Source organism: Dermacentor andersoni, chromosome 6 (genome assembly GCF_023375885.2).
Source record: "Dermacentor andersoni chromosome 6, qqDerAnde1_hic_scaffold, whole genome shotgun sequence".
Classification (NCBI taxonomy): domain Eukaryota; kingdom Metazoa; phylum Arthropoda; class Arachnida; order Ixodida; family Ixodidae; genus Dermacentor; species Dermacentor andersoni.
The window spans coordinates 170,886,391-171,174,748 of NC_092819.1; the positions used below are offsets into that span (position 1 = coordinate 170,886,391).

Sequence of the window (288,358 nt, forward strand, 5' to 3'; positions counted from 1 at the left end):
CTGTACTACCTTCAATTTGTACCTCTTATTAAGTTTCACATGACCTGCCACCCTCTCGTTAATGCTATAGAATTCCTGTATGTTGCCAGCTATGTCTTTATTAATCAGGAATCCGACTCCTAGTTCTCGTCTCTCCGCTAAGCCCCGGTAGCACAGTACGTGCCCGCTTTTTAGCACAGTACATGCTTCTTTTGTCCTCCTAGCCTCACTGAGCCCTATTATATCACATTTGCTACCCTCTGATTCCTCCAATAACACTGCTAGACTCGCCTCACTAGATCACGTTCTAACTTTAAACGTTGCCAGGTTCAGATTGCAATGGCCCTAAAAAAAATGTCCACTAAAATGCCCGCTTCTCCGTCCTTATTCATAACAGTCACTTTAGCAGTTTTCATTCTCTGGGAAAACACCCCTGCGGTAAACGCGAGATTATAAATGTGCACTAAGCAGGCAGATGTGAGATCTAAAATAAATATTATAGATTCTAATTTTAAGCGATCTATGTACTCGCTTTTACTCATGTTAAAGTTTCGAAAAACACTGATGACCTCCAGTGCGTCTGCATGATTTGCAAATGAAGAATCACCCAGAGCGGGAGGCATATAAGCCAATGAATTGCAATTATGAGTACTGTCAACCAATGAGGTAAACTACTCATTGAACTTACTTGCAAGCATTGCGCCCTAATATAACGCATTGTTGATAGACAGCTCACAAGTATCGTTTGTCACTTGTTTAGTAGATATGACAAAATTTAGTTTATTCCACATTTGTTTGGAATCAATGAAACCATCAAACATCACGAAGTCATAATTGGGTTCCTTGCCATAAAGTGCACCACCCTGAAAGGTGAGCCCCGGGTCTTATGAAGAGCTGATTGTACTAAGCGGCAGCCTTTCCTGGAAGGACGTCAGGCATAGCACTCTTGCGGTAAAACATTGAAGGCAATAAATATGCCACAAATACTTAAATGGGCGGCAGGCCATCGGATTCTTGACGCAGTAGATGCCAAACGCGCGGCTTCCCTTATCTGAGACGCTGGCGCAGCTTCCCGATCTTCCCAGCGATGCCGCGGCTGTTACATTGTAAAATGCCTTCTGGCAAACTTGAAGACGTAGCAGCCTTCACAGGTTGACGTTAGCCAGTAAAATCGAGGTGAGAAACTGGAGCCGTTCCGCAACAAAGCGCAAGAGCTCTTGGGGTAAAAGAGACGTTGACACAGATGCAGGGTCAGCCATATGAGCAGTAATGGACATCTATGACGAATGCGATGATCTCGCTACATCATGGCGACGCTGGAGTAGTGTGCGGTGTTCCTTGAGACGCTGGATCTCCTTTTCAAGGGTGGTCCCACCAAGCCCGCCAGCGAAATAGGTGGGGATGGTGGCTGTGCCACAAGCGAGTAAACCAACGTACTGCGATTCACCTTGCAGGCCAATGTCCGAGCTGCTCTGCTGATGACGCTTCCTCTTGGTGTCATCGTGCGAAGTGCCTTCTCCGGCGCCGTCGCTGTGCGCTGCTGGCGTTCCTAAAATATGCCCGCGGGAGCTTCACAGGATGAACCTCTCTGCATATCTACGGCGCCACATCGACAGCCACTCGTCCTCATTCCACCATTGCTGGCCCCATCGGCAACGACAACTGTCTTGATGCCTCCTATAAAGCTGGCGCCCCGTCCTGCATCGCCTCGTGGGCTTCGTGGCTGTGCCACAAGCGAGTCAACTAAGTGTCTGCGGTTCACCATGCAGGCTAAAATCCGCGCTGCTCTACTACTGACGCTTCTTCCTGACTTGGTTGCGGTGTCATCGTGCGCAGTGCCTTCTCAGGCGCCATCGCTATGCACTGGTAGCGTGCCTGAAATATGTCCGAGGGAGCTGCCTAGAACCAACCTTTCACATATCTATCGGTGCCACATCCTCAACCACCACCACCGCCATCATCATCATCATCATTATCAGCATCATCAGCTCAGCTACGCCCGCTGCAGGGCAAAGGCCTCTCCGATACATCTCCAACTATCCCGGTCATCTGCTAATTGTGGCCATGTTGTCCCCGCAAACTTCTTAATCGCATCCGCCCACCTAACTTTCTGCCACCCCTTGCTACGCTTCCCTTCTCTTGCAATTCTGTTCGTAACCCTTAATGACTATCAGTTATCTTCCCTCCTCATTGCATGCCCTACCCATGCTTGTTTCTTTTTCTTGATTTCAACTAAGATGTCATTAACTCGCGTTTGTTCCCTCACCCAATCTGCTCTCTTCTTATCCCCTTAACGTTACACCCATCATTCTTGTTTCCGTAGCTCGTTTCTTCGTCCTCAATTTAAGTAGAACCCTTTTCGTAAGACTCCAGGTTTCTGCGCCGTAGGTGAATACTGGTAAGGCACAGCTGTTATACACTTTTCTCTTCATAGATAATGACAACCTGCTGTTCATGATCTGGGAATGTCTGCCAAACGCACCCCAACCCATTCTTATTCTTCTGATTATTTCAGCCTCGTGATCCGAATCCGTGGTCGCTACCTGTCCTAAGTAGATGTCTTCCCTTACCACTTCCAGTGCCTCGCTACCTATCGTAAACTGCTGTTCTCTTCCGAGACTGTTAAACATTACTTTAGTTTTCAGCAGGTTAAGTTTTAGACCCACCCTTCTGCTTTGCCTCTCCAGGTCAGTGAGCGTCCATTGCAATTGGTCCCTTGAGTTACTAAGCAAGGCAATATCATCAGCGAATCGCAAGTTACAAAGGTATTCTCCATTACTCTTATCCACAATCCTTCCCAATCCAGATCTTTGAATATCTCCTATATCTCGGTTTTCTAAGATATAGTCTACCTGTACTGACCAACACCTGCAAGACAAATATTCGTGTTCTGCAGGCAGCACAAGCAGGCCCCGCACACTCTCAAGTTCAACAAATGGCCACAGAGGGCGAAAAATCAATCGAGGCGCGTTTCAGCGTAAGCGCGCAAGTGGAGCTACTGTAATTTGGTCGACTACTTTAATTTGTGCTTTCTCTGCTAGGGGCGCTGAACATGCTGAATTTTTTAATTTACATAAACCATTGACATGAACAATCGAGGTGTCTAAGGATGCTTTTTTACCTCAGGCAAATAGGCAGTTGATTTTTTAAAAATTTGATTGTTGAAGCTGCTTTTTAGTCATAGCGTCAAGGTTTTTGTGCTCGATTAACCACCGACAGCCGACAGCCTATTGGTATCGATGTGTTTCCTGGCCGTTGGCGTTCGAATACTACGGCGGTAAAACATTTTCGAAAGCATGCTGGTTTCGTCTGCGAGTCATTACATAGACTTGCTGTAAAAAGGTCTACTCTTGGCAAAGAATAGTGCCTCATTTTGTTTAGGCGTTGATTATCATAATGAATGCGGCGGAGGTTGAGGGAGTACGCTTGAAGGTACGTTTTTATGCCGTTGATCTCCATAACACCGCAAGTACGCAAACCGATGTCACAGAACACCCGATGCATCATTGTGTGTTCTCCGTCATCGCTTGTTTGCTGTATGCCTACTAATTCTTCATTTCTTCAAGTGTTGTATCCTCCTTTTGTCCTTGCTCTCTTGTGCTTCACTTACAGTATGTCGTTCCGTCAGCTGTAGTGCGCATTTGCAAAACCAATACGTTTGATAAGACGCAGTGGTTATCATAATTTCACTACACGTGTATTAAGCTGGCACATATGGTTCAGATACAGATACCTGTATGCGAACTTGCACGACGTTGATGCGGAGATTAGGATAATTATGACACCCGTAAGGAAGAGGCAGCTGACGGCCTTATATATGCGGTTGCGTTCTTTCCGCCAAACTACCCGGCCTGGTAGTGCTGTAAAGATGCTGCATAAAAGTGACACGCGGTGACAGGGAAATTATTATACTTAGCAGCCGACCGTACGTCTTGTAGCTTAGGTCTTCATTCTTGTGCGTTTGTGCTACCCTTATTAATGAGCCATTTCTTGACTATGTTCTTGACTATGTAACCGCGTTTGTGTGGATGCGTAGACGTGTGCTTTTTGTTGTACTTGTAAAATGCAAATAAAATATTTTCAGGCTTACTCAATCTTTGGTGTCGTGTGCGCTTATTCCAGTCGAGGCCATCGTGCCACCTGGAAACCGCATTCTGTCAGTAGCCCTACACGAAATGCAACAGCTGGAGCGCGGCAGCACAATTTAACTCAGGGCAACGGCGGCGTAATAAACGAAAAACCGCTCGGGATGCCCTTAAAAGTCAGTTTAGAGTTTGCCTTAACTCGATATGACTCAGCGCTACATGTATTCTGCTGCGCCTCGATCGTGCTCCCGCCAGTTTGGTTGCTGTGTGGCAAACGTAGCGCCTACATAAATATGTAGGCGCTACGTTTGCTACACAGCAACTAAACTGGCGGGAGCACGATCGAGGCGCAGCAGCCAGAAACCCAGTAAAGCCACAGAACACCTGGTAAAGCGTGTGCAAAACCCCGTTTCCGTTTCCTGTTGTACAGCGCCACCTGTGGTCGCATACTTTAGTTCACAACGCCACCGCTATGCTTATTTCCGTAGCACTGTGGAAGGTACAGTTTCCCTTCTCTAAGTTTGTATAGGTGTTCTGTGGCACAAGCTCAAACACTCAGAGTCTGCCTTGGTTTGCCCAGATGCACGTCAACAGAGGCAACTCTTGCGATTGCTCGGGACCACCCAATGCGAACTCACATTACGGTGGAAACCCTGAGAACGCACATCAGACATTTTGCACGTGCCACCTATCACCACCTTGCGGCACTACCTTCAGACAGGCACCAATCATCATTCTCTAAAACTATCATCAAATACAACGACAAACTTCCCTCGGGCTTCACCGCTGCATCTAAACCATCGATACCCCCTTGGTGTCTTATCAGCCCCACAGTCCATCTCAGTGTACCAGGAATCGAGAAAAAGTCTGAACTGTCGTCGCCTGTGCTGAAACAACTGTCTCTGCTTCTTCTGCACGAGAGGTACGCGGACAGTGAACACATCTATACTGATGGTTCCACAAACATGCAGTGTTCGTCCGGTGCTGTGGTTGTCCCAGTAAAAGCTATTACCATCAGCTTTAGTACTGACCACCCAACATCATCGACATCTGCTGAACTAGCTGCTCTTCGCGCTGCGCTTCCTTTCGTCAATCGGGAGCCACTTCGACAATGGTCAATCTTCAGCGACTCAAGGGCAGCCCTACAATCTGTACTATCAGCTCTGCGTTGCGGGCCATTCGAACAGCTCGTATTCGATATTAGATGCCTACTCCATACATCACAGGCGAAAGGACACCACGTGACGTTTCAGTGGCTGCCAAGTCACTGCGGCGTTACTGGAAACGAAGATGCCGATAATGCCGCTCGGGCAGCTCTTGAAGACGCACAAGAAGAGGCCATACCGCTTTCACGATCCGACGCAGCTAGCAGACTTCGAGTGCTTGCACAGGAGATCACGCTATCTCTATGGTGCACACCAAACAGCCAGACCAACCAGAGCAACCGTCAATACCATCTGCCCTCGTTGATGCATCTCTATACGCCAACTGGACTCCGCCGAAGAGAGGCGACTCTGCTTTATCGCTTATGGCTAGGGGTGGCTTTCACGAAATCTTACTCCTTCCGCATTGGAATGGCCGACAACGCTCTCTGTAATGCCTGTCTTTGCGAGGAGACGCTGGAACATATTCTGTGCGACTGTCCTGAATATAATGTTCAGCGACAGTCCCTGGCATCTGTTCTAGCGCACCTTGACAGTAGACCATTGTCCCTCGACACGATTTTCACATGCCGCCGACAGAAGACATCGCAGGTGAAGGCGACAAAAGGACTACTTCGGTTTTTGAAAGAGACTGGATTGGACAAGCGGCTGTGAGAGTGATGTCACGTACCATGCCAGATTGATGGACTCCAACGGACGATGTGTGTGTGCTGTGCTATGTGCTCTCTCTCCCTCTCCCCCTTCCCCATCTTTATCTCCCCCATCCCTCTCCCATGTGTAGGGTAGCAAACCGGTGAAGCTAATCTGGTTAACCTCCCTACCTTTCCTTCTCCACTTTTTCCTTCCTTCCTTCCTATAAGCACGCTCTGAATAGCATTGGAGAGACCGTATCTCCTTGCCTGACGCCCTTCTTTATTGAGATTTTGTTGCTTTCTTTATGGAGGACTACGGTGGCTGTGAAGCCGCTATAGACATCTTTCAGTAATTTTACGTACGACTCGTATACACCCTTATTCCGTAATGCCTGCATGACTTCTGAGGTTTCGAGTGAATCAAATGCTTTCTCGTAATCAATGAAAGCTATTTATAAGGGTTGGTTATATTCCGCACATTTCTCTATCACCTGAGTAACAGTGTGAATATGGTCAATTATTGAGTAGCCTTTGCGAAATCCTGCCTGGTCCTTTGGTTGACAAAAGTTTGCTGTGTTCCTGATTCTATTTGCGATTACCTTAGTAAATATTTTGCAGGCAACGGACAGTAAGCTGATCGGTCTATAATTTTTCAAGTCTTTGGGGTCCCCTTTCTTATGGATTAGGATTATGTCAGCGTTCTTCCAAGGTTCCGCTGCACTCGAGGTCATGCGGCATTGCGTATACAGGGTGACCAGTTTTTCTAGAACAATGTGCCCACCATCTTTCAACAAATCTGCTGTTACCTGATCCTCCCCGGCTGCCTTGCCCCTTTGCATAGCTCCGAAGGCTTTCTTTACTTCTTCCGGAGCTACTTATGAGACGTCAAATTCCTCTAGACTATTCCCTCTTCCATTATCGTCGTGGGTGCCATTGGCATTCTATAAATCTCTATAGAACTCCTCAGCCACTTCAACTATCTTATCCACATTAGTAATGATATTGCCGGCTTTGTCTCTTAACGCATAAATCTGATTCTTGCCTATTCCTAGTTTCTTCTTCACTGCTTTGAGGCTTTCTCAATTCCTGAGAGCATGCTCAATTCTATCCTTATTATGCTTCCTCATGTCAGCCATCTTACGCTTGTTGATTACCTTGGAGAGTTCTGCCGGTTCTATTCTAGCTCTAGGGTTAGAAGCTTTCATACATTGGCGTTTCTAAATCAGATCTCTCGTCTCCTGTGATAGCTCATCGATATCCTGTCTAACGAAGTTACCACCGACTTCTATTGCACGCTCCTTAATGATGCCCATAAGATAGTCGCGCATTGCTACAACACTAAGGACCTCTTCCGGAGTTAAAGCCGAATACCAGTTCCGTAGCTTGCACTACCAATCGTACTACAGCGACGGCCATCAAACAGTCCACTTACTTGGATATTTATGCTTGCTATATCTAGCGGTTCGAGTGTCAGCTAGCGCCACTCAGAGCAACGGTGGGCGGACAACCATGGGAGGGACGGCTTCATCCCCTCCCAGACTGCGTACGCTAGCAGCTATACATATATGTACTGTGAAGCGTAGAATCACAAGATCTGGCCGAGAAATAGTTAAAAGAATAGTTCAAAGTTCATGTATATATTCTCACGGGTATAAAACTATTGCAACAGCACAAGCACATGCAACCACAAAGTAACAAGGACGAGATACAGCGCTTGTGTCTCATCCTTGTTACTTTGTGGTTGCATGTGTTTGCGCTGTTAGAATTTTTAAGGCAAGTATGCTCAAATGAGCTCCGCAATTTTCTTGCGAAGTAGGCGGTGGACTCTGTGCGTTCTCCAGCGGGTCAGGATGGAGTTTTTGGCTTCCAGGAGGGGCGCAAGGCGGGCGTCCGTCCGATCTACTTTTAGGGTGGTCTTAACCACCTTGGTCGCAGCTTGTACGTCCTTCTGTCTTCTTGCGAACAATCGAGATTATCATAGTTGGTCTGGTCCGCCTTTCGCATTTTCCGTAAGGCATCCCAGTCCGTCACTTTATATTCCGTGGTAGGAGCTGTGCTAATTGTTGGGGTAATCTGCATAATGAAGTGGTTGCTGCCCAGGTTCTCTTGCGAATTTTGTCATCCTGCTCCGGGGGCGTTCTTGACGAACGCCAGTTCCAGAGTGTTGTCTCGGACTACCGACGTGCCGGTTCGAGTCGGGTATTGAGGATTCGTAATCAATTCTAATGAGCAGTCAGCAACTGCCTGGACAAGGAGATTGCCCTTGGTGGATTGGCGGGGGTATCCCGAGGTATCGTGAGGTGCATTGAAGTCACCTGCTATTCCTATGGGGGCTCCCTTGACTCAGGGCCACCGCCTTTGTCATGATCGTGGCGAATGCCTGTCGTTGATCCGACGGCGAGCTGTATATGTTCAAAGGGAAGACACTACTCTTAAGCCAATTATTAGGGATAATTTCGACCATAATAATCTCCGCCCTGGTTTCACCAAGTGGTAATTTGTGTACTTGAAAGGAGCACCTCCATGCGACTGAGGTTGCTTAACCCCACTTTCCCACGACCTGGTATCCAGGGAAGGTGGGCGCGTCATCGAGAATTTCTTGTAACAGAATTACGTGTGGTTTGACCGCCTGTGCCGAAACGGATTGCTGCAGCGGAGCTTTGCGCGGTTGGAAACTGGCATAGTTCCACTGCAACAAAACCAGCTTATTGGAATTGACCGCTATGGGGATTGCCTTGCATTGGCCATTCCACCGTCTTGTCGACGGGGGCGCGTTTGCGGGTAAAGGTGCCCGGCTGGGCTCCCTCGAAGGCGGTCTAGCCCTACCCAGCGCGGCCTGTGCACTTTCCAAGGACGCCATCCTTTTAAGGAGGACATTCACGCTTTCAGCGAGCTGCTAGATTGCCCGCTGCATGCTTTCTAAGTCATCAATTGAAGACATAATGCTGGATTGACAGGGACATGAAAGACGACAGCACGTGTGCTATGCGTCTTTCATGTCCATCCTTCATGTCCCTGTCAATCCAGCGCTATGACTTCAATTGATGCAACGAATCAACTAGCCCGAAAATCTGCACTCCTGGATTTCATTTCTAGCGTCTTTCATGTTCCTGTCAGTCCAGCGCTATGACTTCCATTGATGCAACGAACCAACTAGCCCAAAAGTCTGCACTCCTGGTTTTCTGAGTCTTTGTTATTGGGCTTGGTCTCCATAGAGTCAGTGTCCCCCTTTGGGGGCGTGGCCCTACGTTTGCCCAAGCGTGCCTCTGGCTCCCCTATAGGGGGCACTTGTTGCTTCTCGGCTTACGAGGGGTAAGAGTTACGGAGCGACTCAAAGTCGGCCTCCATCTGCTGTATTTCTGCTTTGAGTGAAGCATTCTGTTGCACGAGTTGAGCGACTCTGCGATCAACTTTATGCTCCGGCAATGCTACCTGCGTTACCTTCGGAGCCGGCGTCGTCTGCTTCAGCTTGACATGATCAGCCCAGATTGGCGTTTCCTGGATCCGAACCCAGGTGGTAGAGCGCCCTCGGGAACGAGAGCGCCTTGCGATTCCGAGAGGCTGTTGCCACTTTGCCGTCTTCGCTGTCGGCAACATTCTCCTCTTTTCCCACTGTAACAATATGTATATAAAGAGAGAGAAAGAGAGAAAGGGTAGCCTCCCCTTTCCCACTCGAAAAATCGTTGATATGCCACCCACTGTTCATTAGCGTCCACATATTGCATGCGGTTGCGTAAACAACACCCTATTTATTTACATTGATATCAATATTAGTCGTGTTAAGTTTTAGGGGCAGTAGACAACTTGACAATATGTTTTTGGCTTCTAGCGCGAAGTGAAACACGGACACAGAAAGGAGCAGACAGGACGAGTGCTATTTTTTTTCACTCTTAGTGCAATCAAAGAAGCAACATTGGCTTCACTAGAAAGGTTAAAGCGTTCACATTGTTACCGTACCAACTCGCCCAACTGTCTATCCTTTTGCTTGACAATATGTTAAAGACTTTCAAAAAGCAGTCTAAAGCAGTCTAAAAGCAGTCTCAAGCTTATATCAAGTGATTAGAAAACGCTAACATTTGTGTTTCTCAAAAATGGTGTTTTCTAAAAACAATGCTGAAAAGAAGAAAAAATACTGGTGTAGCTCTAGAAAGGTAACTAAATGGCAATAAATTACGTGCTGTAAAAGTTTACAGCATATTGGTGTCATAGATATTGGTGCACAATTTTAAAAAAGACATCACCATAGTTATTCATCGGAAGTACCTTGCTAAGTTGGTAAGATACCAATGATAAATTTGGGTATAAAAAACGAGAACACCTAGTTTCGAACAAACCCGCCGTAGTGAATGCAGAATCTGCAAAGTTGTGTGCATAGCATTGCGAAGGGTTTTTTTATTATTCAAGTACCCTAAAGGCCCATACGGACATTGCATAGGGCTGTTACACTAAATCAGTGATAGATACAGTATGCGCATTTAAACAGACAATGCATTGTAAAATAATATAAAAACCCAAGCAGAAGACCAGAGAAAAAGAAAAAAAACCAGAGCAATACAACGACACATCCTAATCGTTGACGGTACCTATAGCTTTAAAAATGGGTGTTACACAATATCAACATAACTTGGCCACTTCATACAAGGAAAATGTTTGCTAAAAAGTTACACATACCAACAGATACTGCACTAAACAATGAAATAGCACAATCAGGGAAAATTTTATGCAGTACAAGAAACTCGCTGCTAACCTACAACAAAGCCAGTTGCGCAAGGGACGTCAAGATGTGTTGAAGAGAAAGAAAGTGAAATAAGAAAAAAGTGCACAATAACACAGTGACGCCTATGAGGAATGAGCTAGAGAATCCTACGTGAGTTTGTTAAAATAGTGTTTCAGTTTTGCTAGGAAATTATTATGACTTAGAGATGATACGATTTGATTTGGTAACATATTCCATTGATATATCGCGAGAAAGAGGGGCTAGTGACTCAAGAAGTTAGTGCGCGCAAGAACGGGCTGCACTTTAAAGGGATGATCAAGGCGCGGGAAGATATGATGGGCGGGCCTGATGTGGCATGCGCTGAAAGACGACCTGCACAGATAAAGCTTGTGAAAATGGGAAAGAAGTCCTATCAGTCTTCAATTTTCTAGCGAGGGGACATTTAGAGATGTTTTAATGTTAGTGATGCTAAACGTGCGTGAGTAATTTTTCGTAATGAAGCGGGCTGTTTTGTTTTCGACTGACTCAAGCCTGTTTATGTGGTACGACTGACGCAGATTTGAAATAAAACACGCATACTCCATTTTCGAACAAACCAGTGTGTATAGGCAAACAAGTCCACTTAGTGGACTTGTTTGCCGAGTAAAGGTTACGCCTAATGTAGGCAAAGGTTTTACATGTGCTGCTAGTAATCGCTTCAATATGATGATTCCATGAAACGTTTGAAGATAAATGAATTCCCAAGTATTTTATTGTTTGCGCATGTGCAATACTAATGCCGTTCATCGAGTAATGGGTAAGCCTCAGGTTACTAGATCTAGCGAAAGCTATAGCCTAAGATTTTGAAACATTTATTTCCATTTGCCACTGTTTACACCAATCGGTAATTTTTGTAACGTCAGATTGAAAAGCGTCAGTGTCGGAAGAACTAATTATTCGTCTATAAATGACGCAATGATCCGAGAATAGTCTTCTTGTAGATTTAATATTATTGCTGATGTCGTTGACGTATAGCAGGAATAAAATTGGTCCCAATACAGTGCCCTGTGGCACGCCTGATTTTACCAGTGATCACGGAGAAGATAATTCCTTAGTAGTTACAAATTGGTACCGGTTAGTTCAAAAATGGCTAATCAAATTCTTAGTCCTACTATTTATATTAAAATGACGAAGTTTCAAGAAAAACGGTTATGAGTTATCTTATCAAAAGCCTTCGCAAAATCAATAAATATGTCGTCTATTTGTGATGAGTCGTTAATAGCTTGGTGAAGGTCAGAGACAAGCTCGAATAATTGCGTATCACATGAGCGACACTGTTGGACCCCTTCTTTGTTAATGAAGACAAGATTGCGCTCGGTTAGATATTACATAATTGCTGATGATATAATATGTTCTAATAGTTTACATGGAATACTGGTCAGTGAAATAGGTCTGTAGTTAGAGACAGATGACGGGTCACAGGACTTAAAGTTTGGAATTATTTTAGCTATTTTCCACTCGTCAGGAACGCACTCTGAATCAATAGATTGTTCAAAAAGAGCAGCGAAAATGCGAGATATGATGGGTGTAACGTTAAGGGATAAGAAGAAAGCAGATTTGGTGAGGGAACAAACACGAGGTAATGACATCTTAGTGGAAATCAAAAAAAAAAAAAGAAATGGGCATGGGCAGGACATGTAGTGAGGAGGGAAGATAACCGATGGTCATTAAGAGTTACGGACTGGATTCCAAGAGAAGGGAAGCGTGGCAGAGGGCGGCAGAAAGTTAGGTGGGCGGATGAGATTAAAAGTTTGCAGGGCAACATGGCCACAATTAGCACATGCCCGGGGTAGTTGGAGAAGTATGGGAGAGGCATTTGCCCTGCAGTGGGTGTAGCCAGGCTGATAATTATTATTATTATTATTATTATTATTATTATTATTATTATTATTATTATTATTATTATTATTATTATTATTATTATTATTATTATTATTACTTTTCTAAGATATTGCACTACTTAGTAGTAGAATCATCCAGGCTACCAAATGTGGTTTTGCTTATGCTGTTTTCATGAAGGTCACACATTTCCTTGTCCATTTCACATACAGCAGACCTGTTCGGGAAACATTACTTAGCCGAAACTTATACATGCTACCTACTGCGACACGTATATTACCAGCAGTGCATGCTATGACACGAACGATTGTAAGTAGAGTAATTGGGTAGACACTTGTGTTACTAAACGGCAAGCGTGCAAACACGGACAAGGAGGAACAAAAGAGACAACGCAAGCCCTTGTTCTCGACTGGTACATCTATGGATTATATTGCATAGGTTCTTGGGCATCGCTAATGAGAATGCCGGAAAGCAGTACTGACGCGAAATTTCGAAGTCAATATAATTTCTGAGATTGATTTCTGTGGACACACACACACATCATCTACAAAGTATCAACAACGAATGTAGCTTAACGCATATTTAAAATCAGTAATAAAGTACGTGCAGACAGAAAACCGCAAGACGCAGCACCTCACGACATTGACATCAACAAAGTGGGTTCGTAAACATCCAAGTGCATAACAGTGCTACGTCACGGGTTTGTGTTGGCCACTATGCTGCTTGCACAAGCTCTTGCTCGTCCCATGACCTAGCCCTTCGTTGTTGCACTCCCACTCATCCTCAGTTATTAGTCGTCATTTCAACATGTCGCTGCAACAGTTTTGTCATGCCCGCTGAGGTTTTCTGCACTATCTACTTTGACTTTGCTGCACTGACCTCGGACAAAATGTGAGAACTGAAGCACAATGCCAGGTGCATATTTGGACTTGTCACTATAAGCAAAGCTCTAAATATTTAACTGTCGCACGCTGAAGCAAACGAAGTTTCGTGCCATAATAACTGGGTTCTTGGCTACTTATCGTAACAGAAAAGAAAAGATCTGAAATTTTGTGTCAGTGCTCTTTTAATATTTGCTTTCTTCACAATTTGTTTTACACTGTCAGTAATGACGTACGGACGAAATCACAACTGTGCATTGGAGTACTGTTGTTCCTTACTTATAGCGTAGCTACTCTTTCTTACAAGCATACTTCACGAAAGTCAAGCGTATAGAAAGCTTGAGAGGCTTGTCGGCAGAGACTCTTTCGTGGTGTACGGCGACCCTGCGTACCAATTCAGGCCTCTTCTAATGAAGCCTTATGGTGGTGCCTTCTCCACAGCTTCCCAGCAGGCTTTCAGTTATGGAATGAGCCAGCTGCGACAGGCCGTCGAACGGGGATTTGGTAAAACTGTTTCTCAGTTTGCCTTCCTTGACTGCAAGAAGAACCAGAAACTTCTCAAACTGGATTTTCACAAATGTACAAGGCAGGGACAATCCTTACTAACTGCCACACTTGCATGTACGGCCCCGGTACGGCAGCCAAGTTTCGTACTATTTTATTTTAAACCCTCCTGACCTTGTGTCATACCTAAGGCTGCCTGCATGAATTGTGAGCCCTGCCTAGTTTCTCCTAGCACGATTTCATATAAAATTACCGTATTTATTCGAACACATGTCAGTGTGTTTTATTTTTTGGTAATGTTACGCAAGATGAGCTATCAACCTATATTAATGACCAAAAATCTTGACCTATATTCATGAACAAAAGCAATGGTACCGAGCTAATGGATTGCATTCTCCCTGCATGCTTTAATGTGGGTCTGGAGATTATCCAGACTTGCTTTACTGGCAGTTCTGACGATTATTCAATTTGTGGAGTCAACAAGCGAGCTTCAGTAGCCGAGCTTACAGTATCTAAAAAAAGCTAATTTTGATATTAATAATCAGCAACTGTGCACATATTTTGACGCATTCGTCATTGATTTTGATAGACAGAATGTCGAAGAAAACTGGGTTCTATTTCGGAATAAAGCCGCGCAGCTTATCCCTGCATACGTTCCGCTAAGACGCATTCGGTGCGATAAAGCGTCACCTTGGTTTAACAATGAGCTAAAGCGTCTTTCCAATAAGAAGAGAGCGTTTGTTTCGTTCATCAAAGTTACGAACAGGAAATCACTGGAAAGCATATCACAACGTTGAAGCGGAGTACTGCGCCGCACTTTGTCAGGCCAAAGATTATTACTCTACGAACACGCTCCCAGCAATCCCATTAGACAATCCTAAAGCATTTAGGAGAAGCGTAAATGTGACTGAAACCAGTATAATTTCTCTTAACACTTCTGAAAATTAAGCTATACCACCCGAACAATGCACCTCGGTGTTTAACAATGCTCTTTCGGACACTTTTTCTTCATGTTGAGTTGATTGTGGTAAATATATAGCTACACGCGTGTGATATTTGACTCTTTGAACGAGGCACGTGGGCGCCATCACTGTAGAAAAGTGGAGGAAGAACGAACTGCGCTCGCGCTGTGCATCTAACGGGTCAGCGCTGCAACCCCTGTTGTAAATATAACCTGTAAATAGTTGCTCGTCTTACTGACTCGTCCTTCGCGTAACATCGTAGTGTAGATTGCCTCTTTCACTACCCAGTCGAAGAGGTGACCTCTACGCCTGATACTGACATCGACGCCTGTGTTATCTCTGTTTTTACACTGCTCCATGTCGCCGACGAGCAGCGCCGTGACCCATCCTTGCGTATCAACATTGACCGCCTGGAATCGTCACTCGCCGACAGTTCCCTTCGCTGTACCCACTTAAAGATGGCGTACTCTACCGCCACAACGTTCACCCCGACGGCCCTGCATTGCACCTTGTAATCCCTAAACACCTTCGCTCGGCTGTTCTCCACAAACGTCACGATTTCCCCACTGCCGGTCACCTGGGTGCGTCACGTACCTACGACCGGATCCACCGACGCTTCTTTTGGCCAGGGCTTGCTCGCTCCGTTCGAAGGTACGTAGCTGCGTGTGAGAAATGCCAGCGACACAATACACCATCGACGCTCCCTGATGGCTACCTTCAACCACTCGACATTCCCGCGGAACCATTCTTTGGGGTTGGTTTGGACTTACTTCGCCCTTTTCCTCTTTCTACTTCTGTTAACAGGTGGATCGCTGTGGCCACGGATTACGCCACGCGCTATGCCATCACCCGAGCGCTTCCTACAAGCTGCACGACAGTTGTCGCCGATTTTCTTCAACGCGACGTGATTTCATTACATGGAGCTCCGCGACTACTTCTCACAGACCATGGCCGGACATTCCTATCAAAAGTTATCGCAGACATCCTGCAGTCCTGTGCCATGAGGCCCAAGCTATCCACGTCATACCATCCGCAAACAAATGGCCTCGTGGAGCATCTGAATCGCACTCTCACAGACATGCTCGCGAAATATGTCTCTTCAGACCACACTGACTGGGACCTTGCTCTACCATTTGTCAAATTTGCTTATAATTCCTCGCGCCACGACACCGTCTGTTCTTCCCCATTTTTCGTTCTGTTCGGTGGAGAACCAGCACTGCCCCTCGACACAACCCTCCCTGTTCACGCGGCACCCTCCCAATGATGACATTAAGACGCTCCGGGACGTCGCTTGTGCCGCCGGGGGATTATGCTACATGCGTGTGATGTTTGACTGTTTGAACGAGGCGCGTGCGTGCCATCACTCGAGGAAAGAGGAGGAAGAACGAACTGGGATCACGCTGTGAATCTAACCGGTGAGCGCTGCAACCGCTGTTGTAAATATAACCAGTAAATAGTTGCTCGCCTAACTGACTCGTCCTTCGCGTAACAATATGTCACCTCATGATTATCTTTTGATGTCCCCCAGCATGTTCGAGCATTCTGAAATAGTACACTTAATCGACTTGCTAAAGCTTTCTTCGTCTTGTGTAACTGACAGTATCAACTCTAAATTTCTAAAGGAGACTGAACATTACTCATCTTTGTTTTTGCCTCAACTCTTGCAACAGTCGCTTGATCATGGTATCCTTCGTTTTTATGGGAAGATTGGGAAGGTGGTTCCTTTTCATAAATCAGGCAACAAACATTCTTCCTTAAATTATTGACCCATTTCGCTAACAAGCATCCCTTGCAAACTGATGGAGCACGTATTGTACAGTCATATTATTAATATTACTTTCAATACTGCCAGTCTCTTTATGGAGAACATAGCAGGTGGGCATATTGTTACAATGTAAGCGTTGATACAGTATTTTTTCATAGGACATGTGTATACAAAGTACAATAAAATAAATACGCTACATGTTGCTACGAAGTACAGTCTGGAAAAATCCAAATGCAGAAAAAAAGACATCGTTTTATGCATTTAAATAGTGAAGTCAACTCTAACGATAAAAAATGTGATAAATAGAATAAATTGTGATACAATACAAGCTCATGAAAAATAAATGCAGCACAACTACTTACAACCTAACAGTCTATAACTTAATACAATCTAACATAACATTACATAAGAGATAGATCTAAACAATGTAAAAAGCAAATTTGCATAAGATTAAAGTTGTTCTAGCAGATATTCCTCGCACTTTTCTATCATGCTACTAAACATTGAAGGCGATTCTATATCAGCTTTACCTTTTACTTTTGAACTTTAACTTTGGGGAATCAAATTCTCACCCGCCGTGGTTTCTCAGTGGCTATGGTGTTGGGCTGCTGAGCACGAGGTCGCGGGATCGAATCTCGGCCACGGCGGCCGCATTTCGATGGGGGCGAATTGCGAAAACACCCGTGTACTTAGATTTAGGTGCACGTTAAAAAACCCCAGGTAGTCAAAATTTCCGGAGTCCTCCACTACGGCGTGCCTCATAATCAGAAAGGGGTTTTGGCACGTAAAACCCCATAATTTACTTTTTTTATTCAAATTCTTTTTTTGCGTCATTGCAACACGGTTTCAGGCGTTCGTTTTCTTGTGAAACTCAATTACTTCTTTTCACTCACCGCTTGCACTCTATACTAGACAATAATTCCAGAATCGATTGCGCCTTTCCAGACTTCTCGAAGGCTTTTGACAATGTTACTCATGTGCTGCTTATGCAGAAACTTTCCTCTCTAAATCTTGACCATAATTTACTTACCTGGCTTAATAGTTCCTAATCAATCGCCTACAATATGTTTCTGTCAATGGTAATGCTTTAATTAACGTAGCATCAGGAGTTCTGCAGGGCTCTGTTTTAGGTCTATTACTTTCTCTAATATACACTAACGACTTGCCCGATTGTGTGCCATCTTCAGTTCACCTATACGCCGATGATGGTGCACTGTATCGTGAGATTCGTGATGGTAAGGACCACGGAATTCTACAAAATGATCTAAATAAGATCGCCGCTTGGTGTAAAAAGTGGCTGATGGAACTAAACACCAAGAAATGCAAGCTGATGACTGTTACAAGGCGCGGCGTGTGTGTGCCTTCGTATATGCTTAACCACTTCCAGCTAGAACAATTTTCATCCTGCCGTTATTTAGGTGAAACTATATCATCTGACTTATCCTGCAAATTTCACATCGACTCCATAATCAATGACGCAAATCGTATGTTAGGATACTTGCGGCGAAACTTCAGCAAATCCCTGTCATCAATGGAACTACTATTTTATAAAACACTAGTTCGATCTAAGCAGGAATACGCTGCTGCTATTTCGGACCCATACAATGCTACTATTGTTAATTCGCTTGAAATGGTTCGGAATAATTCCACTCATTTCATTCACTCAAACTACGATTGTACTTCTAGCATAACTTTTATGAAAAGCAACCTGTGTCTGCCATCTTTATCACTGCCCAAAAGGCTTTTCGCTTATGCCTATTTCCTAAAGTGTTTCATGATCATGTTCTTAGCAGTGAGCTAATTCTAGCACCTACTTATCTGTCATCTCGAGTTCATCACCGTCATAAAGTAAGCGGCACGTTTTGTTAGACAAACAGGTTTTTATATTTATTTATTCCACATACAACGAAAGACTGGAACCACCTTCCTGATGTTACACGTCAATCGAAGACAGCGCACTTTTCCGCCGAACCTTGTTCGCTTTTTTTCAACTGTGACCATGCACATGGCCAGCGCACATGGCCATGGCACATGGCCACATACGCTGTATTTGCGCAAGCGCTGTCGCGCCGTATTTTCCGCAATGTCATATTTATTCTCGCACAGAAGCTGCACAACTACTTACCTCAAGAGCCTCAGCAGTCACCGCAATGCCACTGTGTTGGCCTCGCAGAGTCAATGCTACCCGACCACTGCGCATGACTTGGTGGGGCTCCGAGTGAACGAACGTAACAAGAGGTAGCTTCTTTTTTCCGATAACCGAGCACGTGAGGTCCTTCGAGAGATCCGCTCGAATAATGCTGCGCTGGCTGCCGCTGTCAAGAAGAATACGCACGAGACTCCTTTGTGACGAGCACTCAATCCGTACCCGTCCTGTCTGACGCAGGACCGAATTGGAGCCGCTCAGAGTGCTTGGAACAGACGTCACCGGAGACAGGCTGGTGCCATGCGAAGCAAGGCACGGTGCACCTTGATCCACTGTCGTCACAGCTGGCTTGAATCACTTGCAGAGGATGGCCACATGGCGACGAGGGCACTTGGTGCGCACGATCCGGCACGACCATCGGCAAATACGTTCCACGTGATTGCGGCTGCCGCAACACATCGAGCACTGCGCAACCGAGACCTTTATTTCATACGCAGAGAGTTCGACGTTGCATTCCGTGATCGTATGATGACAGCAGGTGCATAAGGGGCATGCTTGTCCCTCCTAGTGGCCCCGCCCTGCTCACTGTTTAAGGCAATACATTGCTGTATCAACCATGTCAGCATTAGAAAAAAAAAACCAGGTATCTTCAGTCCCTCGACATCCCAAGTGAGTCATTCATTCATGTGGGTTTAGACCTTCTCGGCCCTTTCCCCCGGGTTCAGGTCCGGCAACAGGCGGATTGCTGTGGCCACTGATTACAAGCACACTACGCCGTTACTTCAGCACTTCAGAGCAGCTCTGCAACTGACGTAATTCCCTCCTCCGCGCCATCATTTTAGTGCACGGTTTCCCACGACATCTACTCACGACCCGTGGTCGTACCTTCCTCTCCGAAGTCATTGCCAACAACTCGCATTCTTCCTCTACCGATCACAAGCTTGAAAGAGCCAGAATTGGTAGAGCAAAAACCTCCTACCATGCTCAGAATGCATACTCATGTCGTGTTGATGCTTTGTAGGGGGCGGTTTTGTCTTGGTGTATCAGTATATATATGTTTGTTTCTCAAAATAAATATCAGTTAGAAGTCAGCGCTTGTCTTCGTCGTCCTTCATAATCAGAATCAGTTTTATTCAACACAAGAAATGGGGATAATTACATGATGAGTATATACAGAAGGAGGTCCCGTAGTTAGAAACTGAAATGGGGCTTCCTGTGCATGATGACTAGAATTAATAAAACAACAATGGCAACATGTGAAATTTCCGATAATAAAGGTTTTAGGAGACAAGGCATAAATGAACAGAAAAGCAGCAGATGAATGCATTAAGCGATAACAAGGCTTTGGATTAGACAACAAAAGGTAAAACTACAAAAAATAGCTTAAGGAGAATAAAAAGAAGTAAAAAAAATGCGAGAGACATATAAAGAAACAAAGTGAAAGTTAAAAATACAACACATAGTACACTCAAATGGGAAAGTCGGAGGAAGCTAAAAGAAAATACTTAAGTTGTGTATGAAACCTGTGAGCTTTCAACAATTTTAAAGGGAATGGTAATGGGTTCCACAGAGATAAAGCTGAAAAGTGTAATGACTGCTTACCATAGTTGGTGCGGACGATGGGTAAAATGAAGTTCATATTTCCTGCAAATCTAGTATTGACATTAGTAAGGGATGTCTTTGGTATGATGGTTACTGGAATATCATAGTTTAATGCCCTAAAAGTAAATATGCCCAGGTTATATTTAACAAGATCAGTCACATTCAAAATATTATGTGCATGTGACAGCTGATTTGTGCTAATGCTACGAGGTGAAAATGTTTAGTCAAATAGCTCGATTCTGAATGACTTGCAACGAAGTTAGGTGACTGTTATAAGTGTTTCCCCATGATTCAATGTTATAGTTCATATGAGAATGAACAAAAGCATAATAAAGCGACTTGAGAGTTGAAAATGAGAAATATGGTCGTGCTTTGATTAAAACGCGTATTCCGTATGCCATTTTCTTTTTCACAGTAGGTGAAGGTGAAATTTAAGATGAGGATCAAATTCCACACCTAAATAGGTGCAATGATCAACTGCAGTGATTAGGTGATTGTTGATGGAAATAGATTGAAGGAGCTCAGGTGATCACTGATGTGAGGCAAAGACGACAAAATTGGTCTCATTATGGTTAATCTCCAGCTTGTTAAGTTGACACCATGTGGAAATTTTCACGAGATCTTCGTTTAACTTACGTGTTAGCGTTGCTATACAATTGTTAGGAATATATATGGTAGTATCACCAGCGTAAAGAATACACTTCGATGAGGAGAGGCAACTAGGCAGATCATTACTATAGATTAGGAAAAGTAGAGGACCTAATATGGACCCCTGTGATACACCAATGTTAGTTGTAGCTTCTTTAGAGTAGTACCCAGAAATGTTAACGACTTGTTTTCTATCTTGCAAGTAACTGCGGATTAGAAGTAGAGGCGGACCCGTTATTCCGGTGGCCTCAAGTTTAGCACAAAGAATTGTATGATTAAGTGTGTCAAAGGCTTTGGATAGATCAATGATTATCGACGCTGCTAAATTACCATCATCAATCGCTTTTCTTTAAGATAATCAGCAACAGAAGTAAGTGCTAGATTAGTTGAAAAGCCAGAACGAAAGCCAAACTGATAAGGGGAAAGAATACTGAATTTATCTAAATATATTGTTAGACGCTTTTCGCTAAGTTTTTCAATAACTTTAATAAAAAATGGAAGAACGCAAATGGGTCTATAATTCTGTGTAAGCGTGCGATCACCTTTTCTGAAAACGGGAATGACTCGACTGCGTTCACGTGGAAAAAAACCGGTTTTAAAAATCAGGTTAATGATAGCTGAGAGGACGTTAGCGATATTTCCCGCGATCATTTTAATGTGGTAGGCGTTAATATTATTTAAGCCAGTACTAGTGGCTATATGGGTTTTAATTACTAAGATTACTTCATCAGGTGTTGTTGGAAAAAAGGAAAAATCAAAGAGCTAAGCTTTTAAAGGACATGTTACAGCATGAAGCGGAATCAGAAGTGTTATTGAAGAAAGCATCACAAAAGGCATTTGCATTATCAAGCGGATTAATGTATACCATGTCATTGTGAATGATTCTCGAGATGACGTTCTGAGAGTTACGGCTTAAAAAGGTGTTAACTATTTCCCACTTCTTTCTAGTGTTATTACCACATTCTATAATTTTTGTTCGTTATAATTTCTCTTCGCACTTCTCAGCTGTGCAGAAAACGAGTTAGAAAATTTTTTGTAACGGGCAAATAGTTTAGTATTGAAAGGTTGCTTCTTTGTTTTTTATACAAATTTTCACGTGACCGCATTGCTTTCAGAAGGTTATCTGTAAGCCACGGATTTTGGGGCAATTATACCTTTTTTTCTGCATTTTATTTTATGAGAGTGGCAGTTGAAATGCGATTAAAGTGTCGTTAAAAATTGCGGAAGAGCTTTTGGAGGTTCATTAGATGATACAACTTCCGAGTAGTCAGTTTTAGTTACGCTAGCAAGGAACATCTCTTTGTCAAGTATAGCTTGTAAAATGACGTGTTAGATAAGGCTGAGTGATTTTGCAGGCGTAGAACGATAGGACAGTGATCGGTAATATCGGTGGTTATAATACCAGCCTCAGGTGGATCTGTTAAGTTCGATAATGCGTGGTCAATTAAGGTGCCACTGGCAATGTTAAGACAACGAGTAGGGAGAGAAATTAAACATTCATATGCAAAACTATGGAAGAGGCTTGAATAACTAGAAGAATTAGATCAATTGGTATCTATGAGGTTAACGTTGATATCGCCCTTGATTATTGCGTTACAATTGGTGCATGATATTTTTTTCCATGGTTTGATCAAGGGCACTACAGAAGTCAGTAACTAGAGAAGAAGGTGAGCGATAAATGCAGCCAAAGACTAAGCTCTTTTCGTCTATGCTGAAGACGCGGGAATCAAATTCGACAAACACAAATTCACAGTTAGTAATATTCAACTCCAAGTGAGGCCGTCGTTTATATGGAATGCTAGATGAGACAAATATAGCTGAACCGCCGTGATGGCTCGTCTCTCCGTGAGAATACTCAGAAGTGTATGAGTTAAGGCAGAATAGGTCCTTGTCATCATTACTAAGCCAGGTTTCAGACACACATATTACTAAAATGCGTTGTTAAGTGTCAAAAACAGGTGCTGAAAATCATCAAAATGCTTGCGGAAACTTCTAGCATAAAAGTGAATAATTGAATCGTAGTCGCGCGACATGAATTTATTTAGCGCAGATGTTGAGAGGTAAGAATCCACGGTAGATGGTAATGACTTTTAAGAGTCAAAATCATCAGTTCTCTTTGGTCCCTCGTCTATGTATGCGCTGTAAGTGACGATTGATACCATGGAATACCAACTAGCCCGTACCCAGACCTTGCTCAGACCAATGGCGTGACTGAACGATTAAACCAGACCATCACTAACATGCTACCTAAGTAAGTTTTTCCCGACCACCGTGACTAGGACACTGCACTACCCTGTGCCACGTTCGTTTACAATTCTTCACGCCATGAAACTGCTGCTTACTCACCAGGTTGCGACCCTGCATTGCCCTTGGGCGCTTCACTTCCCTCTGCTAGTGCCTCGAGCAGCGAGTATGCCCACGACACCATTGCCCATGCTCACCACGCGAAGAATCTTGCCCATGATCGTCTTTTGGCATCACAAGAAAATCAAAAGCGCGTTTACAATCAGCGACACCGTGACGTACACTTTTCACCAAGTTCCCTTGTGCTATTTTGGTCCCTTTCGTGTCCAATGGCTGCTTACGCATTGGAAGTGTTGAGGAGTGTTGTTCGGCATGCGCTCGCGTGGCCCGTAAACTTTAGCCATCAACTGTACATGCAAAGCATGATTGTTGTCACTGCAATTTGTAGCGTAACAGCTGTTCACTGTATAATATATGATGTGTAGCTACAGAAAGTTGCGCAGCATTCCCCCAAATATTTTTGATGGTCAGCATTACTTGAGCGTAATCTGGAAGCAAACTTAGAATGAGGAAACCACAGGCGAAAAAGAGAAGGCGCAGTCCACGTGGCAAGCAAAACCTGGAAATATTGGCGTCAAGCTAAAGTTGACCTTGTTGGCCCTATTATTCTTACCATCCCCTCAACATCAATGTTTATAGATATTTCTTTGGTTTCCAAACTTCTCGCCTCGCCTTTGAATAGCAGGCAGCCCGCTGCCCTTGCCGCCACCGCAATGCTGTAGTCACCCTTTACGTCAAGCGTGTGAGCGTCAAAAGCAGACTGGAACACTTGAAAAAACAACAACAAGGAACTTTACATTTCTTTACGCATGCACCATAGTCACTTTCGACAAGGTTCCGTCTAGACATGCAACATGCGACTTGGATTTGTTACCGCCCTTGAAGTGTAAATCAAAAACGTTGCATTATTTTCCTTCAGACCTTCCTTCGCCGATAAAGTGGCTTTTTTCCACTTCTAAATCAACAACGCGAGTCTGACAACGGAGCGAATTATGTGCCGTTTCTAGGGGCTTTCCTGTACCTGCTGGTTGAAACAAGCAAGAAACACAGGCGCATGAGTAGTGAAGTTATATATGACGTCTATTATGGCACAAGGATTAGGCCTTATCTTCAGGGGCGAAAAAAGAAGTGGGCCTATACACCAAAGCTTGCACGCGATATCATCACTTAGTGACCTGCACTCGTCCCTTCGTGAGTGCAGAACTTGTGCAGGGTGCGAAAGATCTCTGTAGCCGGCCAAATGCACGCGGACAGTGCCGAGGCACACGCAATGAGAAAATAAAATTGGCTAGCGCAAACAACCGCAGCTAGCGTGGTCATGTCAGCAGGGCAGTGCCGCTCACTTGGCGCAAAGCTCGACCGCAGCGCCCCCGCAGTCCATAGGAACAGGCGGCGCCCGACTCGAAAGGAGTTGCGAAACTAAAAAAGTATCCACGAATGTTGCTGAACAGTGCATCTTGACTCAAGAAAGCGGATGGCAGCACCACCCACCTACAGATGTGGTCACTTCAAACACCTCGGCAATTTTTTGAGATGTGTCGCGCGTTCTTCAGTCGAGGTGGTGTGCTCATCTCGATGGAGTGGATGAAGAGCTTCGAGTAGAGGATTATTTGAGAAAACAGGTGTTTGTCTTGTCCCATAGCTCCTTGTACACTCACATAGGTCTTTCAGTACCACGAAAGTCATATGAAAGTGACAAACCTTATACCCTCTGTATGGCAAATCCTTTTTTTTTTAAAGCGAAGCTTGCTTTGCCTCTTCCTTCGACTTTCCCACTGCTGCTGCTGCTGTGGGCTGCTGTCGCGCACGCCGCGTCGGGGGGTGGTTCAGCGCGTGTATATAGCTGTCAGGCGCGAGTAAGAGAGGAAAGGCAACGGGAGAGACTCGTTTTCTCCTCACCGCGTCGAATGTGCACAATACCCTCTGGAGCTCCATGGCCGTCGCCACATTAGCTGCTTGACAGCTGTAATTATCCTTTACTCCCCTCAGAAGCACTGCAGAAACTGCAGCGCTTCCCTTTCTAGTAACTTGCGAGGCCAGAGGGGACGCAGATAGAAGTGTAGAGAGGAGAAGGAAAGGGAGGACAAGAGGGCACTTCCCATACAAGGGGGGAGATGACGTGAGAAGGCAAGGAAACCCCATGATACGACAGCGGTTGCGGGGACACAGGATAAGCTTAATTTCAAGGTACGGTACAATAAGTTGCTGCTATTTCTGAAAAGTAAACGCCATGCAAATATGTCAAGCGGGCAACCTACGCAGGGCGCGCAGAAGCAGAGCTGCATTAATAAAAGCGCACCGCAGGATCCAGGACAAACTACGGAAGCGGTCAACCATCAAATCAACACTTCTGTGCCCGTCGCGTCAGCTTTGCAGCAATAGCATTGCTAGAGGTCGTGGATTTGATCCGAATCGCGGCAGCCGCATTTCGACGGTGGCGAAATAGAAAACGCACGTGCACTTAGATTTTGGGACACGTTAAAGGACATCACGGTGTCAAAACTAATCCGCAGTCCGCCACTACGGCTTGCCTCATAATCCGAGTGGGGTTTTGGCACGTACCAGCCCCATAATTCAATTCCAGTTTAATACTTTGCCCCAATGCGATGTGCCATGTGAGGAAATGGAAACGCCCAGCCCTCTCAGAGGCTATAAAATATTGTGCACAACAACGCCTCAAGCAAACACCTCTCCCTTTGTGTTCTGTGTACTACGCACAGAAACAGCAGTGGTGCACGCAAGGTAGCGTTTAACATCAACTCACCATTCTCGTGTTAGCCTAAACGCTGAAGAAATTAAGCTTTAGCCGTCAACATCACCGCTAATTATCGCCAATCAAAGCATGCAGCACGGAAACCTTCGCTTACATCAATTCCCGCAGTGCGTGGGATCTGCATAATTTTGTCATATATTTTCTGGCAGTGGTGCCTGTATGAAATTGTGTAATTCTCCTTGTTTTTGCTCGCGATGTTGCGTTGCAGAAATTATCTCAACGTAAAATTTGCGTTGTCATAATGCATTTTACTGTTTATTTTCTTGTGTTTGACGGAATGTCTAATAGAGTGGGTTCATGTGATTGTTATGTGTGCCTGATGCATTATTACAGCTGCAGCTAATGTTTGTCTTCACATGATGAGAATAATTGTACCTCTAGCCCGATCCCTTTTTGAGACACGCCTAAAGGTATACAGTATGTGCAATATAAAAATTAATTATGTCGAAGTGCAAAGGCAGCTTCAGTATCTGGAGCACCACTCGCTCTTCAACCCAATTCACATTTCCGAATGTTTATGTGCGCGTGCTGCTTTCAAACCTAGCCGGAAAATGTGCCCAAAACATGGACAGTGGTTCAGTCTTAGAAAAATCAGAACATTTTTATTAGTTGAAATTACATTTGAAATTGTAGCTCAGTATCAGCTACAATGCTTTTGCGTTGTAGCTCGTACTGACCACGATAGTACATGCTTTGCTATGTTTAGCCTATGTTATTTAACTTTGACACAATACTTTCCAGTATGCCAAGTGCAGCTTGCTGTCTTGCTGCAGTAAAGCGGCGTTGTTCTGTTCGCTCCTTCCTTATCTCTTCTTGCATTAGATTCAACTGTAGCAATTGCTCCTTCCTATGCTCGCGCTCCACTTCTTTTAAACGGGCGTCCAGCAATGCCCGTTCCTTCTTCCATGATAGGCGGCACTCTTCTAGGGCGATGCCCTTTTACTCGAGCCCAAAGTCTTTGTCTTTCGGTTCCATCTCGTGCTTCATACGTTTTTCGAGGAATTCGTAATCTCTTCATTCTTGCTTCCTGTTTCCTGAAAGCAAAAGTACTCACAATGAGTTAAGCTTGCAACAACTATGCTAAGCAGTTACTGCCATCATCCTAGCACAATAAAAGAAATACACTTTGTCGTATGATTTAAATGTGTAATGATTCCTTTGTGTGCGTTTTCATGTTGCGTTAGACTACACACAAGTATTTGTTACCGAGCAGACAGATCGAAGTCCTTATACATAGTCTAAAGTTGTGTGCATCTAGAGAGTTGAAATAAATGTGTTAAAGCCCCAGAATTATGTAGTGCATCAGCAGTGCCCGGCCTTCTGTCTCCATTCAGGCAGGATAACGGAAAATGACCGACATGTAATTAAATAATATTACATCAATAATTGTTCGCACAGCCGCCTTTTGTAAGAGTAAGCAACTTCATACGTTGTTGCAAATATTTTTGTAATATTACGTGTAGTCGTAATTTTGTAATAATAAAGGAGTGTACAATTACAGTAGAATTTCGTTAAATGGAAATTGCTTAAACGGAATTGGCGTTTAAACAGAACAGCCGCATTTATGTTTGTTAGTTTTATTTGGACAATGCAAGAAATTGCGTAAATTGGAACCAACATTTGTGCAACTTCCATTTAACGAAACAAGCAAGATTTAGAGCAAATTTGTCAGGAAAGGCTATAATTTGCTTTTTTATTTTGTGACACCTATCTTCTACATAGAGAGCCATCCTTAAGACTCAAACAAGCAAAAATATGATAAATATTGCATAGCACGTGCAGTCCGGACAGCTTGGTGATACAGCCACACGCCCCATAGACGGCTGGAGTAAGTACTGAAATTCCGGCCGCCTTACAAGTGCGCTGTTCGATAATTTAGACCTCAACAGCACAACCTCACGCAAAGCCAGCTATCGATTCGAGAAGGAAGAGCAATGTTCTTGCTTTGACGCGTGGCCGATGTCTCCTATAAATGAAAACTAGTGAACCCTAGACAATCCAAAAGTATCCTACTGCTCTTAAACCCTGGGACAAGCGAGCTGCCACATTCATTTCTTTATTCTTATAATGTCTATCACTCGTAAAAGTGTGCATGGCATATAGTTCTGCACTTTTGCACCCCTCTCTCAGTAAACGTAACTGCTCTTAATCGGTACATACTTCGCTGGATCCTTGATTTTCCAGTTAACGAGAGTTTACCGCATTTTCACGGGTGTGTCGGGTAAAAACATGAGGTAACTGCCACTCAAATAAGTTCAGCAATATGCCTACTATCCCAGGTGAGTATCACATATCACGCACAATAATAATGCTAAATTTATTGTGCAACATTATTGTTGCTGTGTAAACAACTATAAAATCGGCACATAAGTGGAGCTCTGCAGTTATGTACCCTTATTTTTCAAATAAAATTGTGGTATAATGGTGATGCTACTTGCCAGGCTGTAGCTCGCCTCGTGCTGTCGGTCTGGGCGAAGCACAGTCAGAAACACTCTCACTTGGTGCAACTGATGGCCCCTGATCCTCGCGCAGTGATTGTGCCGATGCAGCAGGAGCAGTACTGTTGGACGTGTACGTGCTCGGTAATTGCGAGCAGCTGCTGTTGTTCAGCTGAGGCGTCGCCGTCACCATTTATTGTGTTGTTGAACAACTGCGACGGCAACTCGCTCACACCTGCAAGTCATTTTTGTAAGTTAAATACACAACAATGCAAATTCAAAACAAATGAATTGCATGTCCAGTGCAAAATTATATACACTAGTAAAAGAAGCCATCCCGATTCCTCATGGCAACATCCAGTATTTCGCGCCTTGATTGTTCAACGAGACGTGGCCCTCGTCGTGTTAGTTTTCAAGGTGCTCCCTCGCTGCCTCAACTCCGAAGATGCTAATGCGGAGCAGAAGATGCACAAGCGTCGCTTGCTTAACCGCAAATTGACGGCTACGCTGAAGCGCATGCAGTGTCTGCGGATTTTGAATCCCGAGGTATAGGCCCCCTTTTTCTAGCGACATGCCATTGCATACCGTCCGAACACGCTAGGCCTCAACTTTTGACTCGGTGGAAAATATTTCCCTTTTTTTTGCTGCTCGCTGCCGTAGAAATGTAGACCGTTTGTCGTAGTTGTACCTCCAATACTAAATCGGATTACTGCGGTGAACAAAGCAAGTGTTGCGGTACATAGTGTGCGCATAGTTAATAACTTCACCCTTTGTTGGACGGTCCGAAATATTGGTCCGACTTTTCAGGGCAACTTCGCTACTCTGTAGCGGTGAAGTATGATTTTTACAATTGAACATTCGTCTGTGGATATAAGTTTCTTAATCACTTTAAGCATATTGACACGTGTACTTGTTTATCTTTATCGGGTGACCACGTTTCACCGCCTAACAAATGTTATCGCACAGCGCCGGACGCGCCTGCATGTATCGGAAATTTCTGGAATGTTATCGATGGTTCCATACGCTGTCTGTGACCGAGCCTCGTGTAAATTTATTGCATGTATGCGCGACGCGAATAATGTAGAACTTTCTGGAAGGCCACGTGTCCCAGCGATTACTCTGGAACATTCGACGACTGATGTATAAAAGCCGACGCGCTTCACCCGCTGATCAAATTTCGACGACCGCCGATCGTGTTCGCCGCTATTGCTCTCTTTTGAGTGTAACTTGCTTTTGTTGGCATAAGCTAGCCCAATAAAACGATAGTTTTGTCATTCACCGTTTTGATTTCTTCACCGTCACTACCACGTGACAAAACTTTTTCATTCATTTCTTTGTCAAATAACGCGACAGACCGATTTATTGTTCATTGTTTACTTCATTTTCTACGATGTTTAGTTTATTCTATCCCTTTCCTTCAAACCGCCACAGCGGCAAATAGACTCTTCTGATCAAAACTCCGTGTTTTCATAATAGCTGGATTTTGGTGCGGTTAGGTGCCTAAATTTTTCGTGCCCACAGCTACCAAAACAGGTGATCAAATTATTAGAATCGTGAACAAATCGTATTGGTACATATGAGGATTGCATAGCCTTCAGGGATTTTCAAGAAGCATCTAAGAACCTTTGCGATATTGGAAAGCCCTGAATGAGGATGCTCTTACAAAGCATGCTCAATAGATATAATGAAAACATGCACAAGCTTTATGTATAATGTACTGGCTACTCTGGCTGCTTCTGATCACATTACAGGTGACCATGAGGTTGAAACGGGCCTTGAGGCTGTATTGTGGGAAGTAATATTCCTGCATTTTGCTATTACAGAATCATTGCCAGCTTTAAGATTTGACGTTATCTGAAAAAGACTTCATCTGAAAAAACACATGAAATGTCTTGGACACAAAGCGATCTGTTATCTGCTTGCGTCCATGAAAGGGCTGAGACGCACGCAATATTCAAAGGTAAAACCATGCACACAGTTTTTAAAACGAAACTCTCTTCGTGTTCGTCACGGAGCCTCTTCCTTGCTTAGTGGGTGTTGGCTGCTGCAGTCCTGCCAATTTTGGTGACTGTGTGTCTGGCACTAGATATGTGGAACTTGGCATGTATCCAAACAGCTACTTTTACTTCCGACAATCACTGGTTAAGTGCAGCTCAACGTGTACCACTGGGTAGATGCCTGGGCAGACAAGTAGAACAAGGGGCAAGAAATTAACTATGCAACAGGAAATTAAGAAGTCAGCCACAGAGAATTCAAAAAGCCAGCATCAAAAGCTGCCGAGAGTGGACAAAAATGAACCAGACGAGACCAGGACATGCATTGAGCGTAGAGCTACATAGAAGTGAACGATGAGCAAAACGAGAACAAGGTGAAGTGAACGAGTGATTACATTTTACTGAACATTACAAAGGCTTCACTTATAATCGATTTCCACATATGCATGCAATCTGCTAATTTTCTGTGCAAAACGCAAGCAGAAAGGATATATTGCATCCATCGGTGTTAATATATTTTCTAGCATTTTTTCAGCCAACACACACATTCCCGTTAAATGATACAGATCACTGTAGGTGGCTGTCACAAGCACATTACAAGAATTGTGAATTGGAAGCTGTTAGCTGCCTGCAACATGTCGTGTTGCAAGGGCACATATAGTCTTTGTGTGCACATTGACTTCGTATCTTTTGCCAATTTGACTGGCTCCGACTCGATAGCAATAACACACAGGCCACTTTACGTTCGAGCTGCTCGAAAGCCTGCGAGAGCTGAATGTACATTGACGAACAAAAGCTCATAAGTCCATGGCGTTAGCGAAAAAATTCACACTTTTTCTGGTACAGCCGTGCGTTGTACAAGTGTCTCAATACATGTCATTCATTGAACAGGCACATATTGTCTGTACCACTTGGATTTCAGCGTGCATGCGTAGGCTGGACAAAAAAATTCTACCATATTTTGTCTCCAAACTTTTGCTCACGAATGTAAAGCATTATTTCTGTTGTAAATAGATGTGGCTTGCACACAAGGCATGTGCATGCTAAATTTCTGGGTAAAAAAAAGAAGAGATATGCTGCATGAAGAACAGAAGGTGCTGCAGCCACATAACCTGACATTTGATCTTCGTTGCGCTCACAGCTTGAAGAGACGGAACTAAGCGAATGTCTTTTAAATGCTTGATTTTAGCCAGTCGAATTTACCAACACGGGGATTGAAAGCACGGGTGTCCATCTGCTGTTAGGCTGGGCTGTCTATTTAGTTAGAACTTCAACTACTGCGTTCATTGGTGCTGAAAGATATTAAGTCAGTGTAGCTCAGCATACAGTATTTCGTTTGTCACCAGAATGCTTGAGAACCACTTGCTATCCTTCGTTGGCAGCATCCTCATAATCAGCAGGCACCCCATAAGAAAAATAGACAAGGTCAATTTTGGATGGTATGCTTGCAAGTGCTGAAAGTTCTCGAGATATTGTTACGTGTAAAAAGACACAGACGAAGCAGGCTATTTACAGGCTATTCACACTGGACTGGAACCAGAGCGCCAGTCCGACATTCACTCGCGCCAAGGGCACAGACCCACTTCGTCGTCGTTTTCGCGGCGGCTCATCTCTCGGGCATCTACCGATAATATCGTAATACTACCCCCCCGGCGGCAAAAGCGCCGCCACGGTGCTTTTATATATCCAAGGCACGTGCAGAGTTGTAGGGCTTGAGTCGGGTGACGTGGACAATGTCACTGGTTGTCGCACCGGAGGACGTAGTGGGCGTGGTTAGAACAATTTCATAGGTGACATAGGTCACTTGGCGGAGCACACGATATGGGCCGGTATAACAGGAAAGCAGTTTCTCACAAAGGCCAACTTTGCGCGATGGTGACCAAAGCAACGCGAGGGTGCCGGGCGCAAAATGGACATCACGGTGACGGAGGTCGTAGCGTCGCTTCTGTTTGTCTTGAGAGACTTGTAGACGAACGCGCGCAAGTTGACGAGCATGGTCAGCACGGGCGATTGCATCACGGGCATAAGCGCTAGTTGAAGCTGTGGTGGACGGAAGCACGGTGTCTAGTAGTAGCGTCGGTTAGCGTAGTAGCGCCATACAAGAGGTAAAAGGGGGAAAGCCGGCAGTTTCGAGACGGGAAGAGTTGTATGCAAAGGTAATGTAGGGAAGAGCCCGGTCCCAGTCACGGCGGTCGTCTGAAACGTATTTGGATAGCATATCTGTGAGGGTGCGGTTCAAACGCTCAGTGAGGCCGTTCGTTTGAGGGTGGTAGGAGGTCGTAAATTTTTGCTGAATGGAGCAGGCCCGCATGATTTCGTCAATGACTTTCGCCAAAAACGTACGGCCACGGTCTGTTAGCAATTGACGCAGAGCACCATGCATCAAAACAATATCATGTAGAAGGAAGTCCGCAACGTCAGTTGCGCAATGGTCGGAAGAGCGCGGGTTACGGCGTAGCGGGTCGCGTAGTCAGCCGCGACTGCAACCCACTTGTTTCCTGATGTAGATTCCGGAAATGGGCCGAGAAGGTCTAAGCCAACACGATGGAAGGGCTCGGCAGGGATGTCGAGCGGCTGCAGGTAACCAGCGGGGGGCTGGGAAGGCTTCTTGCGTCGTTGGCAAAGTTCACAAGCGGCGACGTAACGTCGTACGGAACGGGCAAGACCCGGCCAGAAAAAATGGCAACGTACACGGTCATAGGTTCGAGATACGCCGAGGTGTCCTGCCGTTGGTGCGTCGTGGAGCTCTTCTAGAACGGTTGAGCGGAGGTGTTTAGGTATTACAAGTAGGAACTCAGAGCCGTCCGGATGAAGATTACGACGGTACGGAGTACCGTCGCGGAGGACGAAGAGGCGTAGAGTGGCGTCGGCCGGAGAGTGTTCAAAACGGTCGATTAGTCCTCTGATGTTGGCGTCACGACGTTGCTCGTCGGCGAAATGAAACAGCTGCGACACAGAGAATACACAAGCAGCACTGGTAATATTGGAGGAGTCAGGGTCGTCAACAGGGTAACACGACAGGCTGTCAGCGTCTTGGTGCAGGCGGCCAGACTTGTAGACCACAGAATACGAAAATTCTTGTAGTCTCAAAGCCCATCGACCAAGGCGGCCTGTAGCATCTTTTAGGGATGAGAGCCAGCATAGAGCATGATGGTCAGTGGCTACGGAAAAAGGGCTACCGTAAAGGTAGGGACGGAACTTCGCAACCACCCAGACTACAGCAAGGTATTCTCGTTCTGTAATGGAATAGTTGCACTGCGATGGTGTGAGGAGGCGGCTTGCATAAGTAATAACGCGACCCTGGACACGCTGACGCTGGGCTAAGACGCACCTACGCCATGCCCACTGGCATCTGTACGCAATTCTTTAGGGGCATCAGGGTCGAAGTTGGCGAGAATGGGTGGTGAGGAGAGAAGAGTGACGAGACGAGAGAAGGCGGCGGCTTCTACAGTACCCCACGAGAATTGTACGCCTTTCTTCAAAAGATTAGTGAGGGGTCTAGCAATTGCCGCAAAATCTTGAACAAAACGACGAAAGTACGAGCATAGCCCGACAAAACTTCGAACGTCTGCGGCTGTCTTCGGAACCGGAAAGTCTCGGACAGCGCGAGTTTTGTCAGGATCAGGCTGTACTCCGGAAGCATCAACGAGGTGGCCCAGAACACTAATTTGGCGGTGGCCCAAACGACATTTCGACGAGTTAAGTTGCAGCTTCGACTTTCCAAATACATCTAGTATAGCTGTTAGACGCTCAAGGTGAGTGTCGAACGTGGGCGAGAAGACGATGACGTCGTCGAGGTAGCAGAGACAAGTGGACCATTTCCAACCACGGAGCAAGGAGTCCATCATACGCTCAAAGGTGGCAAGGGCGTTGCATAATCCAAACGGCATTACTTTAAATTGGTATAGGCCATCAGGTGTGATGAACGCGGTTTTTTCTCTGTCCATATCGTCAACAGCAATCTGCCAGTATCTAGAACGAAGATCGAGAGAAGAGAAATAGCTGGAACCGTGGAGGCAGTCAAGGGCGTCGTCTATACGTGGGAGCGGGTAGGCGTCCTTCTTAGTAATGTTGTTCAGATGGCGGTAGTCAACACAGAAGCACCACGTGCCATCCTTCTTCTTAACCAACACTACATGTGACGCCCAGGGACTCAATGAAGGCTCAATGATGTTTTTGTCTAGCATTTTGTTGACTTCGCTTTGAATTACTCGGCGTTCCGACGCAAAAACTCGATACGGTCGTCGGTGAATAGGAGTAGCATAGCCAGTAAGAATCCGATGCTTGACCGTGAGCGTCTGGCCTAAAGGGCGATCGTCGAAGTCGAAAATATCTCTGTAGGACGATAATACTTGGTAAAGGTCTTCAGCCTTTACCAAGACAGGTCCGTCGCAACCATTTTCTGTATCTTGGGATCGGCGGCCGAGGTTGGCACGATGGGCCTACTAAGCTCGCAAAAGCATCGGTTGATAACGCTGCCACGTGATGGTCGCCGAGACAATCAACTTTGGCAAGGCAAATACCTTGCGGTAGAATTTGCTTTGCCAATCCAAAGTTAAAGATAGGTATGCGAGTGCGGTTCTCAGTAATAGTAAGTATACCGTGAGGCACGGTAACGTCATAATGTAGTACTCGCCATCAGGGACTGGTGGGGAAGACAAGAGTTCAATATAGGCTATTGATTTTGGCGGCAGGCGAATAAAGCCGGTGGGGCGTAAGCGGCACTGGGGTGCGTCAGAAGGTTCTGCGAGAAGCGGCAACTCAAGGCGAAGGGTACTGGCAGAGCAGTCAATAAGAGCAGAATGCGCGGAGAGAAAATCGAGGCCGAGAGTGAGGTCGTGGGGGCAATGAGTAATCACGGTGAAGAGGACAGGAGTGTGGCGGCCAGCGATGCTAACACATGCCATACGCATGCCGATGATAGGCACAGTAGCGCCATCCGCAACGCGGACGACGCGTGCCAACCCTGGTGTGAGGAGCTTGTTCAGTCGTCGTCGGAAGGCAGCACTCATAATAGAAAGATGTGCCCCTGTATCGATGAGTGCCGTGACAGGATAGCCATCAACGTCAACGTCAAGAAGGTTTTGGTTTGTGTTTAACGTGAGCAGAGGATTTCAGGGCAGGGTCGACAACGCAGCTTCACCTCCAGAAGCTGCAGTGACTAGTTTTTCGGCTGGGCCCGGGAGGCGATAGGCGGCGAAGAGAAGCGGCGGGGTTGGGCGAACGAGACTGTTGGCGTCGAGGTGAGGGCGAGCGGCTGTAGCGGAGGTTCGGAGCAGGGGCATCAGTGGCAGTGGGTTCATGGCAGGTGGCATAGGGAACAGAAGGTCCAAAGGTGCGGGATTAAATGGCGGCGTATGTCTGAGGAGGCGGTGGCCATCGGTTGCGGCAGTGACGAGCGACGTGGCCGATGCGACAGCAGTGGAAGCAGACTGGTCTGCCATCAGGGGTACGCAATTCGGACGGGTTGCGGCGAGATGTGGTAGAAAAGGACTGTCGGGGACGAAGAGGGCCGGTAGAGAACTGGGGAACGCTGGGTGTAGATGTTGAACACATGGAGTTCAGACCCATGTTCTCAAGTTCCTGCCTGACTACGGCCTGAATCATGGCAATCGTGGTTGCTGGCGGATCGGGAGGCGTCGTGGAGAAAGTTGGCGAGCAGGCGGCCTCGAGCTCGCGGCGAACAATACGGGTGACGTCGTCACAGGTGGTGGCCTGACGCGGTCGACCCTCACATGTCGACGTAGCAGCAGTGTTGGGTAGCCGCGTGATGTGGTGCGTGATACGGCGGCTCTTGGCTTGTTCAAGGCGACGGCATTCTTTAATGATGGCGTCGATTGTCGAGACGTTGCCGAAAACAAGCAAATCGAAAGCGTCGTCGGCGATGCCTTTTAGAACATGGGACACGTTATCTGATTCAGACACAGCATCGTCAGCTTTGCGACATAGAGCCAAGACGTCGAAGATGTATGAAACGTACGGCTCTGTAGATGTCTGAACACGAGACGCAAGAGCATTTCTCGCGGCAACCTTGCGGCCAATGGGGTCGCCGAACAGCTCCCGTAGCTTTTCTTTGAAAGTGTCCCAACTGCTTATCTCGTCGTCATGCGTCTGGTACCACACGCGTGGGGTGCCGCCAAGATAAAAGATGACATTGGCGAGCATAATTGTTGGGTCCCACCTGTTATTAGCGCTGGCATGTTCATATAGCTTGATCCATTCGTCAACGTCCTGTCCCTCCAGGCCAGAGAACACACCAGAGTCGCGATGTTGGGCAACCGTGACGATTGGAGCAGTCGAACCAGCCGAAGCCGTTGCAGAGGCGGGCTCGTCACCGGGAGGCATGGTGACAAGCTCGATGTACCGACCACTCCGGAGTTCTGTGGCGAGGACGGGGATCGCTGACCTCCACCAGAATGTTACGTGTAGAAAGATACAGACGAAAGAGGCTATTTACAGGCTATTTACACTGGACTGGAGCCAGAGCGCCAGGCCGACATTCACTCGCGCCAAGGGCACAGACCCACTTTGTCGTCGTTCTCGCGGCGGCTCGTCTCTCGGGTATCACCGATAATATCGTAATAATATGAATTAGGTGAGACGGGCAACTGTGAGAAAGCTAGGCCACTGAAACTCGCGTTTCTGATTTGTGCCCGATTTGTTCAGCCACGTTAAAATGCGTGGAGCTTTAACATGTGAGGAGCCTAGACATCTAAAAGACGAGGGGCAAGAAAATTGAATGCAGCTACCAAGCAAAAGATGCGGAAGTGTAAGCTGTTGATTTTGACTATCAAGCAAACACAGGGAGAAGAATCAGCTTCCAATTAGAATAAGTATTTTACATTATGAGCCTACATTTGACAGTCTGGCAAGGAACTAAAATATCAGCATTTATAACGCACAAATTATATATAGCAAAGTGCGGTAAACATTTGCACATGTGAACGCTTGCTACCTTCTTGCACCATCTGCAATGTCCAGGTTTGTGCTCCAGACAGTACCTATCGCAGTGACCTGAATACTCTACAAACATTTGTCCCAATTGTACTGCTTCTTTCCCCTCCAGCATCGATTTCTCAACGCGTTCAAGAAGCCGAGGCACCCCATTTTTGCAGACGGCGGGTACCATGTGCACAGGGGCTGAGCAATTGACCAGTTGGCAAAGATCATTGTTAATGGTTTCGCTGAGCAGTTTCGCCACGGTGTCAAGTCTTCTGCACATGATGAACCAGGCGCTGTCTACAAGGCAGTTAAGTGCTGCTTCTGCAACACCAAAGGCTACAAATCAAATGAATGCATCAAGTTTCGTAAGCTAGCTTCTGGGCAGATGTCAACACAACGCTAAATGTTGCCTGCAATCAAACGGCCCTTCTCAGGGCCACCCATATGTTGTCCGGCAGGTTCGAAATGCTCCTGACCATTGCCCTCTCCATTTTCCTGTTTACTCAGGAATCGCTTTGCTTAGCAAGGTATGTAGGGAAGGTAAGGATGCACATGATGCATAGGTAAGGATGCACAGGATTTTTCTTTCCAATTCCATACTTATAGTTCCTGCAATAACATATTCAGAGCACTGCTCAGACCATGCAGTGCAAAAGGGATAAGAATTGTAGTATAACTGTTACATTATCTCGGCACAAGTCTTGGGTGTGGTAATGTCATAGTGAAGGTGTTTGTACAATAGGCAGTACAATATGCAGGGTGTTTCAGCTAACTTGTGGCAAGGCTGTAAAAAATAAAGAACGAGAGAAACTAGGCCTGTAATACTCAAATGCAATCAGTTCAGTAGACTATCCTCTTGAGCAACTTTAATATTTACGGCTTATTGAGAAATATCTGACTGCTTTATTTTGATGAAGATAGCTGCTGCGGTTATTTTTTCAGGACTAAAGAAAGTGCACAAAATTGAAAAAAGTGCCATGCAACTATTCACTTTTGAGCAGTGACGCCAGTGCTCTCACACATGCTTCAAACAAATGAACAATGCGGCATAGAGACAGGATGTAAAAAATATGGAGGTCGGACGCATTGTGAAAATTATTTAAGCTAAGCTTTCTTTGGCTGTTTGCGTTCATTGATGGCATTTGGCTGTGATTTTGACGGCATATGGCAGTGATGTGTTAAATGTTACCTTGCGTGCACCACTTGAGTTTGTCTGTAGTACACAGGCAGGCATGCGCTCCGACGCTCGAGGTGGTCTTGTGCACCATCCATATCTTGCGAGAATGGTGGCACTGTCATTCCCTCACACGGCGCATCACATGGTGGGTGAGGTAGAGAAATCCTCTTACTGAATCTTCAGGAGAAATAGCTGCTTCGACGTCCTGTGCCCGACGGACCAGCGCATGCTGGCCACACAGGCTTCTATCACGCAGCACAGCCTCCCAGTGTTGCAGTATAGGGACATTGTGGTTGAAGTTTTGATGCTGGACTACCACTTGCATATTGTCGTTTTGACGCCGTAGTGCTTTATTGCAACTTTGCATCTGCACATCCTGTGTCAATTGCTGGCATGGACACACTTGCCGTATTTATTTGTCAGAAATAGCATAAACATGCCGTACAATACCTTCAATTATCAATACAATATTTTTAGTTTGCCCACAACTGTCGACATGTGTAGTTGCAGCGTTTTTTACGAAGGATGCTTTCTGACGGAATCTTTACCTTCTCCCGCGATTATTCCGTGAATGTAAACGGTTTCATCATGGCGTTGACTTGTATTCTTTGTCGACCATTCTATTTCCCCTCTGGGCTGTTGCACGCGAGCACAAAGGTAAGGCTGTGTAGCTTCTGCAATGCTTTTGTCTATTCCTTCCAGGCACACAACTAGCAATGTATCATAAGGGCTGCAATAGAACATCGCCCATAGCACAAAACAGCTTCAATATAGGTTCCATACGGAACAATAGGCATAGGCTTGTTGCAGTATACAACTTCCGATAGCCATAAAAGGCAATCCAGCATGCTGATGAGCAAAACGAGAACAAGGCGAAAGCAGAAGCCAACGTTTCGACAAGTGGACTTTTCTTCAAGGCGACATGTGGCTTTCCTCGCCACAGTATATATAGGTGGGGTTCTTCTAAAGGGGAGAGTGTGTAAGGCGGTTGGTTGTGGCAACGAGCCAAGCTGAGTTAGCGTGTCGAATTGAGAATAAAGGAATGTTGTGCACAAGGCCGCGTGTCCGGTCGTCTATCAATCACGTGTCAACGTCCGCGTGTTAGCCAGCGTGTCAACGGCGTCTGACACGTCGGCTGGCAAGAAAAGGAACAGAAAGAAAAAAAGGAAAAAAACGATAAGAAACCAAACAATTAGCTTAGTCTCTTTTTTCCTTTTCTTTCCTATTTTTTCCAGCCGGCGTGTCGGACGCCTTTGACACGCCTATAAAACTGTACCGACACCGACGGAAGCCACTTCAGAGCAGGCTGGTGGTCGTTCTGTAACGACTGCTAACCCATCGCTATTACGCATCGCAGACCTTCCTGACAAGACATAGCTACCGGCAACAGCCCAAGACAGTGGCCGAGTAAAAGGCTCACCGACTGCACGCACAAGCACTACCGCTTGCTTCTGAGCAAGTGCCATCATCGACTACAGCGTATCTACCACGGGATTGATCACGGGATATCTACGCAAAGGGGGGGGGGGGGGGGGGGCGCGTTTGCGACGCCTGTAAAACTGCACCGACACCGACGGGAGCCACTTCAGAGCAGGCTAGTGGCCGTTCTGCAACGACTGCTAACCCATCGCTCTTACGTATCGCAGGTGGGCCTTTCAGACACCTTGTTATGCAATATCTATTGGCGTAACTGCCGGCCTGCTCTGAACGTGGTTTGAAATTTATGCCATTTCTTACTTGTTTGCATCTTTTTGTCGCTTTTCGAGCCGTATTCCGAGATTCTGCAGACTATGGATGTGTTGAAGGATTCTGCCAGATCCATGTCTGAAAAGGCACCAAATTCTATTAAGGAACTAGCAAAGCTGTTCATTGAATTGACAGCGAAGTTTATCGAGGTCGTAGCCGAACTTAGGACTGACGTAATTACCATGAAACAATCCGATGAGTTCAATAGTGAGAGCTTCGATGAGTTCAACAGCGAAATCCGGAATTTACGCCAGGAGCTCACTGTGGTGAAGAACCGCAGTGAAGACAGTGAAGCAGACTGCCAGAGGCTAAGGAAAAGCCTGGAGGACTTAAAAAAGCATCTTGTTGAATTGAAGCAATACAGTAGGCGCAACAACACTGAACTAAAAGGAGTCCCAGAGAGAGAGAACGAGAACCTAAACGACACAGTCCAGAAGGTAGCCAAGTGCCTTAAATTCGATCTCTCTGCTTGTGATATAGATGTCGCGCATAGAGCTCCGGTTAAAGGATCTGGGCTTCTAAATATAACTGTGAAGTTCAACTCAGGGTGTGCGCGGGACAAATTCTTTTGTGCAGCCAAGAAAAACCGATTGAAAACAAAGATGCTTGGCTTTGAGGATAACGACCCAATCTTTGTGAATGACCACCTCTGCCCTGAAAACAAAATCTTGCTAGGCAAGACCATCGAATTGAAAAAAGAAAAAGGCTGGAAATTTGCCTGGGTTTCAAATGGTAAAATCTTGGCGAGGAAAGCAGACAATTCGAAAGTCGTCCACGTGACATGTGAAGATGATCTTTCAAAAATTGTCTAGTAACTGCTTCCTAGCCACAGCTACCTCATGGCGTTCGCCAAGATGGACAATAGTAGCTTGCACATATTCCACGGCAATATACGCAGTTTAAGAAGGAACTTGAACGTGCTTCTTGCTCGTCTTTTTCAGTACGAAAAATATTATGGTGACATTGCAATATCTCAAACTTGGCTCAAAAAAAGGTGAAGATGTTGTTATTCCTGATTATCTCACAATTTTTCATCCACGTGATTCACTTTCGCGCGGCGGTGGTGTAGCCCCCTTTTTGTTCATAACAGTCGCACCTACTCACCATTGCCCAATGTCTCCTGCAGCACATCTGATATCGAAGCCTCATTTATCAAACTAGACAACTCTGTTATCATAGCTGTCGTGTATCGACCACCTAATCCACCTGTAGCTTTATTTTTTCAAAAACTTGAAGCCATATTTTTCACTCTAGTGTCACGACACAAAGGTCCGGTTATAATTAGTGGTGACGTTAACATAGACACCCGTCATACAAACTATAGTGACTACACGTATCTACTAAAGTCAGTTAAATTTCAAAATCTGATCACCGTCCCCACTAGAATAACAAGTACATCCGCAACTGTCATTGATCATGTTTTAACTAATATAACCTCGAATATTATTGCCGGGGTATGCAACCAACCCATCTCTGACCATCTCCCCGCCTACGTAACGGTCAAAAACGTCATAAAACCGAAATTAACGCACGCCAAAGTAAGTACGAGGATTGACTACGCTTTGCTGAGATCGAATATCCAGTTAATCGACACTAGTGTCATATACCACGATGACGTCGACATAGAATTCTCCAATCTAATCGACATCCTGACTTGCGTTAAAACTAGCAACAGTATCAAAACATCTGTTCGCTCATATAAGTTGCCCGTCTCACCCTGGATGACGGAGCAGATTTTAGCAGTATTGCAGCAGAAGGACTTTTGTTATCATAAATGGAAACAGCATAAGGATAACAGCTATTACTTGGGTCAGTACAAAAAGGTACGCAATAAATCTGAGGCAGTTATGCGTACACAAAAAAAAAGAATACTATACACGTTTAATCGAACAGAGCTCCAGTGACTGTAAAGAACTCTGGCAAATCGTGGATAGTGTTATAGGCAAGCCACACAAACGTTTCCGGGCGTGGTTGATCAGAATGTTCTAAACAGCTTTAATTCATATTTTACTACTGTTGGAATTTCTTCAGGTACCAATGTAAATAATACAGATATAAACTCTTTGTTACGAAGTCCACTCCAAAACTTCTTTCGTATGGATGACACTGAACTTAACGAGATACACTTAACATTAGCAACTATGGATAGTAATAAAGCTGCAGGCATAGATGAAATAGTATGTATGTTAAAAGAAAATATTGATATTCTGGGTCCAATATTACGCCATGTCTTCAATCACTCACTTGAAACCGCCACGTACCCAACGTCACTAAAGACAGCCCGAGTTGTCCCAATATACAAGGACGGCGATAGCTCATGCCCTTCTAGTTACTGACCAATATCCGTGCTCAGCGCCATTAAGGTACTTTTCGAGAAAATCCTTGCGAATCGAATCAATAGCTTTCCAAAATACAACATAATTTGCCCACAGCAACATGGTTTCCGGCCAAACCATTCAACTTCATTAGCGGTGCAGTCTTTAGCCCACATTATAAACTGTGCTTTAAATGACAACAAACTTGTAGCTGTAGTCTTTCTCGATTTAAAGAAGGCCTTCGATACGGTCAACCATTCCATCCTTTTGTACAAGCTAAAGCGCTACGGTTTTCGGGAACGGATTTTCGATTTGTTTTCTAGTTACTTCAATGAACGTCATCAGATAGTTGTCATAAATAATGTCTCATCGTCAGCACAACGCATTCATGCAGGCATGCCCCAAGGGTCTGTTTTGGGACCCATGATTTCTTCTATATACGTTTCTGACCTTCCACGTGTCTTAATATTCGGAGAAATGCTGATGTATGCAGACGACACTGCTATAATTACAGGCAATAGCATCGAGTAAATACAGTCCAAAGCAAACGTAGATTTGGCAAACGTCTCTAAATGGTTTTCAGCCAACAAGCTTACTGCAAATGTCAAGAAAACAAAACATTCTATATTTCACTCCCGCAGAAAACAAGTAGATGTCAACTCTGTAAACATTAGTATTGACAACTCTCTACTAGAATATACTACGTGTTTTAAATATCTTGGCGTAATCTTTGATACAAACCTGCACTGGCACGACCATTTATTAGCAGTTGGGGCGAAGGTGGCATCGGTGGGCTATAAACTGCTTCAAGCACGTCACTTTTTTTACACAAGTACATTACGTATTTTGTATTTCTCCTTTATCCACAGTCATCTCTCATACTGTCTGGAATCATGGGGATGAACCTACAATAGTTATCTCCAGCCAATCAGAAAATTGCAGAAACGATCATTACGAATCATAACGCAATCTAAGCAGGATCACCCCAGCAACCCCTTATTCCACGATCTACGGATATTACCCTTCGATTCACTACGCCTCCTAAAAACAGCAACTGTCGTAAACAGTATCGTAAGAAACAACCACCCCTTCCATATGTCCCTCTTCCATACATCATCGCGTACTACCAGAAATGTATTATTAGGCAACTTTGATCTACTTCCCACGCACAACGTTTATGGAGAACGACGGCTCTCTTTCATTGCTGTTCAGATATGGAACACTCTTCCACAAGAAATAAAATACGCTCAAAATTTGCACTTACAGCTAAAAAAATTCTTTCAGCGCATGCATTAAACATGTTAAAAGACATCTATTTGCTGTTAGCATCTCATTTATTATTATAACTACAACCCTCTTCTGGAAACATGCACCAACTAGCCCCTCAACAAGTATTACTCAGTATTACCCTATAATTATAAGCCAGAGTTTCTTTTATCTTTACCCTGACAATAATTTAGGATTGAGCTAAGCTGCGTTATATGCCTCTAAGAATATCTGCATGAATAACGCGCTGGCGTGAGCATCGGGAATCAAACGATGAAATGACGGACTCGCAAAGCGCTCTTCACCGTCTCTCATTTAACGCTGGAATGCGAATAAAGGGGGAGCTGTAGAAAGAAGTTAAATCAGTTTAGAAGGGTAATGTATATATTGTTTTTGCTTTTCATAAATGATTCGCCAGAAAGTGTTGATTAGATACCGCAGAAAAAAGCACAAGCTTCCGTTTCTTCATTTTTTATTATTGCGTGTACAAACCACAATGCCGCACGTCAATCTAACGCTGCGATTCGCGCCCGTAAAACGTTGCCAAAACTTGTTGACTGATCGGTTACCTTGCAATGCGACGTGACCTTAACGAGATGCAACCGGCCCCGAGGGTGCGAAAATCCATGACGCCACCAGTGGAAGCGCAAGGTGCTGCAATCACCTGTTGTGACCGTCTCTTCTGTCTTACAATCCTCTCCTGGCGGTAAGAGTGATGTTTTCGGTAGTTCGAAAGCATCATTCACCCAAACAAGCCTACCTCGATAATTTAGCTAAACAACTCAAGTCTTTAGCGTCCCTTTAATGCGCAGTCATTAAGCGTCGGGCAAAATTGTGGATCATAGCGACAAGTAGACGGCAAATGAAAAAAGAAACGTTAATCCCTAACTCAACCAGCTTGGTTATGCTCTTCGCCTTGGTGCGGCGCGCTGCGACTCAGTGAGGAGTTTTTGTGCCTCCGGTGACAGTGGAGGGCGTTGGGTCGCGCCTCTGTTGAGCCGGCCTTGCGTTGGACTCGGCACCCTTCGGTCCACTCGATGCCTTGGGTTTCTGCACTGTGGGAGGCTTGGCAGGAGTCGCTTCCTTCACCTGCTGCGAAGGCTTGGCAGCGGTCGTTTGCTTGACTTCGGGTGGCGGTTCCTGCTGCAACACAATTTGCGCCTTTCATTTGTTTTTGTTCTACAAAACCGCCCATGTATCACTAAAACACCTTCAAACACAACGGCCGCACCGCTTTATCTGTGCTTTTTTTTTCTGCTCTCACACCGCAAGCGCAATGCATACACGTACGCACGTAGCACTAATCTAAATATGTACACCGAATACACGATGACGCGCACCAATCTCGGATTCCGCTGCCTTCGTTCAGAGCGGGCTGCGCAAATGTTTCAGCGGCGTCAGGCATCGTCCTGACGGCGCTGCATTCTTCTTGTCGGTGGTGGTTGTGTGGTGTCGCCCACGGGGATCGATTCCGTGACAGCGATCCACAAGGACAGTAAACAGAATGACCCCCTAAGTTTAGATAAGGTTTAAAAATATGCCGAAGCGCCCTAGGGGGCATGAACAAGTGCGCGTGCTTCGCTGTTGTATGGCACAAGTTATACTATTCATGGTAAGGGTTGTAGCAGCGCACCCAAGACAAGGACAACAGAAGGAATAAAAAGACGACGACACAGCGCTGCCGTTTTATTCCTTCTGATGTCCTTGTATTGGGTGCGCTGTTACAACCCTTACGATGAATCCCAACCAACTGGCCCAACTTGCCGTTCTGATGAAGTTATACTATTTTGATATTCTGCTCAATTCTATAATTAGTCCAAGTTAATTAATCAAATTAGCCACTATTAGCTTTATGGGAAAACTTCAATGAGAAAGTTGTAGAGCGCTCTAGCAAACACCTAATTCTGCAGCTTCTGAACTCCTGCTTGTTACGTAGTTTTTTCTGCGCCCTACGAAAGCCCGCCAAATATTAAAAAAAAGTTGCGTGACATGGCCGCTTGCGCGCCGCGTTGCAATGCTCTCGAACGTGCTGCGTACGAACTAACAGCGAATTTAGCCGGCTGAAACCGCGGCTGACTACTGCCAACTCTGGATGTGCCAGGCGCTGCCAGTCTCTAGGCAAGACAATATTTGCAACTTTCTTTTACGCCAACCTTTCGCAATTTAGAGCGAGAAAGCTGTCGCAGTTCTCCGGCTAGCACCACTACCAATACATATAGAGGGACGCTTACGAAAGCGAAAAAATTGCATCCACTCGAATCGTAATTAGAATCATAACAGGGATTCACCCGCATTTGCCAGAGGAACGCTAAGGGTTTTCAGCACAACCAGAACCACGACGAAAAGCGAAACCGCCTTCTCATTGATAACACTGCAACAGAAGATGAAAGAGAAAAATGTGCGACCGAGCTGAGAGGCACTATTAAGATAAAATATAGTTTATTGATTGTTAATCACTGGAAAAAAACTAAAATCGCTACATTTATGCGTCCCCAACTGTGTCAAATCTGCACTCGGGGCACTTACTGAGAACAGTCCTGTTAAATTCGGGACGGTTAGTACCGACCCAAAAAAGATCATTTCACATCTCCGATGATCTCTGGTGCAGCACGAAGAGCATGGGCGTTTTCTCTTTCGTTACTCGCCACGCACCCGATCCTCACGGCGTTCCGCTGCTGAGGTCTGAATCCCGGCCGCATTTCGATGGAGGTGAAATGCACGAACGCCCGCGCACTTCTATTGAGGGTTTAGAACTCCAGGCTGTCCGAATTTATCGCGGAGTGCCACTCTACAGCACGTTTCATAATGATGTCACGGGTTTGGTTAGTAATACCTATAACCTAATCTTTCTTGCGTTACACCAGGAACAGCATGTAAATAAGCCTGTCGCTAGGCTCTGTGGTTATAACTGAACATGCTGTCTTACCGCCAGCGTCTCTCGTAGACGGCGCGTTACGACGCAGCGTTGCAGTGCGTCAACAATTCTGGTTTATCGCAAAGCTGTTCGCACACTACGACTTATTCGACTGCGCGGTAGCTTTGTCGGGGGGCATTGTGAGCATTTAGTGTCTGCTTCAGTGCGCTACAAATTATTGAAGGCAGAGTTACCGTATCGACCTGCTGAACAACCTCGCTACTTGAAATACACTCGAGCTCCTTGCGCATAACTCAAATGCCCAAAGCAGCATTATCGGAAATCAGTCACAAGTGCAAGCAGATGCACTTGGAATGAACGGGCAATTCGTGAGCAACATTCGCGAATACAAACTCTGCTCTCGACGGGCTTCAGCTCCGGCTCACGGCGGACAGGCGCCGGGCTGGCAGGCGGCGCGGGTGTCGGCTCGAAACGTCGTCCTCCGGCGGGGCTGCTCGGGCCGAATGTCACCGCGGCGCGGTACAGCTGCGGCCCGATGTCGACGAAAGCGAAGGCGGGGAACGGGCCGGGAGCCGAGGCATTGCGCGCCTCCACCGCGGCCACGAACTGGCGCACGTCTTTCTCGAGCAGCTCGGGCACCTCGAAGGCGGCGAAGTGGCCGCCGGTCGAGTGCTGCACAAAGGTGACGACGTCGTGGTACGCGTGGCCGATGAACGACTTGGGAATGACCAGCAAGTCCTCGGGGAACACCGAGAATCCCGTGGGCACAGTCACGGGCACCCTGGACAAGGAGTGACGCGCGGTTGGCACGTGCGCGACGGACGTTCCTTGCAGACGAGCACAGGAAGTGTGCTCACAACTCGCAAGACGTGGGTGGCGAGTCGTGTTCAACAGGCCGCTTCGTAAATAAAAAGAAACATCTTTACGAGCAACAGCATATATATGGTGCAAAGCCAGTGCACTTCTACTCGTAACAGTAAAACATTCTCAGGTTACGTGCGTTCCCGATTCGGGATAAATATTCGGCAGAATACACGTAGTCAGGACAACAATGGCGGTGTTGTCTCTAAAACCGTTAATGTCTTCATCAATCACCCCGGCTCTGTCTACGCAAAGAAAAGCCTCAACGACATTCCTCGGCCTTCGTCATGTCGCCTACACTAGGAATTAGCAATACTTGGCGAAAGAAAGACGCCTAAAGAACAGCAAGCCACATAAAAGTGCTCCCGTGGATGTCGAAAAAAAAAAAACAATTTGTCATTTCCTGTACCTTTAGAAATAAGCTCCCAAAGTACCCACCGGTGGCTTACGGGCTGTGGCGCTGCTAAGCACGAGGTCGCGGGATCAAATACCGGCCGCGGCGACCGCATGTGGATGCGTGCGGAATGCAGAAACGCCCGTGTCCCGTGCACTATGAAGAACTGCAGGTGTAATCGGGAGTCCCCCGCTACTGCGTGCGTAGTAAGACCGTGGTTATAGCACGTAAAACCGCAGAATTTATATTTTAAAATTGTTAGCTACAAAAGCAAAGCTTGTTAACAAAAGCAGGTTAATCTGGTCACTGTGCACTGAAACCAGAATTATTTGAAATAAGGCATTAATCTGCTTCCAGACGAGATATCGCGCAACATTCGAGCGCTTTCTACCCAAGTCGAAGCCTCGGAGTGTCACAATCATTGGACATCTTCGATTTTCGCTGTTCTGACAGCCAGACGGCAGCTCTCTGACAAGAAATGTCGTCACGCTGGCATTGTGGTCACGTGGAGCAAGTATCCGGCAAGTCTCGGGCAGCCCCGAGCCTCGCCAAACCGAACAGTCGGCAGCTGGCGCTACCGTGCCGACCATGGAGGAAGGAAAACGATAGGAGGGAGCCTACCGCAACGCGATTGAAGCCAACCTGGTGGCCCAACACGTCATCCACGTAAAAGTGCGCGGTTGGTTTTAGTCAGCGCCTCCAGGCCTTGGATTAGTGTTCCCACTGTGCAGGCAGAACCACGGCAAGGCAGCTGAACAAGCGCGCACCGAATAACTTCTGGCATAGCTGCTGGGAGCCAAACGTCTCGGCAAACCACGATTCTTGCTCCGCGATCTCGACGCAAGAGATCACTTGTTGGGACATCACTGTGTCTTCACGGGGTGTGCGCTTGCCAAGGCTGGCTGCGTGACGTATTGCTCCCTCCTTATTTTTCCTTCCTTCATGGTGCCGACGGCGCCGTTCGCTTGTCGCCTGCTCCGTCGTCTGCTCGTATAAGATGGCGGCTTCGGAGGACGAGATTGTCATGCTGGTTCAATCAGTAATCGAAATGTTACACACATGTGAGGCTATTGAAGAGAAACGCGACGAAGTGACCGAGCGTGTCGTGAACCTTTTCCTGGCCCATAATTAATCATTTATTAGCCATATATATAGCACGTGTCTTCATACTTACAAATATTGCAGGCAGGAAGCGTGAAACACCGATGAGAATTTTTTTTACTGGTTTACTAGTGCTAAAAGTGGCATGCCTAAACGCTTGTTAATTCCAACAATCGGTGCTCAAGCCGGAATGAGCACTGATTGTGGAATGCATGATGCTGGAATGCATTTAATAAGGAAATACTTCTCTAAATATAATTTTATGGAAGCAATTTCAAACTATTCTTGTGCAGGTAAAAAGAAATAGATGTTATGAGCTGACATTTTCTTTCATTTTTGGGTATGCAGCCAGATCTGCCAATGTGCCTCTATTCACTGACATTTTGCAACTGATTCTTCGAATAGCATATGTGGTTAAAAGGTAAACAAAAACCCAGGGCACTTCGCCGACCAAATAAAGACTTAAAAGAAAATAAGACGTTTCGGCTCCCACACGGGAGCCTTGTTCACAGGTAAAAAAGAAAAATTCGGGAAGTCCGCTGCCTGCCGGCTGGTTGCCCGATAATCGAAAGGCCCACTCACCTGGTGGGCCGGGTCATACCGCTGGCGAAGTTCTCCTTGTAGAAGCGCGCGCTGGACCCAATGCTGTCCGTGAGCCAGTACAGCATCACGTTGGACAGCAGTTCGTCGTACGTGTACTTGTCGGTGAGTCCGCCGTCCTCGCGGTCCACGTTCTTGCCGAACGTCCACGTAGAGAACTTCTCCAATATGTAGGCTGCCAGACCAGCCGGGGAGTTGAGCAGGGCCAGACCTACGCCGCCATACAGAATGGGAGGCTTGTACCCCGACGAAACTCGATTGGAGTAGCTTCCCACAAGGCGTCCAAGGAACGCCTTGTGGGAAGCTACTCTACTGGGAAGCGCCTTGTGGGAAGCGTAGCATATAGAAATGGCTATGTGCCATTTCTATATGCTACGCCACTTCCACACAAATTAGCAACACCAAGTGTCATTACTGCACAAAGCGCAGCCCATCAATTGATACATAGGCGCTAACAGCGACACTACGTAGGCTACAGACTGTAAACTGCATATTGTCACGTGGTCGTGACGTGAAAGCACACAGTAGCAATACCGTGAACCACAAAACTTTTATTGGGCGAACCTGTGCCCACAAAAGAGGCTGCACTTATAGCACAACGATTGCGGCGAACACGGTCGGCGATCGTCGAAAATCTGATCAACGGGTCAAGCGCGTCGGCTTTTATACATCAATCGTCGAACGTTCCAGACTAATCGTAGGGACCCGCGTGCCTTCCACAAAGTTCTACACCATTCGCGTCAGGCGATGAAATCAGATAACATAAGGTGCGGCGGCAACAGAAAGCGGATAGAAGCATCGATAACTTTCCAGAAACTTCGGATACATGCAGGCGCGCGCTGTGCGATAACATTTGTTAGGCGGCGAAACGTGGTCGCCCGATAAAGATAAGTACACGTGTCAATATACACAGGCGGAGTTAAACGGGCCAGGTTGTATGGCCACTAGCTGCCCTCATTTGCAAGCTTCCTCGCATACCTTTCTTTTTTTTTTGTCAGGAAGTGAATCTGGCACTCTTTGGCCATGCCTGGCTCTCACGTCAACGAACACTAGACATCCTCAAGAAATGAAGCTGTCGAATTACAGACAGTTGTTCTATACGCCAGAACACGGGGCGTCGACTTCTTTATTCTGGTTTTATATAATTCTTAGCTCGGTGCTCGATCGCCCTATTAGGGCTGCCATTCCAGAGCGGCGTGCCCCGAATTTCTAGAATTAGTTAACGCGCTTTTAAGAGCAGTCAACACATCATGTGATTGACGGTCGATCTCTTCAATAGATATTTTCCATAATACCAGCCATCCTGTGCACACATCGACCTCCCGCCACCATCGTGAAGGATATACATGTGTTCGAGCACACGACGCCCGTAGATAATTAGTGGGCCGCAAGCGCTCTGTTGCATCCCTCATTGAGTTCGCTATGTTGTTCTGACCTGCACATGGCGTACTCACATATATATACCGTGTCCGCTGCATATCATGGCTACGTCAACGCAAGTTTAAAAAAAAAATTAAATTATGGGGTTTTACGTGCCAAAACCACTTTCCGTTTATGAGGCACGCCGTAGTGGAGGACTCCGGAAATTTCGACCACCTGAGGTTTAACGTGCACCTAAATCTAAGTACACGGGTGTTTTCGCATTTCGCTCCCATCGAAATGCGGCCGCCGTGGCCGGGATTCGATCCCGCGACCTTGTGCTCAGCAGCCTAACACCATAGCCACTGAGCAACCACGGCGGGTGCAACGCAAGTTTTGTCCTCCGTAATGGGATAGGTGGAATATTTCGCGTTTTCCCCCCGAAAGCATCATTGAAGCTGCTACAAAGCGAAAGCGGCGACTGGAAAAGGCCTTGACTGTAGGAGATGCAACTTTTGCCCATTCTTACGTCATTCCAGATTTCGACCGAGCAAACTACACGAAAGTATTGGGCAGCAAATCAACAGGCGCGGCATGCTGCGATATCTTGCGTACTGGTGTAGCGATCCCACGTGATCATGATATAGCACGGCCAAACTCGCTTCGCAAATGTTGTCATTCAGCTACACGATCGAATTAGGGTGCCTCGATGCGCTGCGGCCGGGGAGGAGGACATCGAGGACGACGGGTCAGCTTGTCGAGGCATCTGATGCAGGGCGTAGCATCCTTGGCTCGAGAAACTGCTGTCGCTCATACGGCTAGGGGCGAGTGACGCAGCGAGTGACGTAACTCACAAGTGTGAAAAATGTGGTACAAATTCCTTTAAGTATACTGGTGAATCAAAGCTGCTAAACTGTTACGACTGGTGTGAAAAAGGTAATTATATTACAAAACGCACCTGACGTGCCCACTTGTGCGCCACGATAGCGGTACAACGTCCCTAATATAAATGTACAGCTCATTCAGCCTAGCGTGCTGCATGGTCTGCTTATCGCTGTCTTGAATCACCGTGAGGTAAGCAGGTCGCTGGCGTAAATGGTGCAGCCAGCGCTTGCATCACCGGCTTGACACATTTTAGGCGGCAGTTCTGCCTGCTTATGTGTGACCCCCTTAGACCGTTGCGACCGCGGTGCGGATATACGTAGTCGCGTTTTTACAGCGAAGCTGTATACGGCTATCGCCGATTCGTCCACCCATCCGTCTGTCGCCTGTACGCTGAAAATTCCTCCGGCGCAACCCCATGCGCATACGCGAAGAAAAAAGGAAGGAGAGGCGCGCGATTGGCTGCTCCAGTAGTGACGTCGTTGCTTTCCGTCGCAGCCAAGCGCGCGCGCAGCAGTTTCTCTCAGGCTCCGAAATGGGTAGGCCACGCGTCATACGTACTCCTGAGGAACAGGCACCTTTCGATCAGCAAGACATCGAGCAGAGCCGGGAACGAGCTCCTCTACGCCGTGCCGATGCTGCGACCCCGGCACAAGGACAGGCTCGCGCACCCGAGGGCAAGAAGCAACTGCGTACCGGGAATCCGGCAACCTACCAAGCTGTCGTTTAATGAACCGTCTGGATTAACCCAGAGATAAACACTGGGGCCGCACATTCCAGCTTCGCTGGTTAACCGTCTTTACGGAGTGTTTAGCCGTTGATTTTCTTTTGTTAGGATTACCATTCTTAGGATATTAAACAACTTCCTTGTTCGCACGTGCGTTTCTGTCTGACCAAAAATATGGGCTTATCATCATCAGCCAAGTTATCATTTGATGTTCAGTGCCGGACGAAGGCCTTTCCGAAGGATATTACCCCTGCCTTGCGCTAGCTGATTTCATTCAAGTAGCGCCCTGCGCATGAACTAATTTCATCATACTTTTTGCATTTCATCGTCCTCGACTACGCTTTCTTTCCCTTGGCACCCATTCTGTAACGCATAAAGATCATCATCATCATCATCAGCCTACTTTATGTCCACGGCAGGACGAAGGCCTCTCCCTGCGATCTCCAATTATCCCTGTCCTGCGCCAACCGATTCCAACTATAGCGCCCGCGAATATCCATAAAAAGCTGTCAGCAATGGAGAACAAGTTCTCTGCTGAAATAGAAGAACTAAAGGCACGTATTGTGTCATTAGAAGAAACAATCACAGGAGTGGATGATATTCGTTCTTCACTGGCTAACGTTGAGGCACAGCAGCGTCAGAATCAGGCAACATTGTCGACTTTTGGTTCAAAAATTGACGATATTGAGAATCGTCAAAGGCGGGATAATCTACTTTATGGTTTTCAAGATAGTGATACAGGCGAAAACGCAACTAAATCAAGTGAACTTGTCTCAAACCTGTGCCGCACTAAACTGGAACTTATGATGTTGGAATTGAGCGCGCTCACAGGATAGGAACCTATCGAGCAGATAAAGCACGCCCAATTATAGTGAAGTTTTCCTCTTTCAAAGAACGCCAACAAGTGTTAAATAATGCACGCAAGTTAAAGGGCACGAACTACAGCATTTCCGAAGATTTTTCACGCGTGGTGAGGGATAAAAGAAGCCTTTTATAGAATTTTGCGAAACAGAATCGGCAAGAAGGTATAAAAGCAGTACTGAAGTTTGATACCTTGTACATGGGCAACAACCGCTATCAGATTTATAGCGTGACCAACAAAGTGAAGCAGATGTGACCATCACCAGTGACTAACATAAAGGAAATGCTCAGCGTTTTGGTGATAAACTGCACGAGCATAAGAAATAAAGTCAATTCTTTCCATATCCTTCTTAGATCAGTTGAGCGTCAATAGTTATTGGCACCGAGTCATGGTTGGACTCGAGCCTCTTAAATTCTGAAGTTTTTCCAGGTGGCTATCATTGTTTCAGACGCGATCGAGGAGCAAGAGGGGGAGGGGCTATTTATTCTTGTTCGCTCAAGCTTATCGTGTATACCACTGGAAGGTTCTACAGCCGATCTTGAGTCTGTTTTTTGCAAAGTGAGGCTAATGGCAAAAGTCTAGTTATTGGATCATATTACCGTCCTCCCGGAACATCATACGACCAGTTTCTTCAGCTGTCTGCTTTCCTTGATACGCTTGAGAACGATATCATAATACTAGGGGGAGATTTTAATCTTCCGGGTATAGACTGGGCGTGCGATGACCCTGTAGCGTCGGTCACTGACCATGTGTGCTCTGCATTTTTTGATCTCGTCTGTGATTTTACGTTTCAACAGTACATTCGTGATGCATCACGGAGCGACAGCACAGGTCACGTGCTTGATTTGCTTTTATGTAATGTCCCGAACATTTTAACAAATGTGAATGTACTTCCCGGCTTAAGTGACCATTGTGTTTTTACTGCTGATATAAACGTTCAATATGTGTCCGTGCCGAAGAAGGAACCCAGAAAGATTTACGTGCATAAGAGGGCTGATTTCGCGGCTATAATTTCGGCGTTTGAGTCATATTTTCCTACCTTTGATGCATTAGTTCATGAATTGAGCATTGAAGAGTTATGGAAGCTGTTTAAAGACAAGCTGTTTGAATTGCGCGATACATTTGTTCCTACTCATGTTATCTCATCTCAACGGTCAAAGGATAAGTTTTGGTTTAATCATCAGCTGCACGCACTAATACAAAAAATTAGGAGAGCTTATCTCAAGTTTCGGAGAGCGAAGTCCCCGATTACTTGGTTAGAACTGAAATGTTTGAAAAAAAGCTTTCAGAATCTTGCGGAGCAGGCCAAGCATACGTATTTCGAAAACCTTGGTGTGAAGTTGCTCAAAGATTTCAGAGAGTTCTGGAGATTTGTTAGGTGTAACGGTAAAGAAAACAATTCTATCCCCCCTTTAAAGAGCTCTGAAACCATAATTGATGCTGATGAAGACAAAGTGAAACGTTTTAGTGATTTTTTCTTGTCAGTGTTTAGACCAAAGCGTTCTCGCACTCTTAATGTGATCTGCCAAATGGACATTAAACGAGTGCCTGAGGTTATATTTGGTGTAGAAGGTTTGCGTAAATTACTGCAGGAGATGAAGCCGACGACCGCTTGTGGCCCTGATGATATTCCGACAGCGATTCTTAAAAACTGTTCTGGAATATTGTGTTTTTACTTTTCTCGGTTATTTACAAAGTGCTTATCTGAGTCTTGTTTACCGCGTGATAGGAAGCTGGCACGGGTTGTACCCATTCACAAAGGCGGATCGAGAAGTGCCGTTGAAAACTACAGACCGATATCTTTAACAAGTATCAAATGCAAGTTAATGGAACACATAATTTATACTTCAATCATGTCGCACTTATTTAAGCACAATATTCTAAGCTCTAGTCAACATGGTTTTCGACAAGTTTTTTCATGCTCTACGCAGTTAGTAGAATTCTTTCATGATCTGGCCTCGGCAATAGACAAAACCAAAATAATAGACTGCATATTTCTATATTTCAAAAAAGCCTTTGATGTCGTTGCACATGATCTTCTCATCTCAAAACTTAAGGCCTACAAATTGGACAATAGTCTCATAGCTTGGATTGCCGAATACCTTCGTGCAAGAGAGCAGTCTGTGGTGCTCAACGGTTTTTCTTCTGTATATGTTCCAGTTACCTCAGGTGTTCCTCAGGCATCAGTTTTAGGTCCCCTTTTGTTTCTACTCTTTATTAATGATATTGAAAGTGATCTTACGTCTTCATTTAGAATGTTTGCGGATGACTGTGTCATTTATAGAGTCAGAGATAACGCAAATGACATTTCATTATCACAGACTGATTTAGACCTTATAGGAACGTGGTGCATTACGTGGGAAATGTCACTAAATGTTGAAAAATGTTCACGTTACCATTTCAAGGAAACGCGCATTTCAGTCATGCACTTATACCTTGAGTAATATGGCACTAAAGAAACTTGACGAATACAAATATTTAGGAATTTTAATGACGTCTGACTTAAGATGGAACAGGCACATTACGCATATTAAAAATAAGGCAATACGTTCATTGGGTTTCCTCCGCCGTAACTTCAGTCAAATACCGAATAAATTAAAAGAGCAATTGTATTTCACTTATGTTCGTAGTTTACTTGATTACGGTTGCATTTGTTGGGATCCGTACAAGGCTGATCTCACAGAACAGCTTGAAAGAGTGCAGAATAGAGCAGCTAGGTTTGTTCTTAATGACTATAGTAGAAAATTAAGTATGACAGAAAGTAAAATTAAATTATCGTGGCAAGCATTAAAAGACCGGCGAAAAAACCTGAGGTTGAAATTTTTCCACGCTGTTTATTATTCAAAAACAGGGATTGAGAGAGAAATATATATTAAGTCGCCTACTTCTACGTCGTTGAGACGCGACCATGCGCTGAAAGTCCGCGAGTATCCTTTCAAGGGTGACGTCTTTAGGTATTCTTTTTTTGTTCGGTCTATCAGAGAATGAAGTGCTCTTTCGCCTGACATTGTTAATATTGAAAACAATGATGCGTTTTATCGCGCTTTATGTATGTGATTAATTGTTCCTTCCTTTAATATGTAATCCCCCCTGCTGTAGTGCCCGCATGGGCGATGCAGGTACCTAATAAAAAAAAACTTATATGGTTAAGTGTAAAAATGTGGGCCGATCTCGAAGGTACTGTAGTCTAAAAATGTGGGCCAAAACTTTTTCACGCTGCTTTTCAATGAAAGAACAAATCCTTTTTTTCCTTAAGCTCGACACTGTTGGCACGCCGCGCCACGAGTGCCCGAGGTGACGGAAGCATTAATTCTCAATGTTTGCCCGCACGGATCACCACGCATCTCAGAGACCACTCCCGGACTGCGTGAGCGGCGCCGCTATATGGCAGAAGTATCGATATTTGGGCAATCTGGTACTGATTGAACAGTTCGATGGGACAGCGCAAGCGACGAAGACACAAGAAAAAAATACAGGATGTGCAGACTCACAAGTTAGTTTACTGAAAAGAACACACATACTTAAAGACTATTAATAACACTCACGTGCCCTCACGTCGACGACGTCATTTTCAGAGAATTTACAAACAGCAAACAAGTCAGATCCGAAGTGCCATCTTATACTATTTAAAGGCGACAGGCTTAAATCGCTCAGGGGGCGAAAAATCCCATGTCCGGTATTAGGGCACTGAAATTCATAAGGAGTAGAACGCACGACTCAACATGGAGATATGGCTGAACAAGTTGGTTTCCAATTGACATCGTGAAGGTGGCAAGCCAAGCACACTACCTATGGTGCTAATGAGGGCGAAGTTAATTAAGGCATAGTTTATTACTGCAGAGTTAAAACCCCCGAACATTGGTGGGAGAAAAGTAATACGAAGTAACAATGCATTCGAATGAAAATGACCAGTAATGCAATGAATGTCTCTTGAGTGCGCAGGCTTTCACCTTCATTATCTTTAACCTATGCTAGATTGTCAACATTTTATGAAATGGTTCAAAAATGAAAATTCACTCTCACGCAGAGCTATTGAAGGCATGTCTACACAGCGCATTTTTTCGTTTATGCGGTATGCCTCAATAACTTCCCTCAAGACCTGAGTGCCATGCACGGAGAGGACTGTAGCGACCGTCGTTGTCCCCGCTGTGTAGGTCGTTGCCCGCTGCTCGAACCAAAGCGGCTGTCCGACATGGGCACTACCACTGCCACTCGGCAAACCTGCCTTTACTCATGAATAAAGCCAGTCGATTCTCCGTTCTCAACCTGTCAAAAGGCGTATTACTTGCCTCCGTTCAACCGAGCTCCCAACGAATGGTGACCTAGGACATCCAAGTTTTATATTTGAAGAGCCCTCCTTAAAAAAAAAAAAACGAAAACTGAAACCAAATCTTGAGTGTTGTGTTTCGGCCACCTGGTGGAAGACTGTCGGACACAGCCCTGCGTGGCGCTAAAACAAAGGTATCACGTAGCACGGCATCGAACCGCTACCAGCGAGACGAGGAACGATACATGCGAGCGACTAAACGACTCAGCCACGGCTTCCGACGTTTCCGCAAATGATACGCTCGGGTTTTTATAGATATCACGTGAACTTGCAAGACCATGTGTCAGAAATTGGTTTTAGGAACAGCATTACGCCATGTGTACAGAGTCGAGAAAGGCATCAATCGAAAGCAGAGTCTCCGGACTACATATTCTGCAGCGGCTTTTACGATAGACGCCATAGTTTTATCACAGCTGGTGCCGTTTTTGTCTCGAAAATGGAGCGCAAATTTTCTTTGTTTCCATAGGCTTCCTTTGCTGACTCTTTCACCGCTCTGGGAACCGAATTCATGCTTGCCACAGCGTGATCACTGCATTTGGCTCGTGTGGATTGTCTTCCAGAACATGTCTGTCACCTGCCTTTTTCAATAATCGACCTGCAGCTTTTGTTATTCGGGAAAAACCCGCGCGTTCCATTGAAAACGCGGTGGCTTCGTGCCGGGGCCGCTTGGGGCGCTAGTTGGTACGTGTCCAGAAAAGCTCGATATGATGAGATCCGAGTGGCGCGCAACCCGACTGAGGTAACATCCGACCGCGCGCTGCGATGAATTGACACAAGAGATGTCGTCCACTGTCGTCAGCGCAGCGACCTGCACGCTCGCAGAATGTCAGCAAAAATGACCGTCGGCCGAACCTGTGGTAGAACTGGCTGGTTCCTCTCTCCAGTTAGGTTTAAAGATGGCGGAAACGCCGTTTGAGAGCGCTCACTTTCGGGCAGAGCCTGGGCAGTACGTACCGATGGTGTCGGGCTTCGTGGCGTGCAGGTGCATGTAGCCGCTCTCCCGCAGCAGTTGCGTCACCTTGGGCCAGAGGGGCAGCGCGGAGGCGGCCCCCAGCTGCTGCTCACCGGCGCCCAGCACCAACGACGGGAAGAAGGAGCCGACGAGCAGCTTGAGCATCACCAGCGGGCTCAACTCCACGTCCATCATGTTCATGTGCGCGCCCAGCACTCTGCACGGAGCGGCACACCGTCAGTTCCCACGCTCCCTGCTGAGTGTGTGGCTCGAAAAGGCGTACCTTCGAGGCTCGCGTGTGTAAAGCATCTTGTGGACTGAGAAGCACCTCTGGAAATGTGCAAACATGCGCTAGCGTGTACATGGTTCTTGCGTCTGCGCGCGCGCGTGATGGACAAAGCCTCCGCTCAAGGATACCCTATGGAGCTGAAGCACGCCATTTTCTTTGTTCTACGCGCATCGATGTCTTTATAGGAACTATGTCTAACCGGTATCATTGTAGCGGTGGTATGAAAAGAGCTATATATACATACATTTGAAGGAGTACTACCAAGTCGAGTACAGTAGGAGAGGAATTGTATTTTTCAATATCCAACAGAAACTCATATCGGGTAACATGCTTTTTATGGAAATATCTTTAGATAACACTTAGGCGATGCGGGCGGTCACGTGCATCCGTTGCTCAACTAAATTTCGTTCGATAACTTTCAAATTATTGGTGCTTGCAATGGCATTATTGCGGCGGGGCGTCGCGGGAGAATCGATTAATTATTTACGCAATTCTTAAAACTCCATCTCCTGATGCGATATTGCACAAAAAAACAAATTCGCTTTTTTTTTTTAACGCTTCGATTCGGCAACATGGCGGACAAGCAGCACTTTCGCAGCTGTGTCTGCGACGAAGTGAGCTTGTACATTAACGCCGTGGAGTTTCAGTAACTTCGGGAATTCACATCTACATTCATTCGCTACAAGCGCACATTCGTAAGCGAAAAGGTCTGAAAGCCGTGGATGCCAACATTATTTTGTTTAATTATTATTTTTGTTTTTAGTATGGGCTAGGCATGCAGGCTGAAATAAAGTATTACAGCCTGCGTCCGACCGTTCGACCAAGGAAGTGGACTGAGACAATATCAGGTTGCCACGCCTGTGCTATTACTAATTTCTCGCTCATGACGTGGTCTCGAGATATTTGCTCGCGACTTTCCTGCGCCGTTTGTAGCTCGGTGTACAGCGGTCACAAATATTTATCGACAGCTGCAGACAACTTGTGGCGTGGGTTTCTTGTGTGCGGATAAGTTATTTGCAGAAACAAATTTTAATAGTTTAATATATTTTTGACACCCGTGTGGCTGCAGGGTGCGCCTCCTTCTTCCAGCTGCCGCCCCAACTCATTGTCGTTCGTGTTACGCGTGGCATGACTGTGCCTACTGTATGTGCCGGTTTAAGACAGCCAATGTGAAGGATCTTTTTCGTGTCATTTTCTTTTGTGTCCCGTTATCGTTTCGTGTCATTCTCGGCCAAGTGTCCCGTGTTGTCACGACCAACTCGTGAATTGCAAGATGCGAAGGCCGCCGTCACAAGCCGGCCAAGTGGCTTACCTGTCAGAATAGTAGGTGGCCATGAGCTTCGCAATCATCGCTCCCCAATCTCCTCCCTGCACGTAGAACTTCTTCCGTCCCAGACGGTCCATAAGCTTTACGAAGACACGGGCTGCCTCGAGACCATTGAAACCTGCACAGGGTCTCTCACGATTAGATTCCACTATAGAGTGGCGGCCCTCGTCGCGGGACACTCAGTGGCATCCGCAAAACGCTGCCTTCCAAGCGGTTGTTGCCGCTGCTCTTTGCTAAAATGAAGATGGCGTGATAGCACTGGTTCCCACGTCAAGGCTGGGCTGTATCTAAGATGCATCTACCTTAGCTATACTAATATTCATGCAGTCTCTGTGTATCGTTTGTTAATGCACATTCGGCAAGACTAGCACCTGTACCTTCGTTCGATAGATCAATGGAAGTATAGCGTATGTTAACAAAACAACATACCCCTATTGCAGAATAAACACATCTGACCAGTGTCACCGAAGGCTAGCAAATTACAAGTAAAACTTATTTTACCCGCAAATTTTATGTTTACTCACGTTTCTATAATTAGAACGTACTATGAATATGAAAACTTTGTCGACTAAATCGGTTGTAATGGCAAAAACCGACTAGGCTACGCTGTGCTAGCCACGACTTGTAAGAAAATTAATAATAATAGCGACAAAAGCTGCACCGCTCTAAAGTTTACTAAAATATCAATATTAAATGAAAGTCTGGCATTTTACGTGCCGAAACCACGACCTGACTATGAGGCCACGCCGTCGTGGAGAACTCCGGATTCGTTTTGGAACGTCGGCTTCTTTCACGTGCACTCAAATGCACGGTTCACAAGCGTTTTTTGCTCCTGGCCCCCATTGAAATGCAGCAGCCGGAGTCGAACCCGAGACCTTGAGCTGAGCAGCGCACATAATCACTGAGACATTGGCTGCGTGTCTGTGACAGCTGACTGACCACTCGACACAGTTACACCTATCTTTATAAGCTTTCAATGAGGCGTACAATGCCTGCTAGCAATAACTCATCCCGGAGCACATGCCAGTTCGACGTGTCACCAGGCAAACGTCGACGAAGTCGCCCATTTGAAGATCACGAACCCTGGCAGGTCCCTTCCGACCACTGTCACCACAAGTGCAACCCTCTCTGTTTAGCGTCCGCCGTCATTGCTATATGGACGCTCCTCCTCAACTGTCGTCTTCCGCGGCATGTGATAGTTCAAAGGCGCATGACCGGCATCGCCGATTTGCGGGCAGCGCAAGATTCTTATCTTCGCGGGTTCTTATCACAAATCGGTGAAAGTCCAAGACTGTCTCTGTGCATGTGGAAGGCAGTGGCCAACAAAGCATCGTCTGCCTTCGAAAGTATGCACCGTCGCACCAAGCACGTCTGCTCGACTTGAAGTTATGCCAGCTGGAATGCCCTGCTTCCTTACAAGTAAGCGAGCCTTACTTTTGCATTATTTCAGCAGCTGCAGCTAAAACATCTTTCCAAAAGCAGTGTTCAACAACTGCTCCGTCCATGCACGGACGCTGGTTCGTCTTGGGTGCGACGCATGCCTGGTGTTTATAGCAGAATTTCTTATTCCTCTCTTGCCATATTTAACAGCGGATACGTGCCCGGTCAGCGCCCAAGTGCTCACCCTACGCGTAGCTGCATTTCTTGAGATACATTACACCTCTCCGAGGTCGAAACCAGCGTATAACTTACGCAGCGCCTCATTCCGCTACAGATGATGACCAAACAACACGACATTGATATAAGCATTCACTGATCACATTACAATGCAAAGATGACGGCGCAAGCCATGTACTTGGGCTAATCTTGCTGAAACTACCGAACAGTCTTCACAGCAGATGCACGCCATAGTGCACAACAAGTAGGAAGGCTAGCGGACAACGCGAAGGGTAATCCACAATGAGCGTGGCCAGGGTTCACCAGACGGCGACAGCTCCCAATGTCGCGGCGAATGGACTACAAGTTGATTTATACTTGAAACATTTTACCGCGCAAGCGGTTTTTATCGAGGTTTCCCGCAGACTTCCGCTTCACATAAATTGTACGTCCTCGGACGACATGGCGGCATTCGGCCTGCCCGCTGCAGGCCGCACGTATCTAGCCACCATACAACACGGGTCGCCGTTTCGAAACCATTTGCCCCCTTCACGGGAACTGTGTAGTAGACCTTCACTAAGCTACCCCGGCAGCAAAGTTCCGGCGGTTATCTCGGCGGTAAGTCGTCCTTCATCTGCAGTAGTTCTTCTGTAGATAACATTGCAGATGGAGGACGACTGCGCTGCAAAACACGCGGGGCAAGAGTTCTATAGCCGCACTAGCGTGTTTCCGCAGAGTTGGCTGCTTTGTGTGAAACCGAGGGAGCAGTTTGTTCATATTAGGCGAAGCGACCGCAAAAACGCCAAATATTTGTTGCTCAAAGCAGTTTTCTTCTGTGGAACCTCTCCGGGCTTTGTGTTTACGCCACGATATACGTCCATTGACGCAGTGTACTTGCAGACTGTGTTAATGAAGGCAGCGCTAAGAAGACGAAATGTGCGCCTAACAGCCGTTTCTAAAGTCAATAAAACAGCTTTATTTGCGTTTAAGCTAGGCGAACAAGAAACTTTTCATTAACTACAGCATTTAAAACAAAATAATATATAAAATACACCATTCAGTGCTAAATTTCTTTCTTTTTCTATTAAGCGCTTTGGCATATGCGAAATTGTCGTTTGCAGCAAGTAACGCTTATTGAGTATCTGCTCCGAAAAAAGGACACGGCGAGCGCTGTTAACCTCTGCCGGACCACTTGGCGCCGGAGCAAACGCGGGGAAGCTGTGCCCCTGCAGCATTCTTGTGCGCGGTATTGACACGGAGCGCTGTACCTTTTCTGTGCGGTGCCTCGGAGAACCCGTATCCTGGGATGGAGGGGCAAATGACCTCGAACGCGACTCCCTGCTTGGGGGTCGCTAGCTGTCTGGCGATCTTCAAGAACTCGATCACCGATCCCGGCCAGCCATGAATCATCAGCAAGGTGTACACCTTGGTCTGCATCAAAACAGAAGAACTCGCACTGTAGAGAAGCTCTGCTTCTTCCGCACGCCATCCACCACTCAGGTGCAAATGACTTCAACATACAGCAGCACCAACATGTAGCGTTCGCTAGAGCTTCCCAAGTCCAACATGGGAGATCAAATTTGGACAAAGGTTATCGCGTGCGCAGTCCTAGCTCGCTCGTGTTGCCACCGGCGAAGCCAGCTCCGATAGCTCGCCTGGTGAACAGACTCGAACGGGAAGATTATACTCCTTGACAATAACTCACCAGTAACAAAACGTGCTAGCGTTACGAACCCAGGGCAAGTAAGCCACTTTTGCCATTTTATTCCCCGCAAACATAATTTGCAAAGAGGAAAATAGCCAAGATGTACTTCAGTGAAGCACTGAGGAGGTCATGTCAGAATTTTATGCACAATAACTTGGGACCACAAGTCACATATTTAAGCGATGCTGGATACCCTAGACACGTGGCCGTGATAGTCACCGAAAGATTGCTTAAGAAAGCACAATAAAAAGGTTCCAAGTATGTGAATGGTACAAGCACGCTGCCAGTGTCAAAATAAATGTTGCCGCCATCCCCTACATTGGTTTTTCTCACCGACTAAAAGAGGCTGCTTGAAGGAGTAACACTACCCTGTTTTGTTATGCTTTTGTTTTTCACCGCGTTAAATTTAGTAAGCCTGAGCAGGAAGACAGAGCCAGAAGAAAGTGCCTGCGAAAAAAAAAAAAAGCTTACAAGCAGGTTCACTGAAAGCACTACATCAGCCGTATAATTCCCCTCACTTGTGCAAAAAACTACATCGGTCACACCGGTAGACGCATAAATGACAGCTTAAGGAAGCCAACTAACAAAGCAATGAATGTGGGTGGCATCTCATGGATTCCTTTCCCTCCAAACCTATGGTCTTCAAAGACTCCCACCATGGACGTTGTTGATTAACCTCTTGACGATACTTCGGCTGGTGATGTTGGGCTATATTTCAGCGATTTAAGCTCATGGCATCACATAGAACAGACATTTTTCTGCTGCTTGCAGTCAGCACCACCAGCGCTATGCAATACCGAAACAACCAAAACGTGAGCGAGCGCGCGGATCTGTGGCCGAGAAAAACAAAAGCTTTCGACACGTGCTGCGTTGTCAAGAGCAACATCAGTGAGCTTTTTTTTTTTTTTTCTTTAATGGGAAGTATTCTTCTACAAGTCAAACCAATCTTTTTCAATGAGTTCGCTTAGAGCACTGATGCGAGCGAAAACGCGTCTGTCGACTTTTGTACGTCAAAAAAGGCACAGGAATGGAGAGGAGGCCGACACAGGTGTAAGGGGAGGAGGCACATAGCGCCACGAGAAAGCGCCAAGGGAAGTGGAGCACAGAAGTGCATTAAAGTCCTGCTATCTAGGAGAGGTAGATGCAGCGCGGCTCGAGGATAGAGGATGTAAGGCGCGTCATACGTCAATGAGAAAGATGGCGGGCGGCGGCGCTTTAATGTGGTCTGCACAATTGACGCTTGGACATAAAAATCGTAAAAGCGCAAACCACAAAGTAACAAAAACGAGACACAAGCGCTGACTGTCAACTAAATTTTATTGACGGACGACGGATACCTTACATAAGAAGAAAGGCAGAAGTGAAGGGGACTCGCCCAGAAACAAGTTTTAATGACGCTCGGACATCAGTAGATCACGGAGTAAGATGCGGACACATGTCGCCCCTTCCCAGAGTCACTCACTTGAAATTAAAAGGCTGGGTGCATTTTGTGCCAACATGTCTTGTGTCATGCACCCGCAGCATAGGCTTGTTCCTGTTCCTCTGTTTAATGCGTTAGCATTATAGGCGACTCACCCAGGAAATTTGTCCATCAGTCTTGTCTGTCTGTGTGTAACGCGTAACACAATTCGCGCTATAAAGAGAAAAAAAACAATAAAATCGAAGGGAAAATTTCAAAAGAAAAAAATCACGAGCCATCCCACGTGAAGCTGTGTAGTACCCGACAGAGACGTGGTACAGAATTTCGAACAAAGTTACGAACACATTGTCTTGATCGGTGGTCATCGTGACGAAAGGTACGCACACACATTTATTTTTATACATCCGCGTTCATTCGTGTTATACATTCAATACATACATCTGTATTGTCATTTCGCGATAGAGTTGCTTTATTGGGAATCCGGCGACTGGGGCCTAGATGGCCGCGGGGTGCTCCCGCTCGCTGGACGGCGCAACGGTTCGCCGTGCAGTTCCGAACTGAGCAGATTTTCCGGGGAGGCTTCCATCTCGATATATTCTGCATCCCCACGAGGCAAATGATTTGAGAACGAAATCGCCGCGGCGAGGGCAGTGGGCCAGTGCCGTCAGCGCAGAGGGAGGGGCAGCGTGGCAGCGCGACGGGCGCCACCGGAGCCCGCCGCGGAAGGAGACGAACGCGTGAGCCGCGGCCACGAGCCATTGCTGATGATGATGGTTCTGGCTCGCACAGTTTTGCTGACGGACACGAAAGATGCATGGAACCATAGCCATAAACAGCTTCGCTGTAAAACGTTGGCGGTGATGAGTTTTGAACCTGCGACCCCACGCCCAGAAGCCGTGTGTCTTACCCATTTGGCTAAACACCTGCGCTTGCAGAATGTGAATATATCTGAACCATATGAATGCGTTGTACCGGCGGCTCCGGCGATACAAAACAAATGTCAAAGGAGAACAGTTTCTATGAAGGCTTTGTTGAAAGATTTGGTGATAGTGGACTAAAATCCCTTTTTAAGACCACATGTAAGGCTTTCTTAGAGCCTTCTAGACGTCAGAAAAATTCCGGTTTTGCCAAAATTTAGTTCCGAACACGTCACATGCCCGAAGTGTTGGTGGTCGCAGGATGCACCTTCCGTTGGGGCATTCCTTCACCGACCGAAATTCCGCCGCCCTCTGAGGGCTCATGCGCTGCGCGTCGCGCAACATAGAAAGATAAGCAGCCAATTAGTTGATAAAAGTTAGATGTTGATATATTTAGTTGATAAATTTGAGTGATGAAGGGTTATATGCCCTCGTCGCATTCCGATCTCGAAATATCAATGAGCGCCCGTTTCAATGAATTAAATGATACGCGAAAAGTGCTCGCGCGGCATACCGAAGCAATCAGCCAATTAAAAACTGAAGTTGCTTCTCTAAAGAAAGTTATCAATGCGCAACAAAAGAAATTGGACGATTTCGAAGACAGAAGTCGGCGCCGCAATTTAGTTGTTTTGGGCCTTCCTGAATCTGACCGCGAGAGTCCGAGCACCTTAAAGCACACAATTACTGAAGACCTAATCTGCGTAAAGCTGGGATTATCGGTCAGTACCATAGAAAGGGTGCATAGAATAGGGAAAGAACGGCCTGATAAACCTAGACCAGTCATAATGAACTTCTTTGATTACAATGAGAAATTGCGCGTCGTACATAATTCATTCAAACTGAAAGGCTCAACTATTTCTGTTAGCCACGACTTTTTTGTGGCTACTTTAAGAAACGTTCTAAACTATGGCAACATGGCAAACAGTTTAAAGCTAAAGGCCATAAAGTTTCTCTTGACTATGAGCGACTTCGGGTAGACGATACTATTTATGTTTGGGATGAGGCCACCGCGCAGCCTGTTATGCTACTTCAGACTAATTTGCCTAGAGCTGGTCCTTGATTGCAAACAGAGACGCTCCGTTTTATCTTGCCTATTGGAAGAAGTCTTGCCAACAAATCAAACCAATTAGAAGATAGCCTCATCCTCTATGACCCACACGTTTTGGCAGTAACAGAAACTTGGTTGACACCGGAGATAAATGACCCAGAAATAATTCCCCCATCCCACAAAATAATTAGACACGACCGCACTGGGAGAGGAGGGGGCGTTGCCTTGATTGCAAAAAGGGAGATAAACTGTGATCAGCTTCCAAACATACGACAGCCCGAAAGCATTTGGTTTGACGTTAAATATCGAGATTTTTCTATTTTAGTCGGTGTCGTGTACAGGCCTCCCAAAGCCCAGTGTCATTCGTGGTATCTCTTGCCGTCTACCTAGAGCGCATGCTCCGACCTAACCATCAATTTTTGATGGCCGGTGACTTCAATCTACCTAGCGTCGATTGGGAACAGCGATCGATCTCTGGCTCTCGCGATGCTCACAGTGCCCGCGTCCATGATGTTAAACAGGTTTTATTACATCCCACACGTGTCACAGCCAATCAATTCTTGATCTTGTATTTATCAAAGGTCGGAAAATCGTACTGTTGTCTTAACTCAAGGTATAGCTGACCACAAACTTGTACATGTGGACTTAGAAATACAAGAAAGCGTCCAAGTTACACCCATCACGCAGTCCTTTCTAGATTTTTCATCGGCTGATGACGAATCCATCTTGTATTGCTTACACTTTTCCCTTAATGAATTTAAACGCGATGATGACGTCACGCTTCTCTGGGACAAGTAAAACTCTGTGGTTATGTATTGTATTGATAAATTCGTACTGACGCGTAGAAAGAAAACTAAACGTCATAATTCACGGATCACTCGTGAAATCATTCATCTCAAACGCAGAATAAAGCGCAAACGCAAGTATAAGCTAGCTCAGACTACCAAATTCCGCTTTTTAAGGGATGCTTTACTGATCAAACTACGTAACGCCCGTGACAAATTTCATAATCAGACTATTCTTAAAAAAAACTTCCCAGACAAGTTTTGGCGTTTCCTGTCTGACTCTAATCGAAGTGTTCAGCAGCTAAGAATAAACAACAGCGTAAATTCTAATCTTAATGATATCGTCAATGAATTAAATGACACATTTTATAAAGCATTCACTCGGCTTTCAATTCTCAGCGCCCATGATAAATCATATACGCCATCTGCATCTCAATCAATTCCTGACGTTTCAATTAGTCGCAAAGCAATGTTTTCTATGTTGCTTGATATTGACGTAAAAAAAATCGCTTGGAGCCGACGGCTTGACTAACTTCCTTCGACACTGCTCCGAACTAACTTCGAAATTCCTATACATTATTTTTAATGCATCCCTTAAACAGAGCCGAGTACCAAAAAACTGGCCCACGGCAACGGTAACATCGGTGTTTAAATTAGGTTATAAACATATTCCTAACAATTACAGACCTATTTCCCTCATAAGCACATGTTGTAAGTTCTCGGAGCATATTATCGCTAATCACATATCTAACCACTTGGAAGCGAATAATTTTTTTTTGTCATTTTCAGCATGGCTTTCGTAGGAAGTTTTCAACCTCAACTCAATTGTAATCCATTGTACACGACTTTGCCAGTGCCATAGATGACCACCTGCAGATTGACGCAATATTTATAGACTTGTCAAAGGCCGTGTTTGTCACAGACCGTGTGTCACATGCAAATGTAATTGAAATTCTTAAATCACTTGGACTACCAGAAAATATACTGCATTGGATTCAAGCTTATTTAGCGAATCGTGTTCAGTTTGTGGAAATCGATGGTTTGAAATCTAATAGCCTGCCTGTCTTATCCGGTGTACCACAGGGGTCAATGTTGGAGCCCCTGCTGCTTCTTATCTATGTAAATGATACTGCTAAAAATTTGGATCCTAATGTCAAGCTGCTTGCTGATGACTGTGTCATTCATTCTGCTGTAATGTAATCCCAGTAATGAATGCGAGCATTCTCGACGTTCTGTTTGTTTCCTGACTTCTGCCCTCCCTTCTTCATTTCCTTTAAACTCACGAGCGAGAAATAGAGGCTTCTGCAAAACCACACCACCCGGTTCCTGTCAGATACGACCATGCTCGCTTTCAAAGTGACAGTTCAGTTATTGCTTTGGAACAAACCTGTTACATCGAGTAACGTTTGCAGGCAGGTCGCACGCCACGTGGCCTCGGAGTGCCTTCACGACGCGTCCGCAGACTTTGCTCATCGGCAGGCGGCGCTGAAAACCGTGACGTTGGAATGGAATGCGAAAGGATTCACCCAGAGGGAGCCGTCCAGAAGCGCTTGGGTTTCAAGTGGACGGAAGAAACAAGCGGTCAGCCGTCGAGACAAGCAAGCGACGTTTAGACTATAGGTGGAAAAAAAAGCACAGAAAACATTGATACAACCGCATCTCTGTTACAGTCATATGTAGCGATAGAATTAAGGTAGATTCTGCCGGGGAAAATATTTTGGTGATGTACACAAAAAGGCTAGATAAAAAACATGTATGCATAGCTGATAAAACCAAGCCGGCTTGGTGACCATTTGTCACCGCCCCATCTCAAGGCGGGTGTCGTTAAATCATCATCACAGGGTGCCTCGATCCCGCGTTTTTCCACAGAGATTGGTCACATGTCTGGTTGCGCCGCCATAGTATGTCGGAACACGTAAAGGCGCGCTGTGACGGACAGCGGGAATTTAGGCTTCGCGCTCGCTGAGAGTGCAAGTAATTCTAATTTTCGCAGTTTGTACGATTACGTGCATTCCAATATTTACATCTCACCCTATAAACGGAGGTTGAACGCTTTCAGTAAAGCAATGCTACAATGAGTTTCGAGCCCAGTCCATAACTATATAATCGTTTTTGCCGCGCTTTTGCTTACGCTAACAAATTTCTCTCAAGCACAAAGTTCACGTATATGGTGCACCCCAGATGTTTTAGAAGTTGTCCTTCATAAAGACTGACACCTCTTTTGACCCTAGAAGTTTAGCTGCGTCGTACCGTGAAAAGATTTAGGAGAAAGCAAGGTGAATAAATACGGCAGCGTTACCTATAGCTGAATGTAATACGTTCATCAAGATATAAATCGCGCACGTGAAAGGTAAGAGTGACAGAGAGCACGTGGTCGGAAACGCTCTTACATTAGTACAGACACACTATCTGGGTGTCGACAAGCAAGCTCGAGATCGCGGTTTCGATCGCGCTCGTGGTTGCCGAATTTCAAACGGGGCAAAATGCAGAAACGCTTGTGTACTTAGGTATACGCTATGGAACCTCAGGTGGTCTAAATTATTTGGATGTTCCTCACACCGCATAATATTCAGATCGGGCTTTTGGCTCGTAAAACCGAAGACTTTACTCTGTTTAACAAGTGAAAACAGAAGCACTATAAGTATAGTGTCTAAATATCTTTCTGAAAAACACATCTGCCTTAGCTGTGTTATACAACGACCCGTGATGAGCACAGTGATTTGAAAAAGAGAAACATAGCGACGCATCTCGCTAAAAGAGAGGGAATATTTATTGCCGTAAAATAGGGGGCTGATCATGTTTACGTTTTCTGAAATCTTCAAAAATGGCCTGTTGCAGATAGCATAACACTGGTCATCGATATGGTTAACTCAGATAGGCGGATACTACTTGCAGGAGAAATCAAAACACATTGAATTAATTAAACAAAGTCATTAGTTAAGTCCCTAATTAATTATTTCCCACCACATATTGTAATTTACGAATTGTAGCTGGTGAGATCGCAAGGCATATATCCGCTTGGAAAGAGTTTCCAGAATGACACCAGATTGGAGATCTGCGCCCCTTTTGTTCCATTGAATTTTTTAACAAAATGCTCTTTTATGCATTGAAGCACAAAAGCAACTAGAACGTCCATGTATTTCCTACCACACTTGGGGAAATATCTCGAGACTGGTGCCGCTGCTGGTGTAAATTTTCGGCAGTGGCGTATTTAGTGTTGCTGCCGAAAATTTGCACCCGCAGCAAAGTAAAATGTCCTTGGTTTTGGTTACAGGAATATTAGCTGTGTTTGTCTAGTCGAGATCTGCGCCACCAGGCTGCTGCACCCTTCAAGCCGCCCACGTTTACGCCTCGGCCCCTGCGCTCCAACACCGAGTCCGCCTGCGTTTACCCGAATACCGGACAAGCTAAAGCTCTCGTATACGCTAGGACTACTGGGCGGCACGCTTCCAGCGCGTAGCCAGCGGGGTTCGCTGGCAGCAGACGCTGCGGGCCTCGCTCTCTGTGCAACAGCGATGCGGAGTCCAGCTGATTCCCGCAGGCGTTATTCAGGCGAATATGTCAGGCGCCTTGCGTTCGGTCATCATGGTCATAAGATGATTAAATTATGAAGATGCACAGGCTGGACACACGGCATTGCATTGGATACACCCAAGTACACACGTACGCACTTTGAGCAGCGCAAACACAACCGAGTTGTTGAATCGGCAGCTACATAGTGCTGCACACACGCCAGCGCCTTTGGCGTCTACCGGCGAAACGTTTATCGCAGCTCTTTCAAGCCAGGCAAGTGTCTTGAGAAAGTCAAATAAAGAATCTGGTCAATGCAATCGAAATAACTCGCGAAGCGAGTCGATCTGTGCAAGCCACCACAGTGTTCTTGCCTACGAGCACAATTCATGGCCGCGGACGACATAACACTCAAACAAAGCTCTGGCATATATGTAAACATCGCGTACATTACGTATACATTATTGTCGAGACAAGAGGCGCTATAACGTAAAACTATTCCAAACTTTTCTATTCCAATTCTGCAATCAGCCCACCGCGATTGGTCAAAAACTTTTTTGGACCACCCCCACTTCACCTGTCTGTCACGCGACGTCACGAAAACCGCGAAAGCTCCCCATCTGATATGACGTGTACACACTGATTATGCATAATTTGACCGAGCAAAACAAAAGTAGCTATTTCTGATTCGACGCCTGTTTGCCATTAGCACTCGGCTATTGGTCAAAAGATTTCGGGCTACACCTACTTCACCTGCCTGTCATGCGACGTCACAAAACCGCAAGGACTTACCGCGTCAAAGTGACGCGTACGCGTTAAAGATGCATTCATATGCCGAACAAAACTGCATTTTCTTCTGAATAGCCGCAGGCTGGCTCGTTCCGAAAGGAATAAAAGATGGCTACTGCCGATCGCTTCCAGCACTGGCTACTCGCCCCTGCCGGAGAGCATGGGTTTATTTGCGTGTAACAAAAATTTTTGCGTGGCCCTATAACATTTTCGAGAACCTTCGGCACGTTGACGACCTCGTTCTTCCAACTCTTCTTTGCTGAGGATCCGTTTTAGCGCCATTCTTAAGCTTGCGTTGCGTGCCGCCGCGATTGTCGACGAGCCACCGCAAGCGAAGTAAGAGAAAGCGGACCAATCGCGGACGCCGGCGCCACCCTCTTCATCCGGTTATCGATATTCACTGCAGTGGCTCGGCCCCATCGAATACATCTCCACTTGAGCGTGCTCCTCGCCTCTTGTGAGCCAATTAGATAAGACAAGCCGCTCAATGTAGGCAATGTTATTCGTTTTTCAAGGAAACAGAAGTGACCTCCTATGAACGAGGGGAGCATTTGATTGGTTTGTTCGGAAAACCCTGCGGGGGACCGCCCGATACTTGCGTCGGCGGTTACGCAAATTTGGCGTCAGGACATTGGAATAAAAACATATTGGAATAGTTTTACGTTATACGGCCCAAGAATTCTTATTTTTGTGCTAGTACTCGATACTAAAAAGAATTTGTCCACCAAACTAGCCTCAAAAGCCTCCTTCTAAATGGAAGCAGGCAGCCAACCTGAAGCCACAAAACAAGTACGCAGTTACGCGCCGAAAAAGCACAAAAAGCATCTGCTTCTACCAATTTCATAGCGTTCCATCATCGCTCCTAGCACAGCACACAATAATCAAGCCTTAAATACTGTGAAAATTTATGCGCAAACACCCAACAACAATTTTTTATGTCTCACCTCGTGTAACTCTATGGGTGGCTTCCGGGCGAACGACCGCGCGAGGAGGAATGTCGCTACCTTTCAGTTTTATTCAGGAACCTTAAGGAGCTCTGGTACTGTTGCCGTGACTTGAATGAGGCGAGAAAAGGAATGTTTTTGCGCTTCTTTATGATATTTTACTGATTTAAATCACGACTCAAGGTTTACGAGGGCTAAAGTGCGTGGTGGAGCATATTTCTCAAATGCGTTTAATTTTTTTTTACAGACACTCCCCATATTCAAATGAGTACGTAGAGGTGGAATGTCTATGCAAAAAAAAAAATCGTCATGAGGTGGAAACGCAATATAACAGAGCGTGTGCTTGCCAATCGCGACAGTGGTCATCGAGGGTCCTTTCGGTAAGCTAACAACCGAAGCTGCCGTTTCAGGAAAGCTCTCTAAATGCTATTCGTACTTGTCCTAAAACAGATCAGATGTGTTATTGCGAGAGAGGGGCCTTATTTTCCGTGGCCGGTTTGTACAAGCATTAACCCGCAGAAAGGCGCGAGAATCGGAAACTCACTTCCGAGAGTTACACTATGGAGGAAACACCAGATAAGACTGTGGCGGAAACGAATGAACGCAGTGCAGACCAGCGCGATAACGGGACCTGTCAGCCGGAGAATCAGCCTCGCGAACCGCACAACGACGATGTCCTTGAGCATGCGTTATTGCCGCAAGTGTCAACTATAGTTTCACTACACTCATAAGTGGGAATAGAGAAGAGTTGCCTACTGAGCAGGCGGAGGACCCCACCATTTCAGAGATCAGAGAACGCCAGAGAATGAGTACTCCAGCAAAGCAGAATATTTCTTTCCAGCTGAGAAGCGGTGTACGGATTAGCGCGGAGCGACATCAACCAGTCGTTCCCCAGAAGTATCGCGCAGACTTGTTGCGACTTTCCTATGGCAGTTCGCGGTCGTGTCACCTTGGAACCACGAAAACAAAGTAGAGGTTGTTACAAGAGTATTAATAATGCGAAAGCAATAAATACCCCGTCACGTGAAAATTGGGCGTCGGCGGCATGACCGAATGATGGTACCAAACATGGCGAGCGGCAAGAAGTAAAACCACATAAAAGAATACTCGACGTCAAATTTCTCAGGGAGGTTGCTGTAAACAAAGTAAATTAATGCCTTTGAAAATATTATGAGATAAATTTCGGTCTGGGTGGAAATCGAGCCCGGGCCGTACCGGACGAGCGCGCTCGCCCCACGCCGCGGTTCGAGGTGCGTCACGTCACTGACTGAACGTGTGACATCGTTCAGGGTGGCGCCACGCTAGGAGTATGCAAAGCGAGCGAGTCACAAGCAATGTTCTCCCATGGAATGCTTGTCCTTCGAGTTATCAACTCCTCGCGGGCAAGCGAGCGCGTTGGGACGCGCATTTTTCATTTGCCCTTACCGAAGCGCAGTCAAGACGCAGGCGAGACCTTGCGCGTACAAGCAACGCGCATAAGAGAAAAACGCTGTTGAAAAAAAAAAAAATGATTTCGCATTCCCACACGTAAGCAGTCTTAAGTGTGTGCCGAATTTTCTGCCTGGGTGTTTTAAGGACGTGCATAAATTTGTGCGGTCATGCGACACATGCCAGCGGGTCGGAAAGGCGCTGGATAAGTGGAAAGCACCGATGGCTAAATTCAGAGTGCGAACTACTGGGACACAAGAAAAGACAGGACACTGCACTACTTACAATCGAAAGTTTATGTTGCAAGTAGCGCCGTGTTCCGTCTTGTGCCTTAGCTTCTGTCCAAGGGCGCTATAACGTAAAGCTATTCCAAACTTCTCTATTCCAATTCTGCAACCAGCCCTCCGCCATTTGTCAAAAACATTTTTGAACCACCCCCACTTTGCCTGTCTGTCACGCGACGTCACGAAAACCGCGATAGCTCCCCATTTGATATGACTTGAACACACTGATTATGCATGACTGGAAAAAACAAAAGAAAAATGGCTGCTTATGATTCGACGCCTTTTCGCCATTAGCACTCGGCTATCGGTCAAAAGTTTTCGGGCGACAGCCACTTCACCTGCCTGTTACGCAACGTCACAAAACCGCGAGAACTCGACACGTCAAAGTGACGTGTACGCGTTAAAGATGCATTAATACGCCGAACAAAACTGAATTTTCTTCTGAATAGGCACAGCCTGCCCCGTTCCTAAAGGAATAAAAGATGGCTGCCGCCGATAGCTCATACACTGTCTACTCGCACCAGACGGAGAGGATGGGTTCTTTTGCATAAAATAAAGCTTGTTATGTGGTCGTGCAACGTTTTCGAGCACTTTCGGCATGTTTACAACCTCGTTCTGCCAACTATTCTTTGGTGATGATCCATTTTAGCGACATTCCTAACCTTCCTCTGCATGCCGTCGCGATTTTCGACCTGCCATCGATAGATAAGTAAGGGAAAGCGAACCAATCACAGACGCCGGCACCACCCTCTTCATCAGGTTATCGATTTTCAATGCACTGGCTCGGCCCCATCGAATCCCTCTCCACTTGAGCGTGCTCCTCACCTATTGTCAGCCAATTATATAAGACAAGCCGCTCAGTGTAGGCAATGTTATTTGTTTTTAAAGCAAACAAAAGTGACCTCCTATAAACGAGGAGAGCGTTTTCTTGGACTACTCAGACAACCCTGCGGGGCACTGCCCGATGCTTGCGTGTGCGGTTACGCAAATTTGACGTCAGGAGATGGGAATAAAAACATATTGGAATAGTTGTACGTTATAGGGCCACAAGAAGTTTGCACTCTGAATTCAGCCATGCTTCCATACCAATTCGCCCATTTTTCATCGATGGTGTTAGTACCGATTATTACCGAGCCGTTTCAGCGGTTAGTGATGCAGTTGGGCCACTTCCTGTGACAGAGACAGGGTACGGATACATTCAAATTATGTTATGCCCAGCCACGAAGTTTCCAGAGGTGCTTGCGCTGTGTGGGGTGATGTCGGCGAGTGTTGTAGATTCGCTGTTGTTGATCTTTTCTCGAGTTGGATTCCCTTCCGAGATCCAAATTGAGCAAAGCAGCGTGTTCACAAGTGTCCTCCCCACGTCACTTCTAGAGCGACGCGGCATAAGAATAGTGCACAGTTCAACTGGTCATCCACAGAGCAACATTGTAGGAAGGTGGTATTCAGTTCTCAAGCGCGCCCTTAGAATCTGACTGTGTTATGAAACAAAGCTCCACTGTGACGCATGCCTATCAGCAGCAATTTTCGCTTTGCGGTTGGTGCCACATGAAGCCACTGCTTTCAGCCCCGCCGACTTGGTTTACGGAAGGTCACTGGATTCACCTTTACGAATGATGCTGGAAACTTGGGAAGGGCACACAGACGACCCTATCGTGGTGGAGTTTGTTTTGAATCTGCTGGAGCATCTGCATAACGCTAAAGAATTTCTGCACGCCAGCATGAAGTCAGCTCAGGCTCGATCCAAACTCTTAACTATGATAGGACCGCCCGTCTGAGGACGTTCCGTATTGGCAACAAGGCAAATTTACAAAGCGCATCAAGGCAAAACAGGCTCGAAGTGCAGTAGGAAGGGCCCAAAGAAATGGTTGCAAAACTCTCTGACGCTGACTACGTGGTGAAAACCCCAGCAAAACGTAAAGAGGTGTGCATTTATCATTGTAACATAATGAAACATAACGTGCAAAGAAAGGCAGTGGTGAATATGACCCTAAACCTTCTTGAAGAGATGGAGGACAACCTGGTTTGTCTAAGTGGAGGGGGAAGTAGCACTGAGCAACTCTTGAAGAGGACTGAGCAGAGAGAGGAACTACAAGAATTCAAGTTGTCTGATCTCGACGAAATTATTGAATTGTTTGATGAATGCTTCGTCGACAGGCCAGGTAGAGCTGATCTGACTGAGCGCGATATTGAGCTGACGTCCGAGGAGCCGGTGCAATCAAAGTGTTATCGATTCTGTCATAGGCAGCGAGAAACCCTTGACAGGGAAGTGAAGCGCATGCTCAAATTAGGAGTAATTAAGCCCTCCGCGAGCGAATACGCTTCACCTATGATCTTGGTGAAAGCACCGGGTAAAGACCCAAGGCCTCTGGTAGACTATCGGAAATTAAATGTTCCCGCAAAGGATCAAGTGTATCCAATTCCCAATATTGAGGAGAGGGTGAAACAGGTGAGTCGAGCCGCCTACGTGACTACGCTGGACCTTACTCGAGGGTGCTGGCCGGTACCGCTAACTGAGCGAGCCAGCAGATACGCGTCATTCGCCACGCCGAGAGGCAACTATCAACCGAAAATTATAAGAACCGGACTCAAGTGCTCCCTTTTGTTTTTCACGCCTCACGGATAGGGTTCTAAAGGATTGCGAAGCATTTGCCGTGCCCTACTTAATTGACATCGCAGCCTTTTCTGATTCATGGGCAAACCTTTCGGTGCATCTTGGAGCGGTGCTCAGCCGTTTGCGTCCGGCTGGGCTCACCGTAAAGGCCGATAAATGTTGTCTTGCAAGGGCGACCGTGGACTACGTAGGTCACCACATAGGTCAAGGTTTTCGGAAGCCTAGTGAGGTTGAAATATCAGCGGTAACAGGCTATCCTCGGCCGAAAACTAAGGCGGACATTGAAACATTTTTGGGGCTCTCTCGGTATTATAATCATTACATCCCGGATTATTCAACTGACTGATGCTCTCTGCGGGACAAAACCGACAAACGTAGTCTAGGATGAAAGCAAGGAACGCGGTATTGATTAGCCGGTATTGCGAGCTCCCGATTTTGACCGAGCATTCACGACCTGGTGAGTTGCGAGTGATCAAGAGATAGGTGTCGTTCACTGCCAAAGGGATGACGACGGTAATGAACATTCCGCGCTCTATCTGAGCCAAAAATTGAGCTCTCATGAGATGGCATACTGCACACCGGAAGAAGAATGTACATGTAATGTGTGGGTCATTCAGAAATTTCAATGCTAACTCTGGGGCGCCAAATCGACCGTAGAGACGAACCATTGTCCTCTGGCCTGGCTGCAAACCGCGACGTCAAAGAACAACCATTCTACAGCAATGTCATTTTGCCACAAAGTACGAAAAGGCCAAATTGAATGGAAACGTGAATGTAATTAGTTGTTCTTTCTAAGCGATCCGGGGTTCCTCTTCGTCATTACTCTAAATTGCTATTTGAGTTTGTTTGTTTGTTTGTTGTGCGATTGTGTCTGTAGATGCGCAACGTAGCACGTGTGGTTTATCAGCATCAGCTAGTCCAGATAGTTTTGAGTCTCTACATTTCGCAAACACCTACTAAAGAAAGATTGATCGCCATCCCTCTTTTGACCGGGTTTGTTCTAGGGGGCTGAGTGCTTGCTTGCGCACAATGTGGCAATTGACGGCGAGTTCTTGGCATTCATTTGCAGAAAATTGAGTCGTCTCTCCATATAGCAGCAGTGAGTGGTACCTTCCATGGCTACTTTGGCGCGGGAGGGAGCTGTTATGGCTGCAGCAGACAACATATTGTTTGTCTAGAGCAAGAGTAGAATGCGAGAACTACGCTGGAAAGATAGTCGGAGGACAGTTCCGACGGGATGCTGGGCGCTGCTAATCTCAGCTAGCACGCCACAAGCGGACGTGCTACCCCTTGCTGCAAGTTGCTGGCGCTCTAAGCAGCCTTCGGGAAGCACAGGCCACACGCTCGCGTGTTCCCTTTCATAAAGGACCACCGTGTACTTGTCTGCCACAAATGTGTACAACAAACCGTCGAGAATATCGCGAGAGATGTAAGCAAATTAGCACTGTCAGGTCAGAGGAGGGCGACGCTAACTGTCCGCCGCGGGCTGTGGACCAATTCATAAGTAAGAATAACGATACGTGCACGTACCCTTGGCTCAGCCTTGGCCCTAGCGTACATAAAATGCACGCGGATGCCTTCGATAGTTGTGTGGTAGTGCTCGTAGGCGTTGAGGAGGCGCTCCTGAAGGCGCCAGTCGAAACGGTCCTTCCAGTGGTCTACCACTCGGCGAAGCTCATGTGCGTTGAAGCCGTACTCGAAGCGGCTGTCTGGAAGGGGCTCCGCCAGCTTCGTCGACGCGAGCCGACGCTTGAGGTCCACCAGTGCTTCTTCGGGAGCGTGCACCGAGAACTTGGAAATGGCCGGCTCGTCCTGCGGGGCAGCGCGCACTGCACCGGGTCGACGGCAGCCGAGTTACAATGCTCGCGATAAAGCTGAGGAATGTGGTGAGCCAAAGCAGTATGTGGGCTCACAATAACTCGATCAAAAGGAAATGCTGATCTAACGCACATGCTGGATTCTATGTGAAGCTTCAATGAAGCGCTTAATTAACTTATTCGTCTTCTGCACCGCGTTTTTCAGAGTAGGGTTACGTGCCCACCTGGCAACGCGGCAAGACCCGCCTCTAAACGACCCGTGTAACCACTTGCGGAATCGGCCCAGATTTCATTACACCATCTCCGCAACTGACCCACTATACTCTGAGAGAAAGCGGCCGTGAAAACGAGCGAAACGAAGAAGAAAGCTTGGCTTTTGTTAAAGAAATTACGCGCTTGAAGTCTTCGATTTGTCATTTAACTACCGTTTGTTGTTTCGTTGCGTAGGAGGAAAAAGAAAAGTAGAAGGCAGGGAGGTTAACCAGAATAACGTCCGGTTGGCTACCCTACACCGGGGGAATGGGAAAGGGGAGAACAAAGATCACAGGGAGAGAGAGGAGGGAAGGAAAGAAGGAAATTGCGGCGAGTTCGCTGACGCGTGTGGTCTTACAGAAATCGCGTTAATAGTCACAGATGGTCGCACAAACCCGTCGTCCTTAAGAAACACAAAAGCGCCTTCACCGCTTTATGGGCCGACGGGCGATGGGGGCGGTATTCTAGCAGCACCTGCACAGAAAGCAGCCGATTGTCCAGTTTTTGGAAAGCTTTGGCAAGTTCTTGTCTCTCTGAGGCATATCTTGGACAGTGGCACAGCAGGTGGTCGATGTTTTCTTCGGTGCCACAGACCTCGCGTAATTACGCAGTGAACAGAGCCAGTAACCGGTACGTGTAAAAGTGTGGGGTGCGTGCTCATGTGACAGCAGTAGCCGCGGTCAACAATGACCGGAAGATAACTTTCGCTCCAATATTACGCACATACCGCGCATTGTGGCAATGCGAAGCCTCGGCCACCCGACGTGTGTGATGAAATATTTTAACAAGTCAATGCACTTGCACTGTTAGGGCTCGCTTGGGCGCCCCCCTGAAGGAATTATTCAACACGATTGAGAAGCGAAACTTTACAACGCGATTTGTACTAGAACACGTAACGCCCTCTCGAGTGCAACACACGACGCATTAGGGCAATGAGAGAACACCTCGCACAAGACAAAAGTTTGGGCTCGTTGGTGGGTCATTCTAAGTGTGCTCACAGCGCGAGGCTAGACGACGTCAAGAAGCAATGCGGCCAGCGCTGACGGCGAGCTGATTTTATTCGCCGAAGGAATACTTCTATATGACTGCAGGACACGCACCACGCCGTACTGTGACGTGTCAAGCAAGTGCCGCTTGAGCTGACGCTTCTGTTAGACGCCCCTGGCCACATGGCACGCGACTCTGAGTGGCTTTGGCAGGCTCGCTTGTACAACGACTTGAGATGTAAGCCATCGAAAAAAGACATTGAAAATTTCTGTTTCGTTTATTTCATTCAGGATGAAATTGAAAAAAAAACAGCTTCCCCGCAGAATTTCTCTCTTGTGATGCGACTCCTTTCGACGTATCTAAATGTTTGGTCAAAAGAAGTTTGGGAGTCTGTAAAGCACCTGAATCCAGCAACAAGGTGGCAAGGACTTTGCTTCAGCCAACCCTCGAGCCCCTCGTATGTCGCGTACTGCAGCTTCTGCGGCATGCGAAAGAAACTGATCAGAGTTCGGAAATGTGCAAAGCAAGGTACGCAACAGGCTCGCAGGGGAACTTGTGTGCGTGCACTCAAACTTCAATGTCTGGAAGGCTTCGTCCACTGCACAGCGAAGCATCGACGCGTCAAGCGGATATACAGATTGGTGCACATGTCGGTCGTGACGATTTGATGTGAAACCGATGCCTTAATGTGAAATCGTGCCTGTATATTTGGACTCGGAAGCTCTGCTGGGACTTTTGTGACGCCCCAATAATGTAACTTACATTGTTTTCAGCGTTGGAGAAATAAAGTGTCGAGTTTTTCATAACTGTGTGCGCAACCATCCTGTTTAAATTTTTTGTATTTTTCTGGAACATTAAAGAAACTCGCTTTTTTTTTCACGCCCCTCCAAATTTCACAAAATAGTATATCTCTAACAAAGACTGCCTACATAATAGGATAGAAGATAGTGAAACAATTCACTCACACGTCCATCGTACCTGCGATCACTGTTTTAGCGTAGAGAGCGCGTGTGTGCGTTCGATATGCGCGGTGCGCCGGCGGAAACGCACGTAGCCGACTTCTGCATGCTCGGTCAGTGGCCTCACCGTTCTTGATGCTGGCAGTTCCCCAGTAGCCCGTCGAGTTGACCTTGAACGGGTCGGGCGGCTGGTTCAGGAAGCCGACCAGCACTGCGGCCACTACGCCGCACACCAGCGAGCAGCAGAACAGCCGGCTGCACGAGCACATCTGCAACACGGAGAGGGAGAAGGAACACGAAACGCTTCCTTACGAATACCATTGTACTGACAACGTTGTTTCCATTGACTTCTTACTGCTTCTAATGGAATACATGTCTTTGAGGTGCAATTGAATATAATGCAGTATTTGTACATGGGCCTCACGGACGTAACAGGATGGTTCAGCGACCAGTTTAAAAAGTTTGAAAAGATTGTCTGTGGCAGGTAGCCCAATTCTAGACCATGAGCTGCTCCACTTAATGAGGCGAGCCTTACTTACGCAAAAAAAATTGAAATGCATGATCGACTAATAACCCAAAATTCACTAATTTAGTTTTAGCTATTTACATTATGGCATATTTACAAATTCTAGCGGTAGCCTATGCGAACGCCTTTGGCTTAGCTCAGGCCCTCCCCGTGCGTGCGCGAGCTCACCCGCGGCTTCCTTCTCCCTCCGTCTCTCTTATTTCATTTATTCAACCCTAAGGGCCCGAAGCGGGAGGGGGGGGGGGGGGCACGTGCAAAGATAGAAAATGGAACATACCAACAGTACCAACGAGGCGATAAATAAATATTAACAAGTGTGCTATTTAGGTGGCAACGTTGGCATTATCAAAATCGTTTAGTTTTTCGCGAGATGTTTTGCTGTCGCTGCATAAAACAATATTATTCGGGAGTGCGTTCCAAAGCCTTACGGCTTGCGGGAGGAATGAGCTGCTGGTCGCCGTCGTCCGGCACTTTATCGTCGCCAAGGGACGAGTATGAGATAAACGGGATGATGTTCGGAACGGGCGTTTCAAGAGGGCGTGTCCTGACTGGGTGAAGTAAAACAAAGTGTGAAGAAGGCAAAGACGACAAGCTATGCGCCGTGAAGCAAGCAATGGAAGAGACAAAGTTTGTTTTAAGGTGGTTACGCTGATATGTCTCGAATATTGTGACGTAATGAAGCGAGCAGCGCGGTTTTTACGGCTTCTAAGTCATCGGTAAGATAAGCTTGCGAGGGATGCCAGATGGATGATGCGTACTGATGTTTGGGTCGCATATTCGTTAAATACGCAAGTTTTTTTTTTTTTTTTCGAACGATGCAGATTTCAAGTTACGTCGTAAATACCCTAGTGTGCGTGAAGCTTCTCAGCGAATTGTTTGAATATGTTTCACCCATGAAAGTGATGGCGTCATATGAACTCCGACATACCTGTAAGTACACGTGCGGTCAACAGAGTTAATGCGATAAGTGTGGTGTACGGTGGTGTGTTTGCGCGTGAAGGATGTTACTTTGCATTTAGTAAGGTTTAGAGGCATATGCCATTTTTCGTACCAAGAAGCGATAGTGTCAAGGTCGTGTTGTAGGGCGATTGTGTCGCTAGATGTATGAAGGGGGTTACAAACAAAGCAATAATCTGCAAGAAGCCGCAGCTTCGTTGGTATGTTAGTGGGAAGGTTATTTATGTAAATCAAGAACAATAGAGGTGATAAACCTGTGCCTTGGGGAACACCTGAAGTTACGCTAGTAAGGCTTGACTGAAATTGTTAGCATGGGTAAACTGAATGCGTCCTGTTAAAAAACTTTCAATATATTTGATAATTCCGGGCCGGATACCGAGGGAGGATGATTTTGCAAGGAGATGGTTGTGAGACACGCGATCAAACGCCTTTGAAAAATCTAGGAATATTGCATCTAAGGTGATCATCCATGTGTAGTGGTAGGTCGTGCATAAATTCGGCTAGTTGAGTTTCGCAAGAGAGAGATTTACGAGAACCGTGTCGTAAAGGGTAAAAAAAGAGCTGATTAATTCCAGGTAACTCATTAGGTTAGATGCTATAATGTGCTCAAAGAGCTAAGATTGGACAGTGGTTAGACAGATCGCACGGTAATTATCAAGGTTATCGCGCGTTCCTGCTTTAAAAATGGGAACTGCCTTCGCTTTTTTCCAATCGTCGGGCATGTTTCCTGTGCTTGAAGATTGATTAAATATAAGGTACGAAAATTTAGTATGGAGAGTTATAGTGCTTTTAAGTAATTTGGTGTTTATGTCATCGCAGGCAGCCGACGATGATATTTTAGGAGAGCGAATTAGATTAGATATGCCATCCGGGTTTATTTGCACTTTAGGCATTGTTTTTGCCGAGAAGCTAGGTAAAGGTTCCATAGTGTAGGGATTAGGGACGTGAAATACCGACGTGGAGAATTCATTTACGGCTGCTGCGGAATTATCAGGGCTTATTAATTCAACATCTGAGTCAACTAGGTTTATTTGGTTAGTTTGTTGCTTCGTGGAGATGAAATGCCAGAATTTGTTTGGGTTTGAGCGAAGCCGTGTGATCGGGTCAACAGAGAAGAATTTCTCCTTGGCCTCGTTTAATGTTTTAATATATTCAGTCTCACAGAGGCGGTGTCGTTCCCATGCTTCTGGAGTATTTTTGCTCTTGGTGGTTCTGTAGAGGCGTTTTTTCCGGTTAAGCAGTGATTTTAAGTTTTTGTTAAACCATGGGCTGTTTGAGTCGGACTTTATAATGACTGTAGGGATATATTTGTTTTTTAGGCTCAGCAACGTGTTTTTATGGAGTTCCTAATTGGCATTCAGAGAACGGGTTGCGTAGGACTTTTCAAAGTGTTCATAAAAGCGAGTTGATTAGTTGAAAGTTTCCTCTATTATAGTCGGTGATTAATTTCTTAATAGGTGATCTTCTTTTTAGTGGTATGCAGAGGGATACATGAAGAAGGTTGTGGTCGCTAATTCCGGGCGGTATTGTCACACTTGATATGTCATCAAAGCAGCTGGTGAGTAAAAGATCAATTGTGTTATCGCCTCTGGTGGGCGTGGTTATTGTTTGATGGAGGTTGAAGTCTAGCGCCAAAGCTAGGAATTTATTTATTTATTTATTTATTTATTTATTTATTTATTTATTCATACTGTCGATCCCATCAGGGATCATAACAGGAAGAGCATACATAGTTATCTTGCGATGTAACAATAATAATTAGCGCAATATTAAGATTACACATAATAGACATGCAATTAGCAGAGGCAGACGATGCAGTAGGCAGAAAAGTGACGTAATACACTGTAATAGTGTTACGAAAAAACAAACAAGAGGTAATCAAAAAGGTAGAAAATTTACAAAGGTGAACAAAATGGTAGGCATAAATTACACAATAACACATAGCATTAAGTTTAAGAGTAACAAGGGGTAATGAGGTAGTCTGTCAAATATCAATGGTGGCAAGCAATAATTACAACAGGAAAAGAGATAAACAATTTGCATAAATAAACAATAGTACTCAGTAATGGCAAGTAATACAAGTTATAAAAGCGAGGTATACACAAGAGGTAGTAATGCATAAGATACGTTTAAGGTGTCGTTAAAGAAATTGTGATTATGTACACAATCTAATGAAATAAAATGGCACAAAAATAAATGGTGACACAGGTACGTCATAAATGTGAAGCACGCAATTCATTTCCGGCTAATGTCAAAAAAGTAGTTAACGATGGGCTGTCTGTAATATTAGGGTCCAGCTTATTCCATTCACGTGTCATTAAAGGGAAAAACGAATGCTTATGGCTTTCCGTATGAAATGGGTGTTCGTTTAATGATAGTGAATGTTTATGCCGGGTGGGTCGTGATTGTACTAAAGATAAGTATTTGGAACTGTCTATTTTCAATTCATTATGAATAAGTTGATACATAATTTTTAATCATGCAAGCTTGGCTCGTTTTTGTAAGGTCAGTATACCCGCCTGTTTTAGCAATTCTGTGGGTGAGTCTGTTAACCTATGTTTGTTGTAAATATATCTTAGTGCCTTCCTTTGAATTGCTTCTAGTTTGTTAATGATTTCTTTGGTGAAAGAAAACCAAACATTAGCATACTCTAATACAAATCTGACAAAAGTGTTATAAGCTAGTAGTTTTGTGTTTGGGCGTGCTAGTCTAAGACGTCTGTTTAGGAAAAACCATTTTTGTTGTGCGGTCGAGGTTACGTTGTTAACATAGCGCTCCCACCTGAAATCGTGTGTTAATGTTAAGCCAAGGTACTTGTACTCGTTCACTTTGTGAAGTGTGGCGTTATTTATAGTGTAGTTAAATTCTGATGCGAGCTTTTTCTAGTAATTGATAAGATAGCTGATTTTTTAATATTTACAGTCATTTGCCATTCGTTACACCACTTGTACACAAGTGACAAAGCGTAGTTCAAGGTCACATGGTCATTATAAGAATTGATGACCTGATACAGAACACAATCGTCAGCAAAAAGTCAACATTGACTGGAATATTACAAGGCAGATCATTAATGTATATGAGAAATAAAACTGGAGCCAGAACACTTCCTTGTGGAACTCCGGATCTTACGCTAGATTTCATGGAATATTGCTGGTTAACTTCTACAAATTGAGTGCGGTTAGTAAGGTAGTCTTTAATCCAGTTCAGAAGAAGGCCCTTTCCTAAGGTAAGTTCGAGTTTATAAATTAATTTCTTATGTGTTACGCGATCGAAAGCTTTTGAAAAATCTAGAAAGATTAGATCGATTTGTTTCTGTTGGTCAATACTTAACGATACATCGTGGACAAGCTCAATTAGTTATGTGACTGTGGAAACTCCTTTGCGAAAACCATGCTGACAATCTGTTAGTATTTCTTCTTGTTCAAGGTGTTTGGTTATGTGCTTTAAGATAATGTGTTCTTGTAGTTTACAAACAGTGCATGTTAGTGAGATTGGTCTGCAGTTAGCGGGTTCTGTTTTACTTCCCGATTTATGAATTGGTTTCACTTTAGCTGTTTTCCAATCCTTAGGGAGGTTACCTGAGGAGATTGATTTGTTGAAAATTCTTAATACGTACTTGGCCATCCACTCAGCGTATCTGCGAAGGAATGCATTTGGAATATTTTCAGGTCCTGGTGATTTCTTTGGGTCTAAGCTAAGCAGTAGGTTAAGTACGCCTGTTTCGTTTAGTGTGAGTGGCTCTAGTGGCTTATTTCTAGAGAAGCCTGCTTGTGATAGTGTAATGCATCATGTAACCGCACAAAAACAAGGGGCAAAGAAGGAACACACAAGACAGGCGCGCCTGTCTTGTGTGTTTCTTCTTTGTCCCTTGTTTTTGTGCGGTTACATGATGCATTCCAATATCGAGCACCAACTAGCCCGCCTATCCCTGTTAAATTGTGATAGTGTGCCATTGTCCTCAGTGAAAACGGAGCAGAAGTAGTCGTTAAGCAAGTTAGCAGAGTTCCTGTTATCTTCATTTGAGGCTTCGTTGTCCTTACGATTTTTTTGGTTAATGTAGCTCCACAACTTTGTGGGAGCAGTTTTCAAAAAGTTTGTGAGTGTATTAGTAAAGTAGAACTGTTTGGCTGTATTAATTTTTTATTTCATAAGTTGGATAGCTGCGCTGAGATTTTCATGCGTAAACTTTAATGGGTTAGTTTTCAGCAATTTTCGCATTCGGTTTACTTTACGTTTCGCATGCATAACGTCACGTGTCATCCATGGATTACGCCTAGTAAGTTTCTTTTTCCTAGTTAGTATGTAATTGGTACACAATAAGATATAATGACGTTAAATGCGAGCCACAATGTATCGATGTCTGTATTGCTGTTATGGGAAAGTTTCAAAAACGACTGGTATTCATTAATCAGGTAATCAAGTATACTAGTGTCGTTAGCTTTACTATAGTCGGGGTAAGCGATGATTTGCTGAGGGGTAAAGCTGTCATGAAGGGGTATAGTGCAATAGGTAATTTTGTGATCCCAAATACCATCTCGTAAGCTTAATCTTGTTTCGTCATTTATGAAGTTATTGCTGAGGAATATTAGATCTAGTATGGAACAGCTGGATCCCTGTACACGTGTAGGTTCAGTTACAATTTGTGTAAGGTTGAACGATAACATAAAGTCAAGTAACACATCCGCACAGGGTGAATGATGCTGCATTGTTTGCCAGTTCACTTCAGGAACGTTAAAATCACCTGCGATTATTAATCTGGACAGTGATGCATATTGCTCAGCGTATTCATGCAATCGGCGCATATTGTCGAGGCCGGAAGAAGGACTGCGATAGACGCAGCCTACGACAACAGTATAAGATGCGAAGCGCAGTTTACAAAAGATAGCCTCAACGCCCGCAACATCCGGTAACATTAAAAACGGGATTTCTTTCTTTACTAGAATGGCCACGCCACCGCCTCGTGTTGTCCGGTTTTTCCGTATGATAGCGTAGTTGGCCGGGGCTATCTCAACATCTTTAGTATCAGCGCCAGGTTTCTCTTAGTGTTAGAAAGTCAGGTTCCTATGCAAGAATCAAGGCTTCAAGGGAATCCGTTTATTTTTAATATGCTAAGGGCATTTATGTTCAAGAAGGAAAAGTCAGATATCAAGTTCTGCATGAACGTAGGCTTCGAGGGCCGTGTTGCTGGTTTTTTGGATCAGGATTGACGGAACCTGGTTTCAAAGGAGCTATATTATTATTTTTTTCGTCCCAGTAGAACATATCGCCATTGATTCGTAGCTTGTCATAAGTTAGATTAATTTTATCACCGGATTCTTTCCTTTGTTTGGCACAATTCCACAACTTCCTTCTTAAGTCTCGTACGCGAGGCGAAAAATCTTCGGAGATCGAAAAACTTGACCCCTTTAGCTTGAAACAATTTCTCAAGATTTTAGTTTAGTCTCGAAAGTCGAGAAGCTTAAAAATTATTGGTCTTTAGTGGTATCCGGCCTGCCTAATCTATGAATACGTTCGACACTTACAGCTTCGAGTTTCAGGACATTTTTGACAATTTTTTCATTTACTGTAAGTTGTAATGTGTCTTGATTTTCCTTGTCCTCTTCTGGCACACCATACACAATTAGATTGGATCGTCTGGAGCGGTTTTCAAGGTCGTCTAGTCTTAGTTCCAGCGTTGAAACGACTTTCTCTAGTTTAGTGACCTTCTCCGCGCAAGAGGAAATCTTTTTGTATAGGGTTGCGAGTTGCTCGAGTTTCTTGTCTATTGCGGTTAAACGCTGTCCCTTAATTTCTTTTAAATCCTTCAGGATTTGTTGTAGTTGCCGCGAAATTTCGGGTGTATCAGGACCCGGGTTTGTTTCTATATCTCCAGCTAGTAGCAATAATTTGACGAGATCCACTAGGTCAAATATTAGTTCACACAGCAGCCAAGGGCACGGCAGCACAGCTAAACAAAGCTCGTTCGAATGCATGCAATCGTTAAAGTGCTTTCTTGCCTGCACGATGGATACAAAAGGGTCATCCATGTGCCCCTGCGGCCAGCTGCCGTGCCCTATGGCCCGCGGAAATGTGTCGCCCCTTCTTATAGCACGAAGCGATTGATGCGCCATCAACGTGGAGTTGAACCCTGAACTGGTGCTCGGAGTGGTCGAAGAAGTATGTCGGTAGTGCGGGCTGCTGCTGTGCGATGCCAGCGGGACGGTGGTGTAGCGGTCCGGAAGCGGATGCGCAGCATGTGTGTGATCCGTCTGTAGGCTTTGGATAACAATTGTTTGGATTCATTCAATGGCGATTGATTAGTTAGGAGGGCCCAATTGATGTGAGGGTAGTTGAAATCACCCAAAAGAAAAATAGGCGCATCTTTCTTCTTAGGTATTTTTGTAGTTTCACCTTTCGTTGACTAAGTCGAAGCCTTGTTTTTGTTTAATACGTAAATATGCTGCTTTTCTGCTCATTTATGCCCTGTCTCCTTAATCCTTTATTCCTAAATTTTTCATATTGCCATTGTTGTATGTATTATTAATTCTAGTCATCATGCACAGGAGGTCCCATTTCAGTTTCTAACTACGGGACCTCCTTCTGTATATACATATGTTGTAATTATCCTCATTTTGTCATGAATAAAACTGATTCTGATTCTGATTCTGGGGAATTTATCTTTTGTTTGTAAGCGAACTGCGAAGGTGGTCACAAAAATGCCGTATACTGATTTAACCGAGGAATTATGTACACAAACCCATGTTAGCTCTAAATTGGAGTCATGGCAAATGAGTGAGGACGATAGGTTGTTATTTCCTCTTTTCCGTCCCCCAGAGTAGGGTAGCCAACCAAACACTTTTCTGGTTGACATCCCTGTCTTCCTTCTTTATTTCCTCCTCCTCTTAGCGGGTGAGACGGCAAGGCATATCCATTTGAAAAGAATTGTGTGCATGACACCATTTACGAGATATGCGCCATCAAACTTGCAGTAAAAATGCATTGTCGTTCCACTTACTTTCTTAACAAAGAGTCGCTTTATGCATTCAAACCCGAAAGTAAATGAAACGCCGATGCATTTCTCCGCAAAGTTCCGTAATTAATATCTCGAAACCGGTGTCATCCTGAGAATTCGTTCCATGTGGATCCGCCTTGCAATCTCCCCAGCTAGAATCTGTAAGTTGCAATATGCGTCATTGGTGATTAATTAAAACGAAATTAGTTAATTTTTGTTAATTATTCGATTAGGCATCTTATTTTTATTTTTTTTTGCAAATAACGTCCTCCTCTTCGAGTAGACCACGCTCATGCATGGACTAGAATGGTGGACTTGAATGGTGGTGTCAAGGCCATTTGAAAATTTTTTTAAGTGTTCGCTGAAACACCAAGCCATAGTTTGGTTGTGTACGATGGAGAAATTGGAAAGCCAAGCAAGAGATAAGACATTGGTTGCAAATGACTAGCTTAAACATTTAAAATTAAATTCAGGCGTTTCACGTGACGAAACCACGGTATGACTATAAGAAAACACATGACCGAGAGACCCCGGATTAACCACACTAGGGTTCTTCAACGTGCCGCTAAATCTAAGCGCACGAGCGTATGGCGCCCCCATCGAAATACGGCCATCGGCATCAAACCCGGGACCTCGAGCTTAGCAGCAGCACCAGGCCATAGCCACTGAGTTATACCGCGGCGGGTCGAAATGACGACTCTGCGTAGAAGCCCGCAGACGCGAGACTCATGCAGTCGCGTTTGACCGACATATCAGCTGCAGCACTAGTGGGGCGCCATGGTCGAATCCTGGGAGTGTTAGCCAGCGCCACCACTCACAAACCTTGGCGGCGGATGTGGAACATCCTTTCTGCCGAAGGCGTCACGAGTACGTGACCTTTTTGGGTGAAGGCAACCGGTCAATAAACCCACACGTGCTACCTGAAGGCAACAGTGTTGCCCGATTCGAGACCCTCGTTATTGAACAAGAAGAAATGAGGTTGGTTCTAGCGTTAACATATAAATATCCCAGAAAGTGGATGGAAACACGGCGCAGCGGTAACTAAATTGGTAGAGCATCGCACGCGTAATGCGAAGACGGGGGATCGTTCCCCACCTGTGGCAAGTTTTTTTATCCGCTTTCATTTCCATTACTTTAACACTTCTTTAATTCAATTACTATGTACAAGCAATTTCCCATGTTTTGTCCTTGATGTCTTTCTTTGTTGGCTTCTGATAAAGTGATTAATAATAATCGGGCGCCTCGGTTAACCCCCTCTCTTCTCGTTCTATATACATATATATGGGGCTCGGAAAGATGGTCGGGCCCCAGCAGCCCTCACCCCCAGAAAAACGAAAAGTTTCGGTCTATGAGGACGGAATTTTCGTAAAACGGGTGAGTGCGCCGTAGACAACGGCACGAGCGAGACCGAAAAATAAAAGATCTGTTTTCATTCTGTTCCTTTGAAAAAAACACGCTGGCTAATTGACGCCGCAGTAAGACTTTGCATGGCCACGCCGCATGCTTGGACTATGCGCTAAAGGCGTAGTGCGCGCCGATGCACGCGCCACTGGTGGCGGCCTTGCGCAGAACACACGGGAGATGAGCCAGCCGCGCGCCGTAGTTTGTTGTGTCGTTGATAGTGCTTCTCTGTGTTATTCACGTTTTCAGAATAAAATAGGCAACACCCTTCGCATGTTTGGGGTGGTCAAAGCTTCAAGGAATGTAGAAGAATTGTTGCGGGGTGGCAGGCTCAAATACCGGCGAAAACGTGCCGGCGATACGGTTCTAATCATTCCCCGCAAAGCCTCATCAGCGGGAGCAACGGTAGCAATGGATCGTCACTTCTGCCGGAAATTTCTTGTTCTCATCCTTTCCTTTTTCGCGCCGGTGTTTTTTTTTTTCCACTCGATCATAGTTAGACGCGTAAGCGATGAAGCTTGTCTGCAGTGCAGCATGATGTTTAAAGGTATTCCGCTAAAGTTCGGAATGCCGTTTGCCGTTTATCTTGTTTTCCGCTTCTTTGCCGCATTGCGCTAGTTAGGCAGCACGACTGCACGAGCGCATTGTGTTGTATGTTAAAGCTACTCAGGTTTGCAAGAACTGAAATTGTTGGTTTTATGTGGCTCGGTACATCCTCGCACCAGCTGTCACGCACTTCATGTTTTTCATCGATTTTATGCGTGGCTTCGCACATGTTTAACTGTTGCTAGTTGCTTCATGCATAACTCTTGTTGATTCTTTTGAGCGACGAGGTTTTCACCCTGCCTCGCTTGGAAAGGGTATAAATCACGCTGTGTCTTATCGGAATGACACCAAACAAGTGCCTCTTTAACAGCTTTATTCTTTTCGCCCCAGGGCATCTTAGGTACTGTGGTTTTTTGGGAAATGTGTTTAGAAAATATATGTAGTTGAGGACGAGAATTGCTAATAGTTGTTGCTTATGGTATTTTTGTTCCATTTTTCGCTGAAAAGTACGCGTCACGTTTGGGAAGTCATCACACCTCCATTATGTCTGAGCAGACTTAACACGCCGAGTGATTTGTTTGTTTCACAACGTAGCCCCATCTTGCATGTGAATTTTGTACTCAACTGAATTCTTTCTTATTATGCTTACGCCGCACGGGACTAAACCCGCCCTTGCCGCCAGTGCTCATCTACTTTGAATGGCGCTGCTCTGCCTTTAAGTATATCATGCGGCACCTCTCTCTCGCAACATTAAAAAGAAAGTACTGAAAAGTTAGTCAGACTTTATCTTTGTAAGTTTCCAAGCAGCTCCCTTGGGGAATTTAAAATTGCAACTGCAGCTGCGGCAACGCCAGTTCATTGGCGTATGCAGCAGAATTGCATCCTCGGTACAGCACTAACACGCGCTTTTAATAACCCATGCGTTTGGTAACTTCGTTGACTAGTGTGCGCGTTTCCAATAATAAATTCGCAATTACTCTTCTTGAGGCGACTGACTGCACTTATTCGGCGATGTCACATGTATTCATCGGCAGAAAAATCACAACGGCATATGCAGACATCGCACCGTGCGGATTTGTTTGATATAATCTCCACTAACCACGGGTGCTTATTATTGAGGTACAGAAGCAGCATTACGGCAAGGGTAGAATTTAAAAAAAACGATCGAGACATCGCATTACTCAATAGAATTTATCGGCTCGTTAACATGAAATCCACTTCATTCGAATGGGGTTCATGGCGTTTGTCTGCGGGTCGCACCTGGCACGCATGTTGTCCCAAATACCGGTAATATCCTGTTCATACCCGCTCCCACAGAGGTCAGCGTCTTCCTACAGCTGTCACCGCAAAGAAGCAGTCTGGCAGGAGAACAAAGAAGAAATCGCAGCCGCGAACTTCAGCCATCCTTGCTGCAAAGGGCTGTCGTCTGCTACTGCTCCTGTACGTACTGTTGGAAGCGCGCCCGCTAGGAGGCCATCAGTGGCGCCTCTATAAGCGCTGCACGAGGCGTATAAAGCACAAACAGATCTAAAACACAACGTCTACCACTGCTTCGGGCTCTCGCGCTGTCTGTAAGCAGTCGCTCGGCCACTCGAGAATTCTGATTCGCACTGTACGGTATGGTGGTATTAGCAGCCGAAAGTATTTTATTCGTAGCCGGAAACCTCGTCCAACCAACGAGAGAGAGAGATAATATTTAATGGCAGAAAGGTGGAGAGGTCGGCCTGTGGCCAACCAACGAGCTAATCGCGCAATATATCTACTGATAACCAATTCAGCTCTTGTCAAAGTAAACAACACAACTTATTCCGCAGCAGAACAGTACCCGCGCTGTTAGGATAGTCTTATGTTTCGTAACTACTCATTGCTGCTAAGCGACAGCTTATAATTACAATCAGAATGCTGCAGCAAGGCCACATTTGTGAAACGAGTTTTCAGAAGTACATAACAGATCTCCAACGTTGGTGTAGTTGGACCTATTGAGCGCCTATTGAGGTGCGCCGACATCACTCTGGGTATTCCGTCCGTCACAACACCAGTGGAAATCCCGGCGATGCCAACTGAAATCCCTTCGTACACGTCATAGAACGGCTTCCGAGATTTACCACGTCATACTAAGCATACCACGCGAGCGCGAGAACAATCACAATTGCCGCCGAACGTATACCATGGCATACAACACGCAGCGCTCGCCCAAGCCAGTATGCGACTGTCCACAGATGGCGCCACTGGCTACGCAATATGGCGGCGCCCAGGTCAGTATATATTGCGTGGTCTGCGCTCTCACCACGCTGTACAGCAATGTGCAAATTTCGCTTACAATGTTTTCAAAAATTGAAAATAAGTAATATTTTGCCCTTACCGCTCATCTGTTCTTGCTCAAATTTCGCACAACGATTTCATTTTGTGGACTAGATCGTTCAATTTAACACTTGGCACTCTGGTTATTAAGGGCAGAAATGCAACGCTATCTTCGTTCTGGGGTGCAAGCTGCTCTAAAGACTGCACTAGCATAAACTTGTGTCGTAACCTGTAGGCAGTTGCAAAAAGCAGCCATTCAGGCAAGGTCGGCAGGGTTGTAGTGCATTGCCGCATTTTCTCCCTGCAAAACCAGGCAAGTAACTATGCCATGTGTTACAGTGAACCATCTAGAGCCTAGACCAATGTTTCTCAAGCTGCGGGCGGTGGCCCCTGAATAACTTATGAGCCTTTTGAAGCGAAAAGCTTCACTACGCTAGTCAACACCGCGCTTCGCGCGAGCCGGCGTATGTCGGAATTGGCTCCGTAAGCGTGTTCGGAGTCGGCGCAGGTGGCCACTGCCGCGCGCTATGCGTCATCGTTTGACGTTCGCCGCAAGCGCGTGTTTATCGCGGAGGCCGACTATATAACCGCTTGCCAGAGAATAGGCGTGCGCATTCAATATGGAAGGAGAAGAGAGTGATACTACCGATACAAAGAGCTGTGTTTACGGCTGTACAGAAATCGCAAGACAATGTGCCTAACAATGATGAATAAAGAAGTTTAATAATCCTGCATAACTTATGGTATATATCATTGATAAGCAATTTGTAGAACTACACAAGGCACACGTATAGCATAACCACAAGCTAACCAAAGCATATCCATAAGTGAAACCGTAAGCATAACCATAGGCTAAATCATAAAGCACAACCTGAAGCGAAACCGTAAACCTATCCATAACTTAAACAATAAGCGTATCCATTAGTTAAACCGTAAGCATATCCATAGGCTAAATCATAAAGCATAACCATAAGCTAAACCGTAAGCATAACCATAGGCTAAATCATAAAGCATGGCCATCAGCTAAACCATAACCATCACCGAACCTTTTCGCTTCGAGATATCCAGGCTTAACCTTAGCTAAGCCACAGCCAAATTTTTCTAGGAGTCGTGGAGGGTCCAACTATATATGGACATTCTGTTTGGCAGAACAGATAAATTCGAAGCCTCCGTGATCATACACTATCAACGCCGCTTTCTTTAGTAACGCTTTCTCGTAATCAATAAAACCTCTATATAGGGGTTGGTTATATTCCGCACATTTCTCTATCATCTGATTGATAGTGTGAATATGGTCTATTGTTGAGCAGCCTTTACGAAATCCTGCCTGGTACTTTGGCTGACAGAAGTCTAAGGTGTTCCGGGCTCTATTCGCGATTACCTTAGTAAATACTTTGTATGCAACGGACAGTAAGCTGATCGGTCTATAATTTTTCAAGTCTTTGACGTCCCCTTTCTTATGGATTAGGATTATGTTAGCGTTCTTCCAAGATTCCGGTACTCTCGAAGTCATGAGGTATCATGTATACAGGGTGGCCAGTTTTTCTAGAACAATCTGCCCACCATCCTTCAACAAATCTGCTGTTACCTGATCCTCACCAGCTGCCTTCCCCCTTTGCATAGCTCCCAAGGCTTTCTTCACTTCTTCCGGCGTTACTTGTGGGATTTCAAGTTCCTCTAGACGGTTCTCTCTTCCATTATCGTCGTGGGTGCCATTGGTACTGCATAAATCTCTATAGAATTCTTCAGCCACTTAAACTATCTCACCCATATTAGTAATGATATTGCCGGCTTTGTCTCTTAACGCCTTTGTCTAACGACTTTGTCTCAGCAATCATGGAGGCATTACATAATTAGGGTAATCAGGGACGAACCGTATGTAAAAATACTGAAAGATATTTATAGCGGCTCCACAGCCACCGTAGTCCTCCATAAACAAAGCAAAAAAAACCCAATAAAGAAAGGCGTCAGGCAGGGAGATACGATCTCTCCAACGCTATTCACAGCGTGTTTACAGGAGGTATTCAGAGACTTGGATTGGGAAGGATTGGGGATAAGAGTTAATGGAGAATACCTTAGTAGTTTGCGATTCGCTGATGATATTGCCTTGCTTAGTAACTCAGGGGACCAATTGCAATGCACGCTCACTGACCTGGAGACGCAAAGCAGAAGGGCGGGTCTAAAAATTAATCTGCAGAAAACTAAAGTAATGTTTAACAGTCTCGGAAGAGAACAGCAGTTTACGATAGTTAGCGAGGCACTGGAAGTGGTAACAGAAGACACCTACTTAGGACAGGTAGTGACCGCGGATCCGGATCACGAGACTGAAATAATCAGAATAAGAATGGGCTGGGGTGCGTTTGGCAGGCATTCTCAGATCATGAACAGCAGGTTGCCATTATCCCTCAAGATAAAAGTGTGTAACAGCTGTGTCTTACCAGTACTCACGTACGGGGAAGAAACCTGGACGCTTACGAAAAGGATTTTACTCAAATTGAGGACGACGCAACGAGCTATGGAAAGAAGAATGATGGGTGTAACGTTAAGGGATAAGAAAAGAGCAGATTGGATGAGGGAACAAACGCGAGTTAATGACATCTTAGTTGAAATCAAGAAAAAGAAATGGGCATGGGCAGGACATGTAATGAGGAGGGAAGATAACCAATGGTCATAAAGGGTTACGGACTGGATTCCAAGGGAAGGTAAGCGTAGCACGGGGCGGCAGAAAGTTAGGCGGGCGGATGAGATTACGAAGTTTGCAGGGACAACGTGGCCACAATTAGTACATTACTGGGGTAGTTGAGGAAGGATGGGAGATACCTTTGCCCTGCAGTGGGCGTAACCAGGCTGATGATATATATATATATATATATATATATATATATATATATATAGGACACTCTCGAGTCGTGCGAGATGTTCGTCAAACGTGCTCGAGAACACGACGACGTTGTCCAAGTATACGAGGCAGGTTTGCCATTTGAGTTCAGCAAGCACGGTATCCATCATCCGCTGAAAGGTGGCAGGTGCGGAACAGAGACCGAAGGGGAGAACTTTGAACTCATACAGCCCGTCAGGTGTTACAAACGCTCTTTTTTCACGATCCTGTTCATGAACTTCGATTTGCCAATACCATGATTTAAGGTCCAACGAAGAAAAAAACTTGACATGTTGTAGACGATCTAATGCATCGTCGATGCGGGGCAATGGATAAACATCGCGCTTGGTGACACTGTTCAATTTCCTGCAATATACTGTGGGAGATATGGGGTTCTCCTCCGTACTCTTGGGACAAAGGAACGACAACACAGTAGTGCAAACAATCACAAGGGCATTTATTGCACCTTTCATAGATCATTCCAGCCGAGTTGCTATCCACAAAACATGCCGATGGGCGCGCGACAAATCTAGAAGTCCGACTCACTGAGCGACCGGATAGCGAGCGAATATGTTCGCCCCATGCTGGATCCCAACGCCTGGTCGTTCGCGTGTACGGTCACGCGAATGGTGGCACGTTCGAAGGCGGCCACGCGAGACAGTCTCGCAGAACCATGGAACGGCGCCCGCGCGGACGTCCGCGCCCGCCGACGATCTCGAACCCAAGAGAGCGCGCCTTGTCTCTCGGCGCCCGAGTAACCCCGCCGCGGCGCGACACTCGCGCCATCTCTCGCACCGCGCTTGTACCACTCCGACCGCCGCGGGCGCCAGGCCACGCGAGCCGTGCGGGAAAACAGCATATCAGGGGATGCGTGAGAGTCGCGCATCCCCACACTACACAGAACCGTAGTGTGTTATCTTTCTTTCTGACTAACACTACAGGGGAGGCCCACGGGCTTGTGGACGGCTGGATCACGTCGTCTTGGAGCATCTTTTCCACCTGATGCTTGATCGCTTCCCGTTCCACTGGCGACACTCTGTAAGGATGCTGACGAACAGGACGTGCAGACTCGTCCGTAATAATGCGGTGCTTTGTGATGGACGTGCGCCGTACTTTGGACGACATTGAAAAACAGTCCGTAAATTCATTCATGAGACACAGTAGAAGGTCTTTCTGATGGTCTGGCAGAGCAGCGTTAACGTGAATACGTTCTTTTAGGCTGGGTAACTCAGATTGCTGAGACGATGCGATTTTCAATGTGGCAATGTCAGTGACATCAATGATTTCGCGAAGAAATGCGATTGTCGTTCCTCGCGTTGCTAAAGTTTGTTAGCAACACGACTGAACATTTGTTTCGCACCTGAAGAAGCCCTCTGGCTATGCAAATGTGGCGCTCAAGAAGCAGGGGGATGTTCGGCGTCGTCCTCCATGTCGCATCGGACAAGGGTAAGCACACTGCTCTTGGGTGGCAACGTGACGTGATCGTCAGCTACGCGAAGCGCGATGTCACTGTCCGTGTCATTACTGTTCGCTATGGCTTGCGTAGTAGCGAAGCTAACTCTGGACTCTTGCAGGTCGATGATGGCACCGTTCGTCTGAAGGAAATCCATGCCGAGTATAAGGTCCTTTGAACATTCAGGAAGAATGACGAAGTCGCCGATGTACGCGAAGCCCTGAATGTTGATTCGTGCCGTGCACCGGCCCATTGGAGTTATGAGGTGCCCTCCTGCAGTACAAATTTGAGTTCCGGTCCATTGCGTCGAAACTTTGTTCAGTGTGCGCGCGAGACTCTGGCTCATAACAGACGTGTCCGCACCCGTGTCGATTAGCGCCGCGACTTCGTGGTCATCTATGGTAACTGGTACGTCGCAAGATACTGACATCGAACTACACTGCTTTCTCTGCGTCTCAATTACGTCATTTCGCGGTCGTCGTAATGGAGGATCTTCACCGTTCGCAACGTCAGCGACCTCACCTCCGCAGGTCGCTGGACTCAGTTTTCCCGGGACGCAGGGCTGAGTGAGCGACGCCTTGTTGTGCTCGGCGAGAAGACGGGGCTGGAAGACCTGCATCGGGCAAGTGACGGTGACCGGGGGTCACGGAATCGTGGGCTAAACGAGCTCCTGGCGTCCGCGAGGTAGGCTTCAATCTTGAGGGGGCGTTCACCATTGCGTGGGCACAGCGCTTTCAGTAAAAATCCACGGAGCCCCGCTCGGCGGTAAGGACAGGCCCTGTAGAGGTGATCGGCTTCACCGCAGTGAAAACACAAGGGTCTCCGGTCTGCAGTGCGCCATACGTCGCTCTTGCGGGGTGGTTCAGCCATGAATGGCGTGCGGCGAGTCCTGAAGTCGGCAGTTGCTTCTTCAGCGGCCCGCACACAATGAAAGTCCGGGACATCACGCGCATCGTGAAAAGTCGGAGACAACGAACTTCGCGCAGCTTCCGCATACGACATGCGAGGCCGTGGCTGCCGTACCTCGTGCTGTGGTGTCTCGCTTCGCTCCGGGACTTGTACTGCCTGCCTGATTTCTTCCAGGACGACCTCAGCCGGAGCGAGTCGCGGTACCGATACCGGAGCCACCTGAAGCTTTTGGAGCTCCTCTCCCGCAAGACGTCGGTATTATCCAAGGGTATAGCGAGGGGCTCACGCGATAGGGACAACACGTCGCGGTTGTACTGCCTTGTTCGTTGCTACAGTGGCTTTTCCATTGATATGGCTTCCGCGAGAAACTCTGCAACGATCTTTGGTCGGTTGCGTATTAGGCCACCGAATAACTCTTGCTTGACACCACGCATCAGGTTCCTGACCTTCTTTTCTTCCGGCATGGATGGATCCGCGCGTCGGAAAAGTCGGCACATATCTTCGACAAACATTGCGACGCTTTCGTTCGGCCGCTGTACTCTCGCCTGAATTGCAGATTCAGCTCGCTCCTTGCGATCGAGGCTGGCGTATGTGCTGATTAGCTGGCGTCGGAATTCGTCCCATGTCGATAAGGCCGCCTCACGGTTCTCAAGCCATGTCCGCGCGTAGTCCTCGAGGGCAAAGTAGGCGATGCGTAGCTTGCGCTCTGGAGTCCAGCCGTTGAATTCTGCGACACGCTCAAAGTGATCGAGCCAGTCCTCAACATCCTCGAAAGTGTCCCCATGGAAGGATGTGGGGATTCGCGGCTGGTTAAGGACGACCTCAGTCGGTGCGGTTGAGGAAGAAGACGGAACTGATGTACTCATCTTTCCAACTCGATTGGGTAGAGGCTCGTGCTCAGGTGGTAGTCCCTGAAGTCGACGGCTTGTCCGTACGTGAACAGGAGTCAGCTCGACCGGACTTCGTACTGGGCTTGTAGACGGCGTTCGATCTGGGCGTGGTAGCATGTACCCCGCACCTCCACCAGAGAAATGTAACGTACATTGAAGACGAGTCTTACAAATTATACGCTTCTCTTTAATGGCGGGCCAGAAGAAGAGCGTGAAGCGTACGCGCTTCGTCGTCTTCCATGGCGCCGGCCGTTGCGCGCGCCGTCCCGCGGTGCGGGAGCCCCACAGCATTGTGTCTATATATATATATATATATATATATATATATATATATATTGACGCGTGTATTCTACGCAAAAGACAACGACGATGGGGGCATTAACGGACTCCGTCTAGTGGGTGGCTGAGATTGGGTGAGGACGAAGAAGACGGGCCTCTATTCCGTTTGTTTTTGGACAGGTTGTCCTGAACAGGTTGCCATTGTTTGGGACACAAGACAAGACAAGACAAGGTTGTCCTGTTGTTCTTGAAGAACGTCTCCCTGTCTTCTGTCCGCGTTGTAGCGCGACACTGGTGGAGGCGCTGGCTAATGAGTTCGCCTGATGCTCCGGAGTCCTTCTGGGAGTCGTTCATCTAGCCCGGACGCATTGTCACCAGTTACGAAACCCGTGCATGGCTTTCGTCGTCCACTGCTAGGCCTTGCCCCGGAGTTTTCCCCTCTTCAATTAACCACCTCTCTCCGGGAGCTGCAAACATCTCGCAATGGCCGAAACCAGCTCACCGCAAGCACCCCAAAGCAGCCGGTTTCCCAGTCGACAACAGGTAATCGTTCTGCATCCAATGGTTCCCGATCGCTATCGCGGTGCAATCTTCGAAGACATTGAAGACTGGCTTGACAAGTATGAACGCGTCGCACAGATTAACCAGTGGACTGAGCAGCAAAAGCTTTCCCACGTCTATTTCGCCCTTGACGACAGTGGCCGTACTTGATACGAGAACCGTGAAGCTAGCCTGACGACATGGAATGACTTTCGGCAGAAGATCACTGATACTTTTGCAAGTGCCGACCGACGTGACCGCGCCCAGCAGATGATGGAGCTACGGGTGCGACAACCTAATGAGTCGGTCACAATGTTCGCCGAGGACATGGCCCGCCTCTTTCGGAGAGCCGACCCGAACATGACCGACGATAGGAAGTTGCGCCACCTCATGCGAGGTGTAAAAGAGAAGTTGTTAGCGGGGCTTGTGCGGAATCCACCAGTCACCGTCCCTGACTTTATCAAAGAGGCTACGGCTATTGAGCGGGCCCTTCATCAACGATGCAGATCGACTGTCCACCAGCACTACAATCAATGCCGCCGCAGGGACTGCCGAGTATCAGAATTCCTTGCGTGAATCGATCAGAGAGCTTGTCAGAGAGGAAGTGAAAAAGATTCTGACACCGACATTGGATAGACCCGCAGCATCAATCGCCGAAGTGGTGCGTGACGGAATCAGGCAGGCGCTCCCGGCAGCCGATCTTCAAGATCACCAGCGTCCCATGACCTACGCCGCCGCTGTCCCATGTCCACCATCCGTCCCAACCACACCACCGTACCACCAGCCTCCGACAGCCGCTCCTTGGTCGCCGCCGCAAGAGGATGCTTCGAGCCGCGCACCCGTTAAGCCGCTGCAGTCACACCAGCAGCAGTCGTTCGCCGCCCCTTGGCCAACGCCGCAAAACGACGCTACGGGACGGCCGCAATTTCGAAGAACCGACGTATGGCGCACCGTCGATAGGCGACCACTTTGTTTTCACTGAGGAGGCGCCGGCCATATTTCGCGTAATTGCTGTGAAACCGTAACTAGGCTGGCCTCAGAGGCAGCAATTGAAGTTGGAGGCAACGCACCAAGGCAATCAGTAGGCAAGCTCTCCCAAGTAACAAAGGAGCTAATAAAGAAACGACAAAGAATAGAAGTGTTCAACTCAAGAGATAAGATAGAATGCGCGGAACTGTCAAAACTGATCAACAAGGCGAAAATAAGTGATGTTCGAAACTATAACGTGAGAAAGGTTGAAGAAGCCGTAAAAAATGGACGTAATCGAAAATCAGTGAGAAAGAAACTTTGCATAGGACGAACCAAGATATATGCACTGAAAGATAAACAGGGTAATAATAGCAATTTCGAAGATATAGTAAAAGAAAAGCGGAAAAAGAGTTCTATACTGACCTGTACAATACCCAGAGGAGTCAGGATTTCTCAATTAGAAACAATAATGAACAGGATACAGAAACTCCTTCTATTACTAGCGATGAGGTTAGAAGGGCCTTGCAAGACATGAAACGAGGAAGAGCGGCAGAAGAAGATGTAATAACAGTCGATTTAATCAAAGATGGAGGAGACATAATGCTTGGAAAACTGGCGGCTCTTTATGCGAAGTGTCTATCAACTGCAAGGGTCCCGGAAAACTGGAAGAACGCAAACATTATACTAGTCCACAAAAAGGGAGACAGTAAAGAATTGAAAAATTATAGGCCCTTAGCTTACCACCAGTATTATATAAAATATTTACCAAAATAATGTCCAACAGAATAAGGGCAACGCTGGGCTTTAGTCAATCAAGGAAACAAGCTGGCTTCAGGAAGGGATACTCGACAATGGATCACATCCATTTCAATAATCAGGTTATCAAGAAATCCGCAGAGTACAATATGCCTCTCTATATGACTTTCATAGATTACGAAAAGGCATTTGATTCAGTAGAGATACCAGCAGTCATAGAGGCATTACGTCATCAAGGCGTACAGAACGCTTACGTAAATACCTTGGAAAATATCTACAGAGTTTCTACAGCTACCTTAATTCTACACAGGAAAAGCAGGAATATGCTTATAAAGAAAGGGGTCAGACAGGGAGACACAATCTCTCCAATGCTATTCACTGCGTGCTTATAAGAATTATTCAAGCTATTAAACTGGGAAGGCTTAGGTTAGGAAGGATTGACGGATAATATCTCGGCAACCTTCGGTTTGCTGATGACATTGTTCTATTCAGCAACAATGTCGACGAGTTACAATAAATGATTGAGGACCTTAACAGAGAGAGTGTAAGAGTGGGGTTGAAGATTAATATGATAAATAACCGGGCAAAGGAACAAGATTTCAGGATCGCGAGTTAGCCTCTAGAGTCTGTAAGGAGTACGTTTACCGAGGTCAATTAATCACAGGGAACCCTGATCATGAGAAGGAAATTCATAAAAGAATAAAAATGGGTTGGATCGCATACGACAGACATTGTCTGCCTTATGCCTTACTGAAAGCTTACCATATTATCATTGAAAAGAAAGGTGTACAATCAATGCATTTTACCAGTGATTACTTATGGGGCAGAGACTCGGCGACTGGCAAATAAGGCTGAGAACTAGTTAAGGACAGAGCAAAGAGCGATGGAACGAAGATTGATAAGCATAACGTTAAGAGACAGAAAGAGAGAGGTTTGGATCAGAGAGCAAACGGATATTGACGATATTCTAATTGACATCAAGAGAAAAAAATTTGCTGGGCAAGTCATGTAATGCGCCGGTTACATAACCATTGGACCATTAGGGTTACAGAATGGGTACCAAGAGAAGGGAAACGTAGTCGAGGACGGCAGAAGACTAGGTGGAGCGATCAAATTAGGAAATTCGCGGGCGCTAGTTGGAATCGGTTGGCGCAGGTCAGGGGTAATTGGAGATCGCAGGGAGAGGCCTTCGTCCTGCAGTGGACATAAAACAGGCTGATGATGATGAAGAGAATACGGTTAAGTGGGACGAGAGGCTGGGGCGGTGCATGCGTTGCAGCACGGTGCAAGAATATAATCTTACACCATACTTGGCAGTAAGGCGCGCGACAACGAAAAATACTGTGGCGGCGCTGCGATCGAAGTGTTTAAGTGGATTGGGCCGCATCAAGGTCGCGCCGTCGGGGACTGCTTGCGACACTTCTCGGAAGGGTCATTCGTACTACATTGCGCGCTGGGATACGCGTGTAGACCGCTCAAACGGTGTTTATAATTGTATATGACATGCATTTATGCCTTAGGAATAGATGCCTTTCTTTCCCTTCTTTATTTCATTTTACTAGAGAGTTTTAGAAAAGCGGCCCGAATAGTTTGGGGCCCCAAGGAGGTTTGCGGGTGTTAGCGTTGGGGCACGCAGGAGTGAAGAGCTTTAAAATAGGGCTTCGCGTTTGCGGATAGCGTCTTGCACTGACAGCGCCACTACAGCGTCAAAGAAAAGCTACTAGAAGTAATAAAATAAAAGATACCATTTCATGATAGGAATAGTAATTTCGATGTGCATGTATTCGCGTTTAATTATAATTTAGAGGTTATTCTGTAAGCAGCAAACAATTAGTTGCGCTTAGTTTTGAGTAAACCAACTTTACACTCTAAGAAAAGTTTACACCTTTTGGAGTGTATATTTTCCACACAACGATAATCGTCATCTGTCTTAGTTGCCCGCATTTCCTTTCTTGAAAACATCGCGCCCGCTACTTTCCTGTCGGGAATGCTATGTCATGCTGATAACGCGCATGCCGTTCGTTACTGGAAAGTACCAGGCTCGCTGCGTTAAACAAAGGAAATGCGGACAAGACAGATGGCGATTGTTGTTGTGTGGCAAATATACACCCCAAAGGGTGCAATTGTCTTTAGAGTGTACACTCTTAGGCAAAGTTACACCCTTTGGCTTGCCCCTTCTGCCACACAACAATAATCGTTATCTGCCTTGATGCGTTTTCTTTCTTTAACGCTGCGAGCCCGGTACTTTCCAGTAACGAACGGCACGCGTGTTATCAGCATAGAACAGTTTACACCGTTCGGAGTGCCCCTTCTGATAACGCGCGTGCCGTTCGTTCCTCCTAGCTTGCGAACTTCACGCGTTACCACGAATCGAACCCAGTTTGGTGCTAGGTTAGAGCCGTCGCTTCGATGGGTGCCGCCACGTTTGCTGACGCAAAGCTTTTTGGAGCAGCGATTTGGGCTCTCGCTAAATCGCTGAAATAGCATTCCCAACGCAAAACCCAAACACAGTTTGCGTCTCGCGCATGCGCAGTGGTTTCGACGCTATTACTTTGGGGCCCCAAAACAAACGTTTGGGGCCCCTCTTCTAAAACTCTCTATTGTTTTTAATGCCGCTCGGTGATCGCACGTGCACTGTATTGGGACTCGGTTCCCTTTGGCGAACAAATATACAGTGAAACCTGTCTATGACTAACGTTCCGTAGTTTTTTGGCGTCCGTCAACAGAACTAAATCATCATGTGCGCCGATCCTGGTGACGTACAGAAAGGGTCCAAGTTGAATGGCACATGCGCCTCTGGGCTCAGGGACCTTTAGTGCGCCCTTGAACTACCCTTATCAGAAGAAGCCAACAAACACTGACACCAAGGACAACATAGGGGCAACGTGCTTTAATAAGTAAAGTAAAGAAACGATAAATTAATGGAAATTTAAGTGCATGAAAAAACAACTTGCTTCAGGTGGGAACCGAACCCACAACCTTCGCATTTCGCGTGCGATGCTCTACCGATTGAGCTACCGCGGCGTCGTTTTCCCATCCACTTTCTTGGGTATTTATGTGTCCTAGTAGAACCCTCGGAGTGTTAGCCAGCGCCGCCACGTCCGCCGCCAAGGTCTGTGAGTGGTGGCGCTGGCTAGCACTCCTAGGGTTCTACTCGGACACATAAATACCCAAGAAATTGGAAGGGGAAACGGCGCCGCCATAGATTAATTGGTAGAGCATCTCACGCGAAATGCGAAGGTTGTGGGTTCGGTTCCCACCTGCGGCAAGTTGTTTTTTCATCCACTTTAATTTCCATTAATTTATCGTTTCTTTACTTCATTTAGTAAAGCACAAGTAATTTCCCCTATGCTGTCCTTGGTGTCAGTGTTTGTTGGCTTCTTCTGATATGACTAATCAAAATCGGGCCCCTCGGTTAACCCCCTTTCTTCTCGTTGATTACATAACGAGGGTCTCGAATCCGGCAACATTGATGTCTTCAGGTAGCATATGTGGGTTTATTGACCAGTTGCCTTCACCCGAAATGATCACGGCGGGATTCCCTATGGTCAGTACCCCGATCCCTAGGTGCATTCGAGACAAGTTCGAAGTGGCCCCTGTGCCCCGAAACGTCCATCCCGTCCATACCGACGGCAGACGCAAGGCCAGAGCAGCAGCCATCCTCAAACAGATCAAGCAACGAGGCATTAGAGCAAGCTTCGTCGACGCCTCGGAGTGCAGCGACGGGAAGACCTTTGCCATCGTTGTGGTCGACTCCAGCGGCAAGATTTCCAATTGCGCCTCCATTCGCACTTCACACCCCGGAGTCGCCGAGCAAGCCGCCATCGCCCTCGCCCTGCTAGACGGTCGTGGGTCCGAGATATGTAGCGATTCCAGAACTGCAGTTAGGGCTTTTTAGAAGGGTTGCATCGCCAAGCAAGCTGCTCGTCTTCTTAGCAGCTCGAGTCGATATGCTCTCACGCATCATTCAATCCACTGGTTTCCAGCTCACGTAGGGTCGGTCGAGGGTGCTCCCCAGAACCTCAATGAGTCTGCTCACGAGGCTGCGCGTGACCTCACCGACCGCGCTTCCTCTGCAAGAAGCACCGACTCCCCTCCTCCCTACGGCCACAGGGACGCTCCCGCTACTCACAACGAGATTATTAAATACTTCTACATGTCTAGAAGGGTCTTTCCACCCCCTCACCCCAAGTTGAATAGGGCGCAAGCCGTTTCGCTTAGGCTTCTGGCAGACCAGTACGTATCCGTGTCTGTCCGTTCTCCACGAGGCTTAACCGGACGTGTGTCGCGACGACGCCTGGCCCTCCTGCGGGCAGACCTCCACTCTAGCGCACATGCTGTGGGAGTGCGGGTCCACATATCCCAAGTTCATCAAGGAGGAGTGGGACTCGCTTCTTCGTAGCCCCGCTCTACAAAAGCAAATCCTGGCTGTCCGGCGTGCCCGCGACCGGGCCGGCGGGCTAGACCTGCCGGTCCCGACGTGGGACTAGCCGGGTGCGCGTCGAGTTCGCGTCCTCGCCGGACCTGCAATAAAAGTTTCTTCACTCACTCACTCACTCACGTTCTCGTGACGCCTGTGGCAAAAAGGACGTTCCACGTCCGCCGCCAAGGTCTGTGAGTGGTGGCGCTGGCTAACACTCCCAGAGTTCTACTAGGACACATAAATACTCAAGAAAGTGGATGGGAAAACGACGCCGCGGTAACTCAATTGGTAGAGCATCACACGCAAAATGCGAAGGTTGTGGGTTCGGTTCCCACCTGCGACAAGTTGTTTTTTCATCCACTTTAATTTTCATTAATTTATCGTTTCTTACTTCATTTATTAAAGCACAAGTAATTTTCCCTATGTTGTCCTTGGTGTCAGTGTTTGTTGGCTTCTTCTGATATGACCAATAAAAATCGGGCCCCTCGGTTAACCCCCTTTCTTCTCCTTGAACTACCCTTGTCACACGTGGGACCCAAAGAGTTCCCAGGCGCAAGGGTATACAAGGACATAGTTTGTTTCGGCGTCCGGCAACAAAAACGGACTTAGCGATTTCTAACAAACCCATACCGGCGCATGTGCGGCGGCGCAGATGTCAAAATGAGGAACGGATTAGAACGCTCGCCGTGCACAGTAGCGTGACGTCAAGGCTATCGCAGTATATGAGCAGAAGAGGTATCGGCGCTAAACACAGCTGCGTTATCGATGGGGCGGACACGCATAATTCGTACACCCGAAGAACAACATGCGTACGAGGGGCGCCGGAGGGAAGAGGAACGAGAACTTAAACGGCGCTGGCGCGAAACGACCACCGACGAACAACGTTCCCGTGATGCTGAACGACAATCGCGAGCCCGGGCACCTCCGAACTAGCAACGACGCCAGACTCGCAACGCAAAAAATGACAACCATTCCCCTCTGTGAAGACGGCAGCGAAAGCACTTTGCTTTTCGTTTGAGAGCGTTGACTGTCGACAGCTTTCGCTGCCATTCCATCTTCACAGAGTGCAATGGTTGCCTTTTTTCTTGTTCCTCAAGCAGCATGCATTTCTCGTGTGTATTTTTGCGCATGTAATTTTCCATCAGTAGGTCTTGCGAAACGCAGAAGGAAAAACACATCTGTAAGCTTCCTGCTTGCCGCTTGAAACAAATAAAACATACCTGCACCATCCGGCGTCCTGTACGCAGATTTATGGGAAGCATTCTTATAGAAAAAGAAGTTTCCCCCCAGTGTAACATTCCATTCATGTTCCCGTCTTCCTCGCGTAACAGAATGCGGAGTAGTTGGTACGGGTTCTTTTAATGCGGTCGAACCTCGGGCGCCGAACACAGTTTTAGGAAGCGTGGCTATGGTGTTAGGCGTGTTACGTGTTACTTTTACAGAAACGTATTAAAAAGAGCAGTTCACCTTGCTAAAACTACAATTGGCACCGGCCGATAAGAGTCGCACAGCAAAGCAAGTTAAACCATAGAAAATTGTACTGCACAGACTATCTCCGAAAAAATCTGGGCGTCCGCGCAACGAACGCGCGCTCGCTAGCAGACGACACACTCGACAACGACAGCAAAGTTGAAGACGTGATGTTGTATAACCCATGTCTCAAATATGTATATGTAAGAAAATGTGTCAATAAAAATATTGCTGTTGAAATAAAGCACCATTACAAGGGCGTACGCGAATTCGATCTCAGCGCCCGCAGCGAAATTACGTTGAATATGCGGCGAAGCGCGTCTCCGCCCCAATCCAGTTCACTCGCAGCGCCCTCGCAAAATTTTTACACACGCGGCGCCTCAGCAAGAGAGCGCCGTCCGGTCTGTACTCCCACTCGACCATAGTTCACTCTAGCATTGTCCACTATGTGTTAAGGCGCGGACAGTTGACTTCTCTATCGAGGCGTTGCATGTCTGTATTATGGTATTACATGAACCAACGCCAAACCAGAGAGCACACACGTGTATCAACGGCAGTCAACGGCATGACGCACCAAGGACACACACACACATAAAAAAAAAAAAAATATGCGTCATGGAACTAGTGCGATGCCAGCGCCGCAAGTTTGTATAGGTGTTCTGTGGCGCCGCCATCCCTGGCGGAGCAATATTATTTGCACAGTGACGCGGCTGGAAGCAGAGCGGGGTCCCTAGATTTTCCTTTCGGTTTCTGACGCAGCGATTCATTGTATCTGGAAATTAAATTCGATGGGACTGATCCAGAGGCTGTCATGAGCGCCCAGCCCGCCGATGGTTAAGATACACCCTCCGCAGGGCAATGGATCGCCATCGGACAGTGCCTACTTGGCGGCTGACACCATGCGACCGCCGGACTCCGTACGGCCCGAAAAGAACGCGGCCAAGAGCCCCGAGAGCAACCCGGACTTTGCCACCATCCGTATCGTCAGCCGGGTCGTGCTTTTCGTGCTCAGGAAGTGCTGGATGGTGTGTGGAGTCTCGTTCGTCACCATATTCGTCATCTACTGGTATTGCAGCAGCATCCTAGCGCTGCTCCTGCTAGTCTTCGCAATTACAGGTACGCCGCCCCGTCGTTGGACATGCGTCGACAGCGATGGCTTTATTTTACCGTTCTCGGCCTCAACTTGGGCCTGCAGGCGCTGCTCGGGCGCCTGAGCGCGCCGGTCGTTGAGTGTGCAAAAGCATTGCCTTGGCGGTTGTCTACCTCGCGTCATTTTTCTCGTACAACTTTCAGGTCACATGGCGTTATATCAAAGTTTGAGGTATGCACGCCCAAACAGAGGAGACGCGTACTCACCGTGCGAAGTCGCGTTGGGCCAGTGCGGAGGAACCGAACGTGCTGCCGACCACCACGCGAGGCGGGAGGGTCCGCTGTCAGTGTGTCCTTGCGTCGCGGTGGAGAGGGCGAAGCTGGCTGCAACCTGCTGCGGTTACAGGAAATGCGCACGCCTTCCCCGCCGCCTCCGATAGGCGCACTTTCCTTGGGCGCCGACGGACCTCGCGTCCTGCTATTACAGCAGTGGACCAGCGGCAGCTGCGATGTGCATCTTTGATCTTAGCCAAAATATGAACCGCGATCACGCTGCACCAAGAGCGCAAAGTGCGCCTCCCGTTGAGTTCGTGCCTCACGCCGTAGACAATGTTATCGTCGGTCGGAGCTGGAGTGCAGATATTTCTGGCCGCTGTGCCTTGCTGCTGTGGCGATAGCGCGCCGGTGTGAGGTATATACCCAGCACTCTGTGCATCGCTTTCAAGAAAGCAGTATTAACATATTGCCTTCTTTTTTGGTTCATCTTGCAATGCGCTGGGTGAAACTGAGTAGTCAAGGCACCCATACAGGCGCCGGAACATCAGTATATGCTCCGAGTACGTCTGCTAACACACGAGGACACACCAGACGGTATGAGAAAGTGTAAACTACCAACTGGTTCTGCATTCACACATGCTCAATTGACTGTATGGAAAGGTGCTAACAACCAAGCGGTTTTTTTTCAATAAAATGTTGTCCTTATTTGGGCTGCAGTCAATCGAGCGTGTGCAGATACAGAACCAGTATTAAGTTTACACCTTCTCATCCTGTGTGGAGAGTCCTTGAGCCTTAGCAGCAGTACTAAGTTTCACTCAACATCTTTTAGGCTTGTAGTGCAGCTCAGAACGAGCAAAAAAGGAACGTGGAAGGGACAAGGAACGGAGAACAGGGTGAGCGCTAGACACTGTCTAGATGCTATCTTTCCTTTTTTGCTCATTCTGAGCTGCGCTACAAGCCTAAACAAGTCGTGACATACCAACTCATCCAAACTTCCACCCTTTTGACCTTCACTCAAGATATTGCAAGATGAATGAACATCAAGCATTCCAATTCCTTGCTTCACTCATGTTCAGCGATACAGCCAAAGCACCACTTGATCAATGGCGCTACATTGTGCCCAACATTATGCATAATAACAACATGAGTTCACACAAGTACTTACCATTAAAGCTACTACATGTGTGATGCCCTTGAATGTCTATTAATAAGATAGCATCTTGGTAGTGCTGTGAATGTTACAACTGCATTTTGTTAAGGCTTGTTTGTGGGCTGATTGTTTCTGATTCATGCTGAACGAGTAACAGCACAACTAATGAGGACAAGAAAGCAACACACACAGCAAATTGCATTTTGCTTTCCTTAATGTTCATTTACGTGTCTCCAGAAGGGTGGTAAATGAGAGTAAAGTGGTGCATGATAATGTAGCACATGGACAGTGTCTGACTTCGCTCTTCATCAATTCAGCGACATTTTCATCTTCCTAGCTACCTTATGGTGGAATCATGTTTTTGCCAGATTCACTGCTGAAGAGTGCTGAAGATTAGCTTCCGTTATGGCATGTGCTAGATTCCAGCTTCTGGCTTTGACCACAGAATACAATTTAGTTTGCTTCTAGTGACGAGTATGTCTTCAAATTTTATTTACTGTAGAAGCTGTCTTGGGCTCAGAACAGTGTATGTCGTTACAAACACATTTGTTATTAGCCGCACACTAAAGGGGCAAGAAAAGAAGCCCCGACTTATTCCTCGGTTTCGAGTGGGCCTGTGAGCTCAGCTACACCTGCTTCTCATGACATGCTGCATAAAACAGCATGTAAGGTGATGTTGCTGGTATCTGGCTTGCCTCCCCTAGAGCATTAAGCGCAATACAATAAAACTGAACAAAGGTAGATGTCAGTATGCTTGCCTTGCTTCTCGCTTACGCAAGCAGAAACCCTCTATCTCTCCATGGTCAGCCGTGTTAGCGTGGCTTTTCTCTGCAATTATGCTTGCTATGTAGGAGAAGAATTAAGTTGAAATGATAGAAGAAACCTTGAGGCCATTAAGGCTGCAGATATTAGGCGGCCTCTGAACCACACGTAAGGTTTTCCTTGTGTAATAAAAACCCATGACATGTAGTCACATCACATTTATGAAAGAATGCACAAGCACATGACCTGCTCTCTCTGGTGACTGCTGATGATGCCACCAGCAGGCGACTAGGATAGGCTCAACAGCTACTGGCGCCAGCAATCAGCAACTGAAGAAACTGTGAATGCCAAGCCAGGGCTACGGTCGAGCAAAGAAAGGTCACTGTGCCACCTGTAGTTGCAGCTAGCATCTGTGGAGCTTCTTGCAATCACCTAGTCGTGTCACGATAAGTGGCCACTACGGATCTTGATTTGTGTACAATGAATAGAATGGCAGCAGGTGTCGGAGTGGCTGCAGTCTGGTTTGCAACTGTATTGTACCAGGAAGTAATGCAAAGGCATTTCGCCTTTATGTGGCAATTTTCATCTTAGTACCACTCGGTCAAATTACTTCAATAAGTGCAGCAGGTCTTCATGGCGACTGAAATTGTAGCAGCCAATTGTTTGAATTGCCTTTTATATGCATGGTACAGTAGCATCTAAGAGGTAATCATTTGGCATTGTGATTGTCACTACATACCATTGGAGAAGTAATACGTCTTGTCCATAGGCTGAAATCAAATTAAAAAGCTGTGTGAAATTTCAGACTTTAAGGTTGTGACATAAGCTGAGTGGCATTGCCAAGGGATTACCATTAACCATTTTCATAATTTGTTCTTGCAAACTCTCCGGCTATAATTCGAATTGCAATATGTGCCATAATTAGTGAAAAGAACATTTAATTAGTAAAATTTTTTGTAGATCACAATTTTGATTTTGCATGGAACTAATGTCGGCCTCGTTAACTAATCCAGTTCAAAGATTACAATTGTGCTATCTGCTGCAGATGGTTTTCAGAAATGCTGTATGATTAAAAAAAAAAAATAACGCCCCTATATATGTTCCTTTTGAGTGACCCTTGCCACTGCATTCTTGACCTTTCACTCACTGTAACGAAAATGAGTTGGCAAGATCTGATATACCCAGCTGTATCTCTTCTGTAGTTGCATGTTAATGTGCTCCACTTTTGATTGACTCGGTGTCAAGCATGAATTAACTTCAACCAGAACACCATGCCCCATTAATTGCTGCTGCTGCATTAGCTTTGTCACTACTCGAGGCATATGTAATCTGGCTGGAATATTGTTTTGTAGGACTTTTTCTGTTGTGCATGTCTCATTCAATGTGTTCCCTTTTCTGTGTAGCAGAATTCAATTCTGCATGTTTGCATTCGTTGCCGTTGTGCATCATTTCTGTTACATGAGAGAATATTTTGTTCCCTGTGCAAGCTACTATCAGCTGCTACAGCACACCAGAATATTTTAACCCCTTAGCTGCCGATGATGAGATCATTCATCGCAACGAGTGTCCCCTGGTGCCGATGACAAGTTCACTCATCGCAATTTTTTTTTAATTCTTTTAAAAATTGCCAATATGTTCCCAACAAATGTTTTGAAACAATTGTACAAAATGTGCAGGTCTTAAAAAGAAGCGCGCACTCTTAAAACTTTTTCGAAATTTATCGAGGCATTCGAGGCGTCAACAGGATGTATTCTCAGACTGAGGGACCAATTGGATTCAACACTTGATCTGTTCACTGTGCACTGTAGATATGTGGGTCTCAAAATGCAGTCTCCTAGTTTTTCAAATTTGTCTCTGGTAACAATAAATTAAATGCACTGTGTGTATTTCATGTCCAGTACTACAGGCTTCCTTTGTACTGTCATGTTATATTATTGGTCAAAATTCCATCACGTGAAGGATTGTTGTAAAGGTGGTACTGAAACTATGCAAAGATGTAAGAAAGCAATATCTTAATGAGTCGTTTGAGTCAGTGATCTTGCTTGATAAATGCAAGAATAGAAATCAAGAAAACTGACAAGAAACAGCTGAACGTTGGCACTTTTTCACATCATAGTAGAAACTATTGGCAAGTCTTCATCTGTAGACTGCCCCGATTCTTCATTAGCAGTAAAAATGTGCTCATGTTCAGTGCTTTCATGCGACGTTTTTTTAAAGGCATGGTAGCCGCAGCCTGATCACTGGTGTTTTGAGTGGGTGAATAGCAGTAATAATAGCTCGGAGAATTTTTGAGTTCTTATGTGAAAGTTACAAAACACTCCAAGAAAATTAATGAAAAGTAACAATTTGCTATTTTTCGTATAAGTACTGTGAGTAAAAAAACTTGTAATATACAAAATATGCACCTGGTTCCTTGATCCCAAGTTTTGTAAGTCAGATCGAGAAGGAAAAAAACAACAACTTGGAGGTCGCTTAAGCTTCACTTTTAAGTGTGGAACGCAATTGCGTTATCGGACCCCATCGACACCTGCACCTGACATTCTGCGGCACGGGGCTCGATAGAAAACAATGGTGCGCCAATCCTGGTGGCAGAGCCGAGCAGTGAGCAAGGAACAAGGGGTTCGTGTTTGTGTTTCCGCGTAACAGAATTATGTTTTCTTTCGTACTCAGGTTATTTTCTCATATATTGAAAGTACAATCTGACGCTATCATGTCCGTAGGTTGTGTGCAAGTCAGACTTTATGAATTTTCAAATGCACTTTACTTTGAGCAATTCACTTAGTAACGCCTATGTGCCGCGCGAAGGTCCTGTGTGGTTGTGGTTCAGGATGATTTTTCCTGACGGACAGACACCACCGACACCTGATTTTCTGTTACGCGGGGCCCTGAACGCTATCGCGTTAAAATTAAGCTTTGTTGTTGTCAATACTAGCAACAGTGGCACCCATGCTATTTGGGAAAGCATTAATTTAGAAAGTGAAAATTGGGGAGTTCTTATTTTACAGGGAGCATTTGTTTTACTCATTGTAGCAGCCAACTGGTTTTGTTTTTTACTGCATTCTTTCTGCCTGCGTAGCAATGTGCCATGTCAGAGAGCACACAGAAGCCTCCTCATACTTGATTATTGCATTCAGCCGGCTTTTCTATGCAAGCAAGGTGGACTAGTGTGTATTCAACTGGTGCTGGAGCCTCCACGTCCTTTGTTCAGTTATGGTACAGTGTGGTGTAACGTTCTACAGTATTGTACACTGATGAATAAGGGCATTGCACAGGTGGTGTTCAAAATATTAGAGATTAGACAGCTAGTCAAGTTTCAGTCGAAGGTCGATCGGAAATTAACTGTATGCTCTGATGCTGGTGGGGAGAAAATGAAGTTGCACTTGATACTATAGTCCAACCCAATTACCAAATCAGATGCACTCATGAGCATTGTTTTCAGAAATCATCAAAATAGCTTATTCATTCGATCAGAAAATTCACAACTCTCAGGACTTTGCAGTAATGTTGATGGCATCAGGTCGAGAATTTCAAGACCAATCGTAGTATTAAACTAACATACAAGAGATCTATTTCTCAATATCTCATTCCTTAAAGGGGTCCTCAGCCGCTTTTTATGGAAGTCTAGAAATAAATTTGAAATTAAAATGGACTATTTCAGAAATACTTTGCCACAAGAAGTACTTCGAGGCAATCGGCAGAAGTGGACTTATTGGCAATCAAATGGTCCCCTATGCAGTGGTTCCGCTCCTTCTTCAGTGTCTCACACTGTGATGGCTAGGGCATAGCGGGACTTGCCCACATCGTTCCGCCTACTGAACGTCACCGTGGCGCACAGTTCAGATTTGATTTTGTACGTTCACGTAGACACCACTACTTCCGTATTTGGCACTTACGATGTGCCCAATGCAGTTTTCCTCAGCAAGCCGCAATGCGCTCAGTCAGCAGACTCGTCGCAGCACCCTGCCGCAGTATCTACGCTACCTAGCAGACCGCAGCTACATGCAACTGTAGTGCACATGTGCAGCATTTGGTTAGTGCACGACCGGGCCTGAGTGCACGCTTGCGCTCATGTGCTCCAATTTGGCTGTGCTACGAGGTGCGGACTGGCTCTGTCCTCCACCAGCTTGACCAACGGACACATCCAACTTGCTCAAGTGCTGTCAATAGCTCAGTACAAATCAGAGTCTGCCAAGGCATCTAACCAGGAGTGGCCAGGAGCGACTGCACACTGACAAGTGTGTGTATGGTTTAACCTTAAGTTTCACGTGTTTCAAGGCTAATTGAGTGTTTAAAACTAGTTAAAGCTAGCGAGACCTGACGGCTATGACACCGATAAGCAGGCTTGCTAAAGTTTAATTACCACTCGGGCGACCGAGCATGAGCAGACGATGGTAGGCTTCATAGGAAGTACGTAACTATAGAAATTCAAAAACAGATTTTCGTTTTCTGCAGTCTGTTTGTTCAGCTGCGTCAGTATACACAGTAACAGTAGGAAGATCAAATGCACTAATGCAAACATCCTTCTTGATTGACGTCAGCTATTGGCCAATAGTAGCCATGTATGGAAATCTGCTATAGTACAAAATAAATTGTGCAGAAATGACTGAGGAGCAGGCTTCTGTTCAACAGGGAGCGTGTAAGAAAAAGGTGACTTTGTACTCTGCTTGTGAGCTCCATGCGCCATGCACAACTGCAAAATTTGGCTGAGATGTTCACAGCAGCGTGTGCAGTCCACGGACTGTTTCTTCACCAAGCCCGAGGGGTGGCTCAGGACCCCTTTAATCTGCGAGAAGCATGCGTTTCCACAACTATGGAAAAAGTTTCTGCATCATGGCTACTGCTTCAATGATTGACAGGGCTGGTGTACCAGGTGGGCGATTGGCTGCTGTACCACCCGGAGCAGCCAGCCCATTCGCGCCTGTACGTGCCCTCGCCAAGCATGCTGGGCCTGCCGGCTGAGAGCCTGCAACTCAAGACACACGACGGGGTCACGCTGCACGCCTGGCTCATCAAGCAGCCACCTGAGCTGTTCAGCCAGGCACCCACCCTTTTGTATCTGCACGGCAATGCCGGGAACATTGGGCACAGGTTGGTGGTCCACTCGGCTCTGCTCCTCGGTGTTCGTAACTGGGTGAAAAGGGCGCTAGATTTTGCCCCAGTTGTATTTACCTTAGCCCTGTGCCACAGTTAGTGATGAATATTCTACGAAATTTTCTGGGCATTTGACACACAGGCATCTATGTTTCAGATGCATGCATTTAAACAGTTCACGTTTAAGAGAAAAGCTGTACACAGTGCAACTAATAATGACAATAGAATAGACAGCTGGGCTAGTCGATAATGATTCGTTACAAGTAGGGTAGCATAAAACGCAAGGAAGTAGTGCCTGCCCTGTTTACTTCTTTGTTCTCATCGTGTTTTGTGCTGCCGTATACTAATAATAATACTGACAAGTGCTAGTGTCTAGTGCTTCAAAGTGCAACTAAAAGCCAGCTGACTGATGTACTTATTATCGGCTATCACTAAGAGGTATGTATTTTTCTTCTGTTAACTCATTATTGGCTATATTGGTGAAAATTTTGGTAATATATTTATCATCGGTACAGGAGGGGTTAACAGCAACTATGCAATTTTCGAGTCTTTGTGACTTTTTTCAGCAACGTAAAAAAGAAATAAATTGGCCCTTGTAAAACTTCTCGAGATACTTGTTGAGCCAAAGTTCAATGCGTCAGTCTTAACTCTGTGCATCAGTTTGTTACTCCTTCTAAAGACATATTGCAGTGCAGTCAGCCATCTGGGTGTATCCGAGCTTCTTTTCCAAGCGAAGTAGAAACTTGAGGTGTGATGCCATGTTGGGAAATGCAGAGTTGTTTTTTATTTTCACAATCTGACAATTGACTTGTTACAGAAGGTAGGTAATTTAAAGCTATAGTTAAAAAAAATAGTAAGGGAGACATCTAGGAACCATAGAAACATAAGAAACACAAAATTCTAAGAACTTACAATTATCGCATAGTGACGTTTTGTTAAAATTGGAGTGTTTTCTGCTGTGATCTTGCAACTTTGTCCTGAAAAAGATTGCAACACCTCCATTGCTGTTATAGCTGGATTGTGCGTGTTTGTTGATACTGGCAGTTCTTAGGAATGAAGTTCACCAGAGTGGCAGTTTGGTCATGTTGGTGCAGTCAACTTCCTTTAATGCGACTCCGGTTAACTATATTTTTCGGTTTCTTTGATCTTGACTGAAAGTCACTGCGGTTATGCATTTCTGTGGGCCCGAACATTTGTTCTTTCAACCCTAAAATTGGCTTTCGCCAAATAATTCAAACTTCACCAATCAGCATTCACGAACCTAACCCCTAGCCTCAATAGTGACCCCTTTAGTGGCAGCAACTCTCTCGGTGGAGTTAGGGAACAGTCATGGTGTTGAACACACGTGATCTGAAGTTGGAAATGCCTTTTTTAAGGCTGCCTTAGAAAGATTTTCGAGCAATAACCATAGCTCACAATACCTGATTTGCTATTTATCAGATTCTAACGTGCAGCTTTTTTGAAAAATAGCATTGGCCCTAAAATTGCCTGCACGCTGCAGTCGGACACGAAATCAAAACCGTCTGTGTTCGATGCTTTGCCACACAACATGAATGTGTTGCGACGAAGCTAAGAACTGTGCATCAACGCTGATTTTTAGAAATTTGCTGTGCAATGCACATGGTTTTCTTTGCTGAAAAATTGGGTGCGCGTTAGATGTCTATTTTGTTTAGAAGTAATGTTCTTTTACTGCTTTTGACACATAGTAAGTGGGCACGTGTTTGATTCAGGGTCATGTTAGAATCGGGCAAATGCTGCCAACTGAATTCAGGGAGGTTTTAATATTCTGCATCTTGTTTAGTTCAATCAATTTCGCCTGTTCTGTCATGGTCGAATTAATGGAAGGCAACTGTATTCCATAAGGGCTACAATAGGGCAAACTGGACAGTGGTGTAAAAAAAGAAGGCACATGCATACCTGTGTGCAGTGGCGTACCAACTATTTCTATAGAGCGGAGGGGCAAACGGCAGTCGATCTGACCTCTTGCTCTATGTGTGTTTGTGTGTGCGTGCTTGTGTGTGTGTCTATATATGTTGCGAATTACTATTACAATAAGTGAAATAGCCTGGAAATGCTTCTGTCAGTTATATTTATATTTAACGGACAGGGACCTATTTGTCAATTGCGCATGGTGAACCAATGTGGCAGTAGTAGAACGTGTAGCATGATAACGAGGGCTGACAATAACGGCAATAGCGAGATATGTGCAGCACCCTGCTACAATGGAAGCACATGGGCTTGTTGTCTGGTGTTCGCCATGGGGCCGGATCTCGAGCACGTCGTCCGCTATAGGGCGTCCCAAGAAGGCACAATGGACAATTTCGTTGTCCAAGCAGGGATGTGCGTAGTAAAAAAGAAGCATTACTTGTGCGGTCACTATACCAAGAAAGGAAATTTAGTTTCAGCTGTAGTTTTAATGGACTTTCCATTGTGCAGCCAAAAGTACCAGTGCCTGCTTTCAAAGGGGGGCGGCAAATGACCTACTTTGCCCCCCCCCGTTTGCTGTTTGCTTGTTTACCGTTTCACATTGAATCAGTTCTAACTGTTGCTCTTCATTTGGAACCTAGTCTTTATGGCTTCAGAGAAGAAAGCAATGTTCATCGAAATCTGATGAACAGCAGATTTTATAACATGCAAAATGTAGCATGCCTCTAATTGTGGCACTGAAAAAAAAAGATGAAATATGCAGTGCTTGCCGTGGCGGAATGGAAATTTATCACACTTGGTGTCCATTGTCGTCACTTTAAGGGGACGGTGGACAATTTATTACTACAGCCAAAAATACTTCATCCTCCATGAAGTCTTTTGTGTTTCATATTTCATATTTCTTCATTATTCCACAAGCAGTCTAGTCTAGCCCAGGGGTCTTCAAACTTTTTTGGCCAGATGGCTGGTTTGACGACCAGTAGTGAGGTGAGGGCCAAATATTAAAGAATTAAATAAATATTACTGAAAATAAATTCATAAACATAAGTAACAGCACAATTAAAAACATTATTCCAATCAATCGCACTGCTTTCTTCAAGGGATTTATTTTAATTAAATGCATTGACATTCTTGCATAACGTCCTGAAAAAGAGCGAAATAACTGTTCTAGCACTTTAATTTTGCTTTTACTGCCAAGTCTGTGGTGGTACACAATTTGAAATGATAATAAACACGCTCGGTAGCAAGGAAACCTGTTCAGATTTTTTGGTAGCATGCAGTTTTCTTGTTTGCTCAGTCAATCTATCTGTAACAGGTAGATTTTACAGGACGTTGAAGTGGTCTGGCCCTTTGTTTTGCTGGTGTATCGTTACTGCAACACCAGTATTCCTGCAAATCCTTGGGCGCTGTAACTTAAATCTATCTCTATCTGTTTCTATTCCATTTCTGCCACTTGCCTTCCATGATTGGTAAAAAACTTTTCTGGCTCACCCAACTTTGCATTTTCCTAGTGTCACAAAAACTGGGAAAATGCCCCATCTGATATGATGTGTGCATGCTGATTATGCATGATTAGGCCAAACTAAAGCAAATTCATTCTTTGTAATTTTACACCTTTTTCTCCCTACGTCTGCTTCCTCTGTCCGTCACGCGAGGTAAAAAAATATAACCACATCAAACCACCTATGTACATGTCAAAGTGACTTGTACTCACTAAGGATACATTAATGTGCTGAACAAAAGTCAATTTTTTTCAGAATAGTCGAAATCTGCCCTTGTCCAAAAGGACAAGGGCAGACAAGGCCGGCAGCGGCATAGAAGGGCCAAAGCAGCTACAGCCCCAGCAGAAGTCTTGAGCGGCGCAACATCAACGCTTGTGGGACCAAGCTCGGCAGCATCTTCGTTTGGCAGCTATTTTTGCTGCAATCGCCACGTCCGTCAATCGAAGCATTTTGAAACACTGTAAATAACAAAGTATGAAGTGGTGTCTGCCAAGATGTCTAGGAGTGAGCCCTGTGAGCGCGTGCTGTCACAGGTCTTTGCGGATGCGAACAGCCAGTCCTCGCGAGGCGCAGAAGGCGCAGAGCGTGGCACCGAGGAGGAGTCAGTGCGGCAAATGCAATGCATCGTTGACATTGTTGAACTAGCCAAACCGCCTCGTGTGTACGCCGCTACGTTCAAATGCATGATCGGCATGATCGCAGTCGGGAACGCCCATCACGCCACCGCTATTTTCGAGAGCTTTGCGGGAAAGCTTACCACCTGTCAGCAGAGTGCGCGTGGTCTATGGTGGCGGAGTTTGATATATCCATTTTACGTCGGACCTCGTTCGAAACAAAAATTTTAAATACGTGAGATTTTCTCGGTGATATAGAAAATGTTCGATATATGCAGTAATTCGATATATCTGTGTTCAATATATCAAGGTTTGACTGTATTTCAGAACACAGACTGTGGAGTACTACTAGCAACCACTAGCAGCCCTCGGTGGTGTAACGCGTCGCTGGTGTAGGTCGTCACGAATGACTCAATGGTCAGGTTGACAATGTAATGCGCGAGTAGTTGGTTGGGCCGATGGATTAGAGAACAAGTCTATCAGCGAGGCGATCCAGTGGTCGTTGCGCTGTTCAGAAGCGATGGTGCGAAAGTTGATGGAAGAAACAGCAAGCTGGGATACGGAGCACCGGGCATTGTCGTCAGTAAGCGAGAGTGCAACGGCATCGGAGTGCTGGCGGCCGCTGCGTTAGAGCATGCGAATGTTGTCCTGCAGGTGAAGTGCCCAACGGGAAAGGCGGCCTGAGGGGTCCTTCAGTGACGACAGCCAACAAAATGCATGGTGGTCCATGACAAAGTCAAATGGGCGGCCATACAAATATGGCCAGAACTTGGTAAGAGCCCAAATTATTGCAAAACATTCTTTTTCCGTCACGGTGCAGTTACTCTCGGCTTTTGTAAGGGCGCAACTTGCATAAGCTGTGCCGAGGCCAACACCGCTGGCATCAGTGTGCACCTCCGCAGGGGCCGTCGAGTCACAGTGAAGCAAAATTGGAGGCGACGTCGGCAAACAGCACAGATTTGCAAACGCTTCATCGCATTTTGACGACCACGAACTGAGGGGCCCCCTGCTGCCAAGGAGCTTCATCAGGGGTGATATGTTGGTGGCGAAAATTCGGATGAAGCGTCCCGAAGTTTGGCTGAATTGGGCAGAATTCCATCGTTGGGGACGACATAACCGAGTAGGGTCGGCTGCGCTGCAGATCGGCACTTCTTTAAATTTAGTTGTAGGCCAGCTTTTCACGAGGACGTCGGAACACACCGGAGGTGTTGAAGGTGCATGGGGAAGTCCGGAGTGAAAACAACGTCGCCAAGGTAGCACAAGCATGTATGCCATTTCAAGTTGTTGTGCAGAACAGTATCCATCATTAGCTCAAAAGTTGGGGGCACATTACAAAAGTCCAAACGGCATGACGTAAAATTCCTAATAGCCGTCGAACATGACAAAAGCTGTCTTCGGTTGATTGTCGTCTGCCATGGGTACCTGCCAATACCCCGAGTGCAGATCGAGACAAGAAAAGAATTCTGCTCCTTGTAGGATGTCAGTGTCGTCGTAAAATCGTGGTAGTAGGCAAACGTTCTTGCGAGTAATGTTTCTGAGGTGCAGAAAGTCCGCACAGAACAGTATGGAACCTTCTTTTCTCGCAACGAGGACAACATTTGATGCCCATGGACTGTTCGAAGGTCGAATTACTTCGCTTTGAAGGATGCCGTCGAATTGCTCATTAATGACACGATGTTCTGCGGGAGACACGCGATGTGGGCATTGCCGCAGTGGCAGCTGGGAGCCAGTGTCGATACTATGCATAGCAGTGTACGTCTGGCTCAGGGAAGGTTGCCCGACCTCAAAAAATGAACGAAATTCTTCTAACAGGTACAGAAGCTGAGAACGTTGGGCCAGCGTAAGGTTATCAGCAATGGAGAAGCCAAACACATCACAGGGTGACAGAGCAAATGTAGAAATAGCACTGAGCATAGTGTAAGCGGCGCAGTTCATGTCATTGGGCATGGCCATAACTTGCATGGCCATAACTTGCATGGCTTCAATGGCTTCCATGCTGCCAAGACATTTCCCTCGCAGCAGCATCATAGTGCACGGGGATGGGTTGCTAACAAAGATATCGCTGGATCCCTCAGTGACTTCTATGGTCGCAAGAGGTAGCAGCATGCCTTTTCTGGTGCAAAAGCGGTCGGATGGAGAAAGTAGTGCTGCGGTGTCGGAGAGGCTGCTGCAATAGACAGACACAACCACGGACGAGTTCAGGGAGACTGTGGTGTTGTCTTGGACAAGTAGCTTGTTCAAATTTGAAGGACTGTCAGCCAGCATCAAGTCTGACAGTAGCACCGAGTTCTATTTCGGTGCGGGCGCAATAAATCACGGCATTGTGGTGGGAGAGAAAATCCCAGCCTGTATGAATATTCTGAGCTTTGGCTGTGCAAATGGACAGCCTAGAAAGGGGTGTCGTGACTTTCCAAAGTATATGGCAAAGTTTAGCGTCTATGCCACTTACGGCGGCTTCTGTGTCTACGAGTGCAGGTGCACAAACACCATCAACAAACACGTCAATTACGTTCGAGGGACTGCACTGAGGACTTTCACATTTTGACAGTGTATCAGCCCTTGCCTGTTGGACTACGACAATTAGTTTTCCTCATCCCGAGTGACGGGGCGAGGTCACAACAACGACAGAGAGCAACGACGAGGAGACGACGAATGTCGGGTAGTTAGCGTCGGCCGCAAAGTCGGTGACGTAGCTGACGAGGGGTCGTTATGGATGGTTTGGGTGGCTGGTCACGGGTGGTGCGGTGCTAGGCGGCTGCACACGATTACAAAAATGTGCAACGTGACCGGCGCAGCCGTATGCAATGCAGATGGGCTGGTTGTAATAAGTACACCACCGTTTCACTGGGGCATGTCCCTTCCATGTCACAGGACATGTAGTACGGGGCGGCTGCTGATATAACTGCAATGGGGGTTGCAGTTGGGGCCTACGCATGACGTCAACGTAATGGAAAGGCATACTTGGAGGGAGTAGTTGGGCCCACACAATGACTTCAGCGTGGCTTAGTGGAGCAGCTGCAGGAAAATGATGATGCTTATCCAGTAAGACCCCGGCGATTTCCTGCGCGATCGCATGATGGAGCGGAGGCATAAAATTTGAGGCAGGCTGTTGTATACGCTGCAGCTGAGCAAAGGTCATTAAGAGCTGGCGTGTGCAACTTCCTCCCGGACAAACGCTTTCATTTCTGCAAGCAGCACCGACTGGTCGGAGATGGTAGCCAGACCAGTAATGTGTTCGTTGCGCGATGAAGGGTGACGTATCAACGAGTGCTGCCTGTATAGCTCCTCATAGCTTTGGCATAGAGTGACGCTGTCGGTCACAGACTGAGGATTCTTTGCGAGAAGCATGTTGAAAGCATCAACCTCTTTCGCTTTCGTGATATGTCTGATTTTGTTGGACTCCAACATAATCGCATTGACTCTCTTACACAAGTCCAGAACATCCTCAGTGTAGCTGGTAAATGATTCACCTGGTTCCTGTGCAGGTTCGCACAAACGCAATTCCACACGCAGCTTGCGCACAGCCGGGCAACCAGATGCAGCCACTAAAGAGGTCTTGAATGAGGACCAAGTCGGAAAGTCAGACTCATGGTTGTCGTACCAGAGACTGTCCACACCTGCAAGATAGAAGAGCACGTTGCTCAGTTTCACGGGGTCGTCCCACTTGTTGTGGACACTTACCCTCTCATATGTTGTCAGCCAGTCCTCGGTGTCAGTGTCATCCACACTGCTGAAAATGGCGTTGCTGTGGTGAAGCACACCAGAGCACATGATGGACAGAGCAGGCATTTGCTGGGTCCAAGATGGACGTCGTAGGCAAAAGCACCCTCCACCACTTGTAAAGGCCTTTATTAGACACCGACATTTGGGACCGACCGTTAGAGCAGGGCACGGACTCCCAGGACGAGTGGCATTCACGAGGAAAAGTGCTGAAGAGGACGACCGACTAGAAAGCGCTGGAGAGGACAACACACTATAAATCCTCCTCCACACCTCCTATAATAAAGGAGATCATTTGATTGGCTTGTTAAAACAATGCTGCAGCTCACTGCCCGATGCTTGCGTAAGCTGTTAGGTAAATCTGATGTCAGGAGATAGGAATAAAATCACAATGAAATAAGTTTTATGTTATACAGTACCTTGGTGGCTTTTGTGCATAGTGTTCACGTTTGAGTAGTGTGGAAGTGTAGGGCGGTTGGCCTTGCATTTTCACAAATAAAATAACCCAATACACAGCACATAAGAGGCTCGTGTTGTTTCATCTTGCTCTGTATCCTGTGTATGGCACATTTTAACGTAAATCTTTTTTTTTTCTCTTTGACTTTTCCACTGCTGCTGCTGCTGTCTATCATAGCACATCAACATTTATGTACGAGGGTCGTTCAAGTCAATCCGGGTCCCTTTTTAAAAACAAATAGAAAAACAAATTTCAAAGTGTGAAAAGTGGATTTAGTTTTCTACATAACCTCCAGCTACAGTTATACACTTATCTCAGCATTTAACTAATGCCTGGAATGCTTCGGCATAGAAAGACTTATTATTACGACGGAACTATTGTAGGACACCATTCTTTGCTTCATCATAAGTGTTGAAATGTTTTCCTCCAAAGAATTCCTTCAGGGGCCCAAACAGGTGGAAATCACTTGGTGCTAAGTCTGGACTATAGAGGGTGGTGTTGTAATATCTCCCAGTCAAGTTCCTGGATTGTTTGGAATGTGCATTGAGCAGTATACGGTCGTGCATTGTCTTGCAAAAAGACCACACCCTTTGTTAACAAACCCAGATGTTCCTTCCATAAACTCTTGTGCAAATCACGCAGAACATGGCAATAATACTCCCTGTTGATAGTGACATTATGGGGTAAAAAATCAATGTAAATAATTCCCTGTTTATGCCAAAATACACTTGCCATCACTTTACCTGCAGACGCAACTGTTCGAAATTTTTTGGGAGGTGGTGATTCCGTATGCTTCCACTCCATTGATGGTCTTTTGGATTCTGGGGTGAAATGGTGAATCCATGTTTCGGCACATGTCATGATATGATTCAGAAAATCTTGGCCTTCCCTTTCATAGCGTTCCTTCGGTTCTCTACAGAATTCAAGTCTTCTGTGTCTGTCAAAAGCAGACAGCTGCTTTGGGACCCATCTAGAAGGGGTGTGTGGTAGCGCGATTAAAAGATGGGACAAAAGAAGACACACAGGGACAACCACATCCTGTGTGTCCCTGTGTGTCCCTGTGTGTCTTCTTTTGTCGCGCTACCGTGCACCCCTTCAAGATGCATTACCAACAAGCTCACATTGCAACCTTTGGGACCCAGTGTGCACTCCCTTTTCGGAACAACAGATGATCCTGAATTAGTGTGTTCACTGTTCCTCACAACAGATTACACACTCTTACAATTTCACGACAGGTTGTGCGACAGTTGTCCACGATCAGCTGCTCCAAGCGCTGAATGTTCTCCGGAATAATTACTGTGATCCACCATGGCCGGGGTCATCAGCAATAGAGATACGGCCATCTTTGAAACCCTTACACCATTCAAATGTCTTCCTGCGACTGAGTGTCTCATCACCATACTGAGCCTGAATTTCTCTGTAAATTTCAGCAGTGTCGTTGAGCGGAAATACGGGCGGGAAGAAACGGAGTGGATAGGACAGACGCTCACTTACAACTGAAGTTTAATGAAAGGTTTTCCAGGGAGCGGAGGGCAGCACATGTGCAGTCGGAAGGCTGATGCAAAGCTCAAGCTTAATCATATGCAAAAATTCTAACGCCCAAGGAGATATCTAATTTCTTTATCCGTAAAGGCAACTGACGGGACACTGACACACGTGGCAGATTGTGCGTATATCTGGCCAGCCTCAATAATTTCTCTCGCCAGTCTATCATTGGACATGTTTAAAATGGATGTATTTCTAAATAGTGGAGTGCAACCACAATCTTTGATGTGTGCTTGAGCTTTGTATCAGCCTTTTGACTGCATATGCGCTGCCCTTCGCTCCCTGGAAAACCTTTCATTAAATTTCAATTGTGAGTAAGCGTCTGTCCTGTCCACTCAGTTTCTTCCCGCCCATATTTCTGCTCAACGACACTACATGATGCACCAACTTGCTCAGCAGTCCGGGCTTCTATATTTCAGCAGGTTTTATGCCCTTGTTCACTAAAAACTTCATCGCAACGCGCTGTTCCACGTAGATGTTCACACTCTTGTCCGCCATCTTGAAAACAGTCTAGCCAGAAGTGCGTGAAATGAGCGCCGTCTACCAGTAACGGGACAGAGGTGCCAGTTTCTACTGCATACAAAACCTCCAGCCTAGGTTTCCATTTAAACTTGGAAAAAAAGAAAACAAGTCCCGGATTGAGTTGGACAACCCTCGTACATGGCAGGAGAGCGGCAGAGAGGACAGGCGATGCTAGAAACATGTTTGGACCTTTCCATCACGTTGCCCCAATGCCCTCTAGAGTGCTGTAATTACCCACCGCAGTGACTTAGCGGCCATGGTATTGCGCTGCTAAGTACGAGGTTGCGGTATTAAATCCCAGCGGCCACAGCAGCTGCATTTCAATAGGGGTGAAATGCAAAAACGTCCATGGGTCCCAAGCATGTTAAAGATAAGATCCCCTGATGGTCAAAATTAATATGGAGCCCCCTACTAGGTGTATCTCATAATCAAATCTTGCTTTTTGCATGTAAGACTCCAGAATTCAATTCAAAGTACTGTAAATATCCGTGAGATCCCACCTCCCTTTTTCCAATTACATTGCTGGAGCTGTAGCACTTGCTTTTGTACTCACCTGCAACAGTCCAAAGGGGAGTGAAGGCATGGTAGAGGAGGCAGAGAGTGGTTAGAACCGACAGACTGAGGGAACAACGCCTTGCTACTTTTCACATCTTTAGTAAGCGTGGGAGAGAGAAAAGGTGACGTAGGAAGGCAAGGAAACACTACTGCTAGACACAGCAGCGGTTGCAGACTAACTGGATAGATTTCGATTTAAGGTATGATAGGGTACGTTTCTGCTATTCCTAAAAAATGAACACTGCGCAGACTTGTAAAATGGGTCAGCTGAAGTAGGGCAAGCAGATGAAAAGCTGCTTTAAAGCATTGCGGCATCTAGACAACACTACAGAAGCGAGTGGCTGTCCATCATATCAGCACTTCTGTACCTATCGCAGTAGCTTTCTAGTTACGGTGTTGCTAGAGGTCATGGGATTGATCCTGGCTGCAGTGGCTACATTTTGACGGGAAAAATGCAAAAATGCTCGTACACTTCTAATTAGGTGCACGTTAAAGAATCACAGGCGGTCGAAATTAATCCGGACTCCCCCACTGCCATGTGCCTCATAATCAGATTGTGGATTTGGGACGTAAAGCGCCATAATTTAATTATAGTTTAACACTTCTGTCAAGGTGCGATATGCTGTGTGAGGCAATGACAGTACTGATCTTCTCGTAGGCTATAAACAATGGCGTACAGTAACGCCTGAAGCAAACATGTCTCGCTGTGTGTTCTGTGTACTATGTAGTCAACAGAAGGCGTGTACACAAGTAACATTTGAGATCAACTCACAACTCGTATTGCACTCAATGCTGATGAACTGAAACATTCGGTGTAAACATCACCGCCATTTATCATCAATCAACACAAATAGCACAGAGACTTTCGCTTACATTGATTTGAACGGTGCGTGGGATCCACATAATTTTTTTATCCTGGGCATTGTGCGCATTTTAAGAGTTGGCAGAAAAGGAGACCCATGTAGGTTGGAATAAGAACTTAGTTTACTAAAATCATACTTGTAAATGTTATGCGAACCACACCTCATATTTTTAAAAATTTCTTTCTGTTCGCTGTTATTGCAGCCATGCAACCTTACTTGCTATATGTTGCAGTATACTGTGTTTGAACCGTAATCGTTGCCGTACTGTATACCTTACTCGAAGGGGTCTGGAATCGCCCCTTGAGCTTGGTGAAAAGGCATAGTCTTCGGATAGCATACGCTGTTGTGAACATCTCGGCCAAATTGCAAGTCGTGCACGGCACATGGCGCTCCCAAGTAAAGCGCGAAGTCACCTTTTTTTCAAACACACTCTTTTTGAGCGAGGCTGCCTCCTCACCCACTTCGAAGCTACCGGTGGCTTGCATACATCTTCATATGCAAGATTCCCGTAGACAACTGCTATTCTCTCATAGCTAACGTCAATCAAAAATAGTGTTTTGATCAGTGCACTTTTTTTTACTTGTACTGTGTCTATTTATAAACGTAGTTTAATAAGCTGGCTGAAGCAAGCCAGAATTTGTTTCGAATTTCGATATGGCGAGTCCCTGAAGCCAACTACTGTCTGCTCATGCTCGGCTGCGGCCACCTGCATAGAAACTAAACTTTGTCCACCCTGCTTATCGGTATGACAGCTGTCGGGCTTCACTCATTAAAACTTTTAATGCTAAAGCCAGCCGTGAATCACGAGAAACATAAGGTCACACCACATGTAAACTTGCTAGTATGTGCCAACTCAGGGAGACTCCTGGCTAGGTGCCCTGGCAGATATCGCTTCATATTGAGCTTTTGACAGCGCTTCAAAAGGTGCAGTGTGCATGTGGCTACCATCCGTCGGCCAAGCTGGTGCAGGACAAAGACACCATCTGTCATGGCCAGACTGAAGCACATTAGCACGAGCACGCACTCCAGCCCTGATGTGCACATAGCAAGCGTTGCGCACAGTTGCATGTAGCTGCATCTGCTACGAAGTGCACCACGGCTGCTGTGGAGGGCTGCGACTTACTGCGGCTCGCCGAGGACAACCGTGCGCACCTGGTGACGTGGCTCCAGGCACGTGGCGAGCCAGCCCGAGCACCAACATCCAACTGGAACAGGTCGTCTGCTTCTCAAATCGCACACCTTCGAGGTGTGTTGCCACCGTGGCTGAAGCTCAATATGTTAGGAATCCTCTCAATGCAAGTCCACAGTGTGGCATCCATCGCTTAGCCAATGTGGGTACTGCTGGCGTACTCACACGAGCAAAATAAAGATTGTTTCTTTCGACTCTCAGAAATTGAGTGGTTGCTGTAGAGATAACTGTGGAAAGAAATGTGCTACTTGCCACTCGGTGCAACAATACCGAGCCACACTTAGCTGTCTCGTACACTGTAGCACAGCAAATGGATGGGACTCCGTGGACGTAATCTTAAATTGAGGGGTAACCTTTGAGTTTGGCGTATCATAGCCGACAAAATTGGTAGTGGTGGCATCTACGTGAACATCCAAAATGAACGGTGACATTCAGTAGGCGGAGCGTTGTAGTCCAGGATACTTTGTGCATATGAAGGGAAAAGGTTGTGTTGGCACTAATCCTTGAATAGAAGCAGCAGATCACACACTTTTGATTTTGCACTTGCGACAAACTTGAACAACCGCAGTTTTGGCCTGAAGCCTTCTTAGTCCTTGTACAGGTCACGATTGTGGTGTGCGTCTCCTTGCAGCTTGTCAGTGAGCTTATTCAGTGGTCCATTAGGTTGACGTGAAAGACCAATTTCCAGAGACACCCGCAACTGGACAGTAGTGACTCGGGATGATCCTTCTGTGTAAGAAATTCCTTTTCTTCCTTAAGCTTAAAGAAAACTTTTCTGCAGCTCGGCCACCGAATTTGTGAGCTTGGATTCCGTTGCCTTTAGAAATTTACGAAACTGGTAATGATTGAGCCCATGCGACCTCATAACATTAGAAGCTGAAACAACAGGTTTCAGAACACAGCACATGCCAAGAGTGATTTTTTAAATCCGGGCATCATTTCCCCCCATCAATTGTAACAGAGTGTAGTTTGCCCTTTTATAAACTGTATGCGAACCATCTTTTTTAATTCCTTAAGGATGTATTTGCCTGTTTTTGTGCCATGCACTCTATGGACTGAAGAAAGGAGCTTATACTAAAGACACGGGTGATAAGCTGGCGAAAGCTTTCTGAGCATGCCATGCCTGGGCGAAGTCAACAAAGCTTTGTCACATCTTCTGGCTAATCAGAGTCGCATGCTCCACAAGTGATGGTCGCGTGAGGCTCCTGATTCATCAGCGCTACCTCAGATGAGGTGCTGTCGTGGCGTGATCCATAACTGCAGCGTAGCCGGCTCCAAGAAAGAAGTGCGAGAACCGTGCATGCAGGCACAGGGGTGGCTTTGCGGCGGAACATAGTCCGCCTGCAGTCCCGCCATCATCGGTTCGGCTGCCGCTGCCAGTGGGCTGGTCGAGAGGGCGCCGAAGGCCGTAGTTTGGAGAACCCTGGTCTAGTCTGTGCACATGGTCTTTGGCTCCATCGTCGATAAGCCACTCGTACAAACGTCAGTGTAGTGACGAATTCTCGCAACGGTTTGCCACCTGCCACAGTGCCAGTCGGCTACAAATTTGTTGTCACAGCTGCATGGTGTTGGTTGTTATTATTGGTGTGCGAATAGGGATTTATGAGACTGAATCGAATACAAATCAAATGGTCCCAGAGGCAAATCGAATAGAACATTGAATACATTTCAAATAGTGAATAGCCATTATCACAATTAATATAAAACGATGCTCACATTCCAGTATTCTTAAAGTTAGCAAGTTTCTTTCATTACATCGTGTGTTATGAAGCATTGTTTATTAACCCTTTCGCTGTCGGACGTTTCTGGCCGTGACGCACCCCCAGTGTCGGCTTGGTTTCAGGGAACGAGCATAACAGGGAATGAACATAGCAATTTATTTTTGATTATGATCGGTATACAAATAACATAGTCAATGCAATATGCACATTTCAGTGTTCTGCAGCTGTTGTTAGTAAACATCATCATCATCATCATCAGCCTGACTATAAAATCCGTTCAACATCTGAATCTGACGATGCAGCACCCTCTTCCTCTCATGCGACTTTGTCCGAGTCCGAATCCGAGCTCGGCTCGTATTCTGAATCGGAATTCAGCCACCGCTCCCATGAGCAGACGAAGGTCCCGCGCGCCGAGCCATCCGAAAGTAACCGCGCGCAGGGAGGATGCGCTTTCAGTCGCCCGCGCAACGGAGAGAAATGGGACGTTGCGTGATCGAGAAGACAGAGGGAGATGGAAAAAGGCTAAACAAAGTTCGAAGGGCTTTACGTTTACTGCTGCAAGTCGGAAGCGAGGGTGCGGCGAGAGAGCGAAAGCAGCAATCGAGTCACCCTTTTTGGAGAGGCAACGGCACGTGCGCCTGAACTTGACGCGCCGTAGCAGGCACACCAACAGAAGAAAAATAAAAACCTTCAAACCAGCGGAGATTACAGAACAACCCTTGAACCCATAACCACACGCGCGCGACGCATGATCCAGCGAACGCGGAGCCACCGCGCCACTCAGCAAAGAGAAAGTGGGGAGTGGCAGTCGCACCGTACTCTTCAATACATGGACTAACACTGGTTGGAGCGAATATACGAACTTGTAGAAAGAGTCAACAGATGGCGTGGCCAATCCCGGAGCGCCTGCTTTGCGCTCAGGCGCGAAATTTTGAACGCACGATAGAGAACGTACCGGTACGTCAGTGACACCGTGGGGGGGAAGCGCGATGACGTACCGGTATGTCCGTGACAGCGAAAGGGTTAAAAGCACAAATGGAGCATTAGAAGCAAATGAGCAGTTTCTTCAAATGCACAGAGCTCTTCAGAGCATGCGCATGATTGCTGTAGTGCCTGTAAGATATGGCCGCCTGAGTGACGCAGCCTGCTCCACTATGCAAGCTCTTGTGTTTTATGTCTATACAGTGAAACTTTGTTAAATCATAGTTGACCGGAGCTCTGAAAAAGTATGTACTAAACAGCAGTAGTACTTAACCAAAATAGCGTGAGATCGCCGACTTACCTGTCAAAACTGGAACTCTTGAGAGAGTGCAATGAAAGCGTAGAAAACATGCAGTATTTATTCATTTTGCGTGACAAAAGCCTCTTATTTCCGTTTGATGCCACCACAGCCTAGCAGCGACGACAGCAGCCTCAAGCTCCCTTAAGCTGCAAACCGGCTTTTCCGCTAGCCCCTCTTCTCGGCAAACAGCACCCACATTAGGCTGACGTAACACACAGCTTCTGCCACTGACGGGCCTGAATCGCCCATGCTGTCACTTTCCGTGTTGTCCTCATCACTGTCATTAGGCAACACTTTAGCCATAACAGAGGCAACGATGGCAAAAAGTTGAAAATGATGGCAAAAAGTTGAACCTTGAAAAGTTTAACCTCATAGCCAACATCTTTTCGTGGTCCCAGCAGCACTGCCGATCGTCTTCTCCTTCGCATTCCAAATGCCCCAAGCCATAGTCAGCGGTAGATCCCTCTCGTGTGCCAGCGCCGACTTCGGGACACATTCGACTGCACAAATGATGTCCAATTTGTCTTTTATGCTGAGCACCCAGTTTTTGTCTGAGCTTCGCCATGACGCGAGTCCCAGCTTCCATGACGCAACAACACAGGCCACCAGGCCACCACTAGCCAGCCACAACACTCTTGGTCAACGGTGAAATGAGGGTGATAGTAATGTTGCTTCACTCTTCCAAGTACCTTCTGCGTTTGCACTTGGAGGCCGTTCAGATCTCTGAGGCTCCTTCTTCTGCCTCACCAAGCTACCGCTGTGATTGCACTACGAAAAGTGCATACACTGCGTGTTAACCAGTACGTACGCAGTAAGTTGGTACAGTTTATGCAGATACAAAACGCGTTATGTTCAATGGCTGTTGAGTCGGGTATTTGACTTTACTACTTTTAAAAGGAAACTACTGTTTAAGCGGGTGCAGTTTAATGAGGTTTTACTGTACTATGCCGGCATTGTATACTTCTTCTCCCACTTTATATTTATTTAGGTGCAGTCTCGTTTGAAAATATTCAAAAAGTATGAAAAAAATATTGGCACTTACGAATAGTATCTATTCAATTTTAAGACAGACTCAAATAGGATACTTCTTGATTCGTTATTTGAAAGTTTTGAATATTCAAAGTTGTTATGCCTAACCAGCACTGCTTTATGGGTTGCGGCAACCAAAGTTACAGTTTCGTGTGAAGTTGGCAAAGGTCTTTTCCCAGTGACTGTTTGAAAGTGGAACCTTGCCAACAACATCATTAAGTGCGAGCGCCAACCTGAATGCTCCCAAACATCTTCAGCCTTGCGCAAGTGGGTGACGTCCAAAACTTCAGTTGTCATATTATATTAGGGTTGTAGAAGTACCGAATAGTAGATTTCGAATTGAATACCACATCAAATTAAGGAAAAAGCCAAATATCGAATTGAATATCGAATATCAGAAAATTTAACGAAAACATTTAAATTGCTTCCAGATTTTGTGCATGCTGAGGAGGCTAATCCCATTACTTAACAAGAATCCTGCTAGCTATCATTAACTTGGGTATCTATGAATGAAGATGCATAGTTTGTTCTACTCTTAATAAAGGGCTCACCAAATTAGTATGCCAGCACTGATAACAACTCAGTTCGCATGCGAAGGTCTGGAAAATATATTTTATTAATGGAATGTCTGTCAAATAGGACCAAGTGCTTTTTTGCTTCTAAAGCTGAAAAAATAGCGAAGTTGTCCGAAATACTAATGGGATTTTCAGTTTAATAGTTGACCATGCTGTGTTTCAAGGCAATTTTCTATTGTTTATAAAGTGCTGCTTTCCAGTTCTTTCCTCAAAACAGGAGGGTTTTACCATCTTTATGGCAGGTGGTTTCTGTGGGTCATTTGTTAGTCGTTACAAGACCAATCTGCATGACAGACAAAAGCAGGGAATGTGCATCACGTCACTTGGCGCTGCTCCGCGCGGTCATTGACACCACACGTGTCAACCGTGGTTGGTGCCACCGGTAAAAAGTTCTGAAATTGGCAGACCCACAGCAAGTTGGCACAACATGCCCCCCCTTTTTTGTCTGCAGTCTGTATAATGCATCTGTAGCCAAGGGTCACCGCGCTTTTGCAGGATATTTTAGAGCCAGTCATGTAAATCCTAAGCTAGTCTTGTGACAGGTCACTTGAAGCTATGAACGGAGACCATTGTGCACCTACGAACAGCGTTTGGAACGAGGAGCCACCACATGGTATTTCGCAAAAATGGCAGCTGTGAACATGTAGCGGTCATCCCATGCACTCGCTTTTGTTGGCGAAGCTTTCGGAGGGCCATGTAACTACCCACCGTGAATAGAGCTGCGTTGATCTGGTAGCCGCAACCTCAGTTGCCGACACCCAACAGCGCAGCTCCAATTAGGCCTAACAGGCTAGGCAGTGTGGCAGTGTGGCCGTGATGAAAGTTCGCCACTGGACATAATGATAATGAACTGCAAACTGTCACGGAAAGCTCGTCGCTAATTTGTTCCTGTAGGTGGCCCATTGGTGGTCGGTCGCAAAAGCACGTGCGTGGGTTAGATTGATGGCTGTCGAAGTGGTGTTCGGGTTTGCAGTCAACCAGCCTGCAACTACCGCAAGCATGCATGCCTAGTTTGTCTGTCTGCTCGCATGTTTCAATCGGTATCCTCAACCTAGATGAACCTTGTACCGATAGAGATTGCGCTTCGTAAGAACGATGCACATGTCAAGGCAGCAAGCATAGCCGTGTCATTCGCCGACGGTACCAATATTTGAAAGATCGAATATTCGAGCATTAGCTCACCCCTATTTTATATTGGTTCAGTAGAGAGCGGCACCCCGCCACTCTCTCTACATAGGCATGTAGGAAAAGACTGCTTTCGTAGCTGGGGAGATCTCCTAATTATTGGGCATGTCAGAAAAATCTAGCAGCATTTCTAGTTCGACTTGTCGTTGCGTGCTGTTCTCCTGCACCGAAAAATTGCCTCGTGATTGTAGAGGAACTTGTGGCGGTATGACTAACGCCTCCAAAGTGGACGAAGAAGAAGGTGGGCTCGTGTGCAGAGAGCACAAGAATAGAAAACGCTAGCGCGCTCGACCTGAGCGGCTGCTCTGTCAGCTGCTTCTGAGATCCCGCTGCACCGTGGCTGGCCGGCCTAAATAAATCGTGGCCACGCCGGCTACCACTTCACGCCACCTTCCACACATTTGTGACCCTAGCGACCGAGCCCAGCCTCGCCAGGGTCAACCCGCAGACTCATCGTTGCCTTGTCTTTTCTTTCAGCCGTGTCAAAAGCAATGTGACTTGCTCACCAAAACTGCAACTGTTGATCACTCATGTTTTTGAATTTGTTTATATTGAATAGTTTAAAAGTTTTGAATGGGTAATATTTAAAACATGCTCTCAATGGCGTCTTGTTGCGTGCAGTCAGCAAAGCCATAGCCTTCGAAATTAGCCTTTGTTACTCGGAGCATGGATTTGGACACCGCCCATACAGAAATTTGAAACAAAGCAAATGCTGAATAGTGTAGTGTTTGACCAGATATGTGAAAATATAGAATATATCTGCACATGCCGGCTCTTTAATGGAATAAAGCATTTAACTGCAGGTACAGCACCAGTTTTGCCCAATTCTTTTGACCTCTGTACTGCTGGTTGTGTTCTGAGAAGCCAATTGGTGGCGTGACATTGCTGCAGGCTGCCGAATGTAGGCGGCCTCTTCCACCGCTGTGGATGCAACATTCTGCTGCTCGAGTACCGGGGCTACGGTCGCAGCGAGGGCACTCCCAGTGAGGAAGGTCAGTGCTGTCAAACAGTTGCTTTGTCCCGAGAAATTCCTGTGCCACATTGTGTCAGCTTGGAGCAGCAAGGAAGACATTTGTGCCGGCACGTCTGTGCTAGTTCTCCAGAGTTTACCGTAGCAGATACTCTATGCGGAAAGGCCAAGGAAACGTAAGTATATTTGCCATTTATAAGAAATTTCTACGACTGTTCAGTAGGTTTGTCACTCTTGACCACTGGTGTCAGGGCCACGCCAGCCCAGGTCCTCTGAAGACAAACTCTTACTATTCTGTTGTTTTGCATTCCTGATATTTCAATCTGAGAAGATTTAAAGGACATTAAAGTTTACTATGAAGTCAAGTTAAAGTGATAAAGCAATGCTCTAGAACGTCTAAGGCATCAATATAATTGCGAACAGAGCTTTAGTAACCGAGAAGTTAAGGTAAATGCATGACACGATTTGAGACCCCCCAGCGACATTCCGGTACTAGCCCGATGACAAAGGTACTCCTCTTCATAATTTATGTCACTAGTACTCAACTACTCATATTAGAAAGATCATTTCATTAGGTTTTAAGACGGAAGAAAATGCTACCTGTCTACTTCTATTTGATTCTAAGGAAAAATAACATTTTGACATGAGCCTTCAGCAGTATGGGTGGTCCAAAAGTTTGGTTTTCGCTCAACTCTGCGCGCTCAACTCTGCGCCACGCGCGCTTTGCACTTTTAGTTGTTTCGTTATTGCGTCGTGCTGTACTGGTTCTGCTGGCTCATGAAACTTGCATTTGGAACAAGCAGTGAGAATGCCACGTCCGTGTGATGCCATGGGATGCGCGAACGGTCCGCGGAACTTGGCCAAGGGCAGTTGCAGCGGCGAATCCAACGTTATGTGTCACTGTGTGCCAACGAGCGAACCTCTTCGTTCGAAGTGGTTAAGTGCCGTACCTCTGCCACAGCGCATTGGCAAAGAGCCGAAAAATCGCAGTGTGCTCGCTGCGCTTTCGTCCAGAGGATTACGAGTGCACCGCCGACTTCCTGAAGTCGTGTGGAGTGCATGCCAAAGCAATGCTTTCCCGTAGTGCTGTTCCATCGGTCTTGCTTGCATTCTCCGAAGCGCAAGAACAAGTGCAGGTCGAAGACAGGGCGGTGAGTGCGGCATTTGGTTTTCATGAAGCAAAAGCTAAAAATGTGCGAATATGTACGGCCATGACATAAAGTTTGCATTTTCTTGTAACAGGCCCCGTTAGATGTGAGAAGAACAATGCAAAATTTATTAGAGATTATGCGAGCGGGGATTACACTGCAATTAATAATGAGCTTGCAGTATTCATTGATGGCTGTATACCAGAATTTTTCAGCCATACCGTGGAAGAAAATTGGAACTTGTTTAAAAACAAAGCCACGTCCCTTGTCGCTAAATATGTAGCACTGCGCGAACTTTCCGGAAAGAAACGCTCTCCTTGGTTTTCCACGGAACTAACAAGACTGTCAAACAAGAAAAAACGTCTTTTGTGCAAAATGCAGTTGAACATCTACTCGTTGGAATGATTATTCTAGTGCGCTGCATGCTTATGTACCGCATTAAAAGAAGCAAAGGATGTTTTCTTTAATACCTATCTACCTTCACTCCTTTCTACAAATCCATCAAAATTTTGGAGCACTGTTCAAATAAAAAAGAAAAATATCATATCTCTTACAGATACGTATGGTAACACCATGAGCAATGCAGAATGTTGCAATGTCCTAAATGACACTTTCGCGAAATCTTTTTCTATTTGCTGTGTTGATACAGTGCCGCACATGCGCAAATATTTTTTTCCCATGGATCCACTTGCTGTCAATCTTGCGGGGATTTTCAAGTTAATTGAAGATTTAAAACTATCGTCTTCCTGTGGTGCTGATGAAATTAATTCTAAATTTTTGAGGAATACTGCTGTCTACTCTATATTTTTTATGTACCTTTTCACCCAATCTATTGAGTGCACAACTTTGCCCGCAGACTGGAAGGTGGGGAAGGTGGTCCCTTCCGCATTCTCTTCTCAATTACAGACCCATTTCACTTACCAGCGTGCCTTGCAAAATTCTTGAACACGTAATATTTTCCAATCTTGTCTCATTTCTTGAATCCAACTCTTTCTTCACTTCATCTCAGCATGGGCTTCGTAAAAACTACTCCTGCGAAACACAACTAATATCGTTTATACATAACATTTCTTTCTCTTTAGACAAAGGCCAAGTCATTGACTGTATCTTTCTAGATTTTGCGAAAGCATTTGACAAGGTGTCTCATCACTTACTGCTTCTTAAACTTAGTACTCTTAATATTGACCCTAATATCCTGAAATCGATAGAATGTTTTCTCAACAACCGTATCCAGTTTGTAACAGCTAACGATTCCGCATCCCCGCACTGCGCCATGAAGTCGGGTGTTTCGCAAGGCTCCGTCTTGGGACCGTTATTATTCCTATTTTATATAAACGACTTACCTGCTGTAGTTAATAGTTCTATTAAACTTTTTGCCGACGATTGCGTTCTATACCGTGAAATAACTAATCAGCATGATAACTTTATGTTTCAGAAAGATCTAGATAGCATTTCAAGGTGGTGCTCACAATGGCTAATGTTCTTAAATCCGACTAAATGCAAAATTACGTCTGTCTCACGTCGCTCGAACTCACCAACTCCTTTCGGCTATATTATCAATGAAACCAACCTTGAGCACAAGACTTCCTACAAGTATCTTGGAATCCAGCTAAACAGGAATCTTTCGTGGCATGCGCACATCGAATATATCACGAACAATGCAAACAGATTTCTTGGCTACATTCGCAGGAATTTCTCAAAAGCCCCACCCCATTTGAAGTTACTGCTCTACAAAACACTAATTAGACCAAAGCTAGAGTACGCGTCATCTGTCTGGGACCCTGGTCAAAAAACACTAGCAGATACCATTGACTCAGTTCAGAACAGGCCAGCACGTTTCATCCTTTCTAATTATTCCCCCACATCTAGCGTTTCTTTAATGAAATCAAACCTCGGCCTTATTAACTTACACATACGAAGAAAAATTTTCCATATCTGCCTTTTTCAAAACATCGTTTACCAAAACAGCTCGCTTAAACAAGACTTAATTTCAGAGCCTTCATACATGTCGTCGCGTCTTGATCATCGGTTTAAAGTGTTCATTCCTTTCTGTCGCACAAATGTTTTCTCCGACTCATTTCTGCCGAAAACCAGTGCCGAGTGGAACCGCCTTCCCCCCTCCATCGCCTGCATCGTGGAGGCATCATCTTTCAAGACTGCAATAGCTGATTATGTTTTGAATTTATCACCTTAATACAAATAATTGTTTGAGCATGTATTTTTTATTATTATTATTGTACCCACCCCCTCTGTAACGCCCTTCTGGGCCCTGAGGGTACTGTAAATAAATAACTAAGTTGCCGTCGTAGTAGTACGCAACGATGCCGGCAGCGCGAGCCCTCAGCAGCAGGTCATGTTCATCAGTGCTTAAATCACTGAAGCCAAGCCCAGCATCGCGAGCCAATGTGTCGTTGTCAGGGTCGTCCATTGCAACGAGCGTCAAAGTTGGCGTCATAAAATAAAGAACCAGCTTATCGCGCACTTTCCCTTCCGCTAGCCACCATAGTTCCGCTTTCGCGCTGCTGTCGGCTCTGTCTTGGCTCTGTTTCTGGCCGCGCTTTTGCGTTTTGCACAGAAAAGCCGTAGCGCCGTCTGCGGGTGCTCTTTTACTCGCCAACGGGGCAACGTCAGTATGAGACCATGACGTCACCACTCCTTGATTGGAGGGCGGGCGGTTTGAACTGTGCTAGAGGTACGCGGACGCTTCAGAACGCATTTTCTCTTTAAATAAGTCTCTCCTTTGCATGAAACAAGCGTTTCGAAGTTTCTGGGATGGTATTTCAACAGTCCGCGTTGACTTAATATTAACCTTTAGTGTCCCTTTAACATAAAAGGCAGGCGCTGTCGGTGTTTTGTTTCATGACATTTGTTTGTGAGCTGCCATTCACAAAATTCCAAGGAATAAGTTTGTAAAGAATGTAAGACAAGGTATGAGCAACTTTAGTGATGTTATACGATCATATAGAATATGCAGGGCTCGAGATTACTTTCTCGGCTGCAGACACTGGCGCCAACGTCTACGCCGACACCGGATTTTCCGCAACACGGGGCCCTTAGCACTGTCGCGTTAAAAAGGGCCCTTGGGGCATTAAAGGGACACTAGAAAGAAACACTAAATCAGTTTAGACAGATGAGGTATTCTTTGAAAGCTATATATATTTGATTATTAGAAGAGAAATTGAAGGTCCAAGTTCAGTCCTTATTTTTTTTTTTTCCTTTTTTTTCTGTGCTGGTACGTCAGTGTGATGTCGCAGATTTTTAAGCATTTTTCCGTCTTAGTGTATCAGGTAGATAAGCTGAAGTGATACGTGCCTGTGTGTAGCATGTTCGGCGCATGCTCGCCACTTTTGTGCCCTTTCCTGTACTGGGTATAAAACGAGCACGAATAAACGCTTGGGTGTCATTGTTTGCTGAGAATTAGCCCAGGCTGTTACTCTGTCGACACTACTAACGATGCATGGTGTAAGAAGTCACGACCATAGTGCTCTGGCACAGTAAAGAAGCATAGAACTTGTGAAGCCACCGGAACCGCAACACTGCACCGGCGAAATCAGTAAGCAATGGAAGCTTTTCAAACAAAAGTTCTAACTTTTTTTTTGGTTGCCTCCGAGCCCGAGAAGAAGCCTCGACCGGATGCCCCAAAGATTACTTTACTGCTAACTGTGGCAGGCGACGACACACAGGAAATTTACAACTTTACCTTCGGGGATGATGAGAGCCGGGCAAGTTACGCAACTGTCATCGCCAAGTTCGAAACCTACTGTGCAGAATAGCTGAATGAAGTGCACGAGTGCTACCTGTTCAGGCAACGCGTCCAAGCTCAACATGAGCCAGTCGGACAGTTTGTCGGAGAGCTCATGAAGATGTCTCGTTCCTGCAACTTTGGCACCATGGCAGAGTCGTTCATACGCGACCAAATAGTCTTTGGTACAAATTATGACAAAGTAAGGCAAAAGCTGCTGCAGGATAAGAAACTGACCTTGGCTAAAGCGGAAGAAGTCTGCAAGGCTGCGGAAATTACTGCCGTGCAAAGCGAAATCTGGTCTCGAGAACAGAGCTAGATTGACGCTGTCAAACTATGGCTCCATACGAAGCAGCAGCAGTGCGATGAACAGCCTGCAATGTTCAAGTGCCGCAGGTGTGGACGTATGCACGGTCCGCGAAGCTGCCCTGCATTTGGCAAAGTGTGCAGAAAATTCCAAGGGCAGAATCATTTTGTTGTCCGTTGCAAGGTGAATAGACAAGTTCGGGAAGTGAGGAGCACCGAAGATAGCAAAGCAGAATTTGACATCCTCGATGTATCTGTCAACAGCGTTGGAAGATTTTGTGACCGTGACTGGGTGGTCAGAGCGCAAGTTGCGGACACGGCACGAGACTTCAAAGTTGACACAGTATCGCCAGCCAACCTTGTGCCATTTTCTGCCTACAAAAAGCTGCAGCCGAGGGTATCCTTGGCTAGAAGCAACCGTATCCTACGATGTTACAATGGAGGAATCATCAAGCATATTGGAGTTATGACTACCACGGTCGCCATCAGAAGCAAGACAGCAAAGATTAATTTCTTCGTCGTGAAGAAAAACCAACATGCCATACTTGAACTGCGAGCCAGCGAACTGCTTGGACTGTTCTCGCGCACCGTAAACGACGTGGGAATAAGCAGCAGCGAGACAGTTGTCCAACAGTTTCGACACCTTTTTTTCTGGGACTGGATGTATCAAGCGACCATACCACATAGTTCTTCGAGAAGGTGCGGTGCCAGTTGTTCAGACAGCCCACAGTGTGCCCCTTTCCTTGAAGGAGCCTCTGCACAAAGAACTTGCCCGCATGGTCAAAGCCGGCATTATAGCCAAGCAAGACCAGCCGACAGACTGGGTGAGTCCTCTAGTTATTGTCAGAAAAAAGGACTGCGAACTATGGTTATGCATGGACCCGAGGAAAATTAATGACAGCCTCAAGCATGAGCACTATGAGATGCCACGTTGAGAAGCTATGGAATCGGAACTAGCTGGAGCGCGTTTTTTCTACGTGGCTTGACGCCAGCTCGGGGTTTCACCAGATACCGCTGCATGATGAAACATCAACAGTTTGCACATTCGCGACTCCCTTTGGTCGTTACCGCTTTTTGAGGCTGCCCTTCGATGTAGCCTCCATCCCAGAAGTGTTTCAAAAGGCTCTTAGCGAAATATCCGAGACACTGCCAGGAGTGCGAGTGTACATTGATGACGTCATCGTGTGGGGTGCCACAATAGCCGACGACTCCTATCATTCTCAGACACGAGGCCCACTAGAACAAAACATAGTACACACTTGAAAGAGTATAGATTCCACAATGATACATTTAAGTTCTCATTTTTCCCACGGACAATAACAGAATGGAATGCAGTACCTGAACACGTCGGTGGTAGTAGTTAAACTTATATGTTTGTCTCAAGACTAACCAATTATATTTCTCTACTGCCTTAGCTTGAAAAATTAAATGTATGTATTGGTGTTTTTCATGTCAGTAATTGTTCATGGTAAGTTTTCTTTTTTTTAAATATGTTTATAGTGCTATTAATACCTTTGTGTGTACGAATTGCATACATTGACAGGGCTTGCAGGAAAGTGTCTGTACTGCCTTTATTCTTTGTCAACAGTATTTGAAATTGTTATTAACAGAAACTGTTAACCATGCCTGATACCACTTTCACAGTTGTATTTGTGTGCCGACCCTGCTACAGCTTTATATACAAGGCTAGCTTTATGTATTAAATAAATAAATAAATAAATAATAAGACAAGAGCACGATGAGAGGTTACGAGCGGTACTAGAAGCTGCACAGAAAGCTGGCTTAACGTTGAATGCAGACAAGTGCAGCATTGGCGTGCGCAAGATTTTTTTTCTTGGCGGCGTTATTGCGGCAGATGGCATACGCCCAAATCCTAATCTGGTCAGCTGTCTGCTAAGTGTGGCCCCGCCGACTGACAAGCAAGCAGTGCAGCGCACGCTCGGTGTCGTAAACTGTTTGTAGAAGTTCCTGCCATCAATTACAGACCGAATGAAACTGCTTCGCGACTTGATAAAGAAAGACCGTACCTTTGAGTGGATGGAAAACCACGCTAAAGAATCGAAAATTATTTGTGACAGTCTGAGCAAAGACCCTGTGCTGGCGATTTTCGATCGTAAACGGATTACGAATAACATCCAATGCTTCGCAAAATGGAATAGGCTTGGCTCTCTGGCAGCTTTATGAGGGTTCTTGGAAGCCCATCGCTTATGCCTCACACGTCTTAACCGAAGGGCAATGTAGATATTCACAGACAGAAAAAGAGGCTATGGCTGTTGTCTTCGGGCGCGAAAAGTTTCACCATTTTGTGTACGGACGTAACGTTGTCCTCGAGACAGACCATCGACCCATAATAGCAATCTTGGAAAAGCCAATTGGAGAAATGCCATCCAGACTGCAGCGATTTTTTCTTCGTTTGCTCAGATACCACTATAAACTCCAATTTGTTCCAGGAAAACATTTGGTGGTCGCTGACATGCTGTCTTGAGCATCCGTCGAAAACCCGGAAGAAAACATCAACGATGACGTGGAAGTTCACGCGGTGAGTGTTTTGTCATCACTTGTCAGCGAGGAAACTTTGAGGCAGTTGGCAGAAGAAACTAGCAAGGACGACTACTTGAGTCAAGTCATTCATTGCTTGGATAGCAGTCCAGTCCCTGGGACACTAAAATCCTTCGAAAGTGAATTGGTTGTCTTGAGTGGTGTGTTCCTTAAGGGATGCAAAGTCGTGATTCCGTCAAGCATGTGCCCTGAGCTACTTCGAAGAATTCACGAAGGCCACTTGGGATAAATAAATGCAAATCTCAAGCACGTAACTTGCTGTTTTGGCCTGGTCTTAATGCTGACATTGAAGCACACATCAAGAGGTGCGCAGTCTGTCAGAAGTATGCATACCGGCAGCAAAGCGAACCACTCATGGACCGCCCAGTGCCTGAACATGCATGGTACCGAGTGGGTGCAACATTTTTCAGTGAGCTGGAAAATCGTACCTGTGTGTTTTTGACGCATTATCCAACTTTCCGGAGGTGGAACTTCTAAGTGACACAACGACGGCCACAGTTGTGAGAAAGCTCAGTGCAGTGTTTTCACGGTATGGAATACCTATTGAAGTGTGCGCAGACAATGGTCCACAGTTTGCGAGTCATGAGTTTGCACTGTTTGCCAAGAAGTAAGATTTTAAACACATTACGTCTAGCCCGCGGTTTCCTCACTCGAATGGCCTCGTGGAAAAAGGTGTTCAAATAGTAAAGAGAATTTTAAAGAAGACGTCGGAGATGAACGATAATTTGTGGCTTGGATTGCTCGCTTATAGGAGCAGTCCGCTAGAAGACGGTTACTTCAGGGCAGATGACTTTGGACAACTCTCCCGAAGCTCACAGACAGTCGGTAAAGAAACATGAACGGTACCGATCCCCAAGATGCAGTCTTGCACCGCTACAAAAAGGCCAGATTGTCAGAGTATGAGGAGACTCAGGGTCACCGAAAAGAAAGATTCTTAATGCAACTGCCCAACCAAGGTCATACCAGGTCGCCACCGAAGACGGCAGCGTCTTGTGACGCAACCGACAACATCTCATGGCTACGGCTGAGGCTTACAGCACTGCGCCTAATGATGACAACATACCAGACGACAGCCACGAGAACGGGTCCCCTTGCCAAGTCCAACCAAACAATGAAAGCTCTCCCGCCACTACACCACCGACATGAGAGCCAAGAAGATACCAGCGCGAAAGAAGGCAACCACAGCGGTTAAGATGTGACGACACTTTCGTGAAAGTTCTGTGAGCTCTAAACCTTGTGCACTGCGTACACAAACTTTTATCGGTGATCGGTGCTGTGTATTCTTCTGAGAGGATATGTTTTTAGTTAAAACATTCAAGTTTAGTTTTATTCCAAGAAACGAAGATGTATCGGGTAGATAAGCCAAAGTGATGTGTGCCTGCATGTAGCATCTTGCTCACCACTTGTGTGTGTCTTCGTTTGCTGAGAGCTGGTCCAGGCTGTTACTCTGTCGACACTACTAACGATACACTTAGAGTTGCATTGGCTCAATAAAAGTTTCTCAGAACTACTTGTCAAGTTCAATTTTTGGGTCTTTTAGAATGCAATGTATTCCATCTTTACCAATAAGCTATTAATGAGGTCTTATCAAAATCTATAACGTCACAGTGAGCAGGTGTGGAAAATTCTGCCTTTCCTTATTCCACCTTTTCTGGCTTACGAGGCCTGCTGTTGCAGTGAGTGTGGCGTTTCTGGCATAACGGAAGGGTACTTTGTTACGTACAGGGGAAATCATTTTTCTATTAGTGTCCCTTCAAGAACTGGTGCGTGGGCTTGGTGCATGCAGGGCTGTACCTGGATGCGCAGGCAGGCCTGGAGTTCCTGCTCTCACACCCAGGGCTGGACCAGACACGGCTGCTGGTGTTTGGTCGCTCGCTGGGGGGAGCCGTGGCCCTGGACCTAGCCTCACGCCCCGACCAGGCCCAGCACCTGCTGGGTGTCATTGTGGAGAACACATTCTCCTCCATCCCCGAGATGGCACGCGTGCTCTTTGGGTGGCGTCTGCTGCGATGGCTGCCCGACTTCTGCTACAAGAACCAGGTGGGTGGACAAAGGTACCCAGTTCCAGGCGTTACAGCCAAATATCATTTTACCATTACAGTCAACGACCGATTTTTCGTACCCTCTAGGGAACGTAAAAACGTCCGAAAATTCAGGCAGTCCGAAAAAATGAATGCATGCAAAAAAACGCACCCTTTTTATTTTTTTCTCAGATCTAGAGGTAAAGGGCGAAGTAACAGGCTTCCGAAACCCTGCCACAGCATTAGTGAAGTGGCTATAAAAAGAGGCGTTCAAAAACTCTTTGTGCAGCCGACTGCCAGTTTATTATGTACATGTGCATCATCGGGCAGCCGGTGTTATTGCTGCAGTGGCTTGAAGAACTTGTTGATTGTTGTTTTAACGGCGTTCCGGTTGCATGCAATCATATTCGCCTCGATCTGAACAAGGGTCATGTCAGCACTGTACACCGATGAAAGAGTCAACAGTGCTCGCGTCAACTCGGCGCTTGTAGGTGGCGCAGGCATTGGCTCCTCATTTTCAACATCGGAGTCTTCTGAATCCCCCACAACCCAACTGACTATTTCCTCGTCAGTCAGTTCTGCGCGGAAGTCGAGCTCGTTGTCAGCGTCAACAAACTGTTCAAAAGTTATCTCCGTGGGTATGGAAACCCCAGCAGAGCGGAGGTCGTTGATCACGTCATCCGACGGTACTGCTTTCCGCTCTTTGATGCCATCGGCGAGGACGACGAAGACGGAGTGGGCTTCATCGAAGGCAAGCGAAATCCTCAAGTTGCGAACAGTGGAGTTCGCTGACGAGCGTCGAAGCACCCAGGCCTAGCGTCGCAGAGCACACTTGACACAACAGACAACCACACACCACGCTAGCCAAAACGTGGCCTGCGCAAACAAACAAACAAAATGGCGCCGCTCCGGAAACTCCGCTGGAGGCGGAAGTGCGATGGATGGATGGATGGATGGATGGATGGATGGATGGATGGATGGATGGATGGATGGATGGATGGATGGCGGCTATACTTTTTGTAACGGACGGCGGCTGGCGCCACCTAGCCTTTTGCTCCCCCTCCCATTTTATTATTATTCTTTTTTTTTCCTTTCTTTATATCCTCTTTTCCTTAACCTAGTTGTCACTCCCCTCCTCCCCCCAAAGTAACTATCTAAAAAAGTATAGGAAACATTATCTCCCCGATTTATGATATCTCTCCCTTGACTTCCTCCACCAATCCTCTAGCCTCCCCTTCGTTACTGCCACTCTTTTCTCGTCTATTTGCCCTCGTTCCCCGGGAAAACCCAATGCCTTTTCCATATCTGCCACTGTTCCCTCTGCTAGAGTCGGGCGAAGGTCTGTGCATCTCAACACTATATGCTCTGTGGTCTCCATTTCGGCTCTGCAAGCTGTGCACCAAAGGTCCACGTCTTCAAATTTAGCCCTGTATGTTTTTGTTCTCAAAACCCCCGTCCTAGCTTCGAATAATAGTGAGCTGCCCCGTGAGTTATCAAATAAGAGCTCTGTCTTAATCTCCTGTTTTTGTGACCTATACATAGATAGCGCTGGCTATCCGAGCATTCTTTCTTCCCACATTTTTCTTTCTGTCTCCTTCACCTCCTTTCCCACACTAGAGCCACGTTGGACCCCCTCCCTCGGCTGTAGGTATCTATTCCTCAGCTTCCTCGTTCTGAGTGTCCACTTTGTGCTCAAACTTTTCATGTATAGATATTGGTACACATTTCCTGCCCACTTTTTTTCCTCCAGTGCTGGGAGTCTCTGTTCATATTTTAACTTACTTATTGCCTCTCTCCCTTCGAATGACGTCCATCCCATGTCCCCCTGCACTCCCTCATTAGGGGTGTTCCCGTGCACTCCTAAGGCCAACCTGCCTACACTTCTCTGTCTCGTTTCCATGCATGCCCGAACTTCCGATTTCATGCACAGTACTGAATTTCCGAATGAGAGGCCAGGTACCATAACCCCTTTCCATACGCCCCTAACCACCTCGTACCTATTATAGTTCCATAGTGCCTTGTGTTTCATTACAGCTGAGTTCCTTTTCACTTTTTCAATCATAATTTTTTCTGTTAGTAAAGTTTCGTTCGTTCTCTGTTGTCCTCGCTTCACCGTTGGATTTTGAAGCTTCTCGGACGATGATCGGCAGTTGATCAAACGCAGGAAGGAAGCAATGAGGTCAGATGTACAAGAAATATTTATAGTTGAACTTTTCTATATACATGGCAGGTAAAACAAATACATTACAAAATTGACCAATTGAGAAGCAAAGTCTCACTCTTCCACTGTCTCAATGACTGTTAGAGCCCAGACTCATTTTAACGCACATAGTACGGAGCCTCACTGATCTATCAGCAATCCTGATTTCAGCCAAGTCTCAGGGACAGCATGTCGTCCCGATTTTTATAGCCCAAATATACAAAGAAAAAAAGGCGGTAGGGCCGTTGGCCCGTCCCACAGGTTCAGTTGCCAATCAGAGTCAACCGTTTGTTAAGCCACCACCCACAGGGATGGGCTTACTCTTAAAAATAAACATATTGGAAAACAAAGCTCTTTTCCTTCTTCCCCAAAACTCCATTGCCCTCTCGTTTCTACGTAGTTAGTGACGGGCTCAGCAAAACACGCCAGGCCCGAACAAGTTATCGCTAGACCGCCTCAAATCCCAACGGCGTCTAGGCCGCAAATGTCTCGGAAGCAGGGGCATCGACACCACGTAGTGCCGCTGTACTCAAAGTTTGGCCGTGTGGGAGATGGATGGCCCTCCTTGTCCTTCAAACTTATTGTCTACAAGACAAAGTTCTCCGAGTGCGTGTTTACAAGACGCCGCCGTCCGAATGCACTCTTCACGTGTGCACCACATCCCTACAGCGTGCACTGTAAGCTGGCCTTCGACACCACACAGGCAGTCGCACCCAACAACAAGGCTGACGATTGCGTTCCGGACGCGCGGCACGGGGTCAAGGTTGCTAAGCCCTTCTTAACCTCGGCGGCGCCTCCAATTAGTCAGGTACTCGGGCGCCAGACCCACGGTACCGTATACAGCGGTCCCTTTCAAGGCCGGTCTGTGTGGACTCGTGTGACCGTCGGCGGACTGCCAACACCCTGCGCACAATACCGACTTCCCGGAATCGGCACTCGCCCTCCTGGCACCTGCCGCGACGCGTCGCCCAACACCGCGCGGTCCGTGACCCCTCATAACACAGAAACGGTTGCCCCGCTGACATGGGGGGGGGGAGTGCACCCCCTCTCTATACACACAGCACGTGGCCGATTCGTGACACTTAAGAACACGAACAATCAGAGCAACCTTACACTGTTCTTCCAAGTAATTTTTGCCCTCGTTTAGCCATATGCCCAAATACTTGTATTTTTCCACATGATCAATCTTAGTGCTTTGTATTTCCAATGGTTCCCCCCTTTCTTCATTGTATACTATTATCCCAGACTTCTCTCTACTTAATTGCAGTTCCAATTTTTCTCCCTCCTCTCCACATATCCTCATTAGTTCCTGTAGCCCTACCCGGGTGTCAGCAAGCAGTACAATATCATCTGCATACATCAGTCCGGCTTAGTACTTGAGCTACCTTCTGCCCTTCCAGCATATAGCTTATGTCTGTTCCTATTGTGCTCTGTTCTAGTCTCTTTTCCATTTGGCTCATGTAAATCATAAAAAGCAGAGGCGACAATGGACAGCCCTGCCTGAGACCTCTTCTTATTTTAGCTGGCTTTGTAGTTTCCCCCTCCCACGTTATCTCTATCTCATTATCTGTATAAACTTGTTGTAGGAACCCAATCATCTTTCTATCTAGACCATATTCCCTCAACTGGCTCCATAACTTTTCTTGGTTTACATTATCATAGGCTCCTCTAATGTCTAAAAAAGCTATCCATAGCGGTTTCTGCCTGGCTGCCGCTATCTCTATGCACTGTGTTATAACAAATAAATTATCATCTAGCCTTCTGTTCCTTCTAAATCCATTCTGCAGTTCTCCCAAGATCTCTTCTCGTTCTGCCCATTCCTCCATTCTCTTTTTCACCATCTGCATTGCTACTCTGTATATGACTGATGTGACAGTTATTGGCCTGTAGGATTTAATGTTGTCCTTGCTTCCCTTACCTTTGTAAACTAATATCATTCTGCTTGATTTCCAGTCCTGTGGAACATCTCCCCCTACTACTATTTGTTCAATAAGTTGTCGTAATTTTAATTTACTTTTCTGGCCTAATATGCTTATCGATTTCATAGGTATGCCATCAGGTCCTGTCGCTGTTCCCACGGGGACCTTGTGTTCAATTCTGTCCCATTCCTTACTTGTCATCCTTCTGTACTCCTCCTCTAATTCTGTCCTGCGGCGATGAACATAGCCAGCGTGGCCAGACCAAATCGGTGTGTGACAACTAGATTCGGCTAGTTGTGGTTCAAAGCGGTGATATGCTTTGGCTGCAAGTGGATTTCCTTCTCAAGGGCGCTGCGCGAGGAGCCAAAAGACCTTCCGTCCGTCAAAAAGTCCGGAAAATTGGACGGCGGGGGGTTCGAGCGTCCGAAACTTCAGATGTTCTTATACATTGATTCTGTGGGGCTCGTGGCGGTGCCGCAAAGACGTCCGAAATATCAGGCATGTCCGAAAATTTGGGCGTCCGAAAATTCAGTCGTTGACTGTATTCATCTTAAGCATGCACATTGGCATTAGGAAAAAAAATATTGCAGTCGGGTCTGCACGAAATAAATGAAAGTACAGTCGATCCTAGATATATCAAACTCGAAGTGGATCGGGAAATAGTTTCATATACTGATAATTTAGAATATAAAATAGGCCTGTCTGAAGCTTATCTGAAACATCCGCACACCCTGGACAGTTTCCTGGGATTGTGAAACGTGGGAATTCACAAATTTGCTTCTCTAAAACTGTGTTGGACTCACAAAACGTTACTTATTTTTTGCATGCGAAAAGTCGCTCGCGCTGTGGAGTCGCAAAGCTAACCCTAAAAGCCAGCATTGCCCAGACACGAGACCATGGTGCATCTGACTGACAGAAGAGCTGTTTGCTCGTTTTTATTCAGAGTAAATCAGAATTTGACGCAGGGCAGAAACAAACCAGCCTGTACGAATATGCGCCATGGCCCCCATCAGCACACTTGTACCTCTTATGCTGCGAATTGAGCGGGAATGTGCCGAGCCGCATGCCCGTTACAATACAGCGTTTAAACGGCCAATCGTCATACCTCGGCAACCAGCCAACGAGGCAGACTGTTGTGTTGGACTTTGGTTTTGCAACCGACTTGTTTGAACCAGTCGTCCTTACCTCTCATCCATGCTAAGTCTCTTCTTACGTGCTGTTACATGCTCCGGCGCCTCGCGGTTCCTTCGTTTTCGGCCCTGCCCTCTGGCCACTGCGTCGGGGACTGCCAACACTACGCAGACGTTAGTTTTGTTGCACCAAAAACGTAGTGCGAAATTCCGTTCCTGGTGGGCTTTGGTTCGCATTTGTTTTGGCCTCTCACAAAACCCCAAAGTGCCATTCACAGAAACTCCCTGTCTGCAAGACGAACCCAGTAGTGCATCTTCAATTTAGTATCTCGTGTCGGTGCCACTCACTCGAAAGATTGACTGCAATCTATGCTCATTTCTCGTGGGATTGGACTGGGAGGCCTCTTGCAGCAGCCCAGAGATCTCCTCATGCCTGTAATGAACGGCCACAGTATGTGCAAGCCATCCACGCACAGTGAGCAAAACTGAGACACACAGCCTGCTCATTTTTCTGCCGTGACACATACTGCCCTTCAGATTCCATGTTTTATTGTTTGACAGCATCTGCCAAAACAGTGCCATTTCAAATTCGTCAGCATTAAATATTTCCGACGACCCGAGATATGATTGCATACACACTTGGAGAAGCACTCTTGCAGGGGTGTAGCACCTTGTTCCATACGGGGCGGCCATTTTTTAAGTTTTATACAATTACACCAAAGGTTGCAGGTTGCAGGCAACATAATTCGACTCCCCGAGCTGGATTGTTCAGAGAGGCAGACATGCACGAAAATTTGAAACACATGTGCCACTAATTAATAAAGATTCACTAATTATATTCTTCGTCAATTACATTACGGCACATATTGAAATTTACAAAGTGTCGCCAGTGAGGTTTGGAGTGTGCTGTTTTTCATAACATGTGTCTTGACATGCAGCATCAAGGCAAGGGATGGCCAGTCAGAAAATCATAGCGACTTAGCAGGGTACAAGGGTACACCCTGGCATTTTCACAGCATGATGTCATGATGGCAGGGTATGTCATCACAACAGACTCAATATATCATGTGCCATCACGTCTGGCAAGTTATAAGAGGAATCGCCGTAATGTTTACAGGGCACGAAACATACGCACAGTAGAGTGCTGGTCTGTCTTTTCTACATTGACGCACATTTTTCACGTGATATTAGCATGTGGGTGGAATGGATATGGCCTGTACAGAATGGATGTTTTACTTTTGCATTGCAGTTTCGGTCCATTGACAAGGTGCCTAAGGTGACGGTGCCCATACTGTTTGTGTGTGGCCTGTCAGATGCCCTGATCCCACCTTCAATGACACAGCGGCTTTACCAGGTAACTGCAGTCGCTCTGGCTCCGCCAGTCCCTGCTTGCTTTCGACACGGTGCTGCTTTGAGAGGAAACAACTTCAACTTGCTACTCATTAAAATATGCGTGAGACTAGAAACTTCCATTAGGCAACTGCTCAATGAACTGCTGAACTTGTTGCAATTAAGAGAGAAGGCTCCATTCCACCAGCTTTAGTAAGCATAATGTCAATTTAGGGCCTCAAAAGTCCTGAAAAATGACCAGGACAATTGTAACGTACAAAGCACTTGAAGTGCAAAGCTTATAAATTGATAACTCTGCTAAAAACTGATATTGCAGTTTCGTAAACTGCTTTTGTTATAAGCTATGAAGTGGACAAATGTATGATTTTACTTCAGAGATTGTGTCAAATTTTTTAACCTTTACGAGGGTTTTGCAAAAATCTCTCGCAAATTCATGGTGTAAAGTAGAACCTCATTCATACACTCTGGAAAATAATTTATCATAAATGTATTAACCAAAAATTTATAATGCGAAGCCGCTAAAAAGTTTTGCAGACTCAACTGTAGTTCACATCTGCACAAATCGTAGCAGCACCAGACACTGACAGGCCTCAAGCTAGTTGGGCACAAGCGGCCCGAGACGCGCTTTTTCGCCCTTGCGGCTTCGGCAAGCTTACATTCAGGCGCTTCAAATTCGACCTGGATCAGCAGCTCCTTGGGGTGGGGGGTAAGTTGGTGGCAAGTTTAGACATGGTGACGTGGCGAGAATAGTTGCGGCACAAGACGCCGACCTGTACCAGACTGGTGATCTTCGAGCGGCCCGAGAGGCACTTTGTCATTTTCCTATTTTGTAGTGTTTCAAGACTGCTATGGGAAACGAAATCGAGCTGTTGGGCATGTTTGGTTCATCGCCTAACAAAAGCATGCAGTATGCTTCCGACACCACTATGTCACGCATGCTGTGAAACAGATAAGTGAAGATTCGAACCTCAATATATCGAACAGCGCGGTGATCGTGAAATAGTTCGATATAGGCAGAATTCGATATATAAAATAACGTAAAAAATGCGTCAAAAACTTGTACAATTCAATGAATGAACGAAGGCCGTGATCGGGGACCATTGTTTAGAGCGTGCGTTTCGTTGCGCCACGCGTCATTGGTCTATGCCGCGCCAACTTCGTCAGCCGCGCGAAGTCGGCGCGGCCTAAGGCAATTGTAAACGGCGGTACCGAACGCGCACTTGAAACAAAGATCCCCGATCGCGCTCCAATTGTGGTGCAGTAAATGCTCATTTGAAGCTTCACACAAAGTATTTATTTCTTTGGCTGAAAGTACTGCAGCGTTGTAGCCTGCTTTTTATTAGCAGCCGTGTGTTTAACCGTGGCGTCCTCAACATAGTCTAAACGATCCACAAGCGATAGGCCGGTGCCTTCTATTGTGCTGCAGTAGTGGCGAAGAAGGGCCAAAGCAGCTACAGCCTTGGTACAAGTTGGGAGCCGGACATCATCAACGCTTGCAGGATCAACCTCGGCGACGCCTTCAAATTTGCCGCTACTTCTGCTGCGATCTCCGCGTCCGTACATCGAAGCATTTTGAAACACTGTTGATAACAAAGTATGAAGTCGCGCCTACCAAGGCGTCTGAACCTGCCCAGTGAGCACGCGCTGTCACACTTCTTCTTGGATGCAAACCGCCATTCCTCGCGACGCGCGGCACCGAGGAGGAGTCAGGGCTCCAAATGCAATATGTCATAGATGTTGTCGAACTAGCCAAGCCACCGCTTGTGTGCGTGCCCTCGGTGCTTTCGATGTGTGCAGCTATGGTGCACAGCAGTCGGGAACGCCCATCACGCCATAGCCATCTTTCAGGGTATTGCAGGAAAGCTCGCCGCCTGTCAGCAGAGCACATATGGTCTGGGAGGTGGAGATTGACGAAGCCATTTTACGTCCGACCCCGTTCGAAATAAAGAATGCAAAATGCATGACATTTTCCAGGCAGGTGATATAGAACATGTTTGACATACGCAATAATTCAATATATCCGTGTTCGATATATCGAGGTTTTATTGTATTTATCGCAGTAAGATTGGTGGCAATAGCTGTGAATGTTCAATATAACGTGCAACGGCCCACCAGGAGATTTGCTGGTAGTGCAAAAGGAAACTCTGTGTATGCTGGTGTCTTCACAGGACACAGGCGGGTGAGTACGATGAGCAAGCTGCCATGGTGGGCACCTACTGCTGTTGATCACGCATGCCTCACGCCTTTTCTTGTTCACATGGTATGTAGCGGCCGGAAAGGGTGTGATACGATTGCAGTTTGGTGATATACTGAACATTGGCCCTGAAAGATCGTCTAGGAAGTTATTAAACAATAAAATGGAAGCTAGCTGTAGTGTAACTGTAGTTCTCGATATAGAGTCGCATTCCAGTTATTCGACCTCAAATTACTGACCCAACGACCAACGAATTACCCAGCGCTCACTTCCTATGTGTACAAAGTAGAAAGCTAACGTAGAAAGGACATTAAAGCTCCTAAACATTGTAGAAATCTAATGCATGCCCAATTTTTTAGCAAGAAAAATAGGCAAGATTCAAATGTGTTGCACCATGGTGGCCGATTTCCTAAAGTCAGCTTTGTCGCAGTACATTTGTGTTATGTGGTAAGCATACGAATCTCGTGAATGCGGTTTCAGTTTCGTGTCCGATTGCACTGTACAGGCAATTTATGGGCTGATTTTCTTTAAAAAAGAAAAGATGGAGGTGCACGTTAAATGTGGGTAAATATCGTAACCGGACATTGTGAGCTACGGTTATTGCTTGAAAATTTTCCTGTGATAAGCTGAAGATAGGTGTCTTCAACAGAAGATGACGTGTGTTCAACGCGTTCACTGTCCCCAAGTTCCGCCGAAACAGACTCTGCTGCTTAAGGAGTCGCCATAGGCGTTAGGCGCCTGCATGCTGCCTGGTCATGTTCAAATTATCCAGCAAAAGCTAATTTTAGGATGGAAATAACGAAGATTTGGGCCTGTAGAAGTGCATCGGCACCGGCTGGGACCTTGGGTCGACATGGAATTATAACCGAAAAATTGAATTAACTGGAGTCGAACAGAAGTGTACTGTACTAATTTTGCATACTGAGCAAACCTTTTACTGTGATACATCAGTACCTATCGGAGATAGAAGAATAATTATTTTTGCAGAATGAAGCTAGATGTTTGGGTGACACAGTACAGGGAGCAGAGGTTAAAAAATCTGTTTTAAAGTTTTTAAAATTTGTCTTATGGGCAACCACTGCATGGTCATGTTCAAAACACTGGAGTTCGGTGTGCTATACAGTCGAAACGTGCTATACGATATCGCCAGGGAATGCAAAAAATTTCATTGGCGCAAGATTGAGACCGAAAACTGAGGGAAATGGCTTGCAAAACAAAATTTATTGCCAAAAGTATGTAAGCTTACTTCACTGAGCCTTATCTTGCAGCAGCTTCACAGCTCTGCCTTCACACTGCAGAAAGTAGTCCATTGTCATCGTCGTCATGTCCATAAAAAAAAATGAATGAATTGCGTTGAAGGTGTCTTAACACATCCGCGAGTTCATCATCTTCAAGTTCAAGTTTATTCACATTTCCTTGCGTACATGATAACAGCATTAGTGATGTTATTACATTCGGTGGTCTCATAGTTATAAAGCTGTCAGGGGAACCACCTAATACTATGCATATCAAGCATGGATTGCAGCATGCTATAAAATGGATATGTGAGCAATACGTATTAACATAAAAGCTAGGGGAAATGCAATAGTACAAAAGTAAGAGCAAACATTCTCTTGATGTTTCGATCCTTGGTGGTGCTCATTTCCATACATGTTACCTGCGATGGGCTCATCGGTCATCTCCTCGTGCATAACGTTTTCGTCCGTGCGAACAAACTAGGCGGAAGCATCTTGAACAATAAGCCTTTCTCATTATCATTTAGATGTTGGAGAGCTTTTACTGGTCCGGCACTTCTTTGTTGGTCAGCAGCCACGACGATGTCACTGGGTCAATGACTGCTGCCTCCCCAAAAATAACTTTGGCCACTATGTATTGGCGGGCTTTAAAATGGCTCAACCAGCCAGGGGTTGCCTTAAAATTGTCATGCCTGACCACGCACGCAAAGTATAGCGCCTTCTGTTGAATTGCTCGGCTGGACAGTGGTACTTCGTTGGCACGGTGTTCACAAAACCAACCACGCACTGCCTTGTCGAAGTCCGGGAATGCCGCAGTCATCACCGTTTTGTTCCTTGCGTTTGCACCATGTCCGAGAACGGAAGCCTTGTTTTTCAAAATTGTAGACGGGGCGCTGCACAGAATTTCAAATTCATCACCGATCTCCATCGTCATCCTGCCCTTTTCAACCTGTGCAATAACAGCGGCCTTTGTTGTAGCATCAAAAATTTTCGCATTTTGGTTGCTGGCGTCTTGGCAGGTTGACGGTGGTCCCATCACCACACATACACAGCTGACGCACGCTGGCGCCAACCACACACCTACCACACTGCGCACACACGATCATGTGCACCAAGCCCGATAATTGGCGCCTTTACATGTGTACATGGATTTGGCGAATCAGCCATTATGGATCAGCAAGGCACGCAGGCAGTTCCACTCTGTATTAGCCCGTGATGGCACACAGGATGTAAACGTGCCCGCTGCGAGGTTGCCTCCACCTTATTATGCCTTCTTTTTCTTTTTTAGTATATTTTGGGTCAGGACACTAAGCAGTACTCACCAGTTTGAAAGGATAAACCACGCTGTCATCATCGCTGTCACCTGTTACCAAGTCCAACTGCTCCACTGCTGCTTTTCTTTTTTTTTTTTTGAGATAAATGGTGGCTGCTGTGCAAGCGTGCTGTGGGGGTAGTTTACGCAATTTAAAGGCACAGCCAATGCACTTGAGCAGTTTTAGGACACTGTTAGCCTTATGTGAGCACTAGATATATGCGCACTGCCATTTCAGATAATGCTGGTGATATGAGTTTGCTGTCAAGAAAAAGTTTTGTTGTTGCAAGGTATGGGCATGGGCATTAACGGCCATATGGGCATCCCATGGACATTTGCTGAGGATTTGAAAACATTTCCTTGCCTCGGGATTTCGTTGTGGCTGGTTTCGACTGTAAGATCGGATACAATAACCCAGTCATAAAAGTTATTCCATTATTGCGTGAATTATGCTTTTTAGTATTGATCCATGTGCCATTTGTATTTCTTTTTCCATGGTCCCTTGCCTTTTCTGTCCATTGTTTTAAAAACAAAGGGGAATTTTTAAAAACTTGTCTAATCAAGTAGTGTGCCTACAGAAAATGTAATTGCATTTTTAGATTTGAGAAATGAAACCAAACAAGCATGCCAACTTTTATCAGATTTGGTTCAAGAATAAAGAAAGATGGCTTCAAAAGCCCATGTAGCCATGAATCGCTCCTTGGTCACTAGCTGTGACTGGCAACCGACCGCCGCCAGTGGCTGTTGCGAATGCATTGCAACCTAAGGGCCTTGTTGCCGCCGAAGGTTCCCGAGACACTTAAATATGTGCGGTTTTTATTTTGCAGAGCTGCTCTAGTCCGATGAAGCGGCTGGTGACGTTTGAGTCTGGCACGCACAACGAGACGTGGGAATGCCGTGGTTACTACCAGAGCCTCTCGCTCTTCATCAATGATGTGAGTGGCCTGCGCATCAGTTGTGTTAAGCGTCGCTTCAGCTGGCAGAGCGCCACAGGTTATCGGAAATGTTGGAAGCACGAGAACAGTTGGTATTCGTGGCTCATTGCAGTTTTGCAAAAGCCTCGATTATCAAGCCACCTCCACTTCCCTGGTGCAGTCAAACCTGCTTACAAATGACAAGGGTTAGGAATATTTCATTGTTACAACTGGGTCACTTAAAAGAAAATTGCACGAAATCACATGAAAGAAAGAAAAAAAGACCCAATGTGTCGTCGCTTCCGCAATAGATTAAAAAAAATTATCTCCCACATTTTTCCATTGAGCACCGTCTCAGCTTTTCCGAAACCGTGCGCTGCAGTGTTAAGTTTGTTTGATTCAGCAACGGTGCACGGCAATACAAATGAAAACGTGAAGGTTACGGGGAAGTTACAGTGTGCCAGGCTGCACCCACTCGCTGCAGGGTTCAGTGGTGCACTGCAGCCCGGCGGCACCTTGCCTTGCACCCCCGTTCAGTCGAGGGTGCACCGGTGCATGTATCCTGGTGCAGGAAAATTTGGCTGAATCGAACAAGCCTTTTCTGCGCCTTGTCATCTGCTAGCCTACTGTTTTGGCTGTCGTGAAGGACACGCGGAAATCTAAGAATCTCCAAATTTCGTAATATTAGTTCGTAGTACTGATGCGATGTTAACGGGGCAGGGAAACTGAATAACGATTATTATTCTGAACAGTTCGGTATTCTGAAGTTCGTAGTACTGAAATATTCTTACATTGACACTGTAAGAAGTCGGCAGAAGATTTCTGAATAGTTCGTTAATCTGATAAGTTTGTTAATGTGGTGTTTGTAGTAACGACGTTTCACTGTCGTGCATTATCGTACCATAATCTTCTATAGAGCAAGGTGCATGTAGATGTGTACTGTAAGAAACGTTACCATATGGTACAGTCGAATCTCTGTAATTCGAACTCGAGGGGGCCCGAAAATTTGTTCTAATTAAAAGAAGTTAGATTTAGAGGCAGCTAATTTAATGGAGGACTTACCTTCAGTGGCACGTATGCACTGAGCTAACACATGAGTGGGAAGTTCCACAAAATTTATTCACACGTATTTACAAATTACAGTCAGTCATTAGGCGTATCGGTGCTCGTACTGCGATATGAGGCGGCGGGTGCACGCGTGCATAATAAAAGGAAACGTGTCCAGTGACAATTGCCCCTTCGAACTTTTGGTATGCTTCACCGCTAAGGAATACTGCATTGGGGCGAAGTTGAGCTTCGGGAACCGGCATTATGCAGTTCGCCATGCTTTCCGCGCTCTGAAGACATTGGCGAGGATTATTACACAGGCGGAATCAGCTCGATTGCTAACAGTAGCTTACTGTTTCAATGAAAGACATGGCACCGAACAGCAAACAGCTTGACGGCGAACATCGAAGTAGCTAGGCCTAGCGTTGCCGTGGTGTGGTTACGGCTGCCAGTGAATCTGCGTGCGAGAGCACCGGCTCGAGGCGGTGCGATAATCAAAATGGCAGTGGTAGTGGCTTCGATTTATGCCGTTTCGGACTTGCGGTCGTGGCAAAAAGTCCCCAAAAGTCGGACGGCGACACGTTTACCACAAGTGTACCAGTGTCGTCTTTTTAGTGTTTTTATAAAAAGTGATGCGTGATAATTTGGTTCATGAGGCTTAATTAAATAACAGACAACATTTGACATTTATGACACTTATTCAGTCTTTGCAAAAAGGAAAGAAAGAAAGTAGGCTTGTGCAAATATTCTAGTGCTTCGAATATTTGAACGAACATTACACTATTTGAATTCGCTTTGACGCAAATTTAATATTTCCGTTATTTAAAATATTCGAGGTGAATAACTATCCACACAGTGTGCAACTAGAGGTTTCAGTTTCATTAGGCAAGCCGCAGTTCCATTGACACCAGGTCTACATCACGACTGCATGTGGAGCCAAGACAACCTGAGCCACATTCAGAGCGTTGCTGGAGCCATCTTGCGTGCGCACGTTCGTCAAGGCTCCCATTTCATTGCTTGGCTACAGTGTTGGTGCAATACACTGATTGCACTCCGTGCTTGAACTTCAGTGTGCATCAGTTGCTTCAATCGGTCAGGTGACATGGCCAGTGTATCCATGGGTGCCAATCTGAAATGGAACTTTTTTGTAAAGGTCCTGCCACGCTTGTCAGAAAGCGCAGTGTCTCAAGTGCCATGCTATTCTGAAGGTGCCAACTCGAATTACGAGGCCTCTTGCGCCGCATTGAAGGAGGCGCCCGGATGTCTTTGTGGCCTATGAAAAGGAACATTGCGCTCGGAAAAACATGAAGTGCACTGCTGTCGCTATGCCTGACGTGCAACAGTCTTCAGTAGCTGACTGTCAGGATTGCCAGATGGGCCCAACAAAAAATAGCCAAATGATCTCAAAATGTAGCCAAAAAATACCCAGACCCAAATTTTTCATTTGCAAAAAGTAGCCAATATCATAGCCAAAACGTTTGATGAGGTTCTGCAGGTGTCTTTTAGATGGTGTCCAAATCCCACGGCGTATTTCCGGCTCCAAATTTACTTTCGGCACATGCAACCAGTACAACACTGGCCTCAAGATCTTCGTAAAGAATGCTAGTGAGAGCTGCCACTCAGACGTGCATTTGGACACCACTTATTGTTACAGTGAGCTGAAAGGTTTCTTTTCTGATTTACTCATGTCGTTATCGGTATTTACTGAGCCACGTTCTGAGCTAACTTTAGTTCATGCCTTGATTTACCCAAGGCATCTTTCTATGAGGGTCGGGTAAAATATTGCCAGCCCAAACCTCGGGGATCAGCTTCGGCTGGTCACGATCGAGTGCCCAAGAGACGGCCTGAGCTCAAGGCATTTTGGAATAGGGAGGTCTTTCCAAAGCTTGATTCTTCAAACTTGTTATTTTTCTCCCGCTGTCTCTTTCTCTCTGTTTTGTATTTTTTACTCGAAAGCAGCTCGACACTGAGTTGCCAAATGCTACCATTTGGAGGCACACTGGACTTGCGAGAAAATTTGAAACCTTGCATTTTCCTTGTGCAATGAAGCGGCAGTTGTGACTTCAATTCGCCTTTGAGTAGGAACAAACAGAACAATCTGCTGGCCCATAACTGAAGAGGTGAATTTGATTTGATTTATTGATTTCTATTTACACATACACACACGTACAGAGGAGTGGTAAATGGAGACGGATGAGGGAAAAAAGTCGCACAGACGTGGCTTGAGGTAACTTCACCCCCTTAGGTACAATATGGCTGCATAGGGTAATACATCAAGCGCTATATAAATTATATTTATATAGTGGCCATAAAACATTGCAGTTATGCAGTATATGAAAAACAATGAAATATGTCCACAAGTAATAACAATACAAAACACACTGCGGATTGAAATAATTAAATGATATACGCTTGGTAACAGAAAAAAAGAAAGAACATAACATACTTTATTAATCATTCACAAACACGCTCTAAAGAGGTGAAAGCAATAGAGTTTTAAATTCTGGCAATTTAAATTCTGAATTAAAGTTTATAGTTTCAATTGTGACGTGGATTACGGCGCTGACACTAATCCAGGTGGTATCAGTATTGAAAAGAGTTGAACTGCACAATATTTAAACAGCGATTCGATGGCAACATTCGTGCAATGTGAAAATGTGTACCTAAGTTTCTGTGAATGCAGGCACGAATGCATCACGAATGCGTATATGTAATGCGAAATGTATAATTCTACTAGGAAACACACAAAATGGATTTTATGGGTTGCACATGGCTGTCATGAAGTGCAATATGAACCCCTTTGTCTAACAAATTCAAGCACTATACATAAGACTAGGAAGTCAGTAGAACACTATACATACCTTTACAAACTGACAAAAACTCTTTGCCCAACCACCTCTGCGATGTGCTCAAAATTAATCAAATATAGACATGTTAACAATACCGCAAGCACCTATTATGTACATATATCGAATGCAGTTCATTTTTCTCATGACAGCTGAAAATGTGCAGGAGCAAATACAATGTAATGATTAGTAAGACGAACAAAGAGGAATTACAATGATCATAAAGTGTGTGCATATAAAAAGTAAGCTAAATCGCAATTATTCGTGCGCACATAATTTAAAGGGAAAAAAAATTGGCGCAGGAGTGTGGTGTGAAAACTGACGAGTTATCACCCTGACGTTGCCAAGGCAATCACACACCGACCTTTGGTGAGCAATTGCCTTGCCATCTTCACTGGGGATGAACACCGTTTTTTGTATATTTACAGAGCTTATCATTGTAATACAGTCGAACCCACTAATAACAATATTCAAGTGCCACGAAAATTCCATTGTTATAACTGATAATTGTCGTAACTGGGTTGCATAAAAAAAAAGATCAAAATGGGGGATGGCGTAGTTGTTCTGAGAAAACTATAATGGCGGGGAGGCCAGTTCTCCTCCCCACCACCTTCCTCCATCTGGCTTCTGATTATGTGGACTCGTTTAACTGTCTAACTCTGCTTCCAGCGTGCTCCGATCGCGTGCTGTTAACAGGCCACAGCTGTCAGGTTCAAGAATGGCACTGCTATAACTGCAAAGAAAGGTCACGGGCGGCAAGTGACATACAAGCTCTGCCGAGGCATCGCTTTGGTGGCCCCAAAAGGTGCCTTTTTATTTATTTATTTATTGATAGTACTCCAATCCCAATACCGGAATTATCGCAGAAGAAAGAACTAAGCAGTTTCACAAAACAGGCATAACATACACAAGAAGAAATAAGGGTTCAGGTTGAAGCTCTGCAGCCAGCATTAAGAATACAACATTTGAACAAGATGTCAAACAGTAGAAATAATATATACAATAGAATAATAAAATAAGAAAATGCAGTAACACATGCCAGGTAAAATGCTGTGCGAAAAATGTCAGTTATGGTTGCAACACTTCATTGGCAGTAAGATTATTCCCATCGGTTATAAGTAGTACTTGATCACAACCTCCTATATGAATACAACAATCAAACCCCGGCGCTCAGTCCCCAGCAGCTGCGAAGCAACTGACCACGGCGGCGGTCAGACCTGCGACACAGCCGAGGGTGCTAAGAATCCCTGGCTCCAGACAGGCCGCCATTGGAATATGAACCTGGCAACGTTTAACGCTAGCACGTTATCTAGTGAGGCGAGTCTAGCAGTGCTATTGGAGGAATTAGAGGGCAGTAAATGGGATATAATAGGGCTCAGTGAAGTTAGGAGGCCAAAAGAAGCATATACAGTGCTAAAAGGCGGGCACGTCCTGTGCTACCGGGGCTTAGCGGAGAGACGAGAACTAGGAGTCGGATTCCTGATTAATAAGAACATAGCTGGTAGCATACAGGAATTCTATAGCATTAACGAGAGGGTGGCAGGTCTTGTTGTGAAACTTAATAAGAGGTACCAGATGAAGGTCGTACAGGTCTACAACCCTACATCTAGCCATGATGACCAGGAAGTCGAAAGCTTCTATGAAGACGTGGAATCGGCAATGGCTAAAGTCAAAACAAAAAACACTATACTGATGGGCGACTTCAATGCCACGGTAGGCTAGAAGCAGACTGGAGACAAGGCAGTGGGGGAATATGGCATAGGCACTAGGAATAGCAGGGGAGAGTTATTGGTAGAGTTTGCAGAACAGAATAATATGCGGATAATGAATACCTTTCCCCGTAAGCGGGATAGCCGAAAGTGGACATGGAGGAGCCCGAATGGCGAGACTAGAAATGAAATAGACTTCATACTCTGCGCTAACCCTGGCATCATACAAGATGTGGACGTGCTCGGCAAGGTGCGCTACAGTGACGATAGGATGGTAAGAACTCGAATTAGCCTAGACTTGAGGAGGGAACGGAAGAAACTGGTACACAAGAACCCAATCAAGAGTTAGCGGTAAGAGGGAAGCTAGAGGAATTCCGGATCAAGCTACAGAGCAGATATTCGGCTTTAACACAGGAAGAGGACCTTAGTGCTGAAGCAATGAACGACAGTCTTTGGCCATCATTATGAGCATCAATAGAAGTCGGTGGTAACTCCATTACACAGGATGCCATTAAGCTATCGCAGGAGACGTAAGATCTGATCAAGAAACGCCAATGTATGAAAGCCTCTAACCCTACAGCTAGAATAGAACTGGCAGAACTTTCCAAGTTAATCAACAAGCATAAGATAGCTGATGTAAGGAAGTATCATATGGATAAAATTGAACATGCTCTCAGGAACCGAGGAAGCCTAAAAGCAGTGAAGACGAAACGAGGAATAGGCAAGAGTCAGATGTACGCGTTAAGAGACAAAGCCGGCAATATCATTGCTAATATGGATGAGATAGTTCAAGTGGCTGAGGAGTTCTATAGAGATTTATGCAGTACCAGTGGCACCCATGGCGATAATGGAAGAGAGAATAGTCTAGAGGAATTTGAAATTCCACAAGTAACGTCGGAAGAAGTAAAGAAAGCCTTGGGACCTATGCAAAGGGAGAAGGCAGCTGGGGAGGATCAGGTAACAGCAGGTGTGTTGAAGGGTGGTGGGCAGATTGTTCTAAAGAAACTGGCCACCCTGTATACTCAATGCCTCATGACCTCGAGCGTACCGGAATCTTGGAAGAACGCTAACATAATCCAAATCCATAAGAAAGAGGACGCTAAAGACTTGAAAAATTATAGACCGATCAGCTTACTGTCCGTTGCCTACAAAGTATTTACTAAGGTAATCGCAAATAGAATCAGGAACGCCTTAGACTTCTGTCAACCAAAGGACCAGGCAGGATTCCGTAAAGGCTACACAACAATAGACCATATTCACACTATCAGTCAGGTAATAGAGAAATGTGTGGAATATAACCAACCCTTATATATAGCTTTCATTGATTACGAGAAAGCGTTTGAGTCAGTCTAAACCTCAGCAGTCATGGAAGCATTACGGCATCAGGGTGTAGACGAGCCGTATGTAAATGTACTGAAAGATATCTATAGCGGCTTCACAGCCACTGTAGTCCTCCATAAAGAAGGCAACAAAATCCCAATAAAGAAAGGCGTCAGGCAGGTAGACACGATCTCTCCAATGCTATTCACAGCATGTTTACAGGAGGTATTGGGAAGAATTGGGGATAAGAGTTAATGGAGAATACCTTAGTATATTGCGATTCGCTGATGATATTGCCTTGCTTAGTAACTCAGGGGACCAATTGCAATGCATGCTCACTGACCTGGAGAGGCAAAGCAGAAGGGTGGGTCTAAAAATTAATCTGCCGAAAACTACAGTAATGTTTAACAGTCTTGGAAGGGAACAGCAGTTTACGATAGTTAGCGAGGCACCGGAACTAATAAGGGCATACATCTACTTAGGACAGGTAGTGACCGCGGATCTGGATCATGAGACTGAAACAATCAGAATAAAATGGCGTTTATAGCAGCTCGTTCGAGGGATCGCAAGTAGCTCTTGATCACGATTCCTAGCGGTCTCATCAGTAGCCCAAGCTTTGGTCTTGCGCCGCAGCAGTGGCAGTCTGCACAGCACCACATGCATATTACCCACTACAATTGCCCCCGCGGCAAGAGGAGCCATCCTGGTGACGTAAGGTGGTCACGATAAGGGGGTCGCGGTGCGGCTTCAGGCGGCTGACGTGAACCGTCTCGCGGCCACGGCGGCGTTTGTTCGAAGATGGCATCACCGGTTTGACCACATAATTCACAGGTGGTGTACACTCGACGATCCGGTACGGACCCCGATATTTCGGAGCAAGCTTTGGGCTAAGGCCTGGAGCTTGGAAGGGCAGCCGAAGCCAGACGTGAGCGTCCACGGCGAAGGACTGTGTGGGCTGATCGTTGTCGTGGCGAACTTTGTGGATTACTTGGGTATCTGACGGGTACAAGCAAGCCAGTTCGCGGCACTCTTCAGCATGGCGAGCAACTTCGGAAAGAGGGGTGAATTCAGAGGCATCCGCACGATATGGTAGTACCGTGTCGAGGGTAGTGGATGGTTCATGTCCATAAAGAAGGAAAAATGGTGAGAAGCCTGTGGTAGCCTGAACGGCGTTATTGTATGCGTACGTCACAAAAGGGAGGACATCGTTCCAATTGGAATGATCAGACACAACATACATGGTGAGCACGTCACCAAGAGTGTGGTTGAATCGTTCCGTTAGGCCGTTAGTCTGTGGGATATACAAGAGGTGCAGTGAATAGTGTGGCACGCGGCAAGTAGCTCATTAATAACTTCGGACAAGAAGAGACGGCCTCAGTCGCTGAGCAGTGCTTGCGGTGCGCTGTGCCGTAAGATGAAATGCCTTAAGATGGATGCGGCGACGTCGCAAGCAGCAGCCGTAGCAAGTGCAGCAGTTTCGGCATATCTTGTGAGGTGGTGTTCTGCGACAATTATCCAATGATTTCTATTCGCATTGCATGTAAGAGGCCCATAGAGGTCAATGCCAACCCAATAAAAAGGACGTGCAGGACACGGTAAAGGTTGTAGAGGGCCTGTCGTTTGAGGAGATGTCTTGTGTCACTGACAGGCTGCACATGACCGAATGTATTTGCGGACATAAGAATACATGCCGTGCCAGTAGTACCGCTGGAGGAGCTGCTTGTAGGTTTTCAGGACGCCAGCATGAGCTTGTTGTGGGTCGGCGTGGAAATACATGCCTACGTCGGAACACAAATGGTGAGGGATGACTAGTAACCATTTGCGACCGTCTGGCTGATAGTTTGGGCGGTACAAGATGGCGTCCCGTAGCACGAAGTGCGTGGCTTGGCGACGAAGGGCTCGAGGGCATGTAGCCATTGAAGAACTGCTAAGAATGTCAATCAGAGACACAATCCACGGATCTTTTCTCTGTTCAGACGGGATGTCAGCGCCTCTCCCGCCAGTGTTCTCTGCTCCGCCTTCGCCTCGCCAGCCGGCGCCTCCCTTTTTTAGCGCACAGCAGTAGGGTACAAGTCCTTGGCGCACCGCTGACAACCGCCCAATATGCTATGCCTGCGGTACCCCAGGACATGTACCCCAGGCACTTCGGCCGCTGGCGCTTGCTGGTCTTCGTGGGTACCCCACACCTCCACCAAATGAAATGGGGTTTATTGCAGCTAGTTCAAGGGATCGCAAGTAACTCTTGGTCACGAGTCCTAGCGCGTCACATCGGCAGCCCGAGCTCGGGTCTCGCGCCGCAGCAGTGGCAGTCCACACAGTGCCACATGCATATTACCCACTACAAGAAGAATAAGAATGAGCTGGGGTGCATTTGGCAGGCATTCTCAGATCATGAACAGCAGGTTGCCATTATCCCTCAAGAGAAAAGTGTATAACAGCTGTATCTTGCCAGTACTCACGTACGGGACAGAAACCTAGAGGCTTACGAAAAAGGTTCTACTTAAATTTAAGACGACGCAACGAGCTATGGAAAGAAGAATGATGGGTGTAACGTTAAGAAATAAAAGAGCAGATTGGGTGAGGGAACAAACACGAGTTAATGACATCTTAGTTGAAATGAAGAAAAAGAAATGGGCATGGGCAGGACGTGTAATGGGAGGGAAGATAACCGATGGTCATTAAGGGTTACGGACTGGATTCCAAGGGAAGGGAAGCGTAGCAGGGAACGGCAGAAAGTTAAGTGGGCGGATGAGATTAAGAAGTTTGCAGGGACAACATGGTTACAATTAGTTCATGACCGGGGTAGTTGAAATATGGGAGAGGCCTTTGCCCTGCAGTGGGCGTAACCAGGCTGATGATGATAATTTGTGGAAGGAATGAGTACTTAAAGCAGTTATTGCGAATGCAGAAAGGTGTTAAAATTAGCTGACGTCGTCATCGAGCCGCATAGCCAGACGAAAAAATGAAGTAAATGGGTGAGTTCAGTTCTGTAGTGTCCTTTAATTAATTGGTACATGAATTTAAGTTGTCCAGAATGATTTCGCTCAGCTTCTTTGGCAGGCCAGCTTTGATCAAAAGATGTGTTCCCGATTTACGTCGGCAATTGTTATATATGTATCTAGCAGCCTGCCTTTAAACCCTCTCTACTTTGTTCAGTTTAGTCTTGGTGAATGGATCCCAAATGATAGCTGCATAATCTAAGGTAGGCAAAGCAATGCATTTGTAAGCTAGAAGGCGGACAGATGGAGTGGACAACCACAGTGCCCATCTTAACAAAAACAATTTACGAAAAGTGTTACACTCTATGAAATCAATATGTTTATTCTAACTATGATTGTTAGTGACCCAGAGGCTTAGATATCTATATGCTGTTACTTCTGGAAGTGCCACGCCATTAATACTGTAATCAAACTGCAAGTCTTTTTTTGTGTGAATGATTCTCGTTTATACAGTTTTTTCAAAGTTAATGGACATTTGCCATGATTCACACCATGCAGAAACTTTTTGTAACACTATTCAATAGTAGTTGATCTGAGACACTTCCTACTTCTGTATAAATGGCACAATCATCAGTGTAAAGTCTAACCTTCACAGGAATGTTAGAGACAATATCATTAATATATATTAAAAACAACAGAGGCCCAAGGACAGAGCCCTGAGGGATGCCAGAGTGAAGCGCAAGCCTGTCAGAATCATTAAAAACAATGAATTGTTCTCTGTTTAAAAGGTAGTCTGAAATCCACTTTACTAATTGTTTGTTATAAACTATTGTGTCTCATTTATAAATTAACTTTTCCTGAGTAACCCTGTCGAAAGCTTTTGAGAAATCCATAAATACTGCGTCAATCTGTGTTCCATTTTTAATTGAAGAGGCAAAATCATGTATAGTTTCTACTAGCTGTTTACAAGTTGGGGGGTGGAGTAGCCTCTCCTGAATCCATGCTGATATTTAGTAAAGAAATTGTTAGCTTTGAGGAAGTTTGATTGGTGACTGGATTATGTGTAACTTTCCGGAGCCCTCCACTACGGCGTGCCTCTTGATCAGAAAGTGGTTTTAGCACATAAAACCGCATAATTAATTGGATTATGTGTTCAAGTAGTTTACAAGCAGTCAATGTTAGTGAGATTGGGCGGTAGTTCCTGATCAATCGCTTGTCTCCACTTTTGTGAAGTCTTTTCACTCTGGCAGTCTTCCAGTCTCTCGGAATTTTGCCTTCACATACAGACCTTGTAAATAAAACAAAGAAATATTTATATGGTCTTTGTAACTATCTTTTCAAAAAGGCATTAGGTATGTTGTTGGGTCCAGGTGATTTCTTTACATCGAAGTTAAGCAGTGTATTTAAGATACCATGCTCACTAATGACAAGGTCCTCCAAAGGTGGGAGCGAGGCCTCAAATTTTGGAAAGGTATGATTGTCGTTAGTAAATACGGAGTTAAAATGTTCATTGAAGACATTAGAAACTGCTTGCGCATCATTGGCCAGAACACCTTTTTTTTCAAACCCTAGAGGTTGGGGAAACCAAACGCCAGTATTTCTCGGGAGAGTCTGATACACATTTGGGTAAAGATTCTTCAAAATAACGCTGCTTGTCAATGACCGTGTGCTTTTTAAGCTGAGAATAAGGAAAGTGATCTTTTGTTCCAATTCGAGAGAAAGAATATTTGCTTTTCTTTTCTTTTTCATGTGCTTCAGTTTTTTTTTTACTTGCAGTGTCACCCAAGAAATTCATGGGTTCTTTGTTTTCTTTTTAACAATAACCGGCACGTGAAATTCAATACATTCATGTACCATGGCCTTAAACTGGTCCCAACATTCTTCAACACTGGCACTGTTATACAAAATGTATAAAACTTAAAGGAAAGAACATCGATAATGGAGACATTGTCCGCACGGGAGAAGTTTCTAAAATGCATCTGGGTGCAATTTTTATCAACAGTCAGTCCGGAAAGAGTCAGGAGAATAGTTCGGCGATCGGAGATACCAGGTATCAGGACACACTTATTTATATCCAGAATTGTTCCAGAAACAAAAAAGAGGTCTAGTACTGTATAGATTTTTATCTCCCTTGTATTCAGCTGGGGTACTCTACAGTTTACATCAAGTCAAATGATAACGCTATAGCAAGCATGGCCTGACTTGATTCATCACAATGAGTTTTGAGTGCGAACGTTGGCCACTCAATATCCGGTAAATTAAAGTCACCTGTTAAAATAGTGCGATCATTTAACTTAATAAATATTGTCATATAATCTTTTAGTTACCCAAGACAGGAGATGGACGATCCAGGCAGCCTACAGAGCACTCCTACAATATACCAGACATTGTTAAGGTATGCCTCACAGAAGATGCCTTTAATATTAGGCACTTCAGGCCCACTCGGTATATTTTAAATATATATTAAAGGATCCCTGAAGCGATTTTGACGATTTTGTACAAACGTACTGAGTCGTTAGGGTAGGTCCCTCTGATCATTAATTGATGCATCTAAGTGCTCCGCGTGAAGCGTGTAACTTATAAGATTTTAAAAATGTACATCGCTGCCGATTGCAGCGCACTGCTCTGCGGAATTTTCAGCCGACCCTACCCATATGGCGTAAATCAGCCAATTGACATCAGTAGGGCGAGCTATCCGATTGGCTGCCCAGGGCGCGTCATCGATAATTTTTCCACCTTTATGGTGAACAAAAGATGTTCGTAATTTGTAGTTGGAATCTTAGTTAATTTGTTTCTATAAAAAAAAGTAACAGAAAGAGAATGCAGAAGAACAATTTCTCACTACACTTAAGCACTTCCGGCACACAGCAAGTGTCGTCTCCTTGTGTTACGACATGCTCCATTTTGACGAGAGCTCTGCGGTCAGAGTCAATGTCGGTCTTTTCGCGAGCACTACAATTCGATTTTGTTGCGTTGTGGGCTGCAAACTTAGCGACTGGCTGCGACAGTCGCTGCGACAAGCTGCGACACCGTGTCCGTCTGCAAGGCAGCAGACGAGTGGACTGGCTGCAGTGCATCGGACTTGCGCTATCTGATCGGCACCAGCATTTGCACATTTGCAGCCGTCGCTTCACACCGGAAGATTACTAACACAGTAGCGTTTCGCGAGTCCGGTATTAGGGTAAATGCAAGCGCAAGTGGACAGAGCCTGTCCATTTGACCATGACGTTTCACGGGATGAGCAGAAGTGCAAATGTGAATGGTGTGCACAGTGCAGCCACCTGGTGGCACAGAGCTCAACCACACACAGTAGCAGTAACGAAATGTATTCTTTGCTGATGGTGTGAAATTTTTGCAGAAGTGGGATCATTAACACATTGTTTTTGTAAATGTTTAAAATGTTTTACACTTGGTTAGAGCAATATTAGCTCTTTGTTTGGCTGGTTAAGCTCTGCGCCAATGGGTGGCTGGACCGTGGAAACCGACCAGGCAGCTCACGTATGTCTACACTAAAGTTCCTTCATCAGCTTGAGTTTATGCTTGCACCATTCCATTGAAACGCCCAGCTTACTTGTGGTTACAGGCAAGCAGACACATTCGGCGTTGCGACAGAATGCTCGCAACGTACGCTGCTTCAATAGCTCTCGCTTGGGGTTGACTGCCAAGCAGCTGGCAGAGAGTTTGGAGAGGCTTCGCACGCTCGCTCCTAGAGAACCGGAAGTCGACGACATGACGTGCCATCATGACGCAGAGCCAGTGAAGGCGAAGCTTTCCACCGCCCGTGTTGTTGCCAAAAGTAATTTCAATTAGTTCTTTTTCTAAAAATGAAATAAAACTGGACAACTAGCATTTTATTTCATCTTCTAATACAATACAATTATGTTTTTTGCAATGAGTGGTTGAGTACTAGTGACAGAATTTAACTGAGGGGTGCTTTCGTCATCGGCCAAGTGCTTCATTATCCCTGTGTAGTCTCTTTTTTAATTCATTAGTGAGTACAGGTTATAAATAAACAGTAATATACAGAAGGAGGTCCCAAAGTCAATGACTGTATCGGGACCACCTGTTTTTATAAATATGCTTTTTCTAAAGCAACGAGGAGCACCACATTAAAATGGTATATAATGTAACATAGAAGAAAGTAAGTAATGGAGAATACAAAGCTAGATATACTTGTGCAGTTGGGAGTTACAAAAAATCCAACGAAGGAAATTATACAATCGCAAGTAAAAAATGCAGTAAAACTAAATGAACTAAATGAATTGACAGTAACGAACGAAAGAGTTCACTTAAACATGCAACATTACAAGCAACAAAAAGAAAAACTTCAAAATATACATGACCATTAATAAAAAAAAAGCTTCCGGAACAGTAGAATAATTGAAATAATAGGGGTGAAAAAAAGTTAATGTTAAATCTTTTCTGTTAGAAGAAAATTCTTCAGACGTTTTTTAAATATGGATGTTGAACACGAAGTCTTGATGCAAAGTGGTATGGAATTGCAAAATGAAAAAGCTAAAAAAGTAACAGATTTTTTGCCATAGTTGTTGCGCTACTAAGGTAAAATGAGATTATGGTTTAAAGCAAATCCAGTGACATTAGCGTTTATCAGGCATGTTTAAGGAATTATACATGCAGAAGCTTGATTATTCAATAACTTGAAAATAAGTATACCCAAATTATACAATACGGTTTCTTTGACAGAGAGAATGTTATTACAGTGTAGCTATGGGAGAGCATTAGTATTATATGGACTAGAGGTGGCTATTCTAATTGCTTGGTTTTGTAAAGTTTGAAGTGAACTGAGGGGAGTGTGATATGTATTTCCCCAACATATTAATGAGTAGTTAATGTGAGAGTGTATAAAAGCATAATATAGCGAGACAAGTATAGTGCGGTTAAAGAATTGACAGGCTCTGATCAGTAACCGAATGCCGTAATCAACTTTCTTTGTAATCTAGACATCATGTCCTGCATTTACCTCAGCTTCTCGATTACTAAGGCCCTGTTCGCGATAATATTAACGCATTACAGATTCCCAAGCACTAATCTATCACTTTAGCTTGACTTAATATTTATTTATATTTATTTATACGAGTACCTGCAGCACCACAAGGGCATTATTGCAGGGGGGGGGACAAATGGAAGAAAAATGAACATGGGACAAAAACTTGAAAGCACAGCTAAGCTTGAAACAGCTAAGCACAGGTGCCATATTTGCCTTTAGTGTCCCTTTTACTTATCATTTCTACCCTTAAGTTTAAAACTACAGACAATTTCCCCTGTGCTTTCCCTGGCTTCATTATCTGTTTGCCTACCGTAAAAACCGGACTATAGGTCAGACCGGAATATAGGTCGACCCCCCAACTAACCTATCCTAAAAATGAAAAAAATATTTTTCAATGGCAAAAGTACTGAAAGACACCCTTACCTTGAAACAAATGCGACTCAGCCGGTTGCACAATGGTGACAGTATTTATTTAAATGCTGCTCGCATGTGCACCTGGCTAAGTTTTTAACAGCATCGCGCGACCATCGACCCGCGTGCTTGTCAGCACCTTATTAACGGCGCTGAGCGGCGAAACAAACGAGATACGCGCAAGTGTACATGTGCGCTTACTTTCGCTATTTCGCCGCTCCGTGCCGTGATGATAAGGTGTTGACAAACACGGGGGTCGATGGTCGTGCGATGCTGTTAAAAATTGGCCGGTTGTGCAGTACACAGAAGGACACAAAGTGCGCAAGCGCTACTCCGAATCAGAGTCGTCCGAACTAGAGTCCGATGACGAGTGCTTCTCGCTGCCCACGTCCCATAGAGCATCGTCCTCTGTGCCGTCCAGCGCGTTGCTTATGCAGCATTTTCTGAAAGACTTGCGCACCATCTCTTCGGGGAGAGATTTCCATGCCGACGACACCCAGCCACAAACAGTCGCAAGCGGTGGACGTCGCAGGCGGCCGGTGGGGGTAGTCGGGTTATCGCCCAGCATCCATTCATTCTAGAGTTCGCGCACTCTATGTTTAAACGGCTTATTTAGCACAACGTCTAGTGGCTGCAGCACAGATGTCAGTCCACCAGGGATGACCACGAGGTCCGTCTTGCCGTCGCACAGGGCCCGCTTTACGTTGGCTGTGAGGTGGCCTCGAAATGAGTCCAGAACGAGCATGTTCGCTCGCTCAAAGAGAGCACCAGGTCGCCGCTTCCAGACCGGACCCACTCCAGCATCAACGATTCGTTCATCAAACCGTTTTCATTAACCCGGACGATGACGTCTGGGAATTCCTCTTTCGGCAATGTTTTTCTTTTAAAAATGATGAAAGGGGGCAGCTTCTTCCCATCAGCTGTACATGCGAGCATCACAGTGAACCGCGAGTGCTCGTTGCCCGTTGTTAGAAGCTTGATTTGCTTGGCTCCTTTCTCGGAAACAGTCCGGCTTGAGGGCATATCGAACCACACTGGCGTTTCGTCGGCGTTTCCCATCTGTCCTATCATGTAGTCGCGTTGCTGCCGAAGCGCAATTACATATCGCTGAAACTCGATTAGCTTGTCCTCGAATTCTTCGGGCAGTTTCTGGCACACAGAAGTATGGCGCCATAGTGCAAAGCCCTTCCTCTTCATGAAACGCCGCACCCAGGATGGCGAGCCCTTGAATTGCGCCCTCGTCAGTCCAGAGGCGCGCGCGATCTCTACCGCTTTAAAACGGATGGATTCAGCAGTCACAGGCAGCGATCTTGCACGAAGCTCCCAGACTAAATCCGCAACCTTGTTTTCCAGTTCTGGATACGCTGCAGTCCGCCCACGGTTCTTTTGGTTGCTGCAAGCAACCAAAAGCTGTTTCTGCTTCTGCCAGTAGCGAATGCTTTTTTCCGACACTCCAAATTCGCGCTGTGCCGCCAGGTTGCCGTTAGCTTCCGCGTACTCGATCGCCTTTTTCTTGAAGGCGACGGTGAATTGCCGTCGGCTTCCGCTCATTTTTAAACAAAATGTGAAACAATGCAAACGCAAAATGACGGTGCTACAATGTCGCCACGCCACGCCGCGCTGCTGCTGATGGCGATGGCGGCTGTTTACTTCATCCGCCCGTTGTTGCAAGACTTCCGTAGTTTTTCCGCCAATGTCCGGTATATAAGTCGAGGGTCGACTTTTCGCGATGGTTTTTTGAAAAAAAGTTCGACCTATATTCCGGTTTTTACGTATGGTTGTGACTGACAAAAATAGGGCCCCTTGGTTTCCCCTTCATCTCATTAATTGAGTCAGTCTTAGCCAATTACTCATGTGCAATACAGTGCAGAAGAATGACTTGCCTTTTGCCTTTGCCTTTTGCCTTTGACGTAGCTGGTTGCCAACAGCCATCTGCAACAAGGTGCCTCAGAGTGGCCCGTGGGCCACACATGCATTCACGTGCCAGCCGACATCATCTGAAGTGGCACCGCTGGATCTCTGCACATTTGGTACGTTTGTGTAGGTATCGTCAATGAGCAGCTGCTGTGCTTGTACGCTGTACTACATGAGGTGGCCTTGAAGCTTGCATTTACAATTGCCGGCTGATAATTCGAACAGCCTTGCTGCTCTTTCACTGTCCCCACAGATTTAATATGTAAAGATAGCATAGACATTAGGCATCTTACGGTTCATAATTCAATAATTCAGGCTCTGCCTACACAACCAAGTGCTACTTATGGGCCACTGTGTCGAACAGAAAGAGCGATGTGTTTAAAGCAGGTTGCCTCCCCCCCGCTTAGCGGCCCTCTGTGGTCTCGTCGTGCAGACAACTAGGGACACTGAGTACGTGCTGCTTGGTACATGCCCGAACAGGCATGCTGGGACACTGGGTATTTCACTGTGGTGGTTAGCCAGGCTAGTTGGTATGATGACATAGTATTTTAAACAACGAAAAAACAGGACTAAGATTAAGGTAACGCAAGACACAGGTGCTGACTTCTAGCTAAAATTTACTGCACGAAGGCACAAGATTAGCTAGAGAAAAACGAAATAAATGCAACACACACACGTGTATATCACAAAATAATCACAAGAATGACTGGGGGATTCTGAGTACATGGGGTTGGAGGTTGTTATTCTTGCAGATATGCAATTTCCTTGTATTTTGGGATGCACCCACACGACCAGCAATGCAGAGCCAGGCTGCTGCCATACTTCGGTCCTACATTGTTTGCATGCTCCTCGAGGCTATTATTGAGGCAACACATGGTCTGCCCCTCGTAGGATTAGCTACAGCTAAGGGGATGTCATAGACAACCCTGGTAAGGCAGTTAGTTAAGGGCGCCTGATGCTTCTTTGAGCATCCTTGGTTTGGCGGAACGTCATCCTGATCGACCCTCCTACATAAGGCATTCAGCTTGCTGGTGGCGGAGAAAAGCTGCCCGAAAGTTTATACTGTGCGCGACGCCACTGGTGCAGACGTTGTTCCACATCTTCCACTGTGGCCTTGAGTTGCCGCTGTCCAATGCAGCTTAATTTATATCTGGTAGGCATGTGTCGTCGTGCTGCTGTTGTCATACACACATGTGCACTCGTTGCCCCCCACATACACAACTACTCAATTTACACAAACGTATACCTTGATTTCTATCTACCTAAGCTACTGATAGCATGTTGTATTGTTGTTGTACAATGCTAGGTGACTCCCAAACAGGCAGCGGGCAAGGCCCACTGCCTTTTTCAATAGCGGTTTGAGAATAATGAATGATAGATTTCAAATAGAACATTGAATCACATCAAGAAAGCCAAATATGGAATATCAGCTTTTTTTTTTAAATTTCAATGCTTACAAATTTTGAGCAAGAAAACACGGCGCTGCATACTGTGTTTACACGATTGTAAGTCGACCACTTTTTCTAAATTTGAAAATCTGAAGTGGGGAGGTCGACTTACAATCGAAACCAAAACATGGCACCGCCAATAAAGAGAGACCAACGGGAGCTACAACGTAGTTACAATTTTATGTTTGCTCTATGGCCCTACCCGTAGCTTTTCACTATCCCGTGTGTTTGTTCGCTTTTCGGAAGGGTTTTTCAACATTTTTGAGAGTTTTACAGTGCACACAACACTCGTGGGGGGGTGTCGATAGTTGATGGAAGCGCCGCCATTCCATTTGCAGCGGCACCCTCAGAATGGTGGTGCTTACAGGGAGTATCGGTAGTTCGGGGAAGAGCAGACACCGCTCGCGGGTTTCCCTTTTTCTGTTGCACTTGGCTTTCTCTATAGTTTAACGAAAGGCATTGCTTTGACGCGTTCCACTTGACTGCCGGCTACGTGCTACTTCTATGCTTCCTCAGTCGTCATGAGTGCTCCAGGCCCACTAATCATTTGGCACTCGTTCACAGCAGTGTTCAAGAGGGCTGCCATCCTTTACGCCGAAGAAACAAATCACTGCGCAGCGGGCTACAAGTTCGATGTTTCTGAACGGGTGGTGCGAGAGTGCCGACTGCAGCGAAGCGAAATTTTCACCTGTGACGGCAAGTGTGGGATTTCCCACATGCCGAAGTCTGGGCGCTTTCCGGAGCTGTAGGCTAAGCTTGCGTCATATGTCGCTGAAATGTGTGATCGGTGCCTGCCACTGAAATGCCACATGGTCATGAAACAAGCCCGGATCTTCGCCTTTCAAGGACCTGCTCCGCCGTGAGTACAATGAGTGGCTGGCGGCAGAAGACCGCGAAATTACGCCAACCGGACCTGTCAAAAGAGCCTCCCTGACGGCTGCCTGTGGTTGGGTGCATTCGGCGTGGGCTGCTGTTCCACAAGATGTTGTGGTGCGGTCGTTTGCCAAATGTGAAATTTCGCTGGACGACAACGCGCTGTGGGACCGCAGCAACGATGACGATGGCAGCACTAGTGAAGATGAGTGGTCCAGTAACCATGTCAGCTACTAACAAATTTTCATTTTCGAATGCGCCCTCGAGTATGCTCTCCTTTCTCTATTTTTTTCTTTTTTCCTGTCACGTGATTTAGGGGGGAGGGGGGTCGACTTACAGTCGTGTAAATACGGTATGTTTGGGAGTCTCCTAGCATTGTATAACAACAATACAACATGCTATCAGTAGCTGAGGTACATAGAAATCAAGGTATACGGTGCAGTCTACTTTTATTAAAAAGAACACCAAATTAGTACGCCAGCATCGATTACAGTTCAGGTCTAGTATGTAAAGGTCTGGAAAAATTTTTTTTTTTAATGTGTAAGCATTTCTGTGCCTACCGAATAAGGAAACCCATCCATGTCACATAAGACGATCGCTTTCAAGATGGGGCCCGCAGCAGTGAGCAAATTGACCTTCGTGCGGCCTCTCACTTCGACGTGAACTAAGCGGCGAGAACACAGCACAGACGAAGCTAACAGCATTCGATGCACTCTGTCCCCATCGCAGATCGCTTTCAAGATAGGGCCTGCACTTCCGCGCCATATGCAGCTGGTGCCTGAGTACAGTTGATAATGGTTTGCATTGAGAGCAGGCAGCGCCATCGACCATGCCTACGTTCGATGTCTAGCAAATGTGGCACTGTCCGATTACGTCACATACTACGGCGTGCGGTGCTCATCTTCCATGAAGCAGTGGCATCATCCCAACGCACCCTTAAATAACATTAGTGAACATTGCTACTACTCACATGTTCTTCATCGTCTCATGCTCATCTCAGTTAATATTTTGGTGTTGCAACCATGCTTCTTTGTTTCAGGATTCTTTCGCGGTGTTTCTCTCAATTATACCAAACAGCAGCATATGACGACAAAACAGTAGGTGATGCATAGCAAATGCTTACGCATCATTTAGCTAACTCCCACAGAAGATTCAGCGTGTAATTTTTTATCAATAGAACTTCGGCTGAATACAATCAACTGCGTTTTTTCTTTTTTTTGACATGAATGAATTCGTGACGTTCATTTGTACTGAATACCAGTGAGGTCCTCAGTTTAATTGTGGACCTGTGTTTGGCAGCAATCATTTATTTATTGCATAAAAATATTGCTTTCCTGTTTTTCTCTAAAATACAGAAGAGCTGGCCCAACTTTCCCGCAGTTGGGTGATTGTAAGGGTAATCTGCGCAACAAATGAAATGACCACGCGTCAAATGACTCGATCGCCGTTCCGTGCGTAGTAGTACCGATGGTTAAGAACAATCACCGACCCCGTAGTTTTATTGTCAGGGCCAGCACGAGATCGGCCACCTGTCAAAGATTCCGAAATCTAGAGGGTCACGCCAAGTCCGCATGACAGCCCCTCCTCCCCTCACACTCCTTGTTCATCCGCCGTCCGTGCAAATGCAAGCAACCAGGTCATGACATTTTCGCCCCGCCTTGTAAATCCACAGCTAGTCTCGAGACAGGTTGCGTGAAGCTACATCAAAACACCGATGTCCGTCTGGGAATGGTGTCGAGAACAGGGGGCCGCCGTACTGTGTGTTGCAAATGTAGCAGCCGCGAACAACTTCCGTCAATCGCTTCTGTTTGGGAGTTGGTTTGTTGCCGTACCAAGTGTTGTGCAGCTGCTGCAAATACAGCCGAGTCGATTCAGCACCAAACCATAACTTTAATCGTGGATGCCCAGTGAAACTGCCAATTAGGCCTAATGGCATAGGCAGTGTTCACCGCAAATTAAGAGCTGGCCGATGTGCTAACGGGCCACAAGCCATTGAGAAATTCTTGCTGCTAATATGTTTGTGCGGGTGGCGCATCAACTGTGTTAGCTCCTGAGATTACACGTGCAGGTTAGGTTGACGGCTGTTGAAGCAGCGTGAAGTTTGTCACCGCATATTCAACACGATCCGCATACCTATCAGCAGCTAATCGGCCCGATCTTCGCACATGCTATCACATTTTACGAAATATGCGTTGCCATTGTTGCTGTTCCTTGTGTCCGCATTGTGTTATCATTTCGATCAGTCCCGTCGACCCGAACGAATCTTGTACAGACAGAGGAGGTGCGATGCCTTTGTGCGAATTGCCGCATTCGGGTGCTCGCAGTGACAGTCGGCTATTGTGTCAGCCGGGGTGTTTCTTTTTCACCGAAAACGAAGTGATACGCGCGCTTGGGCAGCATTGAGCACGGGGGACTCCATAGCGCATGCGACATGTGGCACTGTGTGGGTCTCCGTATGGAATGTACAAAAAATCGGTTTGTAGATATTCGATTCACGAATCGAATTATTCGACTGATCACTATTCAGTTCGACTGGGTGAATTCGAGATTAGCAACAGCTTGTGCGTTGTGCACTGTACTGTTTCGTTTCACCCAGCGGTGAATACTGTATATTTGAGCAAGTAGTCGTGAGTGATGCCAATTGAATCTGCCGAAGAATAAAAATAGGTTTGAAAATGGTTGGCAAACATTTGTAAACATGAATGGTGGCCTACCAATGTCCTTGGCAAGCAAGGTATGTAATCGTTATGTTCAGTTTGGCTTATTCTTAGAGGTCTTACTGATGTCTTATCCTGCACTGGGCTTAGTGATCATAGTCACCCATCCTGGACATTTTGACAAGCCAAAAAAAATTACACAGAGGCTATTGCTAATTTCACATGTTTCATGCAAGAGAGCCACCACAGTGGGGCCAGTATAGTAAAACTGAAGGCTTGTGATTTTTCTGGCTGCTAGTAAAAACTGCTCATCCATTTGTGCCAGAGATATAGCTTGTGCTACATTTCTGCTTCATTTGTTGGGTAATTACATTGAAAGCTTTGCTTTTTGCATGTCTTGCGTCTTCAGGATCATCAAAAATATATGGCAGCAGGACATAATACTAGGAATCTGGAAGTTTTCAGAGTTTTGTTCTGCCCACGAATGTGGACTCCAAACTGCAACTTGTAAAGCAGTTCAGGTATAGAAGCACAATCTACTGTTTCACATCGCTGCTCTCGGAAATTAAATGTGCTCAATATAAAAAATTACGGTCTAAAAGAACAACACATGAAAATGGGCTGCATGGCCACAAACTGGCACTGCAACACCCAGAAGTCATGTTCTAAATATCATTGTCACATACTGTAGTTTATCGGATTTCACTCTGTGCATTGTGGAAGAGGTGGATCTGAAAGAACCTACAGTGCACGCTCAATGTCTTTCGGCTGATAATTCTCTGTTTTAGTGGTCCTCGGTCAAGTGCTGTGCAGATGCTACCTGAAAACACCTTGGTGACCTTGGTGTTACACCTTGTGTGCACAATGAATTAAGCATTGTGTGTATAATCATCAGTCTCTCAATGTCTGTGCAAGATCTTTTAAGCAATATTATTTCTAAAAGGAAATTTGATATTGACATGTAATCTTTTGGCATGTACGGTCATATGTAGTGTGAGCTGTAACACGGTGCTTGTGTTCATAACAGCACGGCAGCTCCAACATAAAAGTAATTGGAGAACTAAACACCATTACAATTACTGGTATTTATTGTGGTATACCATTTTTTCTGGCGTTCGCACTGTCGTGCAGTGTTGGGGCCATGTTGAACACATGCATCATGTTGCAGCTCGTATTGCATGCAACTGTACGTGTAGCTCTTGATGATATTTCAGTTACAATCATCCTCCTTTCTCTTTTCAGCATTGGAAATCTGTTCAAGAATATGCCTTGCCTGCTTCATGGTTGCCAGTAAAGAAGTGCACTTGAATTTATTTTATTTTTTTTGTCTTCACTGACTTGCATGTTAAATTTTGTTCAGAAAAAGAAGAGGCATCTTCCTCGAGTCACTGCGATCATCATCACCAAATTATTATTCCATTAAAAAACAAAGCAGACTTACATAAAAAAGTACTTGTAATCAATTGCATTTTTGCTGGTTTTCTAATTGATCAAGAACTGTCCACGCCTGTTACAACGGATCCGTATAAAACATACTTTCGGATGTGACAGACCATCTCGCTTTGTTTGGTCTGCCTGTAATATTCATGCAACGAAATTCACTTTTAATGGACCGACCCTAATGCAAAATCTGCTACAGCAGACAAATGTTTAAAAAATTTTGTCTGGATGACGTAAATACAGTGTATGTTGCTGCTGCGATGCACGAGTCTGACAATGCACTGCACGCAAGCATTTCTGGCCACTTGCGGAACGTACAAAAATACCGTATTTACTCGCATAATGATTGCACTTTCTTGTCAAAAAAACATTGACGCAAATTCAGGGGTGCGATCATTATGCGGGTTAAATTTCTCAAAGAATTTTTTGTTTTCATCTCGCATTTGCTGCGGGATGACAACAGGTCAACAAATAGGCGGCTGCCCCTGTATGTAGTACGGGACACCAAAACAAAGATGGCGGCCGGCGGAGCAAGCTGAACGCACTGAATGCAATTTTTATTCTTCTCGTGAGTACATTACGTGCATTGAAACAGTTTCTTCCATATCAGTAATGAATAATATCGTTAATATCGGCAAGTTTGCGGCAGTAACGTAGCCATGTCCACTCTGAGGGAACAGAAACAGGGGCGCGCTTAGCTGCCAGTGACAGCAACACATGACGGGCATGCTGCGGAAACTGCGGCATTTGTCTGCACTGCTATCCTAATACGGCACGTTTCCACTAAGGGTGGGCGAATATCATAGCCGTGTTACAAGTGTCAGCATATGAATAGGGTACACTTCTAACATATCAGTGTAAACGTGGCTGCTATCCTTCCCGCTCACGATTTGTTGCGTGCCCACGAGTGCAGATGAGAAGAATCGAAAGGCACCTTTTTTGTTGTTGTTGACCACAGCCATTATAAAGCCTACACATAATAAAGGCGAGTTTGGTTGTAGCCTTCCTTTTTTTTTTTGTCATGGAAGTGTGGAAAGTGATGAAAGGAATGAAATGGGGCATCTGCTTGAGAATGGTTGGTGCTTGCAGACCGCGTGGTTTGTCTTGAAGAGTCGTTCGCTTAGCATTCGACAGATAGCGCGATCATTATTAGCTAGACTTGGCACACGACATATCTCTGTGGCAAGTTCGGGGTGCGATCATTACACGGGAAATAAAAAAGCTAATTTTGACGACAAAATTCAGGGGTGCGATCATTATGCAAGTACAACCATTATGCGAGTAAATACGGTGCACCTTTTCTTAAAGGAACTGACAACTGATTTTCAAGGACTTAGTTTTTTATTGCACAACGCAAAGCTCGCCCTTGGTATTGTTTACACCTGCAGTGGTTACTTCCAAAAGCGTGTGAATATTTAGTAAGCAGAATTTTTCGATCTGAGCAACCTCCGAAAAAGTAAACGCTGGGAAGTGTGAGCCATATCGATAGCCCACCTCGCAAATTGTGAAAGCCGCCCATCGTTCTGCTTTCACAGGAGTCAGTGTAACTGTTGTTAACCACTTACATTTTGACCTTTTCAACCACTTTTGAAAATAAGAAGCTGGTGCAATGAGCTTGCGTTTTTGTACAGAGATTTCTTATATTAGTACGGTGTTTTTCCCCAGGTACATGCCTACGTCATTGCTGGCCGTCGTCGTTCCGTTGATAGACGAGCCAAGCCAACTCATCGAAAACAAACATGAAGGCAGTGCCACTTTTCTGCTCACTAGAAACGAAGGCTCATGTATAAGCACACTGCAACTCGGGAAAAACTTACAATAAAAAGTATACTGCATTTCAATGCTAATAAAACAACCAGGAAACCATGCACACTAGTAGAAGGTCACATGCTAGACTGCTTATGCAGCTTTGTTTTTGCCGTGTGGGGCACCAGAGGTCATTTTCAGCTACTTTTAGAGATGACTTAACATAAATCCACGTGTAATGAGAAAAGCATGGCTCATTTTAGCCACTGTGATAGGGAATCATTCCATCAGTGAGGTTATCTCGATTCATGTTCTGAGCAGTTGTCTGTCCCTTTAAGGAACGAACACACTAGTGACAAGCTTCCTGCAACGCCGTCATACCGGTTAGTGAAGAGTTTTCGCGTTGACCACGCAAGCAGTTCAATGCTGCCCAATTAGGTGCTCTAAATGCCGCTAGGCCTAACTTGCTTCACTTCAAAGCTATAGCATCTCTGTGGCTGTAGTATGCGGTACTTCAAAAACAGCTGCTGTGGATTGCAAAATGCATCATTTTAGGAACACTTTATTTCTCATCCCATTAATTCGCACAAAAGAATTCAGGCTGCTGCTGATGGCATCGAGACTGCAAAATGTGCGTAGAAAATCTCCTATGGACAATTTCGGCTTTTCATTAGCCCTTCCAGGAGCGACTTCTCCGAGTTCCAGCAGCAATGAAGCATGGTGCATTGTAGAAGACCAATGCAAGTATTGACGCATCTCGACATTGAGTAACCAGAATCTTGTGTGAAACATGTTCATATGTTACAACACCGTCCTTCCCTCTAGGGGTGTGAAAATGTTCGAAACTTGAAATAACAAACCGAATATTGTGAAACTCAATTTGGTCTTTCAAACCAAGTGGTTGCTATCAATAAATAAATATTTTTTAAATAGTTGTCAAATATTTTAGATCGGCTGAGGGTAACCAATTCTCATACTGGTGCAGAAGTGTGGCAAATTTCATCCCGTTGACCACAGCACACGTGAAACACTTCATACTTTTCCGGCTAAACCAATATCATTCACACTCGCCGTAAAGTGCCGTGTGTGGGAACAAGGTGCTTATTTGTTCATAATGCTCAATTTGGGATTTTAATAAACAGTACTTCACGATGTGCCACGCTAGTGACAGAAGCTTACTAATGTAAATACAGGTAAACCTTGATATAACCAACTCGAATATAACGAAATTATTTATGTAATGAAGTATTTACTTTTTCATTGGCTCTTGTCATAGCACATCATGTATTTAGAATCTCATTATAACGAAGTGTGTTTATGCGATTTCAAAGTAGCGATATTTCACTGTTACTGCAAAAAAATGCCGAGACAATAAATGCAAACTTCCACAGACGCATATGGCCAAATGATTGAATTAAACGTGGCTTTTTGCAAACGGGGGCACCTCTCAAATCGCACGCCGCGCGGCAAGAGCGACAGCTGAAGTGAAACCGGCGTTCCGTATAAAGTCCAAATGCGGTAAGATACTATCGCGCACTGTGTGCTTTAGGTGCGAGTGAAAGTGTGCGAGGGTGAGACAAAGAATGGCGGCTTCACGAGTTCCGCCTTCCCGCTCGAGCAAAGGCAAAGCGGGGGAGGGGAGCGAGCTAACGCGATCGAGCGCGCGCGAGGAGGAGCCAGGGGGGGGGGGAGGGTAAGTCGGCGGGCGTTTCGATTGGCCGTGGCTGCGCATGGCGGTAAGCGCGTCTGAGCGCATACGCAGCCACGCACCCTGCTCGAGAGGTAATCTGCCGCTTGTGGAAAAAGTGAGCTTGCCGAGACAGCGTGGCACCATGTAATCTGTCTTACCGCGTGTTTAGTACTGGAGGTTGTGTAATCTCGAGTTTCGGCGACCCGTTGGAGGCAGACGAAGTATTCTCTACCTGCTGCCGGCGCTTTTCCCGATGACGTCTTCACAGTGCGGGCGACGTTATCGGCCGCAGAGGCGGAGTGCACGCGAAAGCGTGGCTGGCTTCGCTAATTAATTAGTACCGCGGAGAAGATATCGTCGAAGTACGTGGCATGAAACTGTATCATCCATCGCTGACTCCCAAATTTATCAAAATGAATTCTTTTCTCACTCAAATTTGAGTCTTGATTGCCCGACAACTAGAAAATTGTGCGGCCCCTTTCCATGTAAGAAAAATCGATCGGTGATGTACTTATTTGCACAAAAGGTCGAGTTTCAGTGCAACGAAATTTTGATGTAACGAAGCAAATGGCCGATTTTACCAAATTCGTTATATCGAGGTTTAATTATACTAGAATGCCAACTTGTTTATATTAAGGGTGAAAAAGGCTTCATCATTTGGAAACTATGCTAGAAGTATTCGACATTACGTTCGCTTCTAGCAGTATTTGATTTGTATTCGATTCTGTCTTGCACATAGAGCGAGTTTTCTCTATCGCTGACAGTGTCTTCACAAGAAAGCAAAGGAAGATTACCGACGAAAGTTTATAAAAGCAGCGAAGACAAACGGAAGTGTAAAGCACTGAAGAGGATGCACTGGATAGACAAGCCAGCATGCTCTGTATATATACACTACATGTACAATGTTAATAAAGTTTAAGGGGGAAGTGTAACCTAGAAATAATCTATTGTATTTTAGTAATTGCTAAATTACTTTCTTGAGGTAGTAATTGGTCACTGTAATCAATTGCATATTGAATTAAATAATTGTAATTGCTTACTTTTTGTCAGTACCATGTGCAAGTCTGAAAAGAAGTGACCATAGTGATTTTTCAGTCATGAACTGCCTTCGCTTCTGTTTTTAATATGGTTCGGTAAAACCTGGGTGTAAGGAAGCCGAGAGGTGCGACGGCAGAGCGTACTTTTCTCGTGGCTTGACTACATTTGGTCGCCGCTGGAGGCAGGAGACGCAGTTTATTGAAAGCAATTTGACCTTCGACAATCCGCAAGTCATGAAGGCCCTCCTGGAAAGCCGGAGCTGTCAGCAAACTGACATTATGGCAGTCATACTGGAATTCGAGCTGTCGAGAGTTCGATGGTAGACCGCCTGGTCAAGTATTAAAACTATTTATTTATTTATTTATTTATTTATTTATTTATTTATAGGAGTGCTAGGAAAGGAGGGTTGTTAGAAAAGGAGCAAGTTACTGAGCATAGTGAAAGCAAAATGATTTGAGAGCCGTATGGGTGCCCTATTTCCTGTACAACGAAAGCGCCCATTTCAGCCCAGACTGCAACCTTGACAATGGAGGCTATCGAAGCCGAGGACCTGGAGTCATCACCTCAGCCAGGACCTTCTTTTTTCAGGTCGGTGACAACTACTGCTGCCTAATAGAAAAGAATGACCTGCAACGTCTCCTTTACTGCTTAAATCGTGTTGAGCCTTCAAATTCATTGTGGAGTAGAAGAGAGATGGCTGCCTTCTTTTCGTGAACTCGCTGCACTCCTAACCCACTCGGGTCAGTATATCTGGACTTCGCATCAGTTCATCTGACAGCCTACAAACTCTCAGTTGCATGCGCAATAGTTCAACGCATAGGAGCCGACTACGGGGAAGGGGGGGGGGGGGCTAAGCCCTCCCCACCGGGCGATACCGAAGCCCCCTCCCCCCAACACACACACACACACCTAAAGTGTCATTACCAGAGCTTTGTCACCCACATCGTTTGAGTATTCTTTTGACTTTACTCTACCTTTTCACTTGAAATTTTCCTAGGGCTAATAGCTTCTGCATCATTGCTGGCGCGGAAATGCACAGCTTTTACTTCATACTTTCGCTCTATTTCTGCAAATCCTTACAATAGAAGGACGCGCACATTACAAGCAGTAGCGGCGGCTGCCTCATCCGTATTTTCTCACTTCAACATTGTCTTAAATTTCCACTGTAAACACCATGCACATACACAAGATATTTAAATATATGGACGAAGTTTATTATATCTTTGAAGGAGATGGAGGTAGCGAAATGAGAATTATTTGCAAAGGTATGGATACTCTATGCCTGGAGAATGAATATGTTGCTGTATGTTCACCGCGCTCGAAATTGCTTTGCGTGTCTTGACAGTGAAAAAAACCTATAGGCTTCAGTGACCCCTTGGGCAGAGTCTTTTATCAATGGCGTGTAAAATGCACGGGAATGTTGTCTACCTCAGTATTGCTTCTCTTTCCTGTAAGCAATGCTAACGACTCACAAAAAAAAGACATTTCTAATAATTTACAACATTCATTAGGCATGGAAGCATCGTCAGTTGCATGCAAAGGTCATAAATATATGCAGGGTGTACCAATTAACTATCATGCGCTAATATTTAAAAAAGAGCGGTGCATTACTCGGAGTAAACCTAGTGCATATTATTTACGGCGAAGTAGATGCCAGTAACTTTTTTGTTACTGAGATTTAATTAGGTAATTGTTATTATCTCACTTGAGACGTACTACCCTAATTATCAAAGTATCAATGAGGCATTTGAAGGCACAGCCAAGGGACATCTAACTGCGGTATTTTCAGCCATGTACTAATTCCGTACAAATTTTTTCCCGACTGATAAATCATCATCATCAGCCTGGTTACGCCCACTGCTGGGCAAAGGCCTCTCCCATACTTCTCCAACTACCCCGGTCATGTACTAATTGTGGCCAGGTTGTCCCAGCAAACTTCTTAATCTCATCCGCCCACCTAACTTTCTGCCGCCCCCTGCTACGCTTCCCTTCCCTTGGAATCCTGGCCGTAACCCTTAATGACCATCGCTTATCTTACCTCCTCATTACATGTCCTGCCCATGCCCATTTCTTTTTCTTGATTTCAACTAAGATGTCATCAACTCGCGTTTGTTCCCTCACCTCTGCTCTTTTCTTATCCCTTAACGTTACACCCATCATTCTTTCCGTAGCTCGTTGCGTCATCCTCAATTTAAGTAGAACCCTTTTCGTAAGCCTCCAGGTTTCTGCCCCGTACGTGAGTAGTGGTAAGACACATCTGTTATACACTTTTCTCTTGAGGGATAATGGCAACCTGCTGTTCATGATCTGAGAATGCCTGCCAAACGCACCCCAGCCCATTCTTATTCTTCTGATTATTTCACTCTCATGATCCGGATCCGCGGTCACTACCTGTCCTAAGTAGATGTATTCCCTTACCACTTCCAGTTCCTCGCTACATATCGTAAACTGCTGTTCTCTTCCGAGACTGTTAAACATTATACTTTCGTTTTCTGCACATTAATTTTTAGACCCACCCTTCTGCTTTGTCTCTCCAGGTCAGCCCACCCTTCTGCTTTGTCTTTCCAAGTCAGTGATCACGTATTGCAATTGGTCCCCTGAGTTACTAAGCAAGGCAATATCATCTGCGAATCGCAAGTTACTAAGGTATTCTCCATTAATTCTAATCTACAATTCTTCCCAATCCAGGTCTCTGAATACTTCCTGTAAACACAGTGTGAATAGCACTGGAGAGATCGTATCTCCCTGCCTGACGCCCTTCTTTATTGGGATTTTGTTGCTTTCTTTATGGTGGACTACGGTGGCTGTGGAGCCTTTATAGATATCTTTCAGTATTTTTACATACGACTCGTCTGCACCCTGATTCCGTAATGCTTGCATGACTGCTGAGGTTTCGACTGAATCAAATGCTTTCTCGTAATCAATGAAAGCTATATATAAGGGTTGGTTATATTCCGCACATTTCTCTATCACCTGATTGATAGTGTGAATATGGTTTATTGTTGAGTAACCTTTACGAAATACTGCCTTGTCCTTTGGTTGAGAAAAGTATAAGGTGTTCCTGATTCTATTTGCTATGACCTTAGTAAATACTTTGTAGGCAACGGACAGTAAGCTGATCGGTCTACAATTTTTCAAGTCTTTGGCGTCCCCTTTCTTATGGATTAAGATTATGTTGGCGTATTTCTAATATTCCGGTACGCTCCAGGTCATGAGGCATTGCGTATACAGGGTGGCCAGTTTTTCTAGAACAATCTGCCCACCATCCTTGAACAAATCTGCTAATACCTGATCATCCCCAGCTGCCTTTGCCCTTTGCATAGCTCCCAAGGCTTTCTTTACTTCTTCTGGCGTTATTTGTGGGATGTCAGACTCCTATAGACTATTCCCTCTTCCATTATTGCCCTGGGTGCCACTGGTACTGTATAAATCTCTATAGAACTCCTCAGCCACTTGAACTATCTTATCCATATTAGTAATGATATTGCCGGCTTTGTCTCTTAACGCGTACATCTGATTCTTGCCTATTCCTAGTTTCTTCTTCACTGATTTTAGGCTTCCTCTGTTCCTAAAAGCATGCTTAATTCTATCCATATTATACTTCCTCATGTCAGCTATCTTGCGCTTGTTGATTAACTTGGAAAGTTCTGCCAGTTCTATTCCAGCTGTAGGGTTAGAGGCTTTCATACATTGGCGTTTCTTAATGTGATCTTTCGTCTCCTGTGATAGCTGACGTATTTGCACAGGTGTTCTTCGCGTGCCTCCCTATGCCTAATTTTAAGAAAGCCATAAAGTTTAATTTTGAACACCCTGTGTCGAGGAAAGCATATAAAAAGGCAAGTCCACTAGTCGAAACGTGGGCTCCTCCTTTTACCTTGTTCTCGTTTCGCTCATGGTCTGGAATTTCCATCTCCAGCTTTCCCCGTCTTTTTCTTACTTTCACTGCGCTCGCCTATTGTGAGCAAATTAGATACGACAGACTAGTAAAGGTACACAATGATATTCGCTTTGAAACCAATGAAAGGCCACAACCTATAAACGAGGTGAGCTTTCGATTAGACGGTTCAAACGTTGCGGATCACCGCCCAATTCTTGCGTCAGCGGTTACGTGTGTTCGACGTCAGGCGATTGGAATACAGAATGGAATAGTTTCGCGCCCTTGGTGTCGTGCATGCGTGGTGTCAGATTGCCGCCGCATCCCAGGTATCGTCAGTATCTACCGATTGGTTCCGACCGCATGTTCTAAAAGCGAATGCAACTGTCATACTTTGTTCTTGATAGCCACCGTTTTGGCTGTCACGGGCATCTGCCGCGTCTTCATTGTGCGAATGCGCCTTTGCAATCCAATGCAAATTCGCATTGTATACCTGTACCTGTCTAATGCAATGTATTTCGCCCTTCTGCCTAAGGTTTCTGTCGAAATGTAGAAGTAACTTGAAAATAAATAGACAAATTGTAACATGATGCCAAACGAGAATATGTGACAGCTTGAACGTATGCGTAATGCGCCGAAGTCTGTGCTGCTGTAATTTAATAAATTAAAATAAAATTAAACTAAGACGGCTTTTTCGCATACAATCGCTCAATGCAGAGCTGTTTATCCGGGACACACGTGAAACACGATTAAACGCGTACTTACAGCTTCGTCAGCGGCTAGCTCACTGTATTGCAAGAATGCAAGAACGAAACAATGTAAGGTAGTTAATTCTGCACCGCAAGAATGAAATCCTTACAAAACACATGCACATGGGATGGAGATCAAAACATGGATCTAATAAATCGAGTCGCTAAAATAACGATGTATGAACGCGACAATTAATTAACCGGAAGCGTTATTAAACACCATGCCCCGTCGTAGTCAAATGTCGATGGTGTTCTCCGAGACAGTGGTGTTGCCGAAGGAGATGTGTCCCTCCTCGCCCGGCAAGCCGAACAGCGCGTCCGCCAGGCGCGGGAAGAAGGAGCGCATGAAGACGCGCCCGAACGGCTCCTCGCCCGGCGGCTCGGCGGCCGCCGCGCGGTCCTGCTCCTGGACCGCGTCCAGGGCGCGCTTGGCGGCCATGAGCGCGCCCTCGTCCTCCACGGGCTGGTCGTCCTCGAACGTCGACACGTAGTCCTCCTTGGACTTCATGCACGTGAACGTGATGCACATGAGTGCCACAAGGAACGCAGCCATGCCGACCGCAGTGGCCACCAGCTTCAAGGGAAGCAGCAGCTCGGCGGACGTGAGCGCCGACGAGCCCGAGCAGGTCTTGCTGCGGGGCGGCTCGTTGTCGTGGCACGTGCACATGCCGTTCTTGCACGTTGCGAGCGCGATGCCGCGGCAGTCTTCGCTCGTGTGGCACGACACCCTGAGACAGGCGCGGCCCGCCGGCAGGTTGACTGCGCGGTAGCCGTCCTTGCATATGCACACCTGGTCTCGCTGACGGCACTCGGCGCCCTCGATGCGGCAGGCACCTCCGTGGCACTGGTCCACGCTGCTCTTGGCGCACTGGCTCGCTTGATGCACGTCGAACTCGTGGTGGCAGATGCAGCGGCCACCCAGGCAGCGGAGCCGGCGGCCTCCGTCCTCGCAGTCGTAGTTGTCCAGACAGTCCAGAGGCGCGCACACGCCGTCGCGGTACACGTAGCCGGCGAAACACTCGCAATGCTCGCCCACGCATTCCGACGGGCCGTAGAGATCCTGGCAGTCGTCCCAGCTGGCGCACTCGGAGGCCATGCACGTGTTGCGGTGCAGGTGGAAGCCCTGCTTACAGACGCAGGTAGAGCGTGTCTCTAGCGCTTGGCTGCACTTGGCACTGCCGAGGTCCTTGCAGTCCCGGTCCGAAGAGCACGGTTTGCTGCAGTGACCCTGCATAGGTGAACCAGTCCACCGGGGACCCGCGACCTGGTCGCACTTGCATTTATTCGCTCTCGTGTATGCCCTGCACATGGCGCCGAGCGGGGCGCAGTCGCTGTCGTTGGCGCACACCATTCCCTGCTGCACGCGGGTCATTCGGACACGAAGGGCAAGCGACGCCGACTCCTTGGTGCCGCGCACGTGCGCCATCAGGAAGCCGTTCAGGAAACGGTCGTAGTCGGTGTCATTGGGAACGCGGAACACAATGCGCTCCCAAAATGTGATGTAACTCTCTCGGCTGTCGTAGAGCGTCGTGTGCGAGTGAAGCAGTAGGCCCTCGACCGTCCACGTGACCTGTGTGTCGCCGTACGTGGTCAGCTCGTAGAAGATCGACGCCTGGCGCCGGGTGTTGAAGACGAGGAAGGTCGCCTGCGGCGTCTCCTTGAGCCTTAGGCTGATGCCGAAGTTGCGCTTGGTGTAGCAGCCGTACAGGCGGTTCTTGCCGTAAAACTGCCCCGTCGCGGCGCAATCGCAAGCCTCGCATGGCGCACCCGCCTTCTCCACACACGAGCTGCTCCAGAGGCATGCCCTGCTAGTGACTGGCTGCACCTGCACAGTTGTGCACAATTCGCGCTTCTCGTGTTAAAAAATGTTTTTGTGGAGGTATGACTGCGGGAAGCGGAAACGAATTTTGCAATTATTAAACCTACTGGCCTTTCTTACGCATGTTGATGCTTTGCTTAGTTGTATTTTGTTTCATTGCTTTATTGCGATAGCAATTATGTGGACAGTCAAGGCACCTTCGTGGCGTGGCTCCTGTCACCTTGCAGTCACAAGCCCTGGGCTTAGCAGCGCAACACCAAAGTCATTACGCCACCAGTGCATGCGGGCGACAACTGGTATACGACTGCGGTGAGGTCGCGAGCCCGGAATATTTGCTTCCGCGGTGCCTTCGAGGCGCCGACGAACAGCGACGACAGCTCTCGCGCGTGGCTGTGCGGCTTCCTCTATTATGGGGACGTTTAGGTGGTTTACCTTTGAGCAACCTGTAACATAAGGGTTGCTGGGTTACTGAACCGACTTGATGTTTGTGCTGTCGTTAATTTCCGTCGCGGCTAGAGGTTACATCTGTCGAACCAGCTATTTTGAACGTTACTGCAACGCCAAATGTTTTGTAACCTTTAGATTGTAACTTATAAAAAAAAAGTAATTAGTGGCTCAGGGTACCTATTGTAGGGATTGGAAGTTTGCTGATTATTGTGTCGCATCGCGATCCTGATATGGTGTTTTCAGCGAGGACTAACGTGTAAAATATGATGTGCGGCCGCGGGACGGAGGCTGGATGGACTAAATGAAGATGTTATTGGTACCAGTCGGATTGTTTGTTTTCGCAATATAAAAGAAACAAAAGTTTAAATCTTACACGAGCGCATGCTCAAGTCAACCAGCAGCAATTCAGTGGTCGATGGTATATACTCCACATGTGCCGTTATAATGTAAAAGCAAGACACAGAAACGTTTAACATACATCGGAGAATATAGTGGAGAATTAATGATGCTGTGGCATAAATTATAAATACGGTTTGGTGTGGTGGAAAGCCCCCCGCTACAAATGCAGGCATTTTAGGCTGTGGTATAAAATCTACCTGCAGAAAAACTAAACGCAGATGCATTATGGCAATTGAACATATATTTGTACCGATTTTGTATTTCCTTGTGTGTCAATGCTTCCTTTAGTCGCGTTTGTTATATCCTCTCCTGGACGACGATACCATTTCACAGCAGGACGCACACCGAAGGGTGCACGCTGAATTACTGTATAAGCTGTACGACGGACAGAATAAAAGCGTCGGGCAGGCCCAATTCTGTAGGGGAGAAAAATGCTTTGTACACTGCAACAAAATGTAATATGCCGCTGTGTTCTTTTTTCGTTTTTTTTTTGCCTTTATAACGCATAGAGGGGGTGGTTCCTAAACTGCAGCAAATGTCGGGTTCCTTATAGAGAACGCCAGACACGCACCACTTTTGCCCGCTCACTGACACGTGAGAAAGACGCCGCTACATTCACATAACAGCGGGTAAGGTCTCGTAGAGGGATGAACGGGCGCTCACGGTTTGAGGCCGCAATGGCGGCTGGCCAAATGAGCAGAGAGAAAACATAGAAATACAAACGAACAGTAACATCTTTAAACTATAGGATATTAGAATCCTTATTTACAGTTATGTGACACTTTGACGGAACGGTACTTTCATTATCGTTTTAGTTGCGCTCTATAGATGGATGCCATAATCTAACGCCAAACAGCCAAATATGAGCGCAGTCATATCTCCTCTGCGTTGTGTAGCTCACGAGAAGCATGCTGGGGAGAGTGTTGTGGGTGCGGGCTTTGCGGTAACTGTTGTGTTGCGCTTTGTTTCCTCGCTTTAACCACGTTGTTACGCTCTCCGACTTCGTGGCGTGCGCTTACCAAGCGTGTTGTGTGTCTGAGTCGCTTGTGACGCGTTGTCACAAGCGACTCAGAAAAAAAGAAACAGAAAAGACTGCTCAAGGTGTGCGAGCCGCTGAAAAGAAGCCGTGGAGCAGCGACATGTTTGGCGCGCTGCGTGGCCACTGCAAGGAGCCGCATTGCCGATGGACAGGGGCAAAAGTTCTTCGCTTACGTGAGGGTGAGGAGCATCGCTTAGTTGTGACTGCTGTAACGAATACCGAAGACAGCAATAAATGTCACCTGGGTAAGCAATGCTTCTTGCTCAATTATTTATTTGCCTATGTGTGTGTGTGTGTCGTGTATTTCACCGTCCATTAAAGCTCATGCTAACGCTACTCAGTTTTATTGAATCGAACTACTTGCTTGCTTCATAAACACAGTTTTTTTTTTGTTTATCAGTCACCTTGTTGGTTATTCTTAAAGCTCGAGTATATGTTGCACGCGTGTGCGTACGCACACCATTAGACCTCGTGCACGGAACTGGTGTTTTGCGCTGATATAGCCACATGTTTACAAATTGTTAACTCTCCTAATTAGAGAATATTAATTGCTGCAATCAAGTTTGCAATCACTTGATATCGCGTTTTTACTGTTAAACTGTCACATTCTTGCGGTGTTGTTCTTGTACTGGAGTGGAGTGCGAACTGACTTGGGAATTATTTCGCAATAATTAGTTTGAATTGATTAATAATTGTTTAAATAAAAGAACCCTAAATCTTTATTTTTTACCGAAATTTTCTTGTAGAGCATACTCAGCTCTTGCGGGTTTAATTGTACGTTCTGTGGTAATATTTCATCTATTTGTGGTTTATTTGTGCCTCTTTCATTACATGTTGATAGCCGCTTGCAGTGCGACTTATTATTATTAGATTACTATTCTGTCCTTGTAGGCTCCACCGCCCAGCAAGGAGATCGGATAATTAGCAACTAACATACTGGCCGGAGACAGACACGACTGTGCTCTCAACAGGGCTGAGATCGTCTTCCTCATGATAGTCTAAAACTTATGTGTATTTGTATTTAGACATATTATACACGAACCTTCAGCATTTACGTCTATTTGCATCATTCCTGGTGCTGCTGTAGCAATAAATGTATGCTGCCGCGCAGCGCTGTGCGCGAAGATTTTTTCATTATTGCTTTATGGCCGTGAAGAAAACAAAGAGAGCAACGTTGCAATCCCAAACTGTCCGCATACAAAGCGGCAGGGCGTGCTGCCGCTTAAAAGGCGTTGGCTGCGCGATTTACGCCAAGCGAAGCTCCAGACCTGCACTCCAGACCTGCAGACCTGCACAGATACCTGCACAGACCACATACCTGCACAGACCTGCACAGGGAAATTATGCCGTTTTGCATTGCAGCTGCCACTTACCTTTCTTGCACCGTTCCTCCTCCTCTAACTTCACTATTCAAACGCAAATCATCATTAGCGAATATTTGTTTTCTTTTTAGATTTGTGAATTTGCTATTTCAACACCAACACAAGCGCTCTGTGCCTGCGGAAATGGCAGCACGAGCGCTGAACAGATCCCAGAAGCAGACGAAAGCGGACAACCAGCGCCACTCTGCTCGCACGCTCTGTCCCTAGCGGCAAAAGGGGCGAACTAGGCGTGCAGTAGCAGGGAGATCTGTGCAGGTTTGGAGTTCAGTGGGTCGTGGTTCATGCTAGCGATAAGCAGACGGAGCCAACGCACCGTGCTAAATGCTATGTTCGTTTGTGCGCGGAACGCCTGGGAGCAGTGCAATCACGACGCGCAAGCGGGCATGTCACGTAGGGCTTTTTTTTTTTTTTGTATTTCGCGGGCATCCGCAGTAAGCTCAAAAACACTAATACATAATAGATAGAAAGAGAGAAACGGTTTATTCGGACGTTTTGCAAACCGCTCTGCAACCTTATAATTGGAATTTTTCCCCTAGATTATTTGCCTCAGAAGTTAATTAAATAATTTTTACTAATTATCGAATTAAGCAAAATACAAAATATAGCCTGACACACTACATACAAAAGTGAGCAACATGCATTTGGTTGCGTCGTCCTAGAATGCATCGGCATATATTTAAAATCTGGCTAAAATTAGCGTGAAATCTGCATACTAATTGCTGCAAGCTGCCTTGTGTAAATAACCTGTGCTGAAAAAATATCCAGTTGGCAGAGGTGATTTATGCGCTGCCGTCCGGATGGTGTTTCAATACTAAAAATTAAGAATTTGAGTTGAAATGTTGATTTCTGCTGAACAAGTTTATAGCAATCGCAACAGAATTTGTGCCATAGTGTTTAGCATGAACATTACCAATACTTGACTGATTATCGTGTAAATAATCAATTGTGGTTAACGGCAGAGCCCTTCAATCTGCCCTCTATATCTGGTTGCTGGAAGCATTCTGCCGCAGAATATTCTCAAGAACACATACTGCAAACATGCCATAAAATGTATTGCTGTTCCAGTTGAGATGATTATGTACAGAATGTTGCTGCATAGTGTGCACACACAATAACTAAAACAGTAATGCACTTCATTGCAGATGCCGACCTCCAGTTTCTGGAAAGTCGTGCCAGACACAATTTATGGGAAATTGGTATGCTTTCAGGACTCGCTGTCTTCAATACGCTATGGCATGTCCCCTAAGGAAATGAAAAAAAAAGCTATTTAGTAAAATTCTGTCTCCCGAAATGATTCTATTGTCTATCGCGCAAATTCTGATTTCTGTCGCCGCTATGAAGCTTTAAAAGCAATACAACGTCATTTTGTCTTAAGACCTGCATATTTACTAATGTTAGGCAAAGTCATGTCCAAGAATCTTGCACGTAGCCCCTCCGGCTATTCTTATGAACTTTTTTGTGCGATTTCTTGTATAGGCATAGAGTCTTGCACATCTTCACAAGCGCGTCAGTCTGCGCATGTCCATGAATTTCGTACATGGCTCTTCCGCCATCCATTGAACTTCCCTGCAGTGCACCAACGTAATTCATTAAGCAGCGCTTTCAGAAAATGGTATTTCAGAAGGTCAGCCGAAGTTCAAGAACGTTCCGTTACCTATGTCGAAAGGATACTTTTTTCTGATAACAAACGCTTTTACGGCACTTTGTCGTAGTTACGACTACGTGCCTTAAATGCTCATATGTTCATGAGAGTATCCTCCTGACGTTGCTAATTGAACGTTGTTGAAACTCCGCCGACCTTTTGAAATATAATTTTTATAAAGTGCTGCTCAGTGAGTTAGGCTAGTTCACTGCGGTGAAGTTGGACGGATGGCTGAAGAGTCAGCTGTCCTATATTAATGTACATGCGCAGAATGACGAGCGGGTGAAGAGTTGCAAGACTATATGCCTATACGAAAGGTTACAATACAAAACACTACGTGTTCCTATACTAAAGGTTTTTGTATACCCTTAATTTTTAGGCGCAAGAAATTGTGAAAATTTGCCCATGTATTAAACGTTGCTTGAGTAAAGGTTACAATTTTGTTTACTGGAGTAAAAGTTACTATGTCATTTCTATTTATAAGTGTACAAATTTGTAAGAATGTGCCCCTTTAATAAACGTTACCATGCTAAGAGTGTTCGATAGGGCTTGCCATCCAGCCTCGCTCTCCGGCATCGTTAGGTCCCGTATGCATACGGGACCTAACGATGCCGGAGAGCGAGGCTGGATGGCAAGCCCTATCGAAGAAATCCCTCCAGGAGCGAATTATGGGTTACACTGACCAAATCTTTCTGCTGTGTATATATAAACAGCCTGCATCTGCACTCTGCCCTCTCTGTTACCCTCTCTTGTTCCCATTTCACTCCTCTACTCCTCCGCCCACTGCGGACCGCCGTTAAGGTGTCATGTGCCTGCGCCCGACGCTTACAGTGCGATCGTCAGCGAATTTCTTTTCCTTCCTTTTTATTTACTTCATTATGGCATCTTTAACTAAGCAACCAAATGCTATGGTCGGGCCAGAGCTTTGGGGCCCCTGAAGGTTTGGGTGCTTCAGTCCTCAGGAAAGCCAGCCCTTATGGTCCGGCCTCTACCGTGCTCCGGGTCGACGCTTCCTGGGAATGTCGGAGGGAGCAGGAAGGGACAGAGCATTCGTCGCACCTTCCTACTCCCTAATTGTAAACGGACACTAAAGGGAAACACATTTCAGCTCTATTGGTAAATTACCCATTTCAATAGCGAAAAAGGCACTCCTACCTAAGTGAGAAGGGTCTTGGTAAGTCAGGAAAGACGCGGAAACCACAGACAGGGAGCGATGCCGCCTTCAAGTTTCCTCACTCGCTCATTGTGGCGTCACAGATTTTAACGGCGCCTGCTGGCGCCTACTAGATGTTTTATTGGTAAACGTGGACCACATCATGTTCTGAAAAAGCCAAAGGCTGGTGCGCTATATCGTAAAGTTAGTCCAAACTTTTCTATTCCACTTCTGCAATCAGCCCTCCACGATTGGCCAAAAAATTTTCGGACCACGCCAACTTCATCTGTCTGCCACGCGAAGTCACAAAAAGGGCGAAAACGCCCCATTTTATATGATTTGTGTACACTGACTATGCGTGATTAAAATTAAATTATCGGGTTCTACTTGCCAGAACCACGATCTGATTATGAGGCATGTCGTAGTGGAAGACTCCGGAAATTTGGACCACCTGAGGTTCTTTAACGTCCACCAAAATCTAAGGGCACGGTTGTTTTCGCCCCCATCGAAATTCGGTTGCCGTGGCCGGGATTCGATCCCGCGACCTCGCGCTCAGCGGTCCAACGCCATAGCCACTAAGCAACCACGGCGGGTGCATTACGCGTGTCGTGGGCCCGTCGGTCACACGACATCGTAAAGCCGCGAAAACGCACAGCGTCAAAGACTCATTAATATGCCGCACAAAACTTTTTTCTGAATAGCTGGGCGGTGCACCGTTCCAAAAGGAATAGAAGACGGCTGCCCGTCGATCGCTCTGGCACTGGCAAGTCGGAGCTTCCAGGGAGCATGGATTTAATTGCGTATAATAAAGTTCTTTTGCGTGGCAGTGTAACGTCATCGAGCCCTTTCGGCACACTTGCGCAAATGCTCTGACAACTCTGTTTGCCGAGGATCCATTTTAGCGGCATTTTTAACCTTCCGTTGCACGCCGCCGCGATTTTCGACCAGCCCGCCAGCCAAGCGAGAGAAAAACCAATCGCCGACGCCGGACCACCGCAGAAGTCTGGAATTCATTACCGGGGAACATCCGTTCACTACCACTGAAAGAATTCACGCAAGCTTGGGCGCTATAACGTAAACGTATTCCAAACTTTTCTATTCCAATTCTGCAATCAGCCAACCGCGATTGGTCTAAAACTTGTTGGGACCACCCCCACTTCACCTGTCTGTCACGCGGTGTTACGAAAACCGCGAAAGCTCCCCATCTGATATGACGTGTACTGACTGATTATGCATAATTTGACCGAGCAAAACAAAAGTAGTTATTTCTGATTCGACGCCTGTTTGCCATTAGCACTCGGCTACTGGTCAAAAGATTTCGGGCTACACCTACTTCACCTGCCTGTCATGCGACGTCACAAAACCGCAAGGACTTACCGCGTCAAAGTGACGTACACGCGTTAAAGATGCATTAATATGCCGAAAAAACTGAATTTTTTTCTTGATAGCCGCAGGCTGCCCCGTTCCGAAAGGAATAAAAGATGGCTGCCGTCGGTCGCTACGGCACTGGCTACTCGCCCCTGCCGGAGAGCATGGGTTTATTTGCGTGTAATAAAACTTTTTGCGTGGCCGTGTAACGTTTTCGAGAACTTTCGGCACGTTGACGACCTCGTTCTTCCAACTCTTCTTTGCTGAGGATCCGTTTTAGCGCCATTCTTAAGCTTGCGTTGCGTGCCGCCGCGATTGTCGACGAGCCACCGCAAGCGAAGTAAGAGAAAGCGGACCAATCGCGGACGCCGGCGCCACCCTCTTCATCGGGTTATCGATATTCAGTGCAGTGGCTCGGTCCCATCGAATCCCTCTCCACTTGAGCATGCTCCTCGCCCCTTGTGAGCCAATTAGATAAGACAAGCCGCTCAGTGGTGGCAATGTTATTCGTTTTATTCAAGCAAACAAAAGTGACCTCCTGTGAACGAGGGGAGTATTTGAGTGGTTTGTTCAGACAACCCTGCGAGTGACCGCCAGATGCTTGCGTAAGCGGTTACGCAAATTTGACGTCAGGAGATTGGAATAAAAGCATATTGGAATAGTTTTACGTTACACGGCCCCTTATTTATAAATGTTTGTATGTTTGTTGTTCATCCCACTCCTGCAATAGCCTCATTGAGGCTGCATTATGTATAAATAAATAAATAAATAAATAAATAAATAAATAAATAAATAAATCCGGTTATCTGCTTTCACTGTGCTGGCTCGGCCCCTTCGAAACCCTCTCCTCTTGAGCCTGCTCCTCGCCTCGTGGGAGCCAATTAGATAAGAAAAATTGCTCAATGTAGGCTATGCCATTTGCTTTGAAAGCAGTATAAGCGTCTTCCTATAAACGAGGGCCTCGTTTGATTGGGCTTTTCAAACAACCCTGCGGTTTACCGTCCCCTGCATGCTTGCGTCGCTGGTTACGTAAATTTGACGTCACGAGATTGGAATATAAACAGATTGGAATAGTATTACGTTATAGGGCCCCTGGACTTATCAGGTTTCAAGACATTTTACTGAGCCGTAAATGCCCCATTTCGTGAAAATACTTTGAAATCCGTGGCGTCAGCGAAATGTCGGTGCTGGGGTTGTGGCGCCAAATTCAAGCACTGAAGCTTTGGCCTTCATTTTCTTTTCTAATATTGAGCCTATTACGAGCGAAGTTACCGATTCTAGAGTTTTAAAATCACTTTGTCAGTCTCAACTCATTTATTGCTTGGCTTTAGTGTCAGTTCAAGCAGTTATTTCCTCGTCGCGCTAGTCTTCGTACTCCACCAGCTTGCCCGGTTCTACCAGTACTCTAGGTGGCATTGGGTGGCTGCAGGAGAGAGGAGGACGGCATGCGCCTTCCACAGCTATCTACTAATTTGCTATCGCGATCAATGCTTCTTCGCCCTTCGGGCGAAACTGCGACTTTTTTGCAATATAATTTGTCCCATTTCAGTTTCTAACTACAGGACTTCCTTCTGTATATACTTATCATGCAATTATCCCCGTTCGTGTCATGAATAAATTGATTCTGAATATGAGGATATGAGGATTGAGGATATATTATACTCTGCAGTCAGAAACTTCAAAAGCGCTACTGCATAAATTTACACTAGCACAAATGTGTTCAAAGGTGTTCGTTGAATTGTATTAGTAAATAGAGCTTCACAAGAAAAGCGTTTACGGAGAGCAGAAAGAAAAACTTAAAGAGAGAGGGGTGCTGAGGCTGCCCTAATTATCCTGAAGTGCCTGCTCGTGATATCACATCATACCAGTGAGCGACCGGAAGGCACGGTGAAAGAGACAAACTCGTTATTGATTGTAAAAAAAAAAGAATTTGTAGGCAGCATTAATGTTACGCGAATCCCACGCAGTGCAGAAATAGGCCGGCGCGAAACTTTTTTGGTGTAGAGGGCTGTATTATTGCTACATGTACTGATGTTATGCGATGTTCCATTCATGAAAGAACTATGTTAAGATTTCTAGATGCCATTTTGACGTAATGAAGATGGTATGCTGTTGTAACCCATGTGATAATTTTCTGGATCAAAAAAGAGCTAAAAGTGGAGCACTATACAGGATAAGAAAATCCCCTTTCCGACTTCTAAGTTCCTGTTGAAATACCAGAAACACTGTGTTTCTATGAGATGCAACCTATCCTTTCGTAAATCCATAAATGCTACTGTTATTCAGAGCTGTATCATGGAATATCTCGTGCTATATTATACATTGACGCCGCCCCCATTAGTTCAGCAATAAAGCAAATTACATAGACTACGCGGATGACATAACGCTTCTACTTTGCTACGCCAACATTCAAAGACTCCAGATGGACAGCAATGAATGCCTTCAAGTGCTGAACACATGAAATGATCGGAATTCACTGCACATCAATACCAGCAAAACAAAAACAATCAATTTTTCTCCTGAACAATCGCTTCTAATTCTCACAGAAAGCTTTATGTTTGGTCGAACGCCTTGAGAGAATGTTGAACACATCAAAACAGATCGCTTATACTTCGAGAGGCATAGGTCCTGGGACACACATGGACACACAACCGCATTGACGAAGCCAAGATAACGATGATGGAAGGAAAACGGATGCATAATAACGACTTTCTGAAGATAACGCAATGACGAGGAAGGCATGGCAACGCCGGTAAAATCACAGCTGAATGACGACAGCATGCTAGAATGACGTGACAGGAATGACTTCAACGGATCGACGAAAGTGGTATGACAATGACGGTATGACAACAAAGATATTACGACGACTGTGTGACGACGACGCTATGATGAAGATGGTAGGACAACCATGTGAGGACAATGGCGTGACAACATGGAGGCAGGAAAGCATAGGAGAGACCCGGCCAGCCCGCATAAATTGGAGAGTTCATTCTGTAAAACGTGCTTTACGCAAATGTTTCTTTGCCAAACGTCAACGTTGCCATAGCAACTGCACTCCTGAAGTGCTCGCTGCTGTACTAGGCATCTGAAAAGTGGCATAAGCTTTCTAGGCTTTCTAGCCGTGGCATAAGTGACATAAAAAGGCATAAGCTTCTAGGACTTTCTAGCCGTGCTCTTCAAGACCGAGCAACTTACACTTCACCCGGGGAGCACAGCGATCGATTATTAACATATAACGAAATCACGAAGGATTATTATTTAAGCAGAAGGGAATACCCATTGCAACACGGTAAGCTTTGCAGAGCCCAAGCGGTCACATTACGTTTGCTACAGACAAGAACATACCCAAGTCCAGATTTTATTAACAGGATCTATCCGGAGAGGGAAGCTCAAACCAACTGTAATAAGTGCAATGGCATCATTACTCTTGACCACATGCTTTGGCAGTGCCCCGCGGTCTTCACAGACTGTGACAAGGAACAAGAATGGTGGCGGCAAATGCTACGCAGCGAATCACTCTCTGACCAATTACGGGCAGTCCAGAAGGCCCGCGATGTGGCTGAAGGGCTCGGCCTGACAGTCCCAACGTGGGAGCGGCCCGCGTCAACCTATGGTTGACTTTCAGCACCCAATAAGGTTCTCCATACCATACCATAAGCTTTTTCCGTCCACGACTTTCTCGCAGCACATACTATTTGTGAGACGAGCTGACATCGCAGTGTGTTGTGTAAGCTTGGAAGTTGCGTTTAGGAGCTATGAGTGTGAGTCTCAGCAGGCAACTGAGATACTCATGTAATCGAGGCGCGCGTCTTTGTCGTCTTCAGCGTGCCACGGAAAAGCCAGGAGCGTGCTTGCTTCACTACATCAGCCACACTAGTTTCGTAGGCTTTATTCCGATGGCAGCACACACTTCTGGCGGCTCGTAGCAATGCAAGTTCAACGCTCGCGCCTACCTGCTCTGGCGAGCCGACTGGAGGAGCAAAGGGAAATGCCACACCAACATGGCTGCATTTTGGGCTTCGAAAACGCAATGTCAGGACATTTTGTTTCTTTCCTCCATGCGTGACGACGACTTTTCACGAACCCTGTATGACGAGGATGGCATGACGACGACAGCATGAGGAGAGTCGGATGACGAAGCTGGAATGAGGACGATTACTCAGCCACGACACGATAACCACGGTGGTATCACAATACATGCATGATAGCGCAATGACACGACAACGGGGGCGTAATCACAATTGAGTCACGACATCATACTCACGATAGAATAATAAAGGGGTTGACTTCGATGGAACGACGAATGCGGAATGACGACAACAGCATGACGCCAATGGGATAACGTTATTGAAGCGATGGCGGTGGCAAAGAAACCTTGTGACAATGACGGCATGACGACAGTGGCATGTCGACCACTTCGTCACGACGATGGCGTGATGACTACGGCATGACGAGGGTCAGATATAACTGAGCTAGTGAACGATGACGTAGTGACCACGATGGCATCACGACGCTGGTGTGACAATGAATGCGTGACGACTGTATGACGTCAATCGCGGGAAGGACGATGGCTTGACGAGAGTCGGATGACGAAGCTGCAATCACGACGATGCCACCACCACGATAGCATGACAACTACTTAGTGGCCAAAGCTATTAGACAACGTGGGCCACTGGGCCAGCGTAAGAAGATAGATAGATAGATAGATAGATAGATAGATAGATAGATAGATAGATAGATAGATAGATAGATAGATAGATAGATAGATAGATAGATAGATAGATAGATAGATAGATAGGCTCAAAATGGCTGGAGTAGGCAATGAATGCTAATCGCATTAAAAGAACCAACTCGAAGAACTCCAATGTGATGGCCATGTACAGTGACTGTGCATTGTATTTTCTGAAGAGAGCACGTGTAAAGTGCTTGCTATTTGCTATTTACGCGGGACCATTCAACCAACCTCCCTTATGTTGAAGGAAGTCGCAGAAATGTCCAGAAGGTTGCTTACACGGAGCTTTAATTAAGCGCCGGTAACCAGGCCATAAGGAGCACGCAGATTTATCCTTATACCGATTCAGCGAGTCACTGCGGGAAGACGGTGTCCCACTATATTCTTGCGCCCAATATAGATTACGGTATGCTATGCATGTGATCCTGCTGCTTCTTGTGCATGACCTCTTCCGTTGGTAAAGTGGAAAGACACGGCATCTCGGACGGTTCACGGGTCGAAAAATACGATGTCCGGCATTGCGCCTTCCGGCGTTATGGCATCAAAATTCATACAGAGTCGTTCCCTCGACCTTTGGCGTGAGTCCAACCCACTACCTGTGGTAATTAAGGCGAATTTAATTAAGACCCATGACCGTCGGTGGGAGTCGAACCCTCGACTTCTGGCGGAATTGAACCCACTAGGTGTGATGCTAATTAAGGCAATAATAATTAACGCACAATTATTTAGGATATAATCAGTTAAAGTTACTGAAACAAGATGCAGCCTTAAAGTGCAAATTTCTTAACTGCGCAGTCAATTTGATCTACGCAGGTGTTTCCACAAGAAAATTGAGTAGAATCAATAATCGAAACGCGCGTTGCAGAGGACTGACTATTGACGCAGAGGGGCTATATTGAGCAAGAAGCAAAAATACAAAGCTATGCCTGCATGCAGCACTCCAACGATTTCAATGCTATGCATTTTCGAGATCACGCCATTGATTATCGTACATTCGGGATAGTGGCTCTCGTCACAATGTACCCTAAAGCTCTTGCAAGGTATGCATATCATACACTTGATTTTGACGTAATACTTCTGCGGAAACCCGCAAGGTGGAGAGAAGTAATTAATGAAGGGAAAATGAGACATCCACCCAATCGTAGCATTGCTATAACGAAAACTTATACGGGTTCCTCGAAAGAAAGGCCTCGCCGTTGAAGAAAAATTTGTCCTGGTCTGGGACTCGAACCCGGCATCACCGCCTTTCCGGGGTCACGCGGCTAGCAGATGACAGGGCGAAGTCGAACTTATCAACAACTCGAAGTAAAGGCAAGAGTTTGACGTTATAGTTAATTGAGGGTTGGCCCAAGGAGTAAAATGCGTCAGAGATCGTCCCACCTTTTACTACGTCACCAGGATAGGCCAAGTACGTGCTATTACACTTTGCATTGGCTCCGTTTATTGTGTGACAAACGGATGCCGAATCCCGGCGAAGTAGCTAGTGAAGCTTCGCTTTAAAAGATCTAACCAAACATCAAGGTCATTCTGTCCGGCCTGGTCGGTTGCGCCAGATCGGTATGACATCTCAAGCGAAATCTATCGAACACGAAACGCGTAAGCCTCTTTGGTCCCGACGCATCCGCATTGAAAATACTGACAACGACCACCAGGAGCTGTGTCGTCGAAACTAACCAACGCAAAATGAATAGCCATGGACCTTACGGGGCTGTGAGCCATTGCCTAGTTGGTTATGAGCCATTGATGATGACAGTTTTATACATGATGTTCTTTATGTTGTATGCCTGATTAGAAATAATGTCAGCACTGTTCGCTTCCCTTTGCTCAGTGTTGTGGCCTTTGCCTTAAGGGGCTGTGAGCCGTTGCATCTTTTGCTTGCTTACGGGGATATGAGTGATAATGATAGTCTTCTGTATGAGCACAATAATTCTACGGTACCCTAGCCATATACAGCTCTGCTCCACAAGTATACTTAAAAAGTGCCTCAGCTATCGCGATTTCTCCATCAAACGTAGTGCTACATACAAGATGAAGATTCTCGTGCTGCCAAAGTTACCAACGAATAAGAGTCCCGGATATTTAGAGGTGTGGCCCAATCATCAACACTATAAATATATGGTGGCTGTATGTTCTAGGCAAAGAGGCCCAAGTCAACGAAATAAGCCTGGAGTGGCACCTTAGTTCTGCTGGCAATAAGGAACGTTATTTTTTCCGCTTTCAGACTGCTCGTTTACATAAAGCGAAGGTGACCTTGCATACATTTTCTGTGTGACTTAAATGCGTAAATTTCTCGCCGACTATACGACTAATAATTCACTGAATGTTGGCCAGCACAGTACTGTAAGTGAGGGTACCGCTTTGCTTCATAATTGATAAGTTACCACGTAAAACCTGCACATAATAAAGTAGCTCACAGAGGTACTTATGAAGCACACATAGGGTGGAATAGGGTGAAATTCCACCTCTTAGGGTAGACTAGCGCATAAAACTTACAGGTTTCCCTGATATTCCTAATGTACATATATCCAGACTACCATTTACTTTTTTTTCCGTGCACGAGGTCTTGGGATTGAATTTCGGCCATGGCGGCCACATTTCATTGGCGGCGAAATGCGAAAACACCTATGTACTTACATTTAGATGCACCTTAAAGAACCCCAGGTGACTCAAATCTGAGTCCACCACTACGGCATGCCTCACAATGAGGTTGTGGTTCTGGCATGTCATCATCATCATCATCTTCTTCTTCTTCTTCTTCTTCATCAGCCTAGTTACGCCCACTGCAGGGCAAAGGCCTCTCCCATACTTCTCCAACTACCCCGGTCATGTACTAATTGTGGCCATGTTGTCCCTGCAAACTTCTTTGTCATCCGCCCACCTAACTTTCTGCCGCCCCCTGCTACACTTCCCTTCCCTTGGAATCCAGTCCGTAACCCTTAATGACAATCGGTTATCTTCCCTCCTGATTACATGTCCTGCCCATTTCTTTTTCTCGATTTCAACTAAGATGTCATTAACCGGCGTTTGTTCCCTCACCCAATTTGGTCTTTTCTTATCTCTTAACGTTACACCCATCATTCTTCTTTTCATAGCTCGTTGCGTCGTCCTCAATTTAAGCAGAACCCTTTTCGTCAGCCTCCAGGTTTCTGCCCCATACGTGAGTACTGGTAAGACACAGCTGTTATACACTTTTCTCTTGAGGGATAGTGGCAACCTGCTGTCCATGATTTGAGAATACCTGCCAAACGCACCCCAGCCAATTCTTATTCTTTTGGTTATTTCAGTCTCATGATCCGGATCCGTGGTCACTACCTGCCCTAAGTAGATGTATTCCCTTACCACTTCCAGTGCCTCGCTACCTAGCGTAAACTGCTGTTCTCTTCCGATACTGTTAAAAATTACTTTAGTTTTCTGCAGATTAACTTTCAGACCCACCCTTCTGCTTTGCCTCCCCAGGTCAGTGAGCATGCATTGCAATTGGTCCCCTGAGTTACTAAGCAAGGCAATATGATCAGCGAATCGCAAGTTGCTAAGGTATTCTCCATTAACTCTTATCCCCAATCCTTCCCAATCCAGGTCTCTGAATACCTCCTGTAAACACGCTGTGAATAGCATTGGAGAGATCGTATCTCCCTGTCTAACGCCTTTCTTTATTGGGATTTTGTTGCTTTCTTTATGGAGGACTACGGTGGCTGTGGAGCCGCTATAGATATCTTTCAGTATTTTTACATATGGCTCATATACACCCTGATTCCGTATTGCATCCATAACTGCTGAGGTTTCGACTGAATCAACCGCTTTTTCGTAATCAATGAAAGCTATATAAAAGGGTTGGCTATATTCCGCACATTTCTCTATCACCTGATTGATAGTGTGATTATGGTCAATTGTTGAGTAGCCTTTACAGAATCCTGCCTGGTCCTTCGGTTGACAGAAGTTTACTGTGTTCCTGGTTCTATTTGCGATTACCTTAGTAAATACTTTGTAAGCAACGGACAGTAAGCTGATCGGTTTATAATTTTTCAAGTTTTTGGCATCCCCTTTCTTATGGATTAGGATTATGTTAGCATTCTTCCAAGATTCCGGTACGCTCGTGGTCGTGAGGCATTGTGTATACAGGTTGGCCAGTTTTTCTAGAATAATGTGGCCACCATCCTTCAACAAATCTGCTGTTACCTGATCCTCCCCAGCTGCCTTCCCCCTTTGCATAGCTCCCAAGGCGTTCTTTACTTCTTTCGGCGTTACTTGTGGGATTTCAAGTTCCTCTAGACTATTCTCTCTCGCATTATCGTCGTGGGTGCTACTGGTACTGTATAAATCTCTATAGAACTCCTCAGCCACTTGAACTATCTCATCCATACTAGTAATGGTATTGCCGGCTTTGTCTCTTAACGCAAACATCTGATTCTTGCCCATTCCTAGTTTCTTCTTCACTGCTTTTAGGCTTCCTCCGTTCCCGAGGGCATATTCAATTCCATTCATATTATAGTTTCTTCTGTCAGCTGTCTTATGCTTGTTGATTAACTTAGAAAGTTTTGCCAGTTCTATTCTAGCTGTAGGGTTAGAGGCTTTCATACATTGGCGTTTCTTGATCAGATCTTTCGTCTCCTGCGATAGCTTACTGGTATCCTGTCTAACGGAGTTACCACCGACTTCTATTGCACACTCCTTAATGATGCCCATAAGATTGTCGTTCATTGCTTCAACACTAAGGTCCTCTTCCTGAGTTAAAGCCGAATACCTGTTCAGTAGCTTGATCCGGAATTCCTCGTTTCCCTCTTACCGCTAACTCATTGATTTGCTTCTTATGTACCAGTTTCTTCCGTTCCCTCCTCAAGTCGAGGCTAATTCGAGTTCTTACCATCCTATGGTCACTGCAGCGTACCTTGCTGAGCACGTCCACATCTTGTATGATGCCAGGGTTAGCGCAGAGTATGAGATCTATTTCATTTCTAGTCTCGCCGTTCGGGCTCCTCCACGTCCACTTTCGGCTATCTCGCTTGCGGAAGAAGGTATTCATTATCCGCATATTATTCTGTTCCGCAAGCTCTACTAATAGCTCTCCCCTGCTATTCCTAGTGCCTATGCCATATTCCCCCAATGCCTTGTCTCCAGCCTGCTTCTTGCCTACCTTGGCATTGAAGTCGCCCATCAGCATAGTGTATTTTGTTTTGACTTTACCCATCGCCGATTCCACGTCTTCATAAAAGCTTCCGACTTCCTGGTCATCATGACTGGATGTAGGGTCGTAGACCTGTATAACCTTCATTTTGTGCCTCTTATTAAGTTTCACAAGACCTGCCACCCTCTAGTTAATGCTATACAATTCCTGTATGTTACCAGCTACATTCTTATTAATCAGGAATCCGACTCCTAGTTCTCGTCTCTCCGCTAAACCCCGGTAGCACAGTACGTGCCCGATTTTTAGCACTGTATATGCTTCTTTTGTCCTCCTAACCTCACTGAGCCCTATTATATCCCATTTACTACCCTCTAATTCCTCCAATAACACTGCTAGACTCGCCTCACTAGATAACGTTCTTACGTTAAACGTTGCCAGGTTCAGATTCCAATGACGGCCTGTCCGGCACGTAAAACCCTCTAATTTAATTTCATTTTTCTACCCTTTACGCTTTGAAGTAGGTGTGTACTCCCGAATCGTGCAGTTTATATGGGAAGGAATTTTGACTGACATGGTAGTTACAGCGAGCGCACCTCTGTAGCTCTGCAATGAGACAATAGACAACGACATAAAATATGCACGTATGATTTGGGCTGATCGACATGTCTAAAGCACACAAACCTCTGAATAGACTAAAGCATTATATTTAACACCCATATCTTTGTTTTCATTATATTTCTTACACTCGGAATGCCCATTTTTATGCAGCTGGGTGTTAGACTACTTTTTACCGATTCCACAGAATACGCACGTGACAGTGTGACAGAAAGGGCTTAGAAGCATATGGCCTACTTCACTGTGCCGTAACCACTTCTTATCGACATTCTTCCCCTGATAAACAAGCATCACCATACGCTTATTTGGGTCGGTCGGGCCCAAATTAGCAGGCTGCAACTCGTTTCACCCTGTCCTGTTCAAAAGCGCTGTTCGTTTGCCCAAGCATCACACGTCGTCCTCACGACTCATGGAGCTCACGGCTACTGGCAAAGTAGGAATGTCATTCGATTCGTTCCTATCTCGCCACGCTCAAACCAGCTCACTTTTCCAGCATAGCGCTCGATAGGCACAAGTTTTTACTCGCGAGCGCCTTTGCACTCCTCGGCAGGCCCTGGCCGCGTCCCGGCGCCCACTCACCTGCCAGGCCACCGAGCCAGCGTGGCGGTGCGTCCTCGCCCAGCAGGCGTAGCGGCCGGCGTGCTCGGGGCCGGCGTTCGGGATGAGCAGCGCGTGCTCGACGGTGCGCACGGCGTGGGGCCTGCGGGGCGCGCGCACCACGAATCGGCTCACGGTCCGGCCGTCCCGAGTGCACGTGACGTTGGCGTCCGCAGAGGTGCGCACCACGTAAGGGAGCCGCACGGCGCTGCCCGGCGCCCACCGCTGCGGGTCCGCGCGCAGCGGACGCACAGAAAGCGGGGAAGGCCCGCTGCCGAGACAGCCGCACGTCAGCAGCAGCAGCAGCAGCAGCAGCAGCAGCAGCACGCCTGCCATGTCCCGAGTGGCTTCTTTCGTCTCGCAACCACTGGCGCATACCCACCGTGGGGGAGTGGCCAAGAAGCAGGCGCTTTTCCGTACGATTAGAATTAAAGCAAAACTGCATTCGAACACTGGAGGACTAATGAACTGTAATTTACAAGTTCAATGAAAATATTGTTAAGAATTTTGATAAAGTAAGTTAACATACAGAAATGAAATATTAGAAGTAATTTATGATTTTAGAAATTCGGCAAGGTAAGCTTTTTGTCTGTCTAATAAAATTGAAAACTGCAAGAAAAGCAGCTCTGTGGCTGCATCCCAGTGAAGTGGCCCCAAAAGAAAGATTGGTTCCACACGCTGGATATGGCACGTACCCACAGTTGGTGATAGGCCAAGAACTGGCGCATTAAAACAAAATTTTTCCGTTTGCGCTGAAACATTCCAGATTATTCGAGAGTGCTTGGTATTGCGGACTATACCGGAGAGAAAAAACTGGGAGGCGAAAAGGAATAAAAAATTCGCCGACGATTACGATATTCCTTAATGCGAAATTTAACCGCACCTCTGTACGTCTTTTCATTTCGTGGTATATTGGCTGGCGCGGACAATCTGTGTCGTGCGGCAAGTCGCAAACGGAGCGAGGTGTGGCGCAACTACCTCGCTAATGGGCAGATCGCGAGAGGCAGCGCGTGGGTGACACGTGGGTACGATTTACAGCGGCCGCCGAAAGTGGACCTCCGCTTACGCAGCGCTTTATTTCCATATATGGTATCAGCGGCGTCATGGGTGAACAGACAACGCGCTCTACTATGGCGCCATCTCGTAGCCGTCGTAGCGGCAGAGCCCGTCTTGCATGGCACCAGTGGCGTAGCGAGGTCGTCCGGCACCCGGGGCCCATAGGTCTTTTGTCACCCTCCCCCCCCCCCCCCCCGTGGGTGTATCGGGCGGAAAGAGGGGTGTTTTCAGAGGTATATGACACCCCCCCCCCCTGGCCCCTTGCACCCGGGGCCCCCGGACCCCCCTGTTGCTATGCCACTGCATGACACCACGCTTTTTTTCTCACGCTTCTCCGTTTTCCTCTTCGCGCTTTGTTCGCTATCGCCGTCTTTCATCTCCTGCTGTCTTCCGCGTTCACTCTTTCATCCTTGGCTGGGTTCGTTTGCTCGGTTACGAGGGACACCGCGTCCGGCGCTCGCCGCAGGAACGGGCGTCTAAAGAGCTGCGCTCCGAGAGCTTTGGAGTGCGGCGCCGTGTAGAGGCGGATTAGGGCAGTTACGTAAGCATCCCGTTACAGCATTGCCACCGTGATAAAAAAAACAGTAATGGAGGAGAAGCTCTTACGTTGCATCGTTTTACGCCGGTGGCGCGCAAAGCTGCGGCCCGACAATAGGCAGCTTCGAAAACCTGGCGGCCATGACGTCAGCGGTTGCTTTTGGGCCATCGCAATGCGCGAGAACACGGCCTCCGAGATCGATTTTTATTATTATGAAGGTGCCTTACCTGCGCCAAGTCCGACTCATTCTCTGTGAGCCTCTGAGCTCGGTGGATTGAACTAAAGCTGCTTAGGACAAGTTAAGGCCTGTGCACTCCCCGCGTGACGTCGCAGACCTTGCCCGACGGAGAAGGACGCAGTCGTTCGCAACTTCGAGGAGCGGAAGCTTCGCCTGGAGTGAGTGGCAGTTGAGTTTTTTCTAATTCCGTACTTGCGCCTTGTTTACAAACTAAACAATAAGGTCGCTCACGACAGATATTCGGGAGCTGCGCCTTTGGCCTGTGAGTATGCAATACAGACACTTTCATTAGGAGCAAATTATCGTTTACCATCAGTTACAGAGGAAATATACTTATTATTAATTATGGGGTTATACGTGCCAAAACCACTTTCTGATTATGAGGCACGCCCTAGTGGGGGACTTCAGAAATTTCGACCACCTGGGGTTCTTTAACGTGCACCTAAATCTAAGCACACGGGTGTTTTCGCATTTCGCCCCCATCGAAATGCGGCCGCCGTGGCCGGGATTCGATCCCGCGACCTCGTGCTCAGCAGCCTAACACCATAGCCACTGAGCAACCACGGCGGGTAGGAAATATACTGTACCTGTACTTGAGAGTATTCATATATAGCTAGACAAATATAAAATGTCATGCCTTCAATGTGCTGTACGTGATAGAACCAAAATTTATGACATCAATATCGCGATAATACCGTATGAGAACAGAATACTTTTCTATGGATGTGAGACTGTTCGTGTCTCAGACGTTTGGCTCAATTCATTCGGTGCAAAGCACTGGACGTTTACAATAACAACAAATGAGTAGTTTCATAACGCAACCTAAAAAAATCTGAGAACAAGAGGGCATAGAATATAGACTATAAACATCGTGCAAGCTATGAAAATTAGTTTGACAGGTATGTTTTACATTCCTAAACACATTAATAAATAAGCTGGATACAGCAAAACTGGAAGATACATTATTAATAGAATAAAGCGCACACATTCAAACACAAATTTAAGCATGCAAAAAAACACGATGTGGGCGCAAGACGCCTCCTACTATCATGCTCAAACAATAATAATAATAATAAAAATCAACTGTTTTATTATTCCTGAAAACATACTACATTCATCAGGCCTGCCAAAGCCAGATTGGGTTTGACTGGCACCGCAGATAGGCAGCATACAAGCTGGTACAATAGCAACAGCGGAAAAGAAATAAACAAATTAAAAAAATGAATATCAAAATCGAATAAATGTGTATATATACATCGATACACACATTATACGCATCTATAATACATGTATAAATATGCGCACATTTATGTTTTAGAAGCACATCTGGCGCGTACAATTATCACCGTGCCGCACGCTTAGTTTGCGTTGCACAACAAAAAATGAGCACATGATTGTAAACAACAAAATCAGTTAAAGAACCACAAATGCTGCAATGAAACCTTTGCAGAAACACACTTTCTGATCGCATTTTTAACCAAAGCCTCTCTATAGGCGTAATACAGAAGGATGCAAGTGAGATCTATTTCGTTATGGTGTTATAACCGCTCAAATCCACACGTTTTAGTTCTTCCTTGAGCTTATATTTTGATGTGGACTGCAGCACGTTAGAAGGCAAATAATTAAAAAACGCCGGAACATAGTATTCGCGCATTCTCTTGCGGTATTTTGTTGCAAAGCGAGGTATTTGGTAACGCCGTTTTGGTCTAACGCAACGGGGAGTTACACCATCATCATCATCATTATCATCATCATCCTGGCTACGCCCACTGCAGGGAAAAGGCCTCTCCCATACTTGTCCAACTACCCCGGTCATGTGCTAATTGTGGCCATGTTGTCCCTGCAAACTTCTTAATCTGATCCGCCCACCTAACTTTCTGCCGCCCTCTGGAATACGCTTCCCTTCTCTTGGAATCCAGTCCGTAACCATTAATGACCATCGGTTATCTTGCCTCCTCATTACATGACCTGCCCATGCCCATTTATTTTTCATGATTTCAACTAAGATGTCATTACCTCGCGTTTGTTCCCTCACCCAATCTGCTTTTTTCTTATACCTCCCCCCCTTAACGTTACACCCATCATTCTTTTTTCCATAGCTCGCTGCGTCGTCCTCAATTTAAGTAGAACCCTTTTCGTAAGCCTCCAGGTTTCTGCCCCGTACGTGAGTACTGGTAAGACACAGCTGTTATACACTTTTCTCTTGAGGGATAATGGCAACCTGCTGTTCATGACCTGAGAATGCTTGCCAAATGCACCCAAGGCCATTCTTATTCTTCTGAATATTTCAGTCTCATGATCCGGATCCGCGGGCATTTCCTGTCCTACGTAGATGTATTCCCTTACCACTTCCAGTGCGTCGCTACTTATCATAAACTGCTGTTATCTTCCGACACTGTTAAACATTACTTTAGCTTTCTGCAGATTAATTTTTAGACCCACCCTTCTGCTTTGTGTCTCCAGGTCAGTGAGCATGCATAGCAATTGGTCCTCTGAGTTACTAAGCAAGTCAATATCATCAGCGAATCGCAAGTTACTAAGGTATTCTCCATTAACTCTTATCCCCAATTCTTCCTAATCCAGGTCTCTGAATACCTCATGTAAACACGCTGTGAATAGCATTGGAGAGATCATATCTCTCCAATTGTCCAGAGATTGTCCAAGAAATGTCTCAGGGCTATTGTATGCAGTAAAACCGAAGGAAAATCTGCCATTGATAATACCCTAAAAAATGTCGGTGTTGCCGTCAAGACACGAGTCATAACGTCTTGCTTTTAAAAGGGAGAGCATTAGTGAAATAATTCTTTTTTGGCCAACGAAGAGCGCCGTCACAGTAGGCAGTAATTGCTTATCGGACTTCACTGTAGCGTAACCCATGCGCTGTAATTTTACTGACTGATATGGGCATGAGGTGATGGATTTTACAGAGTAAACACAGTAGTGAGCGAATCCTCTGACAAACATAAGAAACATGCGAACTCAATGAAGATCGCTGTCAAAACACAAACCGGCATATTTTACGGATGACTTGTAGTCGACAGGATCGCAAGAACATGGATTACATTGCGAATAATGTAATATTGTTATGCCAATGACAAGTCCTTAAGACGAGCAACTATTCACAGGTGATATTTATAAAAGCAGTTGCAGCGCTGACCGGTGAGATTCACCGCGCGAGCCCAGTTCGTTCTTCCTCCTCTTTTCTCGAGTGATGGCGCCCACGCACCTCGTTCAAACAATGAAATACCACACGCGTGTAGCAGAATCCCCCGGTGGCAGAAGCGACGTCCCGGAGCGTCTAAATGTCATCTCTGGGAGGGTGATACTGCTTCAGTCGTGTAGCGTGCACCCTATCACTGGACTGGGAGGCAGATGAGACGTCAGGGGCGATCTCGTAGGTCACGGGAGTCACGGCACGAAGCACTGAGTATGAGCCTGTGTAACGAGACAGCAGTTTTTGTGACAGGGCAACCTGACACGACGGAGACCACAGAAGCGCCAAAGGACCAGGCGGGAAGTCAAGTCTCGGATGCCAATGTTTGCAATTTCTTGCCGCATAACTTCTTGAATAAGGGAAATAGTGGGGGCCGCTTGGTCAAAGGTACAGTCAGGGAGCCGTCGATGAAAGGGGCGGCGAATCTCACGGCGAACGATACGTGTGACCTTCTTTGGAAATGGTCGTGTGGCGGTAAGAGCGGAGCAAGAGGACGTGGCAGGGATGTTTGGGAGCCGGGAAAACTGCGGGACGACGCAGCGGCTTTTGGCTACCTCGAAACGGCGGCATTCTTTGATGATGGCGTCGGCGGTAGAAACGTCGTTATAGGCGAGCAAATTGAAGGCGTCGTCCGCGATGCCTTTTGGGATATGGCCCACCCTATAAACCTCGGTCATGTGCTCGTCGACTTTCCGGCGAAGCGCGAGCACTTCTTATGTGTAGGAGACATAGGATTCGGGCGACGACTGCACACGGGTGGCAAGCTCTTTTCGCGCAGCCTGTTGGCGACCAGACGGGTTGCCAAATAGGTCGCGAAGCCGCTCTTTGAAAACGTCCCAGCTGGAGAGCTCGATCTCATGGGTGCGAAACCAGACACGCGGTGTCCCGTCCGTGTGATAAAAGATCACATTGGCAAGCAGGATGGTAGAGTCCCAGTGGTGGCTTTGGCTGACACGCTCAAACATGCAGAGCCAGTCTTCGACGTCAACGTCGTTTTAGGGGGAGAATGTCCAAGGATCACGGAGACTAGGAACCCTAACGTACGTTGTGGTTGGCGCCGCAAGTGTAGGTGACGACGGGGTGGTTCCATGGCTGAGAAGACGACCGTGCGGCCGCTTCAGAGCTCCGTGGTCAGGACGGGGAACGTTCCACCTCCACCACAATGTTGCGCGAAGGACGAGTCAGGAAGACGAGCACTTATTTACAGGTTATATTTACAACAGCGGCTGCAGCGCTAACCGGTTAGATTCACAGCGCCAGCCCAGTTCCTTCTTCCTCCTCTTTTCCCGACTGATGGTGCCCACGCGCCTCGTTCAAACAATCAAATACCACACGCGTGTAGCAATATTGTTTCCTTAATCGGCTGTACTCTTTCTTAAGGCCTTCGAAAGCAGACGATACCCGCCGTGGTTTCTCAATGGCTATGGTGTTGGGCTGCTGAGCACGAGGTCGCGGGATCGAATCCCGGCCACGGCGGCCGCATTTCGATGGGAGCGAAATTCGGAAACACCCGTGTACTTATATTTAGGTGCACGTTAAAGAAGACCACGTGGTCGAAATTTCCGGAGTCCTCCACTACGGCGTGCCTCATAATCAGAAAGTGGTTTTGGCACGTAAAACCCCATAATTTTTTTTAAAGCAGACGAGTTCCGTTTTTAATACGTTAACGTGGAATAAACTTCCGGTACATCCGGCAGCCTGATCTGCCGGATGTATCGGAGCTAAACTACCAATGGTGCTATTTTGCTACTGTCCGTTAACTACTGTTTTGTTGGAGACAAATATGTCACGCTTGCTCTGTGATTCCATTGATTATATTTTAATTTGTGAAAGTGACTTGTTCACTGACCTCTCCCGTTCGAAAGCATTCGGTTTGTCCTTTGTACAGTTTTAACACCGCATTATGTTAGCGCATCTGTTACTCTATATTTTTCGTATATATATTCACATATGTATTCTAATTATTGTATAATCTTTGAGTGTATTCTTCAAGCTTACACAATGCCGCTAGGGGCCTGTAAGGTATGTTGAAATAAAAAGAATACAGTAGTATCTAGGTCAGACCGAAACAACCGCGTGTAGAAGCGCGGCAGCGATAGACTGCGAAGATGGTAAGCGGCGGCTCGGGAGTGCTCAAGCGAAGCGTAGCCGCTTCAGCGTGAAAGAAGGCAACAGTTGCGAAACTGACCACTTATTTGTATCGAAAATAGCGATGCCTCGCCCTTTTCCTACAGGACCTGTGTATGAAAACATTTGATAATCTGGCAGAATATGTTGCAATGAGATGTTTATTTCTGTCAAGACAAAAACACACAAAAAAAGAGCGGACACTTGAAGTTGAAGCAATGAACTGGTCCCAATGTTTCTTAACGCCACTTATATCGACATGGCCTATACGCAAAGCATTTCCCCGCAGCTCAGATAAAGATTTCTGAGCTTCGGAAAAGTTAGCAGTGACAAGAAAGCCGCAACAGTTCGTACTCAAACAATTTAACAAGATCAGATTTCGTAACTGCTCTGACCAGCGACGCCCCTTCGGATTTCTTTGGAAAAATCCTGCCGTTCTTCGTCCAGCAAAATTCAACAATTTTTTCCTTGCTCTTTAAGTGTGCCATCGGAAAGTCACGAATTAAATAATCATTCAACCACAGGCGTGGAAGCACTGCCAGCTGCGTGGTTAACCACACTTGCACTGACTCTCATGAAAGCAGAACGACCGGCGGCGTTAACAATTTGCGAGGCGGGCTATGGGCATCGTTCTCATATCTGAGCATTGCTGAAGCAGGGCCTCTTTCTTTTTTTGGGCTGCTGAGATCGAGAAATTCTGCTTACAAAATATTTAAGCTCTTTTGGAAGTAACCGCTGCAGATGTAAACACTACCCAGGGGGAGCTTTTCATTGCGCCATGACAAACTGTGTCCTTAAAGATTGGTTGAAAGTCATTTGACACGTACCAAGCTGTCAACCTCCATGTGTTTTGTATATTCTGACCCAAGTGCAGTACGAAGAAATTGTGAAGTAGCTAAGCCGGAAATAAGACATTTCCAGCCGCGGCATGTAACAGAGTGGATGGATTGCATGAACTCTTTTCTCACCGTGGAAAAAATAGTCATTTTTTTTAAAGACCGAACAGCTGATGACTCTGCAGGCTGCTTTTCCCGATTTCAATCATCATATTTCGTGCCCTCATATTTTCAAGTTCACTGGTACGAGTAGCACCCAAATAACAATTCGAGGACGCAGCAGAATAGAAATATCGACATCGCTCACGGCACGGTCCCGCTACCGGAGCAATCACAATAGGTGCGCACCTTGTGAGAAAGATGACAATAGATGGCGAGCAAACTGCGATGACACATCTTGCGATGGTGCACCGTACGAATGTCTGTGTCATCTAGTAGGATTGGCCTTTGCCACTTGACTATGCGGTCATTTCGAAAGGAAAAAAAACTCGTAGTTCGGTCCTGTTGTAGTTGCTACGAGAGTTCGGCACGCACCAGCGGCATATCCTGCGTCGATGGTACACTTTTGCGTCACACAGCTTAACTTCCAGTGCAGCAATCAAACCAGAAAACACCGAGGCACAAGTAGCGCACGCGACATGTGTAAATCTGTACGAGCATGCTCGTGAGGCCTGTCTTCCCGTACGGCGTGGCACCGCACCGTAACTGGCACAAACAGGCTCTGAACAGGCGCGGTCAAACCAGCAAGTCGAATGTGCTAACCAATGCCCCCCCTGACAACTCCCTCGATCAAAGTGAGATGATGCAAAAGTCGGTATGAAAGACAGTGCAACACGATGTTCTTTTTCATAGTTACCTGGTATTTGTGTGCACGCGCGAGGACAAGCAGTTGCGAGAGAGAAAATCTGGGGAATTTTGCTCCTTAAATATGTGGCTTTACCTAGGTACTGCAGGGAAGAACGTTCTTTGCTCCGTTCTTTCCTGGTCGGGCTCCACAGCGTGCATCAGCTTTCGCGGCAACAGGCTGCTTGAGGTGAGTTTGTTACGTTTTGTCGAAGCGGTAACAAATGAAAACATGGTAGTCAGGAGGGGATCATTGAACGTATGAAATTGACGACGAAATGAATATCTATAGTTACGTAGCATTACGCCGTGCCGATGTATTGATTATCAATGCATACGTCACCTTTCACGAGATTCGCGTGTACGAAAGCACTTAGATGTGTTGATGCAATTTTAGCACCCTGTAAGTATACTTAGGCGAAGCGACTGTACTTACCAAATATGACCGCAAGTGGCTCTAAAAGCTATACAACAACGTGTTGATTGCAGGGGTGCGATCGGAGATGGTTGTTCGGCGCGTTCGTTCGGTTACCGGCGCGCGCGATTGGCCTACTCCGCGCCGACGTCGCCAGCCGCGGGGCGCCGCCCCGTTTTTGGTGACGTCAAAATGACGACACGCTCCTGTCAATCATCTGCCCACCGAGCATTTCGTCCGAACGCGACGGGAGTTGAGAAGTTTGGAGCGATCATACGGCTTCGCATGGCGCGTCTGGTGGATTGGATTGGATCCAACAGGCGGCCTTTTCGGCTGCGGAATGGCACGTTTGAATCCCATCCATAGTTTATTTCTAGAAAATGGCGCTTCCGTTGGAAACTTAGGTTGTTGCGCTGGCGTTTCTAGAGGAAGGAGGAGAGCGTGTGGCGGTGCGAAACGCGTTTGAAGAAATGGCAGAAAGTGAATTCCGGTGTCGTTTTTGTTTCTCGAAACAAATAATTCGTTGGTTGTACAGAGAAATCGACAACATCATCGGTGCCAGCGAGCCACTGTGATGTTGTCGCTGCCTCTTGAAAAGTCCGCCACTCTTCCCGTCGTATTTTTTTTCTTTTTCCTTCTCGCTGTGCGCGACACCACCTAGGGACGACGCAAAGGACCTAAAAGTTATAAATTGCTGTAGTCACACGTACTACTATTTGAAAACGTGTTTGGGCTTGAGAAGAAAAAATACAGTTTTTTAGATAAAGATTTCATTCAATTGAAGACGAGAAACATTTGGCTTTGTAGTATACTGTTTGCAAGCAGACGACAAACGACGGAGGCAAACTTCCGGGGAGGTCACCGCTTCCTGATTGGCTGCTCTCTCCACCCCACTGTCACAAATTTTGCATACTGCAACTTTGTGACGTTGCAGCAACTGAACAGAACGCGTATCGAACAAAATATCTCCGATCGCGCCCCAGCTACGTGGTCGGGATACAGTGGAGACGACAGACTTCGTGTGTGTGACTGTGGTTTTAAAGAGACACGTTTCAGGTACTCAGCTGGGTTTTTATCTGCTTTTATCCATCCCCATTAAATGGGAAGTACAAAGCATGCCTCTGCCCGTTGGTAGGTTTTAAAAGATTGATGCTAGAGTGGTCTGGTGACGTGCAGCGCATGTCTCGTGCTCCTGTGAAAGTGATGACTGGGGATGTTGTCTGCCGTCGCCTGGAGATACTATACCTTTTTTTTTCATTCCGCCTAATTAGATAATTATTCTTATTTAAATAATAATCTTCTCAAATATTATAATTAGGTGAAAAGTATCAATGAGAAAATTGTACAGCGACACGAAAAACTCCTGATACAGCTTTCTGTTCCTCAATACGTGCTACATAAAAGCGCTACATAAGCGCTACATAAAAGGCACGCAACGTGCCTCGAGTGGCCGCTCTCGCGGCAATTTTGCGCACATTTGCGGCCTTCTTTCACGCTCGAAAAAATACTTATGTAGCACGTACTGAGCAACAGAAAGCTGTGGCTGGAGTTTTGCATGTCGCTGTACAATTTTCTCATTGGTGCTTTTCATATAAGTATAATATTTGAGAAGTTCACGAAATAATTAAAACTAATTATCTAATTAGGCGGAATTAAAAAGATAATTTGAGTATCTACAAGCGGCAGCAAACAACATTAATTTGGTTCTGCCCAGCTACGTGTCATTCGCATATTTTAGAACTCTCGCTAAAGTCAGCTGGGACGCCCTGTATATACTGTATATTATCCAGAGCAACCACACTACCTTCATTCGAAGTAATAATGAACAGCACACATAGGCTCCTTCTATATCTAGCGATGAAGTTAGAATGGCCTTGCAAGACATTACCCGGAGAAACGCGACAGGAAAACATGGAATAACAGTCGATTTATTCAAAGACGAGGGAGAAATCATGCTTGAAAAGCTTGCGGCCCTTTATACGCAATGTCTCACAACTTCAAGTGTTCCAGAGAACTGCAAGAATGCCCAAATTTTACTAATCCACTAAAAGGGAGACATTAAGAATTGAAAAAGTTATAGCCATCTTAGCTCATTTTCAGCATTGTATGAAATAGTCACCATGCAATTCCCAATAAAATAAAGGCAACACTTGACTTCACTCAACCAAGAGAACAGCCTGGCTTCAGGAAGGGATACTCTACAATGGATCACATCCATGTTGTTAATCAGGTAATCGAGAAATCTGCTCAGTACAATCAACCGCTCTATAGGGCTTTCATAAATTATAAGAATGCATTTGATTCAGTAGAGATCCCTGCAGTCATAGAGGCACTACGTAATCAAGGAGTATAGGAGGCATACGTGAATATCTTGGGGAATATCTACAGACATTCCATAACTACCTTAATTTTCTACTAGAAAAGTAGCGAGATACCTATGAAGCAAGGGGTCAGTGAATATCTTGGGGAATATCTACAGACATTCCATAACTACCTTAATTTTCTACTAGAAAAGTAGCGAGATACCTATGAAGCAAGGGGTCAGGCAAGCAGACAGAATCTCTCCAATGCTATTCACTGCATGCTTGGAAGAAGTATTCAAGCAAGTATTAAACTAGAAAGGCTTAGGAGTGGGCATCAACGGTGAATATCTCAGCAACTTACGGTTTGCAGAGGACGTGGTCCTGTTCAGCAACAGTGGGGCTAAGCAGAACAAATGATCGAGGACTTTAATAGAGAACGTGTAAGAGGGAGGTTGAAGATTAATATGCAGAAGACAAGAATAATGTTCAATAGCCTGGCAAGGGAACAAGAGTTCACCAGTCAAGAATCGCCAGTCAGCTCTGGAGACGGCGAAGGAGTACGTCTACCTAGGTCAATTACTTAGAGGTACTATGAACAAGAGAAGGAAATTTACAGAAGAATAACAATGGCTTGGAGTGCATTCGGTGCACAAGAATGGTGTGCAATCACTGCATTCTACCGGTGCTAACATATGGGGCGGAAACTTGGAGAGTTATAAAGCAGCTTGAGAACAAGCTAAGTACCGCGCAAAGAGCGATGGAACGAAAAATCTTAGGCGTATATAGCTTTAAGAGACGGGAAGAGAGCGGTGTGGATCAGAGAGTAAACGGGAATAGCCAATGTTCTAATTGACATTAAGAGCAAAAAATGGAGCTGGGCAGGCGATGTGATGCGTAGGATGGATAACCGGCGGACCATTTAAGTTACAGAATGGGTGCAAAGAGAAGGGAAGCGCAGTCGAAGACGGCAGAAAACTAGGTGGGGTGTTGAAATTAGGAAATTCGCAGGCGCAATTCGGAATCAGTTGGCACAGAACAGGTGTAATTGTAGATCACAGGGAGAGAGACTTTGGTCCTGCAATGGACATAAAAAATTGCCTGATGATGATGATTGTATATTTCATATTGTGCAATAATGTTTAGCCTGTCCGAACTTCCATTGCAAAATATTTTTAGCTCCTAACTAGCCTAGGGTTATGGATCCACTTAGTGTTAACAAACTTTTAGTAATAAACAAACAAATAGATAAATAAATAACCAAAAGGCAATAATAATAATGCTAATTACGGGGTTTTACGTGCCAAAAGCACTTTCTGATTATGAGGCACGCAGTAGTGGGGGACTCCGGAAATTACGACCGCCTGGGGCTCTTTAACGTGCACCTAAATCTAAGCACACGGGTGTTTTCGCCCCTATTGAAATACGGCCGCCGTGGCCGGGATTCGATCCTGTGACCTCGTGCTTAGCAGCCCAACACTATAGCCACTGAGCAACCACGGCGGGTTAAATAAAAGGCAATCAGTCGTTCATTCGATCAATCTGAGTCGACTCACTGAGACTCAGAACGATCTGTCAGTCTGAGTCTGAGGGAGCCCGGCTGAGTAGAGTTAGTCCTAAGCAAAAAAGATTATTTGTTAGTGAGCCTGAGTGAGTTCCGCTTATTTTGGTAACCTATCGTTGTGATTCGTAACAGAATCTAACGTAAAGTTGTAACATATATCGTCGGCTCATATGTATCTGTAAAGCTCACCGACCCCTTAGTGAAATAGAACATTATATTCATGACATTCTTTTATTTACTTGATTTCCTTTGATTTGGCCATTGAGTATATGCTACTGGGCGTGCGACAATTTTGCGAATCTGTCAGAATAAGCATGGGCCATTTATATGGAAGGAGCCTAAATGGAAAATAAGAAGAAACACATATTAGGCATGCTGCGGACGCCAGTGAAAGCATACTGTAAGAACAGAAACACTTGGTCTGGTTCCTCAATATCTACAGCAACCCCAGGGACTCGCGCCAGCAGTACAAGACCATCCTCAAGAAAACTACCGACTTGGCCGACCCTCAACCCTTGGTCGTCGTCCGCGACTTCAAGGCACCGTACGGCATCTGTGGTTACGTCTACGACACTACCAAGGGGCGCAACCTGTGGCAAGACGCCAACAAGATGGACCTCGCTCTGGTCACTGACAAGGATTTTCCTACGCGCATCGGCAACCCCGTCACTCGGGACTCGACACCCGACCTCGCCTTCGTCAGGAACGTTGAGGACGTGGGCTGGGAATTCTCGAGACCAACTTCAAGGTGTCTCGGAGAAGGGTCAGGGAATTCACGTTCATCTATTTGGACCATTTTCGCAAGATTCGCGAAAAACCCGGCAAAGCCAGGGCACCCGCCACTCTTGAAGAATGGTGCGAAGGCGTCCAGCACGACGCTTCCGCGGCCACCAAGAAAGTGGAAACCGATCTCGAAGTCGAGCGGATAGACAGCAGACTCGCCCACCTGATCGAGGCCAAAAACGCCCTGCTGTGCCGTTGGAAGGGTCAAAGGCTCAATCGCAGACTCCGAAAGAAGATCTCGGAGCTAAACAAGGTCATCGATGACCACTGCAACGCGCTATACGAGAAGCAGTGGGACGAGCTCTGCAAATCCAGCGACGGACAGATGCGCAACAGGAAATCCTGGAGTATGCTGAAGCACCTTCTCGACGAAAGTGGCTCGAAGTCAAAGCAGAGGCGTACGTTGGCCCGGGCTCTTCACGAAGCCAACAGGTCTCACACGGTCGATGAACTCGTCTCAAAACTCATACAGAAGTATCTGCCCGTCCGTCGCGACGGAGATCCGGAGACCCAACTCCCGGACTACCAAGGCCATCCACGCCCCGAGCTGGACAAGACGTCTCCGTTGCCGAATTCAGACAGGCCATCTTCGCGCTCAACCGCAAGTCTGTGCCGGGTGCGGACGGAGTCACCAACAGAATGTTGAGAAACCTCGGCGACACGTCGATCGTCTTTCTGACCGACAAGATCAACGAGTCCTGGAAGAGCGGCGTTATTCCTGCAGATTGGAAGATATCCCGCACGGTGCTCATTCCCAAGCCCGGCAAGGCCCCGAACATCGAGAACCTAAGGCCGATTTCTCTAACCTCCTGCGTCGGCAAAGTCATGGAGCAAGTCATCCTCAACAGGCTCGACGGGTACCTCGAAGACAACGAGGTTTACACGTCCAACATGATCGACTTTCGCGCCGGACTCTCGACGCAGGATGGCATGAAACTAATCAAGCATCAGATTGTGGATGGCCGTTCAAGAGACGTGAAGGCTCTGCTCGGTCTGGACCTCGAGAAGACTTTCGAGAACGTGCTCCACACCTTCATCGTAAATACCATTTCAGACCTGTGTCTCGGTTCCAGATCCCACAACTACGTCTTTTCTTTTCTAACGGACAGGAAGACCAAGCTTCGCATTGGGGACTTCCGCTCCGACGATGTGCTCCTCGGAGGGCGGGGCGCTCCTCAGGACGCTGTCGTCTCCCCCACACTGTTTAACATCTGTATGATTGGTCCTTCCGAGAGGTTGGCACGCGTCGAGGACGTCAAGCACACAATATACGCCGACGACATCACCTTATGGTGCTCCGGCGGCTGCGAGGGCAGAGTCGAAGTCATGCTGTAGGCGGTCAATGTGATCGAGGAGTATCTCCTCCCAACGGACTTCGATGCTTCCCCACCAAGTCGGAGCTTCTGCTTTACAGAAAAGAGAAGGTAGGCAGACCAAAAGTTTGGAAGCTAGTCTCCGAAAGCAGCACCCCTCTTCGCACTTGTGACGGGGGAGGGGGGGGGGGTGATACCCAGGGTGGACGTTATTCGGGTCCTGGGCATGTTTGTCGAATTTAACGGCGGGAACGGAACGGCTCTTCGCAAGATCATCGCAAGGATGAACAACGCTTTCCGCCTCGTTCGCAGAATTGCTAACCGGCACCGAGGCATGAAGGAAAACAATCTCCTCATGCTCATCAATGCCTTCGTACTATTCCACTTCACGTACACGATTTCTATGCACAACTGGCTCAGAGCGGAACGAGACAAGCTCAACGCTCACATCCGCAAAGTAGTCAAGAGGGCTCTCGGGTTACCCATCAGGATCCATACCGAGGATATCCTCAAGCCGGGGGTGCAAAACACCACCGACGAGATTGCCGAAGCCCAAGAACGCGGGCGCCTGAGCACCACAGCGGCAGGTAAACACATCCTCGAAGAGCTGGGTTACCACCCTTCGGGATTCCCGATGGTCAGTTCCCCGATCCCTAGGTGCATTCGAGACAAGTCCGTAGTGGCCTCTGTGCCCCGAAACGTCCATTCCGTCCACAACGAGGCCAGACGCAAGGCCAGAGCAGCAGCGATCCTCAAACAGATCAAGCAAAGAGACATTAGAGCAAGCTTCGTCGACACCGCGGAGTACAGCGATGGGAAGGCCTTTGCCGTCGTTGTGGTCGACTCCAGCGGCAAGATTTCCAATAGCGCCTCCATTTGCCCTTGAGACCCCGGAGTCGCCGAGCAAACCGCGATCGCCCTCGCCCTGATAGACGGTCGTGGGTCCTGTCCTATATCTATAGATCTAAAGCGATTCGAAAACGGCAGTTAGGGTTTTTCAAAAGGGCATCACCAAGCAAGCTTCTCGCCTTCTTAGCTGCTCGAGTTCATATGCTCTCACGCATCATTCAATCCACTGGTTTCTCGCTCACCTCGGGTCGGTCGAGGGTGCTCCCCCGAACTTCAATGAGTCTGCTCACGAGGCTGCGCGTGACCTCACCGACCGCGCTTCCTCTGCAAGAAGCACCGACTCCCCTCCTCCCTACGGCCACAGGGACGCTCCCGCTACTCACAACGAGATTATTAAATTCTTCTACATGTCTAGAAGGGTCTTTCCACCCCCTCGCCCCAAGTTGAATAGGGCGCAAGCCGTCTCGCGTAGACTTCTACAGACCAGCACATATCCGTGTCTGTCCGTACTCCACGAGGCTTACCACGACGTATATCGCGACGACGCCTGCCCGTCCTGCGGGCAGACCTCCACTCTAGCGCACATGCTCTGGGAGTGCGGGTCGACATGCCCCAAGTTCATCAAGGAGGAGTGGAACTCGCTCCTGCGTAGCCCCGCTCTAGAAAAGCAAATCCTGGCTGTCCGGCGTGCCCGCGACCGGGCCGGTGGGCTAGAGCTGCCGGTCCCGACGTGAGACTAGCCGGGTTCGCGACGAGTTCGCGTCCTCGCCGGAGCTGAAATTAAGTTTCCTCACTCACTCACTCACTCACTCACTCACTCACTCACTCACTCACTCACTCGCTCACTCGCTCACTCGCTCACTCACTCACTCACTCACTCACTCACTCACTCACTCACTCACTCACTCACTCACTCACTCACTCACTCACTCACTCACTCACTCACTCACTCACTCACTCACTCACTCACTAATGACCTTGTTATTGTACATATTTGCAGTAAAACACGTTGTGGGGCTAGTTGGTGCATAGCTTGAAAAAGGTAAAGCGCCAACAGTGACAGCACATTAAGAAAGGACAAAGACAGGACAAGGCGCTATTTGCAACTGTTTATTGAAGTCAAAGGCGGCCGAATATATAGCCATGGGAAGAGGGGGAAGAAAAAAAGAGGGAGCACTGATTGTGTGAATGCGCACGCGCGAGACCACTGGAGATGTATATGAAGGGAATTAGGATTAATGAAAATCTAAAACTTATCTAAAAACATGCTTTCATTTGTGTAAGTATTCGGAGACGGGGTGCTGACACAGGCTTCCCTTCTTATCTTATTCTGTCTGGGCTCCAACGATTCACGCGCCACAGAATCTTTGCTTTTAAACATGATTGTTGCATCATTATTGTTGCTTATTCTCATTTCCGCAGGCCTTGCTATGAAGCGGCAAGTTTGAGCCTTATCCATTTTTCAATGAAAGCTTATGTTCCCGCAGGCGTTCAGTTATACAACGGCCGGTTTGGCCGATATACTCTTTCCCACACTTCATCGGTATGCGGTATACGACCGCTTCTTAACACTTCACAAAAGGGTTTCTACGTTTAATAGAACACTCTACTATGGCTATATAACCAGCCGCCTTTGACATCGATAAACAGTTGCAATAGCGCTTTGTCCTGTCTTTGTTCCTTTTTAGTGTGCTTTCACTGTTAGCGCTTCATCTTTTGAAAGTACATATTAGGATCGCTTATGAGTGCCCTATTACGCATTTGAAGTAAACTGCACCTTTATTGGAAGTATTGCGCCCTCCCACCACAATTTTATGATACCAACCTCCCCATTTATGACAAGCAATCTCTGTCTGTGCGCGCAGATGCAAACGCTGCAGATGCTTAGGAATATTGTAACAGTGAGCTCTGCATAGTTGCACACAATGAGAATCCTGGAAATTGGTCTCAAAGGAATGCTTGCTTACACAGTGCGCCCATCTAGCTCTCACTTCATCAACCATTGCCATAGATGACAAACTGGCAAAGCTCGGAGAGCACTGATTTCGTCGCGCTTGTCAGGCTGTACACAAGGTTGATAACTTTCTGTACAACAACTGAAGGAACCGCTGACACATTCCTTTGCAAACAGAAAGTTATCGTTTAAAACTCAGATAAACAAGAAACAAGACGACAGTGAGCTGGCGTATGTCATGTGACCCCCATATCTGTGCATGTGGTGAAGGCTTTTCCTGAGTAAATTCATGCTTTGCGTCCTTTGTCAGTTGGTCGTCTTTCTCCTTGGTTGCAAAATGGCCCGCCGTGAATTGAAGCAAACTTTTGTTTTCCGGCTCACTGGATTCGGTGAGTTTCTCGACTGGAGGCCTTTGCACTTTGTCGGTCGCTACCCCGCCAGGAACGTATGCAGCGTCTGCGGCGTTCTCTCCAGCAGTGTAAAGCTGACCCTCTGCTCGCATGTTATCTGCCCCATGTGCAGAATTAGAATAGAAGGCTTGGGCCTCACTTGTCCCATCGACAGCAAGCGGATCTGCTTCGAGGATGCCGCCTCATTGTGCTTCAACGAATTGGACTTGGCTGATTATACAGTGCGCTGCTTCAACGCCGATTTCGGATGCCAGTTTGAGGGACGCCTTTCAGTTCTGAAGCAGCACTTCTTGGAACGCTGCTCCAACGGCGAGACGAAGTGTTGCAGATGCGAAAGGACGTTGCCCCAATGGCAGGTCGTGGAACACCGAGCTGAGTGTAAAGTAGGCCTCCTACCAGCTGCCATCAAAGCTCTCGAACTTGTGCACCAGAAGACAGACGGAGAGGCACATTACAGATGCACCACAACGCAAAGCGCACGTAGCCCATCTGACAGAGGAAAAAGAAAAGCTAAGTGCGGAGATGGGACCGTAGTACAGGCAGCTGGCGGCACTTCAGCCGTTAAGCTAAGTGGAAGCAAGCGAACGGCACCTCTGAGACCTGAACCCGGAACACTGCCTACAGCTACCTTCAGGCGTGGCTCCACTCCTGATGAGGAATGTGACGTCGGTAAAGTGGGAAAAGCTGAAGAGAAGCTTACAATGGAGAGAACGAGATGCGTTGATCCCTGCAAGAGCGAATCGATTGGACATTGCCTGAGCAGAGTTCTTTCGTGCGAATCTGCAGGCGAAAGCACTGACATTGGAGGAGACGAGCCCAAGTTTGAAGCAATTTGTCTAGACCACCTCGAGCATTTTCACAAGAAGTCCACGAAAGCAACTTGTGTGGCGTCAGGGACTCCCTTCTCCTCAACTGCCTTGCCTCATTGTGAAGCATACGGAGGGGAAAAGTCGGTTCCTAAGGTAGAGGGCCTCAGTACCCACGGCACAATGGCTGCGGCGGCGGAAAAATCAAGTGGCAAGAGTCTAACGTCATCTGCTGTCAACGACATGGGCATATGTCTTCCAACAGGCATACTTAATGTTGACAGTGCGTCAGTTGTCGACGATAAGACGTACTGTGTAGAAGTTGGGAACAAGGCAGTAGCTTACCTTTCAGCGTTAGCCACTGTCAGCGAACCGCAGGTACCACTCACACTACGGGAAATCACAGTTACTGATGTGCCTCTGATTTCTGAAGAAAATGTAAGGGATTTACAGAATGAATCTGTTAAGCAAGGAGACATCGGCACACGAGTAAGTGCCTCAAGGCGAAACGCGAACGCTGGTGTTTCCCAATCGGCAGCGGACATGGACAGTGAGTAAACAGCATCTACGTCGTTCTCATCTTGTCCTACGGTGCAGCGTTGCAACTTCCTCCTTCGTAGGCGTAGTTAGTGTGAACAGGATTCTCGAGTGGCAGGACCCGTCCACCATATTGGGCGACAAAGTTGCGCTTTCAGGACGCGCTTTCCAGACATCCTGCCTTTTCCCTAAAGATATAAATGCAATTTTCATATCCTTCCAACTTTGGAGGCAGGCGAATGCAATATGGGGCAGTGGGCTTTCGAGAGAAAGAAAATATTTCAAGTCGTGCACCTCAATTACCGCTCGAGAAGGATTCACTAGAGTGAAAATCCTGAGCTGTCTCTATTATCGGGTGACTCACCAAGCTCTTCGCCATCAGCCGTTCTATTGATAGGGACAGATCTCTAAAGTATTCGTGAAAATATATTGAAGCGCCTGGCTTTATAGCCGGTGGAACTCTTCGTGTAGCCACTATGTTTGAGTGACGTTTATTTTTGCAACATTTTTTTTATGCAAAAGGTATGGATGGTTTCACTGGAGTTGATAAGTTTAGCCAACATCAGGATAGACAGAGCTTCATTAATATTAACTAACATGTTATTAGTTTTACTTAGTGTGACGTCCTCATTTTGAGAATAAAACATTTTTTTCCTAAAATGCTTCTTTGGCATGCTAAGCTATTACTTTCTCGTCACTCGCTGTCTTTGTTTACAAGGACGTATTGCTTGATTGTACAGAACCTCACAACCATAATAATGTTTTTACCAGTGCATTTTTAATATATTTGTACGCAGGGTGCTGGTTTCTAGAGGGGACACAAAATACATATACATTGTCTCAAAAGTTACTCAGCTGGGCCTTCCTGGGTCCCCTCATCTTAGGCTGGTTACGCGGTGATTAAAGCATTTTGTGTTGATGGGATCCCTCTGCATGCTAGTGGAGCGGGGGGCGTTCTTGTTAGGCGTCAGCTTTGCTCACAGTAATGTTTAAGGACAGAAACGCCTGTCGGGCTGCATGAGGAATCGCGCCTGCAGTGGGCATGGCTGCAAGCGAAAATAGTGACCAACAATGGCTGAATGTTTTACGACGAACACTAACAATATGTGATCAACGCACGATAGCGGGTGAAACCACTTCCGAAAGTGAATGCAGAAGCTTTTTCTGGAAGCACCGCAGTAAAGGGTTTTTTTCACAAAAAGACAAAATCCTTCCTGCCCCAAAAATTATTCTCGAATCTTTCCTCAGGAATAGATGCAATAAACAGCATGCTTATATTCTACTCATGGTCGACGAGTACGCTCTCGTCTGGCAGTCAGCCGTAATCGCCGTTTTCATTCTGACAGGAGGTGGAATTTATTACAAGACGAAGTATGCCAATAAGCTTCTAATATTTCTACATGCTTTTATGAACTCACTCTCCAGTCTTTTTGGAAATCTGCCGGGGTCTGTGGCATTTCCTAAATTTTATAAAAGAACAGAAACATTTGGCAGCCACAAGTCCAATTGGAGCGCTGCACAATGTAAATCATTGTTTCTGGCTAGGAAAAGGGCACTCGCGAACTGTAGTATTATTATGTTGCGCAACGCACGGAGGAAGTTGTGAAGAGGAAATGTTTATCTTGAGTGAACGAATAACAGCCCGATCTGACGAGGACGAGACAAGAAGGGGATACACTCCTGTGCCGACTTACAAGTTTTTTTTCGGAAGTGTGTGAAATATATATTAAACACGTGACACCCGAAAACAAAAAAAAAAACAGATACAACGTGTCGATGCAGGCCGCTTAATCGGCACGTCTTATTCCTCGAAATGCACACCAAGAAACCTCCTCTTTTTTTAGTCATCGTCAGGGACGCCACGCTTACACGTGCGCCATAGAGTTGATGTATATTTGCTAATTTGGCTATTAACCTAGTTATATTGTCAGAGGAATGACTAAACACTTTCATACTGTTGAAATGTGGTCCCGCTCCACGATTTAAGCAATGTTCTCCAAAATGCCCGTAAATGGCTGACTTGACGTAATAATAGTGCTCTTTTAATCTTTCATTTCGGCACTTGCCAGTTCGACCTATATATTCTCTACCACCTGACAGCGGAACAGAATCAGCTACATTTTCTGTGTAATCAAGAAAACCTCTGCGGTGCTGCGCAGAAAAGGCGACCACCGCCGGCTTTTCTTTTTTTGTTGAGGCACCTGCAAGGAAACTGCAGGCGCTCAAGAGCAGAGAGCACCTCCTGGACACCAGTTCTAATAATTTCCAAGGTTATGAGAAGTGCGAGGCAAGCATAGGTACAATTACTACATATTATTTTTGTTTTTCGAAACGTACCATTCCATTGCGTATTCCCAGCATGCACTGTTTCAGCAAAACTTCCGGCATCGAAGTCAGTAACGGAGCAGGATGGCGGGCCTCGACAAGTCGTTTAGCGTTTTCTAGTAGACTGGCTTGCACCTTGTGCTTGCAAGATTTTAAGTATGAGTCGAGCGCCAAGAAACCCGTACTTCTTTTTGGACGAGCCAGCTTCAAATTGGTGAAACGCGCAGTGATTTCGTCTTTCTTTGCTAATGCCCTAAAGAGTAGAATTCAATACTTGTACACTTTTATATTCAAGGATTTCCCCAAGCTACCGGTCTCGATTTGGTAATGCCTGTTATTGATGATCCAACCCATTTTTATTTTTATTTCAAACTTCTAGTATTCATGGTTTCTTGTGCGTGACATGGCTAGATAAACGTATACTCTTGAGCAGATCATAGAGACATATTGCCAATCACGAATTCTTGTTCTCTTGCCATGCTATGAATATTACCATTGTCTTCTGAATAACAATCTTGAACCTCAATCTAGCAATTTCTTGGCTAATGTACTCATCAGTTTGTTGCAATTTATCTCCAGCGTTGCTCAACAGAACCGTATCATCTGCAAACCGTATCATGATGAGACATTGTGCACTGACTCTCAGCCCAGGTACTTCGCAGTCTAGCAACTTGGATACTTCTAAGCTTGCAGTGACTATATCATTGGAGAAATTGTTTCTTCTTGCCTGACCGCATTTTTGATAGGTATTTCCCCAATTTCTTGTGAATCATTAAGTTAGCTATAGAAATATTTGCTTACATTTGCTATGATTTTCACTTAAGCTTCCTAAGCTTCCTGTACTCTTTAAATACGGAAAGTCTGTATGATTTCTGCTGTCTCTAATGAATCAAATGGATTTTCATCATCTATGAGAGCTACATAGGTTTCTCAATTACCTGGTTGATATTGATGTGATCCACTGCAGAATAACTCTTCCTGAAGCCAACTTGCTGAAGCCAATAATTACGCTTTTAGAATTCTACTTCAATTCGACTACCATCAAACACGATGCGCAATATTTAAATTAATGAACCAGCATATGTATAGGTTCATCTTTAGCCCTCCTGCTCTGTGACATCTTTTTATATCTGTTATCGACAAAAGCATTTCTGCAAGCTTTGAATGTATGCATGTTTGTCGACTCTATCGTTATGTCAGTGATCCTGTTGGTATCCAAGGCTATGACGTCAGTGCCTGAGACTATCAGAGCAGCACCGCTGGCCGCTTTCTTCAGTAGGCAAGGCGACAGAAACGTCGCAACCATGCTAAGACGAATTCTGCTCTTTGTGCACGTATGTCACTTTAATAATGCTTATTGCATTCGATCTCACGACCCTTTTTGTGGCTGTTGCCTTGTCCACAATTCTGCAGCTATTTTTTTGCGTATATTTTGGCGGAGCTTGTGCATCGTGTTAGTATTGCTTTGATGAGTGGTGATGTTGAGACGAACCCGCGGCCTCCTAGAAATAACCCTCAAGCCAACACGGAGCTAAACACACGGCCCGGATCCACCCCTACCCTTCGTAGGTCGCCAGAAGCGGTTGCTGGCCCTCACACTTTGAGCACCCCCAGCGCAATGTTGGTGATATGCTTGCTCAGCTTCAAGCTGGCCAGAACGGAATTTCGCAAGGCATTGCTGATCTTAAGACGTCCGTTGACTCCCTTTTTCACGGTTTTGAAAGCCGTATAGGTACTCTCGAATAATCATTCCCGGTCTAGCTCTGTGTCTGATGAGGTGCAAAATAAAATTCAGGCATTAACAGCCCCAGTTAGGTTTTCACGTAAAATGGTGAAATCAAAGCTTGTCTCAGTTAAATAAACAAGTCTGGTTCTTCACTTCTCGAAGACTAAGACAAATGCATGACCGCAGCGGCTAACGCCGCGGCGGCCACTGACCTATGCACCAAACCACAGCTGAGGTGGCTTCGCTTTCGACAACGGTGACATGGCTACTTTTAAAGAATGATGAATTACAAAACAGTTCCCGTCGAAACAATATACTTCTACAAGGTTTTGATGAACGGACTGGGTAAACTCACGAAACATTATTAGCTAATATTTCACGGCTGTTTTCTGAGCCACTGATGAGGCAATGTCCGTCAATTGTGTGGTCTCACAGGCTTGGTCGGCCTCAGAAAGGCCATCAGCATCCAGTCATGATGAAGATTTAAATTTCCAGGATAAGCTCCAGATATTCAAAAAACCCTCCAAATTACAATATTGCAATTTGAACTTCACCGATGTACTGTCTTCAAACGTGCGATCTGTTCAAAAAAAGCTCTGGGAGGCCTCCGGTTTATTTCGCGACAAAGGTTCTGTTATAAAACTGCGCTATGATCATGTCTTTATTGATAAAGTTCGCTATTACTGGGATCAGGCGTCTAACTCAGTGGTGAAATCTTCAGTTATTTTTATCGCTCCTCATTTGCCCCTTCAGTTATCAACCATGCCGGTGCCAGCAGCCAATTCTGTATCGCCACCATAACATATTTGACCAGCTTCCAGATCGCTTGATTACCTCCGTTTACTCAATATTAATGCACCAAGTATCCTGAATAGATTTCCTGCTTTCTTGTCTCTTATTCACTCGTACTTATTCACTCACGTAGTTTGCGTCACGAAACGTGGCTGCGCAGTGGGGTTTCCGACACGGAATTCACTCCACCGGACTGTGTCCCAATTCTGACGGACATGCAAAACAGTTAAGGGGGCGGCGTCGCCATTTTGCTTCGGTCAGATCTCAGGTTCACCATTTTCCAAGCTTAGGATAGGATAGGGATAACTTTAATAAAGTGCCGGCAAACGACGGTTTAACGCGTCGTGACGCTGGCCAAGCGTCGACCCGGGGTTATACCCTACTCTGCACTAGCCCAGTTGGGCCCGTTTGTAGTGGGTCATGAGGCTTGTGCTTTTCGAGTGCACCCCGGGCCTGCTGGACGGCCCACGCTGCCAAGCTTCTCTAGAAACTGAATCGGTCTGGTGCAAAGTTTACTTTAAAAAATGCATTTTATTACCGGCGCTTTCTATCGGCCCCCGGGAACCTCGGTGGATTCATTGCAAACCATCGAAATGTTCAGGCGCAAGCACAACTTAAGTCCTCCCAGCTTTATCTGCCTTGGTGATTTCAACGCACCGGGCATCCACTGGCCCTCTCTATCGGCATGTGGTCACGAGGTCGCTTTCGATAAAGAACTTATAAATTTTAGCCTAAATTTGGGGCTTACTCAGATCGTTTGCGAGCCTACCAGGCAGAAGGCTCTTTTGGACTTGGTCTTTCTTAGCTGTAACCTTGCCATGAATGATTATGTTTGGGAAGTAGTAGAGGGCATTTATGGGCACAAGGCTCTGTTTGTTCCCCTTCCGTGCTTTGTTCCTGAACCGTCCTTCGTCCTTACTACATTTCGCGATTTCAATCATGCTCACACCTCTATACAGACACATTGGCTGAAGGCTTAGACACTTTTGTAACACTCGGTATATTAAAAGACGTTAATTTTCTCGTGGCATATTTTCAAGGCATTGTCATATTGAACGCTTCATTCCCATTTAAACAAAGAAGAAAAATACTAACATCCCTTGGGTGAACTTGGATATACTACATCTTTCACGTCGTGTTCGCAGGCGTAGACGATTGAAGGGCTGCCATAACCCCGTACACATTGTTCGGTTCACTAAAGCGGAGGAGGAACTCCGTGCAAGAACCAAATCAGCGAAGGGCTTTTTACAGCGTGCAACTGCCACTTTTGTAGAAACGCAATCCGCATAAGTTCTGGGCTTCCATTTGGCCTCGTGACAGCTCTTCTTTTTGTGCGAACAATGAAACGACTAGTGATTCGTTAATAATCTCCAACGCCTTCAACGTGCACCTTGCGTCCGTTTTTGCTTGAGATAACCATATTGTTCCTGCTTTTTCTAACATTTATCCAACTTGCCCCATGGATCACATCTTAGTTAGCGTAGAAGGAGTCTTAAATCTTATACTAAATCTTGATACGAAGGTAAGGGCCTGATGCTATCCCGAATTTGTTTCTTGTTCGGTGTGCCTTATGGACTTGACGCTATCTAACTCAACTACACACTAATTTCACACTAACTCATGGCATAGCGCCGTCATCATGGAAGATGGCTAAGGTGCTCCGGTTACCTAAGTCAGGTAGTAAGCAACATCTTTCTAACTACCGGCCAATATCTCTAACTCTATCTTCATGCAAAATACTAGGGTGTCTAATATACAAACACATTATAGAATTTCTTGAATCAACTAACATTCTCTCTAATGTACAGCCATGTTTTCAGACGTGGATTTAGCACAATAACACAACTTGTCGAGTTTACAGATGACATAGCTTCTAACCTGGTTAAGGGGATTTCAAATTGATGCTACGTTCATAGACTTTTCCATTGCCTGTCGATGCCGTACTTGATTCAAAACTACTTTACAATCTAAATGTCATTCTTAGCTACCCTCATTTAGTAAACTAGATAGAGAGCTCGTCGCTCTCAATTCCTCGGTGGGGCATGCGTCATCAGGCGTCCCTCAAGGATCGGTTCCTTTATTTCTTACTATATATTATTGATTTACCGCGTGAGATATAATCCAAGAGTTTATGCAGACGACTGCGTATTATACGACATAATATCATCTCCCCTTCATCATATTCACCTTAACGAATCATTTGTCAGATTTTCCTAATGGTGTGGCAAATGAATATTAACTTCCGTAAGACTGTCTTATGTCCTTCTCTATTAAAGCTTGCCCGTTCTTTTTCAGCCACGAATATAGTGATAATTCCATTGAACGCGTTTCCGAATGTAAGTAACTAGGTCTCCCTTTCACCACTAACGTGTCCTGGTCAAAGCATATACATATGTTGATTCCATTACGACTAAACCTCTACAAAAACTGGGCTGTTTACGTCGTACGCTCCTTAATTTTCAGCGCCATAGTAAATTACTTTAATATAGAACTATTGTCCACCATTTTGTCACGTGGTCGTGACGTCAAAGAACACAGTAACAATACAGTGAAAGGCAAAACTAGCTTTTATTGGGCAAACCTGTGCCCACAAAACAGGCTACACTTAAAGCACAACGAGAGCGGCGAACACAGTCGGCGATCGTAAAAAATCTGATCAACGGGTCAAGCGCGTCGGCTTTTGTACATCAATCGTCGAATGTTGCAGACTAATCGCTGGGACCCGCGCACCTTCCCAAAGTTCTACATTATTCGCGTCGCGCACACATGCAATCAGATTACACAAGTTTCGGTCACAGACAGTGGATGCAACCATCGATAACATTCCAGAAACTTCCCACACATGCAAGCGCGTCCTGCGTGGTGCGATAACATTTGTTAGGCGGTGAAACGTGTCGCACGATAAAGACAAGTATACGTGTCAATACCCCCCTCTTAAAAAGCATCGACCCGATGCTGCAAACAAACAAATGTAATAAAGAAAAGAACTCGTAGCAAAGAAAACAAAAATAAGGAAGTTCGTCAGCGTGCGTAAAAGGGCTTCAGACGCACTACATGGACCACTTCAGATCGTGCCCGGCGCCGCTGTGATAGCGAAATGCCGTCTGGCACGACCTCATAGTCCAGTTGCCGAACACGTCGGATGATCATGTAGGGTCCGAAATAACGCCGCAATAGTTTCTCACTGAGTCCTCGTCGACGTATTGGGGTCCAAACCCAAACACGGTCACCGGGCTGGTACTCGACGAAGCGTCGTCGGAGGTTGTAGTGTCGGCAGTCGCTACGCTGCTGGTTCTTGATCCGTAGGCGGACGAGCTGTCGGGCTTCTTCGGCGCGCTGCAGATAGGTAGCGACATCAAGATTCTCCTCCTCAATGACGTGCGGCAGCATGGCGTCGAGCGTCGTCGCCGGATTCCTGCCGTAAACCAACTTGAATGGCGTGATCTGTGTTGTTTCTTGCACCGCCGTGTTGTAAGCGAAGGTTACGTACGGCAGGACGGCATCCCAGGTCTCGTGTTCGACGTCGACGTACATTGCTAGCATGTCGGTGAGGGTTTTATTCAGGCGCTCCGTAAGGCCATTCGTCTGTGGGTGGTAGGCAGTTGTCCTCCTGTGCCTTGTCTGAGAGAGAGAGAGAGAAAGTCAAAGGAAAGACAGGGAGGTTAACCAGAGATTATCTCCGGTTGGCTACCCTGTACTGGGGGAGGGCAATGGGATGCAATAGGTGAGGAAGAAAGAAGGATAAAAAAAAGGAAGAAAAACCCAAGCACACACACGCGCGTACACACGAACTATTTCTGTGGGCACTGTCACGCAGCCCGCAAAGGCGTTCCTAGTCTTACGCAGTGTCACCGTACAGTCCTACGTCACACAGTGTATAGTCACAATTTGTCGGAAAGTCCCGTGTCTTTCAAGTATCGCAGCAGCGCCCTCATAGCGGATCGCGCTGATGCTCGCGTCTGACTGTACTGAAGAATGGCTTGGGTGAGCTCCGCTGTAAAGGCCGTTCCTCTGTCGGTGATGAGGACTTCTAGGGCGCCATATCGCAGCAGAATGCTTTCGACGAAAAATTTTGCCACTTCGGCTGCGCTGCCTTTCGGCAGAGATTTAGTTTCAGCGAAGCGGGTGGGGTAGTCCGTCGCCACGATTATCCACTTATTTCCGGACGCTGAGGTCGGAAACGGTCCCAACAAGTCCATCCCGATCTGCTGAAAAGGTCGGCAAGGAGGCTTGATCGGCTGTAGTAATCCGGCTGGCCTTGTGGGTGGTGTCTCGCGCCGCTGGCAGTCTCGGCATGTCTTGACGTAACGAGCAACGCCGGCGGTTAGGCGCGGCCAGTAATACCTTTCTTGTATCCTCGATAGCGTCCGGGAGAAGCCCAGGTGCCCGGCGGTCGGATCGTCATGTAGGGCGCCCAGTACTTCTGGATGCAGCGCTGACAGAACAACAAGAAGGTAGTTGGCGCGGACTGGTGAGAAGTTCTTCTTCACGAGTAGATTGTTTTGAAGCGTGAAGGAAGATAATCCGCGCTTAAATGCCCTGCCGACAAGGTCGGTGTGCCCTTCCAAATATTCGACGAGACCTTTTAGCTCCGGGTCTGCCTGTTGCTGTTCAGCGAAGTCTTCCGCGCTTATCATTCCAAGGAAGGCGTCATCATTCTCGTCATCTTGCGGCGGCGGGTCAATGGGGGTGCGTGATAGGCAATCGGCATCGAAGTGTTTTCGTCCAGACTTGTAGGTTACAGTGGTATCGTGTTCTTGTAGTCTGAGGCTCCAACACGCCAGTCGTCCTGAAGGATCCTTTATATTCGCTAGCCAACACAACGCGTGATGGTGGCTGACGACTTTGAATGGCGTGGCTATGGTGTTAGGCTGCTGAGCACGAGGTCGCGGGATCGAATCCCGGCCACGGCGGCCGCATTTCGATGGGGGCGAAAAGCGAAAACACCCGTGTACTTAGATTTAGGTGCACGTTAAAGAACCCCAGGTGGTCGAAATTTCCGGAGTCCCCCACTACGGCGTGCCTCATCATCAGAAAGTGGTTTTGGCACGTAAAACCCCATAATTTAATTAATTTTTTTTAATGGCCTGCCATAAAGATAAGGGCGAAATTTAGCTGTAGCCCAAACGATGGTGAGGCATTCCTTTTCGGTCGTAGAATAGTTGCCAGCGTTGCTTTTGACGCTTTTCACAGCGTTTGCTTTTGACAGCGACCGGCTAGCGTAAGCTACGACCTGTTCAACTCCATTTCTCCTCTGAACTAGAACGGCACCGAGGCCTAGGCTACTGGCGTCAGTATGGATTTCTGTATCGGCGTACACGTCGAAGTGCGCAAGTACCGGCGGCGACTGCATGCGTCGTTTGAGTTCTTCAAATGCGTCGGCCAGCGGCGTTTCCCACTTGAACTCAACATCACATTTAGTTAGACGTGTCAACGGCTCAGCGATGCCTGAAAAGTCCTTGACAAAGCGCCTGTAGTAGGCACGCATGCCAAGGAATCTACGCACTGCCTTCTTGTCGATGGGTTGCGGGAACTGTGCTATGGCAGCTGTCTTTTGCGGGTCTGGACGGACACCAGATTTGCTGATTACGTGGCCTAGGAACAGAAGCTCATCGTATGCGAAGCGGCATTTTTCCGGCTTCAGAGTAAGCCCTGATGACTTGATGGCCTCTAGTACTGTCGCAAGCCGCCTGAGGTGATCGTGGAAATTTCCGGCGAAGACGACGACGTCATCCAAGTAAACGAGACAGGTCTGCCACTTCAATCCTGCTAAAACCTTGTCCATCACGCGCTGGAACGTTGCAGGCGCCGAGCACAGTCCGAATGGCATAACCTTGAACTCGTAGAGGCCGTCTGGGGTGATGAGGGCCGTCTCCTTGCGAATCTCTTTCGTCGACTTCTATTTGCCAATAGCCAGACTTGAGGTCCATCGACGAGAAGTATTTAGCGTTGCAGAGCCGATCCAATGCGTCGTCTATACGTGGGAGGGGGTATACGTCCTTCTTCGCGATCTTGTTCAGACGACGATAATCGACGCAGAAACGTAGGGTTCCGTCCTTTTTCTTCACCAAGACTACAGGAGATGCCCACGGGCTTTTGGACGGCTGGATGATGTCGTCGCGCAGCATTTCGTCGACTTGTTGCCTTATAGCCTCACGTTCTCGTGTAGAAACTCGATAAGGACTCTGGCGGAGTGGTCGAGCACACTCTTCGGTTATTATGCGATGCTTTGCGACTGGCGTTTGTCGAATCCTTGATGACGTCGAAAAGCACTCTTTGTATTGTCGAAGTAAGCTTCTCAGCTGTTGTTGCTTAATCATGGGGAGACTAGGATTTATGTCGAAGTCTGGTTCAGGAACTACGGTCGTCGGGGTACATTCGGCAGAATTCGAGAGGACACACGCATTGCTAGTTTCCAGAATTTCCTCGATGTATGCGATCGTCGTGCCCTTGTTGATGTGCTTGAACTCCTGGCTGAAGTTTGTCAGCGACACTGTCATGTTTCCTCCGTGCAGTCGAGCGATTCCTCTAGCGACGCAAATTTCACGGTAGAGCAGTAGACGTTGGTCGCCTTCGATGATGCCTTCTACGTCAGCGGGTATTTCTGTGCCGACCGAAATAACAATGCTCGAGCGAGGCGGGATGCTCACTTGATCTTCGAGCACACTCAAGTCGCGGTGACTACGAGAGCTCTCCGGCGGTATCGCTTGATCTTCCGAAAGCGTTATCGATTTTGACTTCAGGTCTATGATGGCGCCGTGTTGGTTCAGTAAGTCCATGCCGAGAATGACGTCTCGTGAACACTGTTGGAGGATAACGAAGGTGGCAGGGTAAGTCCGGTCATGAACGATAATTCTTGCCATGCAGATTCCAGTCGGCGTAATGAGGTGTCCTCCAGCGGTCCGAATTTGAGGACCTTCCCATGCAGTCTTAACCTTCTTCAACTGGACGGCGATGTGTCCACTCATGACTGAGTAATCGGCGCCTGTGTCCACTAAGGCGGTAACTGCGTGGCCGTCGAGAAGCACGTCGAGGTCGGTGGTTCTTTGTCTGGCGTTGCAGTTAGGTCTCGGCGTCGGATCGCGGCTGCGTCGTGTTGAACTGAAGCTGGAACGTCGCGTCGTCAGGTCGTCTTTCGTCGTCGTATTCTTTGCTTCCAGACTTCGTCGGGGTGGCGGCGTGTCGTTATGTCACCGAGGTTGTTTCTTCAGTGTCTTCGTCGGCGGCGGAGGATCTTCGTCAGTTCGACGAACAGCAACCGCACCTGCATCGGTTGCTGCTTTTAGTCTTCCGGATATGGGCTCGCAGACCGGCCCGGGCTGGGCCAGTGTATGTTCGGCGCTGTGGCGACAGGTAGCGGCCTGGTGGTGGCGAACGCGACGGTCGTCGAGAGCTCCACTGAGTAGCGGCGAGATAGTCGGCGATTTCGCGAGGGCGTTGACCTTGCTGCGTGCGCGGAGCGTTGACGGCGAAACCTCGCAGCCCCATCTCCCGGTATGGGCATCGTCGGTAGACGTGACCCGCTTCTCCGCAGTGGTAGCAGAGCGGACAGTGGTCAGGAGTGCGCCAAACGTCTGTCTTCCTGGAGTAGCTGCGCTGGGCGACGTGTGGGCGCGCTGGCGGCGGCGGTGGTGGTGGTTGACGGTATTGCGGCGTTACGGGGCCCTGGCGCGGTCGTGGAGGGGGACCTTGACGACGGCCGACGGTGGTGTAGGTCATCGCTTGCGGCTGAGGCTGCGGCGATTCAGGGGCTACTCCGAGTTGTTGTTGGAGCTGCTCACGTACGGCGTCGGCAATCGAAGCCACTTGAGGCTGTGATGATGGGAACAGCTTCTGTAGCTCCTCCCGCACGACAGCTCGGATAGTCTCGCGTACGTCGTCGGTGGCCAGTGACTGAACTCCGGCGTAGTTTGTCGAGTTCGTGCGGCGGTCGAATTGCCGGTTTCGCATCTCGAGTGTCTTCTTGATGCTGGTGGCCTCGCGAAGAAACTCGTCGACGGTCTTCGGTGGGCTTCGTACCAACCCGGCAAAAAGTTCTTCCTTGACACCACGCATGAGTAGTCGGACGTTCTTCTCCTCGGGCATTTCAGGGTCGGCGTGGCGGAATAGACGGCCCATTTTCTCGGTGGAGATCGCGGTTGTCTCATTTGGTAGTTCCACGCGGGTTTCCAATAGCGCTTGGGCTCGTTCTCGGCGTACGACGCTTGCGAATGTCTGCAGAAAGCCGCTTCGGAACAGTTCCTAGGTCGTTAAGGTGGCTTCTCGGTTCTCGAACCACGTCCGGGCCGCGTCTTTCAATGCGAAGAAGACATGTCGCAGTTTGTCGTCGCTGTTACAGTTGTTAAATGTAGCGACTCTCTCATACGTGTCAAGCCAGCTTTCCGGTTCCTCGAACGTTGAACCGCGGAACGTCGGAGGCTACCTGGGCTACTGCAGCACGACGGGGAACATTGGGGTGGACTTGGTGGCGGTCTTCCTGGTCGTCTCAGGCAAAAGTCCGTGCTCTGGGGGCAGTCCTTGCAGCCTGCGGCTACCTCGCTGGTTCTTGGTGACGTTGGCGTTGTCTTCCGCGTTAGGGCTTGGGTCACGGCTTTGTGGTGGCGTCCGGTAGATGAACGCAAAGCACCTCCACCAGATGTCACGTGGTCGTCACGTCAAAGAACACAGTAGCAATACTGTGAAAAGCAAAACTAGCTTTTATTGGGCAAACCTGTGCCCACAAAACAGACTACACTTAAAGCACAACGAGAGCGGCGAACAGTCGGCGATCGTCGAAAATCTGATCAACGGGTCAAGCGCGTCGGCTTTATACATCAGTCGTCGAATGTTGCAGACTAATCACTGGGACCCGCGCGCCTTCCACAAAGTTCTACATTATTCGCGTCGCGCATACATGCAATCAGATTACACAAGTTTCGGTCACAGAGAGTGGATGCAACCATCGATAACATTCCAGAAACTTCAAACACATGCAAGCGCGTCCTGCGTGGTGCGATAACATTTGTTAGGCGGTGAAACGTGTCGCGCGATAAAGACAAGTACACGTGCCAATATAATTGAGTATGCTAGTACTGTTTGGAAGGAGTACGAACTAGACGGAGTTGAGGCCATACAAAGGAAAGCACTTAGATTTATCTACCATCGTTATGGCCACCAGTTCTCACCATCGTCAGCCATCTCCTCACTTAATCTAACATCTCTCCTTGAACAGCGAAATGTTATTTCTTTAAAAAAAATTCACGGCCTTATTCATTCTTCCCGTCGCCTCTGCAGTAATATCATCTCTGGTAAATTGCTTTCTAGTAGGAGGCATCACGCGCTTAAAATTATAGCCCTTTATGCGCGAACTAATAGTTTCATATATAGCTTTATCCCTTAAACACTTGAAACTTGGAATTCACTACCAGGTGCCAACAGTTCTCTCCCACTAAACGAGTTCTTGTCTTGTGAGAAGTTGTTTTGCTTCCTGAACACTGCGCTTAACTCTTGTTGCTATATAGTCGTCACGAGTTCGACGAAAGTTCGTCTGGTTAGGTAACAGGATGATGAAGAAATTTGCGGTCACTGACGGGTCACTACGGGTTCCGAAAAGTCTCTGTGTTATTTTCACCTTGAAGTTGTCAGTGAGCACAATTTCTTAATCATCTTGTTGCTATATTTCTTTGTTGCTTGTTGTATTTATTCTTTTTGTAAATTTTTTTATTATCCAGTCCTGCTATAGCCCCAGACTGGGCTGCGGCATGCGAAAATAAATAAATAAATAAATAATCTTCCGATTTTTGAGGAAGGGGGGGCAACTATGTCTTAATGACAAGGTTTCGGACGTGCTCCACGTCTTTAAAGAACATTCCGGGGGATTCAAATTCACATTTGAGTTACCTAAAGACAAATGAATTCAGGAATTAGGCGTCATTCTTTCTTTTTCTTTTAATGAACATCTGAACAGTTGTGTGTGTACGGGTTGTCATTTCCAATCGCGAGTTTATTTTCTGTGCCTGTTATAGACCACCCGCTGCCCCTATTTCGTTTTGCCATGAACTTCATGATGTGATTAATAACCTCATTGTTAGATACCCCACATCACCCTTGTTTATACTAGGGGACTTGAATTTTCCCAATGTTGTGTGGTCGAAGGATGACGTAGTTGTGAAACAGAGTTGTCCTCAATTTTTTGAATTTTTGGACCTGTGCCGCGATTTTAACCTTATTCAACTTGTGCACTACCCCACGCGCACTACACTGACTTCTGCCAATATCCTGGATCTCATTCTTACCACTGCCCCCAACTTGGTTTCACCTCTAACGTTCCTGCAAGGTATAAGCGACCATGTAATAATCCATTTCACTCTTAACGCGCATGTTACTACTAAAAAAAGCTCAAAGATTATACTAGATTACAACAGAGCTGATGCCTCGTCAATAACAGCCGAATTTGAGTCTTTCATTACGAACTACTTAATGAACTTTTCGCAACGAACAGTTGATGAAAACTGGTCTCTATAATAACAAACTTCTATCGATAATTGACCGCTACATACCTAAAGGAAGAGTGCCTTCGAACCCCCGATCACCATGATTTAATAATGCACTAAAGCGCCTGCGCAACAACAAAAAAAAAACGGGTGTTTCGCCGCGCTAAAGCTACAAATCATCCTGATCATTGGTCTCGATATCACCGCATTGCCAGTGAATATTGTTCGGCAACAGCCAGTGCCAAAAACACATTCCTAAATAATACTCTGCCCTCGTTTCTGGTTTCTAACCCACGGAAGTTTTGGTCTATTGTTGCAGGTACTAAAAAGAATGTTCTTCAATTAATCCAATCAGACGTGCTAGTTCCAACTCACGAGTGCTGCGAAATTCTGAATAATACCTTCTCGTAATTTTTTCAGCGATCAGTACAGCCAAATTTTCCATTCTTATCGTCCCCAAGTTTTCCGCCTATGGATCCTATCTCGCTTGACTGGATTGGCATCGGCAAACTTATCAGAAATAAAAAAATTTCTTCATCCTGTGGTCCCGACTTCATTAATTCGAAAATGCTAAAGTGTACTGAAGTTTTTTCAAGTGTTATTTTATCAAAGATTTTTTACCAGTCCCTACAGCTTTCTACCCTGCCCAAAGACTGGAAGGTGGGAAAGGTGGTTCCGGTCCATAAATCAGGTGACACTCACTCCTCCAGTAATTATCGACCAATTTCATTGACATGCATTCCAAGTAAAATATTAGAGCACATAATTTATTCACACCTCATTAATTTCCTCGAGATGAATTCTTTCTTTAACAACGCACAACATGGATTTAGAAAATAATTTTCCTGCGAAACCCAACTCTTGTCTTTTACCAATGACTTGTTTATTAATGTGGATCAGCAACTTGATACTGACTGTTTATTTCTGGACTTCTCGCGAGCTTTTGATTCTGTTGCTCATGATTTACTTATTTTCAAACTTTCTCTTCTTAATATTGACCCAAACATATTTGCATGGATTAAGGATTTTCTCTCTAACAGGACCCAGTATGTAACCGCTAATGATTATACCTCTAGACCTTGTTCAGTTACCTCCGGTGTACCGCAAGGATCCGTACTGCGGCCCCTGCTTTTTCTCATCTATATTAATGACCTTCCTGACTGTATCTCTAACTCAATCATTAGGCTGTTCGCGGACGACTGCGTCATCTACCACAAAATAACTAACCTTAATGATTCCAGTAAGCTTCAAGATGATCTGGTTAGTGTATCAAATTGGTGTAACAAATGGCAAATGCAGCTTAACACAAATAAATGCAAACATATGCGTGTCTCCTGCCGCTCTACCCCTTCTGATCCGCCCCCCTATTCTATTAATGGTGCTGTCCTGTCGGTTGTTAACTCTTATAAGTATCTTGGCCTGCATATTACTAGCAATCTTTCGTGGAACATGCATGTTGAATATATCACTAACAATGCTAACCGAACATTAGGTTATCTAAGACGTAACTTTGCATCCGCTCCGACCTCACTAAAGCTTACCATGTTCAAAACGCTCGTCCGTCCAAAATTAGAATATGCGTGTGCCATATGGGACCCTGCTCATTCCAATCTCATTAATTCACTTGAAAGCATTCAGAACCGCGCAGCGCGCTTTATCCTCTCTAATTACTCACGTCATTCTAGCGTCACATCCACGAAAAAAACATTAGATCTACCTGACCTTTCACTACGTCACAAGCATTCTCGCCTTTGTCTTTTTCATAAAATATACTACCTCAATCCTTTCTTGAAAGAAAATCTCTTCACCAGACCCAGTTATATCTCATCTCGCATCGATCATCAACACAAAGTTGAAGTGCCATCTGGCCGCACTAATTTGTACCATTCTTCATTCTTACCAAGAACCGCCACTGCATGGAACCGCCTTCCCGCCTCCTTAGTCACCATTTGTGACAGCACCAATTTCAAGCTTGCTGTTCAAAGTGCCTTATAGTTCCTTCATTATTTTTTTATTATTCTCTCGTTCTGCAAATAATGTACTCTACCACTCCTTTCTGTAGTGCCTGCCGGCCTTGAAAGTATGTACAATAAATAAACCTACTTGTTGGTGCTATCAGCCTGGGCGCATAAGAGTGTCCTCCCTTTTGATAGTGGCCATTCAGAGTTAATAAAAACAGGCATTGCCACCATGTGTATTCAGGCTGCCCTTACCAAATCATGTGAGCACAAGGCCGAAATCAATTTAGGAAACCAGACAGAAAAACTGAAAGCTGCTGACTATCTTAACAGTGCTATTGCACCCGTTTGTGAAACCCTTCTTAAGAAGGTGAAATGTAGAAAAAGTGGTCATAAATGGAAAAAAAGGGGTGAAAGACCATTGCATGCCATTCCGCACGTTAATAAGCTTTCTCATAACTTGAAGAAAATAGTGACCACATAAGAAATCAATTTGTTGTTTACCGCCCTTCGTAAACCTTCAAAAGTGTGTGTCCTAAAGAATAGCAACAAGGCTATTCGACAGTGCAACGTTGGTCAAGGAACCAGATTTACTGACTGCCAAACAGAAGTCGTCTACGAGGTACCGATGGATTGTAAAAAGATATATATATATAGGTCAAGCAGGCCAATGGGGGGATTTAATAACACAGCTAGACAGCATGCCTACAACGTAAAAAAGTGGGTATGGTCGCCATACACGGATTCTCGAAGCGGCTGGCTGCCGTACCAAACGTGGGACACGCGCTGTACGCCGACGACATTACCATCTGGTGTCCGGGAGGCGTATTTAGAATTGCTCGTAGATACAGCGGGGCGTGCAACTTTTGACGCAGCTCGACGTTTCTGCGCAGGCGCGAGTAAGAGCGGGCGCGAGAGAGAAAATCTGGGGGCTTTTGCTCCTTGAATATATGACTCAGCCTAGGCACTACGGAGGAGGTTTCTTAGATTGCGTTGTATTCGTTTGTCCCCTGACATGCCGGCATTGCGGAGTTCGGTCGAGTTGGTTTATACGCTCCGCCGCTGGCTGCCCGCGCGGTGAGGCAGTGGGCGCGGACGCCGCTTGGTGATCGCTGTGTCTGAAGGGACAATGTTCTGACTGGTGTTTTATAAGTCGCGGGTCGAATTTTTCGTCGCGACGATAGATCGGATTTTTTACAAGCACTGCTCCAGGAGGGCACATGTAACCGGCAAACGGAGGCCTCAGGAGAGCACCTGAGGTTATATTAAAGCAGGCGGCGCAGGATCTCCGGGGCACCCAAGCGGTAGCGGGGGGATCAAAGCTGGAAGCCGGGCGGCCCGTGGGTTGGCGCCGCAGAGGCCGAAGCGTGCCTGGGGGTGTTCGCATAAAACATTGGCTGTCCGCGATAGCGGACAGCCGATTTTATACACCCCTGGCACGCGCAGGCCTCTGCGAGCCCCAACCCACGGACCAGTCCGGCTTCTAGCTTTGATATCCCCCGTTGCCGCTTTGGTGTCCTGGAGGCGCCGCCAATAATGCGAAATAATGACACGTTGTTTTCATTAGTAAAAACATGATCGATTAAATATGATTGCGTCGAGCCGCCAACTTGCGATGCTAAGTTCAGCACAACCGCGCCCCGCGACTTCTGCCGGCACGGCGCGCCTAGGGACAAGCGCATACACCGCGCCCCAAGGGACTCCTCCGTAGTACCTAGGCAGAGTCGTATTTTCAAGAATCAAAACTCCCCACATTTTCTCTCTCGCACCCGCTCTCACTCGCGCATGCGTGCAAACGTCCGTCGTCTCCGCAAGTTCCACGCCCCGTTGTACCTACGAGCAGTTGGAAATACGCGTCCGGGAGGCTCGGAGGCGACCGTGGAACAGGCGCTCCAGGAGGCCTTGGACGTGACCCAGTCCTTCCTGGAGGGCACGGGTCTCCAATTCTCCCCGACCAAGTCAGAGCTCATGTTGTACAGACCGGCAAGGCAGGAGGTTCGGGGGCTCGTGTCGCTCGAGCAGATCCCCATAGATGTGTACACGCGGGACGGCCAGAAGATCCCCAGGGTGAATTCGATTAGAGTTCTAGGATTGTTGCTCGATGCCAGGGGCTGTAATGCCAAAACCATTGCGCATCTGACCGCCAAAACCGAGAATATTCTCAGGGTAATCATGAGAGTCTCCAATAAGAAGGGGGGCCTAGGCGAGGACAACCTACTTAGGGTGCATCACGCTATTCGTATGAGCCACATGAACTATGTGGTCTCGGCCCTGCAGTGGACTAAGACTGAAAGGGACAAGCTTGACACGTTGATGCGGAAAAGCGTCAAGAAGGTACTGGGTATTCCGGTCACGGCGAGCACGGACAGGCTAATGCATCTCGGCGTTCATAACACCACCCTCGAACTCATAGAGGCGCAACGAGCGGCGCAGATCACGAGGCTTTCGGGCTCCAGCGCCGGTAGGCGCCTCTTGGAGGCGGCGGGCTTGCAGCCGCGTTACAATCACAGCGAGGCGGTTCAGCTGGACGAGAACTCCAGAGGGACCTACGTCGTCGGTCCCTTCCCTAGAAACGTTCACCCACAGCATAATGCGGACAGGCGAGCAGCTAGTGCCAGGGTGATATTGAAGAAAACGGTCGGCATGGAAGCCTTCGTGGACGCAGCTCAATATGGGCGCTCCGGTAAATTCACGGTCACGGCGGTCAGCGAAAAGGGCGAGCTCCTATCTGCGGCCTTGGTTGGCGCTGTGACGGCCGACGTGGCAGAACAGGTGGCGGTTGCGCTTGCGATATAAGATTCAAAAAGGCCGTAAATCTACACTGACTCACGCGCGGCCGTCAGGGCTTTCGCTTCGGGAATGGTTGCGAGACAGGTGGAGGCGATTCTGAAAAGCAAGTCCAGAACTAATTGTGACCCCGTGCATTATATTATATGGTTCCCCGCTCACATGGGCGGCAACGTGCTGCCGGGCCGCCCGAACCCCAATGAGACTGCTCACCGCCGTGCGCGAGAATTAACGCGCCGCGACGGCGGTGGGGCTACATTGGATCCGGAGGAGCTCGGCCACAGCGACCCCTTATTAACCTTTCATGAGATCGTCTCCCACTATAAAGAGGAACGCAGGCGCTTCCCGCCTCCAAACCCAAATCTATGCAGATCTCAATCGATCACGCTTGGGATGCTTCAGGCGAGGTCGTATCCCTCGCGAGGTTTCTTAAGCAGGATTCACCCAGAAATTGACCCACAGTGCCCGGATTGTGGGGAGGAGGTTAGCACTCTATCTCATATGCTCTGGCAGTGTCCTGCGTTACAGGATACGTCCCTCACCAGCGAACGGGACTGGGATGAGGCCATATCTAGTACGGCACTCAAGCTCCAGTCCATGGCCGTCCAGAGGGCCTGTGAAAGAGTGGAGAGGCTTGGCCTCCCGATACCGACATGGGATCAGCCAGCGGCGAGCCGGGGGCCCCAACGGGTTTCCACCGGCTAGTCCCTCAGGACCTCAGTAAAAGTTCATTGTCTGTCTGTCTGGTCGCCATATGGCTGTGCATTGCAAAAAGTGCACATGCGAGCCATTATTCCTCAAGGCAATGTTTCTGAAAAAAAAAGCGAAAACGATCAAGAAAGAAATTTCAGAAGCTTTTTGCCGCGGATCGGTGCATTAGTACACCTTAACTTGCCCTATCTGATAGAGAGCTTTCATTCCTCAGTCAACACTGTTATCGTGTATAATCGCATGTGTGTTGTTCCACATGCGCCCGGTCCTTCCCCTGCATAAAAGCGTCCGGAAATTCTTCAATAAACTCAGATGAAAGTCAGCGTGCTTTCCTGTCCCTGTTTTTTTTTTTTGCCAAAAATCGTTGCGCTGTACCTACGCGAATAAGCATGGACCAACTTGCCCTAATCAAGCTGTTGTGGCGGTTAGCTAATGTGTTGCAAATTACCTTGGCAAATATTTTATGAAATACTGAAAGCAGCAGTTGAATTTTATATTCTTTAACGTCTACCTTCATATGAATTTATATAACGTTGGCATTCTTGCGAAGATTATACTCATCGCCTCCGGATATACAACTACTTCTACCGCTGTGGTTGTATCGTCTGTTGTTTGGCGTCGCATTTACTAACATGTATGCTTTCTCAATGGCAAAGCGGACATTCTAGTGACAGTTATTGTGGCAGTTTTTGTCTCTTTTATTGTCGAAGAACCTCTTAGAAAGGCCTTGACGCGGTCGATATGCTTGTCTACGGTTTCGAGCGCTTCTTTCACAGTGGTTTCCCATGTGGCGGTGGTGAGAGGAGCAAACAAGACGATTTTTTCGATTGTGGTCATGACGGTGGCGGGCTGGGTCTCCCGCACGGTGAGCACTGAGCACGAGCGATCGAGGCGTGCCGATTGTCGTCTGAGTCGGTTCGCACAGTGTTAGGAATGGCCGGCCGGGGTGGCAACGTGCCCGCTATTTCAGCCCGCTGCACGTGCTTCGACCGACCCGCGGTGGCGGCGCCCTTCAGAGAACGAGCGAGGACGACAACGCTAACCGACCAAGCGCCGCGTTTGGAGGATCGTTGACGACAGCAGGGCTGGCCACGTTTGGCGCCCCGTGCATTGTTGGTTAATTTGCCGGGTCGTCATGGTCTCTCTGCGGCAGGGGGAGCCACCTGGCAAAAGGGTGTTTGCGGTACGGGGGCCCCAGGATTCGTCACAGTCCGCTGACACACGTGGCGACTACAGGAAAAAGGCAGCTCTGGAATTTAGCGGCGCCGGCTGGGGTCGGGCGTGACCACCTGACTTCCGGGACGCCAGACAATGGATACCACGACGACTGCGCTGCAAAGGTCGTCTGCCCTCGAGAGAGCACTGAAACCTGTGCGGCACGTGTGTGTGAGCCCTCCTCCTCCAAAAAGTCGTGCAGTCTGCGATGACGTCGAACGATGACGTCGAACGGAGTGCTTATAAGCAGCGATTGTCGGCTGCTAGAGTGTGCTCGTTGTCGTGCTCGAAATGTACTCGTGAGCTGTGTGCTCGTTTGCTGTATGCTTCGTCTTGCGGGCCCCATTTGGGAGTCACGCTAGACTGTGTATATGTATCCCATGTTCAAATGTAAAAAATGAAAATAAATCCTGCTCGCCTAGTCCTGTCGCCCCAAGTTCCTCCGATCGTCCTACAAGCCCGACTCCAAATCTTACAACAGTCACTGACGTCAGGCGTGCGCACGTCGACCGGTTTGGCATCGACGAACATTGTCAGTAGATGTGGGCGGCTGAGGAACTGGCAGCTCGAACTTACCCTCTATTCAAGCCGGGGTCTGTAGGCCCATGCCGGGGATCAGCTTGTCTTAAAGGGCGCCTCACCAGGCCCTAAAGCACATTTTGGTTATACGCTGGAATTTGTTACGTGTACTGCAGGGGGCGTCCTACCGCAAATTTTTTTTTCAAATCGGCGCGTTAATAGCCGAGATAGCAATATTTCAGTGCGGCGAACACATGATTTCAGGAGGCGAGCTTCGCCGCAAACTTAATTGCAACAAAACAAAACTGCAAGCTGCTGCTCTACTACTGCACCCGCGAGTTTGTGTGAGAGATTTAATCCGATATTACTTCCTTCTAGCGCCCTTTCCATTCTCCCTATGTACACCATAGACAGCAGTGGGGATGAAGGTCATCCCTGCCTCAGTCGCTCGTTAATATCAACTTTCTACTCTCACCTCATCCCTTCCCATTCAACGCAAACAGTATTTCCTAAGTGAATCTTTCTCAAAAGCCGTGGACAATCGTCACCTAAGCATTTCCCTTCCAGAATATCCCACAAGATGTTGCGGTCTGCGTTGTGCATACGCTCTTTTAATGTCTAAAAAAGGCGACATATAACGTTCTGCTTTCTACTCTTGATATTTCAATACACTGACTAAGAACAAATAAGTTATCATCTCAACGCCTACCTATTCTGAAGCCATTCTGAAGTTCTTCCGAAATGCCATTATTCTCTGCCCAATCCTGCAGCTTTAATTTCATTGCCAGCATTGCTAACCTGTATGTTACGACGTAATGGTCGATGGTCTATACGAGTGAATTCTATCTTTCTACTCCCCCCCCCCCCCCCTTACCTTTATAAATTAAATTCATTCTATTTTGTCGCCAACTGTCTGGTATTCGTCTATCTTTTAAAGAGTTTGCACTCTCTTCACCAGAGGTCCCTTACTTTTTGTTCCTAGTTCAGTAATCGTCCTATCGGGAACCTCGTCTAGCCCTGTGGCTCTGCGCTTAGGAATTTTCTCTTCCGCTTTCTTCCAGTTTAAATTTGTCAGCACCAGCTCCTTTTCCATGTGGTTGTCTTTCATGCTCTTTTTTTCTTCAAGTACAATCTCATCATTGCCATGGAAAGATTCGGCAGTTATTTTTTTGATTTATTTTAATGCCACTCCCCCTTCCTATTTGTTTCCATCTTCTTCTAGAATATGTTGTTTTATTGTTGATTTCCTGCCTAATAATTTTATGTGTTTACAAAATATTCTGGTGCGGGCTTCTTTTTCTCACGTATTTCTGACAACCAACGTTCCCTTTCACCTTTTATCTTTCGATGCACCAGTATTTGAACCATAGATTCCTTTCTCCCTGCATATTTTCCACTTACAGGCCACTTCATCCTGCGGCAACTGCGCCTGCTTTGCCTGCCGGTGCTCTCGGGATGCTTTCTAACGTTCGGAGATCGCTTCTTGTATCTCCCTGTTCCACCAGCCTTTCGGTTTCTTTTTTCCTTTCCAACGAAGTTGCTGTTTCTCATTCCGTATTTCTGTCTTTATTACACTTAGAAGCTGATAATATTCCCACTTTTTACTTGACCATTTGTCAAGTTCTTCCTCGACTCCTGTGACTGTATTTGTTATTTGTTCAGCGCTCAAATATGGACTGGCCATTTTGTACTCTTTGCTTTCTTTCCCAACTACATATCCAATATTCAAAATGAGGCGTTTATGATCCCTCCCTAAGCTGCTATACCCTTCCTCATCAATGACCATTTCTCTGAACTCATCATGAATTCGTTCTGTCATCAGAAAGTAATCAATGGTCGATTGCCGGTTTCCCACTTCCCACGTGATCTGCCGTTCATACTTATGCCCTGCATTCAAGATAACAAGGTTATGATGCTCACAAAGATCTAGCATTGACCTCCCGTTGTTGTCGGTATAGCCATCTAGATCCTGTATGTGGGCGTTCATGTAACATAATAGCATAATTTCGGCGTCATTCCCGATACCCTTAATATCAGCACTTAGGCCCAAACAATGAAACGTTCCTTTCCTTCGAGCGCTTCCTAACCTTACGTGAGGCATCCTTACAACGAAGGACCGATGGAGGAAGCAAGCGTACTCTGAAAGCTCCCTTCGCCCGTCCTCTCGTAAGGAGTGGTTGTCGCATGCCTGGGTTCGAGATCATCTCTTAAAAGCTTTACGCGAACACCATTATTCGATAAAAAATGTTGTATCGTCACAAATTTTTTAAATTGAAGAGCTCATATAGAGATGCGTGGGCGTTTCTTTCTAGTTTTGTTCACTAAACGTAAAAAAAGTACCATATTACAGTGGGAAACTTGATGTGCTCCAGCAACGCTGGCACGCCGGTGTTGTGCAACGCCTAGCAACACCTAGCAACGCTTTCATGCCGCACGCGTGATTGAAACGAACATGCCTGGCAAGGCGTACCGTGCTCGCGTTTCTCCGCAGGTGGACGACAGCGGGCATGCGCAAGGAAATGTCACGTGGCTATGCGTTGAGGGGAAGCGCTCGTTCAGGGCCAGGAGCGGCGTAAGGACGCATGAAGGTAGCTTCGGAGCTACCTTACGCTGAGGAAGCACCAAGGAAGCCTTCACCGAGGGCCCCTCAGCAGGGAAGCTTTCTGAGTGACATAAGGTAGCCTCACCGAAATGAAGGCTTCCTTACTGAGGTAAGGAAGCTTTTATTGTTTGGCCCTTAGGCATTCCACGGAGTCTTGATTCTTTCCTGTGCAATCATTCCCGGCCCACAAATACGTTACGCCTAGCCAAGTTTTCTTTCCACCCGCTTTCCTCGTACAGGCCCCTCCGGATCTGTGCACACCACGATCTCCACTTGAGGGGAGAGCTCGGGCAAATCGTCTACCCCCGTCTCCAAGTGATGGGCTAGTCCTGTCCCTTTCTTGTTCAGGATGCCCTTTAACCCACCTGCTGCTATGAAAAGATTGCGCAAGTGGGCAATTTCCGCGAGCTTTGCTTTTGCTCGTTCTATGACAGAACCCAGTGTCCACCCTCAAAATCTCCCTACTGCCACCCTTTAATTGCCTTTCGAACTCTCCACAATTGCTTCTGAGCACCTAGGCAGGTTTGAGTTGACCGGCGATGATCACCATTTCACTCTCTCCTACGTCTCCCTGCTTGCCTTTGTCCTTTTCAGCGTGATTCGTATTTGACAAGGGGCATTGACCCCTGCGCTGCTGATTTTTTAGTGGGGCGTCCTCAATGTAGGTGGCCCTCTTTTCAGCTTGAGCTTTCGTAGCGGATGGACGTGCCTTTTATGGCTCCATGGTGGTGACGAAATCATAAGTTTTTGTGCATGCTTAGAGCTTGCTTCTGTTTTTGATTTGCTGATTTTTTTATCCTTTAGATAATAATTCGGTAGTATTTTCTTTTTTTGCCACTCTTTTTTTTCGTGTGCGCGGGTGTGTTTCCTGTACATTTGGTATTGCAGGATAGTCAGAGCGTCCTTTCGCGCTACGTGTTTCAACACGGGCAACCGGGTGGGACGTTAAGTCTTTATAGCCTTTATATAGTAGCTTGGAAGTGACAAGACTAATAGCTATTAGTGGTTTACTGTGTGTGTTGGTAGGAAAGTGAGAGCATGGCCGTGTGGTTGAGCACATGCGAAAACGTGTCAGACCTGAAGTCTGTGCGGCATTGATTACTTTTGAATTACCTTGCGACATTTTGAGGATTTAGATCGTGCGCGTATAGGTTTTTGCTAGAAGGCACGTGTTCGGCATTATTATAGTATTATAGTATTTTCATTAGAAAAAACCGTGCAATACATGGCAAGAAAGCCGGGAAAGCAGGCAGTGTGCGGGGGGTCCCTGAAGGCAGATGAGGGGACGGATGATAATGGAGAGGAAACCGAGTCAATCGGCACACACAGTTATGTCGATGCGAGGCGGAAGAAAATAGAGGCTTTCCAGGAAGAGTTTGTCAAACAGGTTGAAGAGCTCAAAAATGAGCTAAATAGGGAGCGTGATGCACTGAAGGTAGTGAAAAAAAGACTTGAAACAGCCGAGGAAAAGCTGAACAGGGCCACCATTGTGAAAAAGAATGGTCGTGACAATGGAACGCAGTCCCCTGACATGACAGGAGAGGGAGTGTCAGCAAAGTACGTGGAATGCCGGCAACGTGGTGAGGGGTTAGCTGGAAAGAGCGGCACCTACCTTGAGGCCGCTAAGCAGAAAAAGCAGGAGCGCATGGATAAATGCGCGTTGTCAAGGCCGAATCACTCCGAAAAGGACAAAGAGAAGCAGGGAGAGGTAGGAGACAGTGAAACGGTGATTATCGCCGGCGACTCAAACCTGGATAGGTGGTCAAAAGCAATTGTGGAGAGAGTGAAAGGCGATAAAAGAATGGTGGGAGAGACATTTCCGAGGCAGACGCTGGGTTCTGTCATGGACCGAGCAAGAGCAAAACTCGTGGAAAATGCCCACGTGCGCAACCTTGTCATAGTAGCAGGTGGCCTAAATGACGTCCTAAACTAGAAATGGACAGGGCTAGCGCATTGCTTGGTGAAGGGGGTGGACGACTTCGTCATCGACTCCGTCAGCGTCATCCAGGGGCGGCAGGGTGCACGCACTACAATACATTTTTTTTTTTGCTGGGGAACGCATGTCACACTATACTGAGCGATTCTCGCGCAGCAGTCAACAACTACATCAAAGGTCGTATTTCTCATCAATCACTCCGTATCTTACGACAAGCCCCACATTCGTCTGAAAATCAAATCACCCTCGCCTGGATCCCAGCACACGCCGGCGTTGTCCACCCGCACCTCACCAACCTCAACGAGGTTACACACTCCGTAGCACGAGGACTAGTCAACCGTGCCGGAGACGGTGCAGGTGCACCCGCAGGGCGCGACCGCCTTACGAGATACAACGACCTTGTAAAGTCATTTTACCTCGCAAGAAGAACCTTCCCCACCCCTCACCGAAAGTTAAACAAGGCACAGGCAACCACCCTTCGCCTGCTACAGACGAATACATACCCCTCCCTCACACGCTATCACACTATATACCCCGACATCTATCCGAGCCAGACGTGCAAGGTCTGTAAAACTGAATCGGCAACACTCCCCCACATGCTATGGGAGTGCAGAGATCAATACCAAGAGCTTAATCCCGTGATCCTCTCGTCGAGATGGCACGCCGCCCTGCGCAGCTCCCATCTCGACGACCAACTCTGGGCGACCCAGCAGGCCTACGAAGCGGCGAAGAGGCAAGACCTCGACGTCCCATCGTGGGAGGCCTAGGCCCAGCCGACAGAACTGCTGGTGTTCATTAAAGTTTACTCTCTCTCTCTGGGGAACGCATTGAATGGGACGGCCGGAGCAAAACCTGCCAGCGAGCAATCTCAGAGGCCAGGAATCCGTCCACTAACCTGGGCATCCCCCACCATGGCTCTGACTGGCGCTGCATAACACTCCTAGAGCTGGATCTAGTGATCATAAACACCTATGTTAGTGAACCGATTGGTAGCCTTCGCGGTAGCACATTTGATAGTGCAACGCGCGCGTAATATGGATGCTGTGGGCTCGAATCCCACCGGTGGCAAAAGCGGACGAAAAAGTAACTTGCCGCGTGCTGTGTTCTCGCCGCTGTTCGCGTTAAAGCGATAGACTGCACGCAGGTCACTTAGCTCGCTGATGCGGCCGCGCTTGCTGACGCCAGCGTTTGGACTGCTACTATCCGCGCGTTCATCGAGTGTGATGTGTCCATGCTTGCCTGTGCGCGCTGACACCATGCTTGTTAATTCAGTTAGTAAGCGATTGTTTCCAATACGGCCGATAAAACGACTATGCTTACGTTGTCTAGTAATTTGTCTATGAATTTGCTATCGCAATTGATACTTCGCCTTCCGGGCGAGACTGCGACTTTTTTAAAATCTCTGGTGGAACTTTGAGCTTGAAGTTCTCCGGAGAGCCTCAGGCTGAACATGTAGAACGTTTCTGGAAGCGAAGATCTCTTTTACAGTGACCGTGTACGTGGCTGGGCTATCGTTTACAGACTTGCTTCGCATCTTCACGTGTGCGGGCAACTGGTAACTCTTTCCCTTTCCCTTCTCTCTCTCTCTCTCTCTCTCTGTCTCTCTCATTTTGCCCCCAATGCCTTTTCCTAAGCGCAGGCTAACAAACAGGACGTAGGTCTCGTTAACCTCCCGGTCCCTTTTTTCTCTCCGATCTCCCTGTCTACACTGGCGTTGTAATTTTTTAGCGTCCATTAATTGCATATCCGAGTGAGCTAGCGGCTCCTGAACGTTGCATACCGGCTCAAAAATCCTAATGCTTTCCAATGCATAAATAAACTCGGGAAGAATTATAGGAGACAGCAAAGAAGAAAGAGTATATTCCTGCTGCACTTACTGCATGAGTGTGAAGTCTCTGATTTCAGGGACTTTTCTACAGGTTACCGTGTGGAGCATGAGAGTCACTGAAATTAAGGAACCACATATGCTGCCGTCGAGACGGCGTTAGAGTTATTTGACGTTTTGATGCGCAGGTTTTCCGGCCTTTCGGCTACTGTTCCATTTGCGGTCACAGCCTTCTGATAGAAGGGGAATATGAGAGCAACGGCATACTTATGTTCACGTGACTGTAATAGAACGCTAGGAGGTGACAGATAACGCGGAGTCGTCAATTGCGGTGCTCTAGGTGTTGCTTTTGGATGTTAAACCACACCTATGTAGTTATCTGCGTGCCTTTGAGGCGGAGAGCTGCTACAAATTATGCAGATTCCATGCTTATAGTGGAATCTAGGTGAAGAGAAGCTTCCGTGAAGCGCGTATTCAAATGCTATAAACTTGGCCTTTCATTTGTGCGTCTTAGGCATTAAGTACACTGGCGTGGGCATGTGCTTTCGCGCATCCGGGTTGTGTACGCATTGTGGGATACCCTATATAGGCTTGTATTTCTTCATTTCTTCTTACTATTGTTTAACACATCGGCATCTATTTGGCCAGTCCCCCGTAGTTCGTATGTGCCACACTGTGGTGCATGGTGTGCACATAGCCATTTAAGGGTCCTATCTTGCTATCAATATATGACATGTTGGCTAATGCTTGCGCGTTTCTCGCATATAGGTGTGGCGGCCTCACAGTCGCACAGCAGCATCCAGACACCCTTTCCCCTTTTTGACTCGGTAAAAATCTTACCGCAGAGTGTAAGGAAAAGGGAAGTGATGCGAGGGTGCGCAACCGAGCCGTAGAGGCAGGACGAACACAAAAATAAAGTCAGTTGTTGCTTGTTCTTCAGGGACGCATCACTCGCTTCTTTCTGCTGATTTCCAGCCGCGCTCGAGTCCCGCACAACATTGGTGACCCGAACGAGCACCAAGTGCTATGGACACACCTCAAGGCGCCGAAATTCCGACACTATCCGGCGTCGACATCCAGCTGCCTCCGTTTTGGACTCCGGATCCTGCATTGTGGTTCATTCAGGTAGAATCACAATTCGCTGCACGGCGCATCACAGCAGATTCCCCGAAATACCATTACGTGTTGAGCAGTCTGCCCCCATCAACCGCAAGCGAAATTCCACACCTGTTGCTTTCCCCACCAGCAGACAATGTTTACGAGGCGTTGAAGGCAACACCCATTCGCAAGACCACGCCCCCCGAAAGCCAACGGCTACAACAACTTCTCCATGAAGCCAACCTCGGCGACCAAACGCCAAGCCAGCTGCTGCGTCATATGCAGCAATTATTGGGCAGCAAAGTGGATGGCCTTGACAGCTTGCTGCTCAGAGAAATCTTTCTGCAGAAAATCCCCCCGAATCTCAGAATGGTCATGACTGCCTCAAATGAGAATGATCTAGCCAAGCTGGCCGAGTTAGCCGACAAGCTCATGGCGGTAGGTCCCACATCTGTCGCGGCCGTCACAAGCGAACCCTCTCCACATGAGCAGCTTTGAGATGAAGAACGAAATCTCGCTTCTCGTGGATTTCGTGGCCGCACTCCATACCGCGTCACGGTCAACCAGTCAGTGCGCTCCTCAGTCGCCTATAAAACGCCAATAACTATGTTGGTACAATCCCAAGTTCGGCAGTGCTGCACGAAAATGTGTACCACCCTGCGAACTCTCGGGAAACGCCCCGGGCAGGCGCTGAGGGCGACCAGCGTTTCTGCCATGCAAGAACGTCGCTCATCAGACTTTTTCCTAACCGACCGCAACAGCGGCTGCCGCTTCCTCGTCGATACAGGCGCCGAAGTAAGTGTACTTCCAGCATCGCACGCGCACCGAAAGCGCCCGAACACATCGCCTTTGCAAGCAGTCAACAACACGGCCATCGCCACGTATGGAAACCGCTCCCTAACTGTCAGTCTGGGCCTGCAGAGAATGCTACGATGGATTTTCATAGTAGCCGACGTGAAATTCGCCATTCTCGGGGCGGAGTTCCTACGCCACTTCGGACTGTTAGTCAGCGTGCGTAGTCGGAGGTTACAGGACCCTTAGTCAGAAAGCGCTGTAAAAGGCAAGCCTTCAAGACATACGCCACTCAGCCCTACGCTGATCAAGCCAGCAGGCCCTCTTCGTTTCACTTCCATACTGAGCAAATTTTCTGACCTGACACACCAGCGCCAAGTGGGATCCCCAGTAAAACACGACGTGTTTCACCGCATCACTACTACCGAACCACCGGTTCACGCTCGACCACGTCGAATATCACCTCAGAAACTGGTGGTGGCACGACAGAAATTCGACCATATGCTGGAGTAGGGTATCATGCAACCATCTTCCAGTCCTTTCGTGCCTGCCAATCTACGTCGCCGCATTGTCCTTTCTGTTCACAAGCTATCGCATCCAGGAATCAAAGCTACGCAAAAGTTGCTCACAGCAAGGTTCATCTGGCCAGGTATCAACCGAGACGTGCGTTGCTGGGCAAGAGGATGCATACCGTGTCAGCGTGCCAAAATTCGTCGACATACTGTGACCCCGTTGGCAATGTTCGCGCCTCCAGACGCGCGTTCCGACCACTTACACCTCGACATTGTCGGACCTCTGCCGCCTTGCCAAGAGTATGCCTATTTACTGACGTAAATTGACGGATTCACGCGCTGGGCGGAGGCCATACCTGCAGCGGATATCTACGCTGACACGGTAGCCCGCGCCTTCTTGCACCACTGGGTTGCTCGTTTCGGTGCACCATCTACAATAACAACGGACCGTGGAATGCGGTTCGAATCATCACTTTTCGCCAGCATTACACGTTTCATTGGTGCTTCTCGCATCAGAACAACCACCTACCACCCGATTAGCAACGGCATGGTGGAGCGTTTCCACCGCCAGCACAGGTCAGCGCTCGCAGCAACGGAAGAGCGCAGCTGGATGGAGGCACTACCACTCATCCTGTTGGGAATCCGGACAGCTGTCAAGACAGACATCGGCTGCAGCGCGGCCGAACTGGTCTACGGAACGACATTACGCCTTCCAGGAGAATTCTTCACGAGCAGCCCGCAAGACGGTTGTACAGCCATCGCGGCCTACGCACTTAGGCTACGAGACATAATGGAAAACCTTCGAACTACGCCACCGCGACGGGCAGCGCCACCCGCGGTGTACGTACCATCAGAACTCGTTTCGTGCACACACGTGTTTGTGCGCCATGACGCAGTTCATCGGCCACTCCAACCACCGTATAACGGGCCATTCCGAGTGCTGCGTCGAGGTGAGAAGCAGTTGACTATCAACGTGCGCGGTCGTCACGAAGTGGTATCACTCGATCGGCTGAAGCCAGCGCACATTGAAGAAGCAGACACCGTTTCACATGCACCGTCATCTCTGACACCACCCTCCAAGGCTCTACTCGTCCAAACACGCCAGCTCGCAAGGACACGCAGGGGACGAGTCCCCAGGGCGCCCCGTCGTATGGACTTGTGAACCATTTAAATCGTCCTATGAACGTTCGCTAACTCACTAGGAGGGGGAGTAATGTGGCGGTCTCACGGTCGCACAGAAGCAGTCAGACACCCTTTCTCCTTTTCGACTCCATAAAATATTATCGCGGAGTGTGCGGGAAAGTAAAGTGGTGCGAGAGTGTGCAACCGAGCCGTAGAGGCTGGACGAACACAAAAATAAAGTCAGTTGTTGCTTGCTCTTCAGGGGATGCTCTTGCCCCGCTACAAGTAGTGAGACGTGTCCGCGTCGGCTCCCGCTTTATGGGCAGTTTTGACCGCATTTTTCTGTCTTTGGTGCCTGATTCTGTGCTAAACGGATCCGCGATGTTACACGCTACACCGGGATATAGGACCTTTTTCAGTGAGTGGACTGTACTTGATTTTACGGCCTTTCTCGTCTAGACTACGCCGCCAGAGGTGTTAACCCTTATCGCCGAACCCGCCGTGCTCGTGGGCCGCGCCAGCTCCCCGGCCGCCTGACGCTTTTGTCATGATGGAATACGCTGTGGAAGGCGAAGATATTGCTCCGGAAGACGTTTCGGCGGATGCTGGATGGAAAATTAACACCCAAAGGAATTCTGCGACCAAGCCAAGGCCATCATACACTGTAAACAGAAAAACACCCAGATGGGCATTTTTGGCTTGTCCTTTAGCGCATTCCTTTTGTACATGTTTCTACTCTCATTGAATGGGAGTGCAATAATACTCCCATTTAGATGAGAGTGTTTGCAGTGTACATCAGGAGCAATCAGCAGTACCATTTTACTCCCGCTTGCAGAAATTCGAAGACGTAGAATGGGAGTTTTATTATTTCCATTTGGGAGCATTTGCGGTGGAATCGAGGAGTTTTTTGGTGTTAATTTAAGAGTAAATAGGTGGAAATAAAGGCATTGTAGGTTACTCCCCCCCCTCCCCCCCGTTTTTTGGGCAGTAAATGGGAGCAATTTTTACATCGGAAATAAACCCCTCCAAAGCTTTTATTCACTGCTGGAAGCTCAAAATGCAGTCCCGTCACGAGACTGCTTTTTGAGCCCTTAAAAGTGGTTAAAAGCTTTGGAGGGCTTTGTTTCTGGCTGTTCAGACGCCAGGGTAGAAGCCTCTCGGAGTTCTTGTGCACTATGAAAGATTACATACAAAGCAAGCACTCACAAAATAATTTATTAGAAATATCACATTTTATATATTGCAGTCCTGCGCTTCTTACCAACAATGAGTACAAATGGTGACTAGACAGTTTGTACATGTTCAGAACAGTATTTTTAAGGATACAGGTAATGTACAAAAATTACAGTGGCCAGCAGACGGTCTCGCACAATAAAATAATAATAATGACAAATCTACGGAACAAACATAAGAAACCTGAACTTATCACATATTCAGCATTTACCACAAATATGTACTTCGACCTAGTGACTAGAAAGCTTGCACAACGGCTAAAACAAAGAAATCCAGGCACTGTACAATGGTGCCAGTGGCCAGCAAAGAATGAAAAGGCACAAATTTAAAAAACTCATCACACACTTCAAATATATCAACATACGAAGTTTCAACCAGCTTATGAAACAATCTCTTTTCAGCAGACCATGCCCAGCACTTTTTCATATGGCTAGATTTGTGAAGCTGCAAAATTTAAGCCTTGTAAAATTGAAAGTATTGACAATTTTTGTCCCATCTTTTACTTCACTTGATAGACCTCAACGCAATAAATAAATTATGGCGTCTCAATTCCCCAAATACGCAATAATTAATTAAATTACTTTTTATCGAGACTCAAAATGCACGCCAAGAGCAGTGCTGCTTCAGAGGTGTAAAAGGTTACGCATGTAGCGATGAAACCAATTGCAATTTCATGGTACCGGATACTGCCAACATGTATGCACACCACGGTCGTGGTATTAAAGCCCAGTCCAATTAACACTCCACGGGACAAAAAGGAAGGGAGTGTCTCCCTGTATTTCCAAGAGAAGTGAACAATCAGAGAGGACGGTTTGGCAGCTTTCGGCGACACAATCAGTTCATGTCCTTAACTACTACACCATGTCAACTCCAGTTTCGGTGAAGCGACAAATAACCTTTTTCATGTCTGAGGCCTCACTCTGCTAGAAGTGAACAATCAGAGGGGACGGTTTGTTCTAAGGTTCTAAGGTTTGTGCTAAGCTTACTCATCCCAAAATAGAACTCAGTTTTGTTATCCTATGTTATTTTGTCACTGCAATACACACACTTGTTTGCTTTGTCCTGAAAGAAAAATGCCGCTACAATTACTGACTGAAACACATAAGCCACCGCCTGTACCTAAAGCTAAGAACCCATTAAAACAAAAACAAAAAGATAACAAAAGCTCTTGCTAGAGCATACCGATGCCTCAGTTGCCAGAAAGGGGAACAGCAACAGAGCATCTGACAGCGTAAGGCTGCGAAGTTGTTCATGCCTCTCTTTTGCTGTTGCAAGCAGCCTCGGCCTTACTGCCTCTTCATCTTGATCATGGCAGCCAGCATTGTTTTGAAGCCATTCGTTGTGCAGCCTCAACGACTCTGCAGTTTCCCCGCATGCTACAAGATGACTGCAATCCTGAAACACAAGGAAAATCAAGCCCTTCTTACAAGTTGTGAATGCGAAAGCATTAATGTCCAATTGAACACCACTGAGTAGTCCTCCGAATTATGAACTACTGATGGGCAAGCGAGCGTGTTTATACGGTGTTTTCATTTGGCTTTACCGAGATGCAGTAACTGAAATGATGCAGCAAAACCACAAGAATGCAGAGATAAATATTTCTGAAGAGCACGTCTGTAGCATTACATTGCTTTATATACGTGTAATCTTGCCTTGCTTAACCCTTTTAATGCCCCCTCCTCTTTCTTTCTGACTGCTCCTCCGTGCCTTTGGGTCTTTTTCATGTATGGTACAGCAGACTATGCATGCTACAGCTTACTTTGTCGATGAACAAAATGTGAACAAGGTGAATGCAGTATGAACCTCACGTTTTGCTCATCGTCTTGAATTTCCATCTCCCGCATTCCCCGTCTTTTCTCTGAGCTTACTTTGTCGTCACTTTCTCCCAATTCAGAACTTTGAAAAAGCTCCCTAATTCCAATACCTGTCAAAGGGCAGATCCCACACTGGCTTGGCATGGTTTCCCTGTCAATCCTCAGCTCATGTCAATTTCTTTTCCATTGCATATAGGTTCAGCAAACAATTCATGCCACATAGCTGGTTCTTTGTTGTCCCTTACTTTGAATTATTCAACAGTTTATATGTAGATTCTTTAGCCTGCCAATGTGCAAATGGACCTGCTATATTCACTCACCCTGGCTTCCCTGCCGAGACACAGCACCAGAACACAGGCGACAGGCACATGCCCCACCTGCTGTCAGAAGTTTAACTTACAAATTTTGCGTGTTTAAATTAACTCTCTGCAGATGAAACAGCGGGTATGCTTTGTTTTGAATACAAGCTAAGCAATCAATAATGGTGCGTATGCTGCATTTATCAGTTGCCCGCAGCCTCTCCTTTAGAGTGTCATACTGCAAAACGGCATAAAACTGTTTTAAACCCAAAGCCTGAGTGATGTGTATGTCAATGGTGAATCTGATGAAAATTCTATTTAGGTTCAATTACTGCTTCCATATGTTCCATGGACTAAGAAGCAACCTGCAGCAATACAGAAGCAACCCGAATGCTTTTCAATAGATGCAGCAAATAGTTGCTAATCTTTCACTCAAAAGTCAGAGAACAGCAGCTGACTAGAGATGCATAAAATCTGTTTTGGTCATCATGTGACCCAAACTGACACAAAAGAAAAGTTCCAACTCAAACTTAATTTTCATTTCTGTGGTATGCACGTATAAGAAAACACCTGCATTCCTTCAGCATCACTGTAAATTGCTTCTTAGTTCATGGAACAAATGGAAGCCATCATAAAACCTGACACGCAACTTTCTAAGAGATGCCAATGGTCACCATAGCCTATACATTATTCATGGCTTTCTTTTGCACTCAGAACAAGATAAGGCACTATGCTTTTGCATATAACATAACTGATGGCAGTAGATAACCTTGGGGAAATGTGAATGACAACGAACATGACTAATTTTTTTAAATTTGCATGCACAAACTCACTTTCGAAGTTTCCGATTTTTTCAAATTTTGCCACTAACATAGAAAATAACTGCATGTGAGACAAAATACATTTGGCTGCCTGTTTAGCATGTAGCAAAGTAAGCACAGGCTGAATTCGTAAAGAAGCTTACTGTTATGAGACATATTAAAGGATAACCAAAAATGTCCTTTTTTGCCCCTCTCGTTGAAAAGCTAGGTTTACCCTTTCTAGTTCATGTTATGGGCTTGTGCAAACAACAAAATTTATTTTATTTCATTGAACAATGTTATGCAAATAAAGCATAAAAATTATGCACTCATTAATATATTTTTGCCCTCTTTAAGTTGGAACATTGCGCAATTTGTACGCTGCGTTTTCTTTGTGTGAGTTGCAATTTTCAGGATTCCCGTGTGAAAGGTCTTTCAGTTCGGTCAGCAAAAGGGGTCACTTGCTAAACCACCTGCAACATAAAGATGTTGCACTATTACCGCTTAGATCTTTGCAATTGCACTTCCTTCACTTTGGTATCATTGTGTAGAGGAGAGAAGCCATTACTCTATCATGCATGTGTTCCGTGCAAGCCCCCTCCCTCATTTCCCTGTGACCTCCGGTTTTATACACTGCCTGGAAATACTGGCTGCATGACACTACAGTCGCCGACTGCTTTCTTGGATTCGGACTCCGAAAATTCGGACATGCTCGATTATTCGGTCTGCTTCGCGGCACGGCCAATCTCCCCATAGACCATAATGTATAATTATTCAACTGCCGAAAGTTCGCACACCTTGCAACCTCTCGTCTGATTTTTCGGACACTCTTTGAGCCAAGTCGATCGAAAGCACCATGCACAGACTCTGGCCGGTGCATGGTTCGACTTGCTGAACGCCATTTTTGTTTTGAACGGAGCTTCCTTGCTGCCCCACGAAGTGGCTACTGCAAATCCCCGCTCATCATCATCGTTTTTGCCTGGTTCGATAGAGTGGCTAATGCAGTTCCGGTCTCAGCTTAGTAAGCCACGTCAAGATAATCCAGCAGCTGATTTGTTTCTTCGTTGTGCACGACGTTGCGAATAGGTTAAGTTTTTCGTTTGTGCGACTGGTGTCGGTATGGTGGTGTTTGCTTTGTATGCTGTGTCGAAGTTGGGGTGATCCAACGCGGCATACGGAAACATCGCGTTAAGTGTCTAATGGCGCCGACAGTGCCCGCGCAGACTGCGCTGGGGAATGCCAGCAAGCGGGTGCCGGGAGGCCTAGGACTTGTCACCTTCCGATGTGCTCCCTACTGACGCCGAAAATCTTCTGCCAAGACCTGCGCAATAGTTGCATTGCGATTCCGGACACCATCTCACTTGACAGTTTCACAGGTGCTAACCTGCTGTACTGACATGTGCAGAGCTCGACGACGGCGAGATCATTCGTCAAGTTTCTGCTACACCACCGGACGACTCCGAGTACAAGCACTGACTGTGCTTTTAGCCGACTATAGTGACCGTACGACCCTCTCAGAGATTCACTCTTATCTGATTGCGTGTACATGGAACAGCGCGCAATGGCGCATTCACGATTTCTTCAAGCCTACTGCCGAGCCCGAATAAGTGCGTGGAAATAAAGAATTTCTCTTTTCTGAATCTGCTTTTTCGGACACCTGTTTATTCGGGCATTTCCACAGTCCCCGTGCGGTACGAATAAACAGTCGGCGACTGTATACACTGTCCTGGGTCTGTCACTTTCAGTTTTTCAAGTAATTTGCAGCTCTACAAAATGGCAGTGCACTTGCTCGACCAGAGTACTATTGGAACATGTCGGAAAGCTTTTCAGCTGCAACTCACAAAAAGGCGGCATAACTTCTTGTTTGTAGCTTTCCAGAAGCCACCTGTTGTTTCCGCTTGACCAGAAAGTGCCTTTTTCGCCAACATTTCTTCAGAGCAATTCGCCGCCTTCTTACGCATGTTCTTGAATTTGTTTCTCAATGCCATGACCCACGAGTCCTGTGAAGAAGTGGAAACATATCACTACTGTTAAAAGGACTTAGAAGTTTATTGGTATTGCCTGTATACACGTAGAAGTATGACCATAATTGCAGCTTGTTTTATGCATCGAAAATAATTGCTTATTAACAGAAGGTCCGTTCATAAAGTTCGCAACATCCACGCCATAAACTTGGAATAGGCATCACGACAGGCATAAAAGTTAGCGTACATCTCTAGTTCCGGCGGAATATAAAAATTTCAGTATACTAGATATATAATGCTGCAGAACACCCCTAGGATATCAAACCAAAGATGGCAGCATGCATCATATAGCTGGTAGAAGCCCAAACAGTGATACACTTTTTGCATTTAAAAGGACCTAATGCCAAGAAAACATGCCAACCTGGCTGCAGTGTACAATAACAATGCTGCAGCCTATGACGTTGTGAAATGGTGCAGGTGATTTCAATGCAGTCAAACAGGCCACAACGGCAAAAAATGACGTGGCCAAGCGTTGCTACATGATGAATCATAAGTTGATGCCGTATCGCTTGCTGACAGGCAGATAGCTGTTGAACAAATGGTGCAACAGGTTAATTTGATGCTGGGTTCAGATTAAATTCGCAGATGAGTCCCATCACTTATCTGTTTTTCTTCATGACCGTACTCCATGACAAACTATGAACACTGTTTGTAAAAGCTTATCTGTAGCAAAGGAGAAGTTTTGGATGAACTGAAACATACGCGTCATTATTAGCGCAAAGTAGAACACCCGACAACACAACGTAAGTTTATCCCTTTGATTATCTCTACATGACAACGAGAATCAACAGCCATAATATAACATGGCAGCTCAGAAGTGCAGATACATGGTTCAATTGAATTGTCAATATGAGGTAGAAATTATATTTCTTTTTTAGAAATGTAAATATGGCGACAGTATGGGATGTATGAAACTTACCAGGCCATTTCCGCTGCCAACTCTGTCAGCAAGGTGTGGGTATGCACTGACAAGCCTCTCGGCAGCTACGCGGTACAACTGTCTAGAAGGGTACCTGTACATGAGGTGAAATAATCGTAAAATTAATAAATGGGCAATTTTGTATTCTTTTTCACAAGAAAAACCAGTGCAAAATAATATTTGCTAGTTTTAATTAAATTGCTAATCTTAAGTATAATAAATGTAAAATACACATGGAAGTGATCTCAAAGACTAAAACATTTTTCAACTTTGTACTTCTGTCTACACACAAGTTTTGTGGAGCTGCGTCGGCTGTGCACTGTGGGAGATGACACCAGAGCTATGTAGCAACGTGGCATAGATACTACAGCCACCACAGGGTGCTGCAACGTGTCCTCTCACCAGTGCTATGCTCTGACAACTGTGTTGCTATTGGCCTCTGTGAATAACATAGCTCAAGCACAAGTGCCTATCTCGCGTTGAGTGTGCGTCACGCACGGCTGAACCAAAAGTAGCGTCACAAAACATATTTTTAAATTCCCAAATTTTGCGCGAGGCCTTGTTAGCCCCCTGTGTAGCTACTGGCATGCTAGTGGACATGAAAGGAGAGAGAAAACTGCATCAGTGCAATAATACCTCTAACTCTACTTATGCTTGAAGTACACAACAAATTTTGTGGCACAAGATTTGCAAGGCAACATACTTTACAGCAGTGGGCAGGACATGTAATGAGAAGGGAAGATAACCGGTGGTCATTAAGGGTTACGGACTGGATTCCAAGGGAAGGGAAGCGTAGCAGGGGGCGGCAGAAAGTTAGGTGGGCGGATGAGATTAAGAAGCTTGCAGGGACATGGCCACATTTAGTACATTACCGGGGTAGTTGGAGAATTATGGGAGAAGCCTTTGCCCTGCAGTGGGCGTAACCAGGCTGATGATGATACTTTACAGTGACGTCATTCTACAATTAGTTAGAAAAGTGTTTTAGGGCCCCTTGAGCACCAATTCGGAATTTTTTCCACTCTGAAATGTGCACTTGATGCTGCAATTAGTAGTTACAAGCACTTTAAAAAACTGAGTGCCAATTGGTGTTGATACCATCTGGACCAGGTGAAGTGGGTGCCATCGCAGCATAATCATGTTGCTACATCAATGCCCTCCTCCTCTTTGTGGCCTGCTGGTTGCCCGTGTCCACTCATGATGTAGCAAGGGTCATAGGGCGATGTTACCTTGTAAAGGAGGGCAGTTACCTCAAGGAGGGCAAGCAAGCTGGAACATTTCCCAGACTTAAGACCGAATTCTAGGCTCATCATAACAGTGTTAAATGGTGCACTAATACTTTTAGATAGATTCTGCTTGCTTTAGAAGCAATTCTGTGTTCTGGCACTACAGCAAGCAGAAAAAGTTATCACACAGGTAGCGTATTTTCATAACCAACAACTTATGGCAACGCTGAACACTTATGATGAAAGGTTGAGTCATGGAATAGTCAAAATACCGAATTAAAGCTGAAAGCAATAGAAGCATAATGGGGCGCTCACCAAGCTATCTTGGTGCTCACCAAGCTAGCAAGCTGCAAACAGCTTGTTGATAATGGCACGTCGCACTGCACAATTAATCGGGACTTCTCTACGAAGCACTTCCTCGTAATGGTCAAAAGAGGGCAGTACAATATCTAAGTAGTCCTTCTCCTTCTCCAACGGCACAGACTGTACATGCTGCACCTCGTCTGCACATTCTGTAACAACACTGCAAGACAATATACAGATTGCTTTATATACCTAAGTAACCAAAAAATAGTATTAAGAAATGCTAACATCCCAAAATGTGTGGTTTTTCCCTTTCGGTACTAATAATTTACCTAGACTGAGTCATTTCCGTGCTGCCTCCACCTTGAACAGCAAACGCAGGGCCTGCACGCTGCGAGATACACGTATATTTAATTTTTCAAACGGAAAACATGAGGCAGGGCAATGTAGCTTAATGAAGGAATTGTCAAGACAGTAAAGTAACTGTTTTAACTGTGCACACCCCACCACTTCCAAGTCAAGGTCTTCATAGTGGGTGTTCATTACGCATATGCCCATTAAACATACTTCCACCTCGAACCTATATTTACAGCTCAAGTGAGCTATTTATAGAACAAGGCTGAACTTATATAGCAGGGACATATAGAATATTGCGAGCTACGCACATAGTCAATATATGTAAACGCATTACACAAGTCTGGAGGCACTGTGACTGTTCTTGTTTATTCACGCCACATGTTAGTATTCATAATGTGAATTTCTGATAACCTATTATTTCTCATTACTACATTATACTATATTATTTCAATTAACATGCCTTAATTGCAAACCATTGAAACTGCTATGATGTTTTTTTTTTATTTCACAATACTGCAGGCAAATCTGGCCCAAGCAGGAGTGAAATTACAATGAAATCGGAAAAGAACAGCACAGAAATAATTTCCAACATCATTCGCACGACAATATAATACATCGGTTTCACTAGGACGGTATTTATCACACACACACGTAAAAAGAACAGCACATAAATAATTTACAACAGTACTTGCACCAGAAATAATAACAGTTTGGCTAGGTTGATATTTAAGACAAGTGTAGTTCTAGGGCTTCGTCAAAATTTTCAGCCTCACAAACAAACTCAGGTAGACTGTTCCAATCCTAAACTGTGCGTGGGAAAAAAAACTCTGCTTAAAAGCCTCTGTTTGGCAAAAATTGGTTGTAGGGAGTGTTTGTGAGTGTTACGTGTTAGTCTTCTTGCGATGGACTTTATGAGGGTACAGATATAGTTATTTTTCCAGACAAAATATTATGCAAGAATTTTAGTCGACTGATTTTTCGGCGTGCAGCTAGTGTGGGAATGTTATGCGCAATCATGCGCTTAGTTGGAGAATCCAGCCTTTTATATTTATAAATATAAATCTGATTGCTTTCCTTTGCAGGCGTTCTAAGCAGTGTATATCTTTTTTGTGTGTGGGGATCCCATACAACGGATGCATAGTCCAATTTAGGTCTGACAGGGGCATTGTATGCTTGAAATGAAACATTCACCGTTGCATTTGTAAGCTTCCTTAAAGAAAACAGTTTGCGAAAAGCTGTTGCGCAAATTGCAGAGATGTGCGCCCCCCCCCCCCGCCATGTCATATCACTAGAAAGAGTAATTCCTAAATACTTATATTGAGTTACTGCTTGAATGTTAGAGTCATGGATAGTGTAAGTGAACACGCTAGGATTCGTTTTCCGCGTTAAACTTAATAACACTGTTTTGTTAACGTTTAGTTCCATGTCCCATTCTGCGCACCAGCATTCAATGTGGCTTAGAGTTCACTGTAATAGCTTACGATGTTCATGGCAGGTTATTTCTTTAAACACAATACAATCGTGCGCAAAAAGTTTAATAGACACCGAGTCCGGGATTAGTTGCACTAAATCATTTACATATATAAGAAATAATAATGGCCCCAAAACACTCCCCTGGGGAACACCGGATGTAACGCTGAGCATCCTAGATACACTAGATTTGATTTCAACAAACTGCTTTCTATTACTTATATATGCCTCAACCCATTTGATAAGATATAGCGGCAATCCTAGCTTATTTATTTTAGAAGTAATTTACAGTGCGGAACCTTATCAAATGCTTTAGAAAAATCCAACAGAAGTATATCATTTTGCCCAGAACGATCTAGAGCTGCTCAAAAGTCGTGAATAGTTGTTACCAGTTGTGTCGTCGTGGACATTCCCGTCCGAAAGCCGTGTTGGCAAGGAGATAAGACGTTATTATTGGAAGATAGGTGCAAGAAGCAGAGAGTAAAAACGTTATTTCAAATAATTCATGGCGAACTAAAATTAATAAAGATTTGTATTTAAAACCTCCAGGCAGACTGAGCTCCCGCTTAAATCATAGTGAAGCTATTCAACCGTATTTGTCCCGAACCAATGCCTTTCGTTGTTCGTTCTTCCCAGAGTCAATAGAGCTGTGGAACAAGCTGCCTGCAGAAATTGTTCGCAGTTCTGATACTGCATTGTTTACAAATGCAATCAAGGTTATTTACTAAAACTGTACCACGTGGATATTGTAAAGTGTTTTTCTTTCCTTTTTTTCTCTTGTTCCTTTTTTTCTGTTTGTGTGCGTGCGGCAGCTGGTTGAACATTTGAATACATGTCTTATAGTCTGTACATCGTATCTTGTATTGTATCCGTAGGACACTGTAGTGCATGTGCATATTTCTTTTGTATCTGGCTGTCTTGTATGAACGTATATGTAACATCCCTTCCTGTTATGACCCTCAACTGAGGGTTGACAGTATTTCTAAATAAATAAATATTATGTGCTAAAAAGCACTGGATATTGCGCGCCACAATATGCTCTAGTAACTTGCAACACACTTTAACAGCAGTTAAAGAAATCGGCTTATAATTAGAAATTATTGATCTATCACCTTTTTTAAAGATGGGGATTACGCGTGCAATTTTCCAGTCGTCCGGAAGTTCGCTACTACGCAAGGATGCATTAAAGACCTTTGCCAAGAAATCGCTTATCTGTATAGAATAGCGCTGTAAAAATGTATTTGGGATTTGATCTGGTCCTATACTCTTTCTGGTGCTCAAGTTCTTTAACATCATTCAGACACCTTCCCTTGCGACGATAGGAATGTGCATATCATCAAGCATAGCGGGTTGGGGTACGTAAGCACTTGACGGAGAGAAAACGCTCTGAAAATAAATATTAAAAGCCTGCGACATTATAAAGCTGGCAGTTTCGAATTTCCCGTTCAGTTTAATTTTATTTACCGTTTCATTACCTTGACCAAGAAATCTCCAAAATTTAGCAGGATCATCTCTAATGAATGCAGGGAGAGTGGTTTGACAGTAATGTGTCCGCGCTTCATTTACTTTAGTTGCCAATTTTTTTTTCAATTCATTAAAGTTCTCGGGTGTTACGTCTCTACGCTTTCTAAGTCGCTTAAGTCTACGTTTAATATGGATAATATTGTAACCAACACTTACAACAGCCGTTTCTACGAAAACTGATTTATGCTGGGCGAACCTGTGCCCGTCAACAAAAACCGACTGAGCACTCAACAACAACAAAAAACGTCCCTCGAGCTTCGCTCCTTCGAACGTCGTTCTCCTCTTCGTCGCCTCCTGTCGCGTGCCAATCGTCCGATTCTCGCGCACGAGCCACCGGCCTGTCAGCACCGGCCGAGCGTTGCCTTGCGGTGCTTTGCTTGACGCTCGCGGTGTGGCGGATACGCAGTTGGGATATGTCGGTCGTCTTTTTCTTCTCGCAATGCTGGCGGCAATATCCCTAGAGATCCATGGGTTTTTACGGTTCTTACGTACCTTTCGGAATGGGACATATTGTTCAATGGAGAATATGACTGCCTTTTTAAATTGTGCTCACAAGGCATGAAGATCATGTGTAGTGTGGTTTAGTGCAGTGTCTAAGTAATCTGTAATAGATGTATCATCAGCGCGGTCAAAGTCATTAATGCACACTGAATGAATACTCGAATGCCCTGCGGACCTTCGATAACACCAAGAGAAAAACAATAAACTGTGATCCAGCATATCTGGTTCAGTACTAATAGCACCATTTAAAAACATATTACAAAGAATAAGTCCAAGAGAGCACTGTTGCGCGTAGGTCCACAGACAATTTGATCAAGGTTCAGAGCTAACATTGTGTCTAAAATAACATCACTCGATTTAGATTGCCCGTAAACTAATTTATCCCATTTAATAGCTGGAAGGTTTAAATCTCCCGTATAATCACGTGTCGTGGGTGGTTTAGAAGAAGATGGTCGTAAAGTTGTTCGAGAAATGATTCTGACATTTCAGGGGCTTTATAAAGAACACAAAGCATAAATGTAACAGCATTAACAGTGACGTTCAGAAACAGGCTTTCGTGATCATTAATCTGGTTTGTCAGACATACATCAATACCGAGTTTAGAAATAACAGTGACTCCTCCGCCACGTGTGCCTCGATCACGCCTGTGTATGTGATAGCCTGGCGGAATAACTTCATCATTGTGTACGCCATCATGCAACGACGTCTCAGTGATAGCAACCACATGGGGGTCGTAAGTCAAAAGTAATATTTCTAGTTTTTCCACTTTGTTAACAACGCTTCTGGCGTTAAAAGAGAGCTCACGAAGATTCTTAAGAGTAGACTGTGAAAACTACGCTCTTTGTGTAGGATCTTTCCCGGATCGGACAACAACACGTGTGTTCGAAACGTCATCCCATGCGTAGAATTGGGAATCGATGCGAAGTTTATCGTTCACTAGTGCGACCTTCTTTCCTTGTTCTTTATCAGCTTTAGCACTTTGCCACAACAGTTTTCGTTTTGTTATTGTTTCAACAGGGAAGTCATTTTGCACGGAAATCTGCGTTCCCTTAAGCTTTTTGCAGTTGCGTAGCACTTCTTGTTTTTCCATATAATTTTGAACAAAGAGGATTACAAGTCGCTTTCTTGAACGTTTTTCCAGGCGATGTATCCTAGCAATAGACAAACACTTTACACCAAGCCTGTCCTCGAACACCTCTTTGATAACTTTCTGCCGCAGATCAGCCTCAGTTTCATTTGTTCGGTGATCTATGCCGAAAACCACAAGATTAGATCTGCGACTCCAATCTTCCAGCTCTACAAGTTTTGCCTGTTGCAATATGAGTGTTGAAGTTTTTCAACAGTATTGCTAAGGATTTCGCAATTGTCTACATTTTGTGCTATTTCTCTGACATTTGTTTCAAGGTGGGCCATTCGGGTCGAGAATGAATTGACGCTTTCTTTCGGCGTCTTCCAACCGCTTTTTAAGCTCTCCCAGATCATCCCTAATAGCCTTTGGCCCTGTATCAGCGTCTGGAGCATATCAGCATTGGAAGGACCCGGGTTCTACTAAAATTCTACTAAAAAATGTGATTTTCTATACAACCTCAACAACATGTTTATTTTTTACATTCTTACATGTACCTTACAAACAACTGCTGATATGTGTGCAAGTTTTATCAGTTTCAGTGGGCTGCAATCCCTGCTGCCTCTTACTAGTGCACTCTATCCTTCTTTAATGGTTCTCCATCCTAGGTTGCTGGCTGCTCTCTTGATAGTTGTGTACCAACTATCAAACCATTAAACAAGTATCACCCTTTTCACTTGATGCCAACTACGTCAACCTATAACGATACTCACATCCATTTGAGGGGCTATCCTCCGTACCAATCTTATTTTGGCCTTGTTTTGTATGTTGCTGTGCATATCCAAGTCAACGTAATCTTCAAGCTCCTCGTCGTACATCTGGATCTGGCAGATAAATTTAACATTATAAAGAAGAAACTAGCCTTGTCAGATGAATGGTCCATGTTCACAAACAGTCTAATTGATCAAGGGGGAATGTATACAATGCCGCAGTGAAAATTCAAGAGCTCCAAAATTAGACACAAGTGCAAGATGAAATGTGGGATAAAGTTATCTGTATAAAGTTTGTGGTCAGAATCAGAATTTATTGTTAGAATTTGGGTCAAATTACAAGTATTTAGTATGCAGGAGGAGGTGCCAGAAATCATGCAACCAGAGGCCATCACTACAGCACAATAATTTGGATAATGCTGGAGTTGAAATTCAAGTAAAGAATGCTCTGTTTACACACTCGTACACACATTCCTATATTGCTGCAAGCTTATTAAAGAGAAATATGAAAATACGTAATACGAAAGTTTGCTACTGTAAAAACTATCCTAAGCCGCAACAAGACTTCGCGCGCCTGAGTAATAAGTTACTAAGCGTAATAACGCATGTAACTGCGCAGGTTACTCCTTATAGTTGTCATTCAAAATAAGAGTTGTAAGAAATGCCACAAGTTAGAAAAACCCAAGGAATGAAGAAGAATAAAATGAAGTCCGCATAAATCAGGTGTTCCGCTTTACAATGTTAACAAAGAGCTTAATTTTGAAAGATAATTTCGCCTTGGTAGCACATACTGTCCTCCAAGTATATTAGATGTACCGTGGTGCTTTGAAATAGTCAGGCCTAGAAATAATTCAACTGGGACACAACGACCGGCAAACCGCGCCAACAGTTTGCCAGTAAGCGCGAACCGCGCTTGTGAGTACCGCGCCTTCACGACGAACTTCTCTGTCAGTTTGGAGCCGCAAGTAATTCAACAAAAAAGCCTCTTACAGCGACAATTTCGAGTTGGATTATGCAGCAAACGGATCTGGAATTAACGTTTCGCGGGCCACACTGGAAAAGCGCGCCAACACAGTTATGCCAACATTGCAGCAATTTTAACAGAACCGGCGTCCAGCAATACACAAAAGTTGAATTAAGATTACGTCCATGATCTGTCAGCGCAACGAACTATGCAGGCAAAGTTTTCGCGCTGATAGATCAGGAACATATTCCAACTCGCCCAGTTCTCGCTACTTGTGTAGCACATTAAAATTACCAGTGTGGTGTCATTGATGTCGGTCAGAGAGCGTAAGGCAAGCAGAAATTCGCCGTAGGCGCCGTTTGGCAGCGAAATTTTCTTTCTCTGGCCATCCTCTAGGATTGCGAGGCAAACTGTGCCTTCCATAACTGTACGACCGCACTGAAAAGTACGCGCGGAAGTGGCGGGCACGAGCGCGAACCGAAAGAGGCGCCTAAAGTTCCTATATCTAAAGCAAAAAATATCCAGGGACATTACATATAGGCGCCAACCCGCGAAATGACGCTACCACAGCGCCACCGGCGAGAAGTATCGCAATCCGAAACTGGTGTTTTGGTTTCGATTATTGTTTTTATAACTTCGAGTGTCGCTGCCATCGAAATTATGGGTCAAGTTATTTGTTGCAATTGTCGATGATGGCCTCTTTCCGTAATTCTTCCCTTTGTTAGCTCGGGCCAAACTCTGATTCCGCATGTTTAAATGCATGTAAAACGCAGAAATGCTTTTCTTCGATAACCACCGGGCTGATCTTAATGAAATTTGTTAAATTTGAGAGAAAAAAGTTAGAATCTAGTGACTATTGGAAGCAAAATTTTAATGTAGGGCCTGATATTTATTTTTTTATTTTCAAAAATTGGTCGATTTGAAAATATTACAAATGTAATTAATTAATTAATTAAGCAATTAATGATCCCGCCAATTAATCAACGAACCGGTCAATTGATTAATCAGTGTATGGGTCGATTAATCAAATGATATTATTAGGTAATTAATTAATATGAACTTTGTTAACCGGGCGGCCAGTTGAGCTGACGTTAATTCTTGCTGCGTTCAGCTCGGACAAAAAGCACGACGTACATGATGTAGAATCTGTTGCTACAACAGCGTTTCGAAATTTCCGTTGTTGCAGCACGCAGTAACGATCGACGGCATCGTATATCGATGTGATTCTGTGCTGCGTGATTGCCGAGTTCTCGCACGCAAATGTGAGCGTTGGAGGGTACGTTAGATGCAGTGGTTCATGAACAATTTCATTGGCTTCTTGTGGGGCTCTGCATGTTCAGTGAAGCACCTGTCGGTCGGCATAAGAGAAAGAGGGGGGGTTGTCTTGATCTTTTTTGATACTAACAATAACCTTCTTGCTTGTCATTCACTTTATACGACTTTTGGCGTTGAAATGACTCCAAGATAATGAGTTTTTTTTATATGTATATCAACTTCTACATCTGTAAATGGCATCCCAGTAATAAAAAACAAGAATTGCTAAAACCAATCGTAAGTTTCCATTTGGAACTAATTGGGGATTTCCAATTCTGCTTTAGGATGCCGATTGGAAAAATTCAACAAGAACAATTGGAGCAATTTTTTTCTTTTTAACACAGTTGAACCCAATTGGTCTCTGAATTGGACTCTTTGGGACCACCATGAAAAAATAGTTGGAAATGAAATGAAACCCAGATGGGCCCTCACATCGACATAACACCGATATACTTGAAACTCTTTTCGAGAAGCATGCTCATGCATGAACACACACTGTGACAGTTCTCTTCGCGGACAACCAACATTCACCATTTCACTATATGAGAGAGACATCAGGTGCTATATATGTAAGCAATATTTAATTGACAAAGTGATGGCAGTGGTTCATGAGAAATAGGTAAAATTTCAAGAGAGATTTTTAACTTGATAGAAAGCTCAATTGTTCTATCCAATGATCACACCAAAATACAAAGATCTTCTACTTAAAAACTAACATTATAATTCTGCTATTATTAGTATAAACTATTTTGCTGTTTCACAATATTACTCATCAATTGTGTCCAGTTGGACCAATTGGCATACCAACCTCCAGTGATGTCCAACTGGAACCAACTGAACTTTTCATGATGCCCAATTTGAGCTAATTGGACTTTGCGTGAAGCCCAATTGGAACTTGGCCCTCCTATGATGTCCAATTGGAACGAGTTGGATCCCATTCAAAAATCCAACAGGACTCATTGTTTTTTATTGGGATTGCTGCAGCTGTTGCCTGATCATTTTATGGCTTTTGTAGTTTCGTGAGAGGGGAAGTTACGCCTATTCAGTAATCTTGTGTTGCATCCAGTACATTGCGCATGGACACATATGCTGGCAACCGGTGCTACCAGAGGACCCACTCCTTGTCATCTCTTTTTTGTCATTTCTGCACCTGGCATGGCACGGAGGACAACTGGAAGTGTGACTTGGATGGCTGTGAAAAAACTTATAGGCTTTATAGCTCCTTCCGTAAACATGTCAGCCGTCACCACAATCATCTGTTCCTCCAGACAACCACAGCTGACGCATCCTTGGCACCCCTTGCTGACAGCCTCAAAGAAACGGTACAAACTTATCCCACCCAGCCTGTTGGGCAAGCAGCTGAACAGGCGTGCTTGGATGTTGATATTTTTAACACCAGTGGTCAGTGTGTTGGTGTTGGCACTCCTGACAGCAATGTTCAGTGTGCTATGGTTCTGTCTTCGTTGTTACTAAAGTGGCAAGAGGGCAGGCCGTTACACGAGAGCACCTTGAATGAAGTTACGAATGATATGATAAACTTCATTTCAGAATTTAGAGCAGACTTCAATGCAACCACTATTACAAAACTTGAGCAGCTCAGAACAACAGGCCGAGAAAACTGGTGAAAAACTTCACATACGTTCGTTCCTCCCCGAACAGTATACCTTGAAGATCAAGGTACTTCAGACAGCTATGAATACATTCCAATTTTGGAAACATTAAAGGCTGTCTCAGGTGCCCATGACATCTTACAAACAAATCGCAAACCTTCAACTCTTCTACAGTATGTGCCTGACGGCATGTACTTCAACAAGCACTGCTTGTTCAAAAATGCCAGCAATCAGAAACTTCTTGCTCTACAGCTGTACTTTGATGAATTTGAAGTCTGCAATCCCATTGGAAGCAAGCGTGGAAAACACAAAGTCTTGGCTGGATATCTACCAATTCTAAACTTGCCACGCCGATTTCGCTCGAAAGTTGACAACAAGCACCTTGTTCTTCTTGTGAAAAATTCCACTGTAGCCAGATTCACATTGCACAGAATTGTCCAACCATTACTTGAGGACATACAGCAGCTAGAATCCCAAGGAGTTGCGGTTGATGGAGAACTCATTAAAGGCTCTCTTCTTTATGTCTGTGGAGATAACTTGTCTAGCCATCAAATTGGCGGTTTCCGAGAATGCTTTTCACCGGGGCCAATCTGCCGTTTCTGCTTGACAAAGAAAGAGGACATCAGTGAGAAGCGGAATGAAGAAGAGTTTATCGTTCGAACACAGAAAATGCATACTCAACATATTAACCTGTTGAAGACTGATTCAAGCCTCCGCAATGTTTATGGCATCAGTGGTGAAAGCTGTTTAAGTTCACTTCAATCATTTGATGTGATGAAAGGCCTTCCCCCTGATGTTATGCATGACCTGTTTGAAGGAGTCATTCCATTTGCCATGAAACACATCTTGCGCCACATTATGCCATGCCGTGTGTTCACTCTTGATCAGCTAAATGAGAGGCTTAACTCATTTCCCTTGCAAGGAGGGGAGAAGAAATCACGACTACCTCCTCTTTCCCATCGCTCAGTGTTTGGCACATCAGCCATAAAAGGTTCTGCTGCTGAAAAGCTTCGTTTTTTTTCCGGTTCTTTTCACTGCCTTTGGGCGATGTAGTTGCAAAGGGAAACGCTGCATAGTATGTGTACCTTGAACTGCGTGCAATCGTGGACATTGTACTTGCACCACAACTGTGCTGTGGTGCAGCTGCGCAATTGCAAGTCCTCATTGATAATTTTTACGTTGCATCTAGGGAAACTTATCCAAATGTAAAAATCATTCCGAAAATGCACTTTATGATCCATTACCCCAGGCTTAGTCTTTTGTATAGACCTCAGTGCAAGTTGTCCTGTATGCGTTTTGAGGCAAAACATCAATTTTTCAAAACAGTTGCAAGGAAAACTCGTAACTTTAAGAACATTTGTGAAACCCTGAGCCGCCGACATCAGATGCAGTTTATGCACTCCTTAACTCAACCACTAGAATCTGTGGCTGCTACAGGTAGTGCAAGAGTGGACATAAACTCACTACCAGACCTTTTGAAGGACAGACTGCATGAGCTTGACATGCATATGGCAGATGTGCATACTTTGACTTCTGTCAAAGTGTGCGAAAGAAAAATCAGTGCGGGTTGTATGCTGCCACTATTTGTACCAGATGATGACCTTCCACACTTTGCCCAGGTAGTGTTGATTGTGTCCTGTGACCAAAAATATTTTCTTTTCAGTTCAATTTTTGAAACAAAGTATGTTGACAACCACATGTATGCTTTTGTCATGGAAAACACGGCTAGTTGAAGACAGTGCACATGTGTTTTTTGACCCACTATACCTCTGCAAGGTAAGGAAGACAAACTATGTCAACCCTCGCTATGCTTTTGTTACATAGCTACGACACACGTGCCGTGTCTTACTGTATACGACAGCACGCCGTTCGAAGGTTGGAACATGAATCTTTATTGCTTCCGTCTCGGAGCGTATATATACAAACAGAGAGGGGGAAGGGGGAAAGGGAGAACAAGGGAAGGATATCAAACGATAAACACACGTGTCGTCAGCGCTTGCAAGGCAGTCTGATTGCGGCTGACGTCACTTTACAACATCTCTTCTCCCTTAATACTGAAGTCGCTGTACTGGTTTTCTTTGACGTGTAGAGCGCCGCAAGGCTTGGGGTGTTCTGACGGGTTCAGCGTTGCTCCCTGCGAGTTCCAGCTGAAGTTCATGCTGAGGTTCTGTTGTGCCCCCTTGTTCGGCTGGCGTTCTCGGCGACAGTGGGTAGTCGCGAGGAGTACCTGTTCTTGATTCTCGTTTTGCCGCTTCTTGATCTTTACCAAGCGGTGGCGTCGCATCTTCCCGGTTCCGCACCTGGTCAACATGTCGTCTTACTGATCCGGCTGGTGTTCGAATGCTCACCATCCGAGAGTCTGTTGTAGACTCTACAATTCTTGGAGTCCATTTCTCACCCGTTTCGAAGTGATATACAGCTGTGCACAGATGCGTTATGTTGTTCCTCTTGACAAAGGTAGCGAACTCTTCAGCGGTAAACTGCGTTCCATTATCGGATACGATGGTTCGTGGCACGCCAAATCTGCAGAAGATACCGCGCAGGCAGTTGATTGTGCATGAAGCGTTTGCTTGTCGGAGTGGCACAGCTGCAATCCACTTGCTGGATACGTCCACGACCACGAGTATCATTTTCCCTCCTATAGGTCCCGCAAAATCAATATGCACCCTTGCCCATTTTTCAACAGTAGCGGGCCAGCTTTTTGGCGTTGCTGTAGCTTGCATGGGCAGGTTTTTAACGCAACTCTGACATGACGCTGTCACTGCCTCAATTTCGCAATCTAACCCTGGCCACCAGAATGACGATCTAGCCACCGCCTTCATAGCGGACGATCCTTGGTGCGTGGCATGCAAAAGGTATAATATGCGACGTCGTGCCTCCATCTGAACGACTACTCGCCGGCCGCAGTATAACAACCCGTGGGCGAAAGAAAGCTCCAATTTCTTGTCAAAAAAAGGTGCGACACTCGTGTTCAAGCCTTTTGCGCAGGGCGGCCAACCGTTCTTAGTGAATCACATAACTTGACTGAGAGCAGGGTCACCAGCAGTCAACTGCCTTAGCTCCTCAACTGACACAGTTCCCTCATCGAACACAGTCAAGGCCAGCAGATAGTCTGGTGGGTCCGCAACAAGATGCAATGTTGTGCAGAACAACAGGAGCAATAAATCGTAGTTTTAACTGGCACCTTTATTACGTCACGGTTCTAGTTACAGGAACCCAGACATAAGAAGCACACGCATATTCTGACCAAAGTGATCTACAAAAAACGCTACAGATAATTATTGGGGAGGAGTACCCTGGATCCATATCGATGTACCTTTGAGTCGAGCTTGCCAGGTGCACATTTTGCAATGCCCTGTTAGGTGCCAGGTCGTTCCTGTCAGTAAAGACTGCTCAGATGCTTCTCCAGGTGCTCATTAATGCAGCCGCCAGTCTGGCCAACGTATATGTCGCGACATAATGAGGGAATTTTATAATCTACTCCAACATCACAGTCTACAAACTTGGCATGTTACTTTTTGCAATGCAGTTTCTTAATCCTTCGTGACACAATGCTACAGAACCTCGACAGCTTGAGAGGTGAAGAGAAAATAAGTGCAACATGGTGCCTGATTGCCATGTTCTTCCACTTATAAACTATCCAATAACGGTGCTGTTGCTCAGCACATTTATGTCCTATTCTTTGTGTTTATTAGAATATACCATATAGGGTTTTCGAGCGGTGGTTTGTTACCATGGGCTTATACCAACTGTAAAAGACAAATTTTACAGTAGAGCTGTTTACTGAGAGTTACACGAAGGTTTTCGTATGGTGGCATGCAGCCATATTGTCAATATCAACTTGTAAGTGCAACACAACATGGTGTGGAACCCTCAATTTGCCTTGAAATGGAATAATCAATTACTATAAAGAAATGTTACCATGCCTATGTATCATTCACAAAGAAAACAAATTATATGCTCATATATTTAAGCAGTACTTCATAATTTTTGTTCTTCGCATTGTGTAATTTTGGCTTTGCGGTGGATGGCACCAAGAAGTTTGTAATAAGAAAGTAAAAAGGTGTTATTGCCATGCAGGCTACATATGGGAGCCATCACTAGCAACAACGAGCCACAGCCTCTATCACAACCTGAGTTGAGACTGTCATTAACAAAAGCCAGCCAAGACTGCACTTATAGGCGGAAGCAACTGCTCTTGCATTCGAGCATAGTTCTGGCTGGCTTTTCTTAATTATGGCTTTCACGCAGGCTGTGTTCGAGTGAGCCCATGGCTGACCGTTGTTAGTGACAGCTCCCACGCAAGATGTGTTGCTTGCAAAGCAGCTACTAATAGCATGATACTGCAGTGTTACTCTACAAAAAGACCTGCTTACAGTGACTGGTGATTACTTGCATATAGGTACACTATATACAGTTTCTGTGGGGAGAAGTTCATTGATGGTTGACATACTATACCGAAAAAACGTACTGTATTATTAGAATATGTAAAATGCAAATGTACTTCTGCAATTTTGGCAACAAATATTATGGCGCTTATGATTTGCATGCGTGCACAATGAATAGCAGTCATCAATTAAATAGTTAGTAGTACATCTTTGTTATTTAGGCGAACGTCGAGTACTCTGAAATACGCGATCTCGCATGCAAGCTGTGTAGGCGCAACGGCGACCACAGTTAGCGTTATTTTCGAATGCGCGACAAGGTTCGCGTATTAGAAATTCAAGTTTAGCGCACCGCCGTATTTGCACCGCGCCCACATTCAGAATGCGGTGAATAACGTGCCTTAGGATAACGTGAAAAGCTATCGTAACTCCGACATTGACGGCAATGTAGACACTGCAACTTTACGGCAAACTTCATACCACTTGACCACGAACGCGTATGTTTGCGGATTATTGCGCGAAGCAAGTTTCTCAATACATTTGTTGAACAGGTCGCTCTATTTATACAATGTAGTGCATTCTTTATTCGGCAACACGTAGGTCAAGAAAGGGAAGAAAAAGAAAGCATATCGGCCATGCGAGTATTGATGGGATAGTCCAAAGGTTATCACTCATTTGCTTTCATCAAGTTGCTGAGCAGGCTCACGAAGGCAAGAATCGTAGTTACCTGCACACGAAAGAATCCTTATATGCGAGTAACGGCCACGGCATCTGCCAGATTCGCTTCGTTCTAAAAAAGATTGCACTACACGCACTCATCGCCACGTCTTTTCGCCACAATATCCACTTCCATGCAGAAATTCACTTGCAGATACTCCAGGTGGCTTCACACTTGGTTGAAAATTTTATACTGAGCGCATTAACAAGCCTGTAATTCGACGATAATAATAACAAATGGACTAAGTCGCTCAGCAAGCTGACTCGCACGTTGACAGTGCAGACTATGGTGCAGACGGCTGGGGATGATTCTCTCCGCTCATTGGCCCGCGCATTGGTTCGCGCGCTGGCATATGACAGAAATTATCTGTCCGGGGTGGTCCGGCAATGAAATTACGGATGACGGCCGTCCGACGCAGAGCCTGACGCCGGTTCTTCGCCGAGTATACAGTTGCCGCATACGTGCAACACCTGGGTGGAAGACCGCCGCAGAGGGTTGAATGGGCATATTTTTAAGCTACCATTATAATCTGCGTGCCGTCCCTTCCTTAGAAACGCCCGTTTCACCATTACGATACTCCGATTCCTGGGGACCCGAGAAAAATGAAGGTTTCAGCCCATTTTACTACCTTTCGTGGAGGTACACATATTGGGCTCGGGAGGTAAAAGGGGATGTCAGCTGCTAAAACACCCATTTGGGCTAATTTGTGTTTACAGTGTACGGCGGCGACGCTGTTAGCCCTAACGGCGGGCCGGGACCCAAGAATGGAAAAGTGAGTCCAAACTCGCCTGCTAGCGACAAGAAGGGTATCATCCTTCGCGGTAAAATGCCTCCGCTGCCGAAAAATGATATCAAGATTGTCGTCAGGATTAGGGGAGGTCTGAATATTGCTAAAATTGGTGCGGCCGCGGTGGCTGATGCAATCACGGCTGCTGCTTGCATAGGCGAAGTAAAGCGAGAAACGGACACGATCTGCCCCAATTATCAGTAGAATA

At 46.1% G+C, this 288,358-nt stretch overlaps 4 protein-coding genes and 1 long non-coding RNA gene across 9 annotated transcripts; 3 read left to right on the top strand and 2 right to left on the bottom strand.

Annotated features, from left to right (window-relative positions):
• Positions 1-26,621: 26,621 nt before the first annotated feature.
• LOC140219031 (uncharacterized) lies at positions 26,622-39,709 on the bottom strand. 2 transcript variants are annotated; one of them, XR_011895325.1, is made up of 3 exons: positions 38,603-39,709; positions 28,478-28,712; positions 26,622-27,073 (listed from the first exon to the last, which is right to left on the bottom strand). It is a non-coding gene; the product is annotated as an uncharacterized lncRNA (long non-coding RNA). The 2 variants fall into 2 exon arrangements; XR_011895324.1 differs by lacking the exon at positions 38,603-39,709 and having other exon boundaries at positions 28,478-31,242.
• A 4,663-nt stretch (positions 39,710-44,372) lies between these two features.
• Positions 44,373-110,536, bottom strand: LOC126523711 (epoxide hydrolase 1-like). 2 transcript variants are annotated; one of them, XM_055066816.2, is made up of 9 exons: positions 110,174-110,536; positions 81,656-81,797; positions 79,044-79,342; positions 63,338-63,500; positions 60,459-60,591; positions 58,860-59,074; positions 49,731-49,959; positions 47,186-47,573; positions 44,373-45,057 (listed from the first exon to the last, which is right to left on the bottom strand). In XM_055066816.2, the coding sequence occupies exons 2-9, from the start codon at positions 81,795-81,797 to the stop codon at positions 44,854-44,856; spliced, it is 1,773 nt and encodes a 590-aa protein (XP_054922791.1). In that variant the 5' UTR covers positions 110,174-110,536; the 3' UTR covers positions 44,373-44,853. The 2 variants fall into 2 exon arrangements, with proteins under 2 accessions (XP_054922791.1, XP_050028257.1); XM_050172300.3 differs by having other exon boundaries at positions 44,373-45,060.
• Bem46 (abhydrolase domain containing 13-like protein Bem46) lies at positions 109,229-184,315 on the top strand. Of its 3 annotated transcripts, none has more exons than XM_072288886.1 (8): positions 109,229-109,933; positions 116,951-117,182; positions 136,762-136,862; positions 146,382-146,635; positions 153,115-153,219; positions 158,784-158,891; positions 176,065-176,190; positions 184,148-184,315. In XM_072288886.1, the coding sequence occupies exons 1-7, from the start codon at positions 109,648-109,650 to the stop codon at positions 176,149-176,151; spliced, it is 1,173 nt and encodes a 390-aa protein (XP_072144987.1). In that variant the 5' UTR covers positions 109,229-109,647; the 3' UTR covers positions 176,152-176,190; positions 184,148-184,315. The 3 variants fall into 3 exon arrangements, with proteins under 3 accessions (XP_072144987.1, XP_054922792.1, XP_050028004.1); XM_055066817.2 differs by lacking the exon at positions 184,148-184,315 and adding an exon at positions 182,285-182,505; XM_050172047.3 differs by lacking the exon at positions 184,148-184,315 and adding an exon at positions 182,285-182,505 and having other exon boundaries at positions 109,231-109,933; positions 176,065-176,180.
• A 45,961-nt stretch (positions 184,316-230,276) lies between these two features.
• On the top strand, positions 230,277-232,304 carry LOC140218857 (uncharacterized). Its single transcript, XM_072288569.1, has one exon. The coding sequence runs from the start codon at positions 230,439-230,441 to the stop codon at positions 231,696-231,698; it is 1,260 nt and encodes a 419-aa protein (XP_072144670.1). The 5' UTR covers positions 230,277-230,438; the 3' UTR covers positions 231,699-232,304.
• Positions 232,305-263,494: 31,190 nt separating this feature from the next.
• On the top strand, positions 263,495-264,109 carry LOC126523712 (uncharacterized). The gene has a single exon (XM_050172301.1). It carries the CDS (start codon positions 263,495-263,497, stop codon positions 264,107-264,109), a length of 615 nt encoding a protein of 204 aa, XP_050028258.1.
• Positions 264,110-288,358: the final 24,249 nt, after the last annotated feature.

Coding starts and splice junctions, on each gene's coding strand:
- Bem46 (XM_072288886.1), top strand. CDS start 109,648: ATGGTTAAGATACACCCTCCGCAGGGCAATGGATCGCCATCGGACAGT. Junction 109,934..116,950: donor GCTAGTCTTCGCAATTACAG/GTACGCCGCCCC, acceptor AATGATTGACAG/GGCTGGTGTACCAGGTGGGC. Junction 146,636..153,114: donor ACTTCTGCTACAAGAACCAG/GTGGGTGGACAA, acceptor TTTGCATTGCAG/TTTCGGTCCATTGACAAGGT.
- LOC140218857 (XM_072288569.1), top strand. CDS start 230,439: ATGTGCAGAATTAGAATAGAAGGCTTGGGCCTCACTTGTCCCATCGAC.
- LOC126523712 (XM_050172301.1), top strand. CDS start 263,495: ATGGTGGAGCGTTTCCACCGCCAGCACAGGTCAGCGCTCGCAGCAACG.
- LOC126523711 (XM_050172300.3), bottom strand. CDS start 81,797: ATGTGCTCGTGCAGCCGGCTGTTCTGCTGCTCGCTGGTGTGCGGCGTA. Junction 63,501..79,043: donor GGGCCAAGGCTGAGCCAAGG/GTACGTGCACGT, acceptor GTTTTGATGCAG/ACCAAGGTGTACACCTTGCT. Junction 47,574..49,730: donor GGTATGACCCGGCCCACCAG/GTGAGTGGGCCT, acceptor CTCCTTGTCCAG/GGTGCCCGTGACTGTGCCCA.